General features: G+C 43.6%; 5 protein-coding genes and 2 long non-coding RNA genes across 15 annotated transcripts; 4 read left to right on the forward strand and 3 right to left on the reverse strand.

Annotated features, from left to right (window-relative positions):
- Positions 1 to 12,219: 12,219 nt before the first annotated feature.
- Positions 12,220 to 29,442, forward strand: bcl2l12 (BCL2 like 12). The gene is made up of 6 exons (XM_033013101.1): positions 12,220 to 12,463; positions 13,884 to 14,431; positions 20,965 to 21,087; positions 22,810 to 22,898; positions 24,353 to 24,607; positions 28,552 to 29,442. Exons 1-6 carry the CDS (start codon positions 12,300 to 12,302, stop codon positions 28,597 to 28,599), a joined length of 1,227 nt encoding a protein of 408 aa, XP_032868992.1. The 5' UTR covers positions 12,220 to 12,299; the 3' UTR covers positions 28,600 to 29,442.
- An 8,972-nt stretch (positions 29,443 to 38,414) lies between these two features.
- prmt1 (protein arginine methyltransferase 1) lies at positions 38,415 to 55,981 on the forward strand. Of its 2 annotated transcripts, none has more exons than XM_033013332.1 (10): positions 38,415 to 38,529; positions 42,260 to 42,373; positions 43,657 to 43,812; positions 44,573 to 44,636; positions 46,397 to 46,539; positions 47,087 to 47,174; positions 48,364 to 48,479; positions 49,247 to 49,397; positions 50,680 to 50,801; positions 52,772 to 55,981. In XM_033013332.1, exons 1-10 carry the CDS (start codon positions 38,467 to 38,469, stop codon positions 52,853 to 52,855), a joined length of 1,101 nt encoding a protein of 366 aa, XP_032869223.1. In that variant the 5' UTR covers positions 38,415 to 38,466; the 3' UTR covers positions 52,856 to 55,981. The 2 variants fall into 2 exon arrangements, with proteins under 2 accessions (XP_032869223.1, XP_032869224.1); XM_033013333.1 differs by having other exon boundaries at positions 38,421 to 38,484.
- A 5,630-nt stretch (positions 55,982 to 61,611) lies between these two features.
- On the reverse strand, positions 61,612 to 64,679 carry polr2l (RNA polymerase II, I and III subunit L). Its single transcript, XM_033013334.1, has 2 exons — positions 64,527 to 64,679; positions 61,612 to 61,874 (listed from the first exon to the last, which is right to left on the reverse strand). The coding sequence occupies exons 1-2, from the start codon at positions 64,619 to 64,621 to the stop codon at positions 61,766 to 61,768; spliced, it is 204 nt and encodes a 67-aa protein (XP_032869225.1). The 5' UTR covers positions 64,622 to 64,679; the 3' UTR covers positions 61,612 to 61,765.
- A 9,266-nt stretch (positions 64,680 to 73,945) lies between these two features.
- Positions 73,946 to 186,644, reverse strand: myh9 (myosin heavy chain 9). Of its 4 annotated transcripts, XM_033013610.1 has the most exons (42): positions 186,383 to 186,636; positions 164,150 to 164,501; positions 157,906 to 158,062; positions 141,342 to 141,369; positions 139,951 to 140,044; positions 139,657 to 139,677; positions 135,966 to 136,058; positions 135,647 to 135,710; positions 132,490 to 132,588; positions 130,975 to 131,118; positions 130,422 to 130,517; positions 128,692 to 128,810; positions 127,381 to 127,533; positions 126,146 to 126,319; positions 125,875 to 126,048; positions 125,495 to 125,609; positions 117,803 to 117,996; positions 113,402 to 113,523; positions 112,652 to 112,721; positions 111,586 to 111,746; positions 110,162 to 110,270; positions 108,806 to 108,937; positions 107,982 to 108,188; positions 106,718 to 106,855; positions 106,482 to 106,605; positions 104,416 to 104,587; positions 103,220 to 103,432; positions 102,259 to 102,403; positions 100,826 to 101,032; positions 100,012 to 100,116; positions 97,770 to 97,922; positions 95,729 to 95,977; positions 94,733 to 94,945; positions 93,691 to 93,903; positions 92,720 to 92,881; positions 91,023 to 91,151; positions 88,178 to 88,266; positions 87,420 to 87,543; positions 86,186 to 86,394; positions 81,592 to 81,700; positions 79,309 to 79,481; positions 73,946 to 76,073 (listed from the first exon to the last, which is right to left on the reverse strand). In XM_033013610.1, exons 2-42 carry the CDS (start codon positions 164,480 to 164,482, stop codon positions 75,959 to 75,961), a joined length of 5,901 nt encoding a protein of 1,966 aa, XP_032869501.1. In that variant the 5' UTR covers positions 164,483 to 164,501; positions 186,383 to 186,636; the 3' UTR covers positions 73,946 to 75,958. The 4 variants fall into 4 exon arrangements, with proteins under 4 accessions (XP_032869501.1, XP_032869503.1, XP_032869504.1 ...); XM_033013611.1 differs by lacking the exon at positions 139,657 to 139,677 and having other exon boundaries at positions 74,377 to 76,073; positions 186,383 to 186,644; XM_033013612.1 differs by lacking the exons at positions 157,906 to 158,062; positions 164,150 to 164,501; positions 186,383 to 186,636 and adding an exon at positions 157,227 to 157,251.
- LOC116967112 lies at positions 76,432 to 78,881 on the reverse strand. Its single transcript, XR_004410144.1, has 2 exons — positions 78,848 to 78,881; positions 76,432 to 76,772 (listed from the first exon to the last, which is right to left on the reverse strand). It is a non-coding gene; the product is annotated as an uncharacterized LOC116967112 (long non-coding RNA).
- Positions 186,645 to 193,930: 7,286 nt separating the features above from the next.
- LOC116966930 lies at positions 193,931 to 202,424 on the forward strand. Its single transcript, XR_004410094.1, has 3 exons — positions 193,931 to 193,946; positions 196,620 to 196,622; positions 202,361 to 202,424. It is a non-coding gene; the product is annotated as an uncharacterized LOC116966930 (long non-coding RNA).
- Positions 202,425 to 240,880: 38,456 nt separating this feature from the next.
- txn2 (thioredoxin 2) lies at positions 240,881 to 274,430 on the forward strand. Of its 5 annotated transcripts, none has more exons than XM_033013516.1 (5): positions 240,881 to 241,022; positions 245,322 to 245,599; positions 264,623 to 264,746; positions 270,677 to 270,801; positions 273,663 to 274,430. In XM_033013516.1, exons 2-4 carry the CDS (start codon positions 245,322 to 245,324, stop codon positions 270,797 to 270,799), a joined length of 525 nt encoding a protein of 174 aa, XP_032869407.1. In that variant the 5' UTR covers positions 240,881 to 241,022; the 3' UTR covers positions 270,800 to 270,801; positions 273,663 to 274,430. The 5 variants fall into 5 exon arrangements, with proteins under 5 accessions (XP_032869407.1, XP_032869408.1, XP_032869410.1 ...); XM_033013517.1 differs by having other exon boundaries at positions 273,666 to 274,430; XM_033013519.1 differs by having other exon boundaries at positions 273,725 to 274,430.
- The last annotated feature ends 8,070 nt before the right edge of the window (positions 274,431 to 282,500 follow it).

Below are 282,500 nucleotides of genomic sequence, written 5' to 3' on the forward strand. Positions count from 1 at the left end.
TTCTTCCTCTTTCTTTCTCTCTCTCTCTCTCTCTGTCTCTGTCTCTGTCTCTCTCGATAGGAGCAGAATTAGGCCATTCGGCCCATCAAGTCTACCCAGCCATTCAATCATGGCTGATCTATCTCTCTCCTAACCCCATTCTCCTGCCTTCTCCCCATAACCACTGACTTCTGACACCTGTACTAATCAAGAATCTATCTATCTCTGCCTTAAAAATATCCACAGAGAAGGCAGGAACGGGGTACTGATTAGGGATGATCAGCCATGATAACATTGAATGGAGGTGCTGGCTCGAAGGGCCGAATGCCCTGCTCCTGCACCTATTGTCTATTGCCTTTGGCCTCCACAGCCGTCTGGCAAAGGATTCCGTGATTCACAACCCTCTGACTAAAGAAATTCCTCCTCGTCTCCTTCCTAAAGGAACATCCTTTTATTCTGAGGATATGACTTCTGGTCCTAGACTCTCCCACTAGTGGAAACATCCTCTCCACATCCACTATCCAGGCCTTTCACTATTTTATCAATCAGTCCCCCCTCAAGTGATTGTAAACATGCCGAATTGCGATCTTAATCTCACATGAGATTTTCAAAAGTTAGCTGCTTTGGAGTGTGTAGCCCAGGATGTGAGATATGGTTGACTAGAAAGCACCATTTTCGTACCTATTTTAGATGTGAGGCTATACTGTGGTTTGGTGTCTGTGATGGTCAATGATAATTTCAGCAGAGACTTTGAGAGCTTCTTGTACGCTTGCCTCAACCGGTGGGGCTTTTGAGTGTTGCTGCTTGATAGGACTTTGGTTAGGTTACATTTGGAGGTCTGCGTGCAGTTGTGGTCACCTCATTGTAGGGAGGAAGTGGAGGGGTGCAAATCGGGTTCATCCGAATGCTGCAAGAAAGAACTGCAATCGAAGGTAGACACAAAACGCTGGAGTAACTCAGCGGGTGAGGCAGCATCTCTGGAGGGAAGGAATGGGCGACGTTTTGGGTCGTGACCCTTCTTCAGACTGACGGAGGGTCTTGACCCGAAACATCGCCCATCCCTCCTCTCCAGAGATGCTGCCTCACCCGCTGAGTTACTCCAGCATTTTGCGTCTACCTGTTATCGGAATGCCGCCTGGATTAGAGGGGATTAACTATAACGAGAGATTGGACAAAGTTGTTTTTCCGCTGGAGAGTTGGAGGTGATAGTAGATGAAATGATGACAGGTGTAGATAGGGTAGACAGTCATTGCTTTTTCTTCCCTGGTGTGGAAATGTCGGACATTTTATCAAGGGGAGGAATGTTTCGCAATGTGGAGGAAGAACATGTTCTGAGATTCCCATGACTAACCTTACCTGAGGCATCAACGTAATGATATTGAGTCATTACAGCAGTGCTAGAGTTGGAGAGAGAAACTCTACAAGGAAACTGGCATTGAATTTGCTCCAGCCATTTGCTGAGTAATAACACTAATCTCACTGCAAATCAAAGGTAGACAAAAATACTGGAGAAACTCGGCGGGTGAGGCAGCATCTATGGAGCGAAGGAATAGGTGATGTATCGGGTTGAGACCCTTCTTCAGACTGATGTGGGGGTGAGGGGAGGGGCGGGAAGGAGAAAGGAAGAGATAGAAACATAGAAAATAGGTGCCCTTCGAGCCTGAACCGACATTCAATATGGTCATGGCTGATCATCCAACTCAGTATCCTGTACCTGCCTTCTCTCCATACCCCCTGATCCCTTTAGCCACAAGGGCCACATCTAACTCCCTCTTAAATATAGCCTCAACTGCCTTCTGTGGCAGAGAAATCCACAGATTCACCACTCTCTGTGTGAAAAATGTTTTTCTCATCTCTGTCCTAAAAGACTTCCCCTTTATTCTTAAACTGTGACCCCTAGTTCTGGACTTCCCCAACATCGGGAATAATGTTCCTGCGTCTAGCCTGTCCAACCCCTTAAGAGTTTTGTAAGTTTCTATAAGATGGAGACCGTGGGCTGTGGGAGAGCTGGGAAGGGGAGGGGAAGGAGGGGGAACTTGTACATCAAGTTCCTTTTCTACCCTCTACACTTTTTTCTTATCTGCATATTCTCTAAAACTGTAATACTATACCTCTGTAACACTATATCCTGAACGCTGGCTCTCTTAGCTGTTGTAATAGTGTATGGTTGCATGGTACTTTTGTATGGTATAATTTGACTGGTTGGCATGCCAAATGTTTCACTATCTCGATCCAAGCGGCAGTAACAATAACAGTACTTTCCTGCCAGATGTTTTGTCAAGGCGGTACAGTGGCACAGCTGGTAGAGGCGCTGCCTCACAGAGCCAGTGAACTGTGTTCGATCCTGACCTCAGGTGCTGACTGTGTGGGGTTTGCACGTTCTACCAGGGGACCACGTGGGTTTCCTCTGGGTGCTCTGGTTTCCCCCTCCCCCGTCCCAAAGACGTGCGGGTTTGTGGGTGGACTGGCTCCCTATAAATTACCTTCAAAGTGTCGGGAGTGGTTGAGCAAGTTGGGCAGCATAAAACTTGGCCTCCACAGCAACTCTGTGGCGATGAGTTCCACAGATTAACTACCCTCTGACTAAAGAAGTTCCTCCTCACCACCTTTCAAAAAGAGCGCCCTTTAATTCTGAGGCTATGACGCCACCATCACCCTTTTAGTTTAGTGATAAGAGCGGAAACAGGCCCTTCGGCCCACTGAGTCCACACTGACCAGCGATCCCCGCACATTCACATTATCCACACACACTGGGGGACAATTTTACAATTCTACCAAGCCAATTAACCTACAAACCCGTACGTCCTAGGAGTGTGGGGGGAAACCGGAGGTCCTGGAGAACACCCACGCAGTTCATGGGGAGAACGTACGGACTCTGTACAGACCAGCACCGTAAAGGGCCTGTCCCACTTACGCAACCTTTACAGGCGACTGCTGACATCCGTGATAGGTCGCCGAAATTTTCAACATTTTCCGGCTAGATAGGTACATGGATATTCACGGAATAGAGGGGAATGGATCATGTGCAGGCAAAGGAATTGGTTTAAATCAGCATCTTGTACACCGTGGATATTTTAGACCGTGCTGTTCTTTGTAATATGTGTTATTTCGAAGTACATTTTGGGGTTACAGTTCAAGAAGGAACTGCAGGTGCTGGAAAATCGAAGGTAGACAATAAATGCTGGAGAAACTCAGCGGGTGCGGCTGCATCTATGGAGCGAAGGAAATAGGCAACGTTTCGGGCCGAAACGTTGCCTATTTCCTTCGCTCCATAGATGCTGCCGCACCCGCTGGGTTTCTCCAGCATTTTTGTCTACCTTGGGGTTACAGTTAATGGATTGAAAATCTGGACTTCCCCAACATCGGGAACAATCTTCCTGCATCTAGCCTGTCCAACCCCTTAAGAATGTTGTAGAAACGTACAAAATTCTTAAGGGGTTGGACAGGCTAGATGCAGGAAGATTGTTCCCGATGTTGGGGAAGTCCAGAACAAGGGGTCACAGTTTAAGGATAAGGGGGAAATCTTTTAGGACCGAGATGAGGAAAACATTTTTCACACAGAGAGAGGTGAATCTCTGGAATTCTCTGCCACAGAAGGTAGTTGAGGCCAGTCCGTTGGCTATATTTAAGAGGGAGTTAGATGTGGCCCTTGTGGCTTAAGGGATCAGGGGGTATGGAGAGAAGGCAGGTACAGGATACTGAGTTGGATGATCAGCCATGATTATGTTGAATGGCGGTGCAGGCTCGAAGGGCCGAATGGCCTACTCCTGCACCTATTTTCTATGTTTCTATATTCTGTGATGTAGTTAGATGGTCCTGGACAAGGTTACATCTGCTGTAAGGGTTAGCAATAAGTTAGCTTTGTTTAAAGAGCATTTTTGAGAAGCAAAATGTCAGAACATGGAATGGTTACCATAGAGATGTTAAATTTAGCTCTCGGGGCTTGCAGTCGAGGGAAGTAAAGAAATTATTAAATTCACTCTTGGTTATATTTTAAAACTGTCTGCTTAAGTTTATATCTCTCATGGTGCCAGCAGTTAAATGCTCGCAAACACGCATAGATGATGAGACACAAAATGCTGGAGTAACTCAGCGGGCCAGGCGGCATCTCTGGAGAACGTGGACAGGTGACGTTTCGGGTCGGGACCCGTCTTCAGACATAGATGAGGATTTCTAGACGCAAGGAACAGCAGATGCTGATTTACAAAAACAAAAATGATGATTTGACATTGAGGGGGAAGGGAATAATGCCTACCAGAGAGGAACTGCAGATGCTGTTTTACACCGAAGATAGACACAAAGTGCTGGAGTAACTCAGCAGGACAGGAAGCATCTCTGGTGAGAAGGAATGGGTGATGTTACGGGTCGAGACCCTTCTTCAGACTTCCAACTGAAGAAGGGTCTCGACCCAAAACGTCACCCATTCCTTTTATCCAGAGGTGCTACCTGTCTCGCTGAGTTACTCCAGCACTTTGTGTCTATCAATAATGTGTACCACATGCATATCAAATTTGATACATGGTGGAACCAGCCAGTGCAGTTGGTTTGGTATTACATACCCTCCAATAAAGGATGTGTCGTTCGCAGCTCTATCCTTGCCCGTAAAGGTCAGAGACCCTTCTTCAGACTGAGAGTCGGGGAAAGGAAACGAGAGATATAGACGGTGATATATAGAGAGATATAGAACAAATGAATGAAAGATGTGCAAAAAAGTAAAGATGATATAGGAAATGAGGCCATTGTTAGCTGTGGGTTCGGTGAAAATGAGATAAGGGCCTGTCCCACTTGGCGATTGTTTGTCCCGCGGACGTATCAGGTCGCCGAGAAATTCACAGCGCAATGACGTATGAAATCATTTTCCAAGTGTCGCAGCATTTTTTTTGTCGCCGCTGGGTTTTGAAATGTTCGAAATCGTTTGTCGACCCTGATATGATGTCGGCAGTCCCCAAAAAAAAAATCGGCAAGTGGGACAGGCCCTTTACAGACATTGCGATTCAACAAGACGACTTCGAAGCTAGTACGACTAGGGTTGGGGGAAGGATGGAGAGGGAGGGGTCACTTGAAGTTGGAGAAATCAATATTCATGCCGCTGGGTTGAGCACGGGTTTGGAGTGTGGGAGAAAACCGAAGCCCCCAGAGAAAACCCATGCAGTCACTGGGAGAACGTGCAAACTCCGTACGGACAGCACCCGTAGTCAGGTCAGGTCAGGTCAGGTCAGGTCAGGTCGTACTCCACAGCATTCCAGGAATGTGAATCTAGTGTCGAACCCGGATCTCTGGTGCTGTGAGGCAGTAACTCTACTGCCTTCAGGTCACCACAGTGCTGTTGGTTTCTATAGCTTATGTTTGCAAATTCCTCGTGGTTTTGGTTGACGCGGATGCAGAACGAAAATCGCTCGTCCTGCACCGATACCAGGCTGGAAAGGCAAGCAAGCTACGAAACCAGTTCTGTATTGATACCGAACGAACCGAAGAGGGATTTCATTGTTTGTGGTTCATGTGTGTGGCTCGAAGCCAAGTAAATCACCTCAGATGAAGCCCGGTGGAGCAAGCTGGAAATTAGTGACGGTAGGAGTTGGAATTGGCATCCCCAAAGTTGGAATGGTGGGAGTTGGCAGACTGACTTTGCCCCCCCCGATGTTAAATCTCTCTTTGCCGATACCAGCTCCGCCTGTACAGGCACATGTCGACACTACCTACTAGCTGTTGGAACTTGCTGATGACTCAAACTTGCAGTAAACAGCTTACAATTAGAGACCATATTAAAGTAATTAAACTTCCCTAGATACTTTAAAATCCAAATAAATCTGGGGGGGTAACCTATTCACACAAAGGGTGGTCTTCTTCTTTCGTGTGGCGTGCACAGCCTAAAGTTGTTGGACAACTTGTTCTATTTGATCTTCCGTTGGTGCACGTCGAGTTGATTGCATTAGTCGAAACAGGGCGGACCACGTGAAGGTTGCAATCTTCCACCCCCCCCCCCCCCACAAAGGGTGGTGGGTGTATGGAACGAGCTGCCAGAGGAGGTAGTTGAGGCAGGGGCTATCCCAATGTTTTCACACAGAGTTGTGAGTCTGTGGAATTCTCTGCCTCAGAGGGCGGTGGAGGCCGGTTCTCTGGATACTTTCAAGGGAGAGCTAGATAGGGCTCTTAAAGATAGCGGAGTCAGGGGATATGGGGAGAAGGCAGGAACGGGGTACTGATTGGGGATGATCAGCCATGATCACATTGAATGGCGGTGCTGGCTCGAAGGGCCGAATGGCCTAATCCTGCACCTATTGTCTATTGCCTATTGTTTAAGAAGCAGTTAGACAGGTGTAAGGATAGGACAGTAAATGTATAATTGTCCCGAGTGTGTGTGTGTGTAGGGTAGTGTTAATGTGCGGGGATCGCTAGTCGGTGCAGACTAGCGAAGGGCCTGTTTCTGCGCTGTATCTCTAAACTAATCTAAGACTCGTGACAATTAAACACTTTTGACCCTTGACCCTGTGGCCAAGTGGATTCTCCTGTCAGGTTTTGCTTATTGCTGTGACTTTCGTTCTCATTTCCTCTTTCAGGGCGGTGTTGGGGCAGAAATGCATTTGAACGTGTCTATTGACTTTTAGTTCACGTTTTTAAAAAAAAACATTAATCAATATTTTAATCGTTCTCATTGCTGTGTGTATATATAAATATATATCAAAGTAATGAGAAATACATTTGGGGTAGTCATTGGGGTAGGTAGGTAAATAGGACAGGTTTCGAGGGATATGGGGCCAAATGCGGGCAAATAGGTCTAGTTTCGATGGGGCGTCTTGATCGTTTTGGGCTGATGGCCCTGTTTCTGTGCCGTAAGACTCTATCGATTATAGAGGGCTAACGAAATCAAGGGATATGGGGAGAAAGCAGGAACGGAGTACTGATTTTGGATGATCAGCCTTGACCATCATAGGTGCTAGCTCGACGGGCCGAATGGCCTACTATTGCACCTATTTTCTATCTTTCAGGGATGCTGATTACTTAGGATTAAAGGATGTTTCTTGAGAAAGATGAGGAAGAATTTATTTAGTCAGAGGGTGGTGAATCTGTGGAATTCTTGGCCACAGACGGCTGTGGAGGCCGTCAAATGGATATTTTTAAGGCAGAGATAGATAGATAGATTCTTAATTAGTATGGGTGTCAGGGGTTATGGGGAGAAGACAGGAGAACGGGGTTAAGAGGGAACGAAAGATCAGCCGGTGATGTTAATCTTGAGAACTAATGAGAAGCTGTCCAATCTACTGTGACTACATTAGAGCGGCATGGTGGCGCAGCGGTAGAGTTGCTGCCTTGCAGCTCTTGCCGCGGCTGAGACCGGGGTTCGATCCCGCCTATGGGCGCTGTCTGTATGGAGTTTGTACGTTCTCCCCGTGACCTGCGTGGGTTATCTCCGAGATCGTCGGTTTCCTCCCACACTCCAAAGACGTACATATAGCTTTGTAGGTCAATTGTCTTGGTATATGTGTAAAATTGTCCCTAGTGTGTGTAGGATAGTGGTAAGGGCCTGTTCCACTTTCACGACCTAATTCACGACCTTTTTTACTCATGGACATTTTTCATCATGCTAGAAAAAACGCCCCGACCTACTTGATGCCACGAGTACCTAACGACTAGTATCACGGCCTACCTACGACCTCGTGACGACCATGCTGCGAGTACGAGTCAAGGGCAAACTCAGCAGAGGTCGTGAATTAGGTCGTGAAAGTGGGACAGGCCCTTTAATGTGCGGGGATTGCTGGTCGGTGAGGACTCGGTTGGCCGAAGGGCCTGTTTCCGTGCTGTATCTGTAAACTGAACTAAACTAAACTAAATTTCCAAAAAATTCCAGAATCATAATCTCCTGTGCTTTAGTAGTTGAGCAGCAGAGGAGAGCTAGGGTTTGCCAGAGCTGGGAGTCAACCATTCCTGACTCTGAAGCAGAGAAGAGGGTTGCCCTTGCACTTAATATCTGCAAGGCCAAAGTCCCGACCTGACCTGCCCCGGCCGCACACTGATGCCCTCCAACAGGGGCAATCCCTGTAAAATGTGGACCACTTCCCGCATCTTGGGAGCCACATCTCGGAGAAGGTGAACGAACACCGATGACTATTCACCGCTCGGTGATGTTTGGTGGACTGTGTGGGGTGGGAGGACCCATTGCTCCTCCCGTGCAGTAGGTGACGCTGCAGAGGACAAAGGGAGATGTTGTGTATATAGTTTATCCAGTCTGTGTGTGTGTGTTTGTGTGCAGTCAGATTCTGTGCAAAGATCCTATAGCGAGCAAGATGGTCCACTCGAGGAAAAACACGTAATAATAATAATAATATCTTTTATTGTCATTGCACATCAGTGCAACGAGATTTGGTATGCAGCTTCCAACCGATGTCAAAAAAATAATTAAAAATAAAATAAAAAATAAATAAACTCTGCGATGTGACCATCTGAGGGAGACAGTCCAGGTGGGATGGGGGGCTCTCAGCAGGACCGTAGTACGGTCATGGGCAGATTCATGGGTAATTTTCGGCCCCATTTCTGTAACCGGCTTCCGTCTCCGCACCAAAGATCCCATAGGATACTAGTGCGGAGACGGAAGCCGGTTACGGAAACATCCTCGTAAAAATAAAAGTTATTTGATAAAAAATCTTCTCATTTTCAGAATTTTAATTTATTAACACAAACTGTTCCCCTGCAATGTTGATTACACTGCGGGTCGGGTCCGGTTACGGAAATGGATGAAAAAAAGGCCCACGTTCCGTTCCGTTCCGTTGCGTACTACACGTCAGCCCATTGCATTTAGAAGGAGTGGTCTATCTTGCTCCGCTAAAGGATCTTTGATTCTGTGTTGCAGCCATTTTTGATTTGTCTTGCTGCCAGCATTGAAGTAATGTAATAAAGATTTCAAGTACTTGTGCAGACCTAGAAGACGAACCCGAAACGCTCCTCTCTATGAAGCCGGTCTCTTGGTCAGATGAGGAAAAGGATATTGAAATACCGAACAGGAGACATCATCGGGTGGCATGGTGGCGCGCTGGTAGAGTTTGCTACCTCACAGCGCCACAGACCCAGGTTCAGTCCTGACCTTGGGTGATGTCTGTACGGAGTTTGTACATTCTCCCTGTGACCCTGTGGGTTTTCTCCGTGGTGCTCCCACACTCCAACGACGTGCATGTTTGTCTGTTAATTGGCCCCCATTAATTGCCCCCCGCGTTGAGGAAGTGAATGGGAGAGGGAAATAACATGGAACTAGTGTGAACGGGTCCACTTCCTCTTCTTCTTCTTGCGAATGAAACATAAATAAACCAAAGGAATAGTTAGATCTCAAGCCGGGTGTTGAGCAGCCAGGTTGTTGTCTGTTGGCGTCAATATCTGCCAGGCCCTGACACAGCTCCATTCGGTGGGTGGTAGAGCGGGCACCCAGAGATGACATGGTTGGCTGTCTGTTGTTCTGCTCCGCATTCACAGGCTGGGCCCCATCTCCACACGCTGGCATTGAAACGCCCAACTCCAGTACCAAGTCTGTTGAGCTTCACCCATGCTCCTCTGGGGAGGTCAGACCCTGGACAGCTTTTATCTGGTGAAGATGAGGTTGCCTTCCACTCCTGTGACCACTTGGTGGCTATCCAGTGTGCTTTTGTCTCAGTTGGCTGGATGGATGCTAGGAGTTGTTTTCCATGTGGAGCAAAGGGGTGACGGGACTTCAGTCGGAGTGGCCTCTGGTCTCTGCTGATAGCCTGATGGAGGAGGTGATCTGGGTTCATGGCACAATGAGATAGTGCCAGAGATGCTGCTTGCCTTCGGATCCCTGCAGGCGGAATGCCTGAACGGGTGAACCAAAGTATTTCACTGTTGCTTGCTACACGTGACAATAAACTGAACAACTCAACTCAATGGTTGGACGCACAGTGGCGCAGCGGTAGAGTTGTTGCCTTAAACCCCTGTCCCACGGTACGAGTTCATTCCCAGAGTTCTCCCGAGTTTGCCCTGATTCGAACTCGGAGATTTACGGTAATGGCCACTCGTCGGTACTCGGGGATCTCGTGGACATTTTTCAACATGTTCAAAAATCTTCATGAGTCTTCCCGTGCTTACCTGCCGTTAGAGAGTCTTCCCGAGTACCTGCCGTTAGCGCTAAGAGACGACCCTGAGCTCCGACGTACCCGCTACGTTCATTCTCCGTGCTTACCACGAGCTTGATTTTTTTAAAACTCGGGAGAGCTCTTGGAATGAACTCGCACCGTGGGACAGGGCTATTACAGCCCTTGCAGCGCCGGAGACCCGGGTTCGATCCCGACTACGGGTGCTGTCTGTACGTAGTTTGCACGTTCTCCCCGTGACTTGCCTGGGTTTTCTCTGAGATCTTCGGTTTCCTCCCACACTCCAAAGACGTACAGGTTTGTAGGTTAAGTGGCTTGTTTAAAGTGTAAATTGTCCCTAGTGTGTGTAGGATAGTGTTAATGTGCGGGGATCGGTTAATGGTCGGTGCGGACCTGGTGGGCTGAAAGGCCTGTTTCCGCACTGTCTCTAAACTAACTAATGGTCAATGTGGACTCGGTGAGCCAAAGGGCCTTTTTTCACGCTGTATTGGATCTCTAAACTAAACGCTAGGCGATGCAAAACTCATTTTGTTAAAGGCAGCGTTGATCCCTCGTTCCCGCCTGTGCTTTAGTCACCTGAACTATTTACTGCAGGCACCTCGAGGCATTTGAAGTATGTAGCCAGGACCGTGACCATGTCAAGCCTCATCTCCCAGATCAAATTCCACAGCGCTGAGGCTGTGATTACGCACAGCTATGTGGAGCAGACCACATTGTTTGCATGCCCGACACAAGGCTCCTGAAACAGACAAACAGCTGCAGGATAGACACAAAGAGCTGGAGTGACTCAGCGGGCCCAGACAGCATCTCTGGAGAGAAGGAATAGGTGGCGTTTCGGGTCGAGATCTGTCTTCAGACTGAGAGTCGAGGGAAAGGGAAATGAGAGAGATATAGGCGGTGACGTGGAGAGATTTTGAACATATGATTGAAAGATATGTATGCAAAAAAGTAATGATGATAAAGGAAACAGGCCATTGGTAGCTGTGGCCTAGGTGGAAACCAGTATCGATCTTCTTGTGTATAGCGTGCACAGCCTATAGTTGTAAGACAACTTCTTCTGCTTGACCTTCTGTTTGTGCACGCCAGGTTGATTACATTCGTCGAAACAGGGTGGACCACGTGAAGGTTGCAATCTATCCACCCCACTAGTATAGATAATGAGGCTCAACGAGACAACAGCTGGAGAAACTCTACAGGCTCGGCAGCATCTGTGGAGAGAAATAGACTTCCCCCTCCACGGATGCCGACTGGCCCGCTGAGTTCCAACTGCCGTTTGTTTTGTGCTCGGGTTTCCAGTATCTGCAGCCTCTTGTGTCGTCTGAAATAGACCAACCAACTGATTGAAAACCACAGCATGGAAACAGGCCTAGGTGGAGTGGACGTGGAGAGGATGCATCCCGTGGTGGGAGAGTCTAGGACAAGAGGGCACAGTCTCAGAATAAAAGGACGTAGCTTTTAGAATGAAGTTGACGAGGAATTTCTTTAGCCAGAGGGTGGTGAATCTGTGAAATTCATTGGCACAAGTGGCCAAGTCAGTAGGTATTTTTAAAGTGGGGATTAAAAAATCTTGAAAACCGCGCATGCGCAGATTGTTCTCTCCCCGGTGAGCTGCCAGTCGGCTTTTAAAAGAAACTTGCGCTGCCCACGCGCAGAGTAGGCTGCTGTGCAGCACATGCATGCAGTCCGTGGTGTAAAGACAGAATTTCAGCTGCCTTTATGGACCGTCGCCACTGATGGCTTGAAGCATCGTCGACGGCACGCGAGTCGCACATTCTTCCGCGTGTTAAATGTACTGCCGATGAAAGGCACGGGAGAATTATGCCTACCTAAGAGATCGATCTCTTAGTGAAGCATAATTCTCCCGTGCCTTTACTATTTATATTTAATAGTTACCATTTTATAATTTTAGTCAGGCCTACCCTGACGGCACGTACCTGGCATCAATATCAGTTACACCACAGAAGATTTCTGTTCACTCAGTTTCCAAGTCCCCAGGAAACACATCCTCTCCCACTATTGTTAAGTGCCTTTACCCTGGACATAACAGGAAGCACTATCAGAAAAGCTACTATGCAGGCCTCACAGCTTCCTGATCCTCGTGGTTCCTCTAATGTGGTACAGAATTATAAAACCTCCGTTTATTCAGAACCCAAAAAAGTCAAGCTAATCTTTTACTTAGTAAAATATTTTACGCTTCAATTATTACTTCACCAGGATATTCTCAACAGGATGGCAGAGAGTAAGCGGAGCCCAGAGGAGAGGCGCAGCCGCAAGATGCTGAAGAGCGAGACCCAGTTGGTCATGGAGGCCTTCCTGAGGAGGGTGCAGAATGAGGGCGCCTCTGTCGGCCACATTGGCCGTTGCTACCACGACTCAAGGAAGTTCAAAGCCAAGTAAGCTTCTTGCTCTCTCTTCGTGGTTTTAGATTTTAGGTTTATTTGTTTTGGAGATACAGGGTGGAAACAGGCCCTTCTGCCAATATCTCCGTCCCCTCTCGCCCCCTCCCCCTCCCCCCCACAATCTGAAGAAGGGTTATGACACAAAATGTCACACATCCATGTTCTCCAGAGATGCTGCCTGATCCCCTTAGTCTGAAGGAGGGTCTTGACCCGAAAGGTCACCCATTCCTTCGGTCCACAGATGCTGCCTCACCCGCTGAGTTTCTCCAGCATTTTTGTCTACCTTCGATTTTTCCAGCATCTGCAGTTCTTTTTTAAACCCTGAGATACTCCAACACTTTGCCTTATTTTGTAAACCAGCATCTGTAGCCACCTAACAGGGTGATACAGTGTGGAAACAGGCCCTTCGGCCCAACTTGCCCACACCGGCCTACATGTCTCATCTACACTGGTCCCACTTGCCTGCGTTTGGCCTATATCCCTCTAAACCTGTCCTCTCCATGTACCTGTCTAATTGCATCTTAAACATTGCAAAAGTCCCTGCTTCAACTACCTCCTCTGGCAGCTTGTTCCATACACCCACCACCTTTTGTGTGAACAAATGATGCCTCAAATTCCTATAAAATCTTCCCCCTTTCACCTTAAACCATGGGCAAGAGACTGTGCATACACCCGACGTATTCCTCTCATGATTTTATACTCTATAAGATCACCTCCCATCCTCTTGCACTGGGGAATAGAGTCCCGGCCTGCTCGACCTCTCCCTATAGCTCTGGCCCTCGAGTCCTGGCAACATCCTTGTAAATCCTCTCTGCACCCTTTCCAATTTAACACCATCTTTCCTATACCATGGTGCCCAGAACTGAACACAATACTAAATACGGCCTCACCATCATCTTGTATAACTGCGACATGACCTCCCGACTTTATATTCATGACCCCCCACCCCCCCAACTTCGACTCTCATGAGTTAGATAGAGCTCTTCAAGGTACCGGAGTCAAGGGATATGGGGAGAAGGCAAGAACGGGGTACTGATTATGGATGAGCAGCCATGATCACAGCGAATGGCAGTGCTGGCTCGATGGGCCGAATGGCCTACTCCTGCACCTATTGTCTATTATCTATGACCTCCCAACCTCTATACCCATGACCTCCCAACTTCTATACTCGTGACCTCCCAACTTCTACACTCGTGACCTCCCAACTTCTAAACCCTTGACCTCCCAACTTCTAAACCCATGACCTCCCAACTTCTAAACCCATGACCTCCCAACTTCTAAACCCATGACCTCCCAACTTCTAAACCCATGACCTTCCAACTTCTAAACCCATGACCTCCCAACTTCTATACTCTTGGCCGCCCAACTTCTATACTCTTTTGTTTCACCAAAGTTTTTCCTTTTGGATCTAAAGGACTCCCGACAGCCAGGATGGCAACATTATTTACCCGATCAGGCAGAAGAAGTCGTCCCACAAAGGGAGCTTGGAGCGAGAAGACGAGGAGAAAGGGAGGAGCGTGAAGCATTTGCAAGAACATGAGGACGCTGGTTGGGGCACGTCAGACGAGGAGATCTGCCAGGCGGAGGAGAAGAAGCACGGCTTCAAGACGGCCATCAAGAAACTGATTAAACGGCAGAAATCGAAGAAGGGGAGCGAAAAGACCAAGGTTTCTCAGGAGTTCCTTGATGGCGATCGGACTGTGGAAAAGAGCAGCAGATCGAACTCCAAGGCCAATTCCTTAAAGAGGCAGAAAAGCATCAGGCCCTCGATCGACTACCTCGTGGAGCGGTCGGATCCTCTCCCCAGTGACACGGAGGACATCAGCAAACAGAAGAAGAGTGGACAACAGAAGTTTTTGAATTTTTTTCGGAAGGGGACGAAGAAGAGCGACAAGAAAAGCCAGACGTCTCCACCTAAGTCCCCAAGGCCCACAACACTGGCCCTAAATCTCCCCACTCCAGGTCAGTCACGGGTTCCTTCCATTTTATTTGCTGTCAGTGACGGGTCATCCAAAATGGTGGCCTGGAGGCATATCGGCCAGAATGGGGAAAGGTGGGGAGTTTGTGTCCCTAGAGAGTGTTACAGTGCCTAGAACTCTGCATCTTCCCCTTTGCTCTATCTAATGTGCTTAGAGTGTGAAAATATTCTATCTATGGGCCAGAGTGAGTCCCACCGCAAATTGAGGAGCAGCACATCATATTTTGCTTGGGCAGTTTACACCCCAGCGGTATGAACATTGACTTCTCCAATTTCAGGTAATCCTTGCTTTCTCTCTCCTTCCCCTCCTCTTCCCAGCTCTCCCACAGCCCACTGTCTCCGCCTCTTCCTTTCTTCTTCCCACACCCCCCCCCACCCCACCCCACACCCTCACATCAATCTGAAGAAGAGTCTCGACCCGAAACGTCACCTATTCCTTCGCTCCATTGATTCTGCCTCACCCGCTGAGTTTCTCCAGCATTTTTGTCCACCTATCTATGTGTGATATAAGGTCAGATAGGAGCAGAATTAGGCCTTTCAGCCCCATCAAGTCACCTCTGCCATACAATCATGGCTGATCCATCCCAATGTAGTTTAGTTTAGAGATACAGCGTGGTCCACTGAGTCCACGTCGAACAGCGATCCCCGCACATTAACGCTACCTAACAGGCACTAGGGCCAATTTACACTTACACCAAGCCAATTAGCCTAGTGAGACAACACCTGGAGTATTGTGTGCAGTATTGGTCCCCTAATTTGAGGGAGGACATTCTTGTTATTGAGGGAGTGCAGCGTAGGTTTACAAGGTTAATTCCCGGGATGGCGGGACTGTCATATGCTGAGAGAATGGAGCGGCTGGGCTTGTATACTCTGGAGTTTAGAAGGATGAGAGGATATCTTATTGAAACAAATAAGATTATTAAGATAGACAAAAATGCTGGAGAAACTCAGCGAGTGAGGCAGCATCTATGGAGCGAAGGAAATAGGCAACGTTTTGGGTCGAAACCTTTCGTCAGACTAATGTGAGGAGGGGGGGGGTGGGAAGAAGAAAGGAAGAGGAGGAGTCAGAGGGCTGAGGGAGAGTTGAGAAGGGGAAGAGAAAGTAGGGACTACCTGAAATTAGAGAAGTCAAGTTCAAGTTCAAGTGAGTTTATTGTCATGTGTCCCTGTATAGGACAATGGAATTCTTGCTTTGCTTAAGCACACAGAAAAATAGTAAGGCATTTACTACAGTACAGATAAATGTGTCCATATACCATGATATAAATATATACACACATGAATAAATAAACTGCAAATAAAGTGCAAATAACAGAAAGTGGTTGTTAATAATCAGAGTTTTGTCCGAGCCAGATTTAATAGCCTGATGGCTGAGGGGAAGTAGCTATTCCTGAACCTGGTTGTTGCAGTCTTCAGGCTCCTGTACCTTCTACCTGAAGGTAGCAGGGAGATGAGTGTGTGGCCAGGATGGTGTGGGTCTTTGATGATACTGCCAGCCTTTTTGAGGCAGCGACTGCGATAAATCCCCTCGATGGAAGGAAGGTCAGAGCCGATGATGGACTGGGCAGTGTTTACTACTTTTTGTAGTCTCTTCCTCTCCAGGGCGCTCAAATTGCCGAACCAAGCCACGATGCAACCGGTCAGCATGCTCTCGACTGTGCACCTGTAGAAGTTAGAGAGAGTCTTCCTTGACAATCCGACTCTCCGTAATCTTCTCAGGAAGTAGAGGCGCTGATGTGCTTTTTTGATGATTGCATTAGTGTTCTCGGACCAGGAAAGATCTTCAGAGATGTGCACGCCCAGGAATTTGAAGCTCTTGACCCTTTCAACCATCGACCCGTTGATATAAATGGGGCTGTGGGTCCCCCTCCTACTCCTTCCAAAGTCCACAATCAGTTCCTTGGTTTTGCTGGTGTTGAGGGCCAGGTTATTGCGCTGGCACCATATGGACAGTTGCTCGATCTCTCTTCTATATTCTGACTCATCCCCATCAGTGATACGCCCCACGATGGTGGTGTCATCAGCGAACTTGATGATGGAGTTCGCACTGTGGTTCGCTACGCAGTCATGGGTATAGAGTGAGTACAGCAGGGGGCTGAGCACGCAGCCTTGAAGTGCTCCCGTGCTGATTGTTATCGAGGCTGACACATTTCCACCAATACAAACAGACTGTGGTCTGTGGACGAGGAAGTCGAGGATCCAGTTGCAGAGGGATGCGCAGAGACCCAGTTCTGCGAGTTTGGTAACCAGTTTGGAGGGGATGATTGTGTTAAATGCCGAGCTGTAATCAATGAATAACAGCCTGACATATGAGTTTTTGTTGTCCAAGTGGTCCAGTGCGGAGTGGAGGGCCAGCGAGATCGCATCCACCGTTGATCTGTTGTGGCGGTACGCGAACTGCAGTGGGTCCAGGTTTTTGTCGAGGTAGGAGTTGATTTGCTCCATAATCAACCTCTCAAAGCACTTCATCACCACCGGCGTTCGTGCCACTGGTCGATAGTCATTGAGGCACGTCACCTTACTCTTCTTGGGCACCGGTATAATTGATGCCCTTTTAAAGCAGGTCGGGACCTCCGACCTCAGAAGTGAGAGGTTGAAAATGTCCGTAAAAACTCCCGCCAGTTGGTCCGCACAGGTTTTTAGAACACGACCGGGTATACCATCAGGACCAGGTGCTTTTCGTGGGTTCACCCCTCTGAAGGATTTCCTGACATCGGCCTCTGTGACTGAGACTGAAATGCCATCACAGCGAATGGGGAATCGGGAAGGCACATCAGTATTCTCCCTGTCAAAGCGTGCGTAAAACGCATTGAGCTCGTCAGGGAGTGATGTTACACCAACATTCGAGCTGCCTCCTGGTTTCGCCTTGTAGGAGGTGATTGCATTCAGGCCCTGCCACAGCTGCCGAACATCTGTCTCATCCTCCAGCTTGGAGCAGGTCCCTTTTGGCCTTTTTGATGGCCTTACCAAGGTCGTATCTGGTCTTCATGTAGGCCACTGTATCATTGGAGGTGAATGCCCTGTGTCTGGACTTTAGAAGAGTGCGGATCTCAAAGTTCATCCAAGGTTTCTGATTGGGAAACACTCGGAAGGTTTTTGTAGGGATGCAGTCCTCCACACATTTCTTTATGAAGTCTGTAACGACTGTGGCATATTCGTTCAAGTCCGTTGCCGAGTCCTTGAACATTGCCCAGTCTACAGACTCCAAACAGTCCTGGAGTTGTTCTTCTGCCCCCCCCGACCAGCTCTGTGCTGTCCTCACTTCTGGGGGTGCGCTCTTTAATTGCTGCCTGTAGGCAGGAAGAAGCAGCACCGCGGTATGGTCGGACTTGCCGAAGTGAGGGCGAGGGATAGAACGATAGGCATTCTTGATGGTGGTGTAGCAGTGGTCGAGGGTGTTGGGTCCTCTGGTGCAGCAGGAGACATGTTGGTGGAAGTTGGGGAGTGATTTCTTGAGGTTCGCCTTATTGAAGTCCCCAGCAATGGTGGTAAATGCCTCGGGGTAAGACGTCTGGTGTCTGTTGACCACGGCGTGCAGCTCCTCCAGTGCCAGACGGACGTCTGCCTGGGGTGGGATGTAGATCGCGGTCAGGATAACAGAGGTGGATTCTCTTGGGAGGTAGAAGGGACGGCACTTCACCGTCAGATGTTCGAGGTGTGGAGAGCAGGAGTTGGACAGGACTGCCACGTCTGAACACCACGCAGAGTTGACCATGAGGCAGACGCCCCCTCCTCTCCCTTTCCCAGATGCCAGGGTACGGTCCATGCGGTGGATGGAGAACCCTTCAGGCTGGACCACTGAGTCTGGGGAGCTGGGGGTGAGCCATGTCTCTGTGAAACAGAACACAGAGCATTCCCTCAGCTCCCTTTGATAAAGCAGTCTTGCCCTTAAGTCTTCCACTTTGTTTTCAAGGGACTGTACATTAGCCAGTAGGATAGTAGGGAGAGGGGGCCGAAGTCCCCTGCGCTTCATTCTGACCTGAAGTCCTGCCCGTCGGCCACGTTTCTTGACACAATGGAGGCTTCCCCTTTGTTTCCAGGTGCTGTACTTGCTGTACCTGCTGTTTCTGCGGACCTGCGCTGGAACGAGGATTCCCTCACAGACGGTAGGTATGTTGCAAAGCCTACCTGAAGCGTCTTTGAAAATCTGCCGCTGCGGGTGTGCGCGATTTTGGTGCCGTTTAGAGGGGGCGGGTTTAAAACGCGATTTTCTCTAGGCTGTTCAAATCGAAGATGTTCAGCCTAGTTAATTATTAACGAAAAATCGCTGGAAGACCCCGTCGCAAAAGCTATTATTAGGTTTAAAGGCCTTGAATAATAGTTATAGTAGTTTAAAAATCAATCTCTAAACCCGCGACCGCCAGCAACCGCAGGGTCTCATAAAGCAGACAGCTGAAGGTAGGTTGTATATTTTTACATTAAAAAGGGCTTCTAAAGATCCCTTTATACAAAGTTTAATATTGCGAGTAGCTCATTTTGGGCCCATTATATCGCGCAGTATTTTTCTGGGCATTTGGGGCACAAATCTACCGCAATGTGAACGTTCTAAACCAGCGCGTTCCACAGGGACCCACTAGAAAGCTGATTTAAATGGGCATTTATTTACAGCAATTGAACACTGAATTCCTTCCATTTGGCCTATAAATTAATGTAAATGAGATTTAAAAATCATGTTTTATTGTGAATCATTTGTGAATATTATTTGGACATTTAGGCTATTTAAAAATGTTAATCATTTATTAAGAAATGGATAGATGTTTAGATCTAGTAATTGAAGTCTGAAATTAGCTACAATTAGGTAACTAATTATATGCTTTAATTTCAGGTCATCCAAGTAAGATTATTTTATATTTGTTTCAGAATGCTTCAATCTATGATAACTGAAAATTTCATTCAGTTCTCTTAATTTTTAAGAAAGTTATGGGCTTTTGACTGTTCACGATCACAACTTTTTTGTTATGTCCATAGAAAATCAATAGGGAACAAGATGCTCATTTCCGAGTATGAAAATGGCCATAACTTTTTAAATACTTGAGATATGAAAGTGAATTAGGTGTCAAATTAAACTTATTTTTATGCTTTATCTGATGGGATAAATTACAGACTTGATTTTTAAAATCTCAAAATTTTGTAACATTGCTACAGGCATCGTTTGTTTGGGAAGATCCAGCCCGCCGGCTCTGGGGGTCATCCCGAAGTCTCAAGGTACAGTACCTGTGATCCACAGTCGGGTCAGGAGTTCCACAGCCAGCGTGGGAAAATTTAAAGTCCGGGGTTCCCGCAGCTGCGGGAGATCGCGAAATTGCGAGAGCCTTGAGGTGCTCCAGCAGCTTGTCCGAAACGGCACCGAACACCAATGTTCATATCGCTGGGGTGCAAACTGCCCAAGCGAAATATGAGATGCTGCTCCTCCAATTTACGATGGTCCTCTATGATTATTAAGGGTTTGGACACGCTAGAGGCAGGAAACATGTTCCTGATGTTGGGGGAGTCCAGAACCAGGGGCCACAGTTTAAGAATAAGGGGTAAGCCATTTAGAACGGAGACGAGGAAACACATTTTCTCACAGAGAATTGTGAGTCTGTGGAGTTCTCTGCCTCAGGTGGAGGCCAGTTCTCTGGATGCTTTCAAGAGAGAGCTGGATAGGGCTCTTAAAGATAGCCTACTAAAGATAGCGAATGGCCTACTCCTGCACCTATTGTCTATTGTCTTTTGTCTAAAACCCACGCGGTCACAGGGAGAACGTACAAACTCCGTACCGACAACACCCGTAGTCAGGATCGAACCCGGGTCTCCAGCACCGCAAGCGCTGTAAGGCAGCAATTTCTCACTTGCTATCTAAACAAGCCCATTAATGCAATAATGCACAAGTTAGTATATAATAGCTAATCAGTCTGAAGATGGGTCTCGACCCGAAACGTCACCCATTCCTTCTCTCCAAAGATGCTGCCTGTCCCAGTGAGTCACTCCAGCTTTTTGTGTCTACCTTCGGTTTAAACCAGCATCTGCAGTTCCTTCCTACACATAGAATAGTTAATAATACATTGTTATTAGCAGTAGTGCTAGGTAACCATCATAATGCCAAACAGGTCTACAGTGAAAAACTGTCCATAGAAGCTCATAGGCACAAAATGCTGGAGTAACTCAGCGGGAGAGCAAATGAGAGCTAGATAGAGCTCTTAAAAATAGCGGAGTCAGGGGATACGGGGAGAAGGCAGGAACGGGGTACTGATTGGGGATGATCAGCCATGATCACATTGAATGGCAGTGCTGGCTCGAAAGGCCAAATGGCCTACTCCTGCACCTATTGTCTATTGGGACAGGCAGCAACGCTGGATAGAAGGAATGGGTGACGTTTCGGATCGAGACCCTTCTTCAGACTGGAGAATTCCCGCCCATGTCAGTGACAACACTTTGTATATCCTCCAGTGCTGCAGTCGCTCTTCTGACCCCCCTCATACCTTTCCCTCGGTGTTTAACTCCAGCCTTCATCCTGCTTTCTATCTGTTGAATTCAGACTTAGAACCTTTGGAATTCTACTCGGAAGTGGCAAAGAAGTTGGACCAGTTGGCGCAAGAGTACTGCTCCCACACGGGGGGTGATCAACAAACTCCAGTCATCCCGCAAGCACCGAGCCAAGGTAATTATTGATGTGGCACCTGGTGGGAGAAGGTGTGATCGTGTGGGGGGAGTCGGCGTTTGATGTGAGCGGGGATGGCGGGGCGTGTAGAGAAGGTGGGAATGGCTTGTAGTCAGAGGGTGGATGTACCCAGAAAGAAAATGAAGGGCCTGTCCCAATTGGGCGTCATTTACGCGTCACGACGCACGATGCGTGCATCATGCGTGGTGACGTAGGCCAGTGGTTCCCAACCTTTTTTAGCTCATGGCCCCCTTGGGATCTTTTAATTTTTCTGTGGCTCCCCCTGACATTATTAGCAGAAAAAAAGTACTTAAATATTATAATACCTTCCATAAAAATATCAGTGTCTATTAATTGCACATATGTTCTCTTTTATTCTATTCCACAAACATCAAAAATATTTAAACTACATAGATTTAAATTTATTAGAACTGAAATGTAGGAGGCAACAGGGTGGTAGCTCTGTGGCCCCCTTCATTGAACCTGTGGCCCCCTAAATCCCAACATTTTTCTGTGGCCCCCCTGACATTTGCCATGGCCCCAGGTTGGGAATCACTGACGTAGGCAGTGACACACAGCGCACCAGGATTTTGGGATGTACAAAATCTTTGCGCGCCATCTGCGTGACTCGCAAATGACGCCCAAGTGAGACAGGCCCTTTAGTGTCTGGAACAGGGATTGAGATGGTTACGGGGCCCTGATAGCCAAGAGGATATCGGAAGGGTGGTGAATCCATTGATCTCATTGTCACAGACGACTGTGGAGGCCGTCATTGGGAATTGATCCAAACTGCTGGAGCGACTCAGCGGGACAGGCACCAAGGAATGGGCGCCATTTTGGGTCGAGATCCTTCTTAAATTGGGGCCATCTTGGGTTGGCACGGACCAGTGGGGCCAAAGGGCCTGTTTCCGTGCTGTGTGACTCTATGAGTCACTGCTGGGGAAAGGACTGTAATGATGGTTTGACTTTGGGGCATTATGGATTTTAATTCCAAAAGCAAAGTCCAGCCGGCGTTGTAAATGCTCGACATATTGGGATGTGTCTGCGGGGAGTGCGGCGGAGTTGGGTTGGCGGGTCTTTCGAGAGAACTGGGAAACGTTAATAGGTTTAAAAAATAAATTAATAATAATAATAATAATAAGTTGTAGTGAAAGGAGGGAGGAACAAAAGGGGAAGGTAGGGGAGAGAATGATAGATGCGAGGGTGGTTTAATGCTTCTGAGCATCGCTCATGGGAGTTTATAGCCCTCGCCCTTCATTCAGGCAGCATTTCTGGAGAGAAGGAATGGGTCAAGACCCGAAACGTCACCCATTCCTTCTCTCCAGAGGTGCTGCCTGTCCCACTCAGTTACTCCAGCTTTTTTGTGTCTACCTCCGGTTTAAACCTGCATCTGCAGTTCCTTCCTCCACGTAAATAGACTGTGGAATTATTTGCCTCAGAGGGCGATGGAGGCAGGTTCTCTGGATGCTTTCAAGAGAGAGCTAGATGGGGCTCTTAAAGATAGCAGAGTCAGGTGATATGGAGAGAAGGCAGGAACGGGGTACTGATTGGGGATGATCAGCCATGATCATATTGAATGCCGGTGCTGGCTCGAAGGGCCGAATGGCCTACTCCTGCACCTATTGTCTATTGTCTGTTGTAAACGCGGGGGACTGGCTATGATTAAGGGAGATGACAGAAGGGCTCATCTCTTTCTTCCGCTGTTCCGTTGGGTTTCTTTAGGAATCATCGACCCGCAGACTCTCAAGGAGAAGGAGATCGGGAGGATCGTAATGATGCTACAGGAACAAGGAGACGAGATCAACGAAAAGGTGAGAGGCTGACGTGAGGATTAAGGTCAACTATGGAGAATGATTTGAAGGTTGTAAAATGCCTTGGCACCTCATCCATGGCCACGAGGCAGATTCAATGATAGATCAGCCATGATTGAATAATGGAGTAGACGGGCTGAATGGCCTAATTCGGACATGAATACTGGAATGGTTCAGGAACTGAGTAGTTCTCAGCAGGAAATTAGTTAAGTCGGCCTGGCCTGTAGCAAAGAAGGAATTCGGTGGCCTTTGTGAATCTGATGTGCGTGTTGGTTATCCCAGTACAACTGCAGAAGGACCTCTGTGCTCCTATACTCAACTCCTCTTGTTATGAAGGCCAACATGCCATTTGCTTTCTTCAAGTGGCATGTTGCTCTTCATAACAAGAGGAGTTGAGTATAGGAGCAAAGAGGTCCTTCTGCAGTTGTACTGAGCCCTAGTGAGACCACACCTGGAGTATTGTGTGCAGTTTTGGTCTCCAAATTTGAGGAAGGACATTCTTGCTATTGAGGGAGTGCAGCATAGGTTCACCAGGTTAATTCCCGGGATGGCGGGACTGTCATATGCTGAGAGAATGGAGCAGCTGGGCTTGTACACTCTGGAGTTTAGAAGTAATGAGAGAGGATCGTATTGAAACATGATTATTAAGGGTTTGGACACGCTAAGTAAGTAAGTAAGTTTATTGGCCAAGTATTCACATACAAGGAATTTGCCTTGGTACTCCGCCCACAAGTAACAACATGACATACAGTGACAGTTATGAATGACTTAGAAAACACTAAACATTAATAATAATAAAACATTAGGTTGCTGATGTTGGGGGAGTCCAGAACCAGGGGCCACAGTTTAAGAATAAGGGGTAAGCCATTTAGAACGGAGATGATGAAAAACATTTTCTGTGCCTCACAGGGCAGTGAAGGCTGGTTCTCTGGATGATTTCAAGAGAGAGCTAGACAGAGCTCTTAAAGATAGCAGAGTGAAGGGATATGGGGAGAAGGCTAGAACGGGGTACTGATTGTGGATGATCAGCCATGATCATGTTGAATGGCAGTGCTGGCTCGAGGGGCCGAATGGCCTACTCCTGCACCCATTGTTTTTTGTCTATTGTCTATTGAATGGCGGTGCTGGCTTGAGGGGCCGAATGGCCAACTCTTGCACCTATTGTCTATTGTCTATTTAATGGTGGTGCTGGCTCGAGGGGCCGAATGGCCTACTCTTGCACCTATTGTCTATTGAATGGCGGTGCTGGCTCGAGGGGCCGAATGGCCTACTCTTGCACCTATTGTCTATTGAATGGCGGTGTTGGCTTGAGGGGCCGAATGGCCTACTCTTGCACCTATTGTCTATTGTCTATTGAATGGCGGTGCTGGGTTGAGGGGCCGAATGGCCTACTCCTGCACCTATGGTCTATTGCCGAATGTATTGGAAGCCTATTGAAGTTTGCTGTGTTACAGATGAAGGACGATCCTCTGCTGCAGCGCCACATGTCCTATCACAGCTTCAGGCGGCTGATTGAGGTCTTCACGGCCAGCGTGGAAGGGCAGATCATGGACCCCGCCACGAGCCCCGAGCTGACGAAGATCGTGCTGACCATGGAGCTCACCCGGAGAGTGGCCGGCATCAGCAGTCACCCTGTACAGCAGCTGATGGGTTACAGCATGGACTACATGGACATGTTTGTCCCCTGGCTGCAGCAGCAAGGAGGATGGGTGAGTTCTGTCCCATCGCTACGGGGATGTGTACAGTTTGGCCGACTGTCACGTGTACCGAGGTGAAGTGAAAAGCTTTTGTTGCGTGTGAACCAGCCAGCGGAAAGACAACACATGGTTACAATCCAGCCATTTACAGTGTATAGATACATGATAAGGGAATAACGTTTAGTGCAAGGTAAAGCCAGCAAAGTCCAATCAGGGATAGTCCGAGGGTCATCAATGAAGTAGATAGTAGCTCAGGACCAGGCACGGTAATTGCTGTCAAAACATGGCGGGGTGGGGGGTGGGGCACAATTTCTTGTGTGTGCATGTGCACACACACAAGGCTTCAACCGTGGGCCCTGTCCACTATCTTTGCTGTGGACGGTAACATCTCTTGCTGAACTGGTTGGTGACCGACTCAGAACTCCAGCAACAGCAGGTTTGCCCGCCCCGAATCGTGGGGCTTGAATCGGCCCGTTCCACGGGGCTTTCATGGGCCGGCGGGGGCTTCAACGTCGGGAGCCTCGATCGTCTCAACGCATCAATTTGACCGCGGGGCGGTGGAAGATCCCGGCTGGGCCGGGCGGTGAAAAGCCCCGCGAACGGGCCGATTCAAGCTCCGCTCTATGATCTTTGCTCCACAGATGTCTCCCTCCTCCGATCACTGTGCTCTATATTCAGTTCCACCCCCCCTACGTCCGCCTCTGACCGACACCTCCCTCCTTCAATCATCGCGCTGAATCATCATGTTCCACCCCCCCCCACTGCCTGCTGACCGACGTCTCTCGTCCAATCGGCGCCCTCAATCATCAGTCCCACCCCCACTGTCTCGCGGATTTCACTGAGTTTTAAAATTCGGATTACAAAAAATGGGGGGGGGGGGGATTGTCCCCCCCCCCTCTCAAAACGGGGGGGGGGGGGGAAGGGGGGTGAGGGGGCTGTCCCCCCCTGGGATTTCCGCCCCCTGTTCAAGACTGCTCTCTAGTTGTGGTGGGATGGTTCAGTTGCCTGGTAACAGTTGCCTGAGCTACAGGGAGACATGAGGCAGGCTTGTACTTTAGACTTAAGAGATATAATGTGAAAACATGGCCTGTGGCCCACCAAGTCCGCGCTGACCAGCGATCCCCGTACACCCAGCACTATGCTGCACACCAGGGACAATTTACAATTTCCAGAAGCCAATTAACCTACAAACCTGCACGTCTTTGGAGTGTGGGAGTAAACCGGAGCACCCGGAGAAAACCCACACATTCATGGGGAAAACGTGCAAACTCCACACAGACAGCACCCATAGTCAGGATCGAATCCCTAGCGCTGCGAGGCAGCAACTCTACCGCTGCACCACCGTGCCGCTCTTTATTCCTTGTAGCGCAGGGGGATGAGGGGTGTACTTCTAGAGGTGTCTAAAATCATGAGGGGAATAGATAGGGTAGATGAACAAAGTCTTTAATAGGAACGTGAGCGGCTACTTTTGCACAAAAGGTGCAGGAGTAGGCCATTCAGCCCTTCGAGCCAGCACCGCCATTCAATGTGATCATGGCAGATCATCCCCAATCAGTACCCCGTTCCTGCCTTCTCCCCACATCCCTTGACTCCGCTATCTTTAAGAGCCCTATCTAGCTCTCTCTTGAAAGTATCCAGAGAACCGGCCTCCACCGCCCTCTGAGGCAGAGAATTCCACACTCACAACTCTCTGTGAGAAAAAGTGTTTCCTCGTCTCCATTCTAAATGGCTTGCCCCTTATTCTTAAACTGTGGCCCCTAGTTCTGGACCCCCCCCAACATTGGGAACATGTTTCCTGCCTCTAGCGTGTCCAAATCCTTAATAATCTTATATGTTTCAATAAGATATCCTCTCAATCGCCCAATCCCGGGAATTAACCTTGTGAATCTACTCTGCACTTCATCAATAGCAATAGACCGTTCGGCCCTTTGAGCCAGCACCGCCATTCAATGTGATCATGGCTGATCATCCTCAATCGGTACCCCGTTCCTGCCTTCTCCCCACATTCCCTGACTCCGCTATTTTTAAGAGCCCTATCTAGCTCTCCCTTGCATGAATCCAGAGAACCGGCCTCCACCGCCCTCTGAGGCAGAGAATTCCACAGACTCGCCGCTCTCTGTGAGGAAAAAGTGTTTCCTCGTCTCCATTCTAAATGGCTTACTCCTTATTCTTAAACTGTGTGGCCCCTGGTTCTGGAGAATGTCCTTCCTCAAATTAGGGGGCCAAAACTGCACACAATACTCCAGGTGTGGTCTCACTAGGGCCCTGTACAACTGCAGAAGGACCTCTTTGCTCCTATACTCGACTCCTCTTGTTATGAAGGCCAACATGCCATTCGCTTTCTTCACAATTAAAGTGAGACATGCCGCTGTTGGGGTAAAGGTTTAACAGAGTGGAGCGATTGTAATGTGTGATTGCTGATCCACTCTTGTGACTAGCGCACACAGAGTCGCCTGGCTTGAGCGCCATCTTGGATTGAGTTGATAGTGGAAGGACACAGAGAAAATCAAAAGACATTGCGTTGCGTCCATCGCATGACTTTAGTCCCCTCATCTTGAGAGATACAACATGGAAAGAGGTCCTTCTTCCCACTGTGTCTATGCCGACCAACGATCCCCCCCCCCCCCCTGTACACTAGTTCTATCCATCACTCCAGGGATAATTTACAGAAGCATTCAACCTATAAACCCGCACGTCTTTGGAATGCGGGAGGATACCGGAACACCCGGAGAAAGCCCACGAGGTCACGGGGAGAATGTATAAACTCTGAACAGACAGCACCCGTAGTCCGGATGGAAGCCGAGTCTCTGATGACCCTCAGACTATCTTTGATCGGACTTTGCCGGCTTTACCTCGTACTAATCGTTATTCCCTTATCATGTATCTTTACACTGTGAATGACTTGATTGTAATCATGTGTTGTCTTTCTGCTGACTGGTTAGCACGCACCGTACCTCGGTACACGTGACAATATACTAAACTAGACTAAACCGCTGGTCAGGATTGAACCCGGGTGTCGGCCGTTGCGAAGCAGCAACTCTACCACTGCGCCATCGTGCTGGACAGAGTTGGGGAAGGGGGGGGGGGTCGTGTGTGTGTGTCCGTGTGTGTATGGGTGTATGGGTGTGTGTGTGTGTGTGTATTTGTGTGTGTGTGCATGGGGGTGTATGTGTGTGCATGGGGGTGTATGTGTGGGTGGGTGTTTTTTTGTGTGTGTGTGCGCGCGCATGGGTGCGTGTGTGTGCGCATGTGTGGGTGTGGGTGTGTGCATGGGGGTGTGTGTGTGTGCGCATGTGTGTGTGTGGGTGTGTGTGTGCGCATGTGTGGGTGTGTATGTGTGTGGGTGGGTGTGTGTGTGTGCGCATGTGTGGGTGTGTGGGTGTGTATGTGTGTGTGGGTGTGTATGGGGGTGTGTGTGTGTGTGCGCATGGGGGTGTGTGTATGTGTGTGTGTGCGCGCATGTGTGGGTGTGGGTGTGTGCATGGGAGTGTGTGTGTGTGTGTGCGCATGTGTGTGTGTGTGTGCGCATGTGTGTGTGTGGGTGTGTGTGTGTGCGCATGTGTGTGTGTGGGTGTGTATGTGTGGGTGGGTGTGTGTGTGTGCGCATGTGTGGGTGTGTATGTGGGTGTGTGTGTGTGTGCGCATGGGGGTGTGTGGGTGTGTGTGTGTGTGGGTGTGTGTGCGTGCATGTGGGTGGGTGTGTATGTGTGTGTGTGGGTGTGTGTGGGTGTGTATGTGTGTGTGTATGTGTGGGTGTGTGTGTGTGGGTGTGCGCATGGGGGTGTGTGTGTGTGAATGGGTGTGTGTGTCCATGTGTGTTTGTGTGTGTGTGTGTGTGTTCATGTATGTGTGTGTGTGTGTGTGTATCCGTGTGTGGGTGTGGGTGTTTTTTTGTGTGTGTGTGCGTGTGTGGGTGTGTACATGACGTTTAACCATGCCTCTATTTCCCCTAACAGGAGACAGTGCTGCACTCCGACGATGTGTCAGAACACCAAATAGACTGACCTCCGTGAAACCCAGGGAATGAAGATGAAACTCAGGCGATCCTTTAGCAAGGGAAAATTCCCCTCTCGGCTATTTGGACAAAGAACACAAACTACCTTCTTAAAGATATATATAAAATGTCGAAAATGTTCAACGAGGTTTCGGCCACCAAACAAGCGAGCAGGTTAAAGCCACATTAAGGATAGGTGACACCCTAGTCCAATAAGGTAGGGGGATACAACTCCGCGTGTGGTTGTCTACAGAAACTCCTGGCAAAACATGCGTTCGGTCACGCTACGGTGGCGATGGCTAGATTGCCCTCGTAAGCTGTGGCAGTCTATGCTGAAGAAGGGTCTCGACCCGAAACGTCACCCATTCCTTCACTCCGGAGACGCTGCCTGTCCTGCTGAGTTACTCCAGCATTTTGTGGCTGTAATCCAGAAAAACTGGCAGTCGACACTGCTAAAGACAAAGGGTACCTGACTTAAAGGATTTCACTGTAATTTCTGAATGTAAAAACCATGCAGAATGCAAATGTTGCCCTAAAGACTGTTGCATTAATATAGGGAGAATAAATCAGGTTTGCAATATGAAAGATGGAGGAGACAAAGGGAAAAATATACCTGCCGGACCTTATTCAGAAATCAACCTCGTTCTCAGCTATAGGTTAAATGACGGGTGTGTAAATGAAAAGGGATCTGCAGGTTTTAGCTTTCAGTCTGTGATGTGACTAAAGTGTGTGTGAGTGCGCGCGCGTCTGTCTCAGTGTCTACATGTGTGTGTGTGTGTGTGTGTGTCTGTCTGTCTCTGTGTCTGGCTGTCTGTCTGTGGCTGTGTGTGTGCGTCTGTCTCTGTGTCTGGCTGTGTGTGCGTCTGTGTGTGTGTGCGTCTGTCTCTATGTATGGCTGTGTGTGCGGCTGTGTGTGTTTGTCTGTCTCTGTGTCTGGCTGTGTGTGTGTGTGCGTCTGTCTCTGTGTGACTGCCTGTGTCTGGCTGTGTGTGTGTGTGCGTCTGTCTCTGTGTGTGGCTGTGTGCGTGTGTGTAGCTGTACGTAACAGGGTTTACTCGGTGTTTGTGGCCCGTAACCTGAATGAATGTCAAAGAGTAAATCAAGCTGATAAAGTTCAGGAAGATGGCATTAACATTTTGTTGTAACGGGTGTCAGATAAGATTTTTTTTACCACATTTTTAGAGGCAAATGTCAACTCATCCAACTGGTGCTAGCTAGTAGTTTGATGCACAGTAACAGCAATCTTAGCATCGTAGCAATAGAACCTCAGACAGGCACATGACTAGGATAGGTTTAGAGGGATATGGGCCAAACACAGCGCAGATGGGACATGTTGGTCAGTTCTAGTGCAGATGGGACATGATGGTCGGCATGGGCAAGTTGGGCCGAAGGGCCTGTTTCCATACTGCATGACTCTACGACAATCAAATCAATAATTAGCCCTCAACATATATCTGTCCGATTTAAGAGTTAGGAGCTAATTGAGACTGTAAGTATTATTGTTGAACAGGTATGTAAGAATGTGTTATTGTGTGACTGTGGACAGGTACAGTACATGGATTGGAAAGTACATGGATTGGATTTGGAGGGAAATGGGCCAAACACGAGCAAATTGGGGGCGGATAGTCCCGGCAAATGGGACGAGAGCTTAGGCTTTAGAGATACAGCGTGGAAACAAGCCCTTCGGCCCACCGAGTCCCCGCCGACCTGCTATCACCCCGTACGTGCTAGCACCGGCCCATACACATTAGGGGCAATTTACAAGTTGACTGGCCAATTCAACTAAACTGAACTGAACCAACAAACCTGTGTGACTTTGCAGTGTGGGAGGAAACCAGAGCACCCAGAGAAAACCCACGCAATCACAGAGAACGTGCAAACTCCGTGCAGACAGCACCCGTGGTCAGGATCGAACCAGGGATGTGAAAAGTTTGGGGGGGGGGGGGGAGGAGGGGGAAGGGGAGTGTCTACCCCATGACAGTAGGGGGAGGAGTTGTACAATTTGATCGCCATAGGGGAAAAGGATCTCCTGTGGCGTTCTGTACTGCATCTTGGTGGATCCAGCCTGTTGCTGAAGGTACTCCTCAGGTTGACCAGTGTGTCTTTGTGTACAATGTCTTCTGAGGCTTGTGACCAGTTTTTTCAGGAATTAGTCACTCGGAGGGCAAGATAGGTAGTAGACCTGTTGGCCGACCACATTGACTTTTCTAAACCTGGGCTGGTGTCGATTATCGTGCGGGCTGCAAATAGCTTGGCATTGATCTGGTTTTAAATACGTTCATTTTAAGATTAAAATAAAATTAATAAAAGATAGGTTCTACAAAATTTGGATTCATTCAAAAGGCCGCACGTAATGGCCTAGAAGGCCGCATGCAGCCTTAAGGCCGCAGGATCCCCACCCCTGGTCTACCCTATCTACGCTTCTCATAATTTTATATACTTTTATCAAGTCTTCCCTCAGCCTCTGACGTTCCAGAGAAGAACAATCCAAGTCTGTCCAACCTCTCCCTGTAGCTTAAATGTGACAACATTGGATGAGGAGAGAATTGAGCCATGCACCAGTGTCATTCGAGTGTCTATTGAGACATGGGCTAAGGAAAGTGGACATTCTTAGAACGTGTATCCATACGACTGAATGAATTGATATATGTTGGAAACTTTTAAATCAGTCAAAGATGAGGACGGCCTATGATAGACTGCTTGACTATCGACCACCACGATAGTGGTCCATTTGTAGAATTTGTACACTGCCATTTGTACAATTTTCTCCAATTATAAAGCTCCAAAATCGAAAAATACTGTATGTGGTTCCACCACAAGGATCAAAGGGCTGCGAGCTCTGTGGGGTAATGAATTCTGTATATTTTAACAAGAAGATGTACGCCAAAATGTAAATGTTATTTTAATTTATTTTTGTAAAATGTGAAATTAAAGTTTAAAAAAATATCTTATAATGTTATTAAGCATTGAGCATTAAACTGTGAGGCTCTGGCTGATCTATGTTCTCCCTGAAATGGGCACACAATGTTTGTGGGCTTTTCCATTTCAGAAAGTTTACAGGAGTGTGTTCTTGGATCATCGGAGTATCGAACTTTATTGTGTGGACAACTCAATTTGCTTTGCTTCAGTGTGACTTGAAGTCTGTCTGGTTAATTTTTCTCAATTTAAACATTCTTGTTGCTGTAGGTCATTAGCCTAAACATTATTAACGGTGGCCTTAAACTACACACTAATCTGGGACAATGCGTATGTGGGGCGGGGGGAAGAGAGGGGGGAGAATCCTGGTTCGTACGGTTGGAGCTGGATTAGAAACATTCCTGACGGGCAAAAGCTTCCAGGTGAGGTTTCACCTCGTGAATCATAGAAACATAGAAACTTCGAAAATAGGTGCAGAAGTAGGCCATTCGGCCCTCCGAGCCAGCACCACCATTTAATGTGATCATGGCTGATCATCCAAATTCAGCACCCCGTTCCTGCTTTCACCCCATATCCCTTGATTCCATTAGCGTTAAGAGCCAAATCTAACTCTCTTGAAAACATTCAGTGAATTGGCCTCCACTGCCTTCTGCGGCAGAGAATTCCACAGATTCACAACTCCCTGGATGAAAACGTTTTTCCTCATCTCAGTCCTAAATGGCCTACCCTTTATTTTTACACTGTGACCCCTGGTTCTGGACTCTCCCACCCAAAATTGGGAAAATTGTTCCTGCATCTAGCCTGTCCAATCCACTTAAGAATGTTATATGTTTCTATAAGATAACCTCTCATCCTTCTAAATTCTAGTCGCTCAATTCTTTCATCATATGTCAGTCCCGCCATCTCAGGAAGAATAAAGCTAAGGCATTGTGACTAGCTCTAGTCACAGAGTCGTACAGCGTGGATGCAGGCCATTCGGCCCAACTTGCCCATGCCGACCAACATGCCTCTTCAAAAGACTGGTGCTTTGCCAAATAAATGCCAATGGCCCAGCAATAATTGTTCCTGAGGGGATTAAATTGCACTGCAAACCTGGGCAAGGCATGTTGTGAAGTCTGATACTGTGACCATGTGTAATTCTTTGTCTGTGCTAACCTGGAATTAAAAATCACTGAAGCGTATAAATATTTTTTTAACATGTGGGGGGGGAGGGGGAAGGAGAGTGATTTTGTATGAATTGTTTGATTTTTTTAACTGGTGAGACTTGTGGATGTTTATATGAATGCTCAAGAAATAAAATCTGTGTTCCTAATAACACATGATGAGATATGTGATTCTTTTTTAAACTGGGAAGAATTATATCTAGTGCCACACTGACCTTTCTGTCCTGGGCCTCCTCCACTGTCAGAGTGAGACCCAGCACAAATTGGAGGAACAGCACCTCATATTTCGCTTGGGCAGCTTACACCCCAGCGGTATGAACATTGATGTCTCTAACTTCAAGCAACCCTTGCTTTCCCTCTATCTCCATCCCTCCCCCTTCCCAGTTCTTCCACCAGTCTGCCTGTCTCTCTGATTACATTTTATCTCTGCTTTGTTGCCATCTTCTCCTCGCTAACAATGATCTATTTTACGTTATCCTTGAACTACATCTCTTTTGATGTCTCGTTTTCGCACCTTACACTTCCTTGTCTCCGTCTCCCCTGACTTTCAGTCTGAAGAAGGGTCTCGACCCAAAACGACACCCATTCCTTCTAACCAGAGATGCTGCCTGTCCCGCTGAGTTACTCCAGCATTTTGTGTCTATCTTCTGTCAGGGTTATTGTTCGCCTGGTAACAGCCGGGAAAAAAAGTCCCTGAATCTGGAAGTGTGCGATTCCACACTTCTGTACCTCTTTCCTGATGGGAGAGAGGGGAGGAGGGAGTGTCCGATATGAGACTGGTCCTCGATTATGCTGGTGGCCATGCTGTTTCCTGAACCCATAACCCTCTACCAACCACTGAACCACAGATGGTGATATTGACAACCGATAACCCTGTTATCCTAAGTGCTGCTAAAGGAGTCGTAGAGATGCAGCAGGGAAACGGGCCTTTTGGTCTGAAGATGGGTCCCGACGCGAAACGTCACTTATCCATGTTCTCCAGAGATGCTGCCCGACCCGCTGAGTTACTCCAGCACTTTGTGTCTTTCTTCGGCCTTTGTACAGGCAGAGATAAGTTTAACTTGGCATCATGGTTGGCGTGGACATTGTGGGCTGAAGGGCCTGTGACTGCTTTCATTGTTCTAGCCCATTGAGTCTGACCTGACCATCAACCACCCATTTACACTAATCCTATATTAATGCCTTTTGTTTTATTCTCATTACAATCCCCATTAACTCCCCTGGATCTACGCACTATGGGGCCATTTCAAGTGGGCCATGGAAACATAGAAAATAGGTGCAGGAGGAGGCCATCCGGCCCTTCGAGCCAGCACCGCCATTCATTGCGATCATGGCTGATCGCCCAAATCAATAACCCGTGCCTGCCTTCTCCCCATATTCCCTGATTCCACTAGCCCCTGGAGCTCTATCTAACTCTCTTAAATCCATCCAGTGACTTGGCCTCCACTGCCCTCTGTGGCAGGGAATTCCACAAATTCACAACTCTTTGGGTGAAAAGGTTTTTTCTCACCTCAGTCTTAAATGGCCTCCCCTTTATTCTAAGACTGTGGCCCCTGGTTCTGGACTCGCCCAACATTGGGAACATTGTTCCTGCATCTAGCTTGGCCAGTCCTTTTATAATTTTATATGTTTCTATAAGATCCCCCTCATCCTTCTAAACTGCAGTGAATACAAGCCTAGTCTTTTCAATCTTTCCTCATATGACAGTCCCGCCATCCCAGGGATCAATCTCGTGAACCTACGCTGCACTGCCTCAATCACAAGGATGTCCTTCCTCAAATTAGGAGACCAAAACTGTACGCAATACTCCAGATGTGGTCTTACCAGAGCCCTGTACAACTGCAGAAGAACTTCTCTACTCCTATACTGAAATCCTCTTGTTGTGAAGGCCAACATTCCATTAGCTTTCTTCACTGCCTACTGTGCCTGCACGCCAACTTTCAGTGACACCCAGTGACACCCAGGACACCCAGGTCTCGCTGTACCTCCCCCTTACCTAACCTAACCTCATTGAGATAATAATCTGCCCCCTTGTTTTTGCCACCAAAGTGGATAACCTCAAATTTATTTATATTGGAGCTGCTGCCTTACATCGCCAGAGACCCGGGTTCAATCCTGACTACGGGAGCTGTCTGTAGGGAGTTTGTACGTTCTCCCTGTGATCACTAGGGTTGCTCCGGTTTCCTCCCACATTGCATAGATGCGCAGGTATGTAGGTTAATTGCCTTCTGTAAATTGTTCCCAGTGAGTAGGATAGAACTAGTGTACAGGTGATTGCTGGTTGGCGTGGACTCGGTGGGCCGAAGGGCCTGTTTCTACGTTGTATCTCTGAATTAAACTAAACCTGCTAACCCACACGTCTTTGGGGTGGGGGAATGAATCCAGGTGCAGAACAAGTTCCATCGCCTGTGGTGTGGGTCGAACCCAGGTATCTGGCACTGTGGGGCATTGGTACAGGTGATCGCCAACACGCACTGTGCTGGCCTGCTGTTAGGTATGACCAATGAAACAGAACATGCTGAAAACATTCCGATCAGGCATCATCTGTTGAAATGGGAAATTAACATTTCACATCTTCCAGCATCCACCCTACATCTGCTTTCATATGCCTAAGTATTTTTCCTTCTCTGTTTCCATCTACCCCTCACCACCCTCTGTCTCCAAGACTCTCCATCCACCCATCACCCCCCACCCCATCGTGTTCCACCTCCCAACCCCTCTCACTTTCACCTCTGGCTGTCTTCCCTCAAAACACTGATGACAAGCAGGATCACAACCCGAAACGTCGCTTCCAAGGATGCTGCTTGACCCACCGAGTTCCTCCAGCAATTTACTTCTTGTTCCATCGTCTACAGTTGGATTTTTATATTCCAGTTGAAATACATATTGGTAAGGAAACAAGGAGAAGACTTGGAATAGCCGGCTACTGGATCATTTAGTTTATTATCACGTGTACTGAGGTACAGTGAAAAGCTTTTTTGTTGCTTGGTATCCAGTCAGCGGAAAGACTATACATGATTACAATCGAGTCATCCAAAGTATACAGTTAAAGGATAAAGGGAATAAAGTTTATTACAAGGTAGAGTCCGAATAACAGTAGTCCAAAGGTCTCCAATGAGGTAGATAGTAGCTCAAGACTGTTCTCACTTGTTTCTCTCTAGGATGTTATCTATCCTCACAGATGAAATCTCTGATTCAATTAATAGTCAACAGCAAGAGTGAGACTTGAGCTAACATCTGTGAAGGTGATCTATGGAACTGGGAATTAAAGGAATGACTAATGTAGGATCTGAGTCTGGGATGCACACAAATCGCAGCTGATATGATAGAGTAGTTAAAGCTAAGAGATGACTACAAAAAGTAGTAAACACTGCCCAGTCCATCATCGGCTCTGACCTCCCTTCCATCGGGGAGATCTATCGCAGTCGCTGCCTCAAAAAGGCCGGCATCATCATCAAGGACCCACACCATCCTGGCCACACACTCATCTCCCCGCTACCTTCAGGTAGAAGGTACAGGAGCTTGAAGACTGCAACGACCAGATTCAGGAATAGCCGCTTCCCCACAGCCATCAGGCTATTAAACTCGGCTCGGACAAAACTCTGAACATTAATAGCCCATTATCTGTTTATTTGCACTTTATCAGTTTATTTATTCATGTGTGTATATATTTATACAATGGTATATGGACACACTGATCTGTTCTGTATTCATGCCTACTATGTTCTGTTGTGCTGAAGCAATGCAAGAATTTCATTGTCCTATCAGGGACACATGACAATAAACTCTCTTGAACTTGATGATGGATACTTGAATGACTGGCAGTCGATCAAGTTGTACACAAGAGACTGTGTTTTGCTCAAGATTCCAGCATCTTCAAAGTCCTTTAAGAGCTCAGCCTGCAGGTCGCATCTGTGGAAGAAAATGGACCTGATGTTTCAGATATTGTGGACGCAGCCCACACAAACCAACCTCCCTTCCATCGACTCCATCTACACTTCATACTGCCTCGGCAAGGCCAACCGACATATTCACAGACCAGTCTCACCTCGTTCACTTCCTCTTCTCCTCTCTCCCATCAGGCAAGAGGTACAGAAGTGTGAAAAAGCACACCTCCGGATTCAGGGAGTTTCTTCCCAGCTGTTATCAGGCAACTGAACTATCCTATCAACAACCAGAGAGCAGTTGTGAGCTACTATCTACCTCATTGCAGACCCACAAACTATCTTTAATCAGACGTTACTGGACTTTATCTTGCACTAAGCGTTATTCCCTTTATCCTGTATCTGCAAACTGTATAATCATGTATAGTCTTTCTGCTGACTGGAAAGCACGCAAAAAAAAGCTTTTCACTGTACCTCGGTACACGTGACAATAAACAAAACTATTCTACCCGTCTGAAGAAGGATCTCGGCCCACATTGCCTATCCATGTTCTCCTGAGATGCTGCCTGACCCGCTGAGCTACTCCAGCACTTTGTGTCTTCTACTCTATCCATTCCCCCCTTCAGATGCTGCCCAGCCTGATGAGTTCTTCCAGCACTCCCAGCTTTCAGTCAAGGTTAGGGTTGCCAACTGTCCCGTATTTGCTGGGACCTCCCGTATATTGGGCTAAATTGATTTGTCCCATACGGGACTGCCCATGTCCCGTATTTGACTGCTACTATACTAATCACCAGAGGGCACGCTTACAGACAGATCCTACATCTGATACAACAACATGCGTACGTGTTGCATGGGCTGTTGACGCCACACACGAGTGAATCACCTGTTATCCAATCACAGGTCCCCTTATGCACATCAGTTGCACACTATATTTTGCCCATCTATGTAACCCCCTCCCCCTCAATGTCCCCTCCCCTCAATGCCCCCTCACCCTCAATGTCCCCTCCCCTCAATGTCCCCTCCCCCTCAATGTCCCCTCCCCTCAATGCCCCCTCACCCTCAATGTCCCCTCCCCCTCAATGTCCCCTCCTCCCCCTCAATGTCCCCTCCTCCCCCTCAATGTCCCCTCCCCCTCAATGCCCCCTCCCCCTCAGTCCCCTCCCCCTCAGTCCCCTCCCCCTCAATGTCCCCTCCCCCTCAATGTCCCCTCCTCCCCCTCAATGTCCCCTCCTCCCCCTCAATGTCCCCTCCCCCCTCAATGTCCCTTATTGCCCCCCACCAGTCCTTTACATGCCCCGTCTACACCCACCGTTTTGTCCGTTATTTGGGAGTGAGAAAGTTGGCAACCCTAGTCAAGATGAGTGTTATGAATCGAATGAAAATGACCCATCTTTCCTTTTCTGCCGAGTGCATAGTATGGGGTTTTATGCATTTCATCCGAGTAGTGAAGAGGACGAGTGAGGTGGAGCTGAGTCTCCAGCCCCAGGCTCCCACGTGCAGAGAGGGCACAGCATCCTCCGACCGGCCCCACGTGTGGATGTGCACTGCTTCCTGCCGGCCGCCACCGACCAATCACACGCCGCCTGGGAGGGGGCGGTGCCCTACCACATCCCGCCTCCTTTTGGTTGATAGACGGCACAACCATCCAATCAACGTATCCTAGACCGAGAGAAACGCCCCTACCGTTCGCCAAACCAATGAACAGAGGCCTTTGTCTGGAGTGACGTGTGAATGAACCAATCGTTGCTCTCGACGCCGCTGCGAACGGAGGCGGTGTTCGTGACTGGCACCTAATTTGTCCAATTATATCAGAGCCGACTGGACAGGCGGCCAATCGGGATTGAGTAGGGGCGGGACCAGATTTCCCTCCCGGTATAAAAGGCGGGGCGAACATGACGGCACTTCTTTCACAAGATGGCCGAGTGCATGGAGGTGGGTGTTGAAGCAGAGGGGAGTCGCATGAGGGTGAAACCGGAGGTGAATGGCCACGATGTTTCTTCACCGAATGACGTGTGTTTTGCTTTGGTGAAGGCGCGGGGCGGACGGGCGGGCGGGGAGGGAGGGAGGGAGGGAGGCGGTGGGAGGGGCGGCGGCCGCTCAATGGGTCGTTCGAGGCGGGACGGCGCGGCGGCAAAATGGCGGCGGCGTGCGGCCCGGCCCCTGGTTACCGCTCACGAGTGTGTGGGGGGCGGCGCAGGGAGCTCAATGAACGAACCTTTCTAATTTATTTTTCAATTTATATAATCTAGAAGGCTCACGCACTCTCTCCCCCCCCCCTGCGGGGCTTTGAGGGCTGGGAGGACCTGGGGCCAGAGCTGGGATGACCAGGGGCACCCCGTCCCCTCCTCACACATTGTGTCCCCTCGTCTACCTTCAATGGAACAGCAACATTCAACAACCCTTCCCAAGCTACGGGACTAGCACCCCTTCTCCACCTTTTTTTTCCAGTAAAGGTCGCCTCAGTCCCTCTCCCCAACGCATGATTCCTTTCCCTCAATCAACGCCGCCCCCTTCCCGCTCTCCATCTTGCTCCTTTCTCCATGCCCAGCCCCACGCCTCTTGTGCAAACTGAGCCAGCCCACCTTCCCCTCTTGTCTCAAGCTGATGCCCAGACCCTCTTCCCATGCACAGCCCACGCAGTCAAATGCTCCAACCCTCTACAATCACTGACATTGGAACACACAGCCCATTCACAGTTTAATCTTCTGAATTGCAGTTTTATTTTATGCAATCTTTTTATAATCATTTTAGTTGATATATACTCTGTTCTTTCGCTCCCACTCAGATCTGTATAGTCCTTTGTGATATGATGCCTGGCAATGTGAAGATTACATTTGTTGTCTAAAAAGGCCTCCTTTTAGTTTGGCTGCAATGTAGCTACTATCCCCTTGCACCTTGTTTCTTTCTATATGAAGGTCATCATTCTGTTTGCCATATTGACTATTTCTGTACCTGTTAATGACACTTCTATTCTATGTGCTTGCACTTCCAAGTCCCTTTGTGCCTCTATTTATAGCTTTATTTTTTATCATTTAGCAAGTGAGTTCTGATTGTCTCTTCGTCCAACTTGGATGCCGTCACCTTTGCCAGCATTGAAATGCATTTTCCAGCTTTGCCTACCCATTAATATAGTAGGAACAAATGTTTACATCTATATTAAAGCTCTGTTTCACAGTTATGCAGTTGTAAACGGACCTTCAGCCCATCAAGTCTACGCCAACCAATCTTTTCCATTAGACACAAAATGCTGGAGTAACTCAGCGGGACAGGCAGCATCTGGAGAGAAGGAATGGGTGATCACGTTTCGGATCGGATCTGAAACTCCACCCATATAACCATATAACCATATAACAATTACAGCACGGAAACAGGCCATCTCGACCCCTCTAGTCCGTGCCGAACACATAGTCTCCCCTAGTCCCATATACCTGCGCTCAGACCATAACCCTCCATTCCTTTCCCATCCATATAACTATCCAATTTATTTTTAAATGATAAAAACGAACCTGCCTCCACCACCTTCACTGGAAGCTCATTCCACACAGCTACCACTCTCTGAGTAAAGAAGTTCCCCCTCATGTTACCCCTAAACTTCAGTCCCTTAATTCTCAAGTCATGTCCCCTTGTTTGAATCTTCCCTACTCTCAGTGGGAAAAGCTTTTCCTTTCCTTTTCCTTCACCCATTCCTTCTCTCCAGAAATGCTGCCTGTCCCGCTAGGTTTCTCCAGCATTTTTTGTCTATCTTTGGTTTAAACCATCGTCTGCAGTTCCATCCTAACCATTTGCATTAATCCTACGTTCTCCTCGCATATTCTTCTACATATTTTCCGAACACTTCCGCTCAAACTCTACGCAACTAAGTTTACAGTTTACATTATCCATTTGGTCTTGGGCTGGGGGAGGACATCCACATTTGCTCACAAATTTCTCGCATTGGTTAGAAACCTCATCACTTGATCTGTGAAGAAACACCATTCGTAACTGCTGCTGTGCTGCTTCGTTGTTATCAGCAAATACATCATCAGAATTTTTTATAGATATTATAAATAATTGCAAACCCAATATTTGCAGCTTACACCCCAGCGGTATGAATATTGACTTCTCTAACTTCAAAGTAACCCACGTTTTCCCTTTCTCTCCATTTCTCCAACCCATCTGACTATCTCCGATTATCTGTTTGCTTTGTTGTTTGTTACTGTCTCTCAGCTAACAATGATTTATTCTGTTTTTTGCGATCTCCGTACCCCTTGTCCCGTTTTCACACCTTGCACTTCCTTACCTCTCTCTCCGCTGACTGTTAGTCTGAAGAAGGCTCTCAACCCGAAACATCACCCATTCCTTCTATCCAGAGATGCTTCCTGTCCCTCTGAATTACTCCAGCATTTTGTGTCCATCATACTTCAAGTACTTTCTCATCCCTTTTGTGTTGCTGAGTGAATTTTACAGCCAGGTCTTTGAACTCTGTTCTGAGTTTTAAGTTTAGGTAAATTATCTTTGAGGGACCATATCAGTGCCTTGTGATAGTGAGTATAAAAAGCATCCTTTAGACATTTTTCGTCAACTAGTTTGTTGCGTATGACCTGCTGTTTACAAACCCCATACTGCCCTCTGATCTGATGACTGTTTTGAATACGTTGGTTAATATGTCCCAAATTAACAAGCTAATTAGAACATAGTCCTCAAGAAATTTAGGCTAAATGTCCTAACATTCTCTAGTTTATTTCATTTCCTTTAAACAATAGGCAGAATTGAATAATATTTCAGTCTAGGAGCAGTACAAATCAAGTGAACGTCCAAAAACTATGGCAGGGTAAGCTACAATGTTCCCTCTTGTTCTCTTTAAAACCACAAGTAGACAATAGACAGTAGGTAAATAGCTGGTACTGGATTTTCTTGCTCATTATTGCTTTTTGCTTTCATTATTACTTTACTCAGTTTTGCTGAGTCCTTTCCCCAGACCCAGAATTACCTGGTGATGTACATAGCAATTATTACTCCTCTAATACAAAGGCTAACACAAGTAACACTCAGTGACATGGCTATGTACCTCATGTTATTCCTAGCTACTTTCTTTAATGTAATTAAAACTGGCATATTACATTTGGATTTTATTTTGAGGCATTTAAATACTTTTGCTGTTCTAGATGTTTATATTGTCCTTGTATCAGAATTGAATATTAACAACTTGAATTTGTGTAGTTACTGTGTGTATTTCAGTTTGTACATTATAGCGGTTAAACCAAAAATGAAACGCTGACCATGTTATCGTTCATGCTGGAAGTAAAATAGAGAAAGTTTGGAAAGTATCTGACTTAGTACATTTGGCAGTTGAAGTGTCAGCTGTTGGGATTGGAGCAATTTTGGAGACAACTTAGTAGGCTTGCATAGAATCATACAACATGGAAACATGCCCACCTCATCCATCCTGACCAAGATGCCCCATCTAAATTAGTCCCTTTTGCCTGTGCTTGACCTACATCTCTCTATACTTTTCCTATCCAGGTACAGATATAACATTGGCAAAAGTGTACAAATTTGGGCAGCTGTAGATCTTATAGGGAGAGGTACTTGTAATGGAATGTAAAGAGAGGTATGGAGAAGAAGACTCCTTGAAGGGGTTTGAAAATGAGGAAGATGTTAAAGTCAATTGAAGATTATGGTTAATGCTTTCTCAACATGCCCTATTTCAATGCAACGATTTGACCAGGTTACCTCACTCCCTGGTGCCCCAGATGGAAGTACACCAGTCAAGGCTGAGGCCGAGGACATGACCTCCAAGGATTATTACTTTGATTCCTATGCGCACTTTGGAATTCATGAGGTGAGTAGCAAAACTTGGTTAGAGTTGTTATTCCATTTAAACAACCAAATCAATGGTAATGTCAACTGCACGTCTTTACCTAACATTCCCCACTGCTCAAAATGTTGTGGGTTCTTATGCTATAGAAACCCATGCTGATTCTGCTGCATAGTGCTGAAGGCCTGCTCCACTTTGGGGTATTTTGCTGACAAGGTGTTCAGCAGGGACCTACCTGTGTTTTAGAGGGTTCCCAGAGGGGTTGACATACTGGCTAGTGTGGGCAATGGCAGCCTGCTTTGTGCACATTGACTCCTATGTTTGTCTCTGAAAAGCTCTTCATTGATCTTAAAGTACTTTGGGGATATTATGGTAGTGTGAAAGTATTGATACCAGTATGTCTTCGTGAAATAATTACTTTGCTAGTCTTGATGTTTGCGCTTTATTTTTTTTTAGCAGATAGCTAGCTACGACCATTACTTGGAATGCAACTTATTCCATGACTAACTGGGAGCATTTGATCACTATCGCTGGTTTTCTTCTAGTGAGATTGCAGTTAAATGTCAATGGACAGGTTGTTGCATTTTGTTGCCACAGGATTTAGGTGCAAAGTGTTTAGCTGAACATCTCAACAGCATAGAAATGTATTGGTCCCAGTTATATAGGGCTTTGGTGGCATTGTGTCTGAAATATTGTGCATCTCCTCCGATGAAAGGTTTAGTTGTGATAAAGGGAATGCAGCCAGTGGACCGGAAATCTTGAAGGGTGGTTTTCTGGAAGGAGAGAAATCAAACAGACTGGGGTTGTGCCTTCCAGTGTTCAGAAGAAATTAAATGGTCTAATTGAAATGTGCAATATTTGTATTGGGCTCGATAAGAGATGTGGGGATTATGTTTTACCTGCTTAGAGTATCCAGTAGCAAGGGTCAGAATATAAAATGAAGTTGGCCATTCGGAAGAGTTGAAAATAAATGTCTTCACCCATTGAGTAGTGTATTTGTTATGTCCTTCCAAAGAGGGCTGTGGATGCTCAGTACTGATTATATTTGATAAGACCTATTGATTATTGAATATCCAGTGAAGGAGGGGTGCTGAGGTAAAAGATCAGCAATAGTCCTGTGGAATTACCTATTTATTTCTTGCGTTCTCAGTGCCCGCTAGAGGGTAAATTTGGAGTCCATCTAATTAATTTTGGCATTTGAAGCTGGCAGCAGCAAAGAAGCCTGCATTCATTTTGAGAAAGGGCCTAACCCCAGTCCCTGGCCCTGTAAGCCTTTGTGACTCTTTCAATGGTTTTTCTCCTCGCAGGAAATGCTGAAGGATGAGGTTCGCACTTTAACCTACAGAAACTCCATGTACCATAACAAGCATCTCTTCAAGGATAAGATAGTCCTGGATGTGGGAAGTGGAACGGGCATCCTGTGCATGTTTGCGGCGAAGGCTGGTGCTAAGAAGGTTATTGGGGTAAGGATCACACCTAATCTATATGGAGCTAGTCTCATTTGAAGGTAGTCCTGGCTGTCTTTCACATGTGACATTAAACCAAGGATCTGTGCATTCAAAGTCCTGCAGGAGTTTAAATCTCCTGATGTCGGAACAGGTGGTTTCAAAAATTGTGTACCTCAATTGCTTTGAATAGTTTGAAATAGATGGCATGTAAATGCCGTATCTTTATCTGGTAAACATTGAAGCGGGGTGGCTGTGTGCCAACCGTGCTAAGTGAACCCTATTTATACTGTAGCTGATTGTAGTTGGCAGTTGTCAAACAGCTACAATGCCTCCCAGGGCTTGTGGGAACAGTTCGCCTCATTGACTGACCAAAAATGGTGATGCAGGAATTACCTAGTCTAATGCCTCAATATTTTGGTTAGCTTTGTCTGTCTATTTTCTACTGTTCTTTGAATGGTTAGACTTCATGATGCTTGCCACGATGGTAGTCCTTCTGAATAATCTTCATCATGATGAATAGGTATGGGCCTATTTCCTTTGCTCCATAGATGCTGCCTCACCCACTGAGTTTCTCCAGCATTTTTGTCTACCTTTGATTTTCAGCATCTGCAGTTCCCTCTTAAACAATAGGTATTCGAGGTTCATTTTTGAATTCTTGCATTTGAGAATCTTTTCATTCTAGACTTCATTTTAATTGGTGTTAGCTGTCCTTTTGATAAAAGAAAACTCAAATGATTATTCTTCCTGTAAAATGTGTTTTTTTATTAAATGGCAGATTGAGTGTTCCAATATCTCTGAATATGCTGAGAAGATCATCAAAGCAAACAACCTGAACCATGGTAAGGATCCACAATCCAGCGACTTCCTGGGTTATGAATGACCCGCCATCTGGAAATCCAACTTTACTCAAATTCTCCCGTATTTTTAAGCACTTTTCAAGATCGTAATAAAATGTCTTGTGTTCATAACTATGCTGTATATATTCCCTCAGTATTATTATGGCTTGTGTTAGTATTAGGTTTGATGAAATGTAAGAATTGTGTCAAATGTGTCTGGAACAATGCGATATGGGTAGCTACAGTGACCTGTGGAGAAATCGGTTTATGGACAGTTCTCGGGAATGAAGCCCTTTCTGTAACCTGGAGACTTGCCTGTATTATGTTTGTTTTATGTGCATTTAAAAAAAAATTACAGACAAAATAAATTATTTGCTTATTTTGTAATTGCCCATTTGTATGCTATTCAGTTTGCAACAGCTTGGTACCTGGCCAAGACCTGGCTTGCAGGTTGTGGCTGTGGGTTTATAGCCTAGTTTGTCGGTTCTCAAATTGTGCTATGCATGGGATCACTTAATAATTGATTGGAGCGGGGCAGGTTTTCCTCCCTGCTGCTGCCGCCCAGCTGAACTAAGTAGACTTCATACAAAGAATACTTTAGGTGTGCTGCTGCTGTTCATGATTACACATGCTTTATAAAGTGAATGGGACACTTCCAAGCAAAAAATTGAGTGGCAAGGAGCTGGGGGAAATATGTTTTCAGGGGATGTTTAATTACACCAGGTAAGCATGATGTATAAATTTGGAAGAGCTTTGAAAGATTGAAATCCAGTGCTAGCAAGATTTGTAATATTAGGAGGGTATGTGTCCAGAGAGAAGCTGTTTGAGTAGAGGAAATTCAGTATTTTAATTGTCTCTGGTGCAATTTTGTGTTTTTGTGCTTGGGATCTTTTGGGTGATCAATATTGAGACGGTGGAGATTGTGGGTAAATGGGTCTTGTGGTCTGCATTACAAAAACGCCAAGTAAAACTGCTAACCTGCAAGTCCTTAGCTTTCTTGCGTGTGTCCAGGTTTGGAAGGGTCAGGCTTGTCCTATTTCCTTGAGCAGTTTCTCAAGATTCACCTGTTGAGATCAGTATTCGGATACATACGGAGTTCAGCATGGTACAGTTTAGTCTATTTCAAGTGGAAAGTTTGCAGTAGAGCCTGAAGTTGTAGCATCCTTCCCAAATAAAAAAAACACATGATGAGCTTGAGGGTAGTTGCAGACAAATCTATCGCCTCAGTATGGTCTCTAGGTTTGACTGGAATGGAATTACCCAGTCATTTTCATTTCTTGGTGGCTATAGTCTTGTCACGAAATGCAGCCTTCCGCCAAACATGTTGTGCAATAGTAGAAGCATCACAAGTCTATACTACATCTGAGCTAGCTTTTTGTTGTTTGATATTCTAATGGTGGTACTCCACCTGTCATAGTATACCTGCGTGTCCTTGGTACACGTTGTTCTGCTACACAATGTATTTCCATACCACAAATTAGATTTAACACGAGTGATTGATTAGGGAACGCTGTTTGGATCAGGCGGGCCACATTGGTTATAATGCATTTCAATTGGGATTTGGAGAACCACTTACGTTATTTTGGAAATTACGAGCCAAAAAAAGCTCAGGTCTACTATGGGTGACTCAGCTAAATGCCCTCACGGGTTGGGTCCCCTCTTGTTTCATGCTATGCTCAATCTTTCATGTTTTTGGAGGTTAAAATTTGGTGGAAGGGGAGACGGTGCAGCTTGTGAGTGTCCGTTGTTCTTTCCTGTTTCAGTTATCACAATAATCAAGGGCAAGGTGGAGGAAGTGGACTTGCCAGTGGAGAAGGTGGACATCATCATCAGTGAGTGGATGGGCTACTGTCTCTTTTACGAGTCAATGCTGAACACGGTTATCTACGCACGGGACAAGTGGCTGGTACGTATCGAAGCAAATGGAAAGAGTATTGTGATTAATTCTGGCAGCTGGAAGTCCACGAGCCTATTTAACAATGTGAAGTGCATGTGCCAATCATAACTAAATTTTGCCCAATTTCCCTCATCCTCTGTTTTAGAAATAACGATCTGCTCCATCCCGCTTTCATGAATCACAGAATGATGCAGCACAAAACAGGATGCTTTGTTCTTCAAATCCTAGATTGTCCATGGAAATACCAGTTCTGTCATTCCACTCCCTGGTTTCCCCATGGTACTAATACCTTCGTCTCAAGGATTGCCTTGGATAGTGAAAGCCATGATTGCATCTGCCTTTACCCCACTTCGGCTGCGTGCTGAAGATACTGGTCATTTGCATTTTAACCAACAAGGTCTCTGATGGTGCTATAAGAGCCAAGGTTTTAGTTTGGACTTGCACCTGGCTGTCCAACACGTACCATCTATCCCAGACACGGTGCGTATGTGAGGCTGGATTTTTGCTGTGTTTATTTTTCACTGATTAAAACCTGTTTTTGGTTTTTTTTTTTTAGCGACCAGATGGGCTGATTTTCCCTGACCGAGCTGCTTTGTACGTCACAGCCATTGAGGACCGACAATACAAGGATTATAAAATCCATTGTAAGTTTGCAGAGTGGCGGGTAGTTTGTATTGTCAGAGTTGTGCTGCCGGTGAAGTATTGATGGAGCGCATCTGCTGTTGTAATATAAGGCTCAGCTAATTTGTGCATCGCTAACTCCTGCAAACAGTAGCTAGGAATTGGCGTTTTGGTTAACTTGTGCTCGCATGTTGGCTCTAAGGCCTATTCAGGTACTTTATTTCAAAATTGCATTTCACCCATTTTCCTGTCCTGGGCTCTGGTGGATGTTTCAGGCCAATGGGGTGTGGGTGACCATCACTGAAATTCAAGACATTTAATTTTAGCATGATAAATTATTGATTTTTTTAAGTGCTGGGGTGGTGCTGATTATTTCAAGTACTTGAACCCACCCCCTGTGACATAATCATTCAACGTGGAAACATGCCCTTCGGCCTAATTGCCCACGCCAACCAACATGCCCAATCTACACTAGTTCCACCTGCCTGTGTTTGGTCCATACTGCTCTAAACCAGGGGTTCCCAACTTTTTGCGTCCCGTTTACCCCGGCACCTTTAATAGCACATAACAATGTTATTTCACTTATTTATGAACAACTAATGATGAACAGTATACCAGAACCAAACATAGTCAGTCAATGAGAAAAAATATGTAAGCATTCAGAATCAACAAATTTACCCCCTAGGTAGGCGATCTTTACCCCCTGGGGGTGAATTTGCCCCAGGTTGGGAATCCTTGCTATAAACCTACCCATATCCATGTACTTGTCTAAATGTTTCTAAAACGTTGCGATAGTACTGACTCCACTACCTCTTCCAGCACGCGTTCCGTTCATCCACCACCTTTTGAGTAAAAAAAAAAAAGGGAGCCCTCTGGTTCCTATCAAATGTTTCCCCCCCCCCCCTCACCTTAAACCTATGTCGTCTGGTTCTCGATACCCCTACTCTGTGCAAGAGACTTTGTGCGTTTACCTGATCTATTCCCCTCGTGATTTTGTACACCTCTAAGATCGCCTCTCATCCACCTGCGCTCCAAGCAATACAGTCCTAGCCTGGTCAACCTCTCCCTATACCTCAGGCCCTCGAGTCTTGGCAACATCCTCATAAATCTTCTCTGAGCCCTTTCAAGCTTTTGTTAAGGGCAAGGCAAATTTTGTAGGGTAGAATTTTATATAGTTTTGGTGTAACCTGCCTGTTTGTGCTCTTCCTGCAGGGTGGGAGAATGTCTATGGTTTTGATATGTCCTGCATCAAGGATGTGGCCATCAAGGAACCACTGGTGGATGTGGTGGATCCCAAACAGTTGGTGACCAATGCCTGTCTCATCAAGGTTAGTGCATGAGTTTGTTCCATTTGGGGAATGTGAGGTTAAATGGATTACGGTTTGATGGGAATGGTTGTGCTACTGTTGTATGGCAATATGCCGGCAATCAGAAGGCCTCCACCCTGGTAGGATTGATTGTTTGAATGATACATAATGTAAACAGGCCCTTCGGACCACCAGGTCCACACCCACCAACGATCACCCCTTCACACTAGTTCTCCCACTTTCATCCATTCCCTACATACTACTGCCCATTTACAGAGGACGATGAACCTACTAATCTGCACGTCTTTGGGATGTGGGAGGAAAATGGAAACTCGGATGAAGGCCACGCAGTCACAGGGAGAATGATGGAGTTTAGAAGGATGAGAGGGTTGAGGAAACACTTTTTCCACACGAGTTGTGAGTCTAGAATTCTCTGCCTCAGAGGGCGGTGGAGGCCGGTTCTCTGGATACTTTCAAGAGAGCTAGATAGGGCTCTTAAAGAGAGTGGAGTCGGGGGATATGGGGAAAAGGCAGGGTTACTGATTGGGGATGATCAGCCATGATCACATTGAATGGGCCGAATGGCCTACTCCTGCACCTATTGTCTATTGACTATAATGTGCAAACTCCACACAGACAGCACCCGAGGTTAGGATCTAACCCGGGCCTCATGCTGTGAAACGGCAGCTATGCCACTGCGCTCCCTGAGTTGTATGAGTCGGTGGGGAGAGGGGAGTAGTTGCTGGGTGTGTAAGAGTTCATTCCTACTGAATTCTCTTTCCATTCAGGAGGTGGATATTTACACAGTGAAGGTCGACGACCTATCCTTCACGTCGCCTTTCTGCCTTCAAGTCACACGCAATGACTACATCCACGCATTGGTGGCGTACTTCAACATTGAGTTCACTCGCTGCCACAAGAGGACTGGGTTCTCCACAGGTACTGACTGAAGGGTACTTGGTTGTTTCAGAATGGGTGACATTTTGTGATCACTTTGTACTGGGTTTAAAAGAAAAACACCTTTTCGGAGCTTCTTGTTTTCAAATCCCTCCTCATTTTCTCACAGCTTACACCCAAGCTGCATGAACATTGACTTCTCTAACTTCCAGTAGACCTCACTTTCCCTCTTTCCTTCCCCTTCCCGGTTCTCTGACTACATTTTATCTCGGTACTGCCCACTCCCCTGACATCAGTCTGAAGAAGGGTCTCGACCCGAAAGGTCACCCATTCCTTCTCTCCAGAGATGCTGCCTGAGTTACTCCAGCATTTTGTGTCTATCATTGATTTAAACCAGCATCTGTTCTTTCCTACACCTTTAGCCATAAACGTCCCTATCTTAGCACATCCACACCAAGTATTCTCTCCTGACATTTAACCTCCACAGTTGAGAATACTGTTAGTGGTCTTTTGAAATTTACCACCTAATTCTCTCCTTACTCCTTTGACTGTTCCCTTGTTTGATGGTGGTGACCACCAAGTGTAGTACTAGGTCGATCAGCCCATTTAACGATGACCCTTGGACTATCCTGAATCAGACTTTACCTTGCACTAAACGTTATACCCTTGTGTCTATACGCTGTACATGGCTCAATTGTAATCATGTATTGTCTTTCTGCTGACTGGATAGCACGCAACAAAAGCTTTTCACTGTACCTCACTACACGTCACAATAAACTAAAATAAACTTCTGCCTTAATACACAAGAACTCTCCTCCTTTAAGACATTTATTAGACTTTAGAGATTAGAGAATGAGGCCCTTCGGCCCACCAAGTCCGTGCCGATCAGCAATCACACTAGCAAGTACACTAGCACTACCCCACACACTAGGGACTGTTTAAATTTTTTTTTTAAACCAAAGCCACTTAACCTACAAATCTGCGCATCTTTGGAGTGTGTGAGGAAACCAGAGTACCTGGTGGAAACCCACGTGGTCACAGGGAGAACGTACAAACTCCATACAGACGGCACCGGTAGTCAGTATCGAACCCGGGTCTCTGGCACCATAAGGCAGCAATTCTACCGCTGTGACGCCCAAAGGAATAAGGAATATTTCATAAATCGTGCAATTGTTCCCTCTGTCTTGGTGCTCAGTTGTGATGTTTTGTTGTGTGTGCTTGTGCGGACATTACCCTCCTGTTCCGAGGATTATGAACTGTTTCCCTGCAGAATGTTCGTGCAGAATATTTGTGCCAATGGTGTAAATGGTCTATTTAATTGCAGCCCCTGATGCCCCTTACACTCACTGGAAGCAGACAGTTTTCTACATGGAAGACTATTTGACAGTCAAGCGAGGCGAGGAGATCTTTGGGACAGTTGGCATGAAACCCAACGCCAAGAACAATGTAAGTGTGTGAAGTCACAAACGGGCTCCATGTCCTGTATTCGGAGTGTTGTATGGTCTGGAACTGGGTCTGCATTGAGGAATGATGTTGTCCAGGGACCACTGCTATTAATCCAAGTGGGAACAGTGTTAAATTTGTAGTGAGCGGTGGGCACGTTTCTCAAACTGACAAAAAGTTTAGTAGCAATGCTGGTTTATATCAAATTATATAATTGCTGTAGTAACTCGGGGTCAGGTAGCATCCCTGGAAAACATGGAAAGGCAACACATCAGTCTGAAGATGGGTTTTGACACGAAATGTCGCCTGTCCATGTTGTCCAGCAAGCACTGTGTCTTAAACTTATAGGCATACGTGTAGGTTGATCCTCTGTCCACTTTCCACACATTCCCTGGAGTAGTTTAGAGAAACGTCATTGAAACGGGTCACTTCGGCTCACCATGTCTGTGCCGACCATCGGTTACCCATGTTCTATGTTATCCCAGTTTCACATCCTACACGTGAGAGACAATTTGCAGAAGCCTATTAACATACAAACCTGTACGTCTCTAGAATGTGGGAAGAAACCGGAGCACCCAGAGAAAACCCACGAGGTCACGGAGAACGTGCAAACTCCATACAGACTACCTGTAGTCAGAATCAAACAGTCGGTTTCGGAGGGGGCGCTGCTCTGGCAGCAGCCATGTCATGCAGCTCGTCAGTTTTTCAACTTTTTTTTTTTTTTTTAGTATGTTTTAAAGTCTGTATTTAATGTTTCTTTGTGTGGGGGGGGTAAGGGGAAACCGCTTCGGTCGCCTCCTCCACGGAGAGGCGAGTTTTTCCAGGTCGCCTCCCCCGTGGCCTAACATCAAGGATCGACGCGGCTTTTCCCGGAGACGCGCCCGGGGCTTCAGCGGCGGGCGCAGCGTGGACTCTCGGCGTGGAGCGGATGAGCCCTCGCTGGAGGGGAGAGCTCCGTTTCGCTGGCCCGGGGCAGCCGGCAGCCTGAAGTCGCGGTCTGCAGATCTCCAGCTGGCACGGCGTCTACAGCCCAGGATCTCACGTTGGAGACCCGGGGTAAGAAGAAGCCATCACTGCCGCCCCGCGGCCGACTTCTACCGCGGGTCCGGCATGGACCTACCATCACCCCTGGAGGGGAGCTTCGACCGCCGGCCCTGCAGTCTACGGTGCTTCTGGCTGCGGCGGGGACTTAAATCTTGACTGCCAGTCTGCGGCCTACAACAACTTAAAGCCGCGGTCTCCGGTGAGGAAGAACCGATCCTGGACTGACTCTGGACTCTGGTCCTGACCACGGGGGGGAAATGGAGGAGGACTGGCCAAATTTTGTGCCTTCCACCACAGTGATGAATGCTGTGGTGGATGTTTGTGTTACAGTTTTATTGTGGTTGTGTGTTCTTTATTATTGTATCGCTGCAGACAACCCAAATTTCCACCAGCCTGGCTGTGTGGCAATAAATTCTATCTAATCTAATCTAATCTAAACCCGTGTCTGGCGCTGCACCAATTGATACCTGATTCCCTACGTATCTAAAAATCTGATCTGTGTTGGGAAGAAATCTAAAATTGATATGGGGAGAAGGCAGGCACGGGTTATTGATTGGGGACAATCAGCCATGATCACAATGAATGGCGGTGTTGGCTCGAAGGGCCGAATGGCCTCCTCCTGCACCTATTTTCTATGTTTCTAAAGTTGCATGGTCTTCTGAATGAAGACATTATTAAATGGTCGGTCCCTTTCACCAAGACTGGCTGTTGGTACGTTCTCCATTTGGAGATTTGGTACAGCCGTCTCTGCTCAGTTAAGCTTTTGAATGACCCAAAACATCACCTAACCATGTTCTCCAGATATGCTGCCTGATCAGTTGAGTTACTCAGCACTTTTCCTCCTTTTTATTGTTTTCATAGCTTTTAAGCAATTTCATTTCAACAAGGTGGGGGGAAATTATTAAAACGTGCAACATTTTTCCCAACAGAGAGATCTCGACTTCACCGTGGATATTGAATTCAAAGGGCAGCTGTGTGAAATGTCCAGTTCCATCGACTACAAGATGCGTTAGATCGGTCTCCGCCCACCACTCCTGACATACGCACCGTCCACATCGCACCATTTGCAGGCTGGATTGCGACTACTGTAGTATCCGATATGTAGATAATCTTGTTTTCAAAGGAAGCTGTTATTTGGTTGTGCGACTGACAGTTTTTTTCTGAATCAGTTGACATCCATCAGCATGGTAACTGCTATGGGGTGGTGGGAGAAAGAGAGAGCACCGAGAATAATAGTTGCCACTTGAGTTACTATGGAACCATTCTTACGCTGCTTTACTGTTTTTGTTTGCTTTTCAAACAGAAACATTTTAATGCAAATTCCTGACTCTGATTTTTTTTTTTGAGGGGGGGGCAGTGGTTAAGATTAGGTCTAGGTTATCCCATGGACAGCTGTGATTTGTTTTTGTTGGGGGGGGGGGGAAGGGAGGAAATGGTATTTTAGATTTCTGCAAGTGGATCTAAATTCCCACATACTCTTTTAGTAACTTGTTTGGGACCTTGTTACTGTTTGAGGAATGATTGTCATCTCTGGCAGAGTGCATTGTAAAATACAGTCGTGTTAAAATGGATGTTACTGCAGAAGCTGTCTAGAGAGAGAGAGAGAGACGGGGGGGGGGGGGGGGAAGGAAGGGAGAATCGAGGTGTAAACTGAGATTCCAAACAAACTCCATTTGGGCAAATGCAGTTGGTTTGAAGAAGCTGTTCTTGGTATTTGTTAGTCATTTTCCAAATGTGTTTCCAGTTTTGGAAACCAGAGGCATAACTACAAATTCTGTTGTGCCTTTTCTCTCTAGGTTTTGTACGAGTGTTTTGTGTTTCCAAACGCATCTTGTGTTTAGAAACATTTGACTTGCTACAAGGCACTTGATTATTAACATGGGCATCATGTCCTGACATTTATGATTGAGCAGCTACTGATTTCCTCGTCCCTCTAAGTTGCCTCTGTCCCCATTTAAAAGTAGCGTGGCGTAACTAAATTTATTTTTAAAGTCTTGAAATAATGAATTTTTCCAATGACTCGCCCGTCCATTTAACATTCTGAAAGTCCCCCACCTTTTTATGACCGGAACTTTAGATTTTGGTGTTTCCCAAGGAATTGCCTCTTAACCTTTCAGCAGTTGTGTGGTGACTCGAGTCTATTGCGACATGTCCATGTACCTCCTGTTCATTTATCCTCTGCAAAAAGCTTTTTGTAAATTCCTCCCTTGCACATCAGCCCTCCAGGTCTGAATGTGTGCGGTGTAGGTTTATGACAGACTCTGTCTTGCAAATGGCAAGAGTTAAGTGTTACTGTGAAACATGCCACAGCCAAGCTAAAGGCTTCATAATCATAACTACCGTAGCAACTTTCTTCATTGGCATTTGTGGTTCTAGTCAATTGGATCACCTGTTCTGAGGCTTGGGGAGAGGGAAGAATATTTTGAGCTGTGATATTTTAAATATTTCCTGTTAGTGGTAGCCTTGTAAAAAAAAAATTTCCACTAGCAGAAAACATGTTTAAAATCCAGAATGGAAATGGTTATGCTTCCCTCCTTCCTCCCAGCACCCCAGAGAAAAAAGAATACAGCTCCCTTTATCCCCACAGCTAAAGCTTACATGTGTTAGGCAGGTAACGAACGGTTGTAGCAGGTGGGAGTTTAATAAAAGTCAACCTTGACATGACCCCAGCATACATTGACAATTATAACCTAGCAATTAAAAAAGAATAATAATTTAATTAAAACATTATGCTCCTATGATTCCTTCTGTAAACAGGATCTCACTACTATCAGGGTAGATTGTAAGCAGGGTTGTAGAAAGCATTTGAGTCGGGTTGGAGGGAAATGGGTTGTGCAGAGGCCACAATATGGTTTGTTCTGTCACCCGGAGAAGGAATGTGTCGTGCCCCACTCCCTTGGCTTTTTCATTTCATTATCATTTCATCATGAACCAGTCTCAGTTGCTGCAGCGTTTGGGTAGAGAAATGAGTTTTGTTATTTTGGCAAGTTATTGAGACAAATATTTGGCTTGAAACACTGATGTTTCTCACCCCTTTCCAATTGGCCTCTACTGTTTCACCAGCCAGCCTTGAAGGCGGATGTCATTCATAATAGATGATTCCTCACCCAACCCTCCAATTTAATGCATGCACACTAAAATCCATTACCTTTCCAGCAGGTGCTTTGAGAGTGTGACCAATGTTGACAAGCACTCCAGCTTGTAGTGACAAGTATCCAGTTTTGCCCACCTGCATCTACTCTATCTGAACCAGAGCCCTGTTGATTTATACCTTTCACCCTGTTACTTCAAGTGGCTCAAGCTAGATGGTCACACTGCTTTCACTGATGAGAAGATGCCTGTGACCAATTGTGCAGGGGAGGATGGGATTGCGGGGAAGGGGGGGCTGAGGTGATGTTAATTGGCACTGGGTGACTACATTTTTCAGTGCAAGCCTGACCTGTTAAGTCTGCTCCACGGGTCTGAATGTGAAACTAGAAACCACTCAGAATCTTGAGTGCTGCCTTGCTGTAGGCTTTCTTGATGTGTGGATATTGTGTTTTGGATGTGGACAACATGATATCCAGAGGCTGTAACCCAGCTTTGGATTGACTGCCAGGAGTGCTGCTCAGACACAGTGCTAAGCAAGGCATTGTTCACGGAGTCATCTGCAGTGGGATGCTGGCAGCTTTAATTACTGGGCTGCAGTTGCACGACCAGTGTTAACTGAGCCAAACCCAGGTTGTTTAGTGGGCTACTGAGATAACTCCATGAATTGCCTGTGATTCCTTCTGAGAACAGGATTAACAGGATAGATTGGAATTGGGGTTGTAGTATCTGGTGGTAGTTGAGTTTGGCCTGAGACCAGAGCAATGGGTTGTGCACTGAATCTACAATATGGTTAGGGTTCCTTTTTAATTGGGAGAAGGAATGTCGTTCTCAACTCCCTAAGCTTCATAGGGGCAGTTGCATTTCCAAAGCTACGTTGCAGTCATGACATGTACCTGAAATCTTTTTAAGTATTAGTGCATTGGGACTGTCATGTTGGTCTTTTAAAACCCCCAAAGTACTGACTGGCAAACATTGTGGCTGTGTAGTAAATTATGTTTTTGTTTTTTTTATATATGGTGACATTCATTGAGAATAAAAATTTGACTTTACCTTCTTTGAGTCTTTCTTCCTTTGTTACCATGAGACAAGTAGTGAAGTTCCTCCCTGGGTTACGAACGCCTGCCTTTAGTTTGTAGATACAGCTTGGAAATGGGCCCTTTGGCCCACTGAGTCCATGCTGACCATCGATCACTCGTTCATACTGGTTCTGTTTTATCCCACTTCCATTTCCTACACACTAGGGGCGATTTACAGAGGCCAATTAACCTACCAACCATCGCATGTGGGACGTGGGAGGAAACCCATGTGATCAAAGGCAATGTGCAAACTCCCCACAGGCCTGAAGCTGGGTCGCTGGCATTGAGGCAGCAGCTCTACAAGCTACACCACTGCTGCCCAAAACATCGGTCTTCGATAGTCTATATGTAACAAATGTTTGGGAGCCTGGTGAAATGGCAGGGAAAAGATTTGCTTGCTGCTGTGGTCCTGCAGATAAATAAAGAATAAATACAATCATCCCTTTTTTGCACCACTGTGACTACTGGCAAACTGATCTACAGCAACAACTGGCATGAAATGGACATGGGAACTGTCTCAAGAAGCTGATCTATTTGTTCTGTTTCAGTGGTTGTTAACTATACTCAATTCTATACATTGATGGTAAGACACAGTAGGAAACCTGTATAGACAGAGCTGATGAACAGGATTGAACCCAGGTTGTTGATATATTTTGGTAATCCTGCAGATATCTGCAGGGTGGAAGGGAGGGAGGGAGGGGGCTTCTGCGTGTCTTTTCTTCCGAACTGCAGCTGGGTCTAGTAGAAGGTAGACAAAAATGCTGGAGAAACTCAGCGGGTGCGGCAGCATCTATGGAGCGCAGGAAATAGGCAACGTTTCGGGCCTAAACCCTTCTTCAGACTGATCCTTTGTCTAGCAGAGCTGGGAGCACTAGTACTTGCTCGCTGTCAATGAGGATAGTTGGCGACAGCTCTTCCTGTGCCTACTTGCTCTCCCCATCAGCGGTTTCTGAGATCCTCTCCCACACGACCTTTGTTCATTTCTTACTTACAAACAGTTTGGGTTATGAGTGTTTCTCAGGAACAAAGACAAAAGACATTTAACAAGCCAGTCATAAAGTTAAGTGTCTCCACAGATTCACCTGAATATTCCCAGCACTTCATTCCTGATGAACCTGTCATGGAGATGTTCTACACACCAATCATCTGATCACAGTTCTCCCCACTCAAATAGGATATTGGAGACAATGGACTGCTTTGTTTACAATGTTTTGATTGGCAAATGTAGATTGTGGAAAATTAAAATAGCCACTGAACAGAAAAAGTGGCATAGCTAGCCGACTGCTTCAATAAGGGCTTCAGAAACCTGGGTTCAATGCTGTTCATTGGCGTTGTCTACGAGTTTCCTCTGGGAGCTCTGGTTTCCTCCTGTGTCTTGCCTTCAATGTATAGAAACATAGAAATTAGGTGCAGGAGTAGGCCATTCGGCCCTTCGAGCCTGCACCGCCATTCAATATGATCATGGCTGATCATCCAACTCAGTATCCCGTACCTGCCTTCTCTCCATACCCTCTGATCCCCTTAGCCACAAGGGCCACATCTAACTCCCTCTTAAATATAGCCAATGAACTGACCTCGACTACCCTCTGTGGCAGGGAGTTCCAGAGATTCACCACTCTGTGTGAAAAAAGTTCTTCTCATCTCGGTTTTAAAGGATTTCCCCCTTATCCTTAAGCTGTGACCCCTTGTCCTGGACTTCCCCAACATCGGGAGCAATCTTCCTGCATCTAGCCTGTCCAACCCCTTAAGAATTTTGTAAGTTTCTATAAGATCCCCTCTCAATCTCCTAAATTCTAGAGAGTATAAACCAAGTCTATCCAGTCTTTCTTCATAAGACAGTCCTGACATCCCAGGAATCAGTCTGGTGAACCTTCTCTGCACTCCCTCTATGGCAATAATGTCCTTCCTCAGATTTGGAGACCAAAACTGTACGCAATACTCCAGGTGTGGTCTCACCAAGACCCTGTACAACTGCAGTAGAACCTCCCTGCTCCTATACTCAAATCCTTTTGCTATGAAAGCTAACATACCATTCGCTTTCTTCACTGCCTGCTGCACCTGCATGGCCACTTTCAATGACTGGTGTACCATGACACCCAGGTCTCGCTGCATCTCCCCTTTTCCTAGTCGGCCACCATTTAGATAATAGTCTGCTTTCCTGTTTTTGCCACCAAAATGGATAACCTCACATTTATCCACATTATACTGCATCTGCCAAACATTTGCCCACTCACCCAGCCTATCCAAGTCACCTTGCAGTCTCCTAGCATCCTCCTCACAGCTAACACTGCCCCCCAGCTTAGTGTCATCCGCAAACTTGGAGATATTGCCTTCAATTCCCTCATCCAGATCATTAATATATATTATAAATAGCTGGGGTCCCAGCACTGAGCCTTGCGGTACCCCACTAGTCACTGCCTGCCATTGTGAAAAGAACCCGTTTACTCCTACTCTTTGCTTCCTGTTTGCTAGCCAGTTCTCTATCCACATCAATACTGAACCCCCAATGCCGTGTGCTTTAAGTTTGTAAACTAAACTTGTCGAAAGCCTTCTGGAAGTCCAGATACACCACATCCACTGGTTCTCCCCTATCCACGCTACTAGTTACATCCTTGAAAAATTCTATAAGATTCGTCAGACATGATTTACCTTTTGTAAATCCATGCTGACTTTGTCCAATGATTTCACCACTTTCCAAATGTGCTGCTATCCCATCTTTAATAACTGACTCTAGCAGTTTCCCCACTACCGATGTTAGACTAACTGGTCTGTAATTCCCCGTTTTCTCTCTCCCTCCCTTCTTAAAAAGTGGGGTTACGTTTGCTACCCGCCAATCCTCAGGAACTACTCCAGAATCTAAAGAGTTTTGAAAGATTATTACTAATGCATCCACTATTTCTGGAGCTACTTCTGCAAAAGAATAAATCAGGGAAGGTAGTGCATCCGTGGATAACAAGGGAAATCAGGGATAGTATCAAAGCGAAGGATGATGCGTACAAATTAGCCAGAAAAAGCAGCATACCGGAGGACTGGGAGAAATTCAGAGACCAGCAGAGGAGGACAAAGGGCTTAATTAGGAAAGGAAAAATAGATTATGAAAGAAAACTGGCAGGGAACATAAAAACTGACTGCAAAAGGATATGGCGGACCAATTGAATAACTACTTTGGTTCCGTCTTCACTAAGGAAGACATAAATAATCTGCCGGTAGTATAGAATTGAGTATAGTTGACAACCACTTACACTGAACAAATAAATAACTTTCTTGAAGATCGGCAAAAAGCTGGATAGGCAGCATCCCTGGCGAAAAGGAATGGAGCCTGAAGACTGCAACAACCAGGTTCAGGAATAGCTACTTCCCCACGGCCATCAGGTTATTAAACTTGGCTCGGACAAAACTGTGACATTTATACCCATTATCTGTTATTTGCACTTTATTTATTCATGTGTGTATATATTTATATAATGGTATATGGACACACTGATCTGTTCTGTAGTCATGCCTACTATGTTCTGTTGTGCTGAAGCAAAGCAAGAATTTCATTGTCCTATCAGGGACACATGACAATAAACTATCTTGAATCTTGATGACGTTTTGGTTCGAGACCCTTCTTCAGACTAGTTGGGGATAAGAGAAACGAGAGATATAGACGATGAGGCAGATACCCAAAACATCACCCATTCCTTCTCGCCAGAGATGCCGTCTGTCCCGCTGAGTTACTCCAGCTTTTTGTGTCTATCTTTGGTTTAAAACAGGATCTGCAATTCCTTCCTACACATAATAACTTTCTTGGGACATACGTCCTGTCCATTTCATGCCAGTTGCTTTGGATCAAATTGCTAGTATATTTATTGCAGTGCAAAAAAAGGGGTTGTCAGTGGCTGAGCATTTATTATTTTAGGCTGATGATAAATTGATAAATGCTCAAGGGATGGTACGTGTGGCGTAGCTCAGCATCACTGCCTTTTTTTGATATCTTTAAGAGGGAGATTGACAGATTCTTGATTAGATGTTTGGGTGTCGGGGGTTATGGGGGGAAGGCATGAGAATGGGGTTGAGAGGGAAAGATAGATCAGCCGTGATTGAATGGTTCTTCTTACGTAGGGCGTGCACAGCCTAAAGTTGTAGGACAACTTGTTCTATTTGATTGTGCACACCGGGTTGATTGCATTTGTCGAAACAGGGCAGACCACATGAAGGCTGCAATCTTCCACCCCATTGAATGGTTGAGTAGACTTGATGGGCTTTATTCTGCTCCTATCTACTTTGGAGAGGAAAGGTATGAATGAAAGTGCCTTGAGTGCAAAATTTGGACCATCAGTCCACTACTGGAGTTGCCAAGGAACACATGGCCCCTCTCCTGGCTCAGTCTGTGCCGAGTTAGTGCTTGTCTGTGTGCTGGACTTGAAAGGACTGCTAGATCTGGTTTCTGTATCCTGCAGCCTGTTCAACTGACTAAATCATGACCTTGTCTAACAGAACTTTTAAACATTCCAGCTTCAATTCCAATCGACTGTGGAGGAGGAATTAGCACCCAAATTCATCCCAGTGAGTCAGGGGAAAAAGCTTGATCATTTATGGTTTGGTGGTGGATGGTATCAGGAACGACCAGGAATTATCAGGCTTTTGTAATTTTGTACTTGTGATTAAAATGTAAGAGTGGTAACCCTGATATTCCTGAATAGGTAACAATGTTATATTTCTGTGGGGAATAGTGACACAGTCTTCAGATTATAACATTACCTAGTTTCAGGAATAGCAGGGTTACCGCCCCTATATTTTAGGTAGTAATGTTATTTTTACTTTGAATAATGCGTGGAATAGTGACACATTATTCAGAGTATAATAACATTGCGACCTAGTTTCAGGAAGAGCAGGGTTACTACACTTAAATTTTAAATTACAAGTCAAAATTACATTTCATGACTTGTGTAAATGTCATCACTGTAAAAAATTGCAGCGAGGACATTTACACAAGTCAAATGAAATGTATGCATAATGAAATATCAAATCTTGTTTCTAGACATCAAAGAGTGGAGAGAAAGTTGGTACTGAAGCATTATTTACCCAATTTATTCACATTCCTCGAATGCTGCCTAACCTAAGTAGTTACAGCACTTTGTTTAGGTGTAATTGAAAGTGGCAACCTCGTCATTAGCAAAGTCTTACTCAGTAATTAACTGTGACACAAAATTGGCTTTGTCACTAAGGCAAAGACTTGTGCAGGATAATGCCCAAACACTCGTGCTGTGAAGGTACAGGACAATACATGCACTGGCTTGGTCCTCCTTGTCATTTCTCCAGTGTCGGTTCAAAGTCACCTTGAGAGCAGATAAAACTACAGAATTGAGAATGCTCACAGAACTTTACTGTCAGCGGACGTAACGCTCAGTAACTGGAGTGAGAATTACTTCAAAAGTGCAGGTAGGTGGTATCCTGAACAGCTGACATTTATGGTTCAGTACACCAGTACATCAGAGGATGACAAAATGATTACTTTCCAGTCCACTAATCACTGTAAGGGAATAAAGATCTCTTTAAAAAGAAGGGATCATCTTTTACCAGCACAGTAGTCAAATAAATTTCTCATTCATAAGCACTGATAATATAAAATCCCCATTTTTATTTATGATACAGTTATGCAAATTGTCTTCTTCCAGACCATGTTCTCCAGATCTTCGTGTAGAGTTCGCCTGTCACACCAGCGAGGTTAGTCTAATACTTTGCCATTATCATGATCCACAAGTCAAGGGTGGATCATTTCTCCAGGGGAGCGTAGTTCAGGAGTTTCTCAATCAGATCAACGTGGGAGAGGAGCATCCGCCGACAGCAATACCGCTTCAGGCCCAGTGCGTCCAAAGCATCACTAGAAACAAGTGAACCATAGGGCCATTCAGTTTCATTATGAACCCATGAGAGACAAGGCTCACTGTCCCTCAGGTGCAGAAAGGTTGGAGCAATTCAACTTTCCACCCACGGGGCAGTCTCAAATTGTGTAGGAAGGAACGGCAGATGCTAGTTTAAACCGGATAAATAAATGCTGGAGTAACTCAGTGGGTCAGGCAGCATCTCTGGAGAGAAGGAACAGGTGATGTTTCAGGTCTCGACCCGAAATGTCGCCTATTCCTTTACTCTAGAAACATAGAAAATAGGTGCAGGAGTAGGTCATTCGGCCCTTCGAGCCTGCACTGCCATTCAATATGATCATGGTTGATCATCCACTCAGTATCCTGTACCTCTCCATACCCCCTGATCCCTTTAGCCACAAGGGCCACATCTAACTCCCTCTTAAATATAGCCAATGAACTGGCCTCAACTATTCTGTGGCAGAGAATTCCAGAGATTCACCACTCTCTGTGTAAAAAATGTTTTTCTCATCTCAGTCCTAAAAGATTTCCCCAATAACATTCCAAATACAGCACAGAAAAAGGCTCCTCAGCCCCTCGCCCCTGCCAACCAAGATGCCCCATCTAAGCTAATCCCATTTACCCACATTTGACCCATATCACCCTAAACCTTTGCAACTGCTCCTTTTCCACTGTTATCAGGCCACTGAGCATTAACTGGAGTCTAGTCCCAATCTTCCAACCTACGTCATTGTGGACATTGGTCTTTTTCTCTTTGCACTACCTGTTATACTTGTGTATGGTTTGATTGTACCCATGTGTTATATGATCTGATAGCACACAAAAGCTTTTCACTGTACCTCTGTACACGTGACCTTGATCACAATGAATGGCGGTGCTGGCTCGAAGGGCCGAATGGCCTCCTCCTGCACCTATTTTCTATGTGACAATAAACCAATACCATACCTAAGACAGATACAAAAACTGGACTAACTCTGTGGGTCAGGCAGCATCTGTGGGGAAAAGGAATATGTGACGTTTCAGGTCTAGTCCCTTTTTCATACCCGAAATGTCACCTGTTCCTTTTCTCCAGAGATGCTGCCTGTCCCACTGTTACTCCAGCTTTTTGTGTCTGTCTTTGGTTTAAACCAGCACCTGCAGTTCCTTCCTACACACCATACCTGACCAAATGTATTTTAAATGTTGTTATAGTACCTGCCACAACTCTGGCAGCTCGTTTCATACACCCACCACCCACTGTCTGGAAAAAATGCCCCACGTGTTCCTATTAAATCTCCCCTCGCTCCCCCAAAACCAATGACCTCTGGTTCCCCAACTCTGGGGAAAAGACCTGTGACCTTCTCACGCTATGCGGTTTAAAAGACACTTGGACAGGTACATGGATAGGCCGGATAAGGGCGGCACGGTGGCGCAGCGGTAGAGTTGCTGCCTCACAGCGGCAGAGACTCGGGTTCGATCCCGACTACGGGTGCTGTCTGTGTGGAGTTTGCACGTTCTCCCCGTGAGTGACCCGCGTGGGTTTTCTCCGGGTGCCCCGCTTTCCTCCCACACTCCACAGGTTTGTAGATTAATTGGCTTCGGTAAAAATGTAAGAATTGTCCCTATAGTGCGTGTAGGATAGTGTTAGTGGGCGGGAAGCGCTGGTGGGCCGAAGGGCCTGCTTACTTCCGCGCTGTATCTCAAAACTAAAATGGGCCACGGGTCCAGGTGGGACGTGTGTGGGTGGGTCAGCATGGGCAAGGTGGGCCGAAGGCCCGTTTCCGCGCTGAGTGACTCTCTGACTCCTCGGATACTTAACACCCGCGGGAAGCGGGCCCTTCCCAACCGCCCAGCGGCGCCGAGACCCGTCCGCCCCGGGCCCGCTCCGTCACACGAGTCCCCGGTCCCCGGGCCCGCTCCGACACCCGAGTCCCCGGGCCCGCTCCGTCACCCGAGTCCCCGGGCCCGCTCCGACACCCGAGTCCCCGGTCCCCGGGCCCGCTCCGACACCCTAGTCCCCGGGCCCGCTCCGTCACACGAGTCCCCGGTCCCCGGGCCCGCTCCGACACCCGAGTCCCCGGGCCCGCTCCGTCACCCGAGTCCCCGGTCCCCGGGCCCGCTCCGACACCCGAGTCCCCGGGCCCGCTCCGTCACCCGAGTCCCCGGGCCCGCTCCGTCACCCGAGTCCCCGGGCCCGCTCCGTCACCCGAGTCCCCGGGCCCGCTCCGACACCCGAGTCCCCGGGCCCGCTCCGTCACCCGAGTCCCCGGGCCCGCTCCGTCACCCGAGTCCCCGGGCCCGCTCCGACACCCGAGTCCCCGGTCCCCGGGCCCGCTCCGACACCCGAGTCCCCGGGCCCGCTCCGTCACCCGAGTCCCCGGTCCCCGGGCCCGCTCCGACACCCGAGTCCCCGGTCCCCGGGCCCGCTCCGTCACCCTAGTCCCCGGGCCCGCTCCGTCACACGAGTCCCCGGTCCCCGGGCCCGCTCCGTCACCTTAGTCCCCGGTCCCCGGGCCCGCTCCGACACCCGAGTCCCCGGGCCCGCTCCGTCACCCTAGTCCCCGGTCCCCGGGCCCGCTCCGACACCCGAGTCCCCGGGCCCGCTCCGTCACCCGAGTCCCCGGGCCCTGTCCGACGCCTAAGCTCCCCCCCCGCGGGCGCGGCGCACTCACCCCTCGGTGTACTCGGCCTGCAACAGGCCCAGGTAGGCCTCCCACTTGTTGCCGACCACTTTGCCGCAGGTGAAGCAGCGCACGGGGATGATCATCCTGCGTCTCCAATGGCCGCCGCACTGCACATGCGCAGTAGGCAGGAGCCGCGTGTTGGCGAGACTGACGTAGTACGGTCATGGGCTCCTGGGTCATTTGTTTCGCGCCATTTTGGGAATCAAATTTATGAGAGTTTTTTTTAATGGGTTTCTCTAGTATCTTTGGTTGGCATTCCGCATGCGTCGTGTTTGTGTGTGTGTGTGTGTGTGTGAGTGTGTGTGAATGTGTGTGTGTGAATGTGTGAGTGTGAGTGTGTGAATGTGTGTGTGAGTGTGTGTGTGTGAGTGTGTGTGTGTGAGTGTGTGTGTGAATGTGTATGTGTGAGTGTGTGTGTGAATGTGAGTGAGTGTGCGTGTGTGTGTGAATGTGAGTGTATGTGTGTGAATGTGAGTGTGTGTGTGAATGTGAGTGTGTGTGAATGTGAGTGTATGTGTGTGAATGTGAGTGTGTGTGTGAATGTGAGTGTGTGTGAATGTGAGTGTGTGTGTGTATGAGTGTGTGTGTGTTTGTTTGTGTGAGTGTGTGTGTGTTTGTGTGTGTGTGTGTTTGTGAGTGTTTGTGTGTGAGTATGAGTGTGTGTGTGTGTGTGTTTGTGAGTGTGTGTGTGTTTGTGTGTGAGTATGAGTGTGTGTGTGTGTGCTACACTGCGCATGTGCTAATACGATTCCCGGTGCAGTGACGCAGCGGCAGCTATGCGCTTCGAAACATCAGAGGAACTGCAGATGCTGGTTTACAAAGTGCTGCATTAACTTCAGACTGAAGAAGGGTTCAGATGCTCTCCAGAAAGCATTTTATCAGGGTGCATCACAGCATGGTTTGGGAACAGCTCCATTGATGCAGCCCAAACCTTCCATTGAGTAGGAAGGAACTGCAGATGCTGGTTTAAACCGAAGATAGACACAAAATGCTGGAGTAACTCAGTGGGACAGGCAGCATCTCTAGAGAGAAATCAATATTCATGGAGGAACCGCATCTCATATTTCGCTTGGACAGCTTACAACCCAGGGGTATGATTTCTCTAACTTCAAGTAACCCCTGCATTCCCTCTCTCTCCATCCCTCCCACACCCGTCGCGCCAGCTTCTCATTCTCACCTATCAAACAGCTAACAATAATGTTTCTTTTATCATTGTTACTTTTTTGCATTTCTTTCATTCATTTGTTCTATACCTCTCTACATCACCGTCTATATCTCTCGTTTCACTTTCCCCTGACTGCCTGAAAAGGGGTCTCGGCCCGAAACGTCACCCATTCCTTCTCTCCAGGGGTGCTGCCTGTCCGGCTGAGTTACTCCAGCATTTTGTATCTATCTCCCTTACATTTACTCCATCCACACTGCATACTGCCTCGGCAAGGCCAGCAGCATAATCAAGGATGAGTTGCCCCCTGGCCACTCTAGCTTCTTCCCTCTCCTATCGGGCAAGAGGTACAGAAGCTTGAAAACGCACACCTCCAGATTCAGGGACAGTTTCTTCCCAACTGTTAGCAGGCAACTGAACCATCCTCTCATCAGCTGGAGTGTGGTCCTGACTTCCTATCTACTTCATTGGAGACCTTTGAACTGCCTTTAATCAGACTTTATCTTGCACTAAGTGTTGTGCCCAACCCACTCATTCCTGGAATCATTCAAGTAAATCTCCTTTGGACCCTCTCCAGAGCCAGCACATCCTTCCTCAGATGTGGGGCCCATATTTGCTTACAGTACTTCAAATGCGGCCCGACCAGCGCCTTATAGAGCCTCAGCATTACATCTCTGTGTTTATATTCCAGTCCTCTGGACATAAATGCTAGCAGTGAATTTGCCTTCCTTACCACCAATTCAACTTGCAAATTGACTTTTTGGGAGTCCTATACCAGCACTCCAAGACCCTTTGCACCACCGATTTCTGGATTCTCTCTCGACTTAGAAAATAATCAACGTGAAGAGAAGCGGCCCTTGCACCGACCCTTGCGGAACTCCACTGGTCACTGGCAGCCCACCCACAAAACACCTTTTATTGCAACTGAAGGTACACAAAAATGCTGGAGAAACTCAGTGGGTGCAGCAGCATCTATGGAGCCAAGGAAATAGGTTACGTTTCGGGCCGAAACCCTTCTTCAGACTGATAGGGGGTGGCAGGGAGAAGGAAGGAAAAAGGAGGAGGAGGAGCCCGAGGGCTGGGGGATGGGAGGAGACAGCCCGAGGGCTGAGGAAGGGGAGGAGACAGCAAGGGCTAACAAAATTGGGAGAATTCGATGTTCATGCCCGCAGGCTGCAGACTCCCCAAGCAAAATATGAGGTGCTGTTCCTCCAATTTCCAGTGTTGCTCCCCAAGCGAAATATGAGGTGCTGTTCCTCCATATTTTATTGCAACTCGTTGTTTAAGAAGGAACGGCAGATGCTGGAAAATCGAAGGTAGACAAAAATGCACGAGAAACTCAGCGGGTGAGGCAGCATCTGTGGAGCTGAGTTTGAAGAAGGGTCTCGACCCGAAACGCTGCATATTTCATTCGCTCCATAAATGCTGTCTCACCCGCTGAGTTTCTCCAGCATTTTTGTCTACATTTTATTGCAACTCTTTGTCTTCTGGTGTAGATAACAACAGAAGGATAGAGAGGAGGGGATATGGAAACGATATGAGGTGCTCTGATTAACGTTGTGTTGGATCAGCGGGAGGGGAGGGAGAGAGTCTGAAACATTGAATCCACGGATTGAAAGTGAACCAAAGGAAAGGATTGAAATGGAGATTTAAAATGAGCAGTCTCCCTGGACCAGTGCCTCCCCCTGCCGGCCACAAGGTGCCACTGCACTCTCTCCCTGGACCAGTGCCTCCCCCTGCCGGCCACAAGGTGCCACTGCACTCTCTCCCTGGACCAGTGCCTCCCCCTGCCGGCCACAAGGTGCCACTGCACTCTCTCCCTGGACCAGTGCCTCCCCCTGCCGTGCACAAGGTGCTACTGCACCCTCTCCCTGGACCAGTGCCTCCCCCTGCCGGCCACAAGGTGCTACTGCACTCTCTCCCTGGACCAGTGCCTCCCCCTGCCGGCCACAATGTGCTTCTGCACACTCTCCTTGGACCAGTGCCTCCCCCTGCCGGCCACAAGGTGCTACTGCACTCTCTCCCTGGACCAGTGCCTCCCCCTGCCGGCCACAAGGTGCTACTGCACTCTCTCCCTGGACCAGTGCCTCCCCCTGCCGGCCACAAGGTGCTACTGCACCCTCTCCTTGGACCAGTGCCTCCCCCTGACGGCCACAAGGTGCTACTGCACCCTCTCCTTGGACCAGTGCTTCCCCCTGCCGGCCACAAGGTACTACTGCACCCTCTCCTTGGACCGGTGCCTCCCCCTGACGGCCACAAGGTGCTACTGCACCCTCTCCTTGGACCAGTGCTTCACCCTGCCGGCCACAAGGTGCTACTGCACCCTCTCCCTGGACCAGTGCCTCCCCCTGCCGGCCACAAGGTTCTACTGCACGTTTAAGAAAGAACTGCAGATGCTGGAAAAATCGAAGGTAGACAAAAATGCTGGAGAAACTCAGCGGGCGGGCAGCATCTATGGAGCAAAGGAATAGGTGACGTTTCGGGTCGAGACCCTTCTTCGGACTGATGTAGGGTTGTGGGGGGGGGGAGAAGAAAGGAGGAAGCGGAGACATTAGGCTGTGGGAGAGTTGGGAAGGGGAGGGGAAGGAGGGAGAAACCACCTCATGGCTGTTCCAATGATTTCCTGGTTTAACTCACTCTTAAATGCTGGAGCCCCAGTGTCAAATTTCCAATCACCAGTCACAACCCGTGACTCAGGATTTTTGGAAGAACAGCCTGCGGGTTTTGTTCTGCTTTGCAACGTGTTACTAGTGTAGAACAGTGGACAGTGATGGTGGAGATAGGACAGTCTCTGCAATGGCAACAGATCCCAATCTACTGAAGGTGGGCTATCAACCGTGTCCCTGAGACAAAAACCCAAAGGTCAAGATGACCGATACATTGACTCGGTTTCTCTTTCCACAGATGCTGCCCAATATGCTGAGTGTTTCCAGCATTTTCTGTTCTGGTAAAAATAAATGCAAGCCACATCATGGTAAAGCTGCAATGCCAAAAGGAATAAATCGAATTGCAGACATTTACCAGAAGAAACACAAATGGGGGGGAAAAAAACTATCCAGGTTCATCAGCTCTCAGGCCACTGGCAAACTATTCACATTCCAGTGTGTAAAAAGGAACTGCAGATGCTGGTGAATATCAAATATAGATACAAAGTGATGGAGTAAGTCAAGGGGTCAGGCAGCATCTCTGTAGACAAAGGATGGGTGACGTTTCAGGTTGGAACCCTTCTTCAGACTGAAAGTAAAGGGGGAGGGAACATGAGGGAGGAAAAGGCCACAATAAATCAGGGCCAGCAGCAGATGTCATAGGAAGGGTAGAGCCCATAAAGGTCCATTGTTGGCTGGGGAAGAGGGGATAATGGAGGGAAGCCAAACATTTTAACTCCCCTTCTCACAGTGACCTTTCTGTCCTGGGCCTCCTCCACTGTCAGAATGGAGGAACACACCTCATATTTCACTTGTGCATCTTACACCCCAGCAGTAGGCACGTTGATTTCCCTAATTTCAAGTAACCCCTGCATTCCCCTAGTCGTCCTAGTAGGCACACTGTTCACAACCTTGTTTCCTTTGGAAATCCAAATTATTTATTTGTTCAGAAGGATTGAGGGCTGACACACCCAGCTCCTGAAAACCGCTGACCTCTAGTTGTTTGTATCTTCCAGCTGTGAGGCTGAAGTTTAAGGTGACTGTGGGCATTTGTACCATTCATGCTTCTAATGTAAGCAAACACTGAGCTGAGATGAAATCTCTAGCACCATAACACTTGACATGACAATAAGCTCCGGTTTTGACAAAGGGAATGAGCTTGTGCCCTACTGTGGGTTATAGCAGACACACTTGTTTTCAGACCACACATGATTGTTAGCTTGTGTTGCTGGTCCTGGCAGCCGTCCAATACTGCTCCTAATTCCAGTTACAGTACGGTAGAGAGCAGATTGACTGACTGCATCACGGCCTGGTTCGGCAACATGAATGCCCAAGAGTGAAGAAGCTCGCAAAAAGTTGTGAACACAGCCCAGTCCATCACGGGTTCTAACCTCCCCACCATCGAAGGGATTTACCGGAGTCGCTGGCTCAAAAAGGCAGCCAGCATTATCGGAGTCCCACACCACCCCTGCATTGGGAAGAAGGTACAGGTGCCTGAAAACTGTAACGTCCAGGAACAGCTTCTTCCCGGCAGCCATTAGACTATTAAATTTTACAACCAGGTGGCGACGTATGATGGCAGCTCACCAAGTCTGTCGCATCCTTTTCTTCTTTTGTTGTTTTTAGTCTGTTGTTAAATGTGCGTTTTTGGGTATCTATAGCTTTGTGTTATGTGGGGGGTGGGGGAAACTTTAAAAGAAATCTCTTTCCTCGACTTTTTCCTTATCGTATCTCCGTCCGCACTGCGGCCTAACATCGTGGAGTTGCTGGTCCCTTTGCTGGGGATCGACTTTGGGTGCTTCAACTGCGAGAGCCTGCGGACTTAACATTGCAGTCCCTTGGTTAAGGATTGACATCGGGAGCTCCAACCGCAGGAGCTTCAACCGCCCCAACTGCAGATGGTTCGACTGCCCCGACCGCATGAGAAAAGGAGGGAAGGAGATAATACGTTATTGCCTTCCATCACAGGTGGATGTTCATGTTAATTTTTATGTAGTTGTGTGTCTTGTTGCTTTTTTGGTACGACTGTATGGCAAATCAAATTCTTTGTATGTTGTTACATACTTGACCAATAAATGAATTACAATTACACTCCTCAAATAAGCTCATTCTTGTTATTATTGCACTATATTGTATGTTTGTTTTATGTGCACACGTATACACACACACACGTGTGTGTATATATGTGTGTGTATATCTGTATATATGTGCGTATATATACACAACTTTGTTCGTTTATTATATTGTTTACAGTGTACTATGTTTATGAAAGCCTATGCTTTCCCTCTCTCCATCCCCTTCCTCCAAGCAGTCTTACTGTCTTCGACTACATTATATCACTGTACCACCCACTAAACTGACATCAGTCTGAAGGGTCTCAACCCGAAACGTCACCCATTCCTTCTCTCCAGAGATGCTGCCTGTCCCGCTGAGTTACTCCAGCTTTTTGTCTAGCCTCGATTTAAAGCCAGCGTCTGCAGTACTTTCCTACACACCATGTTTACATATTCTGTTGTGCTGCAGCAAGTAAGAATGTCATTGTTCTATCTGGGACATATGACAATAAAACTCTCTTGACTTGATTCTTGCATTGATTGATGATGCACCATGAGTCGAGCTTAGGTATTTAGTTCTTGGCAGTGATTCAATGATTGTCAAAAGGAGAATTTATCTGGTTGAAAGAGTAATTATTCCTCAGTGCATCTTGCTCAAGTCCCTGAAGAGTACAACAGATACTTTTATCTACTGAAGCTGGAAGTCTTTGGAAGAATTAACATGGCCGCCTGCTGTTGTGTGAGTAAATCAAAGGTACTAAGTCTCATATTTAGGCAACCACATTATAGATTTAGACAGATGCTACAACCAGCATTTTATGCAGGCAGACCATTGATGTTATTGAAATGCCTTGATTTGATCTTCTCCCACTAAACACAGGCAGATTGAACTAGTGTAGATGGGGCATGTTGGCTAGCATGGACAAGTAGGGCTGAAGGGCCCGTTGCCACACTATACAATTCTAAAAAAAGATACATCCACTCAAAGAGAGGCATAGGTAGGGTAGACAGTCAGAACTTTTCTCCTCCCAGGGTGGAAATGTCCAACACTAGAGGGCACAACTATAACATGAGGCGGAAAGTTTAATGGAGATGTGCGGGGTAAGTTTTTTTTTTTTTAAACTACATAGAGACTGCTGGGGGCAGTGGCAGATACAATAGCGGTGTTTAAGAGGTTTTTAGATAGGCACATGGAAGTACAGGGAACAGAGATATGGATCAAATGCAGGCAGATTAGATCAATTTAAGTAGGTATCATTTTCTGCACATTGTGGGCTGAAGGGCCTCTTCCTGTACTGTTCTATGTTCCATGTTCTAAGTCTCAGATGATCTTCTTTGCCCCTCTCAGTCATCACCAATGCAACATGCAAGCTTTCACTAGCACAGAGCATGGACCGGCAGTGAGAGAATTCAACTTTGTTCCAGTAGAGAATGTCTGAGCAAGTTTCTTAATATCTCAAAAGCCACAGTATAAAAGTTGGCACGTAAAATGCGAGGGATCGATGAGATGAAAGTGGGAAACAAGTCCAATGACAGCAGCTGGTGATTTGTTTGCAGTCGAGCTACTGGAACACTACAGGCAAGGCGAGTTCTGTGGAAAACCAGAGGTCAGCTAAAGGCAAAAGATGGTTGCAAGGGGTATGAGCACAAAAGGCAGGGGCCCAGACCATGGATGTTATGGAACCACCAGCACTCATTCAAGGTTGCCCAGTGCTAGGTCCCACATGGGTAAGGCACACTATAACAGGGTGCAATGCCTGAAACAAATTACTGCTTACAAGGAGAGTAGTTAGTTAACCTTGGATACAGGGGACCATGGGCATGGAATTGTAAAATCCGATGAGATGGTGAAATTGTATCAAGGAGGATGAGGAGGACTGTATATTTAAGGCCATCCTGCGGAAATTAACTAAAGCACGCATTTTGATTGTGAAGATCAATCTGTCATTGGCCTTGAAAATCCAAGATACCTCAAGCTCTTTCTGTCAAGATAGAGCTCAATGGCGTTGGGCGTATCTAGGAGAGGTACTCCAAGTTTTGGGGAAGGTGAACTGCTGGTTTGCAAGTGCAGAGAATTGTCCAGTTCTCCATCAGTGTTGGCAGCAATTATAGCTTACACTGTGATTGAGCAAATCTTGTTTTTGAAAGAATAATGGCACAGAACAGCAAAGAAATCCAGAAGATAAGACACAAAATGCTGAGTAACTCAGCGGGTGCAGCAGCATCTATGGAGCGAAGGAAATAGGCAACGTTTTGGGCCGAAACCGTCTGAAGAAGGGTTTCGGCACGAAACGTTGCCTATTTCCTTCGCTCCATAGATGTTGCTGCACCCGCTGAGTTTCTCCAGCTTTTTTGTCTACCTTCGATTTTCCAGCATCTGCAGTTCCTTCTTAAACAAAATGCTGAGTAACTCAGCAGGTCGAGACCCTTCTTCAGACAGAGTCTGGGGAAAGGGAGACAGAGATACAGAAGGTACAGTGTGAAAATGAGACACCAAAGGGGACAATGATCAAGGAGAGTATAGAATAGATCATTGTTAGCTAGGGGAAAGTGACAACAAAGCATGTAATCAGGAAGACAGTCAGACTTGTCGGAGAAATTAGGTCCTGGGAATAAACATCTCCCAGGACCTCAAATGACAAATGAACACCGTCACTCTCTTGAAGAAGTCTCATCAGCGGCTGTATTTCCTGAGGTCTCTACGGAGAGCTAACGTCTCACAGCCGCTGCTGCTGTCCTTCTATCGATGTGCCGTGGAAAGTATCCTCACCTACGGAATCCTGGTGTGGTTTGCCAGCTGTACTGTGGCTGAGAGGAGGGCGCTGCAGGGAATTATAAAAACTGCGCAGCGCATTACAAACGCTAACCTGCCCTCCTTGGATGACATATACAAGGCCCGATGCTTGCGCCGGGCCATAAATATCAAGGACACATCCCACCCTGCCAACCACCTTTTTACTCTGCTACCCTCGGGGAGGCGACTCAGGTCTCTGCAGGCTCGCACCGGTAGACTAAAAAACAGTTTCTACCCATGTGCGGTAAAAGAGCTTAACTCCAATAGTGAACACTGGGAAGCAAGAAGTAACTTCGAGGAATACTGCTAAATTCTTTTAAACTTTTAAAAAAATGTTTCTATTATTTTACTATTAACTGTACATATGTGTATTGGTTGTTGTGTTGTATTTCTTTTAACGGAGGAGAAGCAAATGGAATTTCGTTGCTCAGTTTTGTGCAATGACAATAAACATATTCTATTCGAAATAGGATGGGGAGGGATGGAGAGTGAGAGGGAAATCAAGGGAGCCAGTTATGCTTCAGACTGCCTTAGCCCCATCCAAGTCTCTATTTCCAGTTGGAATTCAGTACTTGGAGGTTCCCTGCACAGTATACCAGCACGCTCCATGCGCACATGAACTCGCGATCCAAGGATAATGGAGCCGAAATATAAAACCCGAGGAATCTGGCAGAGAAAGGTCAAGCTGCACAAAGCTGTAAACACACCTGTACAAAGTACACAAAACGGCAACAAACATCCAAAAATCAACACAAAAAAAATGTCATAAAGTTTATTTGTAACACGGTTATGGTAACATCTGCAAACGACTGTTACAATTCCATTTAGCGGCACTGGTGCGAAACATGCTTAAGGCACTTTTATAAAAATATATGTGTATGTGTTGTAAATCCAAATAGTTTCTATAGCAAGAAATATGGAGCGAATTCTCGTGTGAAACATAAAATGTTGCAGCAGATATGATGGCAAAACACTTTTCCTCTCTCTCTCTCTCAACCCAGTGTGTTAGGAACATACAAAGTCAAAAACAAATCTCAAACTAAGGTCCCAAAGTGAATGAAGGAGCATTTGAAGGATCACCTGAAACACCCAGTGCACGAGGCACCCCTCACCAGATAGAATGAATTTAAAACTGTGCAGTTTAAGCATCAGCCTCTTCCAGTTTTTTCCAAAATGCATTTTCTTTTAAATTGGAGCTGTGCGCTCAATAAAAGATCATGATTGGTCAGAGTGATTGGCTAAATTTATATTTATATATATATATATAAAATGAGAATCCATTAATGATTTTTTTTTCTTCTTGATTATATTTCCCTGTTTAAATATATATTTGGTCCATTAATGAATCACAGGAATGAAGTCATTTTACAAATCCAGTATAACTTCTATCAAAAACTGTTCCCAATAGCTATAAAGCAATATTCATGAGATTTAAAAAAAAAAAAAAAAAAGAATATATATATCCATGCATTTCCTTCCTTGGATGTCATTGCACAAGCAAAAAAGTATTGGAACTTGCCAGGCTTAGCTTGCATCATTTGCAGTGCTCGATGCGGCTTCTCGCAATACTGGTGCTGAGCACACATGCCTCCCAGGGATCTGAAAAGAAGTGTCTGTAACAGGCAAAGACACTTCTCCAATAAGTGGTGTAGGCGGGAGCTGCTGGACTGAGAGGTGTGCCAGCAGTCGGTGGCAGCAGCGTACTTGTACAACAGTGGGAACTCCCATGAAGGAAATGAGCAGGTTTCCAAAACCGGGTCACAGCCTACCTAAAAACAATAATCGACAACAACGCGAAGAGAAAGAAACAAAATGGAGCATTGCCTCGCCTCTTCCAATAAAAACAAAACCGACTGTTTCCCGATGAGAGATTTACAAAAAAAAGATTGTCACAAGTTTTATTGAAGATGGAAGGGTGTTGGAAATGCACACTGGCTTAGCTTCAGAGAGTATGGATAAAGACAGACTGAATAGGCAGACTTCCAGTTAGAAGTTAATTTTCTGTTGCTTCCTGAGGCATTTTATATTGTTATGAAAATGAAACCTTTAAATTCCTGTCGTTGAATCCACTGAAATCTCTCAGGCAGTGATCTGATGTCTTGCTACAACTTGGGGTGACTCCAGATTCCAGGCAACAAGACTTCAAGTATAAAATGAAGCCATTTTATTGTATAAAGAACTGCTATTAACATAGCCAAATGTGGACTTCTAAGTCATCAATTGAATCATGTGTACTATATCCATTGATATCTGGTGGCTAGTGAATCTCCTAACAGTGTGAGAGTAACCACATGGTTTAATAAGATTGTCAGAGTTTTGTTGCTATGCCTAGATACTAGCTTTTGTCTAACAAAATGCTACATTCCTGAACCAGAAAACTAAATAGGTAACCCAAAGTAAGCCAAATTAAACAAAAAAAAAAAACACAATGAAAGCTAATGGAAAAGATTGTTCCACAAGTTCAACTGCAGGCCAGTTCAGCTCACCAGCTGAGAAATGCAGAAAAAATTATCCACACATGGGCTAAATCAGAACCTCTCTTCTCTGGGTTGTGCTGCAGAATATATAAGCCTTGTTCTTCTAGGTATGCAGGTCTATGCTATGAGCTCAAAATTATTTAGAAAGAATTTACATAATGCTGAGGGGAAAGGAGAGAGCTTGCCCTGATGTTCTCAGCTGCATCATTCAATACACAGTTATGCATTTTGTAAGATAATTGGCCCGATCACAGCTCTTATGCTGCACACACAGCTTGCTTTGGCAAATTACTCTGCAGGTTTGGTATCTCCAGCCTCACCCCGACTTTCAGCGTCGTCATCCGAGACTTCATCCAGCTTTCGGACTGGGCGGCGCACATTGAACGCAGGCTCTACTCCACGCCTATAACACACAGATTATACATTTCTCAACATGTCATTCCAAACTTTTATCAAACAATTGGTTATTCCCTCTCTAGAAGGTGGAGTGAAGAGCATCCAAAAAGCATCCCATTAATTACAAATAAATAGCTGCTCATGGCATCTATAAATGGGAAAAGAAACTTGGGATAATTAAAACTAGTAAGGTTTTGATAGGGCTTGGGGAAGATTTATTCAATATTTTTACACAATATAAATTGTTCCCTCTCCAACCTTTATAATCATTTTTTACCTTTATATGGTGGAACGGTTTTGACGACAAACAGGGGTCTAAACTGTTGAAATTTTTTGCAGCCCAGATTCTGTTTTGTTTTGATTTGCTTAGTTTAGTTTAGGGGTTTTTGTTTTTCTCCTTTTTTTTCTCTTCTTTTTATGTTTTTGTTTTTATATATCCAAGTTGTCTTTTAACCGTTTATCTATACTTACATCGAGACCTGGAGGTCTATACCCAATGTGTATTTTGACACTGGATATATATTTAGGTTACATTTGTTGTTAATGTAATCCTGATCCCTATGTATCAATATCACTGTTATGTTTATCATTATTTTTTGTTTTTGAAAAATTAATAAAAAGATTTTAAAAGAAAACTAGTAAGGTATTTTTCTTACACCATGGACCTCTAAAGTTAATTCCAAAAGACAATATTTGAATTAACTAACTTCAGTCTTCACTTACTTATAAATTATTTTTCTTGCAGCTTATTAATTATGGGACTAAAAACTTGGAAGATTTGGATAATATTACTTATAATCTCGTAAATTCATGTCATTGGAGCAGAATTAGGCCATTCAACCTCTTCAGTCTGCTCTGCCATTCAATCAAGGCCGATCTATCTTTCCCTCTCAACTCAAATCTCCTGCCTTCTCCCCAATTAAATCACAACTGATTTGTACCCAAACCCCTTTAGCTCCTCATTCTTTGATACCCAAATCTAACCAGATTTGAAAAGATCCAGCATTCAGCCTTTGAGGTCATTTGAATTCCTGCTTGCATACTGTTTTTATGACATGACCAAAGAGGCTGATGAGGGCAGAGCTGTAGATGTTGCACATATGGTCTTCGCATGGGATCCAAGGAGTGATAGCTAAATGGATAGAAAATTGGTTTCTTGGTAGGATGATGGTGGAAGGTTGCTTCCCGGACTGGAGGCCTGTGTCTAGTGGTGTGCCTCAGGGCTTGGTGCTGGGCCCGTTACTGTTTCTCATCTATATCAATGATTTGGATGAGAGCATATGGCAAGATTAGCAAGTTTGCAGATGATACAAAAGTGGGTGGTTTTGCAGATAGTGAAGATGGTTGTGAAAAATTACAGCATGATCTTGATCATGTGGGCTGAGGAATGGTTGATGGAATTTAATGCAGAAAAATGAGGTGTTGCATCTTGGGAAGTCTAACATGGGCAGAACCTACACAGTGAATGGTAGGTCTCTGGGTAGTGTTGTAGAGGAGAGGGATCTAGGAGTGCAGGTGCATAGCTCCCTGAAGGTAGAGTCGCAGGTATATCGGGTGGTCAAAAAGGCTTTTGGCACATTGGCCTTCATCAGTCAGAGTATTGATTATAGAAGTTGGGAGGTCAAGTTGCAGTTGTATAAGATGTTGGTGAGGCCACATTTAGAGTATTGTGTTCAGTTCTGGGCACAGTGTTATAGGAAAGATCTTTGCCAAGCTGGAACGGTACAGAGAAGATTTACGAGGAAGTTGCCAGGACTAGAGGGTCTGAGCTATAAGGGGAGGTTGAGTAGGCTGGGGCTCTATTCCTTGGAGCGCAGGCGGATGAGGGGTGATCTCATAGAAGTGTATAAGATCACGAGAGGAATAGATCGGGTAGATGCACAGAGTCTTTTGCACAGAGTAGGTGAATCGAGGACCAGAAGACATGTGTAGGTGAAGGGAAAAGATTTAATAGGAATCTGAGGGGTACCTTTTTCCACACATAGGGTGGTGGATGTATGGAACAAGCTGCCAGAGGAGGTAGTTGAGGCAGGGACTATCTCAACGTTTAAGAAGCAGTGAGACAGATACATGGATAGGACTGGTTTGGAGGGATATGGACCAAATGCTGGCAGGTGGGACTGGTGTAAAACTGGGACATGTTGGCCGGTGTGGGCAAGTTGGGCCGAAGGGCCAGTTTCCACATTGTATCACTCTATGATTGACTCTAAATGAATGACCTAGAAGCTAAATCGATTTCAAGTGTATTCATGCTTTCCTTTTCAGTCGAGAGTTCACAGTCCAGTGGGAACTTGTTCCTCATTTGTGCTTCATGTTATATTGTTTCATAAATGTAGCAGCGTGTCAGATTTTAACATTTCACCCATTTCCCCCGTGTCTCTTGATTCAAGGCATCTTGTTGCATTGTTTAGTTTAAAAATACGGCATGGAAACAGCCCCTTCGGCCCACAGAGTCCATGCTGACCATCGACCACCCGTCCACTAGTTCTGCGTTATCCCACTTTTGCATCCTGTACACTAGAAACAATTTACAGAAGCCAATTAACCAAAAAACCTGCACGTCTTTGGAAGGTGGGAAGAAACCAGGACACCCGGAGAAAACCCGCGCAGTCACAGGGAGAATGTGCAAACTCCGCAAAGACAGCATCCATAGTCAGGATCACACCCGGGATTTCTGGCGCAAAGAGACAGCACGGTGGCGCAGAGATAGAGTTGCTGCCTTACAGCGCAGGAGACCTGGGTTCGATCCCGACTATGGGTGCTGTCTGTACGGAATTGTACTTTCTCCCCGTGACCTGCGTGGGTTTTCTCCAAGATCTTCGGTTTCCTCGCACACTCCAGGTTTTGTAGGTTAATTGGTTTGGTGTATGTGGAAAATTGCCCTAGTATGTGTAGGATAGTGTGGGGATCGCTGGTCGGTGTGGACTCGGTGGGCCGTCGGGCCCGTTTTGTGCTGTATCTCTAAACTAAACTAAGCTCCACCGCTGCGTCACTATTTGTTTGAGTACTGCTTACGTTTAATAGACTTTTACTTTTGTTGCTTTCTAAATGAACACTTTGCATTGGGTTTCACTAGAGGATCCAATATACAGGCCATGCCTCTCTTTTCCCTTCTACATGTGAATGTAGCCATGCACGAGAGATGGTATACGTTAGGAGAACAACCAAACATACCGCAACGTTCTATGGGCTCAACAGCAGGTTGTTCCACGTCCGGTGCTGAACGAAGCACACTCTCTTACCTCAGCTTGTTCTTGAGCGTGCTGACCTCGCGGGTCATTGCATCTGCAGTTTCGCTAGTATCTTCCAGCTCCCTCTGCAGCTTTCTGCGTGAAGCATTAGCACGCTGGGCTTCCTCTTCAGCTTCCTCCAGTTGTCGTTTCAACTGCTTCACACGGGAATTGGCTTTCTCAACCTAGAAGATAAAAGTGAGCAAATAACTTGTCATCTCTATACTGAACGAGCAGCCCGGTTTGTTTGAGAAACAACTAAAACACAACTTGAGGAAGCAAAGTAATGCTTTTACAATTCCCATTATCGTTTCTAGAGAGGCGGTCACCAATGTCCCCGTCTTCAACCTGCACTCAAGTGTCTTCTTCCTTCCGTTTCACTCATGCCAACTCAACCAAGCTGTGCATGACAGATGCCTATGCCCCACACATGGGCAGCCCCAATGACCTGTTGACAATGCAAACAGTCAACGGCCCTTGCCTCCCATTTTTAAACTGCTCTTGACGATCAGATAAAGGCAGAAACATAGAAAAGAGGTGCAGGAGTAGGCCATTCAGCCCTTCGAGCCTGCACCGCCATTCAATATGATCATGGCTGATCATCCAACTCAGTATCCTGTACCTGCCTTCTCTCCATACCCCCTGATACCTTTAGCTACAAGGGCCACATCTAACTACCTCTTAAACACAGCCAATGAACTGGCCTCAACTACCTTCTGTGGCAGAGAATTCCACAGATTCACCACTCTCTGTGAAAAATGTTTTTCTTCCTGCATCTAGCCTGTTCCAACCCCTTAAGAATTTTGTAAGTTTCTAGAAAACTCCTCAATCTTCTAAATTCTAGCGAGTACAAGCCGAGTCTATCCAGTCTTTCTTCATATGAAAGTCCTGACATTCCAGGAATCAGTCTGGTGAACCTTCTCTGTACTCACTCTATGGCAAGAATGTATTTCGTCAGATTAGGAGACCAAAACTGTACGCAATACTCCAGTGTGGTCTCACCAAGAACCTGTACAACCACAGTAGAACTTCCAGTTGAAGCAATTGGGAAAAACAAAATTATGGTAAAATACGTGGTCCACGCGTTACTTTGAGATTTTTGGCGGGGGGGGGGGGGGGGGGGGGGGGGGGGGGGGGGGGGGGGTGGTTAGATCTATTCTGCCCTAATTTGACAAAATGAAGCAACTGACAATGTTGTCAAAATGGAGTTATTGCTTGTTTTAAGGTATTTGTGATATGCTCTACACAATGGTGAACAAAATAAGTCTTCTCTGAGTGCAATTTGAAAATATTTATACCAGAGAAGTAAGGAATTCCATCACAGAGAGCTGAAAGAAAAACACGTTTTCCTCATTTACAAGATAACGCCTTTCTGTCAGTTGCTTCCTTTTATCAAAGTACGGCAGTATTATTGTCACATGTACCGTGGAACAGTGAGTGGGAAGCTCTGTTTTGCTTGTTATCCAAACAGATCAAATATATCACACAGATAATTATTTCAAACTCAAGTACAATAGATAAGGGGAAGATGCAGAGTGCAGAATATCATTCTCAGCATCGTAATGCATCAGTCCCTCAGACAAAGCCCAATGTCCTCAGTGGGATAGAGGTGAATCAAACAGTACCATCCTTATGGAAGGGACCGTTCAGAAACCCGGCAACCGAGCTGCATTCCTGAAAAATGTCCATCATCGCGATTCTTTATTACATAAGCCGCATCATCTGTTGATGCATCAAAAAGTGTGATTGAAAAAACACTGGTGCAATCAGACTTGAGGTAGGCAAGCTTGGAACACATTGTTGCAGGCACTGCAACATACCAGCAGTTCTCTAGAGGACTGTGACTAGCTGTCAATGCAATCCATTCCATTCCATTCATCTATGCCACACACACCTAACCATATTCCACTCTAACAACTGCCAGGAACAGAGCTAGACTGCTTACAACCATAATGTGGTCAGTCCTTAATGGGAACATAAACAGTTTCCTCACTTGGTATACCTACTTCCACCATTAACTTCCCCAATTTTGCCCACACCTCGGTCTATCTGCTGCAGAAACCCATATTCAGGATGTTATCACTAGACTTGGGGTGGTACAATCAATAAAAACTAACAATTTAAAGTTAGTTTTGGAATCACAATCTTGAAGGGAGAAGGTAGGGCGGAACTAGGTGCTGGTCATCTTTGATAGAGGTTTTAAAGGTGAGCAAAACATATTTCTGCCAAGTACGCAGAATGGGGCAGAATGAAACAAATTCAATTAACAGATGTTTAATAAAATCTGCAACTGACCTGGTCTTTGTATTGATCAGAATTGCGCCTCTCATCCTCTATTTGCAGTATTCCCTCCTTCAACTTCTTTTCTGAACGACGCAGCAGTTTACTGGCAGCTTGCCTTTCCCTGGTCAGACAAAACATTAAAAGTTAGTTTACAAGTTTGTGCTCATTCCCATCCCACCACCACCAAGATTCTCACCCTTACTCAAAAATAATAGGTGCCAACAACATTTGCATTCATGCAAGCCCTGATTTGAAGGGTATTGGCCCGAAAGGTCACACGTTTTTCGTCTCCTCCAGAGATGCTGACTGACCCGCCAAGTTACTCCAGTTTTTTATGTCTATCTTGGGTTTAAACCAGCATCTGCTGTGCCTTCCTACACACTGGTAATGTGGATAGTCAATTGACCTTCAGAACGTAACAGGCAAACCTAACCCATTTCTACCCAAAGAGGGATCTTGCTTTAATTCCCCAGGAGTTACTGAAGAACATTAGACTGCAAGACACAGTCCTCTAAACCCATGCCTTCATCTACAGGATAACCTGGGATGTAACAGAGAGTGGTGAGTCTGTGGAATTCTCTGCCTCAGGTGGAGGCAGGTTTCTGGATGTTTTCAAGAGAGAGCTCGATAGGGCTCTTAAAGATAGCAGAGTCAGGGGATATGGGGAGAAGGCAGGAACGGGGTACTGATTGGGGATGATCAGCCATGATCACATTGAAAAGCGGTGCTGGCTCGAAGGGCCAAATGGCCTACTCCTGCACCTATTGTCTATTGTAACTGGTCTTAGACTCCATGGCTGATATGGTCATCATTACTTCCCCATAAGAATAAGTTATTGGATTCCAAAATTCTGTTTCAGTTCTGTTCTATGCTACTGAATATATTCAATGTCTCACAACAATTAAGGCTACATTGCTAGTTGATTTTCTCCCGCTCAATCTCAGTAGAGATGCCCTAATTCCAACGTAGGTTAACTAATAGGAAATAAATGATATTAAATATTTTTGTCACACACAGCTCAGCTCCACATTGATTTACACATTTTGAAACACAACAGTGATTTCTGCCTCCACCATCTTTTCGGGGAGAGTCCCAAACCCCCGCTATTTTCCTCAGTGACATTTTTTTTCTCATCTCCAATCTAATTTAGGCACCTCAATTTTATGCACCTTAAGCCTCACCTTGGCCTCAGAAACCAGAATAGCCTACCTGGTCTTTTCTCATGAAAACTTTTTTCCAATCCTGCCAACTTCCTTTGTCCAACTTCAGTCCAATCACATTCTCCCCGTGACCCTAACTGTTCACAGCAATCAAGCTGTGCCTAATATTGTATACAGCCCAAGCATAATAGAAACATAGAAAAATAGGTGCAGGAGTAGGCCATTCGACCCTTTGAGCCAGCAACGCCATTCAATATGAACGTGGCTGATCATCTAATATCAGTACCCCGTTCCTGCTTTTCCCCCCAATATCCCTTGATTCCTTTAACCCCAAGAGCTAAATCTTAAACCCCTGTCCCACGGTACGAGTTCATTCCAAGAGTTCTCTCAAGTTTGCCCCGATTCGAACACGGAGGTTTATGATAATGGCCACTCGTCAGTACATCATGTTGAAAAATCTTCACGAGTCTTCCCGTGCTTACTTGCCGTTAGCGAGTCTTCCCGAGTACCTGCCGTTAGCGCTAATAGACGTCCCCGAGCTCCGACGTACCCGCTACGTTCATTCTCCGTGCTTACCACGAGTTTGATTTTTTTTAAACTCGGGAGAGCTCTTGGAATGAACTCGTACCGTGGGACAGGGCTTTAACTCTCTCCCTGCTTTTACATTCTATCCCTTGGACAATAAAGAAAAGCAAATGAAATGCATTTCTAGTTACCTATAGGCCTGTCTTTGAATGGATTTGAGGAGTATTATAGACTTGTCAAGTTTCTTTTATCCCCCACGACATTCAATATCTTGTCTGTTCTTGTATATTCCCGTACCTCAATGCACCTAATAAATGTATTACCTCACACTTCTCTGGATTCAATTTTATTTCACACTTTTTTTAACTTAACTGACCACATCTTAATTTAAAGCTTTCCACTACTCTCAACTACATGACTAATTTGTGTATGATCTGTAAGCTTCTTTGTAATCTTTCCTACATTTGTCTAAATTAATATATCACAAAACAGCAAGGGACCATGTGACCCCATTGATTACAAGCCTCCAAGTTACTGAAGTACCTATCACTCATTAACCTTTGCTTCCTTCCTCGAAGTCAAGTTTAACAATTCCATTTGATTTTACGAGCTGTTTTTCTGATCAGCATATGTAGGACCCTTTAAGATCCCCATAGATCCCCCATGTACCCCGCTTGCTGGCTCCCCCCAATTTTTTTTAGATATTTTTAAATCACTGTTTAAATATGTCCCCCATAATTAATCTGCCTAACTATCCCCGATTAATCCATGCCTTTATAAATGAAGGTTTACATTGTCCCTTAGAATGGATTTCAATTATTATATTTCCATCGTCGTTAAACCTAATAACTACAAACCGGTAGTTTGTCACAAGTTTATCCCTTTCTTCCCTTTCAACAGAAGTACAACATTAGCAGTTGTACAGTTCAAATAGCAACCCTGTAGACCAAAGATCCTACAGCAAGCAAGATAGATCACTCGACGAAAAAGACGTAGTAAGGTCATGGGTAGATTCATGGGTAATTTTCGGCCCCATTTCCGTAACCGGCTTCCGTCTCCGCACCAAAGATCCCATAGGATACTAGTGCGGAGACGGAAGCCGGTTACGGAAACATCCTCGTAAAAATAAAAGTTATTTGGTAAAAATCTTCTCCTCATTTTCAGAATTATAATTTAACACAAACTGTTCCCCCGCAACGTTGATTACACTGCGAGTCGGGTCGGGTTACGGAAATGGATGATAAAAAGGCCCACGTTCCGCTCCGTTGTGTACTACACGTCAGCCCATTGCATTTAGAAGGAGTGGTCTATCTTGCTTTGCCAAAGGATCTTTGCTGTTGGCCAAGTGCATATGAAATAACGGTCAATCTGTATAATTCCCTTCGTTGCTTCCTTTGATGACCTGGGATTCCGTTTATCCAAGCCAGGTGATTTATCCACTTTCAAAAATACGTAATAATTTATTAATTTATCCCATCCAACATTTCCCACATCGTCACCTTCCTCTTTTATTGTGAAGACAGCTGTACAGTTTTCATTAGGAAATTTAGCTCCCATCTCTTCACATAGATTCCTTTGGTGATCCCTAATAGCTCTGCTCTTCCCAAGGTTATATTCTTGCACATTATGAATTATCAAACATCTCTGAATTTTCAGAGAGAAGGAATGGGTGACGTTTCGGGTCGAGGCCCTTCTTCAGACTGAGAGTCAGGGGAGAGGGAAACGAATAATGGAAGAGTACAAAGAACAGGCAAGGTTTTTGCATTTATCTTCGATGTAAACCAGCATCTGCAGCTCCTTCCTATACATCTTTGAATTTTCTATTAATTGATCGCAATTTTTCCAAACAGTTTCCTTATCCTCCTAATTTCCCATCCCAAATGTTCTATACACATCTAGCCTTTCTGTAAATGCCTCAAGCTTTATTTTGTCTTTTCTTACTCTGATGCACCACATCAGAGGATCTGGGTTTGGCAAGACGTGCTTCCTTTCATCTTGAACCACAGAATCTAATTTCTAAAAATTATTTTCATTGTACGAATACTTATGCCTTCAAGTTGCGGTCTCCAGGCGATTTTTGTTAAAAAGCGGGCAGGCTCAAAATGCTTTACCATGGGAACTGTCGCCCATTTTCATAACTATGCTAATTTAACATGGCTATATTAAAATGCAACATTTCCTCAACACGCCTTGTAGACTGAAGGAGCCCATCTATAGTTGGGACAGATTATAGGTTTATTTGCTTTGAATATTTTGTTTAGATTAAGTTTTAAAAATGTATTGATCTGGCAGGGAGGTTCTACTGCAGTTGCACAGGGTCTTGGTGAGACCACAACTGGAGTATTGCGTACAGTTTTGGTCTCCTAATCTGAGGAAAGACATTCTTGCCATAGAGGGAGTACAGAGAAGGTTCACCAAACTGATTCCTGGGATGTCAGGACTTTCATATGAAGAAAGACTGGATAGACTTGGCTTGTACACGCTAGAATTTAGAAGATTGAGGGGGGATCTTATAGAAACTTACAAAATTCTTAAGGGGTTGGACAGGCTAGATACAGGAAGATTATTCCCGATGTTGGGGAAGTCCAGAACTAGGGGTCACAGTTTAAGGATAAAGGGGAAATCTTTTAGGACCGAGATGAGAAAATCATTTTTTACACAGAGAGTGGTGAATCTGTGGAATTCTCTGCCACAGAAGGTAGTTGAGGCCAGTTCATTGGCTATATTTAAGAGGGAGTTAGATGTGGCCCTTGTGGCTAAAGGGATCAAGGGGTATGGAGAGAAGGCAGGGATGGGATACTGAGTTGGATGATCAGTCATGATCATATCGAATGGCGGTGCAGGCTCGAAGGGCCTACTCCTGCACCTATTTTCTATGTTTCTGTTTAAAATACGCTTTAGTTCAATTTTTTAATTTTTACCGTGTTTCTGAATCAAGTTGCTCCTCTAGCTGAGACACCTTTGCTTCCAGTGCTGCAAGGCTGGCTTTGTACTTGGATCTGACCACATTCTCCATCTCCTGCAACTTGGCTTTCAGCTCCTTGTTCTGACGATCAAACTGCTGGCGAGCATTTTCTGCCTTCTGAGCATTGCTGCGTTCCGCAGAAAGATCTGCATTGATTTGATCAACCTGTTGAACAAAATCAATAGAAGAGCTAAATACTCTCAGCACAAAGTCCAACTCCAGTTTTTTTTTCCCCACGATTACACAGCAAAATTCCTTTGGCTATCATTACCCACAGAAATCTCATAAACCATTATTTTTGCAAATATATATCCACTTAAGTTCTACGGCACCAGAGCTTAGGTTTAGGAAAGCACTTCAGCTAATTCTCTACAGATAATCTATAGTATTTTAAAAATCCAATGGCAAACACAAGGATTGCAGTAGTTTTAAAAACAGAGCTTTACAATGTCTGTAGAAACTGTGCAATCCATAGACATCTACAAATCAAGGTCAACTCATGATTATTTATTTAGATTAGTCAACAATAACACTGAAGTTCAGGCATTCTAGGAACTAGCTGGGAAGTTAAGAAATATGTACAGTAAAATGCCACAATGTCAATTTGAAAAGAGAGTTTGGAGAGGCACAGTGCCATAGACAATACCCTAGTTGCCCAACAGGTCCAATGATGCAGGTTCAATCTTGACTTCTAGAGCTATCGTGTGAAGTTTGTCCCCCCCTGTGAAGCCACAGTTTCATCCAGTTTCTTCCCATCTCTCAAATATATAGGTTGATGCATTTACTGGTCACAACAGGTTATTTTTAGAGTGTAGTTTGAATGTAGAATCAGACGAGCGGGGGACTATGAGAATGTGGGAAATGTAGGATTAATATTGGATAATGTAAATGGATGCTTGACAGATGACGAGTACTTGGTGGGCTGGAGGGCCTGTTTCCACGCAGTATGAATCGACAGCCTGGACTTTATTATTACAAACATAATGTGCTGCTATTTAGTCATCCTGTACATAAATATATGTAAAAATATACTAAAATTATGCCAAACATTCCTTCACTCCTTCCCATAGTTTACAGTTGAACAAACCAAATGACTAATTTGCTCTGGGAAGCAAATGTAGAGTAATCTTCCACTTCCAGTGAAACTACACACAATGTAATTCGCATCACCAGAATAATGGGGGATGTACCTGGAGATTGGCTTTCTTGAGTCTATCGTTGGCCATTTCGGCATTTGTTTGCTCCTCTTCTACTTCTTCTTCCAGCTGAGCAATCCTGGCCTCAAGGCGCCTCTTCTCATCAAGAGCCAAAGACCTATGTAAAAAAGATTTTTTAAATAATAATGACATTGGCTTAAAATGAGTCCAAAAGCAACAGTTAGCATGCTCTACCAAGTACAACCACTGCAACAAATGTCACGGCCGGTTCAGAAAATGTCTACTGACCCTATTCCAAGATGATAATCTCTCACAAATTGACCCCTGCAAGTGCATGTGACAGCATTGCTCTTCCTTCATCCGCAATACCAATCCCAGCTACCTGCGTATGTCTTTTTAATGCCATTCCCACTGCTGGAAGCCTCACATTCAAAATTTTGTAGGGTGTCGCTCTAAACAGTTTTAAGCATCTTAAGAAACTCAAACAATATCCAGGTTAAAGCATCTGGATACAGCATGACTGAAGCTCTTAGTGATGTAAATGACCCTTTTAGTTTTGTGTAGAGGTACAGCGCGGAAACAGGCCCTTCGGCAGACCATCTTAACGTGTAAATATGATTGACAACCCATGAAAATTATGAAGCTACTTGCACAACTGCACTGAGCAAGTACCTTGTAACAATTTATTAATATTTTCAATTAGGAACAGGAAAAAAAGGCTAGCTTTGCCAGTGACACCCATGGAAGAATAATGCTGAAAGAACAAAGCTCCACTTAAGATAAGCACGTACTTTCCAGAACAGTTGGTCGCAATGTCTTCAGCAAGTTCATCTCTTTCCTGCTGCATTTGCCGTTTTGCACGCTCGGTTGCAGCAAGTTCCTAGATTAATTAAATGAAAAATTATTCTCGATGTGAGATGATGATATTCATGTTACTTGCAATTAATGTGTTGAATTAAAACGGCATCCAAATAAAGCTGAAACCTGCACGTTAAAGGTATACCTCTACATGCTTCACTGTGGAATGTTTTTCCAGTTCTTCAATTCCAGAGACCACTGTGCGCTTTCACTTAAATTGAGGTATTCTTGGACTATGCCCAGTTAATATATACACCAGACATGACTTTTACAAAGGGAAGCGCAAATTATTTGCATGTGAACAAACAAGTTACGAGTTCAAAAGGTTTTTGCATATTTAAATATTTTTGCTAAAACTCCACAAACCAGCATTTTAAAATTTAAAACTATGACCTTCACAATGTCTTGTATATATATGACCTTGGTGTTACATTGTACCTGGGTAGGCTTAGACCTTAATCACTCAAATCACTAATTTTAATCTGTTAGATTTCTGACCTGCCCTATTTCAGCCTACCTGTGGCAAAACAGCCATCCATATCTGTATCTCTAGATTCAATGGATACATAAACAGCCTTTCTTATTCAATCATCTGTTAATGTCCAGTTAGCCAACCCCACAGAGTTGATCCCACAGATGGCTTCAACACCACCCATGCTTGCTAATCAAGATTAACTTTCGATATTGTGATTTTTTTTTTAAACTTATTGCTGTTTAGAAGGATGATTGGGGGGATACCTCCTTGAAAAACAAAATACCTGAATAGAGTAGATGCAGAGAGGATGCTTCCACAGTGAGAGAGTTTAGGACTAGAGGTCACGGCCTCAGAATTACAGGACGCTCCTTTAGGAAGGAGATGAGTAGGAATTTCTTTAGTCAGAGGATGGTGAATCTGTGGAATTTATTGCCACAGTGGGCTATGGAGGCCAAGTCAATGGATATTTTTTAAGGCAGGGATTGATTAGTATGGGGTGTTAGGGGTTTTGGGGAGCAGGCAGGAGAATGGGGTTAAGAGAGTGATAGATCAGCCATGATTGAATCGCGGAGTAGACTTGATGGGCCGAATTACCTAATTCTGCTCCTATCACCTTTGGCTAGTTTTGCAACCCATCTTGCCCACCTGCTTGCAAACCTCATCTGCACTCTCCCAAATTCAGCCTCCTTTGCATCCCTGAATTCAACCATACCATTGGTAGCCTTGCATTCAGCTACTGGAGTCCTAATGCTCAGGATTTCCCCCCCAAATCCATCCACCTTCTTTAAAATGCTCCTTAAATTGTGTTTGAGGAAGGTATGCTAATCCATTTTAATATTTCAACATTAAACTGAGTTGAGTTTCAGGAGATAATACTCCTATGAAACAGCTTGGGGTTTTGCTACATAAATGGTGCTTTACAAATAAATAAATCGCTGTTAGCTTCCAAATTAAAAACTAGACTTTCATATTATTCTACCGAATGGTCTCCCCAATGGTCGTGAAAATACCGACATGCCTCCAAAGCTTTGTTTTGCACAACAACTATTGAGCAGATTATCCTGGTGTCATTACTTGGGACAAATGTACCTAGGTGCTACTCAAATATTGCTATTTGCATGTGGTTAAACAAGTTTGTGCTCACACAAACCTTATTATGCATAGCAAAATGAAGTCATTGCATTTCTGCACAAAGCTAGTAGATCTTTCTTGCATTTGAAGTGGGAAGGACATCAACTTGAATATACAACTTTAATTGATGGCAAATGGCAGTTGATTATTATATTTCACAACAGGTGGAATTTGGCTTGTAAATAGGAATGTACAGCTCAGCGTACGGTCATGCACGTCGGTAGAAGGAATAAAGCTGTAGACCATTTTCTAAATGGGGAGCGGAATCAGGAATGACGAGGTGTAAAGGGACCTGGAAGTGCTGGTACAGGATTGCCAAAAGTTTAACTTACAGGTTAGGCAGGTAGTAAGGAAGGCAAATGCAATGTCAGCATTCATTTCAAGAGCACTAGCATAGAAAAGCAAGGCTTGAAAAAGCACTGGTCATTGTGAGTAGTTCTGGGCCCCATATCTGAGGAAGGATCTGCTGGTGTGGAGTGGGTCCAGAGGAGGTTTACAAGAATTACCCTGGGGAGGATTGGATTAACGTTTGATGGCTCTGGGCCTGTACTCGCTGGAGTTCCAAAGGATGAGGGGTGATCTCATTAAAACTTGCCAAATAATGAAAGGCCTAGATGGATAGAATGGATGTGGAGAGTATGTTTCAAAAAGTGGAGTCTAGGACCAATGGGCACAGCCTCAGAATAAAAGTATGTACCTTTAGAATGGAGATGAGGAGGAATTTCAGCCAGAGAGTGGTGAATCTGTGCTATTCATTGCCACAGAAGTGTGTGGAGGCCCAGCCATTAGGTATTTTAAAAGAGGAGATTGATAAGTTCTCGATTAATAGGGACGTCAAAGGAGACAGGATGAAGGCAGGAGAACGGGGTTGAGGGGGAAAAATTGATCAGCCCTGATCAAATGGCAGATCAGACTCGATCGGCTGAATGACTTAAATCTGCTCCCATGTCTTATAATTTAAATCACCCAGTAGCTCACATGTTTGAGATCAACATCAGTGAGGAACAAAGTAAGAACCGTCTTCTGTTCCAATATCTGCTCATCGTGTCTCATGGAATTCCTCAGTTATTCATTCCCCTGCTTATTTAGAAACATAGAAATTAGGTGCAGGAATAGGCCATTCGGCCCTTCGAGCCTGCACTGCCATTCAATATGATCATTTGCTGCCATACCTCCTGAAAATGAATAATTTCAGCCTCGAATTGCTTCAGTTTTTTCTCAGTTTCTTTGGACAGGGTTAGGATTTCTTCTCGAGAGTTACGAGCGTCGTCCAATTCACGCTGGTAGTCTTTCAGCTGAGTCTGTAGATGGCAACGACAATAAAAAATGTCAAAGATTTCACGTACGAGACAGGCACTAGATGTGACAGGTTAGATTGAGTGATACTGTATTTAACACCAGCATTCACACAGTACAATTTCGCTGACAACTGAGCAACATCTTGGTTCATTGCATGCAAATTTTTGACAAACAAGTTAGATGCCACCTGTCATCTGGGCACCACACGGATAAGGTAGAAAAATTTAAATATCCCGTCTTTCATCTGAGCAGGACTAATGCACGATGCACAGCGGTGGAGTTGTTGCCTTAAAGCGCCAGAGACCCGGTTTTGATCCTGACTATGGGTGCTGTTTGTATGGAGTTCGGACGTTCTTCCCGTGATCACGTGGGTTTACCCCAGGTGCTCTGGTTTCTTCCCACACTCCAAAGACATGAAGCAAATTTGGCTTCAGTAAATTGTCCCTCGTGTTCAGAACAGTGCAGAGTACGGAGCGCGGACTCAGTGGGCTAAAGGGCCCGTTTCCGCGCTTCTCTAAACTAAACCTAAATGAAACTCTTGCAGTCGCAAGTGCTTCTAAAAGCAGCAATAAATAGAATATAACCATTTCAGAGTAGTTACATTTCCCAGCTGTTACAATAAATGAACTGAAGGAACGGGCTAACGTTCTGTTGCGAGATGGACGTCTAAAACATTCTAGTTAGATTAAACATACGCCTTAAAATAATCATTGTTACCTTTGGAGCTCACCAGCATTAATAAATGGCAGGATGTCAAGAGCAATAATAATTTGCCAATTAAAGGATTCCAAGTGAGAGTTTTCCAAGCCTCATTATCTCTAAATACAGACCCCCATATTTTAATTAGTAGTTCAATTAACAAACATTACCAAGACATTAATTTCTTGCCATTAAACAGAAACACAGCTGGGTTTGGCTCGATTGAAGTAAAACTTGATTAGTGGCAAAATATATGATCACTGCGGACTATGTCCAAATGTTTAAAAGGCATTCAGTGCCAGGTTTGTGTACAGTCATTTTTAATAAAAGTAGCTGGGCTTTGAACTGAAGCCAAGCCGATTCAAGTATCATACGCTTGGTGTTTAAGAAGGAACTGCAGATGCTGGAAAATCGAAGGTACACAAAAATGCTGGAGAAACTCAGCGGGTGCAGCAGCATCTATGGAGCGAAGGAAATAGTCAACGTTTCGGGCCGAAACCCTTCTTCAGACTTGGTCACTGAATCAGGGATATTAGTTTCTAATCTAATACTGTAGCATACAATTATTCATTCTAAACTTACAAATACATTTTAAATGTGACTTATTCAGCTAGCAAAAAGATGATTGTCAGACATGGTTATATTTTAATAGTACCTAACAATAATTTAAGCCTGCACATTTATGTGATTTTTACACTTATCATTAGAAAATGGCGTAAAACTGGGCGTGGTTCCATCTTAAATGAGAAACTGGTATTCATTGTTATATCTGTTAGGCAGATGAACTTTCTTCCATAAACATCAGTGATCTGGCTTCAGGGACTGGCTTTGAGTGCTTCATCCTTTCCCCATAATGGTTGTTAGTGCTTACCTGCAGTTTGCGAAGATGCTTTATGGCTTCATCACGGCCCTTGTTCGAAGCTTCAATTTGTCCCTCCAAATCCTTGAAATCCATCTCCAACTTTTTCTTGGCAGTAACAGCCATTGACCGCTGCTTTCGCTCATCTTCCAGCTCTGCCTCCATCTCACGCACCTGGAACGTGGGAGCAGAGGATTATAAAAGTTACTATTTGGATTGGATAAAATGTCACAACCAAACCCAATTGGGTTTTTTTTCAACGCACTAAAAGTTTCTCAAAATGACTGGGGAAAAAGGCCAGTTGGTCTAACATGCGGGTCCCTTTTCCATAAACTGTAACTATTCTGCACAACTCGGTTCACTTTTCTTTGCAGAAGATCTAGTTGTGTTGTTGTTTCAAATGCTTTCCTCAAAAAACATAAACCTTACCTAATTTTTCTTCAACCATCCTGATTTTTAGCGTGAGTTCTATATTTTGATTATTCATTATAGTATAGCCTGGACAGCTTTATGGATGTTCATAAACTTGTAAACCCAATCTCCTCTCTCCATTCCTTCCTCCATAGCAAAACAATCCGACATCTCCAATCCTTTGCCGATAACTTGGCGGCATAGTGACGCAGCGGTAGAGTTGCTGCCTGACAGCGCCAGAGACTCGGGTTCGATCCAGACTACGGGCACTATCTGTACGGAGTTTGTACATTCTCCCTGTTACCGTTTGGGTTTTCTCCGGGTGCTCTGGTTTCCTCCCACACTCCAAAGATGTATAGGTTTGTTGGTTAATTGGCTTCGGTAAAAATATTGCAAATTATCCCTAGTGTAGGATAGTGCAAGTGTATGGGGTGATCACTGGTCGGCATAGATCTGGTAGGCTGAAGGGCGTGTTTCCACGCTGTATCTCTAAAGTCTAAGCCTAAATTCACAATCAAATTCATGGCCACTTGAATCAGCACACCCCTATAAACCTGTAAAGCCATACTTGCCTGCTTAATTAGTTGTCTCCTCTTTTCTTCACTCATTTCATCCTTGCCCATCAGGTCCCTATCAAATTGAGCTTTCAGGGCTTGCAAATTCACTTCCAGGCGCAGCTTAGCATCTTCAGTGGCCTGGAGCTCATCCTCCAGCTCCTCCAGCTGAGTCTTCATCTCTTCCACCTGCTGCTCCAAAGCACGTTTCCCCTTCTCCAACTCGTGTACCTGCAGATAAATAAATAGAATATAAACTCGAGCCAATCTGTAACACTGGCATCTTTCAAGCATATTGAAAATTCTTTTCCACTGCAGAGAACAATACCTATGGAACGAGCTGCCGGGGGAAGTAGTTGAGGCAGGTATTGCCCAGAGTAGAGGAAATCGAGAACCAAAGGACATAGGTTTAAGGTGAGGGGAGACTTAGGAACCAGAGGAGTAACTTTTTTTTTACACAAGGGATGATCGGTGTATGGAATGAGCTGCCTGTGGAGCTAGTTGAGGCACGTATTATCACAATGTTTAAGAAACATTTGGACAGGTACATGGATAAGATAGGTTTAGAGGGACATGAACCAAAAGCAGGCAGGTGGGTTGCATTTGTCGGCGTGGGCAAGATGAGCCCAAGGTCCTGTTCCCACACTGTATGTGTATGAATCTAAGACTCGAAAAGAGCTCATTTGTGATCAATATCCCAGCAAAGATTGAAGAAAACCACAATTTTACAATAAATTATCTAGCAGAAAATTAAAACAAAATTTTATACCAAATAATCACAATATATTCAAAATGTTGACAAGAACACTCTGTAGGTTGGGAAGTGAAGTAGCACAAATTCACATGGAAACTAGCTGTTGGAATTTTTGCACTAAAACAAATGGACCCTGGTAGCAGAAACAGGAGTGTTAGTGACTGGCTGGCAATGCACAGCCTTGGGAGGATGATCAAGCTTTGATAAATGAACAGCCTAAATGAATAGCGTTTTGATCTGTAGCCACAAAAACAGTAGAGAAATGAAAAGGACAGTTGCAACCTACAGCAGGGGCTGTCTACTTACACTCTTTCCCACATCGTCCTTGGAGCTGACGAGGTCTTCCATCTCTGCACGCAACAGCTTATTCATTTTTTCCATCTCGACCTTCTGATCCATCGCCTCCTCAAGGGCACGGGTGAGAGACAGTGCCTTGGTCTCCTTCTCGCGTGCCTCAGCCTGTGCACGATCCCGCTCCTCAGAGTTCTTCAAGGAAATGTTCTTTTCCTCAGCCAGCAGCTGAAATGTTTTTTTTTTTAAATGACCCATTTAACATTGAAGCTCTTTCACAGAATAATTGCAGTGCTCAGACTATTCATATAACACCTTAGTGAATATTCTTGGGTTAACCCAAATATGACACATTTCAAGTCTAGGCAAACAATTTACCAGTTCTCAGCCATTTATACATCGAGGACTCCCCAACGCTGTTATGCTGCCTTCAATTTCTATTTTTCATCTTCTTTTCTGACCAATTCATATGGTAAATCCTCCATTCAATGTTATGTTTTTGTTGGATAACACAAAAGGGCACAATGCAAGATCAGATCTGCATGTTTCGGGTATGTTATAAATAATGTTAAAAATTGGCTTGGATTTCTAAACAAAGTTGCAAAACAAAAACGATTCCAATTTATTCAATTTAAAACTGAACCATCCTATCAACAGTTCGGATTTATTTATCTACTTCATTAGTGACTCTCGGACTATCTTTAATCGGACTTTACTGGACTATCTTGCACTGAACCCTATTTCCTTTATCATGCACACTGTAGATGGCTCGATTGTAAACATGTGGTCCTTCCGCTGACTGGTTAACACGCAACAAAAAGTTTTTCACTGTACACGTGACAATAAACTAAACTAACTGAATCACTCCCAATGTTTGGAATGATCTTAACATTTGAGCTTATTTTTGAATCCTTAATTTTCTTTTCATCACTTTATGTTTGTTTTGTCAAAGAGTCAACAGCCGCTGGATGGGTTATAATTTAATTGATGTGCTTGGAGTCTCTCACTCACCTGATCAAATTTCTTCTGTTTCTTTTCAAGATTGGAAACGATCTGCCTTTGGTGATCCAGGCCCACAATCATATCATCTAGCTCCTGCTGCAAACGGTTCTTGGTCTTTTCCAATTTATCATAGGTTGATGTTTTCTCTTCGTAGCGCTGAGTTAGAAGCTCCATGTCTTTCTGAACCTTCTTCTTGCCATCCTCTACATTCTCCAGTGATGCACAGCCATCATCCAGCCGCTTCTTTGATTCACTCAACTGGAAATGCATCATTCAAAAGTCAATGAAAAGTCGCCTTCAATTACTTAGTCTGAATCACAAATTGCATTATTTGATAGCAATTTAACAATAATTTAGTGTACTGAGTATGATAATTATAAATGCAATGACTGATAAATGCAATAAATTGAGTGAGTTCAGAAAACGCTTTTTGTGAAAGGGAAAAATTCTTAAATGCAGAATTAGATATAGCTCTTACTGCCCAAATCCTTGCAGCCCGTTAATTAGCAAATGTAAAATTGCCTGTCTCTGTATGCGAGTGCATTCGTGTGCGTGTGGCGTGGCGATTTAGTTAATTGCATGAACTGAAAGATAAGCGTAGAGCTATGACTTTACTTCTATCCATAGAGCACAATTTTGCCAAAAGACAGAATTATCAATTGAGCACAATGTGGTCTTTGCCGGTAAGGCCAGCATTATTGCCCATCTTGAAACACCCACATGAAGGTTGTGGTGAGCCACCTTCTTGAACCACTCCAGCTCTTCTCATGAAGAAACTCCCTCAGTCCTGTTGTGTCAATGATCAGGAGTGGCAATATATCAAGACAAGGTGGTGTGTTATTTGGAGGGGACACCAAGATGGGGTGCCAACCAAGTGTGCTGCTTCTTCATGGATAGTGTTAACACTGAGGTCTCACACATCAGCATCCTGTGTTACATGTGAACCGCTGTCTCTCCTGGAAGGGCTGCGGGGGTCCCTGGATAGATGTAACCAAGGAGTTGCGGAGGGACTGAAGGAGATGTAATATTCGTCCCTGTACCGACTCCCTCAAATCTATCCAGGACCTCCGCAGTACTTCCAGGTGAGACAAACACTCACACACATCTTATATGGTCTATGGTATATATATATATATATATATATATAGATATATATATATATATATAGACACACTGAACTTTTATCTCCTGTTCTATATTATGTTTACATATTCTGTTGTGCTGCAGCAAACAAGAATTTAATTGTCCTATCTGGAACACATGACAATAAAACTCTCTTGACTCTTCTAACCTCATCTACTGCATTCAGTGCTCCCAACGTGGCCTCCTTTACATCGGCAAGACCAAACGCAGACTAGGCACGTTTCGCTGATCATTTGCACTCGGTCTGCCATGGCTGGCTGGATCGCCTGGTTGTTAACCATTTTAACTCCCCTTCCTATTCTGACCTCTCAGTCTCAGGCCATTGCTAGAGTTGAGGCCACACGCAAACTTGGGGAACAACATCTCATATTCCAATGCGTAGCTTACCACCCAACGATGAGAACATTGACTTCTCCAATGTTAGATAAATAATTCACAATGCTTTTTAATCCCCCTTTCTTGTGCCCCACCTGGATTTGCACTCATTTCTCCCTTTCCAATGCCCCCTACCCTTCAACATACATTCCTTCCTGCCACATTTCATGCCTCTTCTGTCCTTATCTTACACTTTGGTGTCTTGTCTTTGTCCAAACATCTGCCAATAAAACCTCCCCCTCACCTGTATCTGCCTAACACTTGCCAGGCTTTGTCCCGCCCCCTCCTCTCATCCAGCTTTCTCCCACCCTACTACAAGCAGTCTGAAGAAGTGTCCTGTCTGAAGATTGAAATGAAGGAACCTTACAATGTTCACAATTGCAATGATGATTTGTGGAATCATCTTGTAGACAAGTTGGTATATGGGCAACAACCTTACCACCAACCCCCCCCCCCCCCCCCAGCAGGAGAGTTGAGGGGCTGTCATTGTAGGTTTTTCCATAATAAAAGGGCACCAGGAAATAGTTTTTACCTGTGTCTGGAGGAAAGAAAATTGTTTCTCCAAATTTCTCTTTGCTTCCTCCTCCTCCTCCAATTGTTCATGAATCCGATTATACTCATCTTCAGTGTGTCTCAGTTTGGTACTAAATGATAACTTCTGGCGAGTCTCTTCTTGGAGGAGTTCCTGTACAAGGGTTAAGAAGATAGAAGTACAACATAAGTGATGTGGGACAAAATTAACTTGTGTTTCTGGGTATACTGGTTCCTGAAACACTCCAGTATTCACAACCATAAAATCGAACATCAATTGGGTTTTACGATGTGCTGTTACAAACCTGTAAATCAGGCTATCTAAATACTAGGTAGACAAAAGTGCTGGAGAAACTGTTTAAGAAGGAACTGCAGATGCTGGAAAATCAAAGGTAGTTGGAGAAACTCATCGGGTGAGGCAGCATCTATAGAGCGAAGGAAATAGGCAACGTTTCGGGCCGAAACCCTTCTTCAGGTTAGCAAGCTTGTTACTCAAAGGGCGCCATGCAGATCAGAACTATTATTTGAGCCTCGTTAAAACTAGATTAAAGACATGGATGATACGGATGGAGTACAGCATCCAATTTTAAAGCCTAGTGTTGTACTAAATGGGAAAGTGAACTGTGAGGATTGTGCAGAGGGACATAGGCAAGTTAACTGCAAGAACATTGTTAACAATAAAAAAATAAAGCAAGTATTATTGATGAAGAATAATTATAAAAACATTGGCCAAAGATTCTGAACAGAATATGAAATTTAGAAAATTGACATAAGTGAAAGCAAACAGGATTGCAAACTGAATGCTCATCTTTATTGCTAACACTTCTAATAATTTTAGTGAAACGGATCACAGAGGGCAAATCCGGTTCCTTTGATCGCTTGACCTACAATTCATACGAACCATACCAATCAAAGTAATTTTCTGATATTCCTTAATTCCCTTAATATTCTCCGGATAGAGGGAAGTGAGGGATAGAAGGTTAGTACAGAAGAGGTACTGAGTAATAGAATAGCCATAACCTTACTGAGTGGCCAGCTACTAGTTCTATTTAACACATCCTTTAGATATTTTATGAAGTATCAGAGGTGCTTTTCTGATAATTAGAAATCAGCTTTACTTAGAAACAGTGTAAAAAAAATAATTCAACAAGATTTTTATTAGCATCTTATTATTTAGAAAATAATATAAAAATAACTTCAAGTGTCATATTGTTGAAAAGATTGTCAAAACAATTTGCTGGGTTGAGAACGTCACAGAGACTGACATTTATTGTTCATAAGTCATGGGAGCAGATTTAAGCCCCTGCCCCACTGTACGAGGTAATTCAAGTGTTCGTCCGAGTTTTCCCCCCCGATTCGAACTCGGACAATGTCCGTAGCCGCATGTCTCGTAGCGGCTCGCACGAGTAAAAAGTGACAATTTTTCTCATCACAAGTATTTTTTTACTCGTGGACATTTTTTGCAAGGATGAAAATACGTCACGAGTTTACCGGATGTCCCGAGTACCTACAGTTAGCATTACGAGCCGCTACGAGACATCCACAAACTCCTATGGACCCGCTACGGACATTCTCCGAGTTCGGATCAGGAGAAAACTCGGGATAACTCTTGAATTACCTCGTACAGTGGGACAGGGTCTTAAGGCCATTCGTCCTAAGAAGTCTATTCCACATTCAATCATGGCTGGTCTATCTTTCCATTAACCTCATCCTCTACCTGTACCCTCATTCTTCCCGTACCCTTTGGCAACCTTACTAGTCAAGAATCTGTTAATTAATGTCAGTTTTAAAAATACCCACTGTCGATTCCTAACCAGCCCTCGAAATGACTGGCTTAATCAGCCTTCTTCGAGGGTGGTTAAATGTCAACCATATTAGTGGATCTGAAGTGACTGACAAGCAATGATAGTGAACCTGGTGTGTTTATGTGATAATCCAGTTGTTTTGAAGTCACTTTGCAAAAAGTGTCTGACAATTGCGGAGGGATTTGAAAATTATCAGCATTGCTTGACACTAGTCTAGTATCATCAAGCAAATACAAATCTAAATGACTGCGACAGGAACAAATTAATAATAAGAGCAATAACAATAGCTATAATTCTAAGCAAACATGTGCATTCCAATTGATCATTGATCAAGTAGTTTAAGTAATGGTGCCAGTAGTTTACAATTAGATATGTCAAGATTCATAATTGTGGAAAAAGGGACTTTACAAAACCAGATCCATTCTTTATTTTACATACCTGAGCATCCTGTAGGTGAGATTCCACTGTGCTGTAGTCTTTGGTCAGTTTAATGACCTTGCTCTCCGCTTGATTCATGACGGTAGTAACATTGTCCAATTCACTCTGCACAAAAAAAAAACTTTCAGTTATCAGGCCTGGAGTACTTCACAACAGGAAGTGCAAGTTATAGAAACATAGAAACATAGAAATTAGGTGCAGGAGTAGGCCATTCGGCCCTTCGAGCCTGCACCGCCATTCAATATGATCATGGCTGATCATCCAACTCAGTATCCCGTACCTGCCTTCTCTCCATACCCTCTGATCCCCTTAGCCACAAGGGCCACATCTAACTCCCTCTTAAATATAGCCAATGAACTGGCCTCGACTACCCTCTGTGGCAGGGAGTTCCAGAGATTCACCACTCTCTGTGTGAAAATGGGTATGGATTATGAATGGGTATCATATGCCACCCCACCAAATAAAGACAATGGTCCCCTTTTTGCTGACTTCTGGTCAGGCAATGTCTTCCAAACTCAAATGCCTTCATTTCTCCAAGTACAAGAGCATCATTAATAACTTGCTGCAAATGAAGCTGAAAGCATCATCCAATTTTGAAACCTAGTGATTATCTTAAAAATGTGGAGTCCTTTAAAATGATGGCACTCAGGACTAGTAAACCAAGTTCAACTTATTAACAAGGATTAACCACAATACTTGAATAATAAATTAGCAACTACTGTTAAAGCGCCCTGACCACCGAGTTGAATCTGCACACTTGGCTACATTATATACATCTCAATAATTAAGAGCACCGTCTAGTTTGTGCTTTTACCTGAAGCTTGCCAACTCTCTCAATGAGCTCGTTTCGAGATCGGTCTCCATCTGTATATTTAACCTGCATCTCCTGCATAATGGACTCCAGTTTTTTGCGTCTGTGCTCAGATTCTGCCTTGGACTGCATCAGACTCTTTATCTCAATGCCCAGTTCATTGTGTTCACTCTCCAGGACTTGTTTGGTCTTCTCTAATCCGGATTTGAACTGTGGGAAGAAAAGCAGGTTTCTTAGAAGCCAGTCCATGGCAATACAAAATGAATTGCACAAATGTTAATTGACTCGGTGTTCTCTTCTTCTTCTTGCGTATGGCGTGCACAGCCTAAAGTTGTGGGGCAACTTGCTCTGTTTGATCTTACTTGATTGTGCACGCCAGGTTGATTGCATTCGTCAAAACAGGGCGGACCACGTGAAGGTTACAATCTCCCACCCCACTCAGTGTTCAAGTTCTCAGCAATGAGATTATCTACGTCAATCAAATAGCATAGGAAATCTAGTGCTCTGCATGGTAAACCCTTTATCATTTACTGTTCATCTACCCAAAGGAATACTGTGTCGTTTTGGTCACAATACAAAATGAAAATAAAAAACCCTTAATATTTCTCCAGTTCTTCGAATGATGTTGTCATAACTTGAACTTAGTCACATGGAAATATGCAAGTCTTGAACTTGGAAAAATGACAATAGACCATGAGATACCTTTCACAATTATGAATATGTTAAAAATGGTAGATGTGGTGGGAATGCTTCCACTTCAATTTCAAAAGTAGTGGTCACGAAAAATAAAGTCCATAAAGGAGAAATTTCCTTAGCAGTTAGAAAGTGGAATTATTTGACTGAGAAAGTAGCCCAGGTATTTCAAGAAAAATTATGGAAAAGGGAGAAAAAATATATATATGCTGACAGACAGGATAAATAGCATGCAAGGAAATGTAATTACTCCAGCACATTCAAGCCATCAAAATAGTCCCAAATGTACTGGTGTTTACTGTTATTAGTGGATATTTAATGTTTGACTACTTACAAGGTAATAAGTGAACAATGCTTAGTTACTGGGAAAGGAGTGAGTACTGTTGGCGGGATATTTTGAAAATCGCAGCTCAAATACAACTTCACACAGTTTGGTTGTGTCTAGTAGGAATCGTTTTTTTGTTTGTATGGCTGTAGAAACAGAGTTTCGTTTGAGCCTCACTGAGGTTCAAATGACAATAAATATTATATTGTATTGTATTGTATAACTCCCTGCCTCTTATAAAATAAATTGCATATTCAAAAAATACTTGTTTCCCCCCTAAAAAACAGTCAAATTTTGATTCAAGATGGTGTCAGCATGGAGGTAACGGAAGCAATGTGCAGTTGTAATTTTTTTTTGTAAATGGCTTCATTATCGCGCGTGCATTAGCTTCACTTGATGCCAACAGAAACGAACGTACCCGTTTTGTCTGCTCGAGTTGCTCAGACAGATCCTCCACTACCTGGGAGTGTTTCTGTCTAATTTCTTGGATTTGCCCTTCATGGATTTTAGCTTCATCTTCCAGAACTCTCTTCATCTGGCTCACCTCGTGCTCACGCTTTGTTCTTTAAAGTTTTTAAAAGAGTGAGGTCAGAACCGAAGGTTAAACATTCTAATGCACAGAAGTAGTCACAAACTAATATTTATCCAGATGATGGCATTAATTAAGTTTAGTGTATTTTTAGTACTCAAAATATCAAAAAGGCCACTATTTATAACGATTTTTAGCCTGGATGTCTATTAAGTCAGAAGATCATTAAGCCCATCTGCTGAACTTTGGCACATCACCAAGGCTGACAATTTAGTGCAATGCCATTGTTGGTGGTGCCACCTTGCAAATAACAGGCTCAGACCATCCGTCGTGCAAAAAAAAAAATCCCTAGGTACCATTCGAAGGGAAGACAAGCTCACCAGATATCTTGATCAGTGTTTTGCCCTCAACTGACCAGGATAAATTAATATAAATGATGGAAAATTAGTTGCTAGGCTCTTCACCTATTGCACTAATTTCACATTCAAAATGGTCAGCTGGGAAAGACAAATATCCTACGGATTCAAAAAGCAATGCACAAATGCCAGTACATTTTAATGACAGTTAACAGAATTAAGCAATCCAAAAAATTCCAAGTTATAAGCTTTGCAGTACCTGTTTATCTCTGCACTGTGGACACCTTGATTTTATTCATCTACTGTCTTTTACTTGACTGGATAGTACGCTAACAAAAAGCTTTTCACTGTACTTCGGTACATGTGACAATAATAAACTAAAGTAAAATTTCCAGAGGGAACCCAAGTAACAATACCAGCAGAGGCTGCAAGTTCGATGTGCATGATCTGATCTGCAAGCCAAGCAAATATAGTCATTCCCTTTCTAGAATTACCTGAGTTCCTGCTGGGCAGCTGTTGAATCAAGAGTATCTTCCAGTTCTGTTTTCAACGCTTCCAGCTCCTCACCCAGGTCTCTCTTCTGTTTATCAGCCTTGATCCTGGATATCTTCTCAGATTCAAGATCCTCTTGCAGCTCACTAATATGAGATTCCAGCTCACGGATTTTCTTTATTGCTGCATTCTTGTATGTAGTTTCCTCTTCCATTCTATAGAACACAAAGAACCAGTTCACAATAAGGAGGGGAGGGGGGGAAGAATCACTTTAGTTGCTTGTTGGGCTGATCGGCACCAATTACAAATTATTTTTCTTTGGCTCAATAGTTATCTAGGAAGGCGGGTTGAAACAAAAATTAATTATCAGATCGAGAACCAGGACAGTTTTAAGGTGAAGGAGGAAAGATTTAATAGGAATCCAAGGGGTAACATTCACATAAAGGGTGGTGGGAGTATGGAACAAGCTGCCAGAGGAGGTAGTTGAAGCAGTGAGTATTGCAGCGTTTAAGAAACAATTAGACAGGTACATGGATAAGACAGGTTTAGAGAGATATGTGCCAAATGCAGGCAGATGGGACTAATGTAGATAGGACATGTTGGTCGGTGTGGGCAAGTTGGGCCGAAGGGCACACTGTATGACAGGGGTCAACAACCTACGGCCTCCGGGCGGAATGCGGCCCGTAACCTGAAATCATCCGGCCCGCAGGCGGAATTCGTTTCCCGTATTCATCCGGCCTGCCAAGCACACAGCCGAGCTCTGGCTGTACCGCATCCAGCGCAAAGCCACCGCCACGGCCGCGCACTTTCTGTAATCACGTTTAAGAAAGAACTGCAGATGCTGAAAAAAATCGAAGGTAGACAAAAATGCTAGAGAAACTCAGCGGGTGAGACATGCAAGGATTGCATGAGGTTGCCTCACCCGCTGAGTTTCTCCAGCATTTTTGACTACCTTCTGTGAACGCGTGATTTGATGCCAGCCATCCAGGGCGGGATCCATACATACACGTGATAGATGTGGCCCGCCATCCGCTAAGCAGAACAAGGTTGCCGACCCCTGCTGTATGACTATGATGCTATCTTAAATCTAAAACATAGAGTCCCCAGTGGATAAAAGGCTAATGCATGGACAAATAGTGTAAGACAGTTAAGGAACAAAGGTTGATTTTCTCTGTTACACGCTTATTACAATTTTTACCTGGCCAGTGCTGCTTGGAGTTCCTCCTCTTTCTTGGCCAACTGCGCTTTAAGCTCTGCAATCTGTTGTTGGAGCTCAGCAATTTGGTCATGTAAATCTGATGAATCTCCCTCCAATTTACGACGGTTCTTCTCCAGTTCCTGCCTTCCCTTCTCCTCCCTCCTCAGTCGGTCTGTCAGAAAACAAACAGTACTGTAATGCAGAAAAGTTGATAATGCCCAGAAAACCCGCTGGAGCCCAAAATCACGTTCGGGATAGAAAAGGTCACTGGATACAAGCAATTTAAATGTTTTTCCAATGGACCACTTATACTCAAAGGAACCACCGGAAGCAAAAATCCAATATATCTAGTCAACAATAGTTTTTTTGTTTAAATCTTCAACCTTTCCCCTTCAAAAAATGGAGAACATTTTTTATAGACCATTCTATTTTCATGATGCAAATGTACACCTTTCCTCACATTGAAGAAAATCCTGAAATTACTGCAACTATGGGGCTTAAACTCTCAGATTTTATGCTTATAAGCTCAAAATTGGTTACAAAACCATGCTGTTAAGTCCAGGATAATTTGGTTATCCTACCTTACTCTAGTTCCAAAACAAACATCTGCCAGCACAAAACCAAATTTGTCGCTGCTCCTATTATTTGGCTTTTATGGCCAAGTATATATTCGTTAACAATAATCAAAATGCTGCATCGACCCAAAATGTGGACAACTCCTCCCCCGAACTGCATGACAAGATGCTAGACCTGCTCATTTCCTTCAGCAAATAGTTTTTTGCTCCAAACTCCAGCATTTGCAGTCTCTAAAGTCTGAGTCATACAACACAGAAACAGAGCATTTGACCCAGCTTTCCCATGCTGACCAAGATGCCACTTCTACATTAGTCCTACATTTAGCCCTTGTGCCTCTAAACCTTTCCTATCCACGTACCTGTCCAAATGCTTTTTAAATGTTGACCAAACTGATGATTCTTAACCAAGCATCTCAGAAATAAAATTCTAGTCAAAACTTAATGTTTAAGTACTGAAATCAATTTATGGGCACTCGTGGGAATGACAAACAGTAATTCATGTTTAAGAAGGAACTGCAGATGCTGGAAAATTGAAGGTAGACAAAAATGCTGGAGAAACTTAGTGGATGAGGCAGCGTCTATGGAGCGAAGGAAATAGGCAACGTTTCGGGCCAAAACCCTTCTTCAGACAGTAATTCATGCTTCGTTAGAAATAGCATGAGTAGAGGAACCCTGGAACTTTCAAATTGGAAGTCAAGTTGCGAGAGCTGATGGTAAAACATACGGAATTCAAAAAGATGAGAATACAAAAGCAGGAGATTAGCAGCTGGATTAGTCCATCCAATTCTGGTCCCCTTACTCTAGGATGGATATTAGGATGTGCCAATTGTGTAAACAAATTTTTATGAGAACGGCTCTAGGGTTGAAGAATTTGAACTGTGAACAAGGATTATTCTCCATCCAGCAAAGATTGAGAGATTTTTCATTTGTGTACAATTTTGTCATTTGGGTAAAAAAATGTTCTTCCCATCAACCGATAGCTCGAGGACTGGGGAATAAAGGCAGAAATTGAAGGAAGAAATCTGAATTTTTTTTTTTTTTAAATTAATTTAAAACACAGACACTGGTGTTGGTGTGGAACGTACTGCACAGTGGTATTGGAAAACAGGGTTTCAAAAAGGAAAAGCATTTGAGGAAAATAAAATATTTTCCAGTTTTAGGAAATAAAGCAGGGAAAGGAGAGCAAATAGATTGCTCAAAAAACCAGCAGAAACCTACTGCCTCTTGTTCCTTATCCTGGCAATTTTTTGATTCAAGGGAAGTGTGCATATTCTAGATTGGGAAAAGACACATTTAAATCTCACAGTGGAAGTTTAAGAATTTGAATTCCATTCTTTAAAAAACCCAGTTAAGGAGATTTGGACCATTAGATTGGCATAAAACACGTTAATGTTTTAATGGGAAGAAACTTTAGTCATTTAGTATGGTGTAAAAGTGACTTGACAGACCTTGCAAAATCATTATAGTCACAAACATTTAATTCAAGTTCACCTTCAAGATCTGAAATCATTGTTTCATGTTTCGCCTTGAGTTTGGCCAGGCTTTTTGACTTTTCTTCTTCTTCAGCAAGATTCGTAGTGAACTCTGCTATCCTCTCATCCATATGTTTCTTTTCCTGCATATAGACACATGACACAAACACGGTGAGATGAAGAAATTCATTACTCTAGTGTGTGAAAGATTTCATTTAAAATTAAGTTATTCCGTATGACAAAAAAAAAGTGTGCCTTTGATAGTTTATTGTTCTGATCATCCTGCACCACGATATCTTCATCCATTTTCTTCAGCTTAGCTTCAGCAGTCACTTTCTCCAGTTGTAGTTTTTGTCTAGCTGCTTCTTCCTCTTCCAGTTGTTCCTCCAGCTCCTAGAAGCGCCATAGAATCAACATCATCATTACTGTCTCATTCTTTACACGTACAAAGTAACTTTCCCCAATCCTGAACTTGTGGATATTTAAGTGGTTTATCCACACATGATCAAAGACAATAAAACTAATTGCTGGACAACGTTGGATGAATTACAACCCATTCAGTGGTTGATCCTTTCAAAAGTATCAATGCAAAAATATCCAAATAACTTTCACATCCAGGAAAACAAAGGCACAATTTCCACTTCCCAAATGCTTTATGGGAATACGTGTCCCTTGAATTTTGAAGTTTAAAATGTGAACATTTCAATTAACAGTTTCTATTAATTTTTAAGCAGGGTACCAAGTGATAAATGTACCAGAATATTCAGAACAGGGCTATCATAAATGCCACATTATTGTCAGTTTAAGAAATCTACTAGCACAAAGATTTTGAGCATTGACATTAGGACATTTGATAAATTAATCTTGAACTTTATGGGGCAAGTCATTTTTCTCAATACAGAATAAAATACAGTACAATACAGAAATCTTTCCTTTCAACCTTGCATGTTTGAGACTTGGAGTTCAACTCTTTTCTTTGTACCCAACGTTATGCAGTACCCCCTCAGTTCAGTAATCACAACCAATTCCTGGAATAGCTTTGTCAAGACCTTTGGTCTCTCTCAAGAGTTAACATGGCTTCTAGGTTTGGTGTATGGAAGGGAGCAAATATCACATCCATAAGAGACAGGCGGGATAGAATATCAGATCTTACCCCATCAGGTTTTTGTGTCATATAATTGATGCTTCTGACTGAATTAGGTGTCATCTTGTGTAACTAGCCTATAGTTTGCGGGCAATTCAACCAGATTTGCTTCAACCAAATCATTCAATTCAGTTTCCAATGAAAACAAAAAGTTATCCCCAGTTTTGTTAGATATTGGCAATACAAAATAGCATTTCTCACACCAAGGTTAAACTGATCCTACACATGTGACTTAGTTTTCTTCAACTCAACTGCCACTTTTTGGAGATCAAAAGATCTCAACATTTCATCCCAAAATCTTTAAGTTTGTGAGGTACTTTGCATTTAATATACTGTTGTTGTAATCCATACCACACGACTTTAAATGCACTTTACCTGGATATTTTGATGCATTTTTTTCTTATCTGTAAGCAGATGTTGGCAGCGTTCCTCCTCCTCCTCTACCCGTGCCTCGAGATCATGTAGGATCTCCTCTAGCTCCTGCTTCTTAGCTGCCATTCGTGACCGCATCTCCTCTGCCTCTGCACAGAGTTCAGTCTCAGCCTGCAGCTGCTCCTGCAGAGCAGACTTCTCAACATTCAACTGCAAGGCAATAAGGTTTGTCAGCATTAACAGGAAAATTAAAACAAACTCAAACCATCACCTCCATTTTAGAGGAAGCTCATTCTACAATCAAGCTAACCCCAGGAACCTACTCTTCAAATACTATTAGTATGTCTCCTGCTGCATGTGGGACATTGACACTCTTGCCCAATGCTGCACCACCAAGTATGCCATCACCCCATCACTCGCCCTCATTTCCGCCAATCTGATCATCTGTCGGTGCTTCCCCTGTCGCCTTACAGACAGAGTAAAGTGTGAGGTACCAATGATAAGTTCAATACAGCTAAAGTCCGAGGAAGCTGGGGGTCTACTTCAGGACTACCTCGAGTCGGTGGATGGAACATGTTCAAGATCACTTCAATATTCAGGCTGGATAAAGTAATGAAGCAAGATCACTTTATCCAGTCATCACCAAAAATTTTGTGGACAACTGCGTTCCAAGAAAGACAGTTCAGGTCTATCCTAACCAGATAGCTTGGATATTCATTTGTCTGCCAAAGTCCAGATCCAAGGCTTTCAAGAGAATGATCCCACACTGCATAAGGACAATCGTGAACTTCGCACGGATACTAGGGATGCCAAGAGAGAATTCTTACCTGTTTGTTTTGATCCTCTATTTCAGTTATCCTCTGCTCTGCTAGCAATTGCCTCTCCTTGGTTTTGTACAACTCATCTTCTTTGGCAACCATTTCCTCTTCCTGTCGACTCACCTGTAGTAAAGGCTTCACCTGTGGGCATAAATAATGCCGTTAGATTAAATACTGCACCAGGGCACGCTCAACAATATGCAAAGAATATCGAAGAAAGGTCCCAACCAGCAACGTCACCCATTGTTTTTCCCCAGAGATGCTGCCTGGCTCACTCAGTTACTCCAGCACCCAGTGTTTATCTTTGGTATAAAACAGCATCTGCAGTTCCTTGTTTCTGCAAAGAATATTGTATCTACGTGTAGGATGCCATGAAAGTTTGATTTGAGGGTTTTGTGGGGGATGGAAGTCAGAGCATTAAGCCATTGAGTTCAGTTGTGTAGCGATTTCACAAAGATCCTTCTTCGATATTACAACATATTTTGTTCAAATAATATTTTCTAGATTGAACTTTTTTTAGATTAAAGAATGAATGAACTGGTAGAAAGTAGTTATTCTAAAACTAAGGGATAAAATTATAATGTCAATTCTACTCAGATACCTTTCTATGAAAATAGAAACATGAAAATTCATCAATGTTAGAAGTACAAGACAGGCAATGCACTTACTACTGCTGTAGATTTAGGTGAATTTCTAGGTAATAATCATAAAAGAAGCAGACATAGCCACCAGGGCTTTCTGAAAGAGACATTAATCCCCCCCCCCCCCCCCATTCAATTAAATTCAGATCATAATTAACTAACATTTCATTAACAAAAATATATTCAGCATGCCCGTTTTAAAGACTTGTAGAAAAGAATGCCAGTATCTCAGTACCCAACCTCATTTATCAACATCATGCCATTTCTAAATGGCCTTTTCAAAATCAGACCTTCCCAAATACATCTCTTTACATTGTCTTGCAATAAACTTAATCTGTCCATTGTATATTATTCATCGCAGTGGCAATTGGGCACTGGGATGAGTGGAGCTTTTGGGATTTGAGAGGCTTCTGATTTAGGGATCTCAGCATAAAGGCTGTATGGAGACAATGGAGAATCCCATCTCCCTCACACCACCAATGTTTCAAGAAGTGAGATTTAGGAATAGATAGAAGAGCTGTACTCGTGTTAATACATTCACATGGTAGAAGACCACTGTTTTTTTGTCATGCGTTAAAACCGATGACGCTGTCTGAGTTTAAAACAATTGATTGATTTTTTATTTGGAAATAAGAGTACCCAAATATAGAAATTTAATAAATTACCCTACATTTTGATATCGTTAAAGTAAAACAAATTGCATCTTCTGGGGCATCATACTTGCCTTTGTAAACAGTCTCCACCACTGCCAATTGCGTAGTTTCAGGTAAGCAGCACAGTTCCTTTGAATTACCTTCATGGCATTCAGCTGCTGTTGGCGTCTGGCAAAGGCCCTATAATTAGTGGCAACAAGAACAGTTCCATTAGAAGTGGCTCCACGCAAACTTGTACTTTTTAAAATTAGCTGCATATATCACACAAATATTGAAATGCAGAATAGGAAAAACATTTAATATACAATTTTGGACTGCAAACAAAATATCAGGTCAAATATTTAGCACGTCAAACTTTGACAAAGGATCACATTTCAAGGACAATCCTACAAACTTGAATATAGAAAAGGAATCAGTTGTCAGAAGTTCCGGAATGCTACTTTGCTAACTCATGTTAACAGCATGCTCTACTTTCTTCTGAACACAAAGCTTCAATTGCCAAGGTAGACAAAAGTGCTGGAGAAACTCAGCGGGTGTGGGAGCATCTATGGAGCAAAGGAAATAGGCAACGTTTCGGGCCGAAACCCTTCTTCAATTGCCAATTCAAGTGAAGACACAAAGTGCTGGAGTAGCTCAGTGGGCCAGGCAGCATCTCTGGAAAACATGGATAGGGAATGTTTGGGTTTGGACCCTTCTTCAGACTCACAAAATGCTGGAGTAAATCAGCTGCACAAACACTGACGTTACTCCAGTGCTGTCTTTTTTGTAATCCAGCACTTGCAGTTCCTTGCATCACCGAATACTTTCACCAATTTATTGATAACCAACAGAAGGATAAATTAAATTATTATTAATGCTTATAAATCTGGAATAGTGATCACTTGGCAAATGATTGCCTGGCACCCTTTTGGTTTGTACAGGGAATCCAAACCAGAATAGAACCTTATTTTGTAACAGCAGTATTTCAGGTATTCAAGTAAATATGGAGCTTGAATGCGGATGTTACATTAAATTCAATAGATTTAGTACTAAAGGGGTGTATATATGATTTTACAACAAATTTCCATTAGATTACTCGCAAAGCAAAATATCATAGATTTTCTTTTTTCCGTGTGGGGAGGATGCAAAAAGAATAAGGCTAGATTAAATGATTACGTCAATTGGAATAGTGGCAAAACTATTGGATCTTAATGGATCAACATGGGATTAAAAGATTGCCTGGGCAATCTGCAACAGTACAAGTTTCCAGCAAGACTGCAAAGTAACCATTACAGAGTTCCAAGAACACTTCACTTTCTAATTAGCGGACATCGATAAAAAGGGTGGCTAATTTCCTTGCATTACAAAAGTCAAATTTACTTTGGTCAAACAAAGGGGCTAGATTTCAAATTTTCTTTAAAATGAACGTGCTTTTAATGAGGTGTGGAGAGGAATAGCAGAGCTCCCTTGCCTACCGTTATTAAATTAAGGAAACATTCAAAAATTAGGTTCTTACTTTCTTGCCAGATAACCTCTGCATAAGGCTTGGAATTCAATGATAACATCTGTGATCTTCAAGTCTCTCTCTTCCTCGAGGTGAGCCAACACACCAGCACGGAAGAAAACCTTACTTTGTCCAATTCTGTACAAGTTAGAATCCAATTCTAGAGCTTTGATCTGCAGAAAAAGGTTTCAGGAAACAGTTATTAAAGCAGATTAGTCTCACCTGATGGATATACAAAGTGATAGGGTTGTTAGATCTAGGCAGAATTTGAGTTAACATCCAATATAGATAGCTACAAAGCATTGTTCTACTTTTGCTGGTTTACTGGTTCTTGCCTCCGGCAGCCTGCAAGTGATGCCCAATGCAATGTAAATGTCAGGAGGAAGAAAAGTCAAACATATATTGAGAAATATGGATTCTGTAGGATACTATGCAAACTGTAAAAATAGTTATACTTGAAAAATAAATAATTAAATTAGTGCTATTAAATCAGATCAATTTAATTAGTTTTGAGGTTCTCTTCTACTCTTATTTACCGACAATCGACTTTGAAGAAGCAATAGCTAATTGCGATTGAATCAAACAACTATTTCACGATCTAAAAGCATATCGTTCAATTAATGCATATGCTCCAGTTAGTCAGTTGGGCATTGTCATGTAATTTTGTTGGGGAATCCAATTGGAAAATGTGAAACAATACTGTTAATGTAATGTAGTCTTATAATAAAAATAAATCAGTAAGGTTATTGCAGCAGAGTGCCATTCTTGACAAGGGGAACTGGTTTGTCATCTCGATAATTTTCTAATCTGTGCACTCCCAGTACAACCACCACCTCCTCCCACCAAAGCAGCGAGCAAATGAAAATTGCCCTTCAAGCTTTCATCAGTCAGGTTACACTATTCTCAGCGGCTTTGTACATAGGCCAAATGACCAATCACTAAAATTTGTTACATCAAGTATTAGTTCACATGTTTCCATTTCTTATCAAGTAATTACCATGCATTTGATCAAACGAAACATTTACAATCCAAGCTAGAAATGGTTGCTAAATCTAGAAACAGCTTTAAAACTACATACCATGAGTACACAAGCCTGCTTTCCATCCATGAAACCTTTGGGAATGGAATTGGGAGTAAGGATTTCATATCTGTAATAGAATTATAGGAAACAAAATTGACAAGCAATTAATAAAGTCAATAAGAAGGCAACTGAAGGAAGTTGTACTCTAATATTGGCTGTCTGCATCGCCAACAATAGCAACCATATTGGTTAAATAAGAATAGTTTTTGAAATATTGGTGGAAGACATTTCTAGATTAGCACATATAATTATAATAGGTTTTTAGCTCTAATTATGCAACTCACGATCTTGCTGGCAAATTTCAACTGGGAGTCTACTTGTTTTAATTACGTATCTTCATATCCAACACCAAATGTAGCCCAGTTCGGATATTATATTGCAAATAATGAAGCATAAAATGGCTTGCACGGAATAGAATCATTCAAGATAGCTGATGCTATGTGGACAACAGTTACAAGGCAGCACTTACTGCCCATCATTAGTTACCATAAATGACAGATTGGCGTTACATGCAGCTCAGATGAAGTAGGGTAATGAAGAACATCAATGGAACTAGTTAGGCCTTAAATGTTAAACCATCATTTTCAAAGCTTATATTAATGTTGGCTTACAAATTAAAGTCAGAGTTTACTCGCTGCATATGTTTAACTTGACATGCTAGGCGATCAGCAGGTACAGGGAAGTGGACACGCACATTCCTGTCCAAAGGATTAACAAATTCACCACTGAAAAGATCAATAACGTTACCTTTGGCGGAATTCCTGGAATATGATTCTGTTGGGAAATCCCTGCCTGCAAATACGAATACCCTCGAGGACACCATTACATCGCAGTTGCTCCAAAACTAGGTGAGCTTCCAGTTTTCCAGACTGTCAAATAAGGGAATTATTCATTTAGAAACATAGAAACATAGAAACATAGAAATTAGGTGCAGGAGTAGGCCATTCGGCCCTTCGAGCCTGCACCGCCATTCAATATGATCATGGCTGATCATCCAACTCAGTATCCCGTACCTGCCTTCTCTCCATACCCTCTGATCCCCTTAGCCACAAGGGCCACATCTAACTCCCTCTTAAATATAGCCAATGAACTGGCCTCGACTACCCTCTGTGGCAGGGAGTTCCAGAGATTCACCACTCTCTGTGTGAAAAAAGTTCTTCTCATCTCGGTTTTAAAGGATTTCCCCCTTATCCTTAAGCTGTGACCCCTTGTCCTGGACTTCCCCAACATCGGGAGCAATTTTCCTGCATCTAGCCTGTCCAACCCCTTAAGAATTTTGTAAGTTTCTATAAGATCCCCTCTCAATCTCCTAAATTCTAGAGAGTATAAACCAAGTCTATCCAGTCTTTCTTCATAAGACAGTCCTGACATCCCAGGAATCAGTCTGGTGAACCTTCTCTGCACTCCCTCTATGGCAATAATGTCCTTCCTCAGATTTGGAGACCAAAACTGTACGCAATACTCCAGGTGTGGTCTCACCAAGACCCTGTACAACTGCAGTAGAACCTCCCTGCTCCTGTACTCAAATCCTTTTGCTATGAAAGCTAACATACCATTCGCTTTCTTCACTGCCTGCTGCACCTGCATGCCCACTTTCAATGACTGGTGTACCATGACACCCAGGTCTCGCTGCATCTCCCCTTTTCCTAGTCGGCCACCATTAGATAATAGTCTGCTTTCCTGTTTTTGCCACCAAAATGGATAACCTCACATTTATCCACATTATACTGCATCTGCCAAACATTTGCCCACTCACCCAGCCTATCCAAGTCACCTTGCAGTCTCCTAGCATCCTCCTCACAGCTAACACTGCCCCCCAGCTTAGTGTCATCCGCAAACTTGGAGATATTGCCTTCAATTCCCTCATCCAGATCATTAATATATATTGTAAATAGCTGGGGTCCCAGCACTGAGCCTTGCGGTACCCCACTAGTCACTGCCTGCCATTGTGAAAAGGACCCGTTTACTCCTACTCTTTGCTTCCTGTTTGCCAGCCAGTTCTCTATCCACATCAATACTGAACCCCCAATGCCGTGTGCTTTAAGTTTGTAAACTAATCTCTTATGTGGGACCTTGTCGAAAGCCTTCTGGAAGTCCAGATACACCACATCCACTGGTTCTCCCCTATCCACGCTACTAGTTACATCCTCGAAAAATTCTATAAGATTCGTCAGACATGATTTACCTTTTGTAAATCCATGCTGACTTTGTCCAATGATTTCACCACTTTCCAAATGTGCTGCTATCCCATCTTTAATAACTGACTCTAGCAGTTTCCCCACTACCGATGTTAGACTAACTGGTCTGTAATTCCCCGTTTTCTCTCTCCCTCCCTTCTTAAAAAGTGGGGTTACGTTTGCTACCCGCCAATCCTCAGGAACTACTCCAGAATCTAAAGAGTTTTGAAAGATTATTACTAATGCATCCACTATTTCTGGAGCTACTTCCTTAAGTACTCTGGGATGCAGCCTATCTGGCCCTGGGGATTTATCGGCCTTTAATCCATTCAATTTACCCAACACCACTTCCCGGCTAACCTGGATTTCACTCAATTCCTCCAACTCCTTTGACCCGCGGTCCCCTGCTATTTCCGGCAGATTATTTATGTCTTCCTTAGTGAAGACGGAACCAAAGTAGTTATTCAATTGGTCCGCCATATCCTTGTTCCCCATGATCAACTCACCTGTTTCTGACTGCAAGGGACCTACATTTGTTTTAACTAATCTCTTTCTTTTCACATATCTATAAAAACTTTTGCAGTCAGATTTTATGTTCCCTGCCAGTTTTCTTTCATAATCTATTTTTCCTTTCCTAATTAAGCCCTTTGTCCTCCTCTGCTGGTCTCTGAATTTCTCCCAGTCCTCCGGTATGCTGCTTTTTCTGGCTAATTTGTACGCATCATCCTTCGCTTTGATACTATCCCTGATTTCCCTTGTTATCCACGGATGCACTACCTTCCTGATTTATTCTTTTGCCAAACTGGGATGAACAATTTTTGTAGTTCATCCATGCAGTCTTTAAATGTCTTCCATTGCATATCCACCGTCAACCCTTTTAGAATTAATTGCCAGTCAATCTTGGCCAATTCACGTCTCATACCCTCAAAGTTACCTTTCTTTAAGTTCAGAACCATTGTTTCTGAATTAACAATGTCACTCTCCATCCTAATGAAGAACTCAACCATATTATGGTCACTCTTGCCCAAGGGGGCACGTACAACAAGACTGCTAACTAACCCTTCCTCATTACTCAATACCCAGTCTAAAATAGCCTGCTCTCTCGCTGGTTCCTCTACATGTTGATTTAGATAACTATCCCGCATACATTCCAAAAAATCCTCTTCCTCAGCACCCCTGCCAATTTGATTCACCCAATCTATATGTAGATTGAAGTCACCCATTATAACGGTTTTGCCTTTGTCGCACGCATTTCTAATTTCCTGTTTGATACCATCTCCAACTTCACTACTACTGTTAGGTGGCCTGTACACAACACCCACCAGCGTTTTCTGCCCCTTAGTGTTTCGCAGCTCTACCCATACCGATTCCACATCCTGCAAACTAATGTCCTTCCTTTCCATTGCGTTAATCTCCTCTCTAATCAGCAACGCTACCCCACCTCCTTTTCCTTTCTCTCTATCCCTCCTGAATATTGAATATCCCTGGATGTTCAGCTCCCAGCCTTGGTCACCCTGGAGCCATGTCTCCGTGATCCCAACTATATCATAGTCATTAATAGCTATCTGCACATTCAACTCATCCACCTTATTACGAATGCTCCTTGCATTGAGACACAAAGCCTTCAGGCTTGTTTTTACAACACTCTTACCCCTTATACAATTTTGTTGAAAAGTGGCCCTTTTTGATTTTTGCCCTGCCACTTTTGCCCTGCCACTTTTACTTTTCACCTTGCTACCTATTGCTTCTACCCTCATTTTACACCCCTCTGTCTCTACGCTCACACATTTAAGAAACCCTTTCCCTTTAACTCCATCCTCCACTAGCCCATTCGACACCCCACCCCCCTTATTCAGTTTAAAACCACCCGTGTAGCAGTGGCAAACCTGCCTGCCAGAATGCTGGTCCCACACCTGTTAAGATGCAATCCGTCCCTTTTGTACAGTTCCCCCTTACCCCAAAACAGATCCCAGTGATCTAAGAATCTAAATCCCTGCCCCGTGCACCAGTTCCTCAGCCACACGTTCAGGTCCCGTATCTCCCTGTTCCTGCTCTCGCCAGCACGAGGTACTCCAGACAAAATCTTAAAAAGCAGGTATTGTAGAATCGTGATAATGGACATAGGCCTCTCAATACTGAGAAAAGGTTATTGTACACACTGCAATATCCAGAAATAACTTTCCCCAGGGTTGGTTATTTACCATCAGAACCATTGAACATAACCAATAGTTGCTGAATGGACAAGAACTGTGTCAAGAAAAGTTCTGAGGTGGAAATATCACCAACAACTTGTCCACGACCAAACACATTGACACTACAGCCAAGAAAGCTCACCAAAGCCTCTACTTCCTCAGAAAAATTAGGAAGTTCAACACATCAACAACTCTCACCAACCTCTAAGGATGCACCACATAAAAGCATTTCCATAGGTGTATCACAGCTTGGTTTGGCAACAGCTCTGCCGCAGAGGGAAATTTCAGAGAGTGGTGGATGTAGCCCAGTCCATCACACAGAGCAGTCTCCCCTCCATCAACGTTTTACACTGCCATGGAAAAGCAGCCAAAGTAAAGACCATATCTTTTTCAGGTCATTCCCTCTTTTCTATCCCATTTGGCAGAAGATAAGCTTGAAAAGCAGAATAAAAAAGCTACCAAATTCAGAAATAGCCTCTTCCTTTTCAGACTGTGGATGGTCCTGCCATATGCCAGGGTGAATCCAAATCTTCCAACCTACCTCATTGCAGACCTTGCATTTTTTTTTCAAAATCTATTTTCTCCATTACTATACCGCTGTAACTCTATATTCTGCACTCTCGTATTTTTACTTTGTATACCTGATGTACTTGTGTATGGCTTGTTTCTACTCATGTATTGTGTGATTTGACTGGATAGTATACAAACACAGCTCTTCACTGTATATTGCATATGTGACAATAAACCAATACGTACTGGCATAGGAGTTTAGCACTCACCTTCTTCTCATGGTTGGGAATAATGCAGCGAACAAAATTAGGGTTGGTATTCCTTAGCGTGGCCATCAGTTTGGAAAGCTGCTCCTTGTAAAGTTGGCTGACTGTACGGAACATGCCCCTTTTGGTCTTGAACGCACCAGGTAATGCTGCATGGGACAGGTCTACAACTTGATCCAATCCAACAATGCGGTCCACTAAGAAAGGAATTGTTGCAAGGTGGTTAACTACGATACAGGTACAAAAAAACTAGAGTGTCAGTAGGTCGATTAAACTAGTTGAGACTCCGCAAAGACTTTTTACAAGCAGCATTCAAATACAAAAGACACAAGGATTTTGAGTAACCTACACAGGTGTTATTTCAAAGCCTTTGGAATTTATTTTGAATTAAATTGAGTGAAGACGAAAACAAACTCAAAAATATATCCAGGTGTTTTACAACCAATTAAGTACCTTTGAACTGTAGTTACTGTGGTAACATAGGAGATGCAGCAGCCAACTTAAAAACTCCAAAAAACAGTACCATGATAATGATCAATTACATTCTGCTATTTAAAAAGTATTGTTGATTGAGGAATGAATTTCCAAAGTCGATTAAGACACTCCCCTTCTTCAAAATTGATTTACGAAGGGGAAATCATGCTTAACTAATCTTCTGGAATATTTTGAGGATGTAACTAGGAAAATGGACAAGGGAGAGCCAGTGGAGACCAAAACTGCACACAATACTCCAGGTGTGGTCCCACCAAGGCACTGTACAACTGCAGAAGGACCTCTTTACTCTTATACTCAAATCCTCTCGTTATGAAGGCCAACAAGCCATTAGCTTTCTTTACTCCGCAAATATATCATGCACATTTACAGAGTACTACTAACAGCTCATAACAAAGTAAGATGAAATGAGGGGAGGGCACAAAATGCTGGAGTAACTCAGCGGGATAGGCAGCATCTCTGGAGAGAAGGAATGGGTGATGTTTCGAGTCGAGACCCTTCTTCAGACTGAAAACATCACCCATTCCTTCTCTCCAGAGATGCTGCCTATCCCGCTGAGCTACTCCAGCATTGTATCTACCTTCGATTTAAACCAGCATCTGCAGTTCTTTCCTACACCTAAGATGAAATGAGAATTTAGTTTAAATAGAAGACAGCACCAATTTCAAATAGTGAGTGTCTGGGTAAATGAAAATTCTCTGCAACAGGCAAAAGCATTTTGACTGATATTGCTGCTACTATAAAAACTAAAAGGCGCAATTAAAATCATTAGTTTTAACACCGATGTAGGATAAACAAATTACACTTCAGCTTTAAACTTCAGCTGTCATTTCTATGCAGTGCTGGATAAACTCTAGACTGAACATGAACATCAAACAATATAATTTTGTAATTGCAGGTTCGTTTGATAAACAGACTATGGTCCACCCAAGGAATCTTTATCAGTGCAGCTACTGTAATGGTAAAAATATACATCACTGTGCGAAATTACAAAGGATAAAGGAGATATGCAATTGTTCCTTTTCTCACAGCTTTTCTTTAAATTGATTTTTGCTACTAACAGATATAACTGCAATAAAAGCAAATCTCACCCACTGCAATCAAACTAATCCGCTCTGTAATATGCACCATAATTTATTTTTTTTAATCCTTCCGTTATTCTTGTTACTTCTCCGTGGATCGTCACCTTATCGTGGTGGCAAAGCTTGCGTGGACCTGAGAGCGATGCTGTCTGGAGCTATGCTCCTGGTAGGGCCTCCCATGGCCGTAAGGTCGAGGGGGAAGTCTCTGACAAAGAGCAATCCAACCAAGACCTCAACGGTGGAACAGGCGAAGGATGGTGGGTGACCTTAGTGGAGTGTCACAACGGCTGGGAAGGCGGATGAAGGCTGCGGCAGAAAAGGGTCTCCGGTTGTCTTGGACTCCATGCCACTGGATCCTGACCCAGATCTGTCAAGGACCTGGTGGCTGTCTGTGCACCAGTCTCCCCACGTTAAACAAAGTCACACACAGGCGTCCTCCATATAGGGAATAGCACCCTGGAGACATGCATGGTCAGCCATGATTGAAGGGGGCCTAAGAAGAACTCTTGTTAACTGCAGTTTCATCAGTTATCTGTCTTATTTACTAATTTTCTTTTATATTTTCCACTTAAATTATATTGTTTAATCTTTAAGTGGTTTAAACTGTTGAACATTGATAATCACACATTAATGTTTACCCTTTAAATTTTTGTATTTGAAAAGACATTAGATGTCCTCAATCTCCTCTCTTAGACAAGGTCCATTCCACCCCCCCAAAGTCCTCTCACTGCACAAACTTTTCATCCATTAGACTTTCCTTGCAGATAGAATCTTATGCGCAGAGGCCTTTGGCCTATCATGCCTGTACTTGATTGTTGACACTGGGCCTTCGACGTTCCAGCCATCTTTAGGAGATAATGTTTCAAGAGTCCAACAGATCAGTTAAAAAAATGTCCTTGCCTCCCTTTAAAAGCACTGACAAAAAGTTAGGATTTCTGGTTACTTAACTCCTTAATTTAAAACTCAGCGACATATTTTTCTGCAAACCAAAACCTAAACTAAAATCTACCACTACAGGTAGCAGCCTGGTAAGCAACCTCTTTACTCAGCTGTGAGTAATGTCAGACGTTCATCAGGTGTGATAGTCAGATTTATTCATTATTTTCCAATAACATCCTAATCTGCCCCCTCCATCGACTCCTTTAAGTCAAGACTAAAAACTTATCTATACTCTCAAGCCTTTATACTATTCTTATAACAAATGTAAAGCACTTTGGCCAACGAGAGTTGTTTTTTAAATGTGCTATATAAATAAATGTGACTTGACTTGACTAATCAATTAAAGTTTTAGTACAATCTCTACTTTTAAGTTTTATTATTCTTATGACTATAAATCTAAATAAGTTATATGTATACTTTTAAGTTACCTTTTCAATATGGCATGCTGTTTTGAGGATATTTATAAGGACACCAAAGTCTTTCTGCTCATTAATGCTTTGAAGTATAATTTTCTATTATTGCAATCAAGGGAGTGGATAGAATTTAGTTTACAAAAAGAGGTCCAAGGTGAAAAAAAGATAGAAGAGGAAATCAAAACAACAAGACAATAAACTTCTGCGAGGAAATGATAACACTACTACTTCTCAGCTATACACATAGTAATTAACCAAGAACCTTTGGAGATGATGTCATCATTCTGATACACAACCATTATCTGTTATTATGTTATGGGAACTTCCATTACAAACTTCTATTGGTTTGTTCCCTACAAACATCTGAAGAGATAATAGAAGAGAACAGCTCAGTAACACACCCCTTGGCCCATCATATCTGTGCCCTACATAAAGCCAATTTGAAGTAATACCCAAGATGGACACAAAAGCTGGAGCAAGTCAACGGGTCAGAAGCATCTCTGTGGAAAAGCAATAGGTGTAGTGGTACCTTCTGCCTGCATGTGATCCATCTCTCTATTCCCTGCATCTGGTCTTGGCGAAGCTTGGATTTCTGCTCAACTTTAAATCACTAGCATTCACAGAATATCAGTTTAATCTTTTGTGGTTTGAGATGGGGTGGAGAGCGGATGTTTAAAATGTCTATCACAGTAACAAGGGAGGGGATGAAAACAAATCTATTTAAATCATAAAAATTACATCTGAAGTATTTTCTCATTAAGTTAAACTGACTGGGTTTGGCAGCTATGGCAGACAAATGCTATGTAGGAGAGGGAAAACTGATTTAAAACCTCCACTGCCTTGTGGCCATATCCAGTCATGGAAAAGGCTCCAGGAGTAAACCTCAAGAAAATCTGGAGTCGGAGCCCCTAAGGCAGTTCGTCATTGTCTACAACCCCGCTCTGGCAGCTCCTGCGACGGCGCTGGTGCCAAACGGTGATGGCCCTGCTGTTCCTTTGGATCAATCAGCGACGTGGAGGGGGGGGGGGGAGAACGTGCTGCACGGCCAACAGCCTGTCCTCCATATGACATCGCCCAGGCTTGCATCTGACCAGGATGCATCACCATGCCAGTCATGACCAAAGGGGGCCTACTATGCTACGTGTGGAAAATGGGAAAAATTTAGAAACTAAAGAAATGTTTTCTTTTAAGTCAAAATGTGCCATCCATGTTATTTTACCAGAAATCTTCAACTGGCCCATTATATTAGGAAAACTTTCCTTGAAGGAATAAGGAAAATAGGTTTACAGGGAGCCACTTTCCATTTTCATCTACCCTCCATAACATCCCACCTATCCCTGAAAACCACAAGAAAAAAATACTAGTTCAGCATCTCTTCTGGTCCCATCAAAATTTTACCTGCAGGTAACTTAAGCTTTAAGCTCTCTCAGAGAGCATTGTACAGCTAAATAGCCGCAGTACATTGAATTAGCCGTTTTAATTGTGTGCATAGTAATATAGCAAATTTTAAAGGTGTTTAAAATTCAAAAATACATCCAGCCCAGAAGGTGCCTGGATCGGCAGGAACATTGGCAGTGCAATCCTCCTATAAAACTTCTGAGAGACTTAAATTATAATGACTTCTTCTAATTTAAGTTCATCAGAAGTATTACAGGTAAAAAAGATAGTTTTAAAATGTTAGTATTAATTATATGAATCAGAAACATGGCATGCTCTTGGAAACCCAGTTCATGCATCGATCTCTAAATTAAGAGGAAATATAACTGTGACACGTAAATTCTACATTCTTAATGATCAATTGAAATCTTCATTTCATAAAAATAACTGTGGAAGACACTAAAGTGTGTTTAAGGTGATCTGTCAATGAAGGGAAAGCGTTTCATGCAGGAAAGTTGTACCAAGGTCAGCCACAATCCTACTGAAGGACAAAAGATTTGAGAATTAAGGGACAGAAGTTTAGGGGTAACATGAGGGGGAACTTCTTTACTCAGAGAGTGGTAGCTGTGTGGAATGAGCTTCCAGTGGAAGTGGTGGAGGCAGGTTCGATTTTATCATTTAAATTAGATAGGTATTTGGACGGGAAAGGAATGGAGGGCTATGGTCTGAGTGCAGGTAGATGGGACTAGGGGAGAATAAGTGTTCGGCACAGACTGGAAGAGCCGAGATGGCCTGTTTCCGTGCTGTAATTGTTATATGATTATAAAAGAGGAAGGAGGAAGGAGGGAACGAATGCCTGTTCCTACTATTTTTTCTGCTTTAGTTCTCAATCAAAGGTGCAAGTATAGTAGATTTTTTTTTTTAAACAGTCTGCTTTTCTCAGACTGTTTGCATGACCTGCCAGTCCATTCTAGACAAGTCACTTAATGCCATTCCTTCACCCTTCTTAGCATAGGAGTAGCACATGGCATGATAATGTGGAAGAAATAAGTAAAACTAAAGACCAATGTGGAAAGCCAGGATATAAACTATAATCATAGCCCTTAATTGTCTTGGAGAAACTGCCAGGACTAGGGACACTGCAGTGTGCATATCTTAATTTAGGTCCAACAAGAGTTATATTTATGAAATAATTTCATTATTGAATGCAGAAAAAAAAATCCTCGTACTAGATTAGATCAATATTGAAAATTAATTTCATTTCTACTTTTTCCACACAAGTGCATTTTGCTTACGTTGGTGGAACAGATTTCACCACTGCAACACAAGATGAGGCATTGTTGAAATAGATGAGTTGCATTAACCTACAGCAGAAGGGAAAATAGAAAGAAAAAAAAGCAGGAATGGAGGAGAATGATGAACAGTCAAAGCAGGCAATTCTCAGAAGCAACCAGATCATAGTCTTCTCTCATGCCACCTGGTTTGATATGTAGAATAGGAAAGCATGCATAGAAATAGGCTGGCTGAAAGCCTTTTATCTCTGCAATAAACCGAGACAGCGTTAAAAATAAGAATTCAACCCTCAAAGAAATGAATAACCAACGAGAACTGCAAGATCCACATCTAGTCTCTTTACTAGATGCTTGTAAATCCTTCCTGAACCAATGCCAGAATTGTCAACAAAACATGTATCATATCCGCAATGGTCTAAAACACAACTCAAGTTAACTGGGCATGTAATATTGAAAAAATGAGAATGAAAAGGCAATATTATATAAATCAAGGTTAAATCAGTTCCGATCTACCGCGCATTAGGAGCACTTGCGATGGATAACAGATTAACAAAAAACATACTGATCCAAATTCCTGGGTGTGAACATCTCAGATTACCTGCACTGAGCACAGTACATAGGTGTAACAATGAAGATGATGTGCCAGCTCCTCTAAGTTATTAAAGGTTTAAAGAGAATCTGTCCGTCACCGAATAATCAAAGCAACTTCTACAGATGATCTGAACTACCTTGACTGGTTGTACCACAGCATGTTGCAGCAATTCCAACACACAAGGAATGCAAAAGGCTGAAAAATGGTTGTCGCAGCTGAGTCCATCACGAGCACAACCCTTTCCACCATTGGAACAAGGCGATGCCTCAAGAAGATGGCATCTATCATAGAGGAAGCCTGCCATCTAGGATCTGCCCTGCTCTCGTTGCTACCAGTAGGTTCAAAAGCCTGAAGTCCCACACCAACAGGTTCTGGAACAGCTATTCTACAACATCAGATTCTTGAATTGATCTGGACAACTCTAAACCTACCTCAAAAACAGACTACTGAACTACCTCTTGCACTATCATAGACTTGTTTCAAATTGTGTTGTGCACTAGGTTTTTTTTGCAGACTTTTTCTTTTCACTGTCTGGTAGAATTTTTGTACAATCTATATATAATTCGCTTTTGTGTGTTGGCTGAGTATGTGCGGCGGGCTTGCTGCAAGCAATATTTCATTGTTCCTGTACCTCACCATACTTCTGCATATGACAATAAACATGGAGTTAACTTCAAATGATTGGTTGCATCTTCAGGCGTAATGCTCAGCAGACCGGGGATTCCCAGAGAGGGAAATGAGGTATCAAAAAAGTATTTTCTTTTAAAACACTCATGAAATAGTATAATCCTGGTTCTGTGAACAGATTATAGTTCTATGATTCTCGAAAGATAATCAATCAGGGAGCTGGCAGTGTAAATCTAACAATTGTCATGGAAAACAATAATAGGCCTTGAAATACCATCTTGCCATGTTTTCTATTAGTATTGATTTGAATTAAATTCTAGGATAAATTTCAAAATATACCATTTAAAAACTAGCGAACCAGAGAAATCAAGTTGGAGAGAGAACATATAGTCTGTATTATGATGCTAGATAATGACCCATCTTGCATTCTGATATCCTACCCTTAGCTGAACATTGTACCCTACTTTCAGATTATCTGGAATATTTAACGCAGATGTCCAATTGCTTATGAAACACTCCTACGGAATAGATTGACTAAAGTAAATTTCCATTTCCTCATCTGTGCAAGCGAAACCCATGCTAGGCCCAGAGGACAGAATTAGTTTGCTCATTAGAATGAGAACACAAGTCAGCGTCTTCAAGCTCCAGTATGATACTTTTGCATTCAGGAGCTTGCCCCCCCCCTGCTAGCACCCTGCAAACCTAGTTCCCAGTATTCTGAGAGAATTTCAAGATCTTGTGAATAGAAACACTGAAATACGCATGCTTGATAGTGCCATCAAGCTAAGGCTAGGAAACGTGAGAAGCAGCTGTGTGCCTTGGAAAACAAATTACTGGAGTGACAAAGAGATTAAAAGCCTTGATTTAAAAATTTTACGTACCATCTCTCCAAAGGTCAGCTATAAATTTATCGGAAGACTGGTGCAACAATGAAGCAATGTTATCATTTAGTGGGTCCATATTCTTCATTAGCCATTCAGTTGCTTTGTAATCCACCTGCATTGCAAATAGAAGACACCTTGTCTAAATATACATATGTAATATTGAGATCGACTATTAATTAATATTTGTTATTTAAAACTACCGAGTCCCATTCACATGTCTGGAGTCCAGATTGCAAGTTCGTTCATTTTATACAAGAACACAATAAGCAAAGCCAAGGTGAAAATGGTTCTGCAAAATTGTGACTGAATGACGGGATTTCCTTACGCAATAGTAACACTAATAGATTAACCTAATTTGGTATCTTTGCTCTATTTACCTTTCCAGCATAATGCATAACGCAGAAATCAGCCTTGTCTTTTAGCTGTTTGGGTTTCTGGAACTTGGGGTGGGTTCCCTGCTCCTGCACTACCTTCTCCACAAACGTTTTATCAGTGGCTTTGGGGAACCAGCACTCTTCATCAAGCAGAGCGAGGATGCCGGGAGGACTAGCCTGCAAAATAAAATTGTAAGAGAAGTAAAACCAATGCATTTCAATCAATACTTCAGGAAAGCGAGCAAGGCAAAGTAATAAGGGAAGGATGACTCACGGATTTTTCAATGAGGTCAATGCAAGGCTGCAAGTCCAGGCCAAAATCAATGAAGTTCCATTCAATTCCTTCTCGCTGGTACTCCTCTTGCTCCAGGATGAACATTGTGTGATTAAAGAGCTGTTGCAGCTTTTCATTTGTGTAGTTGATGCACAATTGTTCAAAAGAGTTCAACTGCAAAAAAGTGCAAAAGAATATTACTAAGAAGGGAGCAAGTCAAAGATGGCACTACACACCAACCAATAGAACGTTTTGTATGTTCACCTTAAGTAAATGATCATTTTTAATGCAGCCAAGATCAGCAAACTATTGTCATTAACAAAAGCAGGTCTTGCTGGGTATATCTTTCTGGCTGGAGTTTAATTCCAACCAAAACTGCTGGTTTCAGCCATTGAGACTTGACATCTTCATACAGAAGTATGGGACTTACCAAGACAGATTGTATTACAATCTGCCACTACATTGTGTCACTGGACTGTATGGGGAGTCCATCAGCTGAGCTTAATTTTGCTGGGAAGAAACCATTTCATAGGCAGTGAATTATAGTGTGAACATTGAAAGTTGTGCACACATAAAAATCACCTCGTTCTGCAATAAAATGTTACTTCATCACAGTTGGGAGAGGATTTAGGATCCTACATGTATCTCTTCTTTTACTGAGTATTATTTGGAAAAAAATGCCATAGGCTTGCTCACAGTTCCAGAGCTTTCTAATTAAAGCCTTTTGAAAGCTTAATTTAAAATCCAATATCAAATGTAACAATACTAACAAAATGAAGCACATCCCAAAATTGCAAATAGCCCAGCTTTACCGTTTTAACGGGCTTCAGTGAAGAATATGTTAAAATCTATGTGACAGTAATTTGGTGGGTCATCTTAGGACTGCCTGAGAAACTCTAGTGAGCTTTACATTTATGCAGCTAGTTTGTGTATATTGTTCACCACTTTCCCATCCCAGACACAGAATCACTAAGATAAGTCACACAATTTATACAATTTAAAAGGAAAAGTGTCTGATTTCAGAGCAAGGGAATGAACATTACAAAATACCCACGTGGCATTAGCCAAGATGTAAATACAAGACTACTGCATAGTGATTTTACTTCACTGAGTCTTCATGAGCAAATTTATATCGTGGGCCAAAGGGCCTGGTCCTGCGCGGTACTGCTCTAATCCACTCGTAACCATGACATTTCTTAAATTTACCAAGTTTTACATGTGCAGCGCCAAAATACCTCAAAGATCTCAAAGCCAGCAATATCCAAAATGCCCACAAAGGAAGCACCCTGCCTCTTGGTCCTGTCCAGGGCCTTATTGATACGCATAACAAGCCAGCGGAAGAGACGTTCATAAGTGGCTTTGGCTAAAGCCTCAACAGCAAAATCAGCCTGCACACAGAAAAAGAAATCCAGTCAGTTACTTATTTTAAATACAAGGCAACCAATAGTTATTGGGTTAGTGGGGGAATATGACACTGAGGTAAATCAACCTTTTCTTTGTCACCTTCTCGTAGTTAACAATGATCTATTCTACATTTTCCTTAATCCCCTTTGATGTCTCATTTTCACACCTTACACCCGAAGAAGGGTCTTGACACGAAAAGTCACCCATTCCTTCTCTCCAGAGATGCTGCCTGTTCCGCTGAATTACTCCAGCACTTTGTGTCTATCTTTGGTGTAAATCAGCATCTGCAGTTCCTTCCTACACTTTTCTTACCAGGTGGTATAGCAGAGACAATAAACTAAATGGCCTTTTCCTACATTATTCCATATTTTCTAATGCTTTTAGTCAGAGCATCTGCTCTTTTATGCCCATTCGTGTAAAATAAATTGTTTTGCTGACAAAATCTACAGGGCGGCACAGTGGCATAGCGGTAGATCTGCTGCCTCATAGCTCGAGAGACCCAGGTTCGATCCTGACTGCAGACTGTGCGGAGTTTCAATATTTTCCTTGTGACTGCGTAGGTATTCTCCAGGTGATCCGGTTTCCTCCCACATTCCAAAGACACGCTGGTTTGTAGGTTAACTGGCTTCTGAAATTTGTCCCTAGTATGTAGGAAGTGAAAGTAGGATAACATAGGACTAGTGTACGGGTGATGAATGGTTGGTGTGGACTCGGTGGTCTGAAGATTCTGTTTTCACGCTGTCTCCAAAGCACCTTACAACTTATCTAACTTCTACTACACATTCCCTCCTTAAAATCTATCAAAGTGAAGATGTGAAAATTCCATCATGTTATTTTCACCAGATGAATTTTTGCATGCTTCATTTGCGTTTGTGTAGAGTTTCGGCTAATCAAAATTCTAGATGAGTTATATTTATGTTGCTCCAGAGCACAGCTGTTCCAACTGCATTCATTCTATTCAGGCAAATCATAAGGCTACGAACAATAAAAATCATGGTACAATAACTTATCTGAATGCGTAATCTGAGCATAGTGAATAAAATTGTTTAAACAGCTTTGAAACTGTCTATTTTTAGCAGTCTTTACCTTCACTCTGATCTAGCTTTGAAAAATATAGTCACAGAAACAATGTAAACACTCACTTGCTCTTTGGTCTGAGCTTTCTGAACATAATCCCTCCCAACTTTGATGCGGGGTGTGAGGATTGCCCTGCTGAAGTCAGTCACCTGGATTCCCAGAAGGTGGCACACTTTCTGGGCAGCTGTGAAGGAAACATTCAATTTACCAAGAATCAAATAATGCTTATTGGGACTAGAAATTAGTTTCAGTTCTAATATGTGGTGCTATCAAGATCACCTGTGTAATACAGCCCAACTTCATCACATCCAAGATCACTACCAGATAGGATTATTCCAAGACATTCCTGAATAACTTCATTTTTCTAATCTCCATAAATTGAAAGTTAACTGATCATTACTCTCCACATTCTAAATTGGACTAAGTCCCATTTCACCCATTGATCTTAACGTTTGGCGATCTATACAGGCTCTTGGTTAAACAATTCACCCATTCCATTTTCATCAGGTCTGTTCTCCTACAATTCTGGTCACTTGCACATCACAAATTTCACCACTCCAACATGGTTAGATGTACCGTCATGCACTAAGACCCTGTGCTTCAAAATTCTCTAAAACTTCTATCTCATAACTTCCCCTGTTCCTCCTTCAAGGCTTAGCTTCATGATCCAAGCTTGTCTTCCTCCAATCCGATATCTCTGTGCCTTGGCAATCTATTATTTAATTACATTCGTAACATCTTGGGCAGCAAACACAGGGAAGGACATCTTTGTGATTGAGGCAGTGCAGCCTAGGTTCACGAGATTGATCCCTGGGATGGCAGGACTGTCATATGAGGAAAGACTGAAAAGACTAGGAGTTTAGAAGGATGAGGGGGAAATCTTATAGAAACATATAAAATTATAAAAGGACTGGACAAGCTAGATGCAGCAAAAATGTTACCAATGTTGGGCGGAGCCCAGAACCAGGGGCCACAGTCTTAGAATAAAGGAGGGGGGCATTTAAGATTGAGGTGAGAAAAAACCTTTTCACCCAGAGAGTTGTGAATTTGTGGAATTCCCTGCCACAGAGGGCAGTGGAGGTCAAATCACTGGATGGATTTAAGAGAGTTAGATAGAGCTCGAGGGGCTAGTGGAATCAAGGGATATGGGGAGAAGGCAGGCACGGGTTATTGATTGGGGACGATTAGCCATGATCACAATGGATGGTGTTGCTGGCTCGAAGGGCCTCCTCCTACACCTATTTTCTATGTTTCTATGTTGTTGGAACTTGTACGGGCAAGGACAGTTTAGGATGGGATGAAGCCTATGCACAGCAATTGAGGCAAGACAAAATCCAGAATTTATGGCACAATGAGCTACTTGGTCCCTATGAAAATGTACTTGAATTATAGGTTTGGCTTCTGGCCAATTTAAAATGCCAATTCTTTAAGTGGTAGAGACTATACAGCTTACATGAGTACATATTTCATGCTAGCAAATACTTTCAAAACTGAAATACAGTCCTTGCTACCAGAACATCGTGATCAAGTTGGTAATACAATTATATAGCACAGGAACCGGTCCTTTGGCCCAAATCATCCAAGCTGACCATTGGGTTTTCTTGCGCTCATCCCATTCACATGCATTTGTCCCATGTCCATCATAATCTTTTCTATATATGTATCTGTCCAAATCTCTTTTCAACATTTTAATAGTAACAGTGAAGAAGAATTCAGTATTTACAAGTTTCTCTATTATGGAATCTACTTGTTTGTTTAGTCCACATAAGATTCACTACATTGCTGATCTACTCACCTGTGTTCTCAGGCATGGTAGCTTGATCAGTGTTGCGTTCCTTTTTGAAAATTATGTTCCCAAATTGAAGTACAGCAGAAACTACCTTTAGCATAGCTGAGAAAGAAATGAAAAAGGAGAATCATTAAACAGCCGTGGCATTTATTAATTTAGGGAATGAGATATCATCTAGTGATCACTGGATTAGAGAAAAACATGGCCTCGCGTTAAGTTCTCATGAGAGTCAGGCCATTCTGCAATTAGTAGGTCATAGCATTCTGACACAGTATCTTTTGCCGTCTGGTGAGTAATACTGATAGTCATGAGTTAAGTCATCAGAGCAATTAAAGATCGTCAAAAATGTTGATTTTTACCAGAGATGCGCATTTTGGCCAGAGTTCGTTCCAAAAACTTTTTTTTCACTAACCACAAACCCAATGGAAAGAATGTCTTTGGTTACTCAATGCAAGGCGTGCATTAAAATGTCATCATTATGAATCAAGCAATACACTTTATAGTACATCATTTAATGCACTTTATGGTACATCATTTCTTCCTACTTATTAATGCATACCTATCAGTTCATCACCAGATATTCCCATAATTTTGAATGCCTCCATCGTCTCCTGGAACAATTCTCTATCTTGCTGTCCAGGAATGGTAATGTGACCATTAGATACAAATTTGTAGTTATTGTAACTATCCAATAACAGATCAGCTGCAACCAAAAAGATGTCACACATTAGACTTAAAAATGAAAATGTTAATTATACAGCACTTTCGTAATCAAGATCACTCATGATGCTTCAGTCAGCATAGATGAAGATTCTCTGTCTGACATTTCAGACAGAGCATGAGAATTACTTCACTCAGAGGGTGGTGAACCTGCATAATTCAGGAGGCCAAGTCACATATATTAGAGGTAGAAATGTTCTACACACAAAAGACGTCAAGGCAAATGGGTGGAAGTTGGAATATGATGTTGTCATGGAGGATCAGCCTAGATCCTATTAAATGGTGGAACGGGCACAAAGGACCTAATAGTCCAATCCATCCTCTATTTTCTATGTTTCAATGAAGTATAATCACTGATGTAATGCGATGAAATCAAACTACTATACAGTTAGGTTGAGATATCAATGCAAACCAGTCAAATTCATAGCTAACACCATGTCAAGGTGGAAGCAGTTCATCCAGCTTAAAGTGGTCCCAACACTCATCAGGTCCTTAAAAACAGACCAAATAAATTACTATGCCAGCATAAATATTTACCAAAGAATAGTAATCAACAAAGCAAATTGAGTACAGGCCCACTACCAATTTACCGGCACCCTTTCTGGATTATCTATTTCTGAGAGGCGTCAAACAGAACCCAAACTGTCCGCCTAGGTGCCGTGATACTGGCCCGCAAAGACAGAACAGATCTGCTGGCTTCAGCCGGGCCAGTGTTCTACAGCCACAGCCGCAAGGAGCACTTTCGATCCTCCATTCGGCTGCGGAAGTCCCGATGAGGTTGAAATTAGTCGCCTCACCCACATTTTCGGGGGGGGGTCCAGGGGGATTTCAAGTGTGCTCTTGTAGTTTTGTCTGGATTAAAGGAGGTGCCGGACCACCGGTTACTTAGAAATTGGTGGTGGACCTGTACCGCACTGTACAATTAATAGCAATAGAAACCAGTTAATTAGTAACACACTTCAGAAACAGTCACACTTAAAATATATGTTGCTCTGGTGGAATTAAAACACCAAATATCTAATAATTACTTTGAAAAGGAAACAATTGAGAAAAGATCATGGCATACACCTGAAGCAACTAGTTACATAGGAAAAGATCTGGAACACTACTTCAAATCTATTACCCTCAGTAGACTTCGGATGTAAATATTAATCAGTACAAGACATTCAAATTGGATAACAGGTAACTACCTTTTCGCACAATTATCAATTTATGGAATCAACCTATGCTCAAGGTACTGGAGGCATGAAGTTATGCAGAACATGGCTCATGCCATGATGCAATTTCTACTTGTTCGCTTGAGGATCACTATACATCTTTCTCATCAGTAAAACTGTTTAGTATACAAACTTACTCTTCAAGTGTTCTCCAGCCCCGGAAAGAAGATAGTAAAAAATATGGAAGGTACGTTCATCTTTGGCTTGACGTATGGCACGAGACTTTTCCAAAAGATCTGAAAGTTGGTAGTTAAAGGAACTCCACCATGAAATTTAAAGATCTAAACAATAGCATCACAATCTGGTTGCTCACTGAAAATATCTATCAGGTCAAACTGAAAACCATAGCAGGATGGTTTCATTGGAATAGACATTCAGATTGAATTACTTAACTTGCACAAATAGTACTGCTCCCCGGAGTAATGAAGTGTAAAAACAAGGTAAACAGTTTACTCTCCTTGAACTGGAGTTATACAATAGTGCCCCCCAGGGTGCTACTCTATGAATACTGTTCCGATATACCTTAATAACTCAGACTGGAGATAAAGGCAACAATTTTTGAAATTTGCAGATGGCACCACACTTGTACGTGTAACAAATGGTACAGATAATAGATTCCAAGAGGAAGGACAGTAGGGAGGTAACATTTAAGAAAAGGAGGCACATATTTTCATAGAATGAAGACAATTAAGTATTAAATGATACAATCTGAAGGAGTGCAAGTATAGGGTGCATCCATGCACAATTCCTTAAAGGTGACAAGGGAAGGCTGACAAAGCTGTAAATAGGGCATGTGGGATGATGAATGTTATAAATAGAGACACAGTATAACATCTAGACGGTCAACCTAACTGTATACGATGCACTATTCATTGCTAGTAAGCTTGTTTCACACCACACCACAGACAGAGATAAGGTATTCACATTCAAGTTAGAGTAGAATTAGGCCATTCGACTCACTCTACTCCGCCATTCAATCTCTGCCTCCTAATCCCATGTTCCTGCCTTCTCCTCATAATCCTTGACACCCGTTCTTATCAAGAATTTGTCTTATCTCTGCCATAAAAATACACTGATTTGGCCTCCACAGCCCTCTGTGGCAATGAGTTCTACAGATTAACTACCCTCTGACTAAAGAAGTTCCACCTTACCTCCTTTCTAAAAGAGCACCCTTTAAGTCTAAGGCTATTATCTCAGGGGGCGCTGTCCTGTGCACGGCTGCCCAGCCAGCAGCTGCCTGTCTCTTCATCTTTTTATTTTTTATTTTAGTTAGTTAAGTTAGGTCTAGACTTTTTTTTATGTGGGCGGTGGGGGGGAAGGGGGAAACTACCTTTCAGGGTCCCTACCTGGTCGGAGAGGCGGTTTTTCTCCGGGCTGCAGCTTCGCGGCCTACCAGCGGGCCTGGAGCGGTGTTTCCTGTCGGGGACCGCCCAGAACCTCGGCTTCAGCGGCGGCACAGCGCTGGAGCGGGCGATGCCTTGCCCGGGTCGCCGCGCTGGAGCTCCGGTGAGCTGACGCCGCCGGGTAAAACATCGCGGAGCTGCGGGACTGTGGAGCGACCAGCTGCGGGCGGCGGCGCTGAACTTAATATCGGGAGCCTGGGATCTCTAGATGAGATCGCCAGTTGTGGAGCTCCAACCGGCGCGGCCTTGTTGGCTTCGGAAGCCACGGCCTCCAGTGCAGAAGCAGCCGTTCCAGGGTTCCCAGGCCGCTGGGAGGACTCTCCCGACACCGGAGCAACATCACCCGGCGAGAACGGCCTGGAACATCGGGCCTCCGTAGAGGCAACTGTGGAGGCCTCAGTGGGCCCTACTATGGGTGAACTGGGGTTGGGGACTGGACTTTGTGCCTTCCCTCATGGTGGGAGCCACTGTAGGGGGATGTTCTTTGTGTTTAAGACTTTCATTGGTGTTATGTCTGTATTCTTTTTTGTGTGCTGCAAAATGGCAAAAAGCATTTCACTTCACTACACCTGGGTGTATGTGAATGTGACTAATAAAATACCTTTGATACCTTTGACCTCTGGTCCTAGACTCTCCCACCAGTGGAAACATCCTTTCCACATCCACTCTATCTATGCCTTTCATTATTCTGTAAGTTTCAATGAGGTCCCCCCTCAACCTTCTAAATTCCAGCGAGCAGCGGCCCAGTGCTGTCAAACGCTCATCATATGCTAACCCACTCATTCCTGGAATCATTCTTGTAAACCTCCTCTTGACCCTCTCCAGAGCCAGCACATCCTTCCTCAGACATGGAGCCCAGATTTGTTCACAGTACTCCAAATGCGGCCTGACCAGCACCTTAGAGCCTCAGCATTACATCTGTTTTTGTATTCCTGCCCTCTTGATATAAATGCTAGCATTGAATTTGCCTTCATTACTACCAATTCGACTTGCAAATTAACTTTTTGGGAGTCCTGCACGGCACTTCCAAATCAGAATTGGGATTAACTGCAGCTTCAAAGTTGGGTGAACTGCAAATGGGGCAAACATCCTTCTGTGTTTTGTTATTCCATCATTCCATAAATGTGTATATTATTTAATTGCGATTCGTAAACCAAAACTAAAAGCAGGTTCTAACTCTAATTCAGTAATTCAGGGTCCAATGGGGCTTTGCTTTTTCGTCGATTTTAATGGCTTCAAACTATTCTTTATTTACTGCATCCCACATACCAATGTAACATTGATAATAATACACTGCAAAATAAAAACATGATTCATGACTCAAATGTTCCAGTTTGGCTATCCTTCAACACTGAAACATAAAATCTGTAATTATTTGTTTTCGAGATACACAAAAATCAATTTCCTCCTTTAGCCTCTGAAGTATGTTGGAATTCCCAATTACAATCCTTCCTTTGTATTTATTTCCATTCAATACAATTCAAATTCTTCCTTCATCTAGATGTCCCAGTTTCTCTGATTAGAGATGTCAGCTTTCCTCTCAAATTCTTCCTTCTGCTTCTCCAAAATTCATTTTCTCCAGAGTTCATGAGTATATTCCGGAATGATTTTATTTTTTTAAGTCAGATAGCTTCTTGCAATTTATTTCCCCAAGTAAATAAAGAAAGAATAAAACTGCTTTAACCTTCAAAGAGCAGTTCATCTCCTTTTATTCTGGGTTAGTAAAGTGCAATAAATTGAAACCCCAAGGCACAGATTCCACATAAACATTTCAAAGTCCGAGGGCCCCAAAACAGAGTTTATTGGAGGTACACTAGGTAACACATTAAATGGCTGCATTCCAATATTGCAGTATTTCTGCAGTTCAGCTTTTCATAGTTGTAAAGGATACAAGTTTCAATATTGGCTCCAACAATGTAGCCATTTACATCAAAGTTGATTCGAATAAATTTACCCTGTAAATTGAAGAGTACATGTTAAATACTTGGAAGTACACATTGCAGAAGAATACAGACCGTACGATTTAAATGTTGTTTGCTTTGACTACTTTTTCCATTAGATTTTGTTTAATAAACATTTTTGTATATATATATATATATACAAAGCCACAGATCAAAGAAACTAGTAACAAATAAGTATCTTAGAAACTTTTGAGTCTATGCCCGTGCTGTTGTTTACTAGCCTTGGGTGTTATAATAATTATTACTCACAAATCGAGAAGAGTTGTCGTTTTTCACAGTTTTTGCATTACCAAAGGCTTCGAGGATAGGGTTCGCTTGGAGTAGTTGCTTCTCAAGCTCTCCCTGTAATAACAACATTACATAGATTAGTTTGGAAACATCTGCTTTCCAAATAGAACTACAGAGAATTGCAGACTTTGAAGCATCGCTTGCAGATATGCAACAACTTTGATGCAACATGAAAGACTTGAGAAGCAACAGTTGACTGCTATGAGGGTACAAAAATGCACTTGTGGTCACTGAAAGGGCATGCAAACATTTAACTGGAACAAGCAGACACAGGATCTAAGAACATTTTGAATTTTGGTCATTAATAATCAGACTTTAAGTTAGGTTTCAAAACTAGGCAGAAGTGGTGTTGTGGCAGTGTCATTGGAACTTGTTTTTGCAAGAGGCGAGGAGACGAAGGGTTAGAGGGGCTGACACGAGAGATGCAATTCCAAATAAGCACTAAACAACTTCCTGACTAGAAGTCATAAAAGGATTTCCTCTCAAAGCAGCACTGAATCACTTTTTGAAAACCTCCGTGAAATTTGATGTTGAGGCAGGAAGGTGCTACCCAGAAGCATCGACAGGCATGTATTCCTAGATTTATTCTATGCTAACAATGTAATTTCTACTTTCATTATATATGCAGTTGATTGGTTTAGACCCTCTTGACAAATCAACACCATTATTTCTAGTGGGCCATTAGTAACATCAAGGTCCAAAGTTCTCTGCAATTTGTTGAAAGAGTGGCAAGATTTTCATTTCACCACTATCCCTTCAGCAAGTCATGCACAAATATGGCATACATGTTTTTGTTTCTCTATACCCTCTTAACACACCACTTCAATTTACATACTAAGCCAGAGCTTCTTTAATCACACAATTTAATTGCTGTTCATGCTCAAAAGGAGTTCACATTTAAAAAGTACTTTTACATAGAAAATAGGTGCAGGAGGAGGCCATTCGGCCCTTCGAGCCAGCACCGCCATTCATTGTGATCATGGCTGATCGTCCCCTATCAATAACCCCTGCCTGCCTTCTCCCCATATCCCTTGACACCACTAGACCCTAGAGCTCTATCTAACTCTCTCTTAAATCCATCCAGTGACTTGGCCTCCACTGCCCTCTGTGGCAGGGAATTCCATAAATTCACAACTCTCTGGGTGAAAAAGTTTTTTCTCACCTCAGTCTTAAATGACCTCCCCTTTATTTTAAGACTGTGGCCCCTGGTTCTGGACCCGCCCAACATTGGGAACATTTTTCCTGCATCTAGCTTGTCCAGTCCTTTTATAATTTTATATGTTAAAAAAAAGTACTTACTTAAAAACATGATTGATAATTACATTAATTTGGGGAGTTTTTCAACTCGTGTCCACACAGATTTCATTTGAGTCAAGAATGCTGATCTTAAATAACCTGGAAAATACACTTCAGAGCATCCAGGTTTCTGGCTGATGACACCAACTACACAGACGGTCTTACATGCCCAAAATGCAAACTTGGCAAAACAACTCTAGTGAAGATTTATCACCTGCCCACAGATAATGAAGGTTGTTTTACAAACATTCACTTGTCCAAGGAGAAAAATCATTTCAGGGTCTTTGTAAAAATCACAACACGGCTCATGATTCAGATATTTGGCTTCACTCGATGTCTATAAAATGTCCGTTGAAGGAATCAGGATCTATTTCCATACAAGTATTCGTAGAAGAATAGATGTGAAAAAGAATGCAGTATACTGGATGTGAAAAAGTATCACAGGAAGAAACAAATTCAGCCCCCTAATATGAGGCATGCCACACTTGATTTTAAAATGTAATGGACAACATACTGAGACACCAATTATTAATTCCACCATTTATAACATTGTTAGAATATGTCAGTAGCTTTCTTTAGCATTAGTGCTACATTAGGCAGGTAAGAAGCAAGACACGGAAACTGTTCAATCTAGTAGAGCTGTACAGCAATCCAATAAAATCATTTAAATCTATTTTAGAATGTACCAAATTTGGACATGGAAAATTTGACTTTTTGTAATAATAATGCCTTATTGTCAATTTGACGTTGTGTTGCATTTACTTCATGGATTTCGAAATGAAGTAATTTATTCCACAAACAGATTTATTCCATCCATTTTGGTGCGTTATCAATTGATGGTTAGTACACTATTGCAGCTCTACAATGCAATGGTGAGACTTTAATTTTTCACAGAATTACGTACACAATTATTACAGCACAATTAACAACATCACAAAGTTGCATTCTGAACAGTCATTTCACATCTGTGCCTCAAGATTAGTGTTCACTATTTGGACTCATCCTGGTAAATGGCAATCAAGATTATATATTTTGGACAATTTACTTTTTAAAAGTAAAGCTAAAATCTTATTTGAGGATTTACAAATATTTCCTGTGACATGTTAGTGGAATCCAGTGATGCACATAACAGAATCTTATAGATGCAGGCGTAGGTTTTGTGCTACATATTGTCGTCGATTAAATGGGATACTGACTAGAGGCTAACTGCGAATAAAAGGTTTACGGGAAATGAAAGGTAGCTAGTCAAAATCAAAATAAATTTGACATGAAGTTTGAGTTTTATAACAGTTGGACTGAATTCATAGAGATTTAACTGCCCATTTAATAACAAACTTGTGATGTGAAGAATTTGCATTTGAAGGGACATTTTTATTTTAAAAAGTGTGAAACATCTCTTTCCTGGTCAGAGGAACAAACTTGACAACAGTTGCAAAGACTAAGACAATATACTGGAGGGGAAGCAACTTTTGACAAAAATATTCCCCAATAAACTTATTTTTAAGCAGATAATGAAACCACATAAATAAAAAATAGTTAAAGTAGCCTTAGATAGGGGGGGGGGGGGGGAGGAAAATGATTTCCTACAAGAACACTTTGATTTTCTCTCTTTTTCACTATATTTCGAGGTTTGTAAAAGTAAGGTTTGGAAAAACCTTCAATATTAACATTTAATTTTGTACCACAGAGCTCCCAATCACTTCCCGGAATGAATGACACAAGATTCCTTCAGGATGGGAATCATCCCAATTGAGTTATTAAACATTGTTCTATGCAAACACCTCCAATTTTAACAGACCCTTTAAGAAACACTTACACCACCTTTACACCCAAAGCATGCAACATAAATAATATACAGATCTGAGCTGTAATTTGCTTCCAAATCCATCCAAAGTAGACTACAGTCCAGAGAAATGACCAGAATTTCTGAAATTTGAAGTGCTTATCATTGTGGTGACTGTCAGGACAATCATGTTCCTGATATTAAGTAGGACCAATATTTGAAATTAGACTATGCAATTGAAAAATGGTATTTTCTGGTCTGGATGCGATCATATTATTGCATATCAAGCCACAATTTTGTTGCAGTGAATGTTTACAGATATGACAACCGCATTTGCTTAGTTCCATTTCTTTAGTGGAAAGTACTATTAAGCAAACATTAAACTACATCTGTATCATATCTTCAAGTCCAGGAGTTTGTTCAATCAGGGGGAAGTTGCAAATCAAGAGTTTTTATTGCCCAAAAGGCAATTTCCTAAACCAATTGAGCAACTTCCTCAAACAGCCAACAGATCTGTATATAAATGCATAAAAAGTGCAGAATATGCAAATCAAATTATAATAACCCACTCACGTATGCTAACACCGTAGACTGCTGCAAATGTTGAAGGGGGAAAGTGTTATCAACTGCATGCAAAAATATGCAAGAAACTTTCAAGAATTTACTTTGTTAAAGGGATTTAACAGGCAGTTATGAAATGTTAAACTATAATTTGATCAGTCATAATTTCAATGATAAAATTTTACAGGTTGATCACAGTGTTTGGTATTGTATATTTTGAAATCAATTACATATAGATTAATAAAACTATTACAATGACAAGATTAAAAATGACTAAGCACTAAGCATACGTTAAAAGACACTTACTTGGTCCTTTTTAGACTTGTGTGAAGAGGCAACGTGGGCCAAATACTGAATCACTTTCTTGGTATTCTCTGTCTTACCGGCACCAGATTCTCCTCTGTAAATCAAACCATTTACATTTTAACAATTCCAGGTTTCAAGCACAGGTTAAAAGCAGTGGAACAGAATTAAATGACTTTTAGCAACAACAATATAGACAATTACCTTCAATTAAAATCATTTTTGAGAACTACCTTTTACCTTTGAGAAATGTACAAATGTTGTACAAAGAATAATTAATTGATCTTAAAACACAGTTATAGAGCATTTAGATTACCTTCATAACCACGTATACTTGAAAATAAATTGATGTTGTACCATGCATTGAGAATGTCTGGTCAAGATACCAACGGGCAGCTAAGTGGCGCTGCGGGATGTGCAGCTATCTCAGCTCCAGAAACAGAGGATCGATTCCGATATTGGGTGCTGCGTGGAGTTTGCCGATTCACCTTGTAATTGCACAAGTTAACTCCCCTACTGAAATTTTCCATCACATCCTAAAGATGGCTACCTAAAATTACCCCTGGCGTAAGAGGATGATAGAAGAATTAGGGTGAGGTGGATGTGTTTGCATAACAGAATAAGTTACTGAGAAATAAGTTGGGGGAGGGCAACGCTCTTTCACGGACAGCTTAGAAAGTAGCTATTCAGACCATTGTCTTACGTCTAATTACAACCATAATCACAAGTATATGGAAAACAAATTCACATATTAGAAAAATAGAACACCTGATTATTTCTAGGCTCTCCTTTACTCACAAAATGGACTTGTCATGAAAGAATCATTGTTGAGGTGTTGGCATATGATGTGATCCGTCTGAAAACAATAGCTCCCATAAAGGTAGAAGATCCAAATCAAACAAGACAAACATTGCACTACTTGTGTGAAGCGGATGGAACTAACTAGTGGCAATTCTTGTTCTAGGAGTGTCAATCGGAGAGTTGACTACTATTTCCTACAGCTCTAACTTTCCTGTCAAAAGAACATATTCAACACATTCTCTACAAGAACATTTTATCTTGTAGCAATCATAACTGCATCTTAAAACTTTCAATGCTTTATTTGGTTGCAAATGGTATGACATAAAATATCCATAATACATACATGGGCCACCTTTTAAAAGTTACCTGCTGTTTAAGAAAGCACAAAGGAAATTTGAAATAGCTTTCAGATAATGATTTATTGGAGATGTACCTATGGTACATGTATATCGCCTTTTTTTTTTGCATTGAGGCAAAATAATCTCAATTTCATGTCCTACAATGTGAAAATTTAACAAAAACAAGCTAATTAATCCACTATTTAAAAATAAATTGAAAAAAAAAAAAAAAAAAATCAGCAAAATGACACTCACGTGCATAGGATTGACTGGTCCTCACGATCTGAAATGAAACAAATTAAACATTAATTATTGATGCATCAGCTTTCATTCTTTACCTGGTGCTCTTAATGAGTCCCAACTCATGGTTAATATTATTAAATACACCCTGCGTTTAAAAATTATTCTCCAAAGTTGGTGCAATTAGCTGTGAACACTCATCTCAAATATGTTGCAAATGAAGTTCAAAGATAATTTTGTTTTTCATTTTTAAAGAAATATAATGCTGGTAAGAGTGCTGTTATGATCTGCAGAACCAGAGGATGAATGTCTAAAATTTACTGATTTTAAATTGTCTGATAATAATCTTAGCGTCTGTAATAAGGCAAAATATCTTGGACATTTGATTACAGAACAAATGACAGATCATGAGGATATTTATAGGCAATGCCGTAGGATGTACACACACGAAACATTCTCTTACAAGTTTAGTGCGTGTACAGATGAAGCAAAGCTGTCTCTGTTCAGAGCATATTGTACACCACTCTATACTGCACATCTGTGGTCAAACTACAGAAAAGCAAGCTTACAGAGACTTAAATTAGCTTATAATGATGCCATGAGAATATTACTTAAGAGACCTAGATGGTGTAGTGCAAATGAAATATTTGTGGCTCCAGATTAGGAAATCTTACGTATACATTTATTTGCCGGATTAATGACTCAGAAAATGAAATCATCTTGGCCTTATCAAACATAAGGTTTAGCTCTACACGCTACCAATCCCAGCTGTGGTATAGTTGTCTCGTTGTAGGACACTGATTTTTTTAATTCTTGATCTTAAACCATGTATTGTGCTTTTGTAAGTAATTTACTGTGCTTTCGTATGTAATTTATTGTGCTTCTATATGCAACTTATTCTATGTAATGTCTTGTCTTTTATCTGGACCTTGAGTCTGTAATAAAAAAAGTATTCAACATAATCATTTTGAAATATGCAAATTGAGACAAATAAAATTAAAAGAATCTAAAATTTGATTTGCACCAATGGTGACTGCGTAGCCGGTCATAGTGCGAACTCCATCATCAAGTTCGCTGACGACACCACTGTTGTTGGATGAGTTACAGATGGTGATGAGTCAGAGTATAGAAATGAGATCGACCGATTGACCAAATGGTGCCAGCACAATAACCTGTAAACATCTCAACATCAGTAAAACCAAGGAACTGATTGTGGACTTTGGTAAGGGAAGGATGAGGACCCACAATCCTGTTTACATCAATGAGACAATGGAGGAGAGGGTCAAAAAACTTTCCTGATCGTGCATATTTCCGAAGATCTTTCCTGGACCCAGCACACTGATGCAATTATAAAGATGCACATCAGCGACTCTACTTCCCGAATAGATTACGGAGATTCGGCATGTCAAGGAAGATTCTCCTGAACTTCTACATGTGGACAGTAGAGAGCATACTGACTGGTTGCATCGTGGCCTGGTTTGGCAACTTGAACGTCCAAGAGCGGAAAAGACTGCAAAAAGTTGTGACCACCACCAGTCCATCACCGGCTTTGACTTCCCCACCATCAAAGGGATCTACTGAAGTCGCTGCCTCAAAAAGGCCGCCAACATTAAAGACCTGCACCATCCTGGCCACACACTCATTTCACCATTGCCATCGGGAAGAAGATACAGGAGCCTGAAAATTGTAACATCCAGATTCAGGAACAGCTTCTTCCCTACAGCCATCAGGCTATTAAACACGACAACAAATAAGCTCTGAACTGCAACAGACTATTATTATTATTGCACTATATTTGTTATTTATGTGCATGTGTATACACACACTGAACTTTTTTTCTTCTACCGTTATGTACTATGTTTATATATTCTGTTGTGCTGCAGCAAGTAAGAATTTCATTGTCCTATCTGAGACATGACAATAAAACACTCTTGACTCTTGGTAGCAGGATAAGTAAACGTACTAATTTTTTTTAACAAGCTTACATTACATCGTAAAGGTTTGAGGATATCAAAATGCTAACAACCTTTGTCACCTCAGATGGCTAAATACTTGATTCACTTCCTTGAAATTCCAGGTACACAAGTTAAAACACCTTTTTTGGTGATACAGAGGGAGCAATGCATTGATGGGTTGCACACATCATTCGCAACACGTGCAGGTCAAAGTACAATGTGGCCAATGGAGGCAGCAGCAGGGGGGGAAACAAGGCAAGGTGTTATTTTTAGTCTGTACACTACTGTATGCAACCTTGGACTGTATGATGCAAGAAACAGACTTAGTGGATCAAAAATAAAAAATGCCTCATCCCCAATTCTATTTTCTCTTTTTATGATATTGTTCTGAAAAAGTAATACATCTTTCTCAAGAGAATATTGTAACTTGCACAGAATGAACGATTGATTGACATCACCAAGTTGCCTGCTATTTTGTTGATTTATTGGTGGGTGGCATTAATTTTGACAGTTAAACCTGGGGATGAACATAGTCACCAGAGATATAAACATATTCTTTCATCCCCACATACATTAAAAAAAATTCAAAAGGCGTAACAGAACTGTTTAACCCGATTGAGACGTCTCGGGAAACTATAGGGCTGCCACAACTAGTTTCAGGAAATTAATATTTAATTTTACTGTAGTAGAGGCTCAAAGTCCACTTCTTTGTTTAACTTAAATAGGGGGAACAGCAATGATGTCACTCCTATACTAAGCTCAGAGTTGCCTGAAGAAATATGGATAGCGAATCAGACACATGATTCATTCAGATCCAAGTACATTAATCATTGCCTATTTGAACATTGTAATTACAGTTTTCATTTAGAAGCTACACTCAAGAGTAAATTGTTAATGATTCAGAAACTTCCCTTTACTCGTCACCAAAATAAGTACAAACTACAACAAACCTCGAGTTTATACTGCCACAGACTGACAACCAGAATCACTTCTGAGGGTATCTCAAGTGAATACAGAAGTCCAGAATGGAGACATTCCCACCCATTGTTATTGTGCCCTTTCTCCAACGGCAAACACCTCACTGAACCCATTATTGAAACATTAATTTCCCCACAGTTGGAGTACAAGTAAGGTCATACATCTATAGTAACAAGATGTGGAGGAAGTGATTAAAGGCACACACGCAGTTGAGTAGTGAGGTGAGAAAATATTTATTCATCCAAAGGGCAAAGTTCTTCGGAATTTTCTACTGAACAGGGCTGTGGAGGTTCAGTCACAGAGTACGTTTGGGGAAATAGATCGATGGATATTAAAGGAATAAAGGATTATAAAAATACAGGATAGTGGTGCTACAGTAAAAGATGACCTTATTAAATGGCAGAATAGGCTCGAGGAGCTGAAAAGCTTTTTCCTGCTTCTATTTCCTGTGTCCTTATCACTTGACTATCAGGAGTAAACACATGCAGGCAAAGCAAGATGAACATATGGCTGAAATAATTTGAGGAGATAGAGGTTCTATTTCATGATATACAAGTACCACGACAAGACAGTACTACATTATAAAGGCAGACTGTTCGACTAGAAATGAAGTCTAAACAAGGACATCAGCAATCACAAGATAAATTATCTAGTAAATTGGAGGAGGAGTGAGCATAAGAGGGTGCTGGTAATAGTACTAAAATATTCAAAAGTATGAATTTGAGAGATAAATTAACATGCTCATGCTTTGGTCGTTGCAAATGAAGGAAAATCAAAAGATATTAACAATTGAAGTAGGAGAGGAAACAAGAAATATTTGAATGAAAATATTTGAATAAAGTCAGATATGGGTTAAGATATAAGGCCAAAATATGCATTATTGATACAAATATCTGAAAACACCCGAGATAAAAATCAAGATAAACCGCATGACCATTTCTGAGACATCTGCAACAGTCAGATGTTAGATCGTAATGTGATAGATTACAAGGTCCGTGGGACAGATTGGGCAAATGATACCGGGGGGAGCTAGCATTGATTAAGGATGAAAAAGGAGATGAGATGTTGGCAATACAATGGTAGACATAGGCAGAAGTTTCCAACAAAGGAACACATTTCAGACTATGGTACACAAAAGTATGAAGAAGGGTTTCGGCCCGAAACTTTGCCTATTTCCGTCGCTCCATAGATGCTGCCGCACCCGCTGAGTTTCTCCAGCACTTTTGTCTACCTTCGATTTTCCAGCATCTGCAGTTCCTTCTTAAAAAAAAAAAATCAGACTATTGCAAGTCATGCAAGAGCCTCTTGTTCACAGCTGAAAAGGCACGGCTGAACAAATGGAAAAAAATGATTTTAAGATATTAACTTTCATACTAAATGGTACTTTATTGTCACATGTACAGTATAGTGGTACAGTGAAATTCATTTTTGTATACAGTTCAGTACAAGTATCACTACACACTGGGCTGGCACGGTGGCGCAGTTGCTGCCATACAGCGAATGCAGCGCCAGAGACCCGGGTTCGATCCCGACGACGGGTTCTGTCTAAACGGAGTTTGTTCGTTCTCCCCTTGACCAGCGTGGGTTTTCTCCGAGATCTTCGGTTTCCTCCCACACTCCAAAGACGTACAGGTTTGTAGGTTAATTGCCTTGGTAAATGTAAAAATTGTCCCTAGTGGGTGTTGGATGGTGTTAATGTGCAGGGATCGCTGGTCGGCGCGGACCCGGTAGGCAGAGGGTCCTGTTTCCGCGCAGTATCTCTAAACTAAACATTGGCGCTTAGATACCTCTTAGATAAGCATCACAGATACAGTACAAGACAGCGAATTACAGATTCACAAACTTCTGCAAGAAATTCATATGCATGTCAGCTTTAGATAACTGCCCCCTTGTTATTATGCTTCGTCATTCAAGACTCTCCCACTTGTGGAAACATCTTAATATCTATAACCCCAGTGATAGAGAAGTACCAAGTTACATTGAAATATAGGATAGTCCAGAATTCATCCCGTTATTCCAGTCCTCGGATCTTGTGGTTCAATAAGATTTTTTAATCATGTATTGTATTATAAATTATAGCACATTAACATTCTTTGAAATTTCAATGAATACAGATCAAAAACTTTTACGATGTATACACAATGCTCTCAGGAAGCAGCCTGGTAAATCTTTGCTGGATTGCAGACAATAGTCTTGACCATTAAATTCTGGACTATCATGTATTTCAATGAAACTTCATTTTTCTTTGACTGTTGGTAAATCAAATAATGTGTAATGTTAATAAATTTGACTAAGTAAATCATCCCGTTATAAAAAGCCTCTATCTATTTGGATTAGAATATCAATCTAGTATGAATTTTCCCTCTTATTTAAACAGTCCTGTGATTGGTGTTGCAACCAACACTAAACACAGGCAAAGATCTCTTTATTGGTTATTCAATGCTCACAATTAAGCTGGGATGTACAACTCCATGCACACTCAAACTGTTAATGTGCGGGTCAGTGACCCAGTGGGCCGAAGGGCCTGTTTCCGCTCTTCATCTCTAGACTAAACATCTATAATTAACTAATACCTATAGTAATCTATGGAGCTCCATAGATGCTGCCTCGCCCGCTGAGTATCTCCAGCATTTTTGTCTACCTTCAATTTTCCGGCATCTGCAGTTCCTTCTTAAACCTATAGTAACCTGTAGCTCATTAACCTTACCAGAGCAACTTTTATGATCTCAGCTTGTGTTTCTGACTTACTCAAACTTTTGGTTCACTGCACCCCCCAACTTCCTTTTCCCCACAAATGTTCCACTAAACTTGAAAACAATTCTCCGGCTCTGAGAAATTTAATCAGGGGGAATTTCAATGCTCCACCATTTTACGTTCTCCAGCACTGGTTTTGACTCAAAGATTCTGCACTAGAAACTTTCAACCTGTAGCAGCTTTGCCCAGTTTTAGCTTTTAATAGTTACAAATTTGCCCGTCAGAAGTACGGTTGCCAACTTTCTCACTCCCAAATAAGGGACAAAAGATCAAACTAAGGGACAAATTTCCGACGGCAATTCGTTGACTGACTTGGCCATGGCTGGGTGAATGATGAATTGGCCCGGGTGCTGGACTGCATACAAAGCCCAGCCAGCGGGCCAACTGAGGAGTTTGGCCATGAGAAGGAGGGAGTGGTTGTGTCAGTGGCAAGTGAAGGTCCGAAGATCGGACAGCTGGCTGGGCTGCCGACTGGCGGAGCCACTTGCGAGGCGCTGCTGCTGCACTCCATGGGCTGCGCTACGTTGGGATGGGTGAAGCGGGGCCGGAAGCAGCGCTCCGACCCAACATCCCCTCGACCCGAGTAGTAGCAGTCAAATACGGGACAAGGGTGGACTCGTATGGGACAAACCAATTTAGCCCAATATACGGGATGTCCCGGCTAATACGGGACTGTTGGTAACCCTAGCCAGAAGTCGAACTAAATATAATCAGCTAAATAAAAGTAGCTGCGTGTTCAAACAGCTTGAAACAATTATGCAATACATGCACCAAAATAAGCTTGGCATAGGCTCTTAAAGGTTCATGAAAAATGACTAGTGGTAAAGGGAGACCCACCTAATTTAGACCAGTCTTGTTCATCCAAGTCATTTTTAAAGAAAATTCAAACTATTTAATGTAAACTAAATAACGTTAATACAATTGCAAGAAAACACATTGTTGGAATTGTCTGCGTATAAAAATGTACAAATAATCAGTATTTTTGCCAAAGAGGGTTAGTCATTTTAAGATTATACTTTAACTTAAATTCCCAAATGTTTTCCACTGTGATGCATCAGAAGTTAAAGATAATTCTCTTAAAAACAGACAATCTGAACTGCAAGATTTGGTGAAAAAGTTCCATTTGAAAGTTCTAATTTACATCCACGATTAAACACCAATGTCCAATGGTCTTTTTGCCTACAAACACACCATTGAATAATGTTTCTCCTAGTTTCTTCTGTCATTAAATGACAGGTTGTTAGTTCGCCGTACTATTAATTTTATTGACACACAAAGGTGCAGAAGAAAATCAGACTGTATGGTCCATGGTCCTGCATTATATATTTGAAAATAAAATACCAACTTTGTACATTTCTCTTCCCAGATTTGGTCCAGAGCTACTCAGACAGAGATTAAATAAAATGTAAAACGCAATGTGCTGGATGAGCTCAACGGGTCGGGCAGCAACCATGGGGGGGGGAATGGACAGACGACGTTTCAGGTTGAGACCACCTGAAACGTCATTCGTCCATTTCTGCCATAGATGCTGCCTGATCCGCTGAGTTTCTCCAGCAGCTTGTTGTTTGCTTAAGATTCCAGCAACTAGTTTCTTGCGTCTCCATTAAATATGGTCTGATGTGAGAAAAACATTTCCAAAAATAAGATTTTTCTTTATAACCTTCTACAATGAAGCCTAATTTTTTTAATTATAACCAAAACAAAAAGGGGGGAAAAGCATCCCGCAAACTAGAGAGTATACCATTAAAAAGCAGTTCCATTAAAAAGTAGTTTGCAAAGGAAATAAATAAGAGGAAACTCACATGTAGTGCACAACAAAATAATGGCAACAGTATCAAGGACAAGGGCCAAATCTCATCTCATTGGAAAGGTAGATTCACTGAATCCGAGGAAGCTGGGAACTGGACTTGGGGATAACTGGTCAGCCACGACCTTATTGAAAAGTGGAATGAGCTCGAGCCAAAATTCCTCTACCCTGATATTAATAAAGATTATCTATCTTCACGGCAATAATGACCTCTATGCCGTTATGACCAAAAGACCACCAATCATTTCCTTGTGGGGAAAACAAAGTTACCACAGATTTATTCCTCACTGTTGGAAATAAATTACAATATGGAGGCTGTGATTGGGGGTGAGTGAAGCTGGTGGGAACAACATAAAGATAGGAGAATATTTCCCCAACATTTTCAAATATCTTCAGTTGAAAAGTATGTAAAATGTTTACCATGTACCATCTTCATACCCATCTCAAATCACTTGCTTGATCAACAAGATGGGAAGCCGGATCTCATATATTTAGCCATGCATAACAGGGCAGACCACATCACAGGAATAGCCTAATGAATCTCTTCTGGACTATTTCCAAAAGAGCCTGTACATCCTTTTTTAAATGAGGACCAAAACTATAGAGAATAAACCAGACTCCATCTCATTACTTCCCTGTACAATAGTAACAATATTAATTTTGTTTTAACTGCCAATCTCCAAACAAAGTAAGAGTTTAATATCCTGTTGTGCCTACATAATAACGTGTATTTCATGCACAAGAACACTTAACTTTCTCTGCATTCCACTCATTTATAATCTTTCTTCATTTAAGTAATGTCTTCCTTTGCTTCTGTCCTTCCACTGAACATGCAACACCCCGGACTTTCCTACATTAAGCGCCAGTTGCCAAGTTTTGCCCACTCATCCTATCAATATTTTGTCAGTCAAAATCCCCAATTGCAGCATCCCTCCATTACATCCTTCGTGCAAGTCTCGAACTCCCATCGCCACCATATTAATACACTCAAGTAAAAAAGTGATTTTATTGCCTATTTAACACTGAACCCAGTAATCAGTGCACATATATTGAATGCAATTGAAAAGAAAACCATTATATCTTCATGCTATCATCTGCAGGCTTAGTTGCCTCATCCAGGGGAAGAGGAGCACAAAAACAAACACCACACTCAATTCAAAACTAAGATCTATTTTTGTTGGGTTTTTATTTTAGTAATGAAACTGGTAACTGTCCTTTAGACTCGTCACAGGCTGTACAGGAACCATGTACCAAGAGTTGAGAGCTTTGTCAAAAGATCATTTGCGTTTTGGGTATAATCTTTCACTTGACAGTTTTGCAACACATTTCATAATTTCCCTTTCACTAATCTGTTCATGACATTCCTTCCTTATATATCAACTTGGAACTTACAAAACAAAGTACTTTATTCTTGCATTAAACCAACAATGTTTTGCAATAACATTTGTCAAACTGCTAATTCCTCATTTATTGGCTGAACAGCAATTGGCTAAAAACAAATATCTCAATATACAGTGCCCTCCATATTGTGCACATTGTCAAATTTGAATAAAGGTCATTTTTATACATTTTGGTTTCACCATGTAGAAATTACAGCAGTGTTTATACAGTCCCCTCATTTCAGGACACCGTAATGTTTGGGACACAGCAATGTCATGTAAATGAAAGTAGTCATGTTTAGTATTTTGTTGCATATCCTTTGCATGCAATGACTGCTTGAAGTCTGCGATTCATGGACATCACCAGTTGCTGGGTGTCTTCTCTGGTGATGCTCTGCTGGGCCTGTATTGTAGCCATCTTTAGTTTTATGCTTATTTTGGGGGCTAGTCCCCTTCAGTTTTCTCTTCAGCATATAAAAGGCATGCTCAATTGGGTTCAGATCGGGTGATTGACTTGGCCACTCAAGAACTGACCATTTTTTAAGCTTTGAAAAACTATTTTGTTGCTTTAACAGTATGTTTGGGATCATTGTCTTGCTGTACAATGAACCGCCGGACAATGAGTTTTGAGTTTGAATTTGAGCAGATAGGATGTGTCTATACACTTCAGAATTCATTATGCTACTACCATCAGCAGTTGTATCATCAATGAAGATAAGTGGACCAGTATCTTCAGCAGCCATACATGCCCAGGACATAACACCCTCACCACCATGTTTCAGATGAGGTGGTATGCTTTGGATCTTGGGCAGTTCCTCTCCTCCATACTTTGCTCTTGCCATCACTCTAAGTTAATCTTCATCTCATCTGTCCACAAGACCTTTTTCCAGAACTATGGTTGCTCTTTTAAGTATTCCTTGGCAAACTGTAACCTGGCCATCCTATTTTTGCGGCTAACCAGTGGTTTGCATCTTGTAGTGTAGCCTCTGTATTTCTGTTCATGAAGTCTTCTGCGGACAGTGGTCATTGACAAATCTACACCTGACTCCTGAAGCAAGTTTCTGATCTGTCAGACAGGTGTTTGGGGATTTTTCTTTATTACAGAGAGAATTCTTCTGTCATCAGCTGTGGAGGTCTTTCTTGGCCTGCCAGTCCCTTTGCGATTATTAAGCTCATCAGTGCTCTCTTTCTTCTTAATGTTCCAAACAGTTGATTTTGGTAAGCCCACGGTTTGGCTGATGTCCCTAACAGTTTTATTCTTGTTTCTCAGTCTCATAACGGCTTCTTTGACTTTCATTGGCACAACCTTGGTCATGTTGATAAACAGCAATAAAAGTTTCCAAATGTGATGGAAAGACTAGAGGAAAGACTAGGTGCTGGGAGCTCTCTTATACCTGCATTAAGTAGACAATTAAACACACCTGAGCAATTACAAACACCAGCCATGTGTCCCAAACATTATGGTGCCCTGAAATGGGGGGATTATGTATAAACACTGCTGTAATTTCTACATGGTGAAACCAAAATGTATAAATATGGCATTTAATAAAATCTAATGTGCACATTAACCACGTGTGATTTCTTTCTATTTCAAATCACAAATTGTGGAGTACAGAGGCAAATAAATAAATGATGGGTCTTTGTCCCAAACATTATGGAGGGCACTGTAGCAAAGGACAAAAATGAGTGGATTTTAGGAATAACATCTTCCGTAGCTACAAGACGTCCCAAAGAACAACAGCTTTACTTTTGCAGAGTCTATTGGAACATGAAGGAAGCTCCATTTAACACACAAAAGTACCAGAAACACCAAGATAGCCAAACAAAACATGTTTATGATTTTGAAGTCCGGAATAAATATTGTCCTGGACAATATTTCTTTGCATTTCTTCAAATACATGACATCTTTTAAGCACACCTTTCAAGGCAGGTTGTACCTTTATACAACGTCAACCTAAAAGTTAACATCTCATCTACTGTACCAAAATTTCTGTCTTAATTTTATGTCTTCATCTTCTGACTTGGAAGCCAGTACACCAACACTGAACAGTGATTGCCTTTCATAAAATTATTAATTAAAGTCTCTGAAATATTCATGCAAATTTTCCAAAGTTCATTCAGCAAGAATTATTTAATTGATCTTGCAAAAATGGACTTGCTCAATCGCTTGTTTCTGCAGAAGTGAAATTGCAGTATTCAATATCAGGTAATTTTATAGTAAACGGGATGCAGATCAATTCTGTGCCGTACTGTGAATAGGACAGTCAGATATTCAGAACTTTATAGCCAGTATTTCACAATCAATGTCCCCTCCCCAGCAAAATATACTCAATGTTGAATCTGGAGTAGATAGTTCCACAAACCAGGTAATTTGACATATATGTTGAGCAAAACAAGTGGAAAACAACTGGCCCCAATGGAGTCGCCAGCCACATCCTCAGGACCTGCGTAGAACAGCCAGCAGGAGTTTTCACAGGCACCTTTCCTCTCCCTACTCCATTTTGAGGTTCCCACCTGCTTCAAGACTACCAGAATCAGGAACAGCTTCTTCCCCACCATAACAGACTGTTGAATTATACTCCCATAAACTGGGGTCTAGTCCCAATCTTCCAACCTACCTTATTGCAATCTTTGCACTTGTTTTATATACACTTTCAGAAACTCTTATTTGCAATGGAAGTTTCTCTTTGTACTGGCAGTTATATTTGTATAACTTGATTGCACTCATGTACTTCACAATTTGACTGGATAGCATGCAAACAAAGCTTTTCACTGTTCCTTGGTTTATGCGACAATACAAACCAATACAAATACCATTTTAAGATGTAATCTGAAAGCACGAAGATAAGATAGAGCTTCTCCTAACCCATTCCAGAGTGAACGTTGCCTGTGCATGACTTCACTTAATATGGGATGTCCAGCTACCATACTTGACGAAACATTGTCTTGATCCAATGGCAAGGGTGTCTGAGACAACAGGAGATTGTCTTGGAACCTCTTGCCTGTGGATCAGCTACATTCTTTGCATTCTTGATGGGTCTGTCAGGTTTGTCCTTATATGGCATAACTTGTCAGTGTGCTCATACATCCAGGATAATACCTTATTAAAAACCTAGCTTGTCTGAACAAGCTGCTACATTACTTCCACTGCAACATGAAACTCCTGGAATGTTAAACCACCAAATTCAGCATAAATGATTAACTCGTGCTTCTGCAAGGCCAGCACAAGCTGCAATATCCTACATGCCTCCAATAAAATTCAATCATTCCTCTAAAAATAATTATTTGACTTTGCACCCTCTTCCATGGTCTGCACCATTTTTCATGTCATGCACAGGCAACTTTCACTAATATCACTTCCTCCCTAATCCAACTGAAATTTCTGTCAGAAATAGAGCACAACATTGATGAAAAATGTCTTCACAAACTTATGAATAAAGTAATTGTTCAAAAGATCACTTGAAAGTAAATCAATGTTACATGCTTCTATAGAAGAGAGAAAATGTTTTCTTAATACTGCCAAGAATCTACAATTATTTCTTCAGATTTTTCTGCCCCATGAGTTATATAAATACTAGTTCTACATTAAATTCACAGGACCAGTAATTATCCATTACTTGCAAATGCATTCAATCAAATGCTTTTCAATCGAAATACCTGCCTTATTGTCCATCACTAATCGACCAAAAAGTTGTTGCAAGTTCACCTTGAACGCTGACAACTATGTAATGAAAGTGCCACACATGGCCATTAGATAGGGAATTCCAGGCTTTTACCCCAGCAAAGAAGCAATAGTTGGAAGATCTAGTTTAAAGGCAATATGGTCTGTAACTTGGGAGGAGAAATTGAAGATGCTATTTCCCAAACCTTCTCTCTTTGTCCAGTTAGATGGCTTAGAGGTTACAGGATACTTTCTTGAGGCAGCACCAATTTCTGCATCCATTCCATTTCATCATATTCTTGATGCCGCTTGTAAGCAATAGGAAGACTTGAGTCATTTGCCCAGCTTCGCATCCATACTAGAAATCTTACATAATTGATCGGGCTAATGGTCAATTGTGTCCCTAAATGTATTAATGAAAATTTGATTATGGTTTTGCCAACGGATGCTAAAGGGAGAATGTTGGACTCTCAAATATTGGAGATGCATCCTTTGTAGTTGCATTTCATAAAATAGGCTTAGACAATTGTTTCTTCTCTGAAATAAATTCCATTGGAAATGGCAAACATTAACTCCATCACCCACCAAACTGGTATGGTTAGGGTACACTTCTGATAAAGTCTAATGGAGAATCATTCCGAAACAAAGTACAAGGAATTTCAAGATTCCGACCCCATGACAGTAAAAAAAAAAAAAAAGTGCCAGACTTTAAGTGGTAGGAATTCAAAGGAATGTAGAAGTAACTGCATTTCCCTGGGTATTATGGTTTTATCCTTATGGCTCAGAGGCGATAGGTTTGAGGGGGTTACCATCAAACCCTCTCATTAGCACAAGAGCTGGAATTCTGTTGAAACCCCAAGCCCATTTAGTATAAATACTTTCAGCAGTTTCTTGATACCACACGTACTGAATCAAAGTGGCTGAAGATTAGAATGCAAGATTAGATCCTAGGGGAACCAACGACTAATAAATCATACATTCTGTACTTTGGCAGAAGAAAGCTGGAAACTCTTCAGCCTTAATTTTGAGTAATCATACCAGCCTTCTTCACCATACAATGCAAGTATTCTTGAAGACACACCCTCTCACAAATGGTTTAATTGTCCATAACCTTCATGGTTGTAACAGGTGTGGAAAAACACTGCTTTGAGGTACTGGTAATAGGGTTACTTAGGTCTAACGATGCTGCTTTTGCTATTTAACATGCATGTACACTGTTATTAGATAAACAGTAAGCAGAGGAAAAGATTTAAGAATGTTCTCAAAGTCTACTCAAATTACATCCAACCCATTGAGACCCCTGGGTCAGTATGGGAGGGGGAATTGAAGTGCTGATCCACCGGGAGATCAGGTTGGTTATTGCGAACTGAGCGGAAGTGTTTGGCGAAGCGATCGCAAAGCCTACGCTTGGTCTCACCAATGTAGAGCAGCTGACATCTAGAGCAGCGGATGCCATAGATGAGGTTGGAGGAGGTGCAGGAGGACCAAGCGTAGGCTTGGCGATCGTTTCGCCATACACCTCCGTTCGGTTCGTAATAACCAACCTGATCTCCCGGTTGCTCAGCACTTCAACTCCTCCTCCCATTCCGAATCCGACCTTTCTATCCTAGGCCTCCTCCATGGCCAGTGTGAGGCCCACTGTAAATTGGAGGAGCAGCACCTCATATTTCGCTTGGGTAGTTTACACCCCAGCGGTATGAACATTGACTTCTCCAATTTTAGGTAGTCCCTGCTTTCTTTTTCATTCCCCTCCCCTTCCCAGCTCTCGCACAGCCCACTGTTGCCGCCTCTTCCCTTCTTCTTCCCGCCTCACCCCCACATCGGTCTGAAGAAGGGTCTCGACCCAAAACGTCGCCTATTTCCTTCGCTCCATAGATGCTGCCTCAACCGCTGAGTTTCTCCAGCATTGTCTACCTTCGATTTTCCAGCTCTGCAGTTCCTTCTTAAACATCTAAACTATCCAAGTTCTGTCAAACATCCCCTGAGGCAAGTACTTATCTTCGTTAAAAAAATTAAATGTCACGATAACTACTCGAATTGCCATGGCATCGATGAAAATGGTAGCATTGAAGGTAAATGAGATTAATACTTGATGAACAGTGCAGAAGGGTAGACTAGAGGCCCACCTGTGCTGGAAGACTCTAATATGAGGTTGTCCTTTATTATAGGAGCTAATCACTTAAAGATTGTAATTGTTAAGGACTCAGCAAGGGGAAAAAAAAAAACTCAGCAAGGGGAAAAAAAAAAATTTCTCTTTAATGGCAGAACAGCTTTAAAAAAAATTCAAAATGAATAATAACTAATGGGTTGGGTCAAGTCTGGACAAATATATTACTCACAGCAGGCACAAAACTTTATCATCAAATCATACTCAGTCACACCTATTCACCAATAGAATAAACATTTATGTGTTAACCACATGGTCATTAAACATTTGAATATTTGCTGCTCTCTCATTATCTATTCTCTTGCTTCCTAGTTGGTCCATTACAAAGGCAAAGGCTCCACCACAGCCAAAATCCTGAATGCAACCCGATGAGATCATCCCTATCCACCAGTGTTTTTGGTTAGCACATATTGGAGATGATGAAATAAGGAATAGTATACGTTACAAAAAGATCAATAGACCAGAGAGCATCCTTGGTAAAAACAGAATATAATTTTCACACACGGAACCTGCAACCCACGATTTCCATTTAAAGGCTTGCATCTGAAACCCACTTTTTGCTTGTTTTTAATTCTTGGTCACTTGTTTTAAAGTTAAAGGTATTAAAAGTGATAAATTACTGAATTAATGTTTAAGAACTGCAGATACTGGAAAAATCGAAGGTAGACAAAAATGCTGGGGAAACTCAGCAGGCGAGGTAAAGTTCACCACAGAATCTCACAATATACAATTCTGTAATTAATATTAATTCCTGGGAGCAGATAGTAGTTTGCTACATTACTCAATTGCATCCCAGAGGACAACTAAAACTAATCTCCCTTTTAAAATGGTATCTACACCATGCCCCTGCTATACCTTCACTGTTCTATTCTCTCCAGTTTTATCCAAATCTCTTTTGAAAAACACTACCAAATCTGTTTCCACCACTTTGAGATATTGGGTTTTTTGCATTTAATAACCAACCCTGTTAAAAAAAACATTATCTTTTATAAATTATATTAAAATCAATGGCCTAGTTAGTAACTCTCCTGCCAAAGAAAACCATTACATCACAATGCACAATCAAAACCCCCTGTATTTTTGCACATTTCCATTTGATGTTTGGTTCCGAACAAGAACATATTAAAACAGCATTAATTTTAGGAAGTAACACATCAATCAAACATTAGCTACTGAAAACCACCAGGCAAAACTCTTATCTTGCAACATGCTTCTGTGTGCAGTATCCAAAATGATTTATATGTGGGGTGGCAACTCATGCCGCTTTTTCCCTTTTATACGTCTTCAACAACCTCCTCAGCAATGAAGCATGAGATAGAGCAAGTTGATCCAAGTCACTTCCCTCAGGATTGCAATAATTCAGTAGAAAACATGACATAATGCTTCAATGCACTAAGAAAAAAAATTAGACAACGTTTTGCCACATATCCATCCATAAAACATGAAAAATGTGTAAATAAGCTAACTTAATTTCCAATTCCTGGCTTTATCCAGAAATTCTTGCTGGAAACTTGTAAGAATTGTAAGACACGTGTAAGAATTGATGGGCAAGAAAGCAAAGATAATTTCTACAAGTTGAGGGTCTGAAATGTCTTTCCTTACTCCAAATAACCTGCAAATAAAAATTATGATACTCGTGCAAGAATTAGGAAGATTGGGACAAGGTACCTGATGATGGGCTCTGGAACACATACGAGTAAGCATGGGGAAAATATTTACCCCCAAAAAAATTACCCGTAAGCGTACCCGTACTAAGATTACAGAAACAGAAAATATTCTGCATGACCAACAAAAAAAGAATTTATGGCATATTAAAAACTAGACATAACAAGCCAATGAAAAATTGGCTACTTAAAAATCTCCAGGTAAAACCCTCACCTTGCAACATGCTTCTGTATGCAGTATCCGTGATGGCATAGATGTGGGGTGGCAACTCATGCCGTTTTTTCCCCTTGTACATATCAACAATCTCCTCGGTGTAGATAGGTAGATTCTTGTAAGGATTAATTACCACGCAGAAAAGACCTGAGTAAGTCTAAAAAAAATAGAATGTTATACAAGTTTGCAAAAGAAGAAATAGCATTTTAATCCAGATTACACATGAGCAAAAACAAATCAAGTAATTACAGCAAGATTAATAGCTAGAAAAATGACTTGAGGTGGGTTCAACTGATGGCAAACATTCTATGCTGGTTACCACACATTGATCACTGATGCAAATTCACAAATGATTTACAAAAGCAAGATTGAGGACAGTTATTGCTTCACAATAGCTCAAAGATTCAAACTTAAAAGGTGAGAAGGGGAAAACACAAAAATATTTAAATTGATTTGATTTTGAATTTACTTTTCCGTGCACAAAGTAAAATTGCAACCTGGAAAATGAAAGCAAAATAGAACATGTGTGGCACAGAGGCACAGCAGATAAAGATGCTGTCTAAAAGGTTCAATCCCGACCTCGGGTGCTGTCCATGTGGCGTTTGCACATTCTCCCTGGGGGGATCCTCCAAGTGCTCCGGTTTCCTCCAAAAAACATGCAAGTTTATAGGCTAATTGGCTTCCGTAAAATTGCCCCTTCAGTGTAGAGTGGATGTGAAAGTGGGGTAACAGAGAACTATGGGTGATTGATGGTTGGTGTGGACTCGATGGGCCAAACGGCCCATTGCCATGCTGAAATGCAGGATGGCACAGTGGTGCGGCGAGTAGAGCTGCTGCTTTATAGTGCCAGAAAGCCAGGCTTGACCTTGACATCTGGTGTTGCCTGTGTGGAGCTTGCACATCCTCCCCATGTCCGTGTGGATTGCTCAGGGTGCTCCAGTTTCCATTGACATTCCAAAGACGTGGGGGTTTGTAGGTTAGCCTCTGTAAATTGCCCCTAGCGTATAGGGAGTGGATGCCAAAGTGGGATAACATAGAACTAGTGTGAACAGGTGATGAATGGTCGGCATGGACCTGGCAGGCCTGTTTCCATGCTGTATTTCTTAAAAAACTAACTAAACACAAATAATTTTTTAAACCATAATATCAACTGTCTCTCTTTCCACAGATGCTGCCAGACCTGTTGTTTCCAAAACAGAAGATGGTGAAAAGAGCATGTCAAGCAACATCTGTGGAAAGAGGAACAGTTAATGTTCCAGGTTAAAAATCTATTTCTGTTCTTCTTTTAAACTTTCATTTTCCAGATTAAAATTTTACTTAAAAAAATGCAGTATAGGTTACATTGTATAGTCAAAGTAATACAAGATGATTTGAACATATGTTAGTGGAGACAGAATAGGCCCAATTACACTGGGTTGGAATTGACCACCACTCCTCATTGTCTTGCTCCAAAGTAATTTGGTGCAAGATCTTTGCCTATACATATCAAGTATTTGTTTGAAGCTGCAATATTTTTCGTTATAGACTTGAAACATTAACTTTCATTCTTCACCGATGCTACCCAACTTGCTGCGTAATCCCCGCATTTTCTATTTTTAATTTCAAATTAAAGTAAAACTTCATTCATCTAACATCCGATTGTTCAGAAATCCCGATGGCTGGCATCTGGCTCGGTCATTAGTGCAAAATGTGAGAGCTAGGGGTCCTGAGTGCATGCTGGAGCCAGGATTCGAAGTGCAGCAGGGGATAGGGTCTGGACAACAGGCCTGGTATGCTACCGAGGCAGGGGTTGTGATCCACAACGCCCGGGGTTATGGCCAGAATCAGTATCAAAAATGCTTGAATGTTACTACATCCTTGGGATCACTGCAAAAGGTATTATAATTCTGTGTAACATGCAAAATAAAAGCAAAATAAAGTGCTTTGGACATTAACAGGAGTAACATCCACTCATACGGAAAATCTGTAAGTTCAGCACATAAGCTCGAGAGGCTGGATTATCAGTTTACTGCATCATCATCTCCAATTTTTTTGCTTTGATAACTATGAATAGATTTGGGAGGAAAATTATGGCTGTGCTTAAGATTCTCCTACAAAACAAGGGAAAAATAAATAATCGCGTTCCTCCACTGTGCAAATATACTTCCAGGATTATTGTTCAACTTCAAGTTTTTTCTTGTTGGTGTAAATTCCTGCAGCCAGTTAACTTACAACAACTCACTCTCAGATCAAGACTCAACACATGCTTAAATGCTTCCATGACTGTGGTAAACATTTGTATCATAGTGCAATAGTCCTGGAATCAAAATACACCTATTTAGGTAGCTAATATAATAGACCCACACCACCCTGGCCACGCTCTCATCTTACTGCTACTACCAGGAAAGTATAGAATCCTGAGAAGCGTGACCTTTAGTTCAAGAACAGCTTCTTTCCATCAGACTTGAACTATACTACACAACCCTAGCCACAACTGTAAGTCAGCAACAGACTATTATGGACTTTGTATAGGTTGTAATATGTTTTATGATTTGGTTACCTTGTATTACTGATAATTTATGGTATGATTGGCCAGTGGTACATTTATTTATTGTGTCATATGTTAATGTGCCTGCAAAAGCTGCAACAAGTAAGAATTTCATTGTTAACAAATAAACACTCTTGGCACACCGCCTTGACATTCATGAATAAATTTCAAAATGCCAGTTTTATCACAAAACTATCACCTCAAATTCAAAACAAGCTGCTTTTCATAAGAACATATCACTGGATCTAGAAACAAAGAAGGGCTATTTGGCTCCTCATGCTTTTCACCATTCAATAAGATTATGACTGACTTCTTACTCAACAGCCCTTTCCTGCACTAAACCCATCCTCAATTCTTAATGTCCAAAAGTCTATCGAACTCACTCTTGAATGTACTAATTGTCGTTGTAATCACTTCATGTTTAATACAAGGCAAAATAACAAAACGAAAATTGTGTTCACACTCTTAACACTCACCAAGCCTCACTGATACACAACTGTATTTTTTTTTTATTGCCATTAGGAATGTTTGTGAATATAATTGAAGAACCTCCCATCTCAGAGGAATTGGAGATTCAATCAACTGAACTTGCTAGATTGCAATGTACCAATGAAGTCCAAATAAATAATTAAGGATGCATGCTTGCCAAATTTAATCCACAACTATTTTTTGGGGAAATGTACACAGCATTTTAATTTCCTTGGCTTCCTGTTATTGGAAATTATTACCCTGCCCTATTGCCAAGTGAAGATACAGAAAGCTCCACAAAGATAAGTATATTCTTAATTATCCAGACTTTCCCTCTTCCTGCAGATAATTATTCCTCCTTGGGTAGTGTTCCACTTAATACCACCAGCCTCATGTTGTCTAATTAATAGTTTCTATATGTAAGTTTGGACAGATACATTTTCCCACCAGTGTCTGTTGGATCTTGATAGGTAGAAAACAGTTTTATTTCCATCTCCTAACCTCCTCACCATCCTCCAAATTGCTCCAGTTTCACTCAATAAAAAAAGTGGAACTGGAATGCAGTCGATTGAACCCATTTTCACATCAATATCACATATCCCTTAAGCTACTGAAATGAACCCAAATACTCAAAGAATGAAATAGGTGGGAAATTCTCCTTTATCTTAGACACTCATGGAATCCACATGGCTGACGAGGTGAATGTTTACTCTTCCATGGATGAAGAAGGAGGCACATGGGGCAAGTGAGCTCAGGACAGTGTCCATTTCAAGACCCCAACATAGTTGCTAGTGTTACTAGAATCTAGTGTAACTCGCGGCTTCCTTACAGAACACTGTATTGAAGAATATATATAGCTACAATGTCAATAGAACATTGACATCTTATGGCATTTATAGTTTACTAGACCCGTTGTGATGCCAGAGATCACCGCTGTGACGCCAGTCAAAATGGCGATCTGAAAATGTTGGTGCGCCCGGCAACCCTCCCCAACTATACAGGCAATTATCCCATTTTATTTGCTTGACTCTTCCATTCAATTTACCATATATTTTATCATTCACCTACACACCAGGGGAAATATAGTGACAAATTAGCCTCCCAACCCACACATCATTCGGATGTTGGATCAAACCAGAGCACTAGAGGAGATCAATGTGGTCATGGGGAAAACATGGAAACTACATCTAGACAGCCTTGGGAGTCAGGTTTGAACTCACATCACTGAAGGTGTGAGGCAGTAACTCTATTAGCTATACGACTGCATAGCAAAAACACACACACACACACAAAAGTGCTAAACACGTAGAGCTTATTCCTACATAATGATGATAGCACAGACAATTTTAAAAGCAGGCTTTTTGCCAATCCAGGATATCGAACTAAACGAGATTGTTTGAGTAGGTATAGACACAAAGTACAATTTTACTGAATGGCAGAACTAATTTAAGCGTTGAAAGATCTGCACCTTCACACGATGTTGCAACCATTCTTTTTCAAATATACCCAAGAGATTAAATGTGTGACCAAATGGGACTCATGATCCAGGGATACATGACAGGGACAATTAAATATACGTTGTTAACTCATAGCTACTATTCATTCATATGTTAAATAGTGATGTTTCTAGTTTTGATGCTTTCACATGGCAGAGAACTCAGACACAATGTCAAGAGTTTCTTAATCTAGTGTAAGAGTCTTTGATACTAGGAGCCTTTTAAGCTTCTAAAAACAACGATCCATTTCTTTAAAATTATGAAGAGATTAATTCTACCCAGGTGCTCACCTTGTTTTCATCAGATAGACAGACGATCATAAGACTCATCCATCCGTTTATGAAAGCTGAGTTAGCTGTTTTTAAGAGTCAATCTCGTCTGTACATCGTGCGAAGGAGCAGACCATTCAGCGCTTAAATTTGTTCTGCCATTTAGTAAAATTGGCAGCATGTGTGACATGTGTGGATTTGATGTGGCCTTACAATAGGCAGCTTGAGAAATTATAGACAGTGAATGAAATCTTGCATTCCGCAAGGAAGATGATTTAACTAGAGAAATAAATCAGCATGGAATGACTTTGATTGTCTTCAGCAATGAGAAGTTTGTTTAATTTTAGGAGAAAATTTAAAATTTCTTTTTTTTTAAATTTGCCTTTGTAAACATATGCACATATCCCCTTGTGCAAATGAAACAGCTGTTGAATCAATAGATTTTTATTCCCCATTTTGAATATTCAAAGCAGATATTTGAAATTTAGATTTAAAAATAACATATTCAGTCAATCACAACAAATAGCAAAAAAAGAGTATCGATACTTAACTAAAACTCTGACCTTGTTATCTTCAGGTTTGTGCAGTCTTTTTATTTGCGCAAAAACGGTTCGGGATAGCCCTACGATTTTTCGCCAGTTCACTCACCGTTCTATGCTGCGATTGCACCAAATTTCGTTCCGATCGGTTGAATGTCGTAAAAGTTAGCGAGGTTTAAAAAATCTTAAAAACCGCGTGTGCGCAGATCGATCTCTTCTCCTGCAGTTTAGCGCCGCACGGATTAGTCTCTTCAGTCACTCACCGGGACGGGTCCGCCCCTTCCTGCGCCATCGTGTCTTTACTGGAGCCGAGGATGGCCGGCGGAGGTTTCCAACCGGACAAAATTTTCGGAGGGACCCGAAGCAGCCCAGCCCCAAGCAACCCAGCGTCGGAGACTCGACCTAGCCCAAAGTCAGAGACCCAGCCCAGCCCGGAGATGTCGCCAAACGGAAAGCGGAGACTTTGATCACGGCAGAGGAGAACGACCAGCGCCCGCTGTGAGTCCCCATCGCACCACCAATTACAGCCACTACCCCTCTGGTCCCCCTCACTGGCTCCTCCCCCGTGATATCCCCCTCTGGCCCATGGCTCTTCCCCCGTCTTTTCTCCAAGCCCACTGCCCCCCCTCCCCCCCCACGCACACACCCCTCTCCCCCCACAACTCACCCCCGCCCAGACACCCCCCTCCTCCCCAATCCCACTCCCCTCCCCTCCCACACATGAAGAGAAGGGGGAGGGAGTGCTCGGGGATGAGGGGAAATGAGCCGAGCCTGCGCAGTTAGGGGCTATGGATAAATGGTGGAATATAGCGTTGGGGGAATGGGTGAGTGGTGGAATATTGCATTGGGGAATGGGTTGCGTTAGGGGACCAGGCCTCCCGTGTGACTGGCACCCAACGGGTCCCACTAAGTTAAGTTAATAATAACATTTTAAAAAAAGCTTACGTAGATTAGTCCTGAGTAGTAACGCTCTTTCAAATTATGGAGTACAGAAGCTTCATTCAGGCAAGTCAGCTCTGCCATATCTTCCACTTTGGAAAACTTGGGTGGGTTCATCTTCTGGATGTCATCCTTGTTGAATTTAACTTTCTTGCCATTCTCCACCAACTCAACTACCGCCTCTTCACCAATCTCCTCCTTGAGGCTGGCAGCCTCAAAGCCACTACGCTCTGAGGGCACCCACACCAGTTTTTTTGCCGCCCAGTCAGCCTGTGTCAGTGGATTATTGAGGAGATTTTTGTCCACATAGAGATACCGTTCTGCATCCCGCTGAGACATTTTGCCTTCTGTTGGAGACCTGCAATTAAAACAAAGAAAGAGGTGATTATTGAGATTCAGAATTCAGTCAAAGCTTCATGAAAAAAACAATAAAGAAAATGCCTTGCCACAAATTGATTCATATTTAGCTATGCACACTGTCAGTAAACTGCAAAACGAAGTTATGCTAGATATTTCCAACTGTGCGATTCTCACCTCACGCATGCATAAATGCAAACTGGTTTAGAAATCTTAACTGCACTTTAGAAATTACAATTTTCATCATTACATCACAAATAATAGCAGTCTATCAAATAACAGGACAACATTAGAATTAAATATCATTCTCAAAATTAACAAAAGTATGAATACAAAAGCCTACTTCTCTGTCGGTCATTAACTATAATTAGATTTTAGTTTATAAAGCAGATAAACTAAAATCTGCTTCTCTGAAACTCCCACCCTTTCAACCCCAGAGAATTAGACAACTTGAAAATCAGCCTTTGGATCATATCTCATCCAAAATATGGTCTGTGACAAGCACCATTCATGATTCGATTTAGATAATATGCTTTACAATCTAGATTAGATGTTTAAAAATAGGCTTTAACACACATAACAGGAGTAACAACACTTGAGCTGATTGAAAATGTCTGGTGCATTATTCTCATGCAGAAGTCGACATTCATTCAACTCCATCACAATACAAGAAATTCAAGCTCTGACGGATTTCAGTGCTTTTGTGACCTTGGCAGAGCAAAAAAAATGCTGGTTTCTTCAGGAAAAAATCTGTTCATATGGTGTACATGAAAATTAAGTATTTTGAGACCTTTGTGAGAGCTTGTTGAAAGTGCAAACACCGATCAACTTTGTTATAAAAGAGCTACTGTTTTTCCAAATCAAATTAACTTAAAATGAAGACCAGAATAGTCAAAAGGACAGCAACAAAAATTCAACTTAATCTGGCTGGAGTAATATAAAATCGGAATAGATTATATTTAACTATCATACTAACTAATTCTTCACTCGGCAGATGTAAAAATGTGTTTTACTGTTTGGTCTACATTGATTTTGTGCAAATCTAAGTTTTAATGTTGAATAGGAAACAAAAGTAAAATGGATTGTTGATTTTTAAATAGAAAAATTAAGATCTTTGTCACCTAAACGGCAACATTATTTACAAAATTCTAATCTTATAACTGACATAAATATCACACAAAATTTGTAAAAAAGGAAAATTATGTTTCCTCGTGCTAATAACAAGCTAATGGGGTCTGAATGAATCACAAGTGCTTCTGATACATTTAAAATTTCAAAGAAAACACCAAAAAGCACTTCCTATCATTTATGTTCAACTTTTTTCAACCTTTTTTCTTTTGAAAGCCTGATTTTTTTCAAATATAGTTCCAAAAATGTTAGCTTTTATATTTCAACCAATTGGACATTTCATAACCAAAATGAGTGTACTATGGCCAAACCCAATCTTTCTCTTGCCCAATTCACATACTTCCAACAGGAACTGCACAGCTGAAAGGAAAATTGACAGGAAATACTGTCAATTTTGAAAATGATAAATGAATTCTTGCACTTCCCCGCTATTTTAGTTTAATGAACTCAATGCAAAGCAGGAAAGAAGTGTAGAAACTCCTTGAACTACAACTAATCAGCTATACACGCCCTCTAGATTATCTGGGGCACGCAAAATTAACAGAAGCCACACAATTTAAAAGGAGTAAATTGGGAGTTTGTTTTATGGGAAAGATGTGGAAGAGAAATGGAGGACATTTAAAGGTGAAATTTTAAGAGTACAGAATCTTTATGTCCCTGTTCGGTTGAAAGGAAATAGTAAAAATTGGAAAGAGCCATGGTTTTCAAGGGAAATTGGACACTTAGTTCGGAAAAAGAGAGATATCTACAATAATTATAGGCAGCATGGAGTAAATGAGGTGCTTGAGGAGTATAAAGAATGTAAAAAGAGTCTTAAGAAAGGGGTCTAAGAGTAAACCTAGCAATTATAGACCTATTAGTTTGACGTCAGTGGTGGGCAAATTAATGGAAAGAATACTTAGAGATAATATATATAAGCATCTGGATAAACAGGGTCTGATTAGAAACAGCCAACATGGATTTGTGCCTGGAAGGTCATGTTTAACTAATCTTCTTGAATTTTTTGAAGATGTTACTCGGGAAATTGATGAGGGTAAAGCAGTGGATGTTGTGTATATGGACTTCAGTAAGGCCTTTGACAAGGTTCCTCATGGAAGGTTGGTTAAGAAGGTTCAATGGTTGGGTATTAATGGTGGAGTAGCAAGATGGATTCAACAGTGGCTGAATGGGAGATGCCAGAGAGTAATGGTGGATGGTTGTTTGTCAGGTTGGAGGCCAGTGACGAGTGGGGTGCCACAGGGATCTGTGTTGGGTCCACTGTTGTTTGTCATGTACATCAATGATCTGGACGATGGTGTGGTAAATTGGATTAGTAAGTATGCAGATGATACTAAGATAGGTGGGGTTGCGGGTAATGAAGAAGAGTTTCAAAGTCTACAGAGAGATTTATGCCAGTTGGAAGAGTGGGCTGAAAGATGGCAGATGGAGTTTAATGCTGATAAGTGTGAGGTGCTACATCTTGGCAGGACAAATCAAAATAGGACGTACATGGTAAATGGTAGGGTATTGAAGAATGTAGGTGAACAGAGGGATCTGGGAATAACTGTGCACAGTTCCATGAAAGTGGAATCTCATGTAGATAGGGTGGTAAAGAAAGCTTTTGGTGTGCTGGCCTTTATAAATCTGAGCATTGAGTATAGAAGTTGGGATGTAATGTTAAAATTGTACAAGGCATTGGTGAGGCCAATTCTGGAGTATGGTGTACAATTTTGGTCGCCTAATTATAGGAAGGATGTCAACAAAATAGAGAGAGTACAGAGGAGATTTACTAGAATGTTGCCTGGGTTTCAGCAACTAAGTTACAGAGAAAGGTTGAACAAGTTAGGGCTTTATTCTTTGGAGCGCAGAAGGTTAAGGGGGGACTTGATAGAGGTTTTTAAAATGATGAGAGGGATAGACAGAGTTGACGTGGAAAAGCTTTTCCCACTGAGAGTAGGGAAGATTCAAACAAGGGGACATGACTTGAGAATTAAGGGACTGAAGTTTAGGGGTAACATGAGGGGGAACTTCTTTACTCAGAGAGTGGTAGCTGTGTGGAATGAGCTTCCAGTGAAGGTGGTGGAGGCAGGTTCGTTTTTATCATTTAAAAATAAATTGGATAGTTATATAGATGGGAAAGGAATGGAGGGTTATGGTCTGAGCGCAGGTATATGGGACTAGGGGAGACTATGTGTTCGGCACGGACTAGAGGGGTCGAGATGGCCTGTTTCCGTGCTGTAATTGTTATATGTTATATGTTATATATGTTATATATAAATTAGAAAAGCTAAAAGAAGATATGAGGTTGCTTTGGCAAGTAAGGTGAAAGTAAATCCAAAGGGTTTCTACAGCTATATTAATAGCAAAAGGATAACGAGGGATAAAATTGGTCCATTAGAGAATCAGAGTGGACAGCTATCTGCAGAGCCAAAAGAGATGGGGGAGATATTGAACAATTTCTTTTCTTCGGTATTCACCAAGAAGGATATTGAATTATGTGAGGTAAGAGAAACAAGTAGAGTAGCTATGGAAACTATGAGATTCAAAGAAGAGGAAGTACTGACACTTTTGAGAAATATAAAAGTGGATAAGTCTCCAGGTCCGGACAGGATATTCCCTAGGACATTGAGGGAAGTTAGTGTAGAAATAGCAGGGGCTATGACAGAAATATTTCAAATGTCATTAGAAACGGCAATAGTGCCGGAGGATTGGCGTACTGCGCATGTTGTTCCATTGTTTAAAAAGGCTTCTAAGAGTAAACCTAGCAATTATAGACCTGTTAGTTTGACGTCAGTGGTGGGCAAATTAATGGAAAGGATACTTAGAGATAATATATATAAGCATCTGGATAAACAGGGTCTGATTAGGAGCAGTCAACATGGATTTGTGCCTGGAAGGTCATGTTTGACTAATCTTCTTGAATTTTTTGAAGAGGTTACTCGGGAAATTGATGAGGGTAAAGCCGTGGATGTTGTATATATGGACTTCAGTAAGGCCTTTGACAAGGTTCCTCACGGAAGGTTGGTTAAGAAGGTTCAATGGTTGGGTATTAATGGTGGAGTAGCAAGATGGATTCAACAGTGGCTGAATGGGAGATGCCAGAGAGTAATGGTGGATGGTTGTTTGTCAGGTTGGAGGCCAGTGACTAGTGGGGTGCCACAGGGATCTGTGTTGGGTCCACTGTTGTTTGTCATGTACATCAATGATATGGATGATGGTGTGGTAAATTGGATTAGTAAGTATGCAGATGATACTAAGATAGGTGAGGTTGTGGATAATGAAGTAGATTTTCAAAGTCTACAGAGAGATTTATGCCGGTTGGAAGAGTGGGTTGAAAGATGGCAGATGGAGTTTAATGCTGATAAGTGTGAGGTGCTACATCTTGGCAGGACAAATCAAAATAGGACGTACATGGTAAATGGTAGGGAATTGAAGAATGCAGGTGAACAGAGGGATCTTGGAATAACTGCACAGTTCCCTGAAAGTGGAATCTCATGTAGATAGGGTGGTAAAGAAAGCTTTTGGTGCGCTGGCTTTTATAAATCAGAGCATTGAGTATAGAAGTTGGGATGTAATGTTAAAATTGTACAAGGCATTGGTGAGACCAATTCTGGAGTATGGTGTACAATTTTGGTCGCCTAATTATAGGAAGGATGTCAACAAAATAGAGAGAGTACAGAGGAGATTTACTAGAATGTTGCCTGGGTTTCAGCAACTAAGTTACAGAGAAAGATTAAACAAGTTAGGGCTTTATTCTTTGGAGCACAGAAGGTTAAGGGGGGACTTGATAGAGGTCTTTAAAATGATGAGAGGGATAGACAGAGTTGACGTGGATAAGCTTTTCCCACTGAGAGTAGGGAAGATTCAAACAAGGGAACATGACTTGAGAATTAAGGGACAGAAGTTTAGGGGTAACATGAGGGGGAACTTCTTTACTCAGAGAGTGGTGGCTGTGTGGAATGAGCTTCCAGTGAAGGTGGTGGAGGCAGGTTCGTTTTTATCATTTAAAAATAAATTGGATAGTTATATGGACGGGAAAGGAATGGAGGGTTATGGTCTGAGCGCAGGTATATGGGACTAGGGGAGAATACGTGTTCGGCACGGACTAGAAGGGTCGAGATGGCCTGTTTCCGTGCTGTAATTGTTATATGGTTATATGGTTATAATATAATTGAAATTAATTATTTGTCAGCTCTTCTGAAGCAATTCAAAAATCAGTCCTTTGATAATGAAGGCTGGTAGGATTCTATGAGCCAATACTAAAATCAAACCTGACGAAGTCTCGAGGAGCAGGCTATATATACACAACCATTGTTTTTTCTTAAACCAAAGGGAAATTTTCAACGTAGCTGTCTAGTGGCAAACAAAATAATGTGGCAGAAAGGAATTTAGAGAATCTTGGAGAAAAAGCTCACTTTTCAATCTTTTGGCCATAATTGTAAACATTTTAGATAAGCATACTGCCATTTATTCAGAGAATACTATTTCAAGGAGTGCAAATATTCAAGACCTTGTCAGGATTTTGAGTCAGCACAGAAACAGACCCTTCACCCTAACAGGTCCATACAACTGCTGTGCCTATCTATACTAATCCCATTAATCTACATTACGTATGTAGACTTTATTTATTGGTGATTCATATACTTGCGCAGATGCTTCTTAAATGTTCCACAAATATCCGTGTAAAAAGAATCCCCCCTCTGGAGATTTCCTCTAAACCTCCTATGAACTTACACCTATGCTCTAATTTTACCTACTCTATCTATCCCTTTCATAATTCTGTATATCACCATCAGATTACCCTCTCAGCGCCAGGAAAAACAAACCCACCTATCCTCACAACTAAAACACTGCAATCCAAGCAACATCCTGATAAATCTCCTTTGCATTCTCCATAGCTTAGGAAAAAATGTTGGGGTGTTTTAAATTTGATAACGTAGCAACCACAATGAGGAACAAATGCATATTTGGCAGGGAGTGCAAACACAATTTCATCCTCGCCTAAATCGGTAGCAGAGTGGCACAGCTGGTAGAGGTGCTGCCTGATAGCGTCAGAGACCTGGGTTCAATCTGACCTCAGGTGCTGTCTGCGTGGTGTTTGCACATGGTTTTTCTCCGGGTGCTACAGATCCCACATCCTGAAAATGCACTGCTCTGTAGGTTAATTGGCCTCAGTAAATTGGCTCTAGCGTGTGGGGAGTGGATGTGAATGTGGGATAACGACTGTGAATGCCGTGGAGTCGGTGGGCCGAAGGGCCCGTTTCCATGCTGTATCTCTAAACTAAATTAACTGAAACAGTGTAATTCAGATAATGCACCACACCTGAGAATTCCCTCAATCTGGTCAAAATGAAACTTTGGCACAGCCTAGATTTTGAATCCACTTTGTTACACAATTGTTAATTGGTGAGGCGATTCTGTGAAGGCACTTAACAGTGTCCTTTCGTAAAATAGAATAGTGCATAGGTATCTATGGGAGAAGTGCCAAAGTCGATCGTTGGAAAATAGATCTCAGCAATAACTCCCAGCCTGTTATTTTAGAAGTGGACAGGGAACAAAGGGCTGCAGATAGAGCAATCACATTTGTTAGTGCTGAGGAATTGGAGTCAGGTCCAAAAACATCAGGATGGAAAACATGACCTTTGAAAGTGGCTCAGTAGCTCTCATAATTGCTTGATATGGTTTGAGTGATTCGTCTCACTGTTTATATTCTGTGTCCCCCCCCCCCTAAACATTCATTCTTGACACCCTCCAGAAACGTCAGGTGCACGGCAATGATACTGTGATCACAGAAAAGGTACATTGCGTGATATATTCAAATGAGTTGGTCTAAAATGGAGGCGCTATAATTATTTTGCCACAGGTCCTGTCAAAAAAAAGGCCAACTTTGTTAAAGTAACTTTTAAACTGCAGCAAGGTACTAACGTGTACGAAGGAACTGCAGATGCTGGTTTAAATCGACGATAGACAAAAATGCTGGAGTAACTCAGTGGGTCAGGCAGCATCTCTGGAGAGAAGGAATGGGTGACATTTAGGAGAAATGTCACCCATTCCTTCTCTCCAGAGATGCTGCCTGACATGCTGATTTACTCCAGCATTTTGTGTCTATGCAAGGTACTAACGGACTGGTTAAGTCAGTGCAGAAATGCCACATGGAACGCAATCCAAAGAATGGTGCAAGGATGTTTGGGAAGAAAAACAAGACAAGGGCATATGTGACGAGTGTGAAACCGAGGCATCTTGGAGTGCATGTCCCCAAATCCCCGATCGCAGCTTGTTAATAAGGTATATGAGATAAAGGCAATTCTGCTATAAAGTGCATTTCCTTAGCACAAATTGGACATAACGCGAGTGATGATTAGGCAACACTATTAGCATTACGTGGGCCAAAATAGTTATAATGCAAATTCAAAGGGAAACTGGACACTAAAGTTACTTTGGAAATTGACCAGCAGGAAAATAGCTATTTTGGATTTAATTAATAATAATAATAATAATAATAATAATACATTATACTTATGGGCGCCTTTCAAGGACTCTCAAGGACACCTTACAAAATTTAGTAAACAGATTACAAATCATGTAAGCGGAATGAAACAAAACAAAAAAAATAACAACAAAAAAATAAAAAAATAAAAATAGTAAAGACATCAACAATACACAATTCAAAGAGAGAGCAGCGGCAGCTAATCGCGCCAGCGTTCACTCTCCCCTCCGGCAGCCATCTTGGAAACGGAACAATAAGAATCAATAACATCAATGAAAGTCTTAAACACAAAGAACATCCCCCCACAGTGGCTCCCACCATGAGGGAAGGCACAATGTCCAGTCCCCAACCCCAGTTCACCCATAGTCGGGCCTATTGAGGCCTCCACAGTTGCCTCTACGGAGGCCCGATGTTTCAGGCCGTTCTCGCCGGGTGCTGTTGCTCCGGCGTCGGGAGAGTCCTCACAGCGGCTTGGGACACCTGGAACGGCCGCTTCCTTACCGGAGACCGCGGCTTCCGAAGCTGACAAGGCCGCGACGGTTGGAGCTCCACCACTGGCGATCTCATCGAGCGATCCCAGGCTCCCGATGTTAAAGACAGCGCCGCCACCCGCAGCTGCCCGCTCCACAGACCCGCAGCTCCGTGATGTTATTCTCGGCGGTCTCAGCTCACCGGAGCTCCAGCGCGGCGACCCAGGCAAGGCATCGCCCGCTCCAGCGCTGTGCCACCACCGAAGCCGAAGGTGCTGGGCGGTCCCACAGGAAAACGCCGCTCCAAGCCCGCTGGTAGGCCGCGAGGACGGGTCGACGGTGCAGCCTGGAGAAAAGCTGCCTCTCCGACCGGGTAGGGACCTAGAAAGTAGTTTCCCCCTTCCCCCCCCCTCCCCCCGCATAAAAAAGTCTAGACCTCCTAAAAACAAAACACAAAACTCACTAAAAATTAAGGAAAAGAGTGAAAAAGATGGACAGCTGCTGGCTAGGCAGCCGTGCCCCAAGATGGCGCCCCCTATTTCAGGAATTAGTAGAGGTGGAAAAAAACTATTTCCATGTAGTGACTTACAGTAATCAGATGCCACTTTCTCTTACTGTTGTCTACCACTTTAACTGCAGGTGGCCATTGAAGTAGACCAGGGGTCGGCAACCTGCGGCCCCCGGGCCGAATGCGGCCCGTAACCCGAAATCATCCGGCCCGCAGGCGGATTTTTTTATCCCCCGTGATCATCCGGCCTGCCGAGCACGGCCGAGCGCTTCCCCGAGCACGCGGCCGACCTCTGGCTGTAAGGCATCCTGCGCAAAGCCGCCAGCACGGCCACGCACCTTCTGTGAACACGTTTAAGAAAGAACTGCAGATGCTGGAAGGTAGACAAAAATGCTGGAGAAACTCAGCGGGTGAGTCATGCAAGGATTGCATGAGGCTGCCTCGCCCGCTGAGGTTCTCCAGCATTTTTGTCTACCTTCTGTGAACACGTGATTTGATGCCTGCCATCCGGGGCAGGGTCCATGTGTACACGTGATAGTTGTGGCCCAACATCCGCTCAGACATGCGTCCTGGCTCCTGGGCAGAACAAGGTTGCCGACCCCTGAAGTAGACAATCAATTGCTTCTGTTGACACTTATACTCTATAAAACAATGCACCATACACCCTTTAGTATTTTTAGCTTGTAGTAACAAAAATACACATTGCTATTGAAAATACTTTTTTTTTTTTTTTTTAATTCCTGTGGGAATAATAATTTTGTTATTGCGAGTCTGAAACCCTCTAGCCCCTAATCCCTTTCCCCCCCATTAATATCTATAACATAATGATTCCTAGGAATCCTGGGAATGCTACTATCGTAGTATAGAACTACCTGCGTTTGCTTTCTCAAGTTGCCCCAGCACTTCCTTCCCCCAGACCAACCAAATGAGGCACAGATTAACTGGTATCATGCTGGAAGTATGTACAGTTTGGTTACCACACTGTAGCAAGGATGTGACAACCTTAGAGTGTGTGTAGATTTATGAGGATGTAGCCAATCCTCGAGAGGCTGTGGAGACAAGACCACATCACATCAAAAAAGGGCCTGGATGATATGATAATTTGAAGAGTTATAACCTGCAGGGTTACATACCAAAAAAATGGGAAGTGGGATCAACCCGAATACCAAGACAATTTTGGCTGAACGTGAACATGTGTTAAAAGGCATTTTCCATACCTTAAATTTGTATTATATGAGCATTTGTTTTGTCTTGCATTTTCGCACATCCCAGCTTTCCTCTACTATTCCAAAAATACAGATACTAGCAGGTTAAAAAAAAGTAGCAGACTGGGATTTCCACCAAGTCAAACTAAGAACATTTCAATTCTATCACTCCTCATTCTTCAAACCTCTAATGTTCATAAGCTCAGTCTGCTTGATCTCTCCTCGTGCATCAAACCAGCATCCCTGGGATTAAATGTCTAGTAAATCTTTGCTGCACTCACTTGATCACAAGCATATCCTTCCTCAGGTTGAAAGACCATTACAGAAATATTTCAAGTGCAGTCTTACCAAGTTCCAAAATAATTGCAGTAAGCTATCTGTACTATATTTTTTAATTGATCACCATTTTTAAAACTCACATCTTCCTACTTTTTCCATGTGTACAATTTCACATGATATTCCAAATGCTACGTCCTTGCCCGTTTGCTGACCCTGCCGATACAAGTCCTCTCTAGGTTACAGCAGGGTTTCCTTCCAGAGAACTGTTCCTAAACTAAATTGTTTGCACATCGTTAATGGAGCTGCAATCAGAGTCGCCATTCAACAGAAAATACCTGCAGTAGATGTGTAGGAAAGAAGTGCAGGTGCTGGTTTAAACCGAAGAAAGACACAAAATGCTGGAGTAACTCAGTGGCACAGGCATCTGAGACGTCCTCATTCTTTAGGGAACAGGGGCTCCCCTCTTCCATCATAGATGAGGCTCGCACTAGGGTCTCCTCGATATCCTACAACTCTGCTCTTGCTCCCCCTCCTCCCAGTCGCAACAAGAACAGAATCCCCCTAGTCCTCACCTTTCACCCCTTCAGCCGTCGTATACAGCACATAATCCTGCAATACCTTCGCCACCTCCAACGAGATCCCACCTCTAGCAACATCTTCCCATCTCCACCCCTTTCCACAGAGATCGTCCCCTCCACAACTCTCTGCTTAATTCGTCCCTTCCCTCCCCAGGTACTTCTGCTGCAACACCTATCCCTATACCTCCTCCCTCGACTCAGTACGACCCTGACAGTCTTTTCAGGTGAGGTAGTGGTATCCTTCAACCTCCTCCAACCACATCTACTGTATCTGCTGCTCCAGGTGTGGATTCCTATATATAGGTAAGACCAAGCCCAGGCTTTGCGATCGTTTTGCTGAACACCTCTGCTCAGTCCGCCTAAACCTACCTGATCTCCCGGTCGCTAAACACTTTATCTCCACCTCCCATTCCAACACAGACCTTTCTGTCATGGGCCTCCTCCATTGCCAGAGTGAGGCCCAGCACAAATTGGAGGAATAGCACCTCATTTCGCTTGGGAAGCTTACACCAAAGCGGTATGAATATTGATTTCTCTAACTTCAAGTAACCCTTGCTTTCCCTCTCTCTCTCCATCCCTCCCCCTTCCCAGTTCTCCGACCAGTCTCACTGTCCCTGATTACATTTTATCTGCTTGCTTTGTCGTTACCTTCTCCTAGCTAACAATGATCTATTCTACATTTTTGTTGATCTCCACCCCCTTTGGTGTCTAGTTCTCACACCTTCCACTTCCTTATCTCTGTTTCTTCCCCTCCCCTAACTTTCAGTCTGAAGAAGGGTCTCGACCCGAAATATCACCCATTCCTTCTGTCCCGCAGAGTTACTTCAACATTTTGTATCAATGCCTGCAGTTTGGCTAGGAATAGATAGTATAGAGAAGCATTTGAATCACATTTTGCTATTGTTAATATTAAAGCTGATATCAATAAATATATTTTACTTTATACTTTATTGTCATTGTAGTGGTGCATATAACAAAATTCAGGCGCACTGCCTGAGCGGAGTTCAAATGTACAAGATAAAAAATAATAAAATAACAGCAAAAAAGTGATAAAAATAAAAATTGTTCATACTCACGAGCACATACTGGGACACATACACACAGATTCACACATGCATACACATTATGCCTAGGTATGCACCCTTACCAGAATATAAGATATTGCCCTCAGATGGTCATTGTCAGAATATAAGATATTGCACAGAATAGTATAGTAAAAATAAATATTCTAAATGAATATATCAGTATTGCACAAAGGTAGGTATTGTACAGTATAAATATTGACATGTGGGGGTGTGCTTTCAATGCAGAGTTCAGTGTGGTGATGGCCTTAGGGTAGAAACTGTTTGTTAGTCTTGTGGTTTGCTCTTTGATGGACCTGTAGCGCTTTCCTGAGGACAGAAGGGCAAACAAGTGATGTGCGGGGTGAGATGGGTCCTTTAGGATGCGGGATGCCTTCTGCAGGCAACAGGAGCTATAGATGTCTTCGAGGCCAAGCAGATGTGTGTTGGTGTTCTTCTGGGCTTTTTTGATGACTCTCTGCAGAGCCTTCTTGTCAGCCGCATACCACATCAGGATACCATGAGTCAGGGCACTCTCAATGGAGCAGCAGTAGAAGGACACTAGCACTGTTGTGGCAAGTTGACTTGAGGAAAGACATTCTTGCCATAGAGGGAGTACAGAGAAGGTTCACCAGACTGATTCATGGGATGGCAGGACTTTCATATGAAGAAAGACTAGATAGACTCGGCTTGTACACGCTAGAATGTAGAAGATTGAGGGGGAATCTTATAGAAACTTACAAAATTCTTAAGGGGTTGGACAGGCTAGATGCAGGAAGATTATTCCCGATGTTGGGGAAGTCCAGAACTAGGGGTCACAGTTTAAAGATAAGAGGGAAGTCTTTTAGGACCGAGATGAGAAAATTATTTTTTACACAGAGAGTGGTGAATCTGTGTAATTCTCTGCCACAGAAGGTAATTGAGGCAGGTTCATTGGCTATATTTAAGAGGGAGTTAGATGTGGCCCTTGTGGCTAAAGGGATCAGGGGGTATGGAGAGAAGGCAGGGATGGGATACTGAGTTGGATGATCTGCCATGATCATATTTAATGGCGGTGCAGGCTCGAAGGGCCGAATGGCCTACTCCTGCACCTATTTTCTATGTTTCCCAAGTGTTCTTACGCAGTGAAGCCGTTGTTGTGCCTTCTTAACCAGAGAATTTATGTTGGTTGACCATGTGAGAGTGTATTGAGGGAGTGCAGCGTAGGTTTACCAGGTTAATTCCCGGGATGGCGGGACTGTCATATGCTGAGAGAATGGAGCAGCTGGGCTTGTACACTCTGGAGTTTAGAAGGATGAGAGGTGATCTCATTGAAACATATAAGATTGTTAAGGGTTTGGACATGCTAGAGGCAGGAAACATGTTCCCGATGTTGGGGGAGACCAGAACCAGGTGCCACAGTTTAAGAATAAGGAGTAAGCCATTTGGCATGGAGACGAGGAAACACTTTTTCTCACAGAGAGTTGTGAGTCTGTGGAATTCTCTGCTTCAGAGGGCGGTGGAGGCAGGTTCTCTGGATGCTTTCAAGTGAGAGCTAGATAGGGCTCTTATAAATAGCGGAGTCAGGGGATATCGGGGGAAGGCAGGAACGGGGCACTGATTGGGGATGATCAGCCATGATCATATTGAATGGTGGTGTTGGCTCAAAGGACCGAATGGCCTACTCCTGCACCTATTGTCTATTGAGATCTTCTGAGATGTGGGTGCCCAGCAACCCACAACTGGACACTCTATCCACTCTTTCTCAGTTTATGTGCAGTGGGGGGTGGTCACCCTGCTTCTTCCCAAAGTTGATCAGCCCCACCTGTTTTTCTGGTGTTGGGAGTGCCAAGTTGTTTTCTGAGCACCAGCCTATTAGCCTCTGTACCTCTTCCCTGTAAGCTGACTTATCGCCCTCAGTGATCAGCCCCACCACTGTCGTGTCGTCTGCAACTGTAATGATTGTGTTTGTGTTGTGGGTTGGTATACAGTCATAGTTATAGAGAGAGTAGAGGAGGGTGGTCAGTACACAGCCTTGTGGAGCCCCTGTGCTGAGTGACAGAGAGGTGGGGGCCCATGCTGACTGACTGCGGCCAGTCTGTTTGGAAGTCCTTTATCCAAAGGCAGATGTTGTGTTCGAAGCCTAGGTCGGACAGCTTGGAGACTAGTCTACTGGCTATGACCAGTCTGCTGGGTCCTTGCTTCCTTCGATTGTAGAATTTATTCTAGGAGCTATGGAATTTTGAAAGATATCAATCAGCACAGCCATTATTTCCTCCACCATCTCCTTCAAAACTCCTTGGATACAGATTGTGGGGATATGTCATCTTCCAATAATCACAAATGCTTATTTTCTTGAGCTCATTTTGTTCCAGACCTGTAGCCTTCCACTATTTCCAAGAGATTGTCCACATCTTCTCCAAAATAGGCACATTTATATAGCTTCCCTACCTACCACTTCCTTATTTCCCCAATATAATTTATCTTGTCTCAGTCCACATCTGTTTTAGCTACATTTTTTCTATTGTCATTTCTATAGATCTTTCATTTTCTGTTTACTTTATCGCTGGATTGGGCCCTGTGTGTTCTGACATTTCTCCCCAATCCTACTCTGAACTAATTCTTTGAAAGTCAGCCTTTGCCTGTTTAGTCATGTGGTCATACTTATAATGCTTCCCAACTAATCACAGACAATGCATACCTCTTGCTTTCGGTGCTTTAACTAGATTTAAGATCCTCTGGCAAATTGAACTAAATCACTTTCAATCTTTATATAAAAAGTTTGTCATATTATGATCACTGATCCCTGAAGGCCCATTAGCTACAGATCCTCAACTGACCTTTTTGCTTTTTACAAATCTAAAATAACCAGGTCCTTTACTAACTCATCTACATACTGATCTAGAAATCACCTCATATACTTTGCAATTTATCCGCCTCACTGCTGTTGCTAATTGATTTGCTCAGTCTACATGCAAATAAAAAAATCCGTGATCACTGTATTATCTTTATGACTGATACTATATGTTATGTTGTCTTAAAAAGACAAAGTCAGCAGTCAGGCAGCATATCTGGAAAACATGGATACACGACTTTTGATGTCAAGACCCTTCTTCAGACTGATTATAGTTTGGGGGGGGGGGGGGAGAATGGAAGACATGTGCAAGGTGTGACAGAGCCTGGTTAGTGATAAGTGGATACAGGCAATGGTGATTGGCAGAAGGGTGGACAAAGGCCAGAGATGGGAAGAAGACAAGGCTATGGATACAGAGAGAAGGTGCACCAAATGTGAAGCAAGGTGAAGGATATAATCCTGCCCCCCACCTCTTCCAGCTTTCTACCCCCTACTATATTCTACGGAAGAAGAGTCCCGACACAAAACACAGCTCATCCATGTATAGGAAATAACTGCAGATGCTGGTTTAAATCGAAGGAAGACTCAAAATGCTGGAGTAACTCAGGACAGGCAGCATCTCTGGAGAGAAGAAATGGGTGATGTTTCGGGTCGAGACCCTTGTTCTGAAGAAGGGTCTCGACCCGAAACGTCACCTCGTCCTTCTCTCCAAAGATGCTGCCTGTCCCGCCTGCTAAGTTACTCCAGCATTTTGTGTCTACCGCTCATCCATATTTTCCAGAGAAAGACAAAGTGCTGGAGTGACTGGACAGGTGATGTTTTAGACAGAAGTTTACTACATGGGAAGGTAACTATAATAACCTAAACAATCCAACTGAATTAAAATGAATAAACATTTTAACTGTAACAAATAATTAAAGATATAAGCATATTTAGATAGAGTCAATAGGAGAGGTGGTATCTGCATCAGTGGTGATCAATAAGATTCCAAATATGATTTATGCAATATGCATCTTCATCCCAAGGAATCTTGGTCATATGATGAGCTGGAGACAACAATAAGCATCAGGGAAAGGAATAGATATCTGGACAGTTTAAATTTTCTTATCGCTCAGGAGGATTGTTTGGTTTTAAAATCTGACAGGTTACGATCTGAAATGTTGTCTGTCAATTCCCTCCACAGATGCAGCCTGACCCACTGAAGTACTCTAATACTCTGTGTAGTGACAGATTTTCATATTGTTCAAGCAAACTTTCCTCTATCCATTATGATTGAAGACAGGGATTTAGGAAATTAATCAATATGCATTCACGAGCTCTCCACGAATTCCAATACCGTCCAAAGAAAAATCTTCCAAAACACAGTCTCTTAATTAATAGTTTCTTTATTGTTGTAGTAAAAACAGTAAGATATTCATCTAAACTACTTGTTTAAGTACATTTTGATCTTACTCGTAGTCAAACTCGTGCATGGCCGAAAGCTGTGACCTCTCTCCCATGCTTCTTCAAACTAAACCAAACTAATTACTAGGGCGTCTGCGCGAGAATCCCAGCCGCAAACACGCCTCCGACTACGTATAAATCCCACCCACATAATTACAGGCAGATAAAATTTAAAGGTAACTGGTTAGTTATAACATACTGAAGGGTCCTGATGTCAACCATCCACGTTCTCCAGAGACACTGCATGATCCACTGAATTAATCTAGCACTTTGTGTCCTTTTGTGTATTAACCATCATCTGCAGTTAATTGTTTCAACTATATACAATAATACCATACTCAGTTATAACGGACAATTGGCAATAATGGACATCATTCTAACAAGGGTTCAAGAAGGAACTGCAGATGCTGGAAGATCGAAGGTACACAAAAATGCTGGAGAAACTCAGCGGGTGCAGCAGCATCTATGGAGCGAAGGAAATAGGCGACGTTTCGGGCCGAAACCCTTCTTCAGAAACCCTTCTTCAAACCCTAACAAGGGTTTACTGCATTCCTAGTTCTATCCAACCAAGACAAATGTTGCTTGTTTCTGATCCACTGAAGCTGCTAATTGGTTTCGGTACTGTACTTAGCCAGTTATGCATGATCCCACAATCTGCTGACTTTGCCTTGCATACAGTGGGTGGTTCTAAAAGGTTAGGTGCATCCATTCTTCAGTCTATGAAGCCATGACTCAATTTCAATTTCCTCACTTCCAGTTAACAACAAACAATCCATTCCCTAGCTCCGATGGTGAACCCATAGCAATGATATAGCAAATTGAAGGTGAAGAGAATATGAACATGATCTGCAACTAGCGATGCAGAAGTTACCAGCTACCTATCAAAGTCCATATCTGGTTGTTATATTTAAGTCCATGGTGGATAGGAAAGGTTTAGAGGGATATATGCCAAACATAGGCAGGTGGGACTAGTGTAGATGAGGCTTTATCCTCATGGGCGTTAGGCCGAAGTGACTGTTTCTATGCTGTATAACTAAGAGTTATAAACAGAATTGGAATAATCAGCAAATGCCCCAATCGTGATTCAAAATAATGGAATGACTAACAATGAAGTAGCTAATGATTCAACCAGCCATACTTCCAATAAGGAACTCCTATTGTGATATCCAGCAGCTCTGAACATCATTTCTGAATATTGAATATATGAATATTGATTTCTCCAACTTCAAGGAACCCCGGTATTCTCTCTCTCTCCATCTCTCCCCCACCCAAGTCAGACCAACTTCTCGTTTTTAACTAACAATGGCCTGTTTCCTTTATCATCATTACTTTTTTTGCATATCTTTCATTCATTGTTCTTTATCTCTCTTCAACATCATCTTTATCTCTCGTTTCCCTGACTAGTCTGAAGAAGGATCTCAACCCGAAACATCAACCATTCCTTCTCTCCAGAGATGCTGCCTGTCCCACTGAGTTACTCCAGCTTTTTGTGTCTACCTTCGATTTAAACCAGCATCTGCAGTTCTTTCCTACACATGGATGAGCGGTGTTTTGTGTCGGGACTCTTCTTCTGTAGAATATAGTAGGGGGTAGAAAGCTGGAAGAGAGGTGGGGGCAGGATAATATCTTTCACCTTGCTTCACATTTGGTGCACCTTCTCTCTGTATCCATAGCCTTGTCTTCTTCCCATCTCTGGCTTTTGTCCACCCTTCTGCCAATCACCATTGCCTGTATCCACCTATCACTCATCAGGCTCTGTCACACCTTGAACATCTCTTCCTTTCTCTCCTCACCCCCCCCCCCCAAAACTATAATCAGTCTGAAGAAGGGTTTTGACATCAAAAGTCGTGTATCCATGTTTTCCAGAAATGCTGCCTGACTGCTGACTACTCTCGTACTTTGTCTTTAAACAAGAATCTACAGTTCCTTCCTACACCTAACCTTTCTGACAACTGCAATAATTCTATGTCACCACAACTTTAGTTTTTTGTTAGGTATCCTCCAAGTCCCACCCATTGATCTTATTTTTACAAGGATGTCGCAAAGTTATTATCCAGGATTCAAGCTTTTGAGAATGTATTTTAATTCATCTAGTATTTATGCCATTGAACAACAATAAATCATTAGCTTGCTTCTCATCCTTCAATTCCTCTAATAATTACTTAAAGCTTCCCTGAAACTCCCTCAATTGCGAATATCTTAATCACTTCACATAATATCAAATTACACAATCTCAGGATGTAAACTCTCTCCTGTAATTCACATTATTGTTACTAGCATTCAACTTTTGTATTTATTGTCTCTAATTTTGGGAATAACCACAAACGGAAACTTGCCCTCAACGGTTTGCCCCCCTTTCACCGCACCTTGCCAATTTATCTGAGTGGTTAAATTCTCCCATATTTACTTATATCTTTTTCCTGATTTCATATTCCCTATTTTCCTCCATTCCATATTTAGTCCCCCCCTTACATAATCTGTTTTTACCTTAAATGTCACTTCCAATCCCCCCCTCCCCCCCCCCCCAAACTCCACTGTCATTTCTCATTTGTGCAGCCACTCATTCCTCCCTATTTATTCCTGCAGTAGTACACCTAACTTCCAATCCTGATCTTTATACAGCCATACTATAAGCGCTCTAGTACATCTAGATAATCTCCAGTGATCATCGGAAGTTCCTCTAGTATATTTCAGATTGCTATAAATATCTTTATTGCATTTAATTAAAACTTTTAGATATTTAAATTGTACAAATTTGTTTCCTTACAATTGATTACACTTAATCCTTTGATTTGATTCTTCGTCAAACATATAATTGAAAATACTTTTACTTTCACCACCTACAACAACCTAACGACGTTAAAGTTTATCAAGAGCCCTAGTTATTATTTTCCTTAGGATCCCAGACTATTCTCATGCGGCTCCTCATGTTCCAGAATTAGTGTTATGATCCCATGAAATGGAACCCATCCTTCATTTCGTCTGCACTTTCATCCTAATCAATTGTTACAAAATAGCTCGGGCGGTTCTGAGACCCGAGATGTCTTTATTTCTAAACCCTGATACACCTTTTGCAGATGACCCTCTTAATACTGTCCATGAAATTGCATCTATGGAAATGGGATTCACACCACTCAGCCAAACCACCAAAATGCTACCAGAAACCAATAAAAACCTGACCAACACAATTCTTGTTTTTTTTTAAACTGTCGAGAAGTGAAGAGGAATCCATTTGCATCATTGTTCTTTCTAAAACCAATTTTGCCATTTTATGCACAGACTCAATATTTGTATTGCTGCTGAAAGTCACGAGCCTGTTTAATAACATAACTTAATATGGATTATATAGGAATAAAAAAATTCCAGCCAGTCCTTTTCACTTTTCCACAGCCGCAGGTTACTGCACATCAAATGAAATCAATGACAGAAGCAAGTCAAAACACTGGTCTACATTCCTGAGCACCCTGCCGCACCTTAATCCCAGAGGAACTGAAAAGTAACACAAAACACTGAATAAGGGCCACTACATGCATATCAATGGTATAAATTTACCTTTTGTCCAAGTTAAATTCACACAAAATATAGATATTTCCTTAATAAATCATTTGATTACCAATCTTCTTTCCCAATACATAATGAGAAAAATCAAGAGAAAGGTGGATCAGACGGGGAAGTGAAATTGAGACAGGATTAACCACAACAAACTGAATGGTGCGGTAGGCTTGTCTATTCGGCTTGTACTTCACTAAAGTGTCATGCTGATTGCATTGGCCTTGTGAGATATTGTTAATGTAAAGTGCCCCAAAAAGATTTACAGGGTCAATTACATCAAAAATGATCACAGAACTCAGACAGTCGAGTGGTACATTTTAAGGCAGAGGTGGGGCGAGACTTGGGCATGGAATCCCAGATCTCAGGTCCAGGCACAACCAACAATGATGGACTGATAAAAAGCAATGAATATACAAGACAAACAAGAGGCTGGATTCCAAACACGCCAAAGGCACCCAGAGTTACAGAGTTAAAGGTTAAAAAGATAAGGGGTGGTGGGGGTTAAAGGTACAGTGGAATTTGAAAACAGATTAGATTAAAATTGCAGCATAGCCAATCAAGAGCCTTTATCCTTTAGCAAGGCCAAGTGAGATAGCAAAAGATGATGCGAATTGGAATATAGTAGCAAAATTTTGGAAAGCTTTTATTATTCAATGTATTCTTTTAACATTTGAAAGAATGAGACAACTAAACCTCAAAGTGTTTCATTACTGTACTGAACCATTAAAGTACCAGGCAGGATGTTTAGAAAGTCAAGCTCTCTGATGTCCTTAGTTTCTGTTGAAAAAATACATGCCTCACCAACAGATACAAGTTGTTACCAGAATTTAAAGCAGTAGCATTTACAAATTCCAGAAAATATATAACGAGCCAGCTCACAGAAAGCCTTTGTAAGTTATCAGTACACTTTCCCATGAATCACTCTCTTTGCCTGACTGCACTATCTTCCATTCAAACCGGGTGGGGCTATATTGCATGCAGTAAAATTCAAAGAATCTTCAGAGGGCAAAGCACAAGCAAACAGCCAGCATGCAGTTTTAACAAGTCAATGTAAAGAATCTACCTGTTCAACTCTTGAAAACAATATAAAATTTACACTTTATCATCGTCATGAAACTATATCACAATTTAGGGAAACAAAACAGTAGTGAACTGTTTACTGACATGAGATATCAATAGATGTAAAGGAAGTCATTACCCATATTCAAAAACGTTTTAACACTTTCAGTATCATCTTATCATCTCAATATGCAATTTTGCCCTTTTTCTAATAATAAATTTATCATTTTATATTTTCCTCATCCATTCACTGTCTCAAAGTTCTGCCACAAATTACTTTGCTGCACGATTTTTAACTTTGCTCAAGTTTAAGAGGCTTAACTGCCATCTGTAAGGTACTGAATACTTTATTTTATATGATGGGAAGGGCACAGAAAGTTTGGGTGGGGGAAGTGATTGAGTTGGCAGAATGAGGATATTTCAATTCCTTCCTTTAAAAAAAAGTATATTGAACAGAAGGCAATTGTGCGAATTAAAAGACAAAAACAATTTTAGTCCAGCTCTGAAAATCCGGTAGGAGTTATTTATTGTGTAGGAAAGAATTGCAGATGCTGGTTTAAATTGAAGGTAGACAGAAAATGCTGGAGGAACTCAGCGGGACAGGCAGCATCTCTGGAGAGAAGGAATGGGTGAGAAGAAGGGTCTCGACCCGAAACGTCACCCATTCCTTCTCTCCAGAGATGCTGCCTGTCCAGCTGAGTTACTCCAGCATTTTGTATTTACCTAGGAGCTATTTATTAATGGATTTTTATTACAATAAGCAAATGCAGACTGACAATTAAACAGCTCGCCACATTCCAAGGATACCATCAAACTTGAAAACTGCAGTCTTAGAAAATTAATGCTGAGGGAAGGCGAATTTGGACTCGCGATGAAATCACATTTCAGTGGAAAAAAAAGAGAAAAAAAGGACAGGAAGCTCATGCAGCCGGAGAGACGGAAGCCAAGCCCATATCTGCGAGCTACAACAGCGAAGGTAATTTCCATGCTACCTGTCGTGTCGTCTGATTTTCACAAGTTAATATAACCAACAGATATTGCCATTATGGATCTCAAGGACACTTCACATGCAACCTGAAAACCGAAATAAGATCGATTGGCTGGCAGATTTTAAAATGTAATTCTCAGCATGGTGGTGGTTGTGTCGTCTAAACTTCCGCTTTTAGAAGCGTTTAAGTGAGATACAAATGAAAAGTTGCCCGTGGCGAGCGGGCCGGCCCGACTCTTTTCCTGGTTTCACTCCCCTTCCTCGGCTTCACTGCATAAACTTAAAAATATATTATTATTTTTTGCCTCTTACCTCTGCGGTTCAGGTGATCTTCGAACGTCCTCTCTCCAGTGGTGTGGAAACTGCGGATTTTTTTGATTTTTTTTTTGCAGGATAATTTGTCTCTTAATGTTTTTTTTAATTTAAAAATTCCCCCACACACACACACAAAATTGAAAGCTTTCCGCCGCTTGGTGCCGATCAAACTGCCTGCTGCCTCGCGCTAGCTCAGGCTGTGCACACTGGGGCTCGCTCACTAGCTCGCGCAATCGGCGCTGCACCCTCCGCTCCGCCCCGCCCCGCCCTGCTCGCTCGCTCGCGGCGGCGGACAGCACCGCCAACCCCGCGCTTCCCGCCAGTGGGGAGACAGCACCGCTGAGTGAGGGCTCCCACGACGAATGGTGCGAGTGGATCTCAGGTAGGCGGGCGGGCAATCAGTCGATCAGCCCCCGCCCCAGTCGACGAATTATGGAGGGTTTTCCTCGGGCGGCTGCGAATGTCTGTGAGTCGTCCTCGAGTGAGTGAGTGAGGGCTCCGACGACGAATGGGCGGGCGATCGAGCTACTACACAGAGCGGGCGGCGCTTCCTCGCTGTGTAAAGCGGCCCCGGAAAGTGACCGACCGGTGCCGCAGTCCTCATCTGGCGCAGGGTCTGAGCGACAGCTTGCCCTGCCAATGTTGGCGGGCCGGAGAAGATTGCGCGAAACGAAGCTGTATGCCGTTTCTGTCAAAGATACTCCTCTAGTATCTTTGGGTTTCTGTCCTATTCCTTTTTTTTCTCCAGAGATGCTGCCTGACCCGCTGAGTTACGCCAGCTTTTTGTGTCTATTTGCAGTTTCTGACTGGTTTCGGTCGTTATAAGACTCACCTTGAGGTGGAGAGATGAGAGTTTAAAAAAATGACCTTTCAAGACCAGCTATATATTTTTTTATATGTGCAGGAAGGAACTGCAGATGCTGGTTTAAAACGAAGATAGACACAAAAAGCTGGTGTGACTCCGCTGAGTTACTCCAGTATTTTGTGTATATCTTATATTGTCTCTACGTTGTGTGAAGGAACAAGCGTAATACAGTTTAATGTTTACTTGTAGGTCGGCATGAACATGGTGGGCTGAAGGGTATATTTCTCTGTAGAAACAAGGAACTACAGATGCTGGTGAACATAAAAGAGACACAAAGTTATGGAGTAACTACGGGTCAGAAGATTGGGATTTCACCAGGGGTGCTGCCTGACCTGCTGAGTTACTCGAGTACTTTGTGTGTGTGTTTTGGCCTGTTTCTCTGTTGTATGACTGTGACAATGAAGTGGAAGTTTGCAGATGATGGTATGTTAGAAGCAAAACAAAAAATGCGGCTAAAGGAAGTGGTAACTTCCATATATATATATAACACCTACATTAAAAAATCCCCAAGATGCCAACACTGGGCACCAAGCAACAATACAAAAAACACCAGGTCACATAATGTGTAGGAAGGAACTGCAGATGCTGGTTTATGCCAATGATAGACACAAAATGTTGGAGTAACTCAGCGGGTCAGGCACCATCTCTGGAGAAAAGGAATAGGTGACGTTTCGGGTCGGAACTCTTCTCCAGTCTGAAGAAGGGTTCCAACCTGAAACGTCACCTATTCCTTTTCTCCAGAGATGCTGCCTGACCCGCTGAGTTACTCCAGAATATTGTGTCTATCATATAATAGTGGGCACCAAGCCACATTCTTTGCAGATGATTTTAAGAGGCAGAGGAGTCTTGGTAAAGCATTCCCAAATTTTGGGATGTAGCAGCCAGAAGCATATGATGATAGGGTGAATACATTTCTCTAAATATACAACACATGTCTATGATAGACAAAAATGTAACTAATTAATTCACTCAAGCCAAACACAAAACAATGCAAAGGCTCCAATCTGATATAAAAACATCTAATGTCAAAAATATTCAATTAATCAGGAGAGAGTGTCAGGTTAATAACCTATCAGCATTAAGCCTAATTATGCATTTAAAAACATTTTCTGTTTTTAATTTTAACCTATTCATGGCTTGGTCAGCTAAGTGTTGATCCAGGAATACTTTGAATGAGTGCTTCTGCCTCTTTTTTCCCCTCAACTCTCCTATCATCCTTTATTTATAGACAATAGACAATAGGTGCAGGAGTAGGCCATTCAGCCCTTCGAGCCAGCACCGCCATTCAATGTGATCATGGCTGATCATCCCCAAACAGTACCCCATTCCTGCCTTCTCCCCATATCCCCTGACTCCGCCATCTTTAAGAGCCCTATCTAGCTCTCTATTTGAAGCTATGTCCTCTATTTATTTCTTTGTTCTGCTTACGTCAGGTTCTGATTAAGGGGGTGGCGGGTGGTTTCCACTAAACAAATCCATGATGGCTTTCCTTGATTAATCTATGACTTTTCCAGTCAGTTGTCCACCTTCAATGTTGGGCAGACTGACCTGTAATTAGTCAGTTTAACCCATTTTAAACAATGGTACCACATTAGCACTCCAGCACAATACCTGCTTTTCTAGCGGAGGCCACAAGATTTCTACAGTACATATACACATTCCAATCTCACAGCAGTGACACTAAACAAGCATTGCATGCTGATCGACATCACTGCTGCATGCCCATGCAGAGGCTCATCACATGGACTGACGCCAAGAATTCAATTTCATATTGCGCAAAAGTGCTGATTTTTAGCTTAAAATCATTAGTCCATTAAAATGAACAGAACAATTCTATTCCAGGCCTCTGACTCTCAGTCAAGCAGCACCAGCAACAGAATCAACCTAAGATTCTGATTAACTAAACAACCAATGGAACACAATGACAGCACATGTTGATATGTTTACGTACTCTGGCGTACGTTTTGTGACATAATGAGTGTAAACCAATCCAAGTGTATCCTATCAAACACAATGATGTAAAGTCCATTCCTTTCATTGCTTTTGAATAACTAACATTTTTTAAGTAGTTAATAAACAATCTCTGATAAATGTCATTATGGAAAAATGTTTGGAATGTTGTCTAACCAATAATCAGAAAATGTTAAATGGTACAGCTATTATTTTACCCATTGATATTCTATCACTGGAACAACTGTGCATTTGAGTGAGGGGGAAAATCTATTGAGATCAGGATTCCTGATCGATGTCTAGTACCATCCTTTCAAGAAAAGGCAGAATTCAAATCAGATGAAGCTATATATCTCCGTACATTATTACCAAATTACTACTTAAATATGGTGGTAACCAGCCTGCATAGTCAGCTTAAAATTGGACATCTATGGGTTGCTGTAGGCCATCAATAACAGCAGAATTGTATTTTAAATGACACATTACTAAATATTGTATGGAAGCAGAAGGAGTGCATATCCACAAAGCTTTAAAAGGTAGCAAAACATGGGTATGAAGTATTTAAGATAAGTGTGTGGAAATACTTGTCTGTATTGACAATGGTACAGAATGCAAGAAAATGGAGGTCACAGGAAAACTAAATAAATCATAGAAACATATATGGACAGATGCGATAGGGGCATTTGAGGCTTTTAAATAGGCACATGGATATGTGGAGAATCTGGGGATATGGATCACGTGCAGGCTGAGATTAGTTTAACTTGGCATCATGTTCAGCATGGACATTGTGGGCTGAAGTGCATGTTACTGTGCTGTTCTATGTTCTAATGTAGCCTAAGAGCGAAATGCAGACCCTTCCATAGATAAACAGATGGAGTCTGACAGGATAGCGGATGGGTCGTCTATGAGGTGATGCACTACATCCACTGTTTATGTAGCACCTTGATCCTCTGTTCCATTTACAAATGCTCCTTGTCCACTTGTAGGCCAGCTACTCCCATGAATCAATGGAGATGTTCCAATTCTTCAAGGAGGCTTGGAATATTTTCTTCTTTCTGCCTGGCTATCCCTTCCCATAGATAAACACAAAGTGTTGGAGTATTTCAGGCAGCATCTCTGGAGAAAAGGGATGGGTAATGTTTCAGGTTGGAACCCTTCTATTCCTACAATCTCTTGCCATGACAGAGCTTGGAATAGAGTGTCTATTTCAGGAGTCTGGCATTCTGCATGTGAATGATTTGACTTGCCCAAAGTAGCCAAATGGCCTCAATACTCAATACGTTGCCCTAGGAGTGGACACTGTTGTTTGTTCACTTGTATTTTCAATGAATTTGGAGAATTTTGTGTTGACAATGGTGGTAGTATTTTCCCAATGCCACAAAGTGTCTGCTGTAGCTAGTCTAGGTCTCAGAAACATATAGGGTGATAGAGATTATTGTTGCCCAGTAGACCAGGTCTTGAAATCTGGCTTTTTAAATGCTCTTTTCCTCAATTGACAAGAGACTGTGCCAGTGCATTGAAGGCAATGCTGAATTACATCTTTAATGTCCACCTTCACCAAGAGGTGACTCTAGAGATATGGGAAGCTGTCACACGTATTCTAGCATTTCACTGTGAACCAGTAAAAATGTAGGGAGCAACATCAGCAGCGATACATAGCTCCATCCGCAACAAAACCTTTTCCCCCACCAATCGGGACAGCCAAACACCACCGCTTTCTCAACACTCTCAAGAGTTCCCCTGGATAACGTGCTCATGCATTGAAGGGATCATCTTCTTTGAAAACTGGTTCAAAATGGAAACCATAATAACTGAGCCAAACTGGCCACAATTATACAATTAGTTACAATTATACATTTATTTACTGCAATAAATGCCACTAGATCCAAATGTTATTCCAGTTTGAGGTTAGGGAATGTTAGAAAATAAATTAAAAGCAGTCTCTGGAAATCTGAAATACAACAGAAAATGCTGGAAACACAGTAGGTCAAGCAACATCTATGTAGAATGAACCAGTTTTAACATTTTACGTTGATGTAACCTAACAAGGACAAGTATGAAAGTCAGCATGTTTTAAGTTTCATAGAAAAGGGAGGGTTGACAGGATCGAAGAAATGGGGCTGAAACCAAGTAAGATCCTAATCCTAATGAAACATCGTAAGTCTAAAACGTTAACTATGTTTCTCTCTCCACATCTTCAGTCTGGCCTGTTAATAATTCCTGCATTTCAATGGTCGTATTAGAATGGTCAAATGATAGTATAGCTTAGTTGTAAAACTACACTGTGGTACTGAGAGATACCAAAGTTGACTTTTCTTGTTTTCCGACCAATTTTCTCTTCTCTGATGATGAATGGGTGGTTTGATGTGGCATTTTGGTGTATTATGGTTTCTGGGGAGGCTGGAACCATACTACAAATACAGGCCTAAATCCAGAGAATAAAAGTTTGAAAAAAAAGAATCCCCTCTGGGAATCACAAGAATAAGAATCATGACAACTGAAAGAATTACGTCCTGTGGCATTATTAAGCATCTGTTTCATCCAGGGAGAATTTGAGGGATCAGTTTCATCGACGTAGGGAAATGACAGATCAATTTCATTGGTGATCTCTCTGGGTGGTCCCAGGCTCTGGATATTCTTCCTCTGACATCTCTGGAGAGAGAAAATCAACTTTGCACATTGAATGATCTTTCATCATTAGTCTATAATGAGCGATCAATTACCCAAAACATTAATGCTGTGTGTTTCTCTATCTCTCTTACCCGCTCTCCATTGACACTGCCTCACCTGCTGAGAATTTTCAGCAGTTCTGCTTTATTTCAGACACCTGGCATCTGCAATATTTTGCTTTTGCAATAAAACCTACTTCTTTAAGTAAGCTCTTGGTCATCATTTTTAACGGATGTTAATGTAGCTCAGTGTCATAGCTTGTAATAATAATGCTCCAATGAAACACTTTGGCTTGATTTGCCTTCCAAAATGCTTTGTAAATGCACATTGGATTGTTGATGAATAATTCATTAGTGAGAGGGGCAAAATTGGGCCTTTCGGCCCATCAATTCTACTCCTCCGATCTATCTTTCCCTCTAAACTCCATTCTCCTGCCTTTTTTCCCATTACCCTTGACACCTGTACTAATCAAGAATCTATCTCTGCCTTAAAATCTATTAATTGACGGCCTCCACAGCCAATGAATTCCACAGATTCACCAACCTCTGACTAAAGATATTGGCCTCCTCATCTCCTTCGTAAAGGAACGTCCTTTAATTCTGAGGCTATGACCTCTGGTCCTAGATTCGCCCACTAGTGGAAACATCCTCTCCACATCCACTCTATCCAGGCCTTTCACTATTTGGTAAGTTTCAATAAGGTCCCCCCTCATCCATCTAAACTCCAGTGAGTAGAGGCCCAGTGCCGTCGAACATTCATCATATGTTAACCCACTCATTCCTGGAATCATTCCCATAAACTTCCTCTGACCCTCTCCAGCACCAACACATCCTTCCTCAGTGGTGGGGCCACAAATTGCTCATAAATATTTCAAATCTGTGCCAGAGACCGGGGTTCGATCCTGACTACGTGTGTTGTCTGTACGGAGTTTGTGCATTCTCCATGTAACCATGTGGGTTTTCTCCGGGTGCTCCAGTTTCCTCCCACATTCCAAAGAAGTGCAGGTTTGTAGGTTAATTGACTTCTGTAAAATTGTCCCTAGTGTGTAGGTTCAACCATCTCTACTTCGTCACTGTCAATGCAAACTGGGGTATGTGTACCATTTTGTTTCCTGAAGTCGATCACTATCTCCTTCCTCTTGCTGACAAAGCTGTCTTGCCTGTATGTGTGTGTTGGGTGAATGATGTTAGAGTTCATGTGTACTTAAGAGTGTATGTCTATCCAAATAGACGGCATAGAAGCATATGTTCATAATGTGGGACTAGTGTAGATAGACAAAATGGCTAGCATGGACATGGTGAGCTGAATGTTTAAGAAGGAACTGCAGATGCTGGAAAATCGAAGGTAGACAAAAATGCTGGAGAAACTCAGCGGGTGAGGCAGTATCTATGGAGCGAAGGAAATAGGCAACGTTTCGGGTTGAGACCCTTCTTCAGGCATGGACATGGTGAGCTGAATGAATAATTTCTGTGCTGTACAGCCTCATGACTATGATTGGCATGTGTGCCTGTTCTGTGCAACAGAGAGCCCTATTTCCAGCACTCTTGGACCTTCTTGTCACTTGACAAAGACCTCACTCTATCAAGATTACATGGTAATTGTTGTGTGACAGCCATCCAACACTGAAAGAATTTGATTGCAGACATTTCCACTGCTTAAAAATGAAGCCAAGCAAGACCCTTGATGCTGAGAGACTTTGAAAAATAAGGTATTTCAGTTAGAATATGGGGTGGTAGATTGCAACCTTCACATGGTCCACTCTGTTTCTACTAATGCAATCAACCCGACGTGCACAAACAAATAGATCAAATAGAACAAGTTGACCTACAACTTTAGGATGTGCACGCCATACGCAAGAAGAAGAAGTTAGAATATGCAGCTTTACTAGAGGAAGAGGCAAGAAAAGTAACAAAAATAAACACTGATTATTGATAGACACAGTGTTATAACCATATCAAACAGGAAGTTAATATTTACAATACTATGATTTTCTGCCAATTTATATTTTAATTTCTATTCACTAGATCCCACAAGAATTTGTCCTGATTGGGGGAAGGGAATTGAGTGGTGTGGTTTGTTAGGGCATTGCTGTTTCAGGCTTTGGGAATGCATTCCAGACAGTTGGAAGACCCAAAATGCCTGTGTATTTCTGTTCAGTGATATGATGTTTAAACATTCCTGGTCCTGCCCCCACTCCCAGTGGATTGAAAACCACATCACAAAACAGTCCGCCCCCACAATTCCCAACTCATATTTTTTTCTGAAATTGTTGGTATGCTATGTTAAATGGAGCCAACTTTTTTCTCCGTTTAACATTTGACAAGATGCCTATTATTGATAGCATATCCCTTTCACAGGGACCCACTAAAAGCTCATTTATTGTCTGTATTACTGAAAACTACAGTGCAGAGGTTCTACGGTGTGACTCACATGCCTTTGGCAAGTTTGAATATCTCAGCAAAGTATGGCAGCAAAAATTCCCACAACTAACCTCAAATGCCTTTGAACAAATGAAGGTAAAATCAGGTTGGATTCCTCGCCTTCTATCCCTTATTCACCATCTCATGAAGGTTCCCAGACAGGGGCAAAATATGAACTTTCATCAGCAGGGTAGGACTTAATTGAGATGTTTACTACAGTCAAATAACTTTGCAACACGCCTAGTTCAAAACATACAAACTCAAACTTGAAATATGGGTGCTCAGAAATATCCTGTGTAGCCATGTCTAACATGAGTCAGCATGTACAAGAGAGGGGGAGGAAAAAAGGTTAAGAGATATGCATGTAATGTGGCAACAGTTATTATCAACATCCATCGCATAGATTACAGATTCTTGCCAAATATTATAAATTGAGCAGCCTCTTCAGAAAACACATTTACATGCATGCAATACCATTAATTACAGTATTAGCCTAAATGAACAAGAGTACCAACACTACCTACCTGTCAGCAAAACTCTCACAAAAATGCTACGTGATCTTGATTGTAATTTAGCACAATTTTGCACTGAGATGGTAAATTCTAAATGACTCAAACATGTAGCTAATCATCTGCAAACTGTTTTTGTGGCTTGGTTTACAGGAAGAAAACAATTCAGCCACAGCTGTCAGTTATTCAAATTATCACATTCCATTTCCAAATTACTATTTTTTTTCTAAATTCTTTGATGTAGTAACCTACTGCTTAAAATTGCCCAACTGGGCCTCGGTTAGTGGAAGTTCTAATTCAGTGTCAGAAAGTTGAAGATTCAAGCCTCAATCCAGAAATCTGAACGCAAAAATTTAAGTAGGTAGCAAGGTGAAAAGTAAAAGTGGCAGGCAGACAAAACCAGGGCAAAAATCAAAAAGGGCCACTTTTCAACATAATTGTATAAGGGGTAAGAGTGTTGTAAAAACAAGCCTGAAGGCTTTGTGTCTCAATGCAAGGAGCATTCGTAATAAGGTGGATGAGTTGAATGTGCAGATAGCTATTAATGACTATGATATAGTTGGGATCACGGAGACATGGCTCCAGGGTGACCAAGGCTGGGAGCTGAACATCCAGGGATATTCAATATTCAGGAGGGATAGAGAGAAAGGAAAAGGAGGTGGGGGAGCGTTGCTGATTAGAGAGGAGATTAACGCAATGGAAAGGAAGGACATTAGTTTGGAGGATGTGGAATCGGTATGGGTAGAGCTGCGAAACACTAAGGGGCAGAAAACGCTGGTGGGTGTTGTGTACAGGCCACCTAACAGTAGTAGTGAAGTTGGAGATGGTATCAAACAGGAAATTAGAAATGCGTGCGACAAAGGCAAAACCGTTATAATGGGTGACTTCAATCTACATATAGATTGGGTGAATCAAATTGGCAGGGGTGCTGAGGAAGAGGATTTCTTGGAATGTATGCGGGATAGTTATCTAAATCAACATGTAGAGGAACCAACGAGAGAGCAGGCTATTTTAGACTGGGTATTGAGTAATGAGGAAGGGTTAGTTAGCAGTCTTGTTGTACGTGCCCCCTTGGGCAAGAGTGACCATAATATGGTTGAGTTCTTCATTAGGATGGAGAGTGACATTGTTAATTCAGAAACAATGGTTCTGAACTTAAAGAAAGGTAACTTTGAGGGTATGAGACGTGAATTGGCCAAGATTGACGGGCAATTAATTCTAAAAGGGTTGACGGTGGATATGCAATGGAAGACATTTAAAGACTGCATGGATGAACTACAAAGATTGTTCATCCCAGTTTGGCAAAAGAATAAATCAGGGAAGGTAGTACATCCGTGGATAACAAGGGAAATCAGGGATAGTATCAAAGCGAAGGATAATGCGTACAAATTTGCCAGAAAAAGCAGCATACCGGAGGACTGGGAGAAATTCAGAGACCAGCAGAGGAGGGCAAAGGGCTTAATTAGGAAAGGAAAAATAGATTATGAAAGAAAACTGGCAGGGAACATAAAAACTGACTGTAAAAGTTTTTATAGATATGTGAAAAGAAAGAGATTAGTTAAAACAAATGTAGGTCCCTTGCAGTCAGAAACAGGTGAGTTGATCATGGGGAACAAGGATATGGCGGACCAATTGAATAACTACTTTGGTTCCGTCTTCACTAAGGAAGACATAAATAATCTGCCGGAAATAGCAGGTCAAAGGAGTTGGAGGAATTGAGTGAAATCCAGGTTAGCCGGGAAGTGGTGTTGGGTAAATTGAATGGATTAAAGGCCGATAAATCCCCAGGGCCAGATAGGCTGCATCCCAGAATACTTAAGGAAGTAGCTCCAGAAATAGTGGATGCATTAGTAATAATCTTTCAAAACTCTTTAGATTCTGGAGTAGTTCCTGAGAATTGGCGGGTAGCAAACGTAACCCCACTTTTTAAGAAGGGAGGGAGAGAGAAAACGGGGAATTACAGACCAGTTAGTCTAACATCGGTAGTGGGGAAACTGCTAGAGTCAGTTATTAAAGATGGGATAGCAGCACATTTGGAAAGTGGTGAAATCATTGGACAAAGTCAGCATGGATTTACAAAAGGTAAATCATGTCTGACGAATCTTATAGAATTTTTCGAGGATGTAACTAGTAGCGTGGATAGGGGAGAACCAGTGGATGTGGTGTATCTGGACTTCCAGAAGGCTTTCGACAAGGTCCCACATAAGAGATTAGTATACAAACTTAAAGCACACGGCATTGGGGGTTCAGTATTGATGTGGATAGAGAACTGGCTGGCAAACAGGAAGCACAAGTAAACGGGTCCTTTTCACAATGGCAGGCAGTGACTAGTGGGGTACCGCAAGGCTCAGTGCTGGGACCCCAGCTATTTACAATATATATTAATGATCTGGATGAGGGAATTGAAGGCAATATCTCCAAGTTTGCGGATGACACTAAGCTGGGGGGCAGTGTTAGCTGTGAGGAGGATGCTAGGAGACTGCAAGGTGACTTGGATAGGCTGGGTGAGTGGGCAAATGTTTGGAAGATGCAGTATAATGTGGATAAATGTGAGGTTATCCATTTTGGTGGCAAAAACAGGAAAGCAGACTATTATCTAAATGGTGGCCGACTAGGAAAAGGGGAGATGCAGCGAGACCTGGGTGTCATGGTACACCAGTCATTGAAAGTAGGCATGCAGGTGCAGCAGGCAGTGAAGAAAGCGAATGGTATGTTAGCTTTCATAGCAAAAGGATTTGAGTATAGGAGCAGGGAGGTTCTACTGCAGTTGTACAGGGTCTTGGTGAGACCACACCTGGAGTATTGCGTACAGTTTTGGTCTCCAAATCTGAGGAAGGACATTATTGCCCTAGAGGGAGTGCAGAGAAGGTTCACCAGACTGATTCCTGGGATGTCAGGACTGTCTTATGAAGAAAGACTGGATAGACTTGGTTTATACTCTCTAGAATTTAGGAGATTGAGAGGGGATCTTATAGAAACTTATAAAATTCTTAAGGGGTTGGACAGGCTAGATGCAGGAAGATTGCTCCCGATGTTGGGGAAGTCCAGGACAAGGGGTCACAGCTTAAGGATAAGGTGGAAATCCTTTAAAACCGAGATGAGAAGAACTTTTTTCACACAGAGAGTGGTGAATCTCTGGAACTCTATGCCACAGAGGGTAGTCGAGGCCAGTTCATTGGCTATATTTAAGAGGGAGTTAGATGTGGCCCTTGTGGCTAAGGGGATCAGAGGGTATGGAGAGAAGGCAGGTACGGGATACTGAGTTGGATGATCAGCCATGATCATATTGAATGGCGGTGCAGGCTCGAAGGGCCGAATGGCCTACTCCTGCACCTAATTTCTATGTTTCTATGTTTCTAAGTTGCAATTCCAATCCAACACTGAAAGGGTGCCTAAGAAGGAACTGCAGATGCTGGAAAATCGAAGGTAGACAAAAATGCTGGAGAAACTCAGCGGGCGAGGCAGCATCTATGGAGCGAAGGAAATAGACAATATTTCGGGTCGAAACCCTTCTTCTGTCTGAATTTTTGCTGTTTTTAAAACTTTAAACGATTAAAAAGTTCGGAAATATAGGTGAGAATGCGACGGGAAGTTTATCACCTCGATGGGAAAAATGTGAGTAGAATGGGTGAAAATGGGAAGGCTGTAGCCTAGCGTTTGGAAGAAAATAGGAATAAACAGATTATGCCTAGATGACACACGCACACAAACACATATACATACACACAAACAAGAGAAGAGTTTTAGTAATATAGATAAAGGCTGGGCAAAATGCATTATGGAATTCCTGGGCATGGAATGTGGCATGCCATTCTGTATGCTAGAAAATAGCTCCATATAGCAAAGACACACAAATTAAATACAAATAATCCTTGGCATTAGATAATGTTTATTTATTAAACATTCATAAATGGTGAAATTACTGGCTTTTTCCATTAAACATTTTGGGACTTTCTGAAAGGGATGGTAAAGGCACCAAATAATCGCACAATTGTTTTTCTCTTTTATTTACAAATTTCCACGTGAATAATACGCTTTCAATGGAGGAAAGTGAGCTCCTTCCTCGACTCAGATAACACAGAAACACTTCTGCAGTCAGAATCATAAGATGACACCAAAAATGTGTGATTGATGAAGCAGGCGTTGATGAGCTTTGATTGTGATTGTGTCGATGTGCTAGACCCAGAAATGATCTTCAGAGATATGCAAGGAACTTGAATCTGTTTACACTCACCATTGTTGTCCCATTGATGAAGACAGGTTTGTGAATCCCCGGATTTTCCTTGCTGAAATCCACAATCAGTTTCTTGGCCTTGTAAGATTGTAATTCGGGACATTGCGTGCAAACGTTGCTTGTCCAAGGCCAACAGCATTATAAAAGACCCCACACATCTCCATCATGGACTGTTCACTCTGCTGCCCTCGGGCAAAAGGTATCGCAGTATAAACATAGAAACATAGAAACATAGAAATTAGGTGCAGGAGTAGGCCATTCGGCCCTTCGAGCCTGCACCGCCATTCAATATGATCATGGCTGATCATCCAACTCAGTATCCCGTACCTGCCTTCTCTCCATACCCTCTGATCCCCTTAGCCACAAGGGCCACATCTAACTCCCTCTTAAATATAGCCAATGAACTGGCCTCGACTACCCTCTGTGGCAGGGAGTTCCAGAGATTCACAACTCTCTGTGTGAAAAAAGTTCTTCTCATCTCGGTTTTAAAGGATTTCCCCTTTATCCTTAAGCTGTGACCCCTTGTCCTGGACTTCCCCAACATCGGGAGCAATCTTCCTGCATCTAGCCTGTCCAACCCCTTAAGAATTTTGTAAGTTTCTATAAGATCCCCTCTCAATCTCCTAAATTCTGGAGAGTATAAACCAAGTCTATCCAGTCTTTCTTCATAAGACAGTCCTGACATCCCAGGAATCAGTCTGGTGAACCTTCTCTGCACTCCCTATAAGGAGCAGAACGGCCTGGTTTTGCAACAGCTTCTTCCCCCGATCCATCAGACTCTTGAATTCCAAAAAATGTGCCGTCACTATTATCTATTTTATCTATTTTATCTTTTTATCTGTTTTATCTTTTTATCCATTTTATCCTTTTGTTGTTTTATGTTGCACGGTGAGCCAAATGCAACGAAATTTCATTCAGACTTGCATTTATTTGTTGGTGTATTTTTGAATGACAATAAAATCTTTGATTGATTGATTGGTTGATTGATTGATTCTGACACCATTCACTCCTGTACTCATTGTTACCCATTATTCGTCTAACAACAGTATTATGGTTGGCATTGGGTTGTGTCTGGCTCCACAGTTATGGCTATAGAGTTGAAGAGCACAGCCTTGCGGTGTACCTATCGGTGTACCAAGATCACTTTTGAACACAAGAACACAAACAACAAAGTGCTGGAGGATGTTAGTTGGTCAGGCAACTTGTGTGAAGGGAAATAGACATCAACGCCTCCGATTGGGATTCCTCTTCAAATCAATCAAACCCTATATGGAGAAGATAGACACAAAAAGCTGGAGTAACTCAGCGGGACAGGCAGCATCTCTGGAGAGGAGGAATGGGTGACGTTTCTGATCGAGACCCTTCTTCAGACTGGTTACAGATAAGGGAAACGAGAGATATAGACGTTGATGTGGAGAGAGGCAATGAGTGAAAGATATGCAAAAAAGTAACGATGATAAAGGAAACAGGCCATTGTAAGCTGTTTGTAGGGTGAAATGATGAATGAATGAATGAATAAGTTTATTGGCCAAGTATTCACATACAAGGAATTTGCCTTGGTGCTCCGCCCGCAATTAAGAATGATACATAAAACATTAAACATTATGCATATGCATAACCTTTGATTCTTCTAATTTATCTACTTACCAAAAGCATCTTTACTTATATTAAGTAGTGGTCTCAGTGGTTTGGAAAATGAAGACAATAGTAACTCGTGGCGAGAAGCCAGCAAGTTAACACCACCAAAGTCGGAAATACATAGCGATACAGCTCAGAAACAAGAGCTTTGGCCCACCACAAACTAGCAAAGCGATTTGTCTTCAGAAAAGCAGAACAATTTCTAGACACCCTGAGCATGAGTTTTAAGAGCTGAGGTCCCACTTTCTTGGTCAATAATGTAGGAGATGGTGGTGTATAAATTGCTTTCCTAATTTCCCATATTATGATTGTGATTACACTTCAAAAGCCCACACTAGCCTTCATACCTACTTATCCTACACTAATCTCATTTTTTTCTCCACATATTCCCCTCAACCTCACGCCAGATACTACCATTCACCTACACATTAGGGACAATCTACACTTACCAATTAGCCTGTGTTATCCCGACGCCGGAACTCCATCATCCGGCGAGAGGGCCTGTAACATCGAGCCGCCGCTGCGGCGACTGCGAAGGCCTCAAATAGGCCCCGACCTCGGGTAAACACAGAGGAAGAGGACTGAACTTTTTAGTGCCTTCCCTCTCAATGGAAAATGCTGATTCTGCTGTGGGGGGACGTTCATGTTAAATTCCATAGTGTGTTGTGTCTTTTCTCTTTTTTATTTTATACGGATGTATGGAAACCTAATTTCTTCTATGTAAAGCACTTTGGTTTCAACATGAGTTGATTTAAATGTGCTATATAAATAAAATTTACTTACTTAAACCCCTGTCCCACGGTACGAGTTCATTCCAAGAGTTCTCCCGAGTTTGCCCTGATTCGAACTCAGAGATTTACGGTAATGGCCACTCGTCGGTACTCGGGGCTCTCGTGGACATTTTTCAACATGTTGAAAAATCTTCACGAGTCTTCCCGTGCTTACCTGCCGTTAGCGAGTCTTCCCGAGTACCTGACGTTAGCACTAAGAGACGTCCCCGTTCTCCGACGTACCCACTACGTTTATTCTTCGTGCTTACCACGTGTTTGATTTTTTTTAAACTCGGGAGAGCTCTTGGAATGAACTCGTACCGTGGGACAGGGCTATTACTTACCAGCTTGCATGTTTGCATTGTGTGAAGAAACCAGAATCCATAAGGAAATCTCTCCTGTCACTGGGAAAATGTGCAAATTCCACACAGACAGCACCCAAGGTCGGAACTGAACTTGAGCCATTAGAGCTTCATTAGCTGCACGAGTTATCGTCAGAGGGCCAGCAAATGTAAATTGCCCTGATTTGAATGTTAGCTGCTCAGCCAGTTCAGATACCATTTCAGTAGCAGGATGGTGTGTCGAGACATCAGTCACTGGCACCATGGATAGGCAGCAAAACAAATTCAGGGCTGAAATGCCACAAGGGTCTTGCAGCACTAAGGGTTGGGGTGGTGTGAAGGAATTGAATGGGAGACCAGATTAATATTCCATCAGCAGGTGTAATTTCCTATTCCTCCAAACTCACTAAGGAAAGGTTGCTCATACATTCAAATAGGTTTAGATAGCTTTCATTGTTGCTGGATCAACAAAGGCAGTCATGTGGGTGGATGCTCTGCAATTGTGTGCTGCATCAGTGAGGGAAGGGAAGTTGAATACAGAGGTGTCGTCAACGACTTTGTTGAGTGGTACAACTGAGTCACCTGCAGCTCAGCACTGACAAGACTAAGGAATTAGTGATGGACTTTAGGAGGAGAGGAACACTCCTGCCCCCTGTCCCCTGTCTCCATCAAGGGTGCGGATGTGCACTTTACCAAGGAGTACAAGTACCCTGGAGTTTACTTGGACAGTAAACTGGACTGGTCCAGGAACGCTGAGGCCCTATAAGAAGGGACAGAGCCAGCTGTACTTTTTGAGAAGGCTCCGTGCCTTCAACGTCTGCAGTAAGATGCTGCAGATGTTCTGTCAATTGGTGGTGGCTGGTCCCACTTTCTTTGCTGTTGTGTGCTGGGGTAATAGGGGGAAGGCTGCGGATGCCAACAGAATGAACAAGCTCATCAAGAAGGCTGGCTTCGTCCTGAGGGTGGAGTTGGATTCACTGGGGGTAGTCTTGGAGGGGGGGATGCTCCTCAAACTGCAGAACATCTTGGACAATACAGCTCACCCTCACCATGACACACTGGTCAACCTGAGGAGCACTTTCAGCAACAGACTGGTTCCACCAAGTTGCAGCACAGAACGCCACAGGAGATCCATTTCCCCTGTGTCTATCAAATAGTACAACTCCTCCCCCTTCTGTCGTGGGGTAGACTGACTCCTCCCCCCCCACCCCGACAATCTTTCTACATCCCCAATCCTGAACTTTCCACTCCTCAATTTAATTTCATGGTTCATGTATCTTGTTGTGTTTTATGACTGTTGGCAGACCAATTTCCCTCCTGGGATAAAGAAAGTTCCATCGTATCATATCGTTGCTCAGGAAATACTTGGGGTTCTCATGTATATTGTGGGAGCGTGAGTTACATTTATGAATAGAGGGGTTTCACTTACACCCAGGATCAACATAATTAAAATGGTGGATAAAGAGTAGGAAAAATAGATAATTGTTTTAATTGCTTTCCTGTCAGTTAACATGAGCACTAAGGACAGGACAAAAGAACTCATGATTAACTTTATCCAGAAATGTTAAGTGGAAGATCCAACTCCCTTTCCTCCTGAGATTTCCATCATCAAAAAAGCCAGTCCTCAGCCAATTTGATTCACACTGCTTGATAGTAAGAAAAGGCTGAGCAAAGAATTGTGGAAAGAGAAAACTGTGGTTGTAGTACTGAAGATCCATGGTCAAGAATCAGCTATGTTCTTATGCATACAAGGGCGAAACAAAGAACTGAATTCCAGAGGTTAAAAGAGTGTTAAGGACCTGTCCCACTTTCACGACCTAATTCACGACCTTTTTTACTCGTGGACATTTTTCATCTTGCTAGAAAAAACGCCCCTGACCTACTTGATGCCACGAGTACCTACGACTAGCATCACGGCCTGCTATGGCCTACCTACGACCTCCTACGACCATGCTGCGAGTAGGAGTCAAGGGCAAACTCGGCAGAGGTCGTGAATTAGGTCGTGAAAGTGGGACAGGCCCTTTAGAACGAGCATGGCATGTTCCAAAGGGACGGGCGATGGCCTCCGTTGCCCTCAGCCGCTTAGTTCGATGATCAGCCATGATCATATTGAATGGCGGTGCAGGATCGAAGGGCCGAATGGCCTACTCCTGCACCTATTTTCTATGTTTCTATGTAGTAATCCGCTTGAAATTGAGGTCAATAGATATCAAACGGAAATAACTCTAATTGTTGAAGTCATATTTTATATAAACAAAGACGAATGTTGTTGTTGACAGTCAATCAGCCTTGCCCTTGGACGTCACCGCGGGAGCTACTCATGGTCTTTGACATAATCATATTCAATTCCTTCAGCAATTAATTTTGTTCCATCGTGGGCCAAATGGCCTCCTCCTGCTCCTATTTTTTATGTGGGGATATTTGTGGATGATTAATAATAATAATAATAATGGATGGGATTTATATAGCGCCTTTCTAATACTCAAGGCGCTTTACATCGCATTATTCATTCACTCCTCAGTCACACTCGGTGGTGGTAAGCTACTTCTGTAGCCACAGCTGCCCTGGGGCAGACTGACGGAAGCGTGGCTGCCAATCTGCGCCTATGGCCCCTCCGACCACCACCAATCACTCACACACATTCACACACATTCACACACAGGCAAAGGTGGGTGAAGTGTCTTGCCCAAGGACACAACGACAGTATGCACTCCAAGCGGGATTCGAACCGGCTACCTTCTGGTTGCCAGCCGAACACTTAGCCCATTGTGCCATCTGTCGTCCATTGTCGATTGACAATAGACAATAGACAATAGACAATAGATGCAGGAGTAGGCTATTTGGCCCTTCGAGCCAGCACAGCCATTCAATGTGATCATGGCTGATCATCCCCAATCAGTACCTCGTTCCTGCCTTCTCCCCATATCCCCTGACTCCGCTATTTTTAAGAGCCCTATCTAGCTCTCTCTTGAAAGCATCCAGAGAACCAGCCCCCACCGCCCTCTGAGGCAGAGAATTCCACAGACTCACCACTCTCTGTGAGAAAAAGTGTTTCCTCATCTCTGTTCTAAATGGCTTACTCCTTATTCTTAAACTGTGGCCCCTGGTTCTGGACTCCCCCAACATCGGGATTGCATTGATTAGTGTTAGTTTCCAGCAAACAAAACATTTCATGCTCACATGAACCAAGGCCTAGAAAACATTCATGCAAGGGCTGATAAGTGGTAACATTCACATGACGCAATGATCATCTCCGACAAGTGAGAGTCTACCCAATTACACAATATTCAATCATATTACCATCATCAAGGCATCAACATCTGAAATATCACATGATGACATATCACATGATGAAATATCACATGATGACAAGAGCAGTTCAAATGATGGGTTGCCTCCTAACCCCCTAAAGCTTTCCACCATCGATAATGCACATATCATGAACATGATGGTATACCCTTTACTTACCTTGATGATTAAACTCCAACTCAAGAATAGTCAATATTCACTATCCAGAAAAGTATAGGTTGCCTGACTGGCACCTATCACAACCCTAAACATTCATTCACCCCACTGTGATTGCAGCGTGTACCATCTACCAAATCGACTGCAGTTATTCACCCAGGTTACCCAGATATTACCGGCAGAACCCATCGTCAAGATGAGACGATGTGTAGGAAAGAACTGCAGATGCTGGTTTACACCGAAGATAGACGCAGACCCCTGTACGGAGCCGGCTCAGGGCGACCCACTCTTTGCGGGACAGGTCCGAGCCGGGTGGGGCTGTGGTGCTCGGTGAATTAAGGAGGTTGCAAAGTTTGTCCCCAGCTGGTTCTCCATGCTCCTTGTGTGTTGAAACCGGAGCCACAGAGGGTCCCTGCGTGACGGGAGAAGGGCCGACGGGATGACTGGCGTTGAGGTCCCAGTTGCTGTGAGTCCTGGGCGAGGTGGTGCAAAGGATGCTTGGCGTCTGATGGGGCCTTGCACACCAGCCTATGAGTGAAGTACTCTTTGTGAAGCTTGGCGGGTGCGATACCTGCGAGCACAGGCAGAAGATCCGTCGGAGTAGGACGTAGGCAGCAGGTGATGATCTGCATGGTGTCGTTGAGGATGACGTCTAGCTTGCTAGTATGAGTGCTGTGGCACCATGCTGAGGCATGTTTTCGACTACACTATACAGCAAAGCTGGAATAACTCAGCGGGGCAGGCAGCATTTTTGGAGAGAATTAATGGGTGCCATTTCGTGTTGAGACTCTTCTTATTTCGGGTTGAGACCCTGCTGCTTTAATTTCCCTCCTGTCTATGGACATGAAATAAGCTAACCTGACCCTACCGCCAAGAACATCCAGGTAATTAAATCTGAGACCCACCCTCTCATCTGTTACACATTGGCATCAGCATGTAACATGCCATTATCAACATTGAGCCAACAGAATGATATTCTGTTGTTGGCACTCCTTGCTCTTCTTTCCTTTTAGAACTGACCATGGCAATATTTTAGAGGGTTTGAAGATTGATAAAAGGAGGAACCTTCTTCCTACTTTTTAGTATTGTGTGCTGTAAGGTCCCTGTGTACTACGGAACAATGACAGCATATTACTCCACCAATTCGTTGCAGGCCACAAAATCTGATGAATTTGAAACTCAAATGATAAAGGAAATGACTCCAATCCGCCCCCATCAACTTCCAAATGAACATATAATCTGTAATATACATTTAATGTGTTCTTTTAAAAATATTCTGAAGGAAGTATGTGAAAAGTTGGTTCCTGTTTCTATTTAGTACACATTTCAAATCAGCTGGTATTCCTTAACAAAATGCTTATGCATTCGATAGGATTGAGAAATAGTTTGTCATTAGAGTTTCATGGCAACAAATGTTCTAACTCGACTTGTTATAAATGTTGGGTCTGACCACAGTCATGTGTTCAGGAGGATGTGGTTTGCACAGAGCGATGCTCTGCATAAAATGCTCCAGGCAATCGCGTCATTGAATTCATTCTTTCTAAATTTCAGCCTGATAGCCACCGTTCCAAAGCACTCTTTCCATTTTTCCGTTTAAGATATTGGGATTTTTTTGGCAGCACTTGACATGAATGTCTCACAACACCAAATGGAACTTGCTGGTTTTACTCTAAAGAATGATTGGGAGTGGACGTGGGGGGCGTAAAGGGGGGGCATATTTTTCATGTTTCTCTCACCACCTTTCATGTGAAGATTGAACAATTTTCTGAGGCACCAACAGAGCCGGATTTACCATTAGGCTTCATAGGCTGAAGCCTAGGGCCTCAAAATCTAGGGGGCCTCCGGCCAAGGTGTATAATATTTTTGACACTGTCATAGGCCTTTCTTACATATGCTGTCACAACGCACATTTATCTCTAAACAACCATTCAGTGATTTTCCTTGCCCTCCATTTGAGAATAATACTGTTTTAAGCCGATAACTCGACACTAGCACTGGCAATAAATAAATAAATAAAGCGCAGCTTTCCAGCCCCTTATCTCATTGGCTAAGCTCAGCTGCAAATCGGTGTCAATCTGGTGGACCATCTTCCTCTAGTCGTGGGGGTGGGGGATTGGGAGGGGCCTCACAAGTGGAACAGCCTAGGGCCTCTCTTCATCTAAATCCGGCACTGGGCACCAAAGCCTGCTCAAATGGTAACTGGTCTCCACACATACGGATTCTCACGCAGCCAGAAACCTCAAGAGTGTTTAATTCTCATATGTACCCTCAACGGATCAATGAACTTGTCACTTGCTGCACTTTAACGGGCCTGTAAATGCAATGCGCACAAATAATATAGAATAATCAGAATACAATGAATAAACGACTGTAATACTAGGCATCCATAAGAGTGCAAAAACTATAGTTGGCAGTGCAAACAAAGACACAGTCCAAAGAAGATCATAGTTGCTGAGGTTAATATTGTGTAGTGCTTCAGAACTTGCTGTACAAAAGCTTGCTATGGTGGCGTTGGAGCAGAGATGCAACGCCACTAACTTCATACCAGCAGAAAAGGTCCTATTTATGTTTGTGAGGTCCTTACATTTTGTGGCAATGGTAGTGTTATAAACCTCAATGGATTTATGCTGAATTATGCAAGATGTGCCATTAATGTACATACCGAGAAATAATAAAAACACAGATATATCAACAGGCCAATAAAATGCCTAAATATAGAAACAAGGACTGTAAATGCTGGTTTACACAAAAGGACACAAAGTGCCAGAATTAACTCAGTGGGTCAGGCAGCATCGCTAGAGAACACGGCTGGGTGACGTTTTGGGTCAGGACCTTTCTTCTTGCTTGAAGTACTGTATCATTAAGAGAATGCACTCAATTGATCGGTTCATTCAAAACAATGTGATACATAATGAACGATAACTAGTGCACCTTTTTAGAGCTTCACATGCGATATGAGGGGATTTCTTAATCAGAGACCTTACACAACATGATTGTGGTAATCTGTCACGAAATAGAGAACCTTTTGTTGCCTTGCTACATCTCAGACTGAACATTTCCAATTCCCTCCTTTGCTATATGGGTGGTAACCAGAAATAAGAATTTTGGATAATTGAAATGAAATAAAAAATGAGGCCCAACCTTGCCCTCATCCAGTGGTCAAGTCAAGTCAAGTCAAGAGACTTGTTGTCATGTGTCCCAGATAGGACAATGAAATTCTTGCTTTCTGCAGCACAACAGAGTATTGTAAACAAAAATACAGAACAGTTCAGTACAGTATATACATAAATAAGCAGATAAAGTGCAATAGGCTGTTACAGTTCAGGGTCTGTTTGTTGGCGAGTTTAATAGCCTGATGGGTGTGGGAAGAAGCTGTTCCTGAACCTGGATGTAACAGATCTCAGGCTCCTGTACCTTCTGCCCGATGGTAGTGGAGAGATGAGTGCGTGGCCAGGATGGTGTGGGACCTTGATGATGTTGGCTGCCTTTTTGAGGCAGCGACTGTGATAGTTCCCTTCGATGATGGGGAGGTCAGAGTCGATGATGGACTGGGCAGTGTTTACAACTTTCTGCATCCTTTTCTGCTTCTGGACCCTCAGGTTGCCGAACCAAGCCACGATGCTCCTGGACCCTCAGGTTGCCGAACCAAGCCACGATGCACCTGTAGAAGTTGGAGAGAGTCCTCTTTGACATGCCGACTCTCCGTAGTCTTCTCAGGAAGTAGAGGCGCTGATGTGCTTTCTTTATGATTGCATCTTCGGAAATGTGCACGCCCAGGAATTTGAAGTTCTTGACCCTTTCCACCATCGTCCTGTTGATGTAAACGGGATTGTAGGTCCTTATCCTACCCCTTTCAAAGTCCACAATCAGTTCCTTGGTTTTGCTGGTGTTGAAAGCCAGGTTATTGTGCTGGCACCATTTGGTCAATCGGTCGATCTCACTTCTCGATCTCACATACATGCAAGCATTCCATGACAGTTCCTAGTATCCATCATCAAACAATAATCAGGACTCTTAAATGGTTTTACCCACTTATTTCAGGAGCACTAAAGCTGTTTATACAATTCTTTTGTTAATCCCACTCAGTGCAAATAGGAAATTAGATTATGATATTCTTGGCCTGATTAACACACTGATCATTCATGTTACTAGTCTTTGTTGGCAGTTTTCCCTTTATTTTTCTTGAAGGTAGTAACTGTTATTGTCTATGACTGAATGATTCTACGGGAGTAAACGGCCAACTTACATATCCAGCCTAGTTACTTTCTTTGCACCTGGCTACATAGACTGTTTGTTTGCACATTTGCCTCTCTAACGCTAGACGCCCAGACGATGCTGGAAAACAAAGTCGTGTAAAACTCCAATAATCCAACACCCTTGCAGTTTTGGTTGTGCCGGACTAGTCAAAGTTTTAGATTATTGGATGTCATTTCAATGAATACTGCAACACGCTTTCATTTCACTTTTTTAAAAACATGCAGTTGAACAAATAAACCCGGTGAGATTAACGGGAGTGGGAAATGGGAGTGGGAGCACTACGAACTCCAGCTCCGCTGGAATCCCGACACATTCCTGGCTTCTGGTGCTGTGAAACCCAACCCGGCTCCATCTGCATACTCGACCTGCACTCTAGATCCCAGTGTTTAAGAAAGAACTGCAGATGCTGTAAAATCGAAAGTTGACAAAAGTGCTGGAGAAACTCAGCGGGTGAGGCAGCATCTATGGAGCAAAGGAAATAGGCAATGTTTCGGGCCGAAACCCTTCTTCAGACTGATGCAGGTTTGGGGGGGGGTGGGAAGAAGAAAGGAGAAAGGACGAGGAGGAGCCAGAGGACGATCGTTTCGCCCTACATCGGTGAGACCTAGCGTAGGCTTGGCGATCATTTCGCCGAACACCTCCGCTCGGTCCGCCTTAACCAACCTGATCTCCCTGTGGCTCAGCACTTCAACTCCCCCTCCCATTCCAAATCCGACCTTTCTGTCCTGGGCCTCCTCCATGGCCAGAGTGAGCACCACCAGAAATTGAAGGAGCAGCACCTCATATTCCACTTGGGCAGTCTGCACCCTAGCGGCATGAACATTGACTTCTCCAATTTCCGGTAGCCCTTGTTGTCTCCTCCCCTTCTCAGCTCTCCCTCAGCCCTTTGGCTCCTCCTCTTCCTTTCTCCTTTCTTCTCCCCGCCCCCCCCCCCCCACCCTACATCAGTCTGAAGAAGGGTCTCGGCCCGAAACGTTGCCTATTTCCTTCGCTCCATAGATGCTGCTTCACCCGCTGAGTTTCTCCAGCACTTTTGTCGACCTCTAGACCCCAGCCCTGGCCACACTCTGTACCCTTGACTCTGTCTATCCAGTCCTCTTATACTCTGGATCCCAGCTCAAATTCTGCACTAATATATGAGCCCGACCATTAGAATTTCTGAACCATTGGATGCTGTATTATCAGTGTTTTATTGTAACTAATATAAATAAATCAGGGACAAAACCACACATGCTGATTTATTCCACTGTGTCCAGGAGAGGAATGGTAAACAGCAAAGATCCTATAGCAATCTTCGGTAAACAGCACCAGGACTCTGATCTGAGTATCAATGTTCGAAATTAGAGAATTGATTTGTGACAGTGTTTGTTTATTGTTGATATAACCATGTGGGTGGGACAATCAGATGAATGCAAAATTGAGCTCTTGGACTAAAAAAGCCAATAAAGATTCTATTAAGTTCCCACATCATTCAGTGAATTCCAAAGTGCATCCAAGATGCTTCTTGTCAGAGCAATGTGTCATTTAACCTCATGCATTCTTCCCCTCCCATGTGGACAAATTCTTGGCTGAATAAACAGCTGTAGCGAAGAACTAAGGAGACTTAGTGTAGCTTAGAAAACATTTTGATGTGAAGTGAAAACCACAATGGAAATGTGCAAGAAAAACTGCAGATGCTGGTTTATACCAAAGAGAGACACAAAATGCTGGAATAACTCAGCAGGTCATGCAGCATCTCTGGAGAAAAGGAATAGGTGACATTTCGGGTTGAGACCCTTCTTCAGACTGAGAGTCAGGGGAGAGGGAAACTAGAGGTATGAAAAGGTTGGGGAACAAATCAGAACCGGCACTGACATCTTTTCATACCTCTAGTTTCAACTCTCCCTTGACTCTCAGTCCGAAGAAAGGTTTTGACCTGAAATATCACCTATTCCTTTCCAGAAATGCTGCCTGACCCGCTGAGTTACTCCAGCATTTTGTGCCTAACCACAATGGAAATAATGTATATTGAGTTATTACAAGGAAAATGCATGATGTTAACGTCGTTGATTTTGAGTGTTTAAACCTAAAACATAGAAAAGCTTGGAAGTAATGAGGAATGATCTGCATTAAGTTTAATAGGTAGAAATGCCATGGACTGTGCAGTGGGCACTAGTGGTAGTGAAATCGGTTAATCTTGGAAAAGTACACATGGACAGTCCAATTTAAACTTGCAGTAGAAGATTGATAACAGGATATTAAATTAGTTCTGTTTAGTTTAGAGATACAGTGGGGAAACAGGCTCTTCGGGCCACCCAGTCCGCACCGACCAGCGATCCCCGCCCACTAGTCCCACTTTCACGACTTAATTCAAAACCTCTGCCGAGTTTAAAGGACCTAAAAAAAAATCAAGATCGTAGTAATCTACTAAACTCCTACGACCTTCCACGACTATGTTCACGGACTCCAACGAATTCTTATGAGTATGTCTACGAATTACCACGACTATTTTGATGCCCTTCTTACGAGTAAAAAGTTGCAATTTCTTTCATCCCGACATTTATTTGCTCGTGGACATTTTTTATCGGGCTGGAAAAAACGTCCCGACTTACCTGATGCCACGAGTACCTACGGCTGGCATAACGAGCCGCTACGATATATCTACGGATTCCTACGACCTCCTACGGACTCGTTACGAACATTCTGCGAGTTTGAATCAAGGGGAAAACTCGGGAGAATTCGTGAATAACTTGTGAAAGTGGGACAGGCCCTTAACACTATCCAACACACACTAAGGACACAACCCTTGACTCTGTATTATTAGGAAAGTTACAGAATTATTGCTGAAGGTGTGATTTAGTATCACTAGAATGTAGAAATGATAACTCTCAGGAACGGCTCGGCAGACTGGGGCTTTCTTCACTAAGAAGATATGGATGATAGAGATCTTCACGGTAATGAAAGTATTTAGTTAGATAAATACAGAGCACAAAATCCATTTCACTTGATATTTCTTTTTAGCCCATCCTATTTGTAGAGCTACGGCAAGTGGTCCCAGCACCAAAATGTAGAAACAAGGAACTTCAGATACTGGTTTTAAAAAAAAGGAGTAATTAGGCGGGTTAGGCAGCATCTCTGGAGAACATGGATATCATGTTATCTGGAGAACCACCTAACCATGTTCTTCAGAGATGCTGCCTGATCCGCTGAGTTATTAAGGGCCTGTCCCACTTAGGCAACTTTTTAGGCGAGTGCAGGAGACTCTGCGCTCGCCACATATTCGCTGGTGGTCTCTGGTGAGTCTCCTTCATGGTCGCGAGGAGTTCCCGCATTCTGGGAACTAGTCGCCGCCTCAGTATGGTCGCCGCAAATTTTTCAACATGTTGAAAAATTTTCTGCGACCAAAAATTGGTCGCCATGGAGAAAATCAATAATCCTGTAGTCGTAGGTGCAGTTGTAGTGGGGTCACCATGTAGTTGTAGGCAGTCGAGGTAGTTGTAGGTAGTTTTAGTTAATCTCCTTTGATAACCGATCATTTTAATTGGCTCATTGGGGGAAAAAAAACTTAAGTACTAGTTTTCAGAACCAAGGATAACCGACCGGTAATGTTAAACGCCCGCCGAACTTCACAGCTGTGTATCTCTGGCTTCTTAAAAGTTGTCTGGCTTCTTAAAATTGTCTCCACTCCTTCTCCCCCCTCCCCCCACCCCCTCCCCTCTTTTAAAGGTCTTACCGTACACTTTGCTAGCCTTCTTAACCTTCTTGTTCATTTCGGTGTGTGTCTGTATCACCTTGGCTTTGCACCGTGTGAATTTCAGAATTTCAAGTTGTAAAAAACGCTGTGACCTACTTGAGGCCACGAGTACGTGGAGACCACTCACGAGCATGGGGAAGAGTTACGAAGACCTCCCACGACCTCGTGGCGACCATGCTGCGAGTATGAGTCATGGGCAAACTCGGCAGAGGTCGGCAATTAGGTCGTACAATTGGGGCAGGCCCTTGTGAAAGTAAAGTAAACTCCTTAATGAAAGTTTATAGTTTGGTAGAAGATGGGGAAATTCAGAATTGTTTGCAAACTTATAACTATGAATACATGGAACAGATTTCAATCACAGGAAGTTATTCCAAGCTCAAATGAACTGTTAGATTGTTATTTAGTAATTAATACAAATAAAAGGGAGCTAACAAACAACTTGTAGAAGAGTTAAAGAGAGAAACCTGGAGGAATTTCTTTTAAATGTAGACGCACATTTTGAGAGGGACAGTTTAAGAAGGAACTGCAGATGCTGGAAAATCGAAGGAAGATAAAAATGCTGGAGAAACTCAGCGGGTGAGGCAGCATCTATGGAGCGAAGGAAATAGGCAACGTTTTGCGTCGAGACCCTTCTTCAGACTGATGTGAGGGTGGGGGGGGGGGGGGGGGGGGGGCGGGAAGAAGAAAGGAAGAGGCGGAGACATTGGGCTGATGGAGAGCTGAGAAGGGAAGGAGAAAGCAGGGCCTACCTGAAATTGGAGAAGTCAATGTTCATACCGCTGGGGTGCAGACTGCCAAAGCGAAATATGACGTGCTGCTCCTCAAATTAACGGTGGTGCTCACTCTGGCCATGGAGGAGGCCCAGGACAGAAAGGTCAGACAGAAAGAATGTTTATTTTGTATAATAGCAGTAATTTAAAAATCTACGATGAGCTGTTGGTTGGACCGATGACCTAGAATGTTATTACATCTCCGGGAATTGTAAGGTTTTAAAAACAATTTCAAGAAAATGATTCTGTCAAACACATGAAGACGCAAGTAAAAGCATTTCAAATAAGAAAATCATTGCTAATTCTTTCCTTTAGGTAGGAATATGAATATAAATTGATCTGTGGTGTAAGTTTAGAAATGTAGAAATTGTAATGTGACCAAAAATATTGTGTGGTTTAAGTAGAGCATTTCATGAGCATAACCCTCAGAAATAATTTAGTATTGATAATCCCCTCCCAACGAAAAATGTGCAACACTAATATTGAGAAAATGTTTGTATGGAGAACCCAAATATAGAAGTTATAAACATAAATCGAGGAGACTATTCAGCAGATACTTCTTAGAAGCAGGGATTATTGAGGTAAATAGCTCAGATGTGTTTAAGGGGAGCTAGATAAACTCACAAGAGAGGAAGATATATGGATAGATGTAGTGTTAGAGTTAAATGTGAGCAGAGAGAAAGAGGGTTTGTCACAGAACAATGGGTGAATGGTCTGATTCCCTGCTGCCAATGCACACAAACTTTGTGTTAAACAGTCATTTCCTATGAAGGCTCACACAGATGTAGCAGCAGGAAGTCAGGCTCTTTCATACTAACCAGGATTATCCTAGATTGATCCCACACATTTATTAAGTTAACTAAGTCTCGGGAGGATGTGAATACAGGTGTTGCAAGTGCTGTGTTTAGGGATTAAAATAGACCCAGGTTCTTATTTAAGGTCACCTTCCATCAAGGCACCCGGGTTCGATCTTGATTATGGGTGCTGTCTGTAGGGAGTTTGTTAGTTAGTTTTCCCTGTGAACACATGGGTTTGCTACGGTTTCCTCCCATACCACAAAGACGTACAGGTTTGTAGGTTAATTGGCTTCGGTACCAATTGTAAATTATCCCTAGTGTGCATGATAGTGCTAATGTACGGGGTGAGCACTAGTTGGCGTGGATGGACTCGGTGGGCCGAAGGGCCTGTTTCTGCACTGTATCTCTAAACATACATAAACTAAGTGCTGCTGGGAAGAGAGGATAAATAGAGACCAAGGGAAGATGCATTGGTTCAGCTGTGACCAGAGAATGGTTTAGTCTAGACCCGAAACGTCACCCATTCCTTCTATCCAGAGGTCCTGCCTGTACCGCTGATTACTCCAGCATTTTGCACCTCTACTTCCTGAGAAGATTACGAAGAGTCGGTTTGTCAAAGAGGACTCTCTCTAACTTCTACAGGTGCATAGTAGAGAGCATGCTGACCGGTTGCATCGTGGCTTGGTTCGGCAACTTGAACGCCCTGGAGAGGAAAAGACTACAAAAAGTAGTAAACAGTGCCTAGTGCATCATCGGCTCTGACCTCCCTTCCATCGAGGGGATCTATCGTAGGCATGAAAGGCTGGCAATATCATCAAGGACCCACACATCCTGGCCACACACTCATCTCCCTGCTACCTTCAGGTAGAAGGTACAGGAGCCTGAAGACTGCAACGGCCAGGTTCAGGAATAGCTACTTCCCCACAGCCATCAGGCTATTAAACTTGGCTCGGACAAAACTCTGAACATTAATAGCCCATTATCTGTTATTTGCACTTTATCAGTTTATTTATTCATGTGTGTATTTACGTATATAATGGTATATGGACACACTGATCTGTTCTGTAGTCAATGCCTAGTATGTTCTGTTGTGCTGAAGCAAAGCAAGAATTTCATTGTCCTGTTAGGGACACATGACAATAAACTCTCTTGACTTTACTTGATTTTGTGTCTATCTTCGGTGTAAAACCAGCATCTGTAATTCTGTCCTACACAATACTCACTATCACTACAATGAAGGTTCCTGACCCAAAACATGAATAATTTCTCTTTCCACAGGTGCTGATTGATCTGCGGAGTATTTCCAGCATTTACTATTTTTTATTTCAGATTTCTGGCATCTGTAGTTTAAAATAAAATTTCACTAAAAAATTTCCAAAATTCATTTGGAAAAGGATGACTGATATTTGTGCAGAGATGAGAGAAGTAAATTAATAGGAATGCTGTATAGAAGCAAGACAAAAGAAAAGTTAGGAAGCATGTCTCAATAAAATTAAGGATGAGGGGAAAACAGGAATAGAACAATAAAATAAAAATAATAAAAAATAATCCAAACTCCCCCCCCCCCATCTAATGCATGAAATTCCCAGAAGGGCATGTGAAAATTCTCTCCAGATTCCAGGAGTTCAGCCGCTAATTCTTAGCCTTCGGCCTCACGAGCACTAAATTTCTGCATGTTTTTCCTTAATCTCTTGACATTTCACAAGACATTGACAAAATCCAGAAACATTGTGTAAAAGGCTGAATTTTTAGCCATTTATGTAGTTGTTCCAGGAATTCTGTTGACCTGGTGCTGGGGTGACCCCATGGAGATTCCAAGCAACAATCTCTATGATTTACTGTATGAATTCTGCTGCGAGCTGTTGATTTTCTCTCACTAATATGTCCTGCTTTTCTCCTCTTCCAACAAATGTGACTCTCCAAGTTTCACGTCTATGCTGGGACTGACCTGCTCTCACAACATTGTCTCTCAGTACTGAGTAGAAATGAAGATTAGAGGTCATCAAAATGGATGATGCTCAGTGAACCGTCAGGCTGATTCAACACAAACCCAGTCACCAGCACCTCCTCCAACCTCATCTATTGCATCCGCTGCTCTAGATGTCAGTTGCTCTACATCGGTGCGACCAAGGGTAGATCTTGGCGATCGTTTCGCCGAACACCTCCGCTCGGTCCACATTAACCAACCTGATCTCCCGGTGGTTCAGCACTACAACTCCCCCTCCCATTCCGAATCCGACCTTTCTGTCCAGGGCCTCCTCCACGGCCAGAGTGAGCACCACCGGAAACTGGAGGAGCAGCACCTCATATTCCGCTTGGGCAGTCTGCATCCCAGCGGCTTGAACATTGACTTCTCCAATTTCCGGTAGCCCTTGCTGTCTCCTCCCCTTCTCAGCTCTCCCTCAGCCCTTTGGCTCCTCCTCTTCCTTTCTTCGTCCCGCCCCCCCCCCCCCCCCCCACTCCCACCCTAAATCAGTCTGAAGAAGGGTTTCGGCCCGAAACATTGCCTATTTCCTTCGATCCATAGATGCTGCCTCACCCGCTGAGTTTCCCCAGCACTTTTGTCTACCTTCGATTTTCCAGCATCTGCAGTTCCTTCTTGAACACTGAATATGAGAGTTGAGTTTGTAACAACACAATCACAGGAACCAGAAGTATGCTGTACAGAAGATTCAAGTTTCTGCTGAATTGACATTCATCAGGTAGCAGCACAGTAGAGTAATAATCAAAGTAAGATCCTGCGGATGCTGGACACACAAACTAAAAATAGAGAATGCTGGAGGGCAAATACAGAGTTAATGTTTCATTTAGACTGGGTTTGCACTATTTATTATAGCAAAGTGCGTTTACACATTATCTTTAACATTGAGAAAAATTTGCCAGAGGTTTTACAGGGTGAAATGAGTTACGTGATCAGTACCTTGATTGAAGAGATATCTCTTGAAAAGACTTACAAAAGGTCAAATGTAAAATGTGTGTATTTAAGAAAGGAGTTGCAGTATACAGATCCAAGTGGGCAAAAGACTTTGTCACTGGAGGTAGGGTAGCAAAATAATGTGTATGAGCCCAGAGTTAGAGAACTCGAGGAAGCTGAAGAGAATTTAGGTTCTAAAGGTAAATGAGGAAAGACCATGCTGGGATTGATACATAGAACGGAGAAAAGTACAGAACACGAACAGGCCCTTCGGCCCAGTGTCGATTGAAAATACTAGTTCTGCCTAACTAATCTTCCACAGAAGAAATTGAGTTGATGGCAAAAATCCATCAAGAGGTCCTGACCACGGGGGGAAATGGAGGAGGACTGGCCAAATGTTTGTACCTTCCACCACAGTGATGAATGCTGTGGTGGATGTTTGTGTTACATTTTTATTGTGTTTTTGTGTGTTCTTTTTCATTGTACCACTGCGGGCAAATTCATTTCACTTGCACTTTATGTGCAAGTGACGAATAAAACATTGATTGATTGATTGAAAATGAATGTGTTCAACTTACTGGTGCCTCAGTTGCAAAGGTTCCTGTCTTATGTGAGACAGGTAGTCTGATGATTATGAGGTTGAGTGAATGGAAGGGACATGAAGAAACTTGCAAGTTGAGCCTTCATTTATAAAAGATGTTCTTGACAAATGGTATGTAGAAAGGAGGAGTAAGGGCCAAAAATGAAATCTTGGAATGCTCCAAAGATGACTGAGCACTAACAGGTCAACAACTCTTGGATCACAGCAGGAAACTATCTGCGGCTTGGCAGAGACAGTGTTAGGGTCAGATGTACACTTGCTTTGCAGCTGAATAGCCAGGCCGTAGTGACAGCTTAATTTGTCATATAAAGTATTGAATGGGAGCCAGTAGCTTTGCCATCACATTCTCACCATCTAAACGAGATTGATCCCTGGGATGGCGGGACTGTCATATGAGGAAAGATTGAAAAGACTAGGCTTATATTCACTGGAGTTTAGAAAGATGAGGAGGGAATCTTATAGAAACATATTAAAAATATAAAAGGACTGGACATGCTAGATGCAGGAAAAATGTTCCCAATGTTGGGTGTGTCCTGAACCAGGGGCCACACCCAACATTGAATAAAGGGGAGGCCATTTATGACTGAGGTGAGAAAAAACTTTTTCACCCAGTGAGTTGTGAATTTATGGAATTCCCTGCCACAGAGGGCAGTGGAGGCCAAGTCACTGGATGGATTTAAGAGAGAGTTAGATGGAGCTCTAGGGGCTAATGAAGTCAAGGGATATGGGGAGAAGGCAGACACGGGTTATTGATAGGGGACGATCAGCCATGATCACAATGAATGGATCGAAGGGTTGAATGGCCTCCTCCTGCGCTATTTTCTATGTTTATATGTTAAACAAAGATGGGGAGAGAATCAAATAGGGAACTATTCCCAATTCTGGAAAATAATTGGTAAGATTTATGCAAATGTTTTTTTTTAAATCTGCTTGTTTTCTTATGCCGCTGTCCCACTTAGGAAACCTGAACGGAAACCTCTGGAGACTTTGCGCCCCACCCAAGGTTTCCGTGCGGCTCCCGGAGGTTGCAGGTGGTTGCCGGAGGTTGCAGGTAGTGGAAGCAGGTAGGGAGACTGACAAAAACCTCCGGGAACCGCACGGAAACCTTGGGTGGGGCGCAAGGTCTCCAGAGGTTTCCGTTCAGGTTTCCTAAGTGGGACAGGGGCATTATTTATATTACTGTAATCATCACAAATATATTGAATCAATTACATTATTTCCCAGGTCTCTACCTAACATTTCAATACACAATCAATATGCATGATATTCTGTGTGAAGTAACTATTGTCGACCTAACAAGCTTATGCATGTTAATTGTGTGCCAGAGAACAAAGGTATGCTGGTTTACACAATGAGCAAGCACCATTTCTGAAACAGAAATGTTACTCTTTCACTTTGCAACATTCACAATTTCCATTCAAGACTATGCAATCCATGGTTTTACATCTTTAAGTTTGTCCTTGAACACTTTAGCTGGGCGGGTAGAAAACAGACGTTTTAGAAAACGGAACTCGACATAAAACAATAAATCTCGAGCCTTGTTGATATTAGCTGTCAGTATAGTTCACATTAATCACCAGTCATCGTTGTGCATTTTCTGTAGATAATGTTTATTTGTGCATAGTTCTAGAGTGTGTGCTTCCTTCAGTGAGCTGTCAATAAGTTATAGTTAAACTCCTCACCATTGACCCAGGAGCAAAATTGGGTTTTTTATCCTTTCTTAGGCCCCCTTCGGTCATGGCTGACCATGGGTGTCTCCTGGGTGTTATTCCCTATACGGAGGACGCCTGTGCGTGACTTTGTTTAACATGGAGAGACTGGTGCACAGACAGCCACCCCACGGTCCTTGACAGATCTGGGTCAGGATCCAATGGCATGGAGTCCAAGACGACCGGAGACCCTTTTCTGCCGCAGCCTTCATCCGCCTTCCCAGCCGTTGTGTCGCTCCACTAAGGTCAGCCACCGTCCTCCGCCTGTTCCACCGTTGAGGTCTTAGTTGGATTGCTCTTTGTCAGAGACCTCCCCCTCGACCTTACCGCCATGGGTGGCCCTACATGGAGCACAGCTCCAGACGGCATCGCTCTCAGGATTTCAGGTCCACACAAGCTTCTCCACCACAACAAGGTGACGATCCACGGAGAAGTACATCCTTCACTAAGTGCATCCTTTATTAATTGGGAAATACCTTCACACCTCTTCTTTCAAAGTAGGGAGGGAAGGTGTAATTGCGTTTGGGAAGTTGGCAGGGAGGAGCTCACAGACCTACATCATGATATCATGCTGTCATATAGGAGGTAATGAATGATCCTGGATTACAATCATTAAATGGGTGCCAGAATATCAACCACCCTTTGTAGTTCCCTCTTGATATATGGTTGCATAGAGCTTAGTGTAGCTTTGGTCACCAGATTTGAACATAGGATACACTTTGTAAGTAGCATAAAGGAAGGTTTGTAGGACTGTTGTGGTGTTATTCAACTAACAAATACGCACCAAAACTCCTGGTGGAGTAATTCTGCAACACACAACTGTGTCCCTGGGGCACAGCAAGGAATGTATATGGAAGAAAATTAGTACGGAAGACTCAGCAAGGTTGAGGCTGATGCTGAAGGAGGTAATTAAATGACATTTGCTGCTATCAATGGAAAGAACCGCTCAGGAAAAAGCCGCCATTTAAGTCATCACACAACGTTTAAGAAACATTTAGACATGCAGGATAGAAGTTAGAGAGTTGACCAACGCAGGCATAGTAGGTAGATGGACATGTTGTTTGTGGGCAAGTGAGCCATGGTCTGTTTCCAATGATTCTATTTACCTTGCAGCCCCTGGAATAGAGAACCCCTGCAGCACGCACTATGAAGCAAACAGTATGCAATCACAGCCAAAAAAAGGAATAAGTTAATAGGAATATCAGACAATCTACCTCACACACCAAGACTTCGACACAGTATAATGTGAAAAATTATATTAAATGGAAAGGTCCCTATAACCGCACAATAAAAGTGTCGGAGACCCTACACCTGGAAAGAATCAGACTTGTCTTAATGGTCAAACAAGAACTTTTTGTTAGAATATGGTCTCCATTCATTGACTATTTGAAGGGGTAGATCGGTTCAGCACGGGAACCTGACTGAAGCTTGAACTCAGGATTAGATGAAAAGTTATACCTTATAATTTACGAACCTATCTCCAATGATGTTTTATTAGTAAATCATTCCATTCTTTTTTTATCTTGACATTTGTGGGGTATTTTTCTCTTTCTTTTTTACTCCCTATCTATAAAAAAAAAACTAGAAGCAGAATCAATCCACAATTGATAATATTAATAATGTACGACTGATATACATGAAATGTTTTTACCATAATATGTGTTTGCTTCTAATAAAAATATTATTTAAAAAAAAAAAGAAAATAACATCTACTGAGCGAACACATTCAATGCGGGGTTGAAAGTGACCTGGAGCGGGGCCTTACATCGCCCGGCGCAGCTTAAACAGCCGCGGGATTGGCTAGCGCCCGCCGGGGGCTCCAGCATCAAGACCCGGAGCAGGGCCTTACATCGCCCGGCGCGGCTTTAAATGGCCGCAGACTTGCTAGCGCCCGCCGGGGGCTTTGACTTTGACATCGGGAGAAGAATGGAGAGCAGGGGAGAGACAAGACTTTGCCTTCCATCACAGTGAGGAGGAGATTCACTGTGATGGATGTTTGTGTAAATTGTGTTGGTGTGTGTCTTGGTTCTTTTCTTGTATGACTGCAGAAACCAAATTTCGTTTGAACCTCATGTGAGGTTCAAATGACAAATAAATGGTATTGTATTGTATAGTATTATAACATTGAACACTTAAAGGTCATTTGGATTTTGATCTCAATTTATAGTTACATTAATCCAGTTTCATTGGGCAAAGTCTATCTATTATGTAATGTCAATATGTTAAGTGGCAGCATTCTTCCCTCTGAGTCAGGCACTCTGAGGAGTCAGACTCTGGTCACAAAATTAATTTTCTTCAATATACATTCCTTGAGCAAACCAATTTGAGAGTGTTTATTAATGTACCTGTACTTTGGTTCCTCAAAGTGCAAAGGCACATTTTAAAGATTTTAAATTATGTCATTTCACCACAGATCCTTTACAGTTGCTACAACAAACTTTGTGCATCTGAAAACGTAGTCCCAGATTTTGGAATGTGCAGTATGGAAGCGTTCACTTGTGGACGATTTTTGCACTGGACGGCCAACAAATTTCGGGCAAACCACATCATACCTTCTATCGTGTTACTGGTTCTCTGGCAATCTTTGCTGCTTGTCTCAATGAAAGTCTCAGGGAACAGTCCATTGAGCACAGAGTCCTGTGTTACATCAATATTCATGTGTGGGATTGAGTCTCTGGTTTAGAGTGAAAGACCTGATGAGGCTTTCAGCTTTGGCAGTGGTCTAAAAGCTCTGGTGATGAGTCATTCTGTAAAATGACATTGACACTGCTTGAAGAATCACATGATGCAGCATTTTTCTTTTTCCCCACAGTTTTTTTTAGGTTATTCTAATCAAACCGATGCCTGAGTGACTTCTGCATAAACCTTATTAATAAGGGACAAATGTTACAGTGTGGTTCAGTTGAAAAGAATATTTTGAGGTTTTAACTAGATCCATTTGTCACAACACTGAGAGAATGGAGCAGCTGGGCTTGTACACTCTGGAGTTTAGAAGGATGAGAGGTTATCTCATTGAAACATCTAGGATTGTTAAGAGCTTGGACACACGAGAGGCAGGAAACATGTTCCCGATGTTGGAGGAGTCCAGAACCAGGGGCCATAGTTTAAGAATAAGGGGTAAGCCATTTAGAACGGAGACGAGGAAACACTTTTTCTCACAGAGAGTGGTGAGTCTGTGGAATTCTCTGCCTCAGAGGGCGGTGGAGGCAGGTTCTCTGGATGCTTTCAAGAGAGAGCTAGATAAGGCTCTTAAAAATAGCGGAGTCAGGGGATATGGGGAGAAGGCAGGAACGGGGTACTGATTGGGGATGATCAGCCATGATCACATTGAATGGCGGTGCTGGCTCGAAGGGCCAAATGGCCTACTCCTGCACCTATTGTCTATTGTCTATTGTCTCTAACACGAGAGATAGATAGAAGGTAGACAAAAGTGCTGGAGAAACTCAGCGGGTGCAGCAGCATTTATGGAGTGAAGGAAATAGGCAACGTTTCGGGCCGAAACCCTTCTTCTTAGAGACAGATAGAACTTTGACACCTGATAATACTTGGTGTTTTTATGCCCAAAGTCTTTGCACAAGTTAGTGCAATCATATACAAAGGCAGTGGCGGACTAGGTCTAAAAATATTGGTTGCCAGGAGACAAAGGGGGCCCACTTCATCAGGGGCCCACTTGATATAGGGGGCCCGCTTCATCAGGGGCCCACTTGCCATCGGGCAAGCTGACACCCTGGCCAGTCTGCCACTGTACAAAGGTGAACATCTTGAACCACATTGGGTACATTTATCCCAGCCTTCAAAGATTTGAATTGTTTTAATCTCAGAAAAGGAAAAGGGTTTAGGTGGCCGCACAGGTTTTGGTGTTATTTGAAAGTTCAGAACACAACTACAGTCTAAATTACAAACCTTCTTCTCTGAGACTTCCAAAACACATGCTGTAGAATTTCTACTCTGGTCACCAAAGCTATGCTAAGTTCTATGGAACGAAATTTCAAGAGGGGTGGTTGATATTCTGACACCCATTTAATGATAGCAAATTAAAGATAAGTGATGGACCACATTTATTGTGACACCAAGTACACCTCACACCTGATGTTGTGCTTTCCAACAATCAAGACAGCGCACTGTTGACACAACTCCAGTTTCTCCTTCACTTCAGCTGCACTCACCAACCAGTTCTTACTGCATGCCACAGCTCTTCTGAACCATATTCATGCATCTTTAAATAATCAAAAGATTGGTTGGACCCGTTGCCAGAGAAAATGACTTTGCTTATGCTGCGATTGCCTCTGGTCCTAGAGGCTAGCATGAATTAGTTGCAGATGCTCATTCATCTGCAAACCGGATAGAGGGATATGGATCATATGCAGGCGGAGGAGATTAGTTTAACCTGGCTCATGTTCGGCACGGACATTGTAGGCTGAAGGGCCTGTTTTTGTGCTGTACTGCTCTAAGAGTCTGACCTATCCTGGCTTACGGGTGACTGAACTGAATGCCTCACATAGACAACAGTTCCTCAGAGTGCAGTAGCTCATGGGCATGTGGAATTGTTACACTCCATCGAGCTAGGCTCCCCAAAACCCAATTTTGGAGAGCACGTGGGCAATATTATATCAAGAGTTTTCTCCTCGTCCAGAATGACTGGGCAATTCCAGGAGTTTTACGTGCCATGAAGTCATGCCCCTGTCCCACTTAGGAAACCTGAACGGAAACCTCTGGAGACTTTGCGCCCCACCCAAGGTTTCCGTGCGGTTCCCGGAGGTTTTTGTCAGTCTCCCTACCTGCTGCCACTACCTGCAACCTCCAGCAACCACCTGCAACCTCCGGGAACCGCACGGAAACCTTGGGCGGGGCGCAAAGTCTTCAGAGGTTTCCGTTCAGGTTCCCTAAGTGGGACAGGGGCATAAGGGACAAGTCTTATCAGCTCATCAAGAATTAATGTTGGTTCAGACTCTCCTGCCTGTTGTAATCTAAAACCTCTGTGGTAGAGGATAGGAAGCTTTAGGGAGATGTAGTGTCTGTGGCCTTCAAATTGGTTAGTCCGGCACTATAGATCCTTCACAGGTTAGGTTGCGAGAATCTGACTGAGCTGTCGTCTTCTCCGAGGTGGCTGATAACAGAGCTTGCTCCACAATCTTTTGGAAGAGGAAACTTGAGTACATCTTATCCTGCTCCATGAAGCATTCTCTGGATTGGAAAATGACCTTGGAGGCTTCCAAGGTAAAGAGTGAGGCCTTCTGGTTATTTACATCTTGAGGTTTTTCCTCTACATCGACCCACTGTGGACGTCAGTAAGTGTTTTCCTGGATTTGGTACATTTTGTATTGGCTCTCTCTTCCTTCTTGAACATGTGAAAATGAAGAACCCCTTGATATTTAGACAATAGACAATAGACAATAGGTGCAGGAGTAGGCCATTCAGCCCTTCAAGCCAGCACCATTTACTTTGATTGCTTCCCGTAAGTGCACCAGGGGATCAAAGAAATGGTGCATAATTCTCCGAACTGCGTAATCAATGTTAAATTCCCCAATTATTTACCTTCCTGGGATCAGTTTCACATTTAGCTCACTATTCCCGTGGCCAGCCATCTGAACTACTGTGTGAAAGATACATCTTCTAGATACACTGGGATGCATCCTCAGTGATGTGACCTGGGGTCATCGGGTGTTTCGGGTCTCACAACATCAGACACCCTCGCCCAGGCGACCCAGCCGGGGTTGATCAGGCCCCGACTTGCGTCCCAGCAGCAACCGCCCACTGGATTGGATCAGCCTTCTTAATCCAAAGCCACTTAGTGGCTTTCTCTGCGGCTTCGCTAGCAGATTGAATGGCATCTTCTTTGCCAGCCCCGTAACGCCCAACTGGTTGAGGACTTTGCAGAGTGGGCGTCCTGCAAAGCCTCTACAGCCCACCTCTATGGGCTCATAGTATGCTGCCAGCCGCTGTCCTGGCACATCTCCACCAGTTCCTGGTACTTTGCGCATGCAATACTCTGAGTAGTCAAGTCAAGTCAAGTCACATTTATTTATATAGCACATTTAAAAAACAACTCTCGTTGGCCAAAGTGCTTTACATTTGTTATAAGAATAGCACAACAAAACAGACTACATACATATACATGTAGCCCTCACTCAGAGGACATCAGGAAAGGCTTGGGAGTATAGATAAGTCTTTAGTCTTGACTTAAAAGAGTCGATGGAGGGGGCAGTTCTGATGGGAAACCTTGCACCTTATCATTTAGTACCTTGCACCTTATCATTTAAACAGAGGGAGTATCTCAGTCACCTTTACCTCATTGATTGTAAAGTACTTTTGGAACATTTTTACCGGGATCTTGACAGCGTTATAAAATCCCAAATAATTTTATTTCAGATTTCCTGAATCTGCAGTTTGTTTGTTTGCGTTTTGCTTAGTATAGAAATCCTAGTCTTGTATTAAGTGCTTTATTGAAGGGCATGAGGTTTGATCATTGATGACACACCCACACAGCAACACTGCTGAAGTTAATGACTAACAGCACCAGATCAACCCATTTCAGCCTCCTGTCCTAAAAAGGGAAAAATGAACCTAAATGAAAGGACTGTGAAGGTGATACTGCAGCCAATGACAGGGCAGAACTGAGAACTCAGAACCCATGGTTCCAGCTGTGTGTGAACAAGAATGCGAGGAATGCAGTCAGTGTGTCAGTTTGTTTTTAGCAGTCTGGGAGAGTCCTGCTAATATGTTGTGTCAGAGGTTAGCTACGTTGATCTCTGAAATGGTTGTCGAAAGGAACAAAAACGTTGTGCAATAGGAAACCGCAGTCCCTCCCACCACAGCACCTACTGCTCAGTCTTCCGACCATAAATGGAAGTAAACAGATTCAGTGTGTCGGAAGGAACTGCAGATGCTGCTTTAAACCGAAGATAGGCACAAAATGCTAGTCACTCAGCGGGACAGGCAGCATCTCTGGAGAGAAGGAATGGGTGACTGACTGCCTTTACCGCTGAGTTACTCCAGAATGTAGTGTCTAAAACAGATTCAGGGCTTGTTGATGAGAAAGGGAAAGAGAATACAATACAATACAATACCATTTATTGTCATTTGAGCCTCAGTGAGGCTCAAACGAAATTCCGTTTCCACAGCCATACAAACAAAGACAATTCCTACAGACATACACACAATTTAATTCACACAAACATCCATCACAGTGAACCCACTGTGATGGAAGGCAAAGTCTTTTCTCTCCCCTGTTCTCCATTTCTCTCCCGATGTGCAAGCCCCAGGCGGGTGATGATATGTCCCACGGCCATTTTAGGCCGTGCCGGGCGATTTACGGCCCCGCTCCCGGTCTAAAAGTCACAAAGTTGGAGCCCCCGGCGGGCGCTGTAATGCCCCACGGCCATGAAGCCGCGCCGGGCGATGTACGTCCCCGCTCCGGGTCGTTCCAACCCCGCGACAATATAATTATTGAATCATAGTGAAGTAGTAGAGCTAATAGGACTTGATGTTTCAATCCCTGTATTAAGTCAGCACTCTTGCTATTTGCAGTGCGATTGGAGTGGTGAAGGGTAGGGTAGGTACGTCATCGGGGTCAACAGGTGGGCACCCTCTTTCTTTGACGTTTCATTGATAAGCCCACAACATCTCCAGAGGGCTCAACGGTGATACCTGGCGTCCCAGTTACACCCCCCTCAATTCCATACCCCCCTGTCTTCATCTTGCAGCCCAATTGCTGTCTTTCCTTTTGATCCAAATCCAATTGCTGCTTTTTTTCTGCAGAATTTGATAATGACTTGATTGCTTGTTGGAGGGAGCGACCCCTCACCCCCATTTTCTTTTACAGCCCGTTCATAGATGTAGCAACAAATCCCCTGCATCCCACTTCAACAGGGGAAAAAAAGACAAATTTGCAAAGAAACTTGCAACTTTTTTTTTTTGATATGTAACGGTCAAATAAAGCCCAAACACGTTAGGAAAGAGGAATGCTCTAACTTCTGTAATTAAAAAATAACCTTTTATGAGCTTTTTATAGCCATTTCCCCATCCTAACCCCAAGTTCCACTCTCACCTGGCATATACAGTGGTTCTGGTATCTTGCCTAAATAGACACTCGTTTCTCAGCTAGTGACTGGGAACAGGCTATAAAGGGGCTGTCCCACTTGGGCGACCTACTTGGCGAGTTTAGAAGAGTTTGGAAAAAATGACATGTTGAAGACCTCCTTCGACTATGTAGAAGACCTCCTTCGACTATGTTGAAGACTAGCTACGACTAACTTCGGGAAAATTGGACACCGAATAGTGGAGAGTGAAGTCGACCTCCTTCGACCTCCCTTCGACTGTGATGAAGACTATCTTCGACTACCTTCGACTACCCTCGATTGCCTACGACTAACATGCCGACCTACTACGACCTACTACGACTAAACCTATGAGTAAAAAAAGTATCGATTTTTTCCATGGCGACCCTTTTTTACTCGCGGGCATTTTTTAACATATTGAAAAAGCCGCCGCGACCTAGCTGAGGCCTCGAGTACGCGGAGACCACTCTCGAGCATGAAGGAGAGTTACGAAGACCTCCTACAACCTCGTGTCGACCATGCTGCGAGTATGAGTCGAGGGCAAACTCGCCAGAACTCGCGGATTAGGTCGCCCAAGTGGGACAGGCCCTTAAGACTGCAGGGGGATCTCCGCTGTGTCAACCAACCACATGAATTCGCGCAGTAGAACTAGAGATGTCTGGTGCTGATATCATCAATGTCACCCCCTACGACTTAAACAAAAACAGAATATGCTGGTGAGGACAACAGGTCAGATAGCATCTGTCGACGGAGGAACTATCAATGTTTCAGTTCTGAGCCCTTTGTCAAAACTGATTTGATGATTGCATTCCCTTCCTCTTATGCTGAGGGTCCCTAGAGGGGTTTTTTTGGGCACTTTGGTTAGAGTTGCCTGACCAGGAGTGAAAAAATTGGCTGATTTTCTTGTTCAGATAAACGATCCCATCTTTAGCATTGCAGCAATTAATTCAGTACAGAGCAAGAATCTGATATAGGGGGGGGGGTTCTTCATGATCACATTCAATTTGTATACAGCAACAGCAGTGGGACGAAGCACCAGTAATTCCCTGGTTCGGTTTAGTGAGAGTAAAAAAGGCCAAATCAACTTCCTGCATTTTGACTGGCGCCTTGGAATGTATTGAACTCAGCAGGTATGTCTCAGTGCAAGTGACAAAGAAGTACATTCTAATTATTGCTTTAGAGGATTAGCCCAGAAAGGAACTTGGTTTAACTTAGAGATTAGTAGGTTACTAACTGAGCTAAACTGCCATATTGGTTTTAAAACATAACATCTTTAAACCAGGAAGCACATTGTTTCAATGCGTTGCCTCTTCGGATTAGCTGAACAATGATTTTATTAAATGTTGCCATTAGTAGTAGGCCCCCCATGGGTGATGCATCCTAGTTTGCAGGTGATGTGTGGTCGGATGCAAGCCTGGGCGATGTCATATGGAGGTCAGGCTGTTGCCCATGCAGCACACCCCCCCCCTCTCCACGTCGCTGATCGATCCAAAGGAACAGCGGGGCCGTTACAGTTTGGCACCAGCGCCGTCGCAGGAGCTGCCAGAGCGAGGTTGTAAACAACGACGAACTGCCTTAGGGGCTCCAACTCTGGATTTTCTTGAGGTTTACTCCTGGAGCCTTTTCCATGACTGGATATGGCCACAAGGCAGTGGAGGTTTTAAATCAGAGTTTTCCTTCTCCTAGATGGACCGCCTTCCCAGGCTGACGAGCCCCATCTGCCCGAGACTCGTGGGGGCGGGAGCGTCTACCCTCCCGTGCAGGTCTATAAAACCTGCCCACTGTGCACAGATGCTATTAATTCCATCATTTAAAGGTTAAGTGCATGTGTGCCAGCCATGTTGACGTATTCAACTGCAAACTGGACTTTATATGTCATTAAAATTGCCTCCTCCAAAGTATCCATAACAATTTCCTCACTGTGACTGTCTTTGATATCCCACATTTTACAACTCACCCAGAATTCCTTCTTTCCTGAAATTCATTCGCCAATCATTCCCACCAAATCCATTGATTTCAAGATCTTTGTCTTGTTTTACAAATGCCCCATGATTTTAACCCAACCCATCTTCACAATTTCCTCCAAAATGGTGCTTTTCTCTCCTTTGCTCCGCCATTAGCTGTTATAACATTTACCCATAACAGAGTGGGGTCTGGAATTCTTCAAACAACCCTTGCACCTCGCTACATTTAGTTCAGTTTAGTTTATTGCAGTGAAAAGGATTTTTGTTGCGTGCTATCCAGTCAGTGGAAAGACTACATGATTACAATCAAGCCATCGAGATGGCCTGTTTCCGTGCTGTAATTGTTATATGTTATATGTTATAAATACAGGATAAAGGGTCTTCTAAATTTGTGGATTAGGTCGTCCAAGTGGGACAGGCCCTTAACCCTTGGTGATGTAACCTCCAGTGACATTCCCAGAATTTCCCCCCAATTTATAGCAGGTGAGTGAAGAACCCCGTCCCTATAAAGCATTTTGGGATGTTTTAATAATATTTCACTGAAGATATTTTATCAGGCAAAACTCTTAATCTCAATTGGAATTGCAATAGGGAATCTGCAATTGAACTTTATGCTTTTAGCTGACTGTGAAAATTGGTAGTTTTACTAATTATGCAGAGTTAGAAAATTGTGTAAGAGGATGACAAACAACGTTATTTGTGAAATCCTCCCTGTGAACATCCTGTTAATACTTATTCTGAAAAACAAAGAGAATCGAAATTCGGAACCCATCATCTATCACCCTACTCCGAACATGAGATAATTAGTGAATACAGGAAGTGTTCAAGTGCCTAATACATCAAAATTGTTCATGAGAGCAAACTATTCATTTCATTTGTTCCCACAGTCTGATTTAACCTCTTGGTTATTACTTCCATCAATGTTGATAACGACGTTACAAGGCCTTCTACGCCCGAACCTCCAGACTCAGGAACAGCTTCATTCCCAGAGCTATAGCGGCTCTGAACCGGCCCTGCTGAGTGCCCCCCATCCCCCCTGGACTGTCTCCCTCGGATGGTCACGTCGCACAGACACATCTGCACTTTAGTCTGTTTGAACTGTTTTGACTATTTTACTGTTCCTTTTACAAACCATGTTCTCGGGGTATCTAAATCTAAATGTTATTAGTTATTTAAGTTATGACATCGGATGGAAGCTGCATACCAAATCTCGTTGCGCTTATGTGCAATGACAATAAAATATATTATTATTATTATTATTATTATTATTATTATTATAAGCTGGGCAGTGTCTGCATATCCATCAAATTGTCCATACAAAACCCGCAAACTGACTCGGTTCTTGTTGTGCAGAAATATGATCCATTAAAGACACCTATTATGGAAGTTTGCATCTGACCACACCTTGAATTGACTTACAGCAATGGGGAAAGTGGAATAGGCTGTTCCTGCATAGCCACTTTTATGTTGATGGTATGAGGTAAGAACAAGCACACACCACACTTCCTGTATGAGCTCACCTTCAGCAGTGAATGTGGTGAATGTTATTTCCAAATTCCCATACAATTCTGCTCCCCACGCCCATACCACTGTGCCTCACCAAAGGTCACTGTAATCAACTGCAGCATGAAGCACTGACCAGAAATTTAACCTGCGTAAAAATTCACATTCAGGACTCTCTGCACTACCTTAGCCACACTGCAAACAAGTTACCAGGTGACGCCAATTACTGGGTGCATCAGGGCAGGTACAAATATTTAATTACATTGTTCGGGATCAGGGGAGTCTATCTTGTAGATTTGTTGTCACAGTAAATACTCAAGCTCAAAAATAATATTTGCAAAACATCAACTCATTAACTAGTCTTTAATATGCAATGCCACTTGCTTTCTGTTATCATATTCCGTGTTAAACATATGTGCTAAAATGTAATAAAAACAAACTGCAGATGCTGGTTTATAGTAAAAATAGACCAAATGCTGGAGTAACTCAGCGGGTCAGGCAGCATCTCTGGACAATCTGGATTGTTGACGTTTTCGGTCAGGACCCTGAAGAAGGGTCTCAACCCAAAATGTCACCTCTCCATTTTCTCCAGAGATGCTGCCTGACCTGAGTGGTGAATCTGTGGAATTCTCTGCCACAGAAGGTAGTTGGGGCCAGTTCATTGGCTATATTTAAGAGGGAGTTAGATGTGGCCCTTGTGGCTAAAGGGATCAGGGGGTATGGAGAGAAGGCAGGTATGGGATACTGAGTTGGATGATCAGCCATGATCATATTGAATGGCGGTGCAGGCTCGAAGGGCCCAATGGCCTACTCCTGCACCTATTTTCTATTTTCTATGTTTCCATGACCTGCTGAGTCACTCAAACATATGTGCTTTGAGTTATGAGTTCCCCACATATCTTATTCTGACACTTGGCAGCTCGCTAAGGTAGTTCCCTCAGGTAATTAATAGCCAACAGAATTACCCCAAATCACATTTTTATTTATGTGAGTTCACCCACTATGCACCACTAACAATGCCAATCGGCCATTCACGTAGTCTGAAGAAGGGTCTCCACCCGAAACGTCATCTATTCCTTTTCTCCGGAGATGCTGTCTGACCCGCTGAGTTACTCCAGCTTTTTGTGTCTATCTTAGGCCAGGTAGGCCGCATTGACTTTTCTTCCTCGAGTCCAGGAAACAACACAAATCAAGGTAAGCGTACAGTATGCAGCACCTAAACTGTGGAATAGCATCCCGCTCCTCTAGAGAACTGCCCCCACCATCAACTCCTTTAAGTCACGACTCAAAACCTATTTCTACTCCCTAGCGTTTTTGAGCCCCTCTGAGGGGGCGCTGTAAACAGCTTATGTATGTATTGTTAGGTCTGTCTACCATTGTATGTATCAAATTAGTACCTGCACTGATGTGAAGCACTTTGGTCAACGTGAGTTGTTTTTAAATGTGCTATACAAATACATTTATTATTATTATTATTATTGCACTTTGCATCTGTCCAGCATCTTAGGTACATTTGCATACTTCCTTGTGTCATTGAATCACTGCAGAGTCCCAGTAAACCCTCTAATGACCGTATACTGGATCACAGCAGCAAATAATCTCCGCCTTTTCATATTTATTTCACCACATGGAACCATTCCCATCTGGCTCCCAATAGAATTTCCAAATTTCAAGGAATAAATGGTCTATTAAAATCAGTGTACACAAAGTCCAAAGAACCAGTCCCTATTGGCCAAAGTACTTTCTAACACCTCCTCGGTATAGCAAGCAGCATGAGATTAATCCAAAAGATTGAGTTGCTCCAAGCTTAATAGCTTTGTGGCTGTGTTACGAATGCGGTCTGCAGGCAATTATCTCAAGCAATGAGACCTACAGTGTCACAACATTGTTTTCTTCAGGGTATTTTGCAAACATTTTCCACCGAGATTGACTAAAATAAATCGCCTTAACTTGGATAAGGTGATGTAAAAATGTGCATTCGGACAGCCACAATCAGTCAATAAAACTCGAGTGGTTCGTAAAGGGATTAATCTAATGAGGAGTGCTTACTGCAAATCATCTAGCAGTGAAAGTGGAGGAAGATATTATTTAGTAAAATCTATGAAATGAACAATGGACAGGGAGGAACAATCGTAGGAGAATGCAACTAACCGCAGACAAACTGGCAAGGGAAAGTAGTGTATAGTAAAAGGGAGCAAAGATTTAAAGGATAAAATGAAGAAACAAAGAAAAGTCTGAAGAAGGGTCCCGACCCAAAATGCCATCCATCCTTCTTCTCCAGAGATGCTGTCTGACCTGCTGAATTACTCCAGCATTTTGTGTCGATCAAAAGACTTAAAGAGCACAAGAGAGGCTGCAGATTCTGGAATCTTGAGCAAAAAATTGCGCTGGAGAATCTCAGCGGGTCAGGCAGCATCTGTGGGGGGAGATGGACAGTTAAAGGTTTGGGTTGGGGCCCTTCTTTGGACCGATGAAAGAAGGAGTCCTTTCTTAACAAGGAAATTGAACAGAAGAGTTTGGTTAAAAGTGTTTTATTGAATTGAAGAACTCAGTTAATGGTCACAAAGGCAGTGGACAAGCAGTCGACAATAATCGTAGCACGATAATATTTAAGATAATAATTAAAGAAAGCAAAAATTAAACTAGTGATGAAAAATATCTGGTTGTAGAGATGATAAGATGAAGTAAAACAGTTCGTAGAGAAATAAAACAGACATGGGATAGTTGTGCAAGAGCTGGAAAAATATTTCATTAAAAACAAGATGGAACTAATTAGAATCAGAATCAGAATCAGAATCACACTTTATTCGCCAAGTATGTTTCGCAACATACGAGGAATTTCATTCGCCAGATCAGTCATACAATTAAAAGCAACAGATCACTCAAAAACACATTTTAACATGAACATCCACCACAGTGACTCCTACACATTCCTCACTGTGATGGAAGGCAAAATAAAGTTCAAGTCTCTTCCTCGGTCATGGGCCTTGAGCCCCCGTTGACGGGACGATCTTGACGGCGTTCGTTCGGGCCCTCCGCGTCGAGGCGATCAGCTCCCGCATCGGGGGGATGTTAGCTCCCCCGCGCCGGGCGATCGAACCACGCATCGGGGCTGGTCGAACCTTCCGCGACGTTGGAGCTCCCGACTCGGCCTCACCCGAGACTGCGAGCCCTTGATGTTGATTCCGCGGTGGGAGCGATCCCAGGCAAGGGATCAGCTCCTATGTTAAGTCCACGCCCGGCGGTGGGGCTCACGACAATCAGAGGAGGCCTCCAGCTCCACCGATGGAAGGCCGCAGAGCGCCTGGAGAATGTGATCCGAAAATGAATCACATCTCCGGGAAGGTAAGAGCTTGAAAGAAAAGTTTCCCCCGATCCCCTCCTCCCTCCCCCACATAAAACAAACCAAAGAACATTGAAACAAACTTTTAACACACTAAAAAATAATAAAAAGAATGAAAAAACGCACAGACTGCCGGCAGGGCAGCCTTCGCCCCGGCGCCCCTGGTGGTGGATATCACTGAATAAACATGTAAAGTGATAAAAACCAAACATAAATTAAGGAAAAAGACAAAGAACAAGCTCTGGTGACGCAGCTTAGATCCTGACCTCCAGAGCTGTGTATATTGAGTTTGCATGTTCTCCCAGCGAGAAGAGTTTCTCCCGGGTGCTCCTACATCTCAGTGATGTGCTGGGGGTAGATTAATTGCTTACTATAAATCACCACTTGTGTAGATGACTAGTGCAAAAATCCATGGGGTGTTAATGGGCACAGGATAGAAAATAACAAAAAAATAAGCAAAGTATGGGTTTGTACCGAGAGCCTGATTATATTTGATGGTCCAAATGGCCTCCTTCTACATGGTCTTCAACAATCATGAGAAAATACATGATTGATTGATTGATTGATTGATTGATTGATTGATTGATTGATTGATTGATTGATTGATTGATAGACTTTATTAATCCTCTTATTCAGGGGAAATTCTGATGTCCTTGCAGCACACTAATAAAAATACAACACAGTATTCATGAAGAAATTCAACACCAAAACATAAAAACATCCCCCCACAGTGATTCCCACTGTGGGGGAAGGCACAAAGTCCAGTCCCCATCCTCTTGTCCACCCAAAGTTGGAAGTCGGGCCTATTGAGGCCTCCACAGTCGCCGCCACGGCGCCCGATGTTCTCGCCGGGTGATGGTACTCCGGCGTCGGGAGAACCCCCAGCGGCTTGGGGTGCCAGGAACGGCCGCCTTCCCACCGGAGCCTGCGGCTTCCAAGCCAACAGACCACGCCAGACGGAGCTCCGCACACTGGTGATCTCGGCGAGATGTAGGTTCAACGTTGCAGCTGGCCGCTCCGCAGAACCGCGGCTCCACGATGTTTTCCTCGGCGGTACCAAGCATACTGGAGTCCCAGCGCGGCGACCCAGGAAAGGCATCGCCCGCTCCACGACAGCGCTCCAGCGCTGCGCCGCCGCCAAAGCCGATGTTCTGCGCCGCCGCCAACGCCAATGTTCTGCGCCGCCGTCAAAGCCGATGTTCTGGCCAGGTCCTCTCAGGGAAACGTCGCTCCAGGACCCGCTGGTAGGCCGCGAGGACAGGTCGAGGACGCTGCTCGGAGGAAGGCAACCCCTCCGACCAGGTAGGGACTTAGAAAAACAGTTTCCCCCTTCCCCCCCACCACCCCCCACACATAAAAGATTTAGACCCCCTGACTGTACACTTAACAAACTAAAAATAATAAAAAAGAAGGGAAGAAAACGGACAGCTGCAGGACAGGCAGCCGTTCAGGACAGCGCCTCCTCCCAATAAATGGGTTCTTCTTCTTCTTTCGTGTGGCGTGCACAGCCTAAAGTTCTATTTGATCTTCTGTTTGTGCACGTCGAGTTGATTGCATTAGTCGAAACAGGGCAGACCACGTGGAGGTTGCAATCATCCACCCCCCAATAAGTGGCAATGCAATAGATGTCAGAGGTGGTCCATAAATTGGAAGGTCGCACTCTACAAACTTAACTGCAAATTCAAGGCCCACACTTTGGTGCTATGCTGAGGGAGTTTACCAGATGGAGGCCATCTTTGGATTGAGGAATTATCAGCTGGACATGAATTCATGGCACAATTTTGTGGAAAAGCAGCTTGAGAATTCCCAGAGGAAAAGGCTAGGCTTGTATTCACTGGAGTTTACAAAGATGAGGGGGGGGGGATCTTATAGAAACGAATAAAATTATAAAAGGACTGGACAAGCTAGATGCAGGAAAAATGTTCCCAATGTTGGGCGAGTCCAGAGCCAGGGGCCACAGTCTTAGAATAAAGGGAAGGCCATTTAAGACTGAGGTGAGAAAAAACTTTTTCACCCAGAGAGTTGTGAATTTGTGGAATTCCCTGCCACAGAGGGCAGTGGAGGCCAAGTCACTGGATGGATTTAAGAGAGTTAGATAGAGCTCTTGGGGCTAGTGGAGTCAAGGGATATGGGGAGAAGGCAGGCATGGGTAATTGATTGGGGGCGATCAGCCATGATCACAATGAATGGCGGTGCTGGCTCGAAGGGCCGAATGGCCTCCTCCTGCACCTATTTTCTATGTATCTCTATGCCTTTATCATAAGTATAGCACCTCTGCCAGAGCAGAACTCCATCCACACCATCATCCTAAATACTGGGCATAAATTCCTAGAATGGGTCTTGAACTCACAGCATCCTCACTCAGAACCAAGATCGTAACCAGTGAGTCACGGCTGACACCTGCCATGTTACGGTTAGTGGGATCTCGCTGCATATGAAATTATCATAGAAGGGTCTCGACCTGAAACGTCGCCCATTCCTTCGCTCCATAGATGCTGCCTCACCCGCTGAGTTTCTCCAGCATTTTTGTCTATCTTCGATTGTTCCAGCATCTGCAGTTCCTTCATAAACATAACATTTCCAACAGCACAGTGGCGCAGCTGGTAGAGCTGCTGCCTCACAGCACCGAAGACCCAGGTTTGATCCTGACCTTCGGTATTGTCCGTGTGGAGTTTGCACGTTCTCCCTGTGACAGCATGGGTTTCCTCCGGGTGCTCCAGTTTCCTCCCACATCCCAAAGATGTGGAAGTTTGAAGGTTAATTGGCCACTGTAAATTGCCCCTGGTGTGTAGGGAGTGTATGAGAGAGTGGGATAACATAGAACTAGTATGAACGGGCGATCAATGGACGATGTGGACTCGGTGGACTGAGGAACCAGTTTCCAAACTGCATCCCTGAAACTAATAACAACAATGCTGAATATGCTCAAAAAACATTTTATTTACAGCAGGGTTTGGCAACCTTGTTCTGCATAGGGGCCGAGACTTCGCATGTCTGTGAGCAGATGGCGGGCCACATCTGTCACGTGTACACATGGATCCCGCCCCGGATGGCAGGCATCAAATCACGTGTTCACAGAAGGTAGACAAAAATGCTGGAGAAACTCAGCGGGTGAGGCAGCCTCATGCAATCCTTGCATGTCTCACCCGCTGAGTTTCTCCAGTATTTTTGTCTACCTTCGATTTTTCCAGCATCTGCAGTTCTTTCTTAAACGTGTTCACAGAAGGTGCGGGGGCGTGCTGGCGGCTTTGCGCAGGATGCGGTACAGCCAGAGCTTGGCCGCGCTCAGAGCGGGCTGGATGAATACGGGAAACAAAATCTGCCTGCGGGCCGGATGATTTTGGCTTCCGGGCCGCATTCGGCCCGGGGGCCGTAGCTTGCCGATCCCTGTAAAGTAAAGTGGCTTTAAGATATCCTGTGGTCATAAAAGGAGTTCTGTAAATAGAAGGCCCTTCTGTTGCATGTTTACCAGTACCTACAATATACAAGTTTCCTCCCATATGCATTTCCTTCCTATTAATACTGGCAATCTGGAAATGACTAAATTGTTGTAAGCAATTGGGAGATGCGGCAGATTTTACGAACAGATTTCATGGCTTAGTACACGAAAATAAAATGCAACCTTGCAACTGTAGTATGAAGAACAGGGAGATCTAACAAATGTTCAAACACTTATAGAGGGGGCAGAAACATCCCTGGAGCCTGACATGTCAGAACAGGGCAGCTGGGAAAAAAACAAAATTCTTGCTTTTGCTAAAGGACTTGATGGATCCTGTGGCGTGGATCCCTGAGCAGATGCGCAGCTCGTCGGGCGAAATGCCTCTTCACCAGAACTCACCAACACCTGGCATGGCAGGAGGTGAGAGGGGCCCTCCCAGTCAAATCTCCTGTCAGAATCTTACTACCAATGCAAGTTGCCCTTGGGACGGCTGCTACAGAGAGGACACAGTTGCCCACCTCTTCGCAAAGTGTGGATTTGTGAAGAGTCTGGAGAATGATGTCATGGTTTATCCTGAACAACTCCGTAACAGAGGACTCTCTGATTTATGGACTGTTCCTTGGGACGCATTCGGTGATAGATGCTCGTTGGTCTGCCCAAAACTTGTTGATCACCCAGAGGAGCGGGATGTCTGTCAGGGAACGTTGCAGACTGGCCCATGTAGTGCGTGTTGAGAGACTCGCTGAAGTTTGGTGCAGCCAACATCGAGGCTCTGTGGGGGAGAACCACAGTCTAGGGCTCTTCCATGGCGGAACATGGAGGGGAGGGGGAATTTGCAGGGTATGATGAAAGCAAGCCTCAAACAAAGGAAGGGATATCACTCCAGGGAGCTACATGAGTAGCTAGCATGATTGGTACGAATGAATGTATGAACGTCGAGAATGTCAGAAGAATTTTTGAACTGTTCTTGTTTTGTATATCTTTTTTTATTACTCTGAATAAAGTTTATTTTTGAAAGAAAATATATTACAAATTTTGTTTCCATGCATGTATTTTCATTAATTTATACTTTTCTTCCACGCACATGCCAGAAGTAGGTTGATGTATTTATCCATCCCCCAGTGTTACTTGCAGGAGATGCAAGTCTTTCTGTATAGAGGTGATCTGTAGATGCTGGTTTAAACCGAAGCCAGACACAAAATGCTGGAGTAAGTCAGTGTAGACAAAAATTGCTGGAGAAACTCAGCAGGTGAGGCAGCATCTATGGAGAAACAGAATAGGTGACATTTCGATCAAGACGGGTTTGAAGAAGGGTCTCAAACCAAAACGTCACCTATTCTTTTGCTCCAGATATGGTGCCTGACCCGCTGAGTTACTTCAGCATTTTGTGTCTGTCTGCGATTTTTTCCCCTTGCTAACCTAACAGCAAAGATTACTGATGGTGAGTTTGTACAGAGTGAGGGAGGGAAAGGGAGGGGGGAGATGGGAGGGAAGAGAGAGGGAGGGAGGCAGGGTGAGAGAGGCAGGGAAGGGGGGAGGCAGGGAGAGGGGGGAGGCAGGGAGAGGGGGGAGGCAGGGAGAGGGGGGAAGGAGGCAGGCAGGGAGGGAGGGAGAGGGGGGAGGAGAGGGAGGGGGAGGGGGAGAGGGAGAGAGAGAGGGGGGAGAGGGGGAGGAGGGGAGGGGGGAGGGAGATGGGGAGGGTGGGGGGGAGGAGAGGGGGGGGCGAGAGGAAAGGGAGAGGGTGGGGAGGAGGGAGGTGGGGAGGGTGGGGGGAGGAGTGAGAAGGGGAAGAGAGAGAGGGTGGGAGGGAAGACAGAGAGAGAGGCAGGGGGAGGCAGGGAGAGGGGGAGGGAGGAGGGAAAGGGGAGAGAGTGGAGAGAGAGGGGGAGAGAGAGAGAGAGGGAGAGGAGAGGGAGGGGAGGGGAGGGGGAGGAGGTAGAGGTGAGGAGGTAGAGGTGAGGGGGGAGGGGTGAGGGGTGAGGGGGAGGAGAGGAGGGTGAGGGGTGAGTTGGGGGAGGGGAGAGAGGGGAGAGAGGGGAGGGGGAGCGAGGAGGAGGGGGGGAGGGTGAGGGGTGAGTTGGGGAGGGGAGAGAGGGGAGGAGGAGGAGGGGGGAGGGTGAGTTGGGGGAGGGGAGAGAGGGGAGGAGGAGGAGGGGGGGAGGGTGAGTTGGGGGAGGGGAGAGAGGGGAGGGCGGAGGGGAGGGAGGGTGAGGGGTGAGTTGGGGGAGCGGGAGCGAGGACGAGGGGGGGGAGGGTGAGGGGTGAGTTGGGGGAGGGGTGAGTTGGGGGAGGGGGCGGGGAAGGCCAAGGCCCAGGGAGTTCAATGTCAACGCGGTCATACCCAAAGATCTTTGGTCGCACCTGCAAACAACGCACCCCGTGACCCACAGGCTCCGCGTCCCGCCCACTTCCGGCTGCGCTTTCCTTTACAAATATGGCGACCAAATCGCCGGCAGCATTCGTGCCATCCGGCTTCAGCGGAGTTCTTGCGCTTCCACTGGCCCGCAGAAGTGGATGTGTGGGTGTGGGGAGTAAGGGCGCGGCCACTCTGCCCCTCGGTCCCTCGGCTGCAGTGAAGGCCCAGGGGCCGCGCGGCGATGTCCCCCCCAAAAGCCGAGGCCGCGGAGGCGCCTGGGAGTCGGTCTCCAGGAAGTGACGTCGGGCCGGAGCTGTGGCGGCGTGAGCGAGGTGAGTGGGGCCGGGGGACAGACACAGGGGCTCATGTTCACAAGTGATAGGAGCAGTCAGGCCATTCGGCCTTACTAGTCTACACCCGCCGTTTAATCGTTGCTAATCTATCTCTCCCTCCTAACCCCATTCTCCTGCCTTCTCCCCATGAACCCTGACACCGGTACTAAACCAGAATCTATCAATCTCTGCCTTAAATATATCCACTGACTTGTCCTCCACAGCCGTCTGTGGCAAAGAATTCCACACATTCACCACCCTCTGATTCAAGAAATTCATTATCTCTTCCCTAAAGGAACGTCTTAACTGTTTAAGGATAAGAGGGAAGTCTTTTTGGACCGAGATGAGAAAAACATTTTTCACACAGAGAGTGGTGAATCTCTGGAATTCTCTGCCACAGAAGGTAGTTGAGGCCAGTGCATTGGCTATATTTAAGAGGGAGTTAGATGTGGCCCTTGTGGCTAAAAGTATCAGGGGGTATGGAGAGAAGGCAGGTACAGGATACTGAGTTGGATGATCAGCCATGATCATATTGAATGGCGGTGCAGGCTCGAAGGGCCGAATGGCCTACTCCTGCACCTAATTTCTATGTCCTTTTATTCTGAGGCTGTGACCTCTGGTCCTAGACTCTCCCACTAGTGGAAACATCCTCTCCACATCCACTCTTTCACTGTTAGGTAAGTTTCAATGAGGTCCCCCCCCCCCCCTCCTCATTCTTCTAAACTTCAGCAAGTACTGGCCCAGTACACTCCGTCAAACACTCATCATTAGCCCACGCATTCCTGGGATCATCCTTCTATCATCACTCTATCAGTGCCTTTGGTAACACAAAAGCATAGCGACATTGTGATACTTTGCATGTTTGGATCTTATGAAAGCTCTGGATAAGTTTCCACATAGGACGTTGGTCAACAAATTACGGGATGGGTAGGAAGGAGCTGGGTTACATTGAAGATAAACATAAAATGCTGGAGTAACTCAGCAGGACAGGTAGCATCTCTGGAAAGAAGGAATGGCCGATATTTTGGGTTAAGACCCTTCTTAAGACTATCTGAAGAAGGGTCTCAACCTGAAAAGTCATCCATTGCCTCTCTTATTCTTGCATTTTGTGTCAAAATTGGACTATCTTTGAACAGACTTTGCTGGCTTTACCTTGCACTGAACGTTATACCCTTATCATGTGTTGGTACACTGTGAATGGCTCGATTGTGATCATGTATTTTCTTTCCGCTGACTGGCTAGCAAGCAACTAAAGATTTTCACTGCACCTCGGTACACGTGACAATAAAATGAACTGAAGTTAAGGAATAAAGTTGGGGGCAATGCACTGACGTGAATTCATTATTGATCAGGAAGCAAAGAGTGGGAATAGAGATGTTTCTGAGGCCTGTGTATGAATTCTTATAATCACTAAGAATGGCCAAGCAACCCATCCTATCTTCCCCCTATCATCCCACCATCCTATCCATATCAGTTCCCAACAGAGTGATCTACCTCATCAGTCCCATTATCCCACAACTTATTGTCACATGCCCAACTGCACTCATTTGCCACTTGCATATATTAAGAGTATACATTTACAGTATACATTTAAACGATTGACACATCTTTGAGATGATGGAATGAAAGTCGAACACCTTTCAGGGATTTGTTCTTGGGCCTAAGCTATTTGCAATCCATATCAACGATTTGCCTGAGGATGTCAAATTTCCAGCGATAGTCACAAAACCCTGGTGTAACTCACTGGGTCGGGCAGCATCTCCGGAGAAAAGGAATAGTTGACGTTTCGGGTCGGGACACTTCAGACTGCGAGTCAGGGTGAGAGGGCAACTAGAGGTATGAAAAGGTACAGAACAAATCATACAATTTCCAAGGTAGATAAACATGCTGGAGAAACTCGGTGGGTGAGACAGCATCTATGGAGCAAAGGAAATAGGCAACGTTTCGGGTCGAGACCCTTCTCCATGTCAAATTTCCACGTTTGCTGATGACACATCTAGTCAAGATTGTGAGAAACTTGATTTTAAGAAGATATGGACAAGCTGATCCCGTGGGCAAGAAGGTGGCACATGGAATGTTGTATGAAAATCTGAAATTATCTACTTTGTTACACAAAACAGATAAGTGGAATAGCTTTGAAATGGTATTGGATTGCATAATGTGTATGGGACTGAAGTCCACATTCAGGTTGAGCAGGTGATCAGCAAGGCAAATGTTATGTTAACATATGCTAGAGGATGTTTGGTACAAGATTACGCAATTACACCTGGCCTTGATGATTTTTCACCAGGAGTTATTCATTTTGTCCCCTTGCCTAAAGAGGATGTACTAGCCATAGAGGGAGTGCAATGAGGATTCAGTAGTATAATTCCATGGATGTCAGTTTTGCTGTGTGAGGAGAGATTGCATAGACTAGGCTTGAATTATTTTAGATTTAGTGGAATGAGAGAAGATCCGACTGAAAATTTGCATCTGGCCTTGAGGAGTGAGTGCAGTAAGTATGTTTTCCCTTAGCCAAGGAGCATAGAACCAGGGGTTACAATTTCAAAATACAATGTAGGCCATTTAGGACTGAGGCGAGGGGAAATGTCTTCTTGAAGAGCATGATAAATCTTTGCATTCCCCACTCTGCAATTGTGCATGGCTTTGAAGGCTCAAATATTTAGTTTAGAGATACAGTGTGGAAACAGGCCTTTCGGCCCACCGAGTCATAAGGGATAGGAGTAGAATTATGCCATTCGGCCCATCGAGTCTACTCTGCCATTCAATCATGGCTGATCTGTCTCTCCCTCCTGGCCTTTCCCCATAATCTCTGACACCTGTACTAATCAAGAATCTATCTATCTCTGCCTTATCAATATCCACTGACTTGGCCTCCCCAGCCTTCTGTGGCAAAGAATTTCACAGATTCACCTCCCTTTGACTAAAGAGATTCCTCCTCATCTCCTTCCCAAAAGAATGTCCTTTCATTCTGAGGCTATGACCTCTAGACCTAGACTCCCACACTAGTGGAAACATCCTCTCCACATCCACTCTATCCAAGCCTTTTACTATTCTGTATGTTTCAATGAGGCCCTCATTCTTCTAAACTCGAGTGAGTACAGGCCCAGATCTGGATCTCATTCCCGCCCTGGTAGATATCAGTGATATGGGAACCACAAGGAACTGCAAATGCTGGAACCTTGAGTAAAACACCCAAGAGCTGGAGGAACTCAATGGGTCGGACAGAAATTTGTGGAGAGAAATTTTGGGTCAGCACCCATCTTCAGACTGACCTTAAACAATATCGGTCGTATGATGGGAGTGATCTGAATGGCTCTGGTTGTACTTTTTTCCTACCTCTTTAGCAATGCAATAACTCAATGATACTTAATTGTTACCTGTACCTAGGTACAGTGAAATGCTTTGTTGCGCATACAACCAGTAAAGTCCTGTAACAGACCTCACCTAGGCAGTACACAAGTGGTGCCATGTTTTTCCGTCGACAAAGTTGCAAAAGTTCACCAGATGGTCCTATCCCCCCCCCCCCCCCTCGGCAGGATCTCTCCTTCATAAGCATTCAATGACCTTAAAAATACGAGTAGAATATTCATCTCGCAAACATCTTATTTTCATTTTGATCACAGTTAAGCCTGATGATTTTGTGTTTCCATGTGAGCCCAGGATGCCGACCGTGAGGCTGTTGTTGGCTCTTCTTTCTCAACTGACTCTTAAACCTCAGCTAAGTGAGTGCAGAGCTCAGTAGGAGATTTTCTTGGTCTGCCCATGCAGCACAACCGATATGTAACACCAACCATGATCGATCATATTATTCGATAAACCTCAAGAGGCTAAAGCTTGCCGACTAGTGAAAGGCCTGGATAGAGTGGTTGTGTTTTCACAAGTGGGAGAGAGCAGGACCTTGGAATAAAAGGGACGTACCTTTAGAAAGGAGATGAGGAGGAATTTCTTTCATCGGAGGGTGGTGACTCCGTGGAATCGTTGTCACAATCATTGTGGCCAAGGGGGCCAAGTCATTGGGTATTTTTAAAGCAGAGATTGGCAAGTTCTTGGTTAGCAAAGGTGTCAAAGGCAGGAGAATGGGGTTGGGAGTGAAGTTAGATCAGCCAGGATTGAAAGAAGGACTAGATGTGATGGGTTGAATGGCCTGATTCTGCTCCTATGATTTAGGAGCTTATGCATGACCTTCTGGTCCTGTATTTATAAATGAGGTGAGTTGGTTGCACTTTGTTAATTGAAGGCTGTTGCTTTAATGTATTTGCCTTTGCACTTCATAAAGCGAGTGGTTTGCATTTGCAGATGGCACATAGGCATTTGCTGAGAAGGCTGCTATCAGTGACCCTTCGGCAGGCCACCTGGCCACTACGATCTCCATCCTCAGCACACCTTCCAGCCTTGACCTCCCTTTGCTGGCATGGCACCGAGCCTCCCTTTCACAACCGAGCCAGCCTTGCCACCGCCAGAAGATTTTGTACAAATCCTAGTTGTGATGTTTCCTTCAACGTACAGAGCCCAGCAGACTTCACTAACCGAGTTATCAACAGTGCCAAACCAGTCGTGGTGAATTTCCATGCAAGGTGAGTTAATGCTGTTGGTTTCATTCTTTGTTGGAACTGTCTCCAACTGTTATAATAATTATTTTACCTTTATACGATGGAACGGACTTGACGACAAACATTGAAATTCTTTGCAGCCAGATTTTGTTTTGCTTTTTTTTCTAGTTTAGGGAGGTTTTTTTTTTTTTCCTTTTTTTTCTTTTTTCTTCTTTTTATCTTTTTGTTTTTATATATACAAGTTCTCTTTTAAACACTTAACTATATTTACATGGAGACCGGGAGGTCTATATTCAATGTGTATTTTGACACTGGACTCGTATTTGGGTTATACCTGTTATTAAAGTAACCCTGATCCCTATGTATCAATGTAATTGTTGTGTTTATCATTATTTTATTGTTGTCTTGTTTTTGTTTTGAAAAAAAAAGAATAAAAAGATTTTAAAAGAAAGAAAGGATTTCTCACAGCCACAGCCTTGCTCCAAGCCAAACTCATTTGCATTTGGATCAGGGTTAGTGCTTTGACTAGGAAGGAACTGCAGATGCTAGTTTACGCCCATGATAGACACAAAATGCTGGAGTAACTCAGCGGGACAGGCAGCATCTCTGGAGAAAAGGAATGGGTGACGTTTCGGGTTGAGACCCTTCTTCAGATTAGAGTCAGGGGAAAGGGACTTTGCTCCAGTCTGTAAAAGGGTCTCGACCCGAAACATCACCCATTCCTTCTCTCCAGAGATGCTGCCTATCCTGCTGAGTTACTCCAGCTTTTTGTGTCGATTTTAGGATTAGGGTTCTATTGCATTGTTCTCTTTAAAATACAGTGACTCTTTTAATGCAGAACACATATCAATCCTGAGGCTTCTTAGCCAGTTGCTGGGAGAACATTCCAAAACAAAAACTTGGACGTCAGGGTGGGACACATTGATGCCTTATGTAGTGACATGCCAGAAATGGTATTTTCCATCTTTTGAATAGTTTTATTTTACTTTCCAGTAGTCTTGCACAACATCACATGTTGTTGCAATTACTGGGTGATACTGGGAATGGGTCTTTGTTCTCTGCTTAAGATAACTGGTGCCAGATGAAATGGCAACAGGATCAAATTCATCAGATGCTTGCCCCCTTTGTTAAAGATGTGGGAGGAGTAATACATGGGCCAATGTTCCCATTTCTAATTTAAGGGAGAGGAATGGATAAACTGAATGCTAGGGATGGATAGAGTTTGAATCTTTCCCTGGTATAGTTCTTGTAGATTATCACTGCACCCCATTAGAGGCCTTGACATTATTTCTGAACTTTGATGCCCTGAACTAGATGTGTTATTTTTGCAGAGGCTCAACCAGTGATCCAAAAATCCCATCCAGTGTAAATCCCAATGTTGTTGGCAGGCGGTTGCATCTATGTACGTACACTAATTCCAGGTCAGAAAGAAGCCTTTTAGCTCAATTGATCCGTGCTACGATTTTGTCGTACAGCATGGAAACGGACCCTTTGGCTCAACACCTCTATGACCAAGATACCCTATTAGCCCAGTCTCCACCTCTTCCTTTCTTCTTCCCGCCCCCCCCCCAACCCCCACTTCAGTCTGAAGGGTCTCGACCCGAAGCGTCACCTATTTCCTTCGCTCCATAGATGCCGCCTCACCCGCTGAGTTTCTCCAGCATTTTTGTCTACCCCCATCTAAGCTTGTCTCTTTGCCTCCATTTTGTTCATATCCCTCTGAACCTTTCCTATCCATGTACTAGTTGATGTGTTTTTTTTTTTAATGTTGTTATTGTACCAGCCTCAACTACTGCCTCTGGCAGCTTGTTCCACATATCCACCAATCACTAAATCATCCCATTGCACCCATTCCTTCTCACTCCAGCCTACATTTTCTATCTTTCGCTACTGGGTGTGGACTTGACAGGTTTCCCTATTTAAATGCATTCTCCTGGTTAGGTTAAAGTAATAGTCCAATATTTACCATTGATGATGGAGCCAGAGCTGAGCATCTGAGGCTGCATTTGCCCTCTCACGTAGCCAGGTAATATCCAGTGGAAAAGAAGAGTGGGCAAATTCTGACAAGTATCCCTCGTTCAACATCACTTCAGCAGATAAAGTGCCTGCGGGACAGGCAGCATCCCTGGAGAGAAGGAATGGGTGATGTTTCGTGTGGAAACCCTTCTTCATAGTGCTGTTTGTAGGACCTTGTTGTCCCCAATTTGACTGTGCTTGACACAAAGGGTACTTTGGCTAAGAATGTGGTGCAGCGGTAGAGTTGCTGCTTTACAGCGCCGGAGACCCGGGTTCGATCCTGACTACGGTGGCTGTCTGTACAGAGTTTGTGTGTTCTTTCTCCGGGATCGCTGATTTGCTCCCACACTCCGAAGACGTGCAGGTTCGGAGGTTCATTGGCTTGGTATAATTGTAAATTGTACCCGAGTATGCGTGTGATAACGTTAGTGTGCGGGGATTGCTGGTAGGTGCGGACTCGTTGGGCCGAAGGGCCTGTTTCCGCGCTGCATCTCTAAACTAAACTAAATGTCTGTTTTTCCATTTCCCATGCAGTCACTTTGAGACTGCCAGGCAAGTGCATGCTTGTGAGTTGAAGGAATTTTTCCTGTGGACAATTAGTTCTGGAACTAGGCAAATAACTTGTCTGAACTCATTTGGCTTCTTGTGGTGCAGAGAAAAGGAAACAAACTTTGGCCACCCGAGTTAGAATAGGAGCCCTTATCCTTTATTAAAAGGTACCACCCTCTGCTATTTCCTGGATTCGCATCATTGTTCCCACATTAAAAGTGATATTGAGGAGTGCAGAATAATGTGTGAGAGACTTAAGGGCGTGTCCCACTTTCACGACCTAATTCACGCCCTTTTTTGCTCGTGGACATTTTTCATCAGGCTAGAAAAATGGCGTGACCTACTTGATGCCACGCGTACCTACGACTAGCATCACGGCCTACCTATCACCTCGTGACGACCATGCTGCGAGTATGAGTCAAGGGCAAACTCGGCAGAGGTCGCGAAAGTGGAACAGGCCCTTTAGAAACATCAACAGGGCAGAAGCACTGGGGCTGGAGAGGAGCAGTGGTTTGGTAAAACTAATTACTACTCTTGGCATGCCACCCATTGGTGTCATTCACTTCTTCCCATATTCTGTCCCATACACCGTTCTGTGGTCTTACCCTCCACCCTGCCCCCACATCCTTCAATCTGATGGAGAGCATGCCTTGCCTTGTCCCTTAGCCGATTAAATCCATGTCCACGCACGGATAAAGGCAAATTATCTGTTGACAGGGGAAGAAGCAGGACCCAGCTTTTGCACACACAAACACCACCTTCCTCTCTTCTCTTACATTGCAAAGAAACATTCTGACACATGCTTCCTTCAAGCTCTTGCATCTGTTTGAATGAACTATAACATCAACGAAGAGTGCTCACACGTTGTACAGGTTTTTAAAGCTCGAGTCCTGACTCGCCCAGTAGCTGCCTCTGACTCTGACTCTACAACCCGTCCACATACACCCCTTGGACCTGTTATTGACCTTCACTTCGGGCTCCAAGAAAGAATGAAGTGCGGTTTTCTTGTTGTAATGAGCAGTGTAGGTCCAACGAGTTTGAAATGGACACTGCACAAACACTGTGTTTGTAGTCAAGCCCTGCTTCCTGCAGATGATTTATGAGGTAAAGTGAATGCGACCATGAAGCTTCTCCCTTTAATTAGGAACACGTGTAATAATATGAGAGGGACATTTGCTTTGAATGTACTGATATTAAAACTGAACAGCGAAAAGAGAAGGTAGATTAAAACGCTGGAGAAACTCAGCGGATAAGGCACCATCTATGGAGCGAAGGAAATAGGCAACGTTGCGGGTTGAAACCCTTCTTCAGACTAGGTTTAGGATGTGGTCGTGGAGTTGGAGGGAAGGGGGAATCACAGAGGGGGGGCAGTGAGAGAGGAGGTTGTTAAACTGTCTTCGGAGGACAACTTCGGAGGACAACTTCTTCAAAGTAGGCATACCTTGAGGAGATTTCGCAGTGGAGTAGACAAAATGTTTAAGAAGGAACTGCAGATGCTGGAAAATCGAAGGTGGACAAAAACGCTGGAGAAACGCAGCGGGTGAGGCAGCATTTATGGAGCGAACGAAATAGGCAACGTTTCGGGTCAAAACCCTTCTTCAGAATGTAAAAGAGAATTTACATTTATATAAAGCATCTTTCAAACCTTGGGATACTCAAAATGACATATGACCTGTGAAATGTTTTTTTTTTAAAGTATATTAACCGGGGGTTGGTGTAGACAAGGTAACTTCCAAGTATTGAACGGGTAATTGTGTATAGACACAAAAAGCTAGAGTAACTCAGCGGGACAGACTGAAGAAGGGTCTCAACCCGAAACATCACCCATTCCTTCTCTCCAGAGATGCTGCCTGTCCCGCTGAGTCACTCCAGCTTTTTGTGTCTTTATCTTCGGTTAAACAGCATCTGCAGTTCCTTCGTACAGATGATTGTGCATGTAGTGATTGCTCGGGAATGAGATGGGCCTGTGTGCCAAGGATAAGACTTGTGCTCTGTTAAGTAGTACAGGGGTTGTTTGTTTAGTTTAGCTTAGAGATGCAGCATGGAAACAGGCCCTTCGGCCCACTGAGTCCACACCGACCAGCGATCCCAACACACTAACACTATCCCACACACGCTAGGGGCAATTTACATTTATACCAAACCAATTGACCTACAAACCTGTACGTCTTTGGAGTGTGGAAGGAAGATCTCGGAGAAAACGCTCGCAAGGTCACGGGGGTAATGTACAGACAAGCACCCGTAGTCAGGATCGAACCGGGGTCTCTCGCGATGTAAGGCAGTAGCTGTGCCACACGTGGGTTTATGCCCACTTGAGGAGGAGAATTGTTTAACATCTCCCGTAAAAGAAGGCACCTCTAAACTCGGTGATTCCTTCACCAGTCCCAGATTATGAGTTCAAATTTCTGGAGTAGACGTGCCACAGGCTTCAGACATGACGGGAATGTTCAACCCCTCGAGCCACAAACGCAGCAATTATAGATTAGGCGGTAGAGTTGCCGCCTCACAGCGAATGCAGCGCCGGAGACCCGGGTTCGATCCCGACTACGGGTGCTGTCTGTATGGAGTTTGTACGTTCCCCCCGTGACCTGCGTGGGGTTTTCTCCGGCTTCCTCCCACACTCCAAAGAGGTACAGATTTGTGGGCTAATTGGCTTGGCAAATGTGAAAATTGGCCCTAGTGGGTGTAGGATAGTGTAGGATGTGCGGGGATCGCTGGTCGGTGCGGACCCGGTGGGCTGAAGAGCCTGTTTCCATGCTATATCTCTAAACTAAACTAAACCCCAAGATCTTTGATAAAGATCTGCCTTCAGGAATGTCGGCAACTATCCCTGCAAACAGTGGTTAACATGTTGATGTCGGAGGCTGGAATGTTCTGCCACTGCTGCTGTTCACGTCCATTCAAGCTGAATAGCCAGCTGTACCGAGGAAGCGGGCAATTTTCTGGCGCTATCGCAATATGTTTCACTCGACTGAATGAGCAGCGAGAGATCTTTTCCTCTGAGGGCATTTATAGGTGAAAGAGGCGGTATTTTGCATTGATATAACAGATTACAAGTGGTTCCTACATGTTTGTTTGTAAATTAAAAAACTATGCAGCCACATTGTTTAAGAGGAATAAACAGGAAGTTTGAAGAAAAGCAGAGGAAGTAGTGATTCTTTTTGTTGTTGTGTGAAAATGTGAAGCAAATGGAAGCTGCCCCACCAGTAGGAACCAACTATTATAATAACTGACTATAATAATAATAATAATAATAATAAATAATAATAATAACTATTGTTATATTTAGTTATTATTATATTTATTATTATATTTAGATTTTGCGGACCACCAAGGCAAATTCCTTGTATGTTAATACTTGGCCAATAAACTGGTATCCAGATAGCGTGGTAAAGTATGGTACGGTAAGCCTGTAATAGACAATAGGTGCAGGAGTAGGCCATTTGGCCCTTCGAGCCAGCACCACCATTCAATGTGATCATGGCTGATCATCCCCAATCAGTACCCCGTTCCTGCCTTCTCCCCATATCCTCTGACTCTGCTATTTTTTAGAGCCCTATCTAGCTCTCTGTTGAAAGCATCCAGAGAACCTGCCTCCACCGCCCTCTGAGGCAGAGAATTCCACAGTTCTTCATAGGAAGGAACTCCAGATGCTGGTTTAAACCGAAGATAGACACAAAAAAGTTGGAGTAACTCAGCGGGACAGGCAGCATCTCTGGAGAGAAGGAATGGGTGACGCCCAGGGTCGAGTCCCGCTGATTACTCCAACTTTTTGTGTCCATCTTCCTTGGTAGGGCCGTTGAATATAATAGTCAGGAAGTCATGATCTAGCTCCATAAGACTTTGGTTGGGCTGCATTTGGAGTATTGTGTGCAGTTCCTTGTTGTCCCATTACAGGAAGGATGTGGAGGCTTTGGGGAGCATGCAGAAGAGGTTTTCCACATTGCTGCCGGGGGGGAAAGGGGAAGACAATGGGGGCCCAGCGTGGGGGAGACCACCCTGAAGAACAATGGGGAACTGGCGTGAGGGACGGTGGGAGAACAAAGGGGGACCTGGTGAGGGTTGGGGGGTTAGAATCCTAGCTTACAATCCTTTGCCCAGGGGATAAGTCTGTGTTTCTTTGTTCATTTGTTCCAGTGAAGCCGCTGTGCACACGGCAGCCAGACAACAGTCGCTTGTCTTTTTCATTTTGTTTTCACTTTTAATTTCAAGTTGTTTTTTTTTTTGTACTTTGAGTGTTGTGACTGTCGGCAGGCCAATTTCTCTCCGGGGATGAATAAAATGTTGATCTTATCTACAGTAGTCAGAACTTGTTTTCCCCCAGAGGGCGGTCACGGTGGCGCAGCGGTAGAGTTGCTGCCTTGCAATAAAATGCAGCGCCAGAGACCCGGGTTCGATCCCGACTACGGGCGCTGTCTGTACGGAGTTTGTACGTTCTCCCCTGCGTTGGTTTTCTCCGAGATCTTCGGTTTCCTCCCACATTCCAAAGACGTACAGGTTTGTAGGTTAATTGGCTTGATTAATTGGGTCGATAAATGTAAGAATTGTCCAGTATAAAAGTGTCCAACTTCCAGTATGGAAGTTCCTAGTGGGTGTAGGATGGTGTTAATGTGCGGGGATCGCTGGTCGGAAGGTACAAGGAAATGGCAAAGACCAGAGGGTATAGCTTCATGCTGAGAGAGGCTGGGTTTGAACGAGATGTACAGGGCAGATTTCTTTACACAGAGGGTAGTGAGTGCCCGGAACACGCAGAGTAACTGGGGTGGTGGTGGAGGCAGATATGTTTGCGTCATTGAAGAAGCTTTAAGATCAGTACGGATACACAGGAAATGGAGGGACGTAGTTTATGAGCAGGCCGATAGGATTAGTTTATCTTTGCACCATGTGTGGCACAGACATTGTTAACCGAAAGGACCTGTTCCTGTAGTGTTCTAGTATTATTAATAAAATGGGATTTATTAATCATCTCACAGTAAAGGATCCCCTAGGGAAGAGCATGATAGAATTTCAAACTCGGTCAAGTATGGAAAAGCACGCCAAAGCTCGCTTCCAAAAAATAACTGCAACTCCATTGGTAGACTCTGGAAATGGATTAAAAGGCAGAATGGTTGATCAGCATACTCTAACACTTGCTGAATTTTATCAAACACCTTCAGGAAGGTATATTCTAGTAACAGAGCAACTAATGCCCCTGTCCCACTTAGGAAACCTGAACGGAAACCTCTGGAGACTTTGCGCCCCACCCAAGGTTTCTGTGCGGTTCCCGGAGGTTGCAGGTGGTTGCCGGAGGTTGCAGGTAGTGGAAGCAGGTAGGGAGACTGACAGAAACCTCCGGGAACCGCACGGAAACCTTGGGCACAAATTGCTGGCGGTGACGTTTTGGGTCGGGACCCTTCTTCAGACTCCATATTCTCCAGAGCTGCTGAGTTACTCCAGTACTTTGTGTGCTTTTTGGGCAAACCAGCATCTTCAGTTCCTTGTTTCAACATATTAAACTAGAAGGATTCACTTTGAATGAATGAATAAGTTTATTTGCCAAGTTTTCACTTGCAATGAATTTACCTTGGTGCCTTTCTAAGGCTAATTAAGAAAGTTAGGATGGTATAAAATTGAAAAAGGTGTAAAATGTTGCAAATATTAGTTGCAGGCCAATGATTAAGATTTTTTTTAGAAAATGTCAAAGAATTACTAAAAATAAATAACAAAAAAATACATGAAATAAATTAGGGAATAATAATACAAAATAGATTCTACAGATAGGCAAAAATAGTAGCTAAAGTAAAGGTTGGCCCCTTACAGGATGAGACCTGGAAAACAATAATGGGAATGGAGAAAGTGTAGAGATGCTAAATAATTATTTTCAAGTCAAGAGAGTTTATTGTCATGTGTCCCAGATAGGACAATGAGATTCTTGCTTTGCTTCAGTGCAACAGAATATAGTAGGCATGATTACAGAACAGATCAGTGTGTCCATGCACCATTATATAAATATATACACACATGAATAAATAAACAGATAAAGTACAGATAATGGTCTATTAATGTTCACAGTTTTGTTTGAGTTGAGTTTAATAGCCTGATGGCTGTGGGGAAGTAGCTATTCCTGAACCTGGTCTTTGCAGTCCTCGGGCTCCTGTACCTTCTACCTGAAGGTAGCGGGGAGATGAGTGTGTGGCCAGGATGGTGTGGGTCCTTGATGATGCTGCCAGCCTTTTTGAGGCAGCGACTGCGATAGATCCCCTCAATGGTAGGGAGGTCAGAGCCGATGATGGACTGGGCAGTGTTTACTACTTTTAGTAGTCTTTTCCGCTCCTGGGCGCTCAAGTTGCCGAACCAAGCCACGATGCAACCGGTCAGCATGCTCTCTACTGTGCACCTGTAGAAGTTAGAGAGAGTCCTCCTTGACATACCGACTCTCCGTAATTTTCTCAGGAAGTAGAGGCGCTGATGTGCTCTTTTTATAATTGCATCCGTGTTCTCTGACTAGGAGAGAACACTGCTTTGTAGCAGATGTTGAAGGATCCAGGTATAAAGGCCTATGAAGGAGTGAACCAATAATCTACCATTTGGAGGAAATGTTATAAGGCAAATCTCAAGTTACAAAGGGTGCAGAGATGATTTCTGAGGATGTTGCCAGCACTCGGCCTATGGGTAGAGATTGAGCAGGCTGGGACTCTATTCCTTGGAGCGCAAGAGGATGATCTTTATAGAGATGTGCAAAATCATGAGAGGTGTAGACACACAGATTCTCATGCCCAGAGTAGGGGAATCAAGAAACAGAGGGCATAGGTTAAGGTGAGGAGAGAAAGATTTAATAGAAACCTGAGGGATAACACTTTTTACACAAAGGGTGGTGGGTGTATGGAACAAACTGCTGGAGGAGGTAGTTGAGATGGGTGTTATCGCAACGTTTAAGAGACATTTAGACACATGCATGGATAGGACAGGTTTAGAGGGATATAGGTAGTTAGAACATGTCGGCCAGTGTGGGCAAGTTAGGCCGAGGAGCTTGTTTCCACTCTGTATGGCTCTGCCCCGATGACGAATGGGGCTAAAGGCTGACAAGTCCCCTGGACTTGATGGCTGCACATCATGGGTGTAAAAGTCTATCAAAATTCTCTGGGTTCTAGAGAGGTCCCAGGGGATTAAAAACTGCAAATGTAATGCCTTTTCATGAAAGGAGGAAAACCAGAAGCAGGAAACTACAGGCCAGGTTGCCTAACATCTGCCAGTGAGGAAATTGTTAATGGAAATGATTTTAAGAAGGTAATGGCAGGACATTAAGAAAATGGTCAAACCACATTAACTTTGCTGCATTGTATTATGAAATGGATATTGTGTTGGGCAAATTTACTAGTGTTCTTTGAGAATGCAGCATACGGGAAGGGTAAAGGGAAGCCGGTAAATGCAGTGTATTTGAATTTCCCTATGGTGCTCGATAACATGACAGAAAGATTACTGTGCTGGGGTACCCGTGGTTGGGAGAATGCATTTTTGCACATGTAACAGTGATAACAACTCAAGACAAATGAGACGTTCAGGTATTTGAAATGCGACTTCAGATACTCTAGCTGACAAAACTATTGCAAAGGGTTTGTGCTTCACCAAATACAAGATACATTTATTTGTCACATGTACCAATTGGTACAGTGAAATGTGTGGTCGCCATACAGCCATACGAATAAAAAAGAGCACAGAACACGATAGTCTTTCACACACACATCCCCACACAGCGGGATCAATGTTTCCCACTGTGAGAGGGAAGGCACCAAAATTCAGTCATCCTCCTCTGTTGTCGTCCCATGGTCAGGGGGGTCTCCTGAACAACCCCCCCCCCCCCCTGCCCCGCTGTCGCTGCTACAAATGGCCCGATGTTCAGGCCCGCGGGGTGATGGAAGTCCGACATCGGGACTGGAGGACATCCTCCGTGGCTTGGACATCCGAAACGGCCACCTCCTACCAGAGACCGCGGCTCCCGAAGTCTACAGGCCGCGCTGGGCAGAGATTCAACGCTGGCGGCCCTCGGCAAAGGGTCTCCACAAAGAAATTTTTTTAAAAGATGGAAAAACAAACAGACTGTAGGCAGAAGCTCACTATGCTGTTTGTATTAATTAGAGGGCCTGTCCCACTTACGCCACTTTTTCAGCGATTGCCGGCACCCGTTACAGGTCGCCGTAAATTTTTCAAAATGTTGAAAATCCAGCGGCGACCAGAACAAGGTACGACTCTTTGGGCGACTACTCACGACCATACATGCTTCACCCCGTGACATGTCACCAGGGTGTCGCCTGTATGGTCGTGAGTTGTCTCCTAGTCACCCAAAGAGTCGTAGCGTCTTTCTGGTCGCCGCTGGATTTTCAACATGTTGAAAATGTTCGGCGACCGATGACGGGTCGCGTAAGTGGGACAGGCCCTTAAAGCTCAGCAATTGGACTCATTCCTCCAACAGTGTAAATATGTGGCTCTGGGGCGCTGGCTTCACTTGAATTGTGATCCTGCAAAGGGGAAGGCACAATCTTGCAGACGATAAATGTTCTGAAGCCCAGCATTCCTATCTTGATAGATATCTGGCTGTAATTTGAAGCAGAGAAGGCAGTTCTCTCCAGTATTTATCCTTCAGTGAATCTAAAAGCTGATTATTATGGCCCTGCTGTTTGAGGAAAGTCGGGTTCAATTCATTGCTTGCTGGATTTCCAACAATATACGGCTCAAAACTACATTGATAATAGCAATTTAAAATGTTCTGATATATCATATAAATATCAATACAATTTATTTTTCCTGGTTTACTGTACCTTTTTGATTTTAGACCAGTGTAGCTGCTACCTCACAGCATCAGAGACCCAGGTTTGACCCTTACCTCAGATGCTGTTTGTGTGGTGTTCATAGATTCTCCTTGTGACCGTGTGGATTTCCTCTGTGTGATCTGGTTTCCCCCCCCCCCCCCCCCCACATCCCAAAGATGTGCGGGTTTGTAGGTTAATTGGGCCTCTGTAACATTGCTCCTAATGTGTTGGGATGAGAATGTAGGATAACCTAGAACTGGTGTGAAAAGATAATCGATGGCTAGCATGCTCTCGGTGGGCAGAAGCCCCTATTTCCATGCTGTATTTCTAACCTAAACTAAACTAGGACCGGTACACTGCCACAGCCAGACCCACCAGCAGGCCTGGAACCACCCGGAAGGCACGGCTTGCAGCCATGGACTAGGGATCCAGTCTGGAAACCCGCCCGGAAGCCCAGGCTCCTCCGTCCAAAGTGGAAGAGGTCGGATGGAGGAGGTGCACTGCCTCAACGGTGGAGTGGGCCGAAGGAGGCCCTACAACAGCATGGGGCTCGGACGGACCGGACCGGACGCCGCTCCAAGAGGCCGAGCGCATGGACCTTCTGCAGTTGTATAGGGCTCTGGTAAGACCACATCTGGAGTATTGTGTCCAGTTTTGGTCTCCGAATTTGAGGAAGGACATCCTTGAGATTGAGGCAGTGCAGCGTAGATTCACGAGATTGGTCCCTGGGATGGCAGGACTGTCATATGAGGAAAGATTGAAAAGACTAGGCTTGTATTCATTGGAGTTTAGAAGGATGAGGGGGATCTTATAGAAACATATCAAATTATAAAAGGACTGGACAAGCTAGATGCAGGAAAAATGTTCCCAATGTTGGGCGAGTCCAGAACCAGGGGCCACAGTCATAGAATAAAGGGGAAGCCATTTAAGACTGAGGTGAGAAAAACGTTTTCACCCAGAGAGTTGTGAATTTGTGGAATTCCCTGCCACAGAGGGTAGTGGAGGCCAAATCACTGGATGGATTTAAGAGAGAGTTAGATAGAGCTCTAGGGGTTAGTTGGAATCAAGGGATATGGGGAGAAGGCAGGCACGGGTTATTGATTGGGGACAATCAGCTATGATCACAATGAACGGCGGTGCTGGCTCGAAGGGCCGAATGGCCTCCTCCTGCACCTATTTTCTATGTTTCTATGTCCAGAAGCAGCCTGCAGCGGCACAGAGCAACAGTGGAGGGTTGGAGGTCACCAACGGTCAAACTTGGCTAGGCCAACCCTGCAATGCTGCCAGGATAACTGGCCTTCGTGGCCTGCACTTAAAACAACTGCGACTTGAAAATGGTGCCAAATTTGGCGACTCTTTATTCTGACTCTGTACTACTTCTCTATACTTGTACTGTATCTGAGATGCTTATCTAGAATGTACCCAAGTGCTTATGTATGGTGATACTTGTACTGAACTGTATACAACAATGAAGTTCACCGTACCTGGATACACGTGACAAATAAAGTACCATTGAACCATTATGACGATTAATTAGTGTGTTCAAACACTTTCATATGGATAAGTATTAAACCCATCTCAGAGCATTTCCCAAATAGAAACATAGAAAATAGGTGCAGGAGTAGGCCATTCGGCCTTATAATGTAATGATTTAATATATTAAAACACACAGCACTACTGTAAATTTGAATTGTGACAAACTAGTTTTGTTCAGAAGATACCAATTTTTGAGGTGATAATCCGATATATAAAACATGACTGTGCAAGAAGGTCTTTGAATATTGTCCAAATAATTGCAGGTTTAATGTCTGGTTTCACCTGATATTGCAGTGACCATGTTAAAATTGCGTCTTGACATTTAAATTGGGAAGTAGGGGGGGAGAAAAAGGCATGTGTAGTTCAACGATTTCTTGCTGCAAGCATGTGTGGGTTTGAGAGATTTTGAGATGTTCTATTTTGAGTTTACTTACTTACTGCCTATTATGCCTCCTGGCATGTAGGTCAGCAACAAAAGTCCTCCACTCAGTAGCGTTGATTCCTTCAGTTGCTGTTTCCGTAACATGTTTGTTTTACGAGACAGGGTTGTTAGCCCTGTGCTCAACCCCCAACCTGGAGGACCAGTGGATCGCTCTTCGTCTCGCCTCTACCCTGCCACCTGTCCAGCATGGGAGACCCTAACAGGAGACGAATCTCCCGCTGGCGTAGCTCTAGGGGTCACTGAGACACACAAGCTCCCCGACCTTGACAAGGTTGCAATCCAACCGGGAGCTATTTTGAGTTTAAATGGATAAAAACATTCCCTTCAGCTCTGTATCCTTTAAAGAACCCAGCAGACTGTGGCTAAACTGTACAACTATCTGTCTCGCTGCTCCACAACGATCTGCAAAAGACTACTGTCTGTTTACAGAATACAGGCTTAAAGGGCGCTGGGTACCTTGAGCCTGTTCTGGTGTTTGCAATAGATCAAGGTCGATCTGGTTTTGCAGTACTGTGGTTCTGTAATCCTTATACTCTTGCTTAACAGGCTATCAATTTCATGTTTGAAAATTCCAATTACTACTGACCTTGAAGCAGAACATTTTGAGAGTTCCAGATTTTGATTACTCAGTCAGGAAGTACGTGTGGCCCAGCTCCGTCATTGTTATGCCTCCTTGTTCCACACTCCCTGGCTAGGAAACTTTGTTTCTCTGCATCCAACTTGTTTAAAAACCCAGCAATCTTCTGCCAAAGGCTTGGTTTAAATAGTCACTCTTTTTTTTACATGTAAGGGAGTAAGAGAAATGAATTGGCTCAAAAAATCCTTGTTACAGGAAAGAAAATCTGTGCTGTCTGACTCAGCTACTGGGAATGTTTGAGAGGAAGGCAGCGGAGGTCTGAACTAACACCAGCAAAAAGTGGCATCACCATTTTGTGATTAGACATTCCCGAACTGCTTGGCTGTGTCTTGTATCATTGTCTAGACTTTAAATTGACTTTGGGATTATCACCCATGGTACATTTTGTCAGATTAAGAGTTATTTTTATATCCAAAGGGGCGACACAGCGACACAGTGGTAGAGGTATTACTTTACAGCGCCAGAAACACTGGTTCGATCCTGACCAAAGATCCTATAGCGGGATCCTGACCACGGGTGTTGTCTGTAGGGAGTTTGTATGTTTTCACTGTGACTTGCGTAAGTTTTTTCTGGGAGCTCTGATTTCCTCCCACACTCCAAAGATGTACAGCTTTGTAGGCTAATTGGCTTCTGTAAATTTTAAATTAGTGTGTCATTGTCTGTGTGTGTCTCATTGTGCGTGTCATTGTGTGTGTTTGTGTCTCATTGTGTGTGTGTGTGTGTGTCTCATTGTGTGTCTCATTGTGTGTGTGTGTGTCATTGTGTGTCTCATTGTGTGTGTCAGTGTGTGTGTTAGTGTGTCATTTTGTGTGTGTCATTTTGTGTGTCTGTGTGTAATTTTGTGTGAGTGTAATTTTGTGTGTGCGTGTCATTGTGTGTGCTTGTCATTGTGTGTGTTTGTCATTGTGTGAGTGTACGGGCAGACCCGGTGGGCCAAATGGCCTGTTTCCGCGCTGTATCTCTAAACTAAACTCTAATTATTCTTATAGTCGGTTGAACAGTGACCTAAATAGGCATTTTGCTTCTCATATTTTCTGGACTATTTTACCTTTAACTTCTTCCCATATGTTTGTATTTTGGTTGTTTTAAAAAAAAGTAACTTTACTCATTACGTAGGATTTGACCATACATGCCAGCATAGATCAAGAGCTCCTGATACTGTAGGAGATGTGTTCCTGCAAATATTTCACTACCATTTAACGAAGTGGAATTGCCAGAACTGTCTAGACAGTAATGTGTAGGATATTTTAGATCTAGCGGTTCAAATGTCAATTGATCTAATTTTATATGACTTCCTTATCTACAATAAATGTTACTTCATAAATTTGGAATAAGGGTAATAAGAAGGTATGCGAGCTCGTGGCATTTTATTTAAGTGACGTATTTATTTTTCATTTTTATGGTGAAAGTAGACTGCAGCTCATCAAGGGCGCGGTGATTATCCAGAGGTTACAGGCTCAGTCCATCGCAAGGTTAAAACAGCCTCTGCATGAATAAAAGCTGCTGAAAGAACGACAAACTATTTCCATACATTTGAGTAGCTGGTGAAGGAAAGGAGGTGAATTGTCCACATGTTCCCAACTTTTGGATTGTTTTCCATTGGGGGAAGTTATCACTGATGTGAACTATCATAACTCCCATGGTCAAATAGCCTACTGCTACTTAGCTTCTTAGAAACCTACAGCAAAGATGGCTAATTGCATTAGGTAACAAGACTTGGTGAGACCACACCTGGAGTATTGTGTGCAGTTTTGGTCTCCTAATTTGAGGATGGACATTCTTGCTATTGAGGGAGTGCAGCGTAGGTTTACACGGTTAAATCCCGGGTTGGCGGGACTGTCTTATGCTGGGAGAATGGAGCGGCTGGGCTTGTATACTCCGGAGTTTAGAAGGATGAGAGAGGGTTCTTATTGAAACATATAAGATTATTAAGGATTTGAACACGCTAGAGGCAGGAAACATGTTCCCGATGTTGAGGGCGTCCAGAACCAGGGCCACAGTTTAAGAATAAGGGGTAAGCCATTTAGAACGGAGATGAGGAAACACTTTTTCACACAGAGTTGTGAGTCTGTGGAATTCTTTGCCGTGGAGGCCGGTTCGCTAGATACTTTCAATAGAGAGCTAGGAAGGCCTCTTAAAGTTAGCGGAGTCAGGGGATATGGGGTGAAGGCAGGAACAGGGTATGTTTCAGGATGAGACCCATCTTCAGACTGGAGTTTGAAGAAGGGTCTCGACCCGAAATGTCACCTTCAGACTTCTCCAGAGATGCTGCCTGTCCCACTGAGTTACTCCAGCATTTTGTGTCTATCTTCAATTCAAACTAGCATCTGCAGTTTTTTCCTACTTGCTTTTAAAAGTCATGGCTGAATCTGCTTTCGCCATCTTTTTCAGCATTGCCTTTGTCATATTTAGTGTTGGCATTACTGCCCGACATGCTAAACTGGATAGACCTGTATGTGTGATGTACATAGGTGGTGGGAGTAAAATGGCTCCTTGCGTAGTATTCGATCCCTCCCAAGTTTGGCTTGAATTGGTGCCTCTTGGATGTGGCTTGTGTGGTAGTCCCAACCCCAGCTCTGTTGCTGGTGTTAATTGTCCACTCCCACAAGGCGACTGTTCTACCTGTTAACAAAATTCCCCCAGAGATCAGCTCAGCAGAAGTACTGAAAGAGTACTGTGCGGCCAGAGGGAGGGAGGGTGTGTAATGAAGCAACCTGCTGCAATTTAATGAAAGGTGGGGCATTGTGCACTTGGTGCTAAAAATAGGAAATGCAATTGGTCCCAAGAAGTAATTAGGTGCAGCTACAAAGATCAGACCGAGACTAAAGTTCATTGACATCACTTCATTGTAAGATGGCAGCTGCCAAATGAAACACAATCTAGGGTGTGTGAATTATAAAGTACAAATCAGATCGAACACTAATACCAAGCCATAGGTGCGGCTGTGATGTTTGGAGAGTGTCCAGAGAAGTTGGTTGGTGTCAGTAGTATGTGTGGAGAAGTCTGACGAGCTGCACGAGATTTGTTGAAGGCTGCGGTGAATAAGAGCTTGAGGGGTCGGGTCTGATTCAAATTTGATTCCGTGAAAAATTCTCATTGCAGTTAGTTGGGCAAATGCATGGCCTCTGGGGTAGTCTCGGCTTTAACCTTCTCCACCTTTCTCACTTATCAATTAGTCAATTATCGAGCAGAAAAAGTCTCCGATTTGACCCCTTAATTGGGTTCACGTTAACCAATCTTAGCATCATGGCGCAGCAGTAGAACTGCATCCTCATGCCCCTACCCCACTTAGGAAACCTGAACGGAAACCTCTGGAGACTTTGCGCCCCACCCAAGGTTTCTGTGCGGTTCCCGGAGGTTTTTGTCAGTCTCCCTACCTGCTTCCACTACCTGCAACCTCCGGCAACCACCTGCAACCTCCGGGAACCGCACGGAAACCCTGGGTGGGGTGCAAAGTCTCCAGAGGTTTCCGTTCAGGTTTCCTAAGTGGGACAGGGGCATTTCAGCACCAGAGACCCATTTTCAATCCTGACTATGGATGCTGCCTCAATGGAGTTTGTACGTTCTCCCTGTGACCATGTGGGGTTTCTCCGGATCCTCTGGTTTCCTCCCACATTCCAAAGACGTACAGGTTTTGTAGGTTAATTGGCTTCTGTAAATTGTCCCTAGTGTGTAGGATGGAACTTAGTGTGTGGGTGATCGCTGGTCCGAAGGGCTTGTTTCCATGCTATAACGAAAACGTCTTGCACTCATCTGTCTTCTTCTGGATTGATTGCGAGGTTGAATTGTTGCTGACTCTAGTATTAAAAGGAAGAAATCAGTAGTTGTCCCTAATTTTGATCACTGTTAAAATCTACTTGAATGTGTCTGAATGATGAATGAGGACAATATCAAGTTTGTGTGTGTGGGGGGGGGGGAGGGGAGGGAGGTTGGGGGTGGGAGGGAGGTTGGGGGGGGGGGGGGGGGGGTGAAGCCTGCAATCAACTAGATCAGTGGTTCCCAACCTTTTTTAGCTCATGGCCCCCTTAGGATCGTTTAATTTTTCTATGCCGCCCCCCCTGACATTATTAGTGGAAAAAAAGTACTTCAATGTTATAATACCTTCCATAAAAATATCAGTCTCTATTAATTGCACATATATTCTCTTTTATTCTATTCCACAAACATCAAAAATATTTTGTGGGTACAATAAAACAACCATTTATAATCATACATTAAAAATATATTTCAACTACATAGATTGAAATTTATTAGAACTGAAATTTAGGTAGCTCTGTGGTCCCCTTCATTGAGCCGGTGGCCCCCTAAATCCCAAAATGTTTCTGTGGCCCCGCTGAAATTTGCCATGGCCCCCATATGGCCCCAGGTTGGGAATCACTGAACTAGATGGTCAACACTGGAAGAAATGAGACTCCACCTAATAGACAAACGAGACCAATTCTTAACGAGTTGGTCTCCATTTATTGATTTTTTGGATTCATGTGGTGCAACAGTATCGTGAAAATTAAAAATTTCAGGTATGGGTGAAAGATGATCAAGAATATAAAAAAGCATCTCCTTGTGGCGAGTGGATAATCTCCCTCCTGCTTCACTTTCCTACTTATTTCTTTTCTTTACTAGCTCTTTTTCTCTTCACACACACTAGACTCTATTCTTCAGTCTGAAGAAGGGTTTCGGCCCGAAACGTTGCCTATTTCCTTCGCTCCATAGATGCTGCTGCACCCGCTGAGTTTCTCCAGCTTTTTTGTGTACCTTTTATTCTTTACTATCTCTTTATTTCTCATCTATCTCTTAAAAAAGATTTTAAGAATTTTTTTTTTTTTAAATGGAAGTTGTACAGAGAATGTATTGTTAACATAATTTTGGGAACCTGTAAAAAGGTACCTCTGTGTTGTACTTCTAATAAATAAAATAAAATAAAAAAACACGTTGAGTATCGTCTCCAGGGAAGAGTTGTTAGAGATACTGTGCATCCGTTGGCAAAATAGCCTTCCAAATGTTACTGAGTTCTTGATACAAACACTTCGGACTCGTGTTGTGATTGTCCTTATTAACACATCCTGCTTCTTTCCGCTCTGCAGTTGGTGCGGCCCCTGTCGTATGCTCAGTCCGAGGCTCGAGAAAATCGTGGCAAAGCAGGAAGGGAAAGTCATTATGGCCAAAGTGGACATAGATGACCAGACAGACCTCGCCATGAAATACAAGGTATGGCCATAGGATTTAATCACCGCTGCGCCAGCGGGATTATTTTTAAAACCCATTTTAAATCTCCTTCTTCTTTCGTGTGGCGTGCACAGCTTAAAGTTGTTGGACACCTTGTTCTATTTGATCTTCCGTTTGTGCATGTCGAATTGATTGCATTAGTCTAAACAGGGCGTACCAGATGAAAGTTGCAATCTTCCACCCCATTAAATCTCCTTGATTTAAAGTTTCAAAACTATCCTGAAATTTTAAACATAAGAACAGGCACGTTTATAGGATTTGATCTTCCTCTTGCTGCCCAGGCTCATTGCTGTGGAATGGCTGCCTCACCATCGAGTAAATAGTGCACACTCACGTTCCCTCTCCTTTGCACAACATGATTGAAACACGCAGTGCTTGCTATTCCCATCTCGTTTAGTTTAGTGATACCACATGGAAGCAGGCCCATCGACCCACCGAATCCGTGCCGACCAGTGATCCCCCGCACACTTGCCCTGTCCTGCACACGTTAAGGACAATTTACAATTATACCAAGCCAATTAACCAACTTTGGAGTGTGGGAGGAAACCGGAGAGCCCAGAGAAAACCCAGTCGGGTCATGAGGAGAACGTACAAATTCCGTACAGACTAGCACCCGTAGTCAAGATCACACCCGTAGTCAGGATCGAACCGGGGTACTGGCGATGTGAGGCAGCAACTCTGCTGCCCTGCCGCCTTTTAGGTTGATGTTGACGGGGCTTGATGATTACTGGGTCTCTGGCATGATTGCCTGTTGCCAGGTGAATTGTATGAAAATGGATAGCTTGAAGGTTGAAGGAGCTGAGGGTTGGGAAGATTCGGAGGCAGAGAAGGATGAGTGTTGGAAGAGATCAAAGTTTACACAAGATGGGAGGTTGACCAGGACAATATTTTAATAGTAGATAGACCCACAATGTTGGAGTAACTCAGCGGGTGAGGCAGCATCTCTGGAGAGAAGGAATGGGTGACGTTTTGGGTTGAGGCTATAATACATCTGGTATTAGATGATCATGGATGCCTACTGCTGGGTCCTGTACACATCGGAATTCCAATGGGGCCCAACTTGGCATTTTACACATTATTGAACCAGAGGAAAAAAATCAGACATGCAAATTGCATATGAAGGGCCTGTCCCACTGTACGAGGCAATTCAAGAGCTCTCCCGAGTTTAAAAAAATAAATTAAAAAAAAATCAAACTCATGGTAAGTACGTAGCGGCTACGTCAGAGCTCGTGGATGTATAGTAGCGGCTCGTAATGCTAACGGCAGGTACTCTGGAAACGCGGTAACTCGTGAAGTTTTTTCAACACAGTGAAAAATGTCTACGAGAGCCCCAAGTACCTACGAAGGCTATTACCGTAATTCTCCGAGTTCGAATCAGGGAAAACTCGGGAGAACTCTTGAATTACCTCGTACAGTGGGACTGAGATTGTGAGGCGGTTCTTAGTCTTTCTGGTATGAAGTGGGTTTAGCCGACTTGAATCCACATCTGCCTGTTCACAGCTGGGTGCCCTGACTCACTGGCTCATTCGGGAGCAGTTAAACAGAACTGTTTAATTTGGGTCCAGTGCAGCCTGTTCATTTTTTTCTCTCTCTGACGTTCCTGAATGGAATGCTTGATAAATTTGGAAGGGCAGAGAAGTTGTGTTTGACCCAAGTTGAATTCCTGGGAATTGAGGTTTATAGGCAGACAAGATTAAATGGTTTCCAGATTTCTTCTTCTTATCGAGTCCACACGCAAGATTAGAAGTTGTTCAGCCAGAGCTGAACACATTTCTCGGCATCTGCATACAATGGTGTCTTCTTCTTCTTGCGTATGGCATGCACAGCCTAAAGTTGGAGGACAACTTGTTCTATTTGATCTTATTTGATTGTGCACGCATTCGTCGAAACAGGGCGGACCACGTGTAGGTTTCAATCTCCCACCCTACAATGGTGTCTATCTTGCGCTTCTTTGCGTGGTGGTGGAAACAGGGGCGCGACGTGAACGCTCTTTCCTCGACCCCACTCCGCACATTACAGTGACCTTGTGCAGAGCTCCAAAAGCAGAAGGGACAATAAAAATTGTGAGGCTTCTGAGATTCATCCTGTGATATTGTGGAAAGTTGGGGAAGAATTCCTGGATGCAAGATACAAGATAAAAGATACATTTATTTGTCACATGTGCCAGATGGCACAGTGAAATTAGATAACCATACAGTCATACAATAAAAATAAAGAACACAGCACGCGATAGAATTTAAAATAAAACATCCCCACACAGCAGAATCAAAGTTTCCCACTGTGAGGGAAGGCACCAAAGTCGGTCATCTTCCTCTAATGTTCCCCAATGTTCATCCGTGGTCGGGGCCTCCCCAAGCCCTCCCCAGTCGCCGCTACCGGGCGGCCCGATATTCAGGCTCGCACTGCCGGGGTGATGTAAGTCCGACGTCGGGGCTGGGGGACGTCCTCAGCGGCCTGGCCAACAGAGTCGGCCACCTCCTACCGGAGTCCGCGGCTCCCAAAGTCCGCAGGCCGCGCCGGGCGGAGACTGATGCTGGCGGCCCTCTGCAAGGAGCCCCAGGACTCTGCGATGACGGTCAGCGCCTCCCGCGTTGGAAGCTCACCCAAACCGCAGCTCCACGATGTTGGAGCAGCGGCCCAACGCTCCGGAGCTCCAGGTAGGTATCGCCCGCTCCGCGGTGAATCCAGCGATGCGCCGCCGCTGTTGCAGCTCTGCTCCGTGAGGTGGGGGGGCGAGGACGCGACTCGGAGAAATAGTCTCGTCCCCGCCAGGAAGCGACTGGGAAACAGTTTCCCCCTTACCCTGCCCCCCTCCCCCACATAGAAAAGTTAAAGTTTCCCCCCAAAACAGACATTAAACTAACTGAAAAAAAAAAAGATTGAAAAGACGAACAGGCTGTAGGCAGAGGCTGCCACCAATGCAGCACCCCTACTGGATGCTTGAGCAACTCTGAATGGAATTCAACAGCATAGGCGGCAGCACAGTGGCGCAGCGGTCGAGTTGCTGCCTTGCAGCGCCAGAGACCTGGGTTCGATCCTGACTACGGATGCTGGATTCTGTACGGGATTTTACGTTCTCTCCATGACCTGCGTGGGTTTTCTCCAGATGCTCCAGTTTCCTCCCACACTCCAAAGACGTACAGGTTTCTAGGTTAATTGGCTTGGTAAAATTGTAAATTGTCCCTAGTGTGTGTAGGATAGTGTTAGTTTGCGGGGATCGCTGGATAGCACGGACTCGGTGGGCCGAACGGCCTGTTTCCATGCTGTATCTCTAAACTAAAAGCAGCAGCCAGTTGGTCTAAACATACCATGATAGTTTTTTGAAATAACTTTTTGTAATCCCCCAAATTTTGAAAAGTTAATGTTAAATCTGCTTCCAGACGGTGTAATCAAGATCAAAGCAATTTTTCCAGAATATAAAAATGTAATAATAAATACCACTGAGTTATCTAATTAGATCACAAACTTGCAGCAGTGAACTGAGAGGGTTAACAGGAACTATTGTGATTTGTGTGGTGCCGCGGATCCTGAAACGAGCAACAGCTGGCAACTTGTTCTTGCCATGTCCACCTGTGTGCCAGCTACACCATCCATTATATTGTACCTCCGTGGAGGAGATCTTCCATGCAGGTGTAAGTTGTTTTTCAGGGCTCTGGTTAGTCTGAAGGGCCTGTCATTTGCGTGTCATTTACACGACATCATTTACGGGTCACGGCGCGCATTACGCGTGCGTGGTGACGTAGGCAGTCGCTCGCTGCGCTCCAGGATTTTGGGATGTACAGAATCTTTGCGCGCCATCTGCGTGATGCCCAAGTGCCACAGGCCCTTTACAGCACAGCAACAGGCCCTTCAGCCCAACTTGTCCATGCCGACCAAAATGTCCCATCTAAGCCAGTCAATTTTTGCCTGCGTTTAGACCATATCTCTACACTTTTACTGTCCATGTACCTGTCTAAATAGAAAATGTAAATCTTTAGTTATGCCCAGCTGCAAAACCAATTTTAATACAATGAAAATGATATGAAATGAAACACGTCATGAACTCTCAGCGTATCAGGCAGCATCGTGGAATGGGAAGCAGAATTAACATTTCAGATCGAAGGATGCTACCTGACTTGCTGAGTATTTCTCGCGATTTCTGTTCTAATTTTAGTGCACGTTTGGCACAGGTTGGTGGCTTTCTTGATTTGAACCTAAAAACATTTGATTGCTGCTTGCCTTGAGGCCACCTCGCCTGCCAATGGTCTTCTGCAGCTGAATGAGTGTTATTATAAAGGCTGATCTTTGGGATTGAAGAACAGGGGCCCATTGACAGCTGTACAAAATCCCCACGGGGCTGTTAGTAGAGCAGCAAATTATTTATATGTTGTCCAATTTACCTATTCTAATCAATATCACCAAGAGCAAGTAATTGGTTTATGGATTTTGCTGTATAAATTCCACCACATTTGCCTAAACAGATAAAAGAATATAAATGTAAATAAGTATAGGAACTAGAGTAGGCTGTTTGATCCATAAAGTTTCTGTTTAGTAAGAGCAGAGCTGATTTATAACCCAACTCTATACCTACCGTTTCTCAATTTTTAAAATAACTTTTGTTCTTGATCACAAATTTAAAATTAGCAATTGACTTGGCATCAAATGCCATTTTGTGGAAGAACTTGTACTTATCTGTATTGAAAGTTCTGGCATTAAAATTCTAGATGCGTTCTTTTCGTCATCTCTAGCTCCGGGCTAACGATGTCACTGTTCTTACAAAGGGAGAGACTGGAATTGTGTAGGAAGGAACTGCAGATGCTGGTTTAAGAAGGGTCTCGACCTAAAATGTCACCCATTCCTTCTCTGCAGAGATGTTGCCTGTCTCGCTGAGTTACTTCAGCGTTACTGAGTTACTGAGGAGATTGGCGGCGCGACTCACCCGTTGCAGCGGCCCCTACAGCCTGTCTGTCTTTTTTTTCTTTTTTGTCTAGTTAAATGTAGTGTTGGTGTTTTTTAATACTGGTTTTAAATGTGTGGGGGCGGGGGGGGGGAGGGGGAAGCGGTTTAAAAATCTCTTCCCTGTCCGGGAGACCCGACCTTTTCCCTGTCTGGTCTCCGTTGTCGTTGGGGCCTAGCACCGTGGAGCGGCCTCCAACCTGAACGACCCGGGGGCTCCAGTCACGGAGCCTGCGGAGATGCGGACTACTCACCATTGTGGGGCTGGCCGGCCTCGGAGTGTGGGGAGTGGTGGTGACTCGCTGCTGCGACTCGACTCCTGGGGCTCGGAGGCTCCAGCAACGCAGCCGCAGGTCCGGTGGACTGGGACATCGGGAGCTCGCGGGTCCGGGTGGAGAGACCGCTTCCCGGAGCTCCCGCAACGCGGCTTCTCCAGCCCGTGTCGCGGGGTTGGAACGACCCGGAGCGGGGCCGTACATCGCCCGGCGCGGCTCCAACATTGTGACTTTTAGACCGGGAGCGGGGCCGTAAATCGCCCGGCACGGCCTAGAATGGCCGTGTGACTTATCATCGCCCGCCTGGGGCTTGGACATCGGGAGAGAAATGGAGAACAGGGGAGAGAAAAGACTTTGCCTTCCATCACAGTGGGTTCACTGTGATGGATGTTTGTGTGAATTAATTTGTGTGTATGTCTGTAGGAATTGTCTTTGTTTGTATGGCTGTGGAAACGGAATTTCGTTTGAGCCTCACTGAGGCTCAAATGACAATAAATGGTATTGTAAAGGGCCAGCATCATAGACAATAGGTGCAGGAGTAGGCCATTCTGCCCTTCGAGCCAGCACCGTTATTCAATGTGATCATGGCTGATCATCCCCAATCAGACTCCCACCAACACTTGCGTTGAAAGGGATTTTGTGAGGTGTTATACTTTGAGTTCCGATTGCACAAATGCAAATGTAAAGTTCTTTCTTTTGCAGGTGGCTGCAGTCCCGACTGTAATAGCTATTAAAGATGGTGACATCGTGGGCAGGTTCGCAGGAGTTAAAAGTGAAGATGACCTGGAAGTGTTTATCGAGAAACTGATTTGCCCAAGCTTGTAAAGGTTTGAGATGCTTGTATGATCCTCCACGTCCCAACTAAATGTTTATTTTGAATGAAATCCTAAAATGACACTGATGGCCGGGAGAGGTTGCTGTGGCGGCCCTCTCATCGGCTGGTAAATCTTGCCCCAGGAGGTTGCAATCTCCTGTCATGCTGTGAAACCTGTAGCCGTTATTGCACACAATACACAAACTGCCCCCCCCCCCCCCCCTCCCCCCCGCTACCTTTTGTGTAGGGAAGAACTGCAAATGCTAGTTTAAATCGAAAACTGACTCCTGATGCTGCCTGTCCTGCTGAGTTACTCCAGCATTTTGTGTCCATCCCAGCTACCTTTTGGCAGCGTCAAAGCTTTGTTGTTGTTGTTGTTCGTCCTTCGTAGTCGAAGAAGACCATGACCTTCAGTGTTTTTGTTTTTGTGTCTGGAGGTGACTGGTGAGACCGATCCGGGCCCGGAAGGCTCGCCGCATGTGGGACACTGCTGGGCGGGCGCCACTGTAGAATCCGAAGTGTCCCGGGCCCCGCGTTTCCTCCCAGTTTCTTCCCAGCTGCACGTGCTCCTGTGGTGATCCTGCTTTGCCCAGTTGGGCGGTATGGGTCCTGAAGTCATAACTTGCGCTTAACTTGGATTAGACAATAGACAATGGGTGCAGGAGTAGGCCATTCGGCCCTTCGAGCCAGCACCGTCATTCAATGTGATCATGGCTGATCATCCCCAGTCAGTACCCCGTTCCTGCCTTCTCCCCTGACTCCGATATTTTTAAGAGCCCTATCTAGCTCTCTCTTGAAAGCATCCAGAGAACCTGCCTCCACCGCCCTCTGAGGCAGAGAATTTCACAGACTCACCACTCTCTGTGAGAAACAGTGTTTCCTCGTCTCCGTTCTAAATGGCTTACTCCTTATCCTTAAACTGTGGCCCCTGGTTCTGGACTCCCCCAACATCGGGAACATGTTTCCTGCCTCTAGTGTGTCCAAGCCCTTAACAATCGTATGTTTCAATGAGATAACCTCTCATCCTTCTAAACTCCAGAGTATACAAGCCCAGCCGCTGCATTCTCTCAGCATATGGCAGTCCCGCCATCCTGGGAATTAACCTTGTAAACCTACGCTGCACTCCCTCAATAGCAAGAATGTCCTTTGTCAAATTAGGGGACCAAAACTGCACACAATACTCTAGGTGTGGTCTCACTAGGGCTCTGTACAGCTGCAGAAGGACCTCTTTGCTCCTATATTCGATGCCTTGTAGAGACTACAGGCAGCAACTAGAATCAGAATGCAAAGTCAAAAACGCTAGAAAGGTTGGAACACTACTATTTAATAAATCAAATCATGAAATAGATTTAGGCTCTCCACCTAAAGAAAGGTTTGTATCGCAAGAGTCAGTGGTCTGGACTCTTCAGAAATGCTGCTAACTCCATCTCTCATTGGTTCTAAAATAGATCCCACCACAACAGTCTCTTTGGTTAATCATCCATTTTAATAAAGATAGCTTTGTGCACTTGAGCAGGAGTGAGCAGTCATGAATTACTGCCAGAAACAAACATTTCCCCTGATATTGAACACATGATCTCTTCATACTTGGTGGAACTTTGACCAATGTACTAACAAAGGCAGACTATCAAACATTTGACAGGTCGGAAAAGTTGTTCTGCTGGAATCTTGCTGCAGTACATTCATCATGAACTCCCTTCTGCTTTATCTCTAACCACTTGAAGGACGATGTCCTCACACCAATGCAATACTGTTGTCTGAGAGGGGAAGTGAAAGGGGAAGAAGGCTTTCTACACACTTTTGAAGTTGTGGCGAGCTGCCCAAGTTGTGACACTGCATACTTCATGATGGAGAGAATGGCCTGGCAGCAGCCTTGCTCCATCACATTCAGCGTGCCAGGGTAGGGCAGCACCCGACTGCAGTTTGTATTGTAAATCCGTGAACCCATACACATGAAGCACACAAAAATGCTGGAGAAACACTGTGGGTGCAGCAGCATCTATGGAGCAAAGGCAATAGGCAACGTTTCGGGCCGAAACCAACTGGGTCTAGTACTGGCGACCAGAAAAAAAAAGTAGCTGATTTCAATCTTTGCTGCCAATGTATAGAGCTCTTTGGTCTCAGCTTTGGATTCCTTCAGCAACCACGGCTAGGGAAGCAAATGCTCTTCATATTACAGTGCGTACATAGTTAAATAAAAGTCAAAGAGTCAGCAAAGAAAGACTACTTTGTTGATGCACTGAAGATATCTTTGATCGACACACAAATCTGGAGTAACTCAGCAGGACAGGCAGCATCTCTGGAGAGAAGGGGTGGGTGACCTTTGGCTGGTAAGAATTGGGAAAGGAAGAGAGAATTGATAGAGAGCGGGAAGGAGAGATTCAGCTCGGCGTTGATGCGTAAAGCTTTCTGTTGCTGTGTCCTCCATGAGTAAGTGATAGGAGCGGAATTAGGCCATTCGGCCCATCAAGTCAACTCCACCATTCAATCGTGGCTGATCTATCTTCCCCTCTCAACCCCATTCTCCTGCCTTCTCCCCGTAACTCCTGACACCCATATGACCTTCAAGTGGTGTTCCCCTCCATCCTTCTATTCAGCAGGCTCCGAGTACGATGAGAAGAGGGTTTACGTTACAGAAAATCACAATGTGGATGTTTTTTTTAAAGGAACATAATCCCTCCACAACTTAGAGTGTTTGGAACACTGTTGTCAGTATTATGGATGGGGATCAAGCCTTCACTGTGAAAGTGGTCGGAGTCCACTAATGATGTCATTGTTATGCATTTAATATAATTTGCTGTTTTTTCCCCCAAAATAAAAGCAGTCCAACTTCTGTTGCATTCGAGTGATAAGATTCTTGGATTCAATTGCCAGCAGAGACTCTCCAACAGCGAGGCACTATTCCCAGTAAAACCTGCCTCTGCTCCCTTGCCCAGATCAATGGAGAAGAACGAGGGGAGGTGGAAATCATCCCATGTTTGCAGTCCTTTGTTGGGAAGTGGATCAAGATTACTACATGTCTCTAGCGATTGCTGGCATGCGCTGCCAACGCATGTACTAAATGGGTGCAGCAGTGGAATTGGAGAGAAGAGTGAGCAGCTTTGTGTGGCAAGTGACAATTTGTAACTTGCCTGGGTCTAAGAACTGTGGAAACTCCCTGCTTAATATGAAGGACACTGCTGGACTCTAAACAAGTGCATGGTGGCGAGGAATGATACAAGGAAACCGCTGCAGATATTCAACCAGTCAGGCATCTGTAGAAAGAGAAACGGTTAGTATTCTGAAGGGCCATTTGCCTTCTGTTTCTCTCTCTGTGGATGCCGCCTGACATGCTGAGTATTCCCAGCGGTTTGTTTTAACGTCACGACCGTGCCAACATCTCCAGCTTCGCTTTGCTCCACTGTCGGGCACATACTTGCCTACAGCAGAAACACAAACACTTTGTCATTAACTGGAAGATTTCCTTGGGCAGACCACTCGAATGACGTGGAACTGAAGTTGAGGGCCAGCAAGGAAGAAGCAATTGTCATTTACTCCCTGATCATTTTGAAACCAATTTTTTGGCTTTTTTTTTTTTAATTGTTAAATCTTGCCACCAATGTAACAGATTTATATTAAATAAATGCAGCAAATTAAATGTTTTGATGGTGTCTTGTTTTGCCCCTCCCTTACCCCACTTCTACCTTTGCTGATCTGTGAAACGGGCACAAAATGCTGGAGTAACTCAGCGGGACAGGCAGCATCTCTTGAGAGAGGGAATGGGTGACGTTTTGGGTCGAGACCCTCCTTCAGTCTCGACCTGAAATGTCACCCATATCTTCTCTCCAAGATGCTGCCTGTCCCGCTGAGTTACTCCAGCAATATGTGTCTATCTTTGATTTAAAAACATAGAAAATAGGTGCAGTAGGCCATTCGGCCCTTCGAGCCTGCACTGCCATTCAATATGATCATGGCTGATCATCCAACTCAGTATCCCGTACCTGCCTTCTCTCCATACCCCCTGATCCCTTTAGCCGCAAGGGCCACATCTAACTCCCTCTTAAATATAGCCAATTAAATCAGCATCTGCAGTTCTTTCCTACCCATTGTGCTGATGTGAGCTTGGCTCACGCAAGGATAAGGATTCTAATTCCTGATCCATTTACGTTCTAGGTGCTAGTAGTGATAAAAGTAAGGTCAAAACTGCATTTCTGAAACCATTATTAGATATTGCAGCAGATGAGTTGCTGGGACAAAAAGATTCAAGAAAGGATGTGAGGAGCATCTTTGAGAAGTGTATATTCCTGCAATTTTATTGTATTGCCTTTTAACAACCCTGATGGCTTATGATGCTTGGGGATAGTGACATACTATAATGTAGGTAACAAAACGATGTGTAGTGCCTGTGATAAGATCCCACAAACAGCAGATGATACATTGGGTCATCCTCAGTGAGCATAAATATTGGCCAGGAATATTACTCTTCAAGCTCCAAAGACGTACAGGTAAATGTAAACATTGTCCCTAGTGTGTGTAGGATAGCGTTAATATGCAGGGAGTTGCTGGTCGGCACGGACACATTGGGCCGAAGGGACTGTTCCCCCGCTGTATCTCTAAACCAATAAACTAAACTAAACAGCGTTTCGGGCCAAAACCCTTCTTCATAGAAACATAGAAAATAGGTGCAGGAGTAGGCCATTCAATATGATCATGGCTGATCATCCAACTCGGTATCCTGTACCTGCCTTCTCTCCATACCCCCTGATACCTTTAGCCCCAAGGGCCACATCTAACTCTCTCTTAAATATAGCCAATGAACTGGCCTCAACTACCTTCTGTGGCAGAGAATTCCACAGATTCACCACTCTCTGTGTGAAAAATGTTTTTCTCATCTCGGTCTTAAAAGATTTCCCCCTTATCCTTAATCTTCAGTTGCATTGGAGTGCATTCGAATACTCCTATTCTTTATGACCTTGTATCTCAGTCTTAAGAAGTGTTTCGGCCCAAAACGTTGCCCATTTCCTTCGCTCCATAGATGCTGCCTCGCCCGCTCAGTTTCTCCAGCATTTTTGTCTACCTTCGATTTTCCAGCATCTGTGGTTCCTTCTTAAACTAAACTAAACATATAATTACATGGTTATGAATAGTTTCATGGCTGGTACCGTCTCATTCACAGGACCCACCACCTGGTCTTTTGTGCCAAAGTGTTTCAAGTGCTCACATCCGAACACTTAAATGCTGACTCAGCGTCAACCTCTCTCTCTCTCTCTCTGACAGTGCATTCCAGGGACTTATCTCTCTGGGTGAAGGGGGTCTCCCTCATTTTCCCTCCAAATTTCTTACTCACCAAAAATTCATCCTCTCATCTACCTCTAATCTACGAGAAAATGTTTCCTGTAGTCTATCCTATCAATGTCCCTTGTAAAAAGATGAGGAGAAATGTATTTAGTCAGAGGGTGGTGAATCTGTGGAATTATTTGCCACAGAAGGCTGTGGAGGCCAAGTCAGTAGATATGTTTAAGGCAGAGATAGATAGATTCCTGATTAGTATGGGTGTCAGATGTTATGGGGAGAAGGCAGGAAAATGGGGTTAGGATAGGGAGGGAGAGATAGATCGGCCATGATTGAATGGCGGAGTAGACTTGATGGGCCGAATGGCCTAATTCTGCTCCTATCACTTATGACCTTGTATCTCAATCCTGCCCCCACTTAATAGTACAAATTGGTCAGATGTTGTATGTCACCGGGAGGGCCGTTAGCATAGATTCCTCGGGCAAGAAGCTCTCCGCGTTTACATTTCCTCAGCAGAAAGGCTAAGCATGTTATCCTTTTCATAACTTATAAAGAAATACAACCAGAACATGTTTGAGGAAAGAAATTTAAGGAAGGACATCCTTGTGATTGAGGCAGTGCCGCGTAGGTTCACGAGATTGATCCCTGGGTTGGCGGGACTGTCGTGTGAGGAAAGATTGAAAAGACTAGGCTTGTATTCACTGGAGTTTAGAAGGATGAGGGGGAATCTTATAGAAACATATAAAATTATAAAAAGACTGGACAAGCTAGATGCAGGAAAAATGTTCCCAATGTTGGGCGAGTCCAGAACCAGGGGCCACAGTCTTAGAATAAAGGGGAGGCCATTTAAGACTGAGGTGAGAAGAAACGTTTTCACCCAGAGTGTTGTGAATTTGTGGAATTCCCTGCCACAGAGAGCAGTGGAGGCCAAATCACTGGATGGATTTAAGAGAGAGTTAGATAGAGCTCTAGGGGCTAGTGGAGTCAAGGGATATGGGGAGAAGGCAGGCACGGGTTATTGATTGAGGACGATCAGCCATGATCGCATTGAATGGCGGTGCTGGCTCGAAGGGCTGAATGGCCTCCTCCTGCACCTATTTTCTATGTTTCTATGTTGTTACTTAATTTTCCCCACCTCGTAACTGAATACATTACCTATCAAAATATCAATATTACTAATGTTTCATCCTTTCAGATTGCTTCATTCAAATGTATGAGAGAGGCTGGTGCACAGCCCCTTAGTATCTAGTGCTCAAAGGATTGTCCTTGGCATGGTTCTGGTTTCAGGATTTGCTGTCTAATTAGCTTAAGCAAATAACGGCACAGCATTTTTAAGATGTTGCACATTGAATCCACTATGCACTAGGGATTGTTGGAATGAAAGTTTAGTTTAGCTTCCAGTGGAAGTGGTGGAGGCAGGTTCGTTTTTATCGTTTAAAAATAAATTGGATAGGTATATGGACGGGAAAGGAATGGAGGGTTATGGTTTGAGTGCAGGTAGATGGGACTAGGTGAGAGTAACGGACTAGAAGGGCAGAGATGGGCTGTTTCCGTGCCGTAATTGTTATATGTTATATGGTTATACAGTGTAGAAACAGGTCCTTTGGCCTGCCGACCATCGATCACCCATGCACTAGTTCAGGGGTGGGGAACCTGCGGCCTTAAGGCTGCATGCGGCCTTCTAGGCCATTAAGTGCGGCCTTTTGAATGAATCCAAATTTTGTAGAACAAATCCTTTTATTTTTATTAATATGCTTTTGTTCATCATTTATTATTTTTATTTTAATCTTAAAATGAACGTATTTAAAATACCAAAGAGTTAAAGAAGATTCAACGAAATAATCCTATATCTAATTGATGTTTCTTGCAATGCGGCCTTATTAGATTACAGCTAACTTAATGCGACCTTCCAACATAAAGGTTCCCCACCCCTGCACTCGTTCTATCCTACACACTGGGGACAAGTTACAGAAGCCAATTAACCTGCAAACCTGTACGTCTTTGGGATGTAGGAGGAAACCAGAGCTGCCAGAGAAAACCCACGCGGTCACACAGGGAGAACGTTCAAACTCCACACAGACAGCGCCCAAGGCGCACAACTCTACCTAGTTGTGGATGGAGTGCTTGTCAAGTAGACATTGGGCATCTTGCAAGGGGGTGATTTAAGATGTCCATGAACTGATTTGAGAAAGTAAGTAGTATTATTTCCTCTCGAGGAAGGAGTAGTCGCCCTATGATTTTTTTTTTCGGTTCCAGAAGTTATGCCTCAAACTTCACGGACTTTGGAACAAACGCAATCAGCTTTATCTGTGTAACCCAGGCCAGAGCCAAACAGCAGAGTTAGTTGGTGTCAGGGGGGGAATAGTCCCATTCCCTTGGTGATAATTACTAAGGCAGACTGTGCCTTAGAGAGTACCGACTGGCTGGCTCTGACCCAAAGATCTAAGATCTTTGCTCTGACTTCAGTCAACAAAGCTGCCACAGCTGATTAGTCTGGTGTCAGGTTTGCCTGTACTTCAAGCTAGGCTGCACATGTTTTGTTTGGTTGAGAGACTGTGAAAGGCTCTGCTGGGTTGGAACATGTGCTGGCACTTGGCCAGGGCAGTGATAGCATCCTGCGCCCAACCTGTGACCTCAACCAGCAAGGGGCAGGTGACTCCTATGCCAGCTGGAATACTGCAGTGACAGCCCTCTGCGCACAGTTCGTGCACATTTATCACGCTCCTTCCCACAGCCGGCTGCTGTCACTGTGTCGGCACTGTGAAGCCTCTCTGCTCCCAGGCAGTGGAAGCCTTGAAACTGCCTCTTGCTGACAGAATGGAAAGTTCAAACGCTTCGGGCAGGGAGACAGCTGCAGAAGTTGTTGGACGCGGGACAAGACCCTTCTGATCAAAACGAGCGGGTGTTCTTGTGTTTATGTGGATCGGAACAGTGGTGTACGAACACCAGAATGCGGTGTTTGAGAACAAACTGCATGTGCTGAAAAATCGAAGGTAGACAAAAATGCTGGAGAAACTCAGTGGGTGCAGCAGCATTTATGGAGCGAAGGAGATAGGCGACGTTTCGGGCCGAAACCCTTCTTCAGACTGATGGGGGGCGGGGAGAAGAAAGGAAAAAGGAGGAGGAGGAGCCCGAGGGCTGAGGGAGAGCTGGGAAGGGGAGGAGACATCAAGGGCTAACAGAATTGTGAGAATTCAATGTTCATGCCACCAGGATGCAAACTGCCCAAGCGGAATATGAGGTGCTGTTCCTCCAATTTCCGGTGTTGCTCACTCTGGCCGTGGAGGAGGCCCAGGACAGAGAGGTTGGACATGGAATGGGAGGGGGAGTTGAAGTGCTGAGCCACCGGGAGGTCAGGTTGGTTAAAGCGGACCGTGCGGAGGTGTTCGGCGAAACGATTGCCAAGCCTACACTTGGTCTGGGCTAAATGGTTCAGCGCAGACTGGGCCATCGTTTCGCTGAACACCTTCGCTCAGTCCACCTTGGGCTACAAGATCTCTCAGTTGCCAAACACTTTAACTCCTCTTCCCATTCACATTCCCATACTGACATTTCCGTCCTGGGCCTCCTCCATTGTCAGAGTGAGGCCACACACACATCAGAGGAGCAGCCCCTCATATTTTGCTTGTGCAGATATTGATACAATACAAATATTGATTTCTCCAATTTCAAGTAACCCTTGCTTACCCTCTCTCTCTGTCCCTCCCCCACCCTAGTTCTCTGACTAGTTTCACTGTCCTCCTGATTCATTTTACAATATGTATACCTCGTTGTCAACTTCCCCTCAGCCAACAATGAACCATTTTACATTTCCTTGATCACCATCCGCTTTGATCTGTCGTCACCCATTCCTTCTCTCCAGAGATGCTGCCTGCCCCGCTGAGTTACTCCAGCATTTTGCATGTATCTAATGAGTCTTGGACTGAGTCCAATGGGAGAGATAACGTGTTTATTGATATTCCCCACATGTGGCGTAGTCAGAGAGATTCCCGTCAGGATCCTCAGCTATTCAATAGTTGTTGCACAGCGGACCCCATTCCTACACCACTCTTTCCCATCGCACATTATCCTGGAGACGACGGCCTACAAACACCCATGGAGGACCTCCTTCAGAACAAGTAAGGTTTGATGGCTTGCCCTCCGACATTGCGTGTGTGACCACTGCACATGGAGCCGATGTGCAAGGTGCAGGCAGAGGAGTGCTGACTGTACAACTGCAACCAGGTTAAGTCACGGGATCGGTATGTGGACTTGTCCCAGTTCCAACTTTCTCCACACCTTCCTTTGTGACATTGAGCCTTGTTGATGCCTCTCTATGTTCCTTCTGGCACGCACTCCGCTGGATAGGACCAAGCTACCCCCACCGCCCACTGCCCCACTACAAAGAACCTAAACCCAAACCCACCCCTGATCTGAGACCTTTTTTACACGACCAACACCGAACAAGCTGCTCCCAATGTGAAATAACAGCCAACAATACACTGTTTTGTATAGGAAGGAACTGCAGATAGACAAAAATGCTGGAGAAACTCAGCGGGTGAGGCAGCATCTATGGAGTGAAGGAAATAGGCAACATTTCGGGTCGAAACCCTTCTTCAGACTTTTCCATCATCTGCAGTTCCTTCTTAAACAAGGAACTGCAGATGCTGGTTTAAACCCAAGATAGACACAAAATGCTGGAGTAACTCAACGGGCCAGCCAGCATGTCTGGAGAAAAAGACTGGCTATGTGACGTTTCGGGTCGAAACCCTTCTTCAGTGCATAGTTTGAAGTCTGAAGAAGGGTCTGAACCTGAAGAATACACAGTTTGAACATGCTGGTGAGGAGGCAGCTTTAATCTGAATCCAATTTAATGTTAATTATTTGTTTCGGGTGTGTCGACGTTAGCTTGCTGGCGTACAGCCCATCCCTGGTTGGTCTAGGACACTGAACATGGCACTGGAGTCGCAACTAAACATATCCGGTTATTTTTCTTTGTCCTGAAGCACAGGAGCGACCTAGTTTGGTTTCCATGGCAAACTGCAGCATCCTCTGGCTTTGCCCTTAGACAATCATTTAGAACATAGACATAGAAACAGAGAAAATAGGTGCAGGAGTAGGCCATTCGGCCCTTCGAGCCTGCACCGCCATTCAATATGATCATGGCTGATCATCCAACTCAGTATCCTGTACCTGCCTTCTCTCCATACCCCCTGATCCCTTTAGCCACAAGGGCCACATCTAACTCCCTCTTAAATATAGCCAATGAACTGGCCTCAACTACCTTCTGTGGCAGAGAGTTCCAGAGATTCACCACTCTCTGTGTGAAAAATGTTTTCCTCATCTCGGTCCTAAAAGACTTCCCCCTTATCCTTAAACTGTGACCCCTTGTTCTGGACTTCCCCAACATCGGGAACAATCTTCCTGCATCTAGCCTGTCCAACCCCTTAAGGATTTTGTAAGTTTCTATAAGATCCCCCCCTCAATCATTTAAAAAACATAGAAGCACAGGAACGGGCCCTTTGACCCACTGTGTTTGTGCCGAACATGATGCCAGGTTTAACTGATCTCCTCTGCTTGTAAATGATTCATAATCCTTCTATTCATTGCTCTTCCATGGGTCTATCTACAAGCCTCTTAAAAACACCACTATCGTATCTGGCTCCACTGCCACTCCGGGCATTGTATTCCAGGCACCTACCACTCTGTGTGTGTAAGAATTGTCCCGCACTTATCCATTATCCTCTCTTCTTATAGCTATGCCCTCTAGATTTTAGAAGTTAGAGAAGTTCAAGTGAGTTTATTGTCATGTGTCCTTGATAGGACAATGAAATTCTTGCTTTGTTTCAGCACACAGAACATAGTAGGCATGAATACAGAACAGATCAGTGTGTCCATATACCATAATATAAATATATACACACATGAATAAATAAACGGATAAAGTGCAAATAACAGATAATGGGTTATTAATAATTAGAGTTTTGTCCGAGCCAGGTTTAATAGCCTGATGGCTGTGGGGAAGTAGCTATTCCTGAACCTGGTTGTTGCAGTCTTCAGGCTCCTGTACCTTCTACCTGAAGGTCGCAGGTAGATGAGTGTGTGGCCAGGATGGTGTGGGTCTTTGATGATACTGCCAGCCTTTTTGAGAATCATGGAACATCATGGAAAAGGGACCTTCGGCCCACCGAGTCTGCTCTGACCACATAAACTAACACTATCCAACACATTAGGGACAATTTACTATTTTACCTGCATATAACCTACTAGGTTACCTACAAATTACCTACTAGGCCAATTAACCTGCAAACCTCTACGTCTTTGGAGTGTGGGAGAAAAACCACAGACACAGGGACAACATACAAACTCCGTAGAGACAGCACCCGTGGTCAGGATGGAACCCGGGTCTCTGGCGCTGTGAGGCAGCAACTCTACCGCTGCGCCACCTCTGGTTTAGTACAT

Source organism: Amblyraja radiata, chromosome 38 (genome assembly GCF_010909765.2).
Source record: "Amblyraja radiata isolate CabotCenter1 chromosome 38, sAmbRad1.1.pri, whole genome shotgun sequence".
NCBI classification, from domain to species: domain Eukaryota; kingdom Metazoa; phylum Chordata; class Chondrichthyes; order Rajiformes; family Rajidae; genus Amblyraja; species Amblyraja radiata.

Coding starts and splice junctions, on each gene's coding strand:
- bcl2l12 (XM_033013101.1), top strand. CDS start 12,300: ATGGCAGAGAGTAAGCGGAGCCCAGAGGAGAGGCGCAGCCGCAAGATG. Junction 12,464..13,883: donor TCAAGGAAGTTCAAAGCCAA/GTAAGCTTCTTG, acceptor TTGGATCTAAAG/GACTCCCGACAGCCAGGATG. Junction 14,432..20,964: donor CCTAAATCTCCCCACTCCAG/GTCAGTCACGGG, acceptor TGTTGAATTCAG/ACTTAGAACCTTTGGAATTC.
- prmt1 (XM_033013332.1), top strand. CDS start 38,467: ATGGCCGAGTGCATGGAGGTGGGTGTTGAAGCAGAGGGGAGTCGCATG. Junction 38,530..42,259: donor GCATGAGGGTGAAACCGGAG/GTGAATGGCCAC, acceptor CGATTTGACCAG/GTTACCTCACTCCCTGGTGC. Junction 44,637..46,396: donor AGCAAACAACCTGAACCATG/GTAAGGATCCAC, acceptor TTCCTGTTTCAG/TTATCACAATAATCAAGGGC.
- polr2l (XM_033013334.1), bottom strand. CDS start 64,621: ATGATCATCCCCGTGCGCTGCTTCACCTGCGGCAAAGTGGTCGGCAAC. Junction 61,875..64,526: donor CAGGCCGAGTACACCGAGGG/GTGAGTGCGCCG, acceptor ACTTGTTTCTAG/TGATGCTTTGGACGCACTGG.
- myh9 (XM_033013610.1), bottom strand. CDS start 164,482: ATGTCTCAGCGGGATGCAGAACGGTATCTCTATGTGGACAAAAATCTC. Junction 140,045..141,341: donor GACCAGTCAATCCTATGCAC/GTGAGTGTCATT, acceptor TTTGATTTACAG/AGGAGAATCTGGTGCCGGTA. Junction 128,811..130,421: donor TACCATGCCTGAGAACACAG/GTGAGTAGATCA, acceptor TTTCCTTCACAG/CTGCCCAGAAAGTGTGCCAC.
- txn2 (XM_033013516.1), top strand. CDS start 245,322: ATGGCACATAGGCATTTGCTGAGAAGGCTGCTATCAGTGACCCTTCGG. Junction 245,600..264,622: donor GTGGTGAATTTCCATGCAAG/GTGAGTTAATGC, acceptor TCCGCTCTGCAG/TTGGTGCGGCCCCTGTCGTA. Junction 264,747..270,676: donor ACCTCGCCATGAAATACAAG/GTATGGCCATAG, acceptor TTTCTTTTGCAG/GTGGCTGCAGTCCCGACTGT.